The 241,609-nt window shown below is 39.2% G+C and overlaps 3 protein-coding genes across 6 annotated transcripts; 2 read left to right on the top strand and 1 right to left on the bottom strand.

Annotated features, from left to right (window-relative positions):
* Positions 1 to 44,885: 44,885 nt before the first annotated feature.
* On the bottom strand, positions 44,886 to 180,805 carry MTA3 (metastasis associated 1 family member 3). Of its 3 annotated transcripts, none has more exons than XM_056357434.1 (20): positions 180,681 to 180,805; positions 178,388 to 178,455; positions 176,390 to 176,483; positions 156,967 to 157,093; positions 143,428 to 143,491; positions 142,143 to 142,260; positions 128,486 to 128,588; positions 118,840 to 118,939; positions 114,212 to 114,400; positions 108,888 to 108,962; positions 104,227 to 104,285; positions 101,512 to 101,636; positions 100,200 to 100,351; positions 99,485 to 99,707; positions 90,970 to 91,056; positions 85,704 to 85,850; positions 74,130 to 74,161; positions 66,623 to 66,777; positions 61,698 to 61,725; positions 44,886 to 49,246 (listed from the first exon to the last, which is right to left on the bottom strand). In XM_056357434.1, exons 1-20 carry the CDS (start codon positions 180,706 to 180,708, stop codon positions 49,235 to 49,237), a joined length of 1,986 nt encoding a protein of 661 aa, XP_056213409.1. In that variant the 5' UTR covers positions 180,709 to 180,805; the 3' UTR covers positions 44,886 to 49,234. The 3 variants fall into 3 exon arrangements, with proteins under 3 accessions (XP_056213409.1, XP_056213410.1, XP_056213411.1); XM_056357435.1 differs by lacking the exon at positions 180,681 to 180,805 and adding an exon at positions 179,618 to 180,267; XM_056357436.1 differs by lacking the exon at positions 61,698 to 61,725.
* Positions 180,806 to 199,517: 18,712 nt separating this feature from the next.
* On the top strand, positions 199,518 to 212,668 carry KCNG3 (potassium voltage-gated channel modifier subfamily G member 3). Of its 2 annotated transcripts, none has more exons than XM_056357771.1 (2): positions 199,518 to 200,416; positions 209,067 to 212,668. In XM_056357771.1, the coding sequence occupies exons 1-2, from the start codon at positions 199,794 to 199,796 to the stop codon at positions 209,710 to 209,712; spliced, it is 1,269 nt and encodes a 422-aa protein (XP_056213746.1). In that variant the 5' UTR covers positions 199,518 to 199,793; the 3' UTR covers positions 209,713 to 212,668. The 2 variants fall into 2 exon arrangements, with proteins under 2 accessions (XP_056213746.1, XP_056213745.1); XM_056357770.1 differs by having other exon boundaries at positions 199,518 to 200,449.
* A 15,273-nt stretch (positions 212,669 to 227,941) lies between these two features.
* On the top strand, positions 227,942 to 237,026 carry LOC130157605 (cytochrome c oxidase subunit 7A-related protein, mitochondrial). Its single transcript, XM_056357443.1, has 3 exons — positions 227,942 to 228,222; positions 235,134 to 235,265; positions 236,142 to 237,026. The coding sequence occupies exons 1-3, from the start codon at positions 228,151 to 228,153 to the stop codon at positions 236,283 to 236,285; spliced, it is 348 nt and encodes a 115-aa protein (XP_056213418.1). The 5' UTR covers positions 227,942 to 228,150; the 3' UTR covers positions 236,286 to 237,026.
* The last annotated feature ends 4,583 nt before the right edge of the window (positions 237,027 to 241,609 follow it).

Genomic DNA, 241,609 nt, shown 5'->3' with positions numbered 1-241,609 from the left:
AGGCAAAGTCTTGCTATCAGTTGTGAGCACCACATCTCAGGAGTGAGGTAGGCAATACATAGTTACACCCACCCCCCTCCAACCAACCACCCTGCAAAAAAGTCAGGCTAGTTTTTTTAATTAATACGCAACATCTGAATACTTTCTTCACCAAGACAGAAGAGATACTTGCTCGTAAGTCTTCACATAAAGTTTATGTGTTAGACTTCTCAAAGCAAAGCACCTTTCAAAGATTCCCACAATATCCAATGCGGGTTTTAAAATTTTATTTTTAGATTTTAAAAATTTGTCTAATCAGTTTTGGAGGAAAAAAATTAAACACATGCTAATTCTTCATGGGAATGTTGATTTTAAGCATGGTTGACAAAATCTGAAAGACTGAGATGAGTAAAGCAGTGTCCATGTATCAGGTGCTTATTATTTTTATCACTCTTCGAAAAGAGACTTCAAATTAGAAAGGCTTGACCTATTCATCCCCTGATACGGATACCAAGGAAGTCATAACAGATGAGGAGAGCACTGTTTCTACCCAACATTACCAAGAAAAAGTCAAGAATCTTAAACAAAAATTACCTCAAAGTGACCAAAGGACAGACAGTGTTAATGCTGAATTATAATTAAATCTCTGTAGAAGTTTTCTACTTCTGGCACTACAGCTCAAGAAGACATAAGTTACTGTTTCATTCCCCAGAGGGCAATTTAGCCTTCTTTTTAATGGAGTTTTAAAACCTTGTAAACTCTAGAAAAGATTCTTCACATTTTGCCACTACTCTGCAAATATTAAGGGTGCCTAGATTTTAAATATTTTTAGGCACATTGATTTGGCATACAGCAAGATGTAAATGATCTTATTTTGGCTTCACTGTTGGGCCCAACTTTTTATTAAAGTAAATCTAAAGTAATACCAGGTAAAGTTAGGGGAATTGGTACTGATTTCAGCAGCAGCAAGTTGTATCAGCATCAGTAAACAAAGGACACACGCACAAAGGTTTTGTTGTATCTGATACAATGCCTATTATTTCAGATGGAACCAGTTACCTTCTGCAAAATTTTGAGAGTTTACCCCTTAACAGCCAAAATTGCTACTTTCAGATACTAACAATCCTAATCACAAAACTGATGTAAAAATCATATTTTGTAAAAAAAAAAAAAGTATTTCAGATTTCCATTTTTACCCATCTAATTTAAGGTTTAACTCACCTAATTTACATACTTTAAAGCATTATCTCAAGAGCTAGAGACATCTAGGAAGCAGGAAATACGCTGGGAAAAAAAGAATCCCTCCATCCCTCGCTGTCTCGCTGCCAAGTATTACATGACTGAAGAAGAGCTTGCAATCCTGGTTATCAGAATTAAAATGACCAACTGAGTGTCTAGGGTTCAAGACCACAACCTAGCCAAGCTGTTGCTCCTTCCCCTTTCATGTGTTTATAACAGCACCTGTACCTTTCATCTTCATAGCAAGTAGCAAAGTTGAAGAAATGAGGCAATTTTCCCTTTTTTTTTTACTCACCTGCGTGACCTCTTGCCTAACCACTGCCTGCCACTCAGTACACACAACATGTGAAGCCCACCTTGAGAAGACATGAGCCGCTACCATGTTATTTTTGATGGAAAGAAGAGAAGGAATTTTCCTATTGCAGTGAGGGGGGATGATTACACAAGGCACAACTGCTGCCCGCTTTGCAGAACTTGCCTTAGTGAAAGAAAGACAAGCCCATGAAATGTTTCATCGTTGAGTTCTCCTGCCTTTTCCTTATCAGTAATTAGTGAGCAGCAGAATGTGTACACTTCCTCAAAGGAAGTAATTACTGTGTAGAGGGCCAGAAGTTTTCAAAACAAAGCTTAAAAGACATCAAAATTACATAGGCCTTCTGCAGGATTTCTAGAGGGGCAATTTTTTTCCTCTCTCATTCCAAAAATAAATCATAACTGTGTAATAATTTTGTTACCGGTCTCTATTGATAACAGACAGCATAATAGTGACTAGGCATCCTCAAGGCTGGACCAAAATTCCTGCACTGTCGTGATGAACTATGACACAAACAACAGGTAACCAGCACTGCTGTCCAGATCTTGAAGCATTTTTGCTGTCACTGATGAGTGACCCTTTCCAACTTTACTCCTGCTTTTCTTAAACTAGCTTTTCATTTCAGGCAGGAAAAGACTGCAGTCTCTGGAAGCAAGAAAATATGAAATTTGTAACCAGGCAAGAAATTTAAAATAACTCTTAAGTTAAGGTTAAAGGCAAAACTCCCACCTGCCCCTTCACCAGTTAAATCCGGTAACGGTGCTTTCTCTCAGCCTGCGTCTTCAAGTCACACCAACACCCTTCAGTCTCAGGGAGAAGAGTAGAAGAGATCACTGAGGTCAGTGTGAGAGGGGTTTTGCCTTTCACGGGACTACTGAAGACACTGAAGCACACCCAGCAGTCCTGTGTTCATGCTTGTCGGTCATTCGTGAAAGGTAACCGGAAACATTTTCAGCGGGAATAACTCATGATGCTCAAGGTTGAACAGAAGAAAGAGAACAAGCACAGGCTGACGATAATATGTGAAGAAGGGAATAAAAAAAGGTAACAGTAATAAAGAAGGAGGGACAAAAATACCCACTGAAAATAATTACATCCCCAAAACAGTTGCTCTCAGAAGAGGCTTTTCTACTGGTTCTACAGGGCTGAAGGGAGCAATTATTACTGACAAATATTGCAGAATATCCTACTGCCATAACTATGAACAGATGTTCCCTTTCCAGTAACTTGAAAAGTGCAGCTAAATGTTTGAGAGAGATGGAAGTTTCCAAGCCCCAGACACTAGGGTGTCGTGCCCTCCTGGCATTCTAGCAGGTAAGTGACAGTGCTATTTTGGACGCCACATTCAGCATGTACCCAAACTAACAGCATCACAGAGAATACATTTCCTCTACAGTGTTCTAGGAAAGTTTCAGAAACTGAGATGACAACATGATACCAGAATGCAGCCAAGTATCTCTAGTCTTAGACTATTTTAAAATAGTAAAGAGTCTCCTTACAGCCACAGAAACAGTTGTTCCACACCACATGCCAGAGAAACATGCTAATAAGTCCATCATTTTACCTGTGGTTCAGGATCACAGATTTGAGTGGTGAAGGACTTTGGTTTTGATAACATGTTTTGTGTTCAGCAGAGAACGGTAAAGCAAGGGGACTTGTGGTTCAGTCTGGAGGAGACAGGCATTGGTGTGCCTTGCCCCCATAGTGTGCATGCTACATGCTGGAAGAGAGCTTCAGATACAAGGTCTATCGATATTGTCATTGGGCACGATTCACTGATTTAATCTTGGTCATTGTCTCTATCATCACAACAAAATCAAACAGTTTTTGAAAAGGGCCAAAAAAGCTAGGTACTTAATTCCGAGGTCTTTGGGGAAAGTATCTCAGTATCATTGAACAAAGATCAAATTAAAACAGATCAAGAATTTCCCCATATTTGTAAGCGGGAACAGTTTTTAGAGTAAGCTGGTTTTGAACAGTCATGGCAGATAATCAGGTTTGTGGGGCAGGGTCTCTGGCTTCAGAGTACAATTAATACATGAATAACATTTGAAACATAGACCATTGGCAAAATTACTCATCTGCCTCCTCATGGATCCATCCATCCGTGGATGACCAAGCAAGTTATTTTTCTTTTTTTACTCTGTGTAATTAAATCAGTTCACTGGAAACTGAGTGATTCATACTTTATACAGAAAATTTTCTCATATAGTTTACCACTAATTTTTTTCCCTCCCATTACTCTACAAAGAATTTGACAAGGATGGACTTACTTGATCCTTCGGCTTTTAGTTCTGTTCATGAAAAAGGTGCGAGGATCAAATCTCCTGTTCAGTCACCCAGTGCTTTCTATGGATACTACCCAGCTAACATCAACAGCTACATCAATTCTTAGCCTTTCTGCACCTCTTGTAATGCTAAACCAGGCACATTCCACAAGACCTGGAAAGGTCTCCTTAACTCCATTTGTTTTCTGGAAGGGGCTCCATTAATCACACACACAGATGGGCTCAGATTTTGGACTATAGTCCTACCTGACACGGCTTTCTTTGGCTTTCATAGCAAGACATTAATTATTACTAATGTCCAGGGAATAGTGGGTATGCCAGGGCTCCTGTAGTGTCCAAGTGTCTCCTTGAAAAATTACATGCTCCTGAAAGAATCCATGTCTGCTCTATGAGTTCCTTTCCTGAGAACCTTCCAGCGTTTTTCTTCTCAATGATGTTTGAAAAATTAAATTAATGTTCTGGGTACCTGGCGACATCATTTCTGAAAATGCTTCTTCCTGAAAGCACTATATGTTTCCAGCACTCATTGGAGTGCGCTCACATAAATGAGTGTGTGTATATTCCCTACCTTATATCTTAGCCAGCCTATCTGACTCCAGTTTTGCCATCCTGAAAGGTGACAGTTAATTCCTGTTGGAAAGTCTGGGGACTCCAAGTGCATAATAATGCAGGTACAATTTAGGGCAGGCCAGACAGAAACTTTTTTAACTGTGAACAGTGGGACAGCATCTCTCCCTCTGCTCCTCAGTTCTCTGCCAAGTGTTCGTGGACACCCAGCCTATACACCGTTTCAGAAGAAAACTGAGAGGTGAGGAATAACAATCATTTAAGTGTTAACAAAGCCAGGTATCCATCCCCCAAGGGATGAACTCCTTAAGTTGCTTGATAACTGCCCTGTTTCTAAGGAACGAAACAGTAAATAACATGACAATAATGAGAGATGTCTCTTAGTGGAGTCTATAGGAGTGGCACACCCAGTATTAGCTTAGCTCAGAAGCAGTGAGTTGGAAACAGCCAGAGACTGTCACCTTTTAGTTGAACGAAATGTTCTTTAAATAAAAGTTGCTTCTTAGCCAGACTTCCCAATCTTAAATATTAATGATTTTACCAACACACTCTTTCCCCTGCCCCCAGCATCATAGACTATAAATTTTCTCAGCATGTGGGGCATATTTTGTAGGTGTTGGAAGTTACTGTTCTGGATTCCAAGAACACACTAGCTGTTCCTTCAGCAAGAATCACTACCAATGGACTTTAACTTGCCATACAACACGCTGCAGTGGATTCCCTATACTGTTCTGTAAAGACACTGTACTTCCTGATGGGCAAAGGGTTCCCTCCTCAGTGAGAAAAACCAGCTGAGAGGAGGTAAGACTACACCACAGATCAGATTGCCAAACTTGCAAAAGACTAACTGCTTTAACAGCCAGATTTCAGAAAAACGCAGGGACCTTGAGAATAGGACTTTAAAAATAAATCTTGCGACCTATAACACATGATAGTTTTACAGCATCCCATAAAAGCTGTCCTTCCTTTCAATGAGAAGTAAAGTTTATAGGAAGAGAGCTGCAATTTTTTTTTATTTTTTTTTTTTTTAGCAACACAGATAAATTCTGCTCATCCTACAAAGGCTCACAACTCAAGGTAGTGATTTCCTTGTCCTCAGACTAAACATGGGGTTCTTCTCTCAGTTCCTTCTGCCCATATTCCTCTCCCTCTGTATCTGACTAGTCACGTTCATAAACTACCAGGTGTGCCAAGCATACGCCTGTGACCCTAGAACACCATTTTACTGGGAGCAACAGTGGAGGCCGTGCTGGCACGCCAGCCTTCTAATGGCACATCAGAGGCAGATCACACCATAGCATAACCCTGTGCAAGATGAGAGAGAGGCTAACTTTCATGTCAGCAAGAATCCCAGTTTGCCGATCAGAGGAGGGCAGCAGCCCATGACATGCTTCACAACACTGGCAGCACACAAATATGAGAAAGATGAGGATCCTCAGCACCATCCGTTTTGATCTACTGTTCCACTACTGTGTGCTGAATTACAAACGTAGATAGAGCCCAAGGGAACTAATTAGTTCCCTCCAGAAGAGAGCTGGGGATTAAACTAACATACCCAGAAGCGTGTATAATCAGGGAACCAGGAACCAGGTCAGGATGCTGTGTTATATGACAGCATAGATATACCCTTCATCATCAATTTGTGCAATGATATCCACTGGTCCTGTAAGGGCACAGCAACTTACAGCAGCTGGTAACACCAAGGTAACACCATTTGTTTAAAAGAATAGATGATGTACTACATTCTCTCTTTTTCTTTCTTACCTACCCCTCCTACATCAATAAAAGACATAAAAATTCAGTCAGATTGCTGGTTGCTGTTGATGAGATACAAAGGCACAAGTGATACTGCAGCAAAAGAGGAGTGAGGCATTACAGATGTGGGATTTCTTGGGAAAAAAATTTAAAAGTAGAGAAAACCCAGTTTGACTTAGACCCTTCTGTGAGAAGAACATTTAAAATCTGTCAGTTGAATGTTATTAATATTGTAAATCAGAAGCAAAGTCCCAGTAAAAGCTGTGACTGGACACAAGCATGGTGGGAGCTGAAGAATGAGGAGCCATCAAGCAAGTTACATGGGTCCCCATTGCATTGCAACTGGAAGTCTGGTGAGCAAGGCTGTGAAGAATAAATTATTAATCCCACATGCAATTCACATTGTTTTATTTAATCTGGCAATATACTAGTGTATAGCCAGAACAGTCTGGGTCCTTATGTTGCCTGCCCACCTGGTATACAAGTCCAAGGAGAGATACCACCTTCCCTACAAGCTTTGTATCTCCTAGATCTTCAGTCATGTTTACAACAGCAATGTAACTGTCTCTATCTCACAACTACTGTTAAAAGCCACAAAAATGTGTTGTGTATTAATATTTTTATTTCACAAGAACATTGTATTGACCCAGATTAATTCCTTATGCATTTTGCTTACCGTTCAAAGGGCCGAAAACTTTACACTCATGTGGTAGTTGTTTTCTCCATGGTACTAACATCTCATTTACTACACACAGAGAAAGCTAATTTCTGGAGAGCTAACATCACTAATTTGTTCCTTGTGCTACTGTTGATTTTTTCCTTGTATATCTACTGTCTAGAGCCCACAAGAGCTCCCCAAATCCAGGAAAACACTGTGCCTCTTCTCTCCAAGTCTAATTTTATTTGGTTTACTGTCTAAGAAAGGAGATTATTACATTATTACATTATTCTTGAAGATAAGACATTTACCACAGATTTACATTTTTTTAATACTTTGCTTTTTAGAAAGAGAAGGATGTAACCCACAAGCTTTAAAAGCTTGATGTACGCTGAATATAAAGACTCTCAGGAGATGAATTACAATAATGAATACCCCCTCAATATAAACACATAAAACTCCACTAATGAAAACTGTAAACAGTATTGAAGTATGAACTGAAATTGCCATATGTAGTTATTGCATATATGAGGCAGAGACAGTCATGTCACGCATTCTTAGAAAAAAGTGATCATTTCTGCTTGTTCTCAGGCCAAAGAGGGAACTGGCTTCTGAATTTGAGGCTCTTCCAAGGCTAAGTGATGGGGTTTTTTTCCCTATCAGACACTGAAAGTCTTTTTTAGATTTAGTCCTACTTCTGGATGAAATCAGTCATGCAAACACAAAGGCACAGAAATAAGCTTACTGTGAGGGAAGTTCACTAAACGATTGGATACCTGGAAGCCTCTGATAGTTGTATGAATGTATTTTATCATCTTGAAGTGTTTCATAAAACTTCAGAGGAGAGGTGAAGGACTTAGAGTCTGTGTCTAAAAAATGGCAGGCATTCTTACGAAATATTTACGCCAAATTTTCAGCAAAACCAGTGGGAGTTAAAGACTCCCACCAGCTCCCAGAAAAGCTTAGCATCTTGCAGTAAACCATAAATGAGCAAAAAGATAAAATATCTTCCTTACACTGTATTTCAGTGCTTTTAGATGAGAGTTAAATATAGGCATACTGGCTAGATAGAAAAGAAACGCGTGTTACCTCTGCCAGCGGTATGAAGACTGTCAGTTTGGCAGCTTCCAAGAGTATAATTTTGTACATGGACTTTTATCAAGAAAGTTTCCTATTCTAGATCAACAGTGGAAACAGTACACAGAAATACATGTAGTCGCCAGTGTCTCTGTGCTTCTTATCTGCGTGACTCATCTCTCAGAAGATATTTTATGCCTGTGAGATCCTCAGACTTTCTGCTCTGAATTTCCAGCTAACGTGCCAAATACAATTAGTGTCAAACACCTGATGGCTGTTTCTGAGACCATGAAGGTGTGGCCATCTAACTGCTAATATTTAGCCAGTCGTTTTCACTGAGGTTGTTGGGCCTTTTACTTCTTTCCTGAGCAGATAAAGCTATTATCAGTTTGTGTAACACAGGAGTGGTCAGGACCCTCAGCAAGGTAGCACAATATATAGAGTGCCTGTGCGGTAACAAACATGAAGGCACGATCCTAGCCACCAACATTTTCCAAATCTAGGGCCCTTAATTCTCCTGTCTATGCTTGCCTGAGTCATATCTCATCCCGCTCTGGAGCTGATGATTTATTTGTTTGTGTAAGGCACTACATATAATACACATAAATATATGAAAATGACAACTTATGTAGGAAAAGGGGAACAAGAAAATGCACAGCTTTTTCCATCCATTTCCTTATAAATTTTAATTACCAGAAATAAGATAAAGTGTCACCCTTCCCCATCAGCCTCTCCACCCATTATTATCTGTCCTCAGCTCCTTGGACAAATCAGGGTTGGGGGAGGTTGGTTTTCAAGCGGTCAAAATCTTCAGGGTTTTTTGTGGAGGCAATTATCCTTGAACTAAGACTCCATTGAAACAAGCCTACAAATACTGAGGTGTTTATTTTCCATTTCTGTTGATTAAAGTATGAGCTCATTTTTTACTCTGCCTCTTTCATACTCTTAATAAACTCATGCCCTGTGGTACTGGTGACTTTTACAAATCAACTTCTCAACTACCCATCAATCTTTACACAGAGCATTAATGTTTTATTGTTCTTGTTCTGGTAGTAATGATTTTTCACTTCCTCCGCTGATTTTTTTAATCAAAAGTAATTTACAGCACTCTTCACCAAGATGAGCTTTTACCAATTCTAAATACATCACATGTGTGTTCTCTGCCACTTGGTCAAATCAGAAATTTGACTTATACGCTTTGCTGGCTTTAAATCAAGACATATTAGGTAATAAATAAAATGGTCCTGTAGGAATTTCCTTAACCATTTATATAGAAAGAAAAAATATAAGTTTTTGCAGGTAATTTTATTATGCATAACTGCATGAAATAGCCTTTTAAAATAACTTAGAATGCTTTGATTTGCAGTCTCATTAAAAAACCAAGCAGGTATCTTAACACATCCAGATGATTTGCCACTATTCATGAAACAATCACTTTGGAAGTTATTGATTATGAATAACTTAAAAGCTGTTTAGAGTCAATACGAATCAAGGCAAACACCTACCTGGCTTTTCATGTATGTTCTATTCTACAGGAAGCAGTTCTGAAGATCTCCAAGACCTCATTTAACAGGTGATCAGCTTTGCCAAAGATTTTCTTTACAACAGTGGCATAAACATCACTTTCGATTCTCTGCTGTGCAATAGAGGTAAGACTGTTTCCTTACAAACACACTGTTTAGTGTGCTTTTAAGCTCATAAGATCCTCGGAGAGTGGCATATATTTTACTATAGGCGTTGTATAGTATTTCTTATTACTTCCAGTAGGAATTACAGTAAAATTGTAAAAATAATACCTATTAGATCTTCTCAGCAATAATTTATAACCATTTGCTAAGTGCTCAGTGAATAATTTCTAAGTATGATTTTTCACATTGGTGCAACCAAAAAAAAGTCAGCTGTTTACACCCATCTGTGAATCCTCCATGAATGTTCTTTATAACATTGTTAACACTTAAACATCCAGTCACTCAATATTTGTTAACTTTTCCTAAACTTAATATTTAGATTTGTGTATACTTGAATTTTTTTGTATCTTGGAGGTTTTTCAGAGCTGAAAGCAAGAAATTATTTCGTCCCTTGGTAGATACATCGTAAAAATGCTGTTTTCTGTCTCTCTTCTGTTTAAGAAATAAGCTGATTAGAACACAGACAGTAACTGCTTCTTTCTTCAGACCCTGTTGCCAAAAAGCTTCAGTATACAGAAGAATTTCTTCTGGCAGTGTATAATCCTTGAATTTTGAACAAGCTTGACATTTATATTATATAATTAGGAGTAGCAGTTATGTTGCTATGCTGCTTTTCCCATATAGCACAAAAATCCAACATCAGAGACTGAAAGTTCATGACACCATTATGCATTCAATAGCCCATCTTCACTGAAATATATTTTTCCCTTCTCATTTGTCAGATAGTTATCAATTTTTATTAAAGGGAATCTTACTGGATGGACCAATGGAGGGACTGGAGTGAAAGCGTGTGGAAGGGGAGAGTTACCAGCTCACAGGGTGCAACACGAGGACACAGATTTGGCACATGACTGAAAGCTGCACTTGAAAAAGAAAAAACAGAGTAATTAAACAAAAAAACTCCAGCCTACGCTCTAGCTCTTTCTTGGCTGTGCGCTGTTTTTCTGAACTACAGGCCACTTAAAAGTGCTTGATTCAACAGCAATGGAAAGCAAAGCAGCAGATAGGGTTGTAAGACCTACATATCTATACACTGCCTCAAGCAGCAGCTGAAACTATACCTCTATCAAGCATACATGAGAAGCAAAGAAAATACAGGCCCCATATAATTATAAATACCATTATAAACGATCATAAGAAAACATTTGGAAGAATCGGCATGAAACTATAAGGACCTTCCACCAGACTTATCTAGTTGCCTGCTCTGTGGTATATTCAAATGTATTTCTTCTATTTCAAAAGTCCACACAGATTTGCTATAAGGATGGTTATATGTAATACTAATATTCAAATGTCTACTATTGTATTGAATATCCAAACAAGCTAAACAATATCACAGATGCCAGTGTCTCTTGGAAAGAAGGTTCTTAGGAGCAAGAATATGATGTTCAGAGAGATCAGAAAAGCCCACATCCTTTCTTATCTTCAGTACAGACATTCTGTGACCAGCTAAGCATTACCCAGTCTTGTCAGCTGCTAAGGAGTATGACTCTCACGCTGAAACTGTGAAGACAATATTGGGTATCTATTAAGCAAGAGCCCTGTGAGGCATAAATCCTGGGAGAAGAGATAGGAATGCAAATTAAGTTCTTCAGAAAGAGTCAAGATCCAAAGGTCTCAATTATTCTTTAAAAAATAATAAATTAAGTTCATGGTCAGTTCTGTTAAAACACTGCTATTGTCAAAGTATTACACCAAGGTCACAATTCAGGCAATTTCAGCTTTAAATTCTCTTTGAATGCCGAAAAGGTAGTTCAGGCAAAACCCTGACATGCAGAAAATATATTTCTAATGAGCTCTTCTGTCTGCATTCAACCCACTAAGTAAAAACATGACTAAAAAAAATGTTTATCAGGAAACAGGGAGTTTGGAGTATATTTGTAAAATTCAGATTATTTCACTCACTTCTACCCCTATAATATTCTTTTTTTTATTCTATAATACTGAAGAAGCTCAGCTTCTTTAGGGTGGAATTATCTGGAATTTGCTTTTGGAGAGCTAGAAGATTTTCATATATTCAAGACTTAAAGTGAAAAAACATTCATTTCAAAAGCTGATATAGAAGGATTTTATTAACATCAGCTGTCCTTTTTCATGGCACAAAAGGAAAGACAGTAGGACTATTTAAAAAATAAAATAGTTAATCTAGTTTCCTTTAATGTTCTCAAAACACTAGCAGGATCTTCAATGTTATTAACTATTAGGGGAAATATATATTTTAGGGCTTGTTTGTGCATGGAAAAATTGCTTTATTCACGTCTGTTAGTATCAATGCAATCACAGCACTAATGCAGACCAATTACTATATGAGAAACAAATTAAATTATACCAGTGCAACTTCATTCAAATAATGCTTCACCAGGAGTAACTGAGTTGGAGTTGGAAGAGAAGATTAAGGAAATCATACCTGGGAAAAACTTTTGTGCCAGTAAAGACGACTGTGTGTAAACCAAACCTTCAGTATAGAGTACTTACGAAGTCTCATCAGTGGTTATTTAATGATTTTTAGAAAAATAAATTGAAGTAAATGCATCTGCATGAAGATCTTGGTCCTAAAAGTCACCCTCATCTTCAAGAAAGCCATCTTCAGTACTCACTGATATGTGAAGATACTCTTACAGGAAGATAATGATTTTCACTAAGTGGTTATATACTGTCAGTATCAGAAGGACTGTTACAAGACCATCCTTTAATATTTTCCTACCTACCATCTATCAATATTTGGCAGCTTAAATGCTGAAGCACATGCTTTGGAGTCTGCTGGTATCTCGAGACAACATAGCACAGCTACATATATATAAATATTTAGGGAAACTGAAGTAGTGACACTGAGCCTTCTCAAACTGGCATGGGAGTAACTAAAAACCAGCCATCTGATAAATAATGGCAAAGCAAACTCGGGGGCACCCTATAGTTTGCTGCGATATACAGGGCCAGGAAGCTCACAGACAGATCCAGACCAGTTGAAAGCCTTAGAAGAATCAAGGTGAACTTCCAGTGGTCCTCTGGGAGTTTCTGCGCAGAGAAACAAGAGTGGGAGTGCATGTGATGCAGCCCTCAGAAGTGCACAGGGCTCGGTAGGGTGCAAAGCCATGGAGTCAAATGCAGGCCAGGGTCTTGTGCCCTAGGGACTACTTTGCATTCCAGGAACTCTGGATACTTGCCCACACCTCAGTCTTGTTTCTCTCTTTTCCCCAAAAAAGGAGGGAAAAGGAAATATGACATTTTGTCTAATGGCTTTTGTGTGATGCTCTGGTAGGAAGGAGCACTTAAAAGAAATGAACCGTCAAGTCTCTTACACTGATTAGTGCTCAGAGTCTTACAGGGCAGAAGAAAGGCTTGAGAAGTCTGCATTAGCCAGAGTCTAATTTAGAATGGGGAGCTAGAAAAATCAATGGTATTATGGGTGGAATGAATAGCAGAAAACAGAAAATAGACTACAACAAGCTATCAGTGAGCCAGCAGTTAGAAAAGCACATTATACTGCTTCCACCACAATGATCTGAGGAGGGACTCGCTGAGGAAGTACTGAAATGATCAGAAGGGTGTATAAACCATCCACAAACAAAGTAAATGAGGAAGAAAACACAATTATTTCTCTCTTGGGCACCTATAGAAAACAAAGCAAAACAAAACAGCAGGGAACAAAAATAAAAGAAGCAAAATTGCCTGTGAAAGCCGTGATGACCTCAAACTGTGCCTAGCCTCAGAGAACACCTGCTGTGTGAATTGCTTGGGTTTTTATTAAAAATTCAATTAATGTAAACAGTTGTAATAATGGAACAAAAATTAAACAGCGGTTATGTACAGCCAAGCCACAGTCCAATAGTCCTGTTTCCTTTCTCAAGCAGAAGCCTAACAGAGACATCAGAGTGCTCAGCATGCCTGCTTGGGTGGGAAGGGCTCAGGGCACAGCAAAGCCAGGCAGGACCTGCAAGTGCTTGGTCACTGCGTTCGGAGTGTGGGCTCCAAACCTGCAGCCCCAAAACACACATATGAACACAAAGCCACCTTTCACTCTGAGGCAATTGAGGTCAAAATGCAGCTGAACACAGCGGAGTGTCGTACACTCTCACATCTAACTTCCACAAGGATGCAGCGCATTGTGGCAGCAGGTAGCTAGAGACTGCAGCAAGGGCCCAACCTCTTCTGGCAGGCTTTAAACAGGAGAGGCAGGTGGTGCCTCTCTACATTCATACACATTCCTGAATTTCTGTCCTCTGGAGAAATTCAGCTGAGACAGATCTTCTTGCAGTGACCTCTTCTTTTGTGGCCCCTTGCAGACAGAGCTCTGAAATAGGGCATCAGGGGAGGCATAAACGTTACAGAGGAAACTATGCCACAAGTTAAAGAACTTGGGATAAAAACCCCCTCACTCCCTAAAGCTCCAAGGAAAACAGAAGCTCCTTGCCCTCTCTTACATGCAAACAAATCAATTGAAACTTAACCCAACCCAACCCTGGGCAATAGCAGAGGCGGAGGAATGCACTAGACACAACCCAGCTAACCAGCTAGACATGTCAGATATCTATCGTATTGCATGGTCCAGCAGTAGAAGGTGATCAGAACAGTGCAAGAGGGTTCTAGAAATAAAATCTGTGAAGATTCAAGCTACCCATAATTTTTTCCCCCAAAATATAAATATTAGCTGTTGGTTGCAAAGCATAGCTGTCTAGAAAGAAGATGTCTTGATCTTTCCAATTCATTATCTAAACAAACTAATTCAAAGTGGGGAAGCAATTTAAAATGTAAAAATAAAACAGAGAAAACATTACTTGAGTTCACAGCCCTCCATGTGGTTTGGAGATAAGTTTACATGGGTTTATGTTAGTATGGTTGAAGGAAAAAAAGCAATTTTGTCATTAAAAGAGTGTATCAAGTCATAAAGCTCACATGACTGGGAACAGAATTGCTCAGTTTCTGTGTTGCCCAAAATAAAGTATTCAATGGGAAACAGGGCAAGAAATTAGCCATACAAGTGTAAGACGTAAGTATTATTTTTACTTCTTACTAAGGCTTCTGCCCTTTCACCCCTCCTTCACTAGCTCCTTTAACCTCTCCCCCCTGCCCCCCCCCCAAAAAAAAAGAGTTAGAGTATTTCTCATGGGATTAATAACTACATAAATTAACTTGGAGCTTAAACTTATTTTGCTAATTTAAAGGCCAAACAGGCTCATGAAGCAAAGTCTCCCCAGCACCTCCACAGGCAGTTCTTCAGGCAGAGTCTCCAGAACATCAGGGTGAATTCCATACTGCTTGGCACTGGCACCCTTTCCAGAGCCCATGAAGACATGCCAGCTTATTTAGGGGCTGTGGGAGACAGCCTCACTGCAGCCCAAAAACGGTGCTTACTGCTTCAGAGGGTTCCCAGGGCAGGGCAGAAAAGATTGTCTCTCTGTCCTCCCTCACACGCAGGCACATACTAAGAAGAAGAAGACAGAAAAAGCCTAAGAGCGAGCCCAAACCCACTGGATTATTATGTGCTTTCTATCATATTTATATTTTTATAATTTAATTTCCTTATGCGTTGCAACTATGCAATGCATGTGATGAAACTTAAACCAACAGAAGTCACTTGGGTCACTGTCACCCCATCTCTCTCTCACAGGCAAACACATTTCAATTAAGAGAACGATTTGACATTCAAAAACTTTCATTGGGATTTATGTGCACAAAATTAATCTTATTGATTGGTGCCATGCAGGCCCTTCTGTAACTTCCCATGTTAATGAGGGTCACCCTTTTATTGTCAATACTAGAAGAATGGGAATAGAAATATGATAAAATTACTGGGGTTTACATGTCTTAACCCTTGTTCTTCCTTGCACTCCAAGGTAGTGTATTTCTTCAAAACTACTTCTAAATCAGTGATATTGGGAGAAGGAGAAGATTAGGAATGTGGTAGGGCAGCAATGTTACAAATTGTTCTGGGTGCCATCCCATAGATTTATATATATATAAAAAACACATGTTTATACACAGTGACTGACCAAAACCAGTAGGAGTGGCATTTTGTGTCTAAACTTTTCCCAATATTAATTTTAAAGGGTTGAGCAGTAAACACAAGTATATGCTGAACCTAATTCTGAAGTTATGTTGCATTTTTTACATCTTGGTCTGCCAATCACACACTTCAGCTGAATTAAAAACATGCTTCATTTGGCCTGATGTTATCCAAAGATCGCTGTGAGAAAAGGGAAAAAGTTGGGTTTTGACATGTTTTAGAAATTTTGTGTAAGCTGTAACTTTCTTGCCTGTGTGAAGTTGCATCAAGAATTACCACAGCACTTCATATCTAAAATACAATGAGACAACAGTTCAAAGAAAGTCAGAAGTGCTGCAGGTAAAAAAAATCCTGTTACACTTGATAAACCTTTGCAGGAGAATGCAAAATTTTCTATTAGCAAACAACTTCTGTAATAGTTCTGAAATGTGCCGTGAAAGAGAAATACTGCTGTACGTTTTAGGCATGGGTTATGCTAGGAAACCATTCAGTCTAATCTTTCTGTTTCTGTTATATTAACTGTATTATTGTTAGCTTAAATTTACTGAGCAATGCCCTTCTGCTGAATCTCAAAAATGTCTCAAGAACTAAATCCATCAAGCAGCACTGAGCTCCAACCACCTTAGGAGCACAGCATGGACCCTGCACGCATAACACTGCATAACAAAGATAACAGAGAGCAAAATCCTGCCCTCAAAGCAGCACAGGCAACACACAGGAAAAAGACTGTAAATTATAAATGTTCCAGTGAAGGATCGTCACAAAACTATGCCACAAACCTTAATTTCTTGTCTAGTGAAAGATGCAAAATGAAATGGACCAGAGCGCAAATGAAAATGGAGCTCTAGGAAGAAACGGCAGGCAAACTGTTGTCTTCTAAATGCTGCTTTCCCTCATGAAGGGTGGTCTGTGGGTCAAGACCCAAGTGGCATGGGTGTAGTACTGTTTACATCTGGTTAATAGCCTGAACCGTTACTCATATCATGCGCAGCGTCATGGGTCTATGCCACACAGGCCCTCTCGGCTCCCAGAGCGGGCAGCAGGGAGGGTAAATCGTGCGGCACTCCCGACGATGAAGAAACCTAAGAACCTCTGTCCCTGGCTTTTCACAGCTGTTAAGCTACCAGACTAACAGGCTTGGGAGGTTCTGAACATCACAGAGAACTGTAGAAAGGTTTTGTGAAGGTGAAATAATAATTTTCTTATTCTTTTCTTCAAAACAGAGGTCTTGATTCACATTATATGACAAAAACCAACATGTGAAAAATTGTTTCTACTTCAAAATTATTTGTTTCTATTTAAGAATTTCTTCTGGTTGTCTGACAGCTGTGATATAATCATAAAAACCGTAACTCTCCACATCACAGATGAAATGAATAAGAAGTACTGTGATAAATGCTTTGAAAATAAAGAATCCTTTTCTTATTTATTTCCTTTGACAACTCAAGAAAAAGAGGATATTCCAGAAGACAACATACCTGAAATTAATGCATAAGAACGCATTCTTTTACAGGGTACAGACGTGCCTGTAAAACTTTTCTACTAGATAGCTTTAGCTATAGACTTCCTATAAACTTTAACTCCATGCCCCAGTTCATACTTAAATTAAACTATTTGGAAATAAGACCATATCCAAGGAAACAGTGCTTGCTACCCAACAGAACAAAAAGAATAAACTGAATGGCTTAGAAAGATTCCCTGGGAACCTAATATTTTAATGAACAAAAATAATAAAAAAAAAGGTTTAATTAGTGACAACTTAAAATTTTAAAAGATGTTACAACATTAAACGTTTTGTTTCAGGGAACAGTCTGGTATATCTGATGAGTGAGCACAAGGAGTCTTTCTCTCTTACCTGGCTTTCTAGCTATGGAGTTCCTTCCTTGTGATACAGCTGTTGATGGCACTTGTAGAAAGAAAATACTGAACAGACACATACAAAGCCTAATGGACATTAATATACTTCAAAAGAAGCTGGATGCCTAAACACTTTGACAAATGTGACTCCGACAGTTACGCTGCACTTGTTAAATAATGAACACTGATCCACAGATTTAGTATCCTGAACAAAGGAAACCACTTGTTGGTGTTGGACCAGATCTCACTGAATGAGACTGAATGAAATCATGAACAAAATTCATGGGTTTAGTGTATGTGTGGTCTTGCTAGAGACCTAAAACCAGTACAGCCAGATTTTGCATGCTATAGCAATGCTTTGCCTGAGCAAATATTTCACTAGTCACCTCTCTCAACAGTTTGAAAGTCCATCATACTATGACTCACAATTTGCATATAAATATAGCACATCTTGAAACTTCGCTGTGCTTCCTTTGCATATCACAGACTCTTGGCTAGAAAACAGCTCAATTTACCAACTGACTGCAGGCAGTAGGCTTTGAGCAACAACAACAACAATGATGAAGCCAGGAAAAGCTCCAGAACTGCAGCTATGATAAAAATGACAAGTGGACAATATTTCTGGTAATTCTTGACCCCATGCTTGGCAGTGGAATTGCTTTGAGCATCTTTTGAGCTTTTATAGGAATAGCTGCAGACCAAGCCCCATGTATCTACTCAGTATAATTGTTGCTGATATCTTACTGATGATTAGTCTGCCATTTCATACGCAGTACAACCTAAAAAGGGAATATTGGATTTCCAAAGAACTTCTCTGCAGTTTTCATCTATTCATGTTGCCACTGAACAGGACTGGGAGTATTGCATCTCTCTCTGTCATCACATTACATTGGTTATTCAAAGTGGTTCATCTGCACTACTGTCAATACTTTGCAGTGTAAAAAAATTGCAGTTATCGTTTGGAATACTGCTGTGCTGCTGAACCTCCATGTTGCTGTCATGAAAGCTTTTCCATACGACAAATCTTGGCAAAATCACATACCTGACCAGTAAGATAGAAGCAGCAGTTTTATGGCATAAAACTCCAATTTGTTCTTGATTACATTTCTGCTTTTTAGGCATTTTCTTCAGTATTTTCTGCATTATATTCAAACTGAAGCAGTTGGCTGTAAGGAACAGAGTCCAAAGAGCTATAAAGTGCTAATAGGCATTGTTCTTTGTTCATCGTTATACATATTGCCTGCTTCCTTTCTGCTCTTCTGTTTCTTCTGATTGGCAGTGTAGAAAGCATTACAAAAACTGTTGGTATTGTAGTCACCTTATTCCATGCTTCAAATACATTTACATTGCTAAACAAAATGCCTGAACAAGGATGCATTGCTTTTAAAGCCCAGGGTTCATAAACAGATGCAATAAAGAAAACTACATCTATTTAGAAAGACTCCTGTAATAGATGAAGAGTTCAGCAAGACACATAGAACAAAGACTGTGGTCTCTCAAAGCATTAATGTTATGACAGTAGAACTACTTCTGAATTGTGTTTGCATCCCTCTGTTACTCCTGATTTTTATTTTACTAAATTAAAAGGGTGCTTTGGGGTTTTGGATATGCTACAACATCATGGATACATGTGCGATCTGGATACAATAAGGCATCATGGCCCAGCATTTCAAGAAAGGGGAGCATGTGGGAATCCTTGGTTAATGTTTATAGTCTTCCTCCAGCAGGTAAAACTTTGGGCAAGTCAAGTGGTCTCAAGAGTTTTGAATTGGCTTCACTAAATTTCATTTGTATTCAGCTAACACTTTGTTTGATTTTCTGGGTCATTAAGGTTTCAGATGAAATCTGAGTTTCCCAGACTTGGATCTAGTCAGCACAAACACCACTGTAGTCACTAGAGAGAAACAGCAGCACATCCAGCGGGTGACACATACCATAGAGAAGCAGACCTGTCTCCTTAGACCGCTTCTCTCCACCTACTGATTACAGAGGAAATCCAGCATGATTCAATTCTTGATACAGAGACCTTAGCTAAATTGCTGATAGTAAGTAGGGTGAATACGAGTGTAAATGTTTTTACCTCTGAAGTCCCAGTGTCAGAGGGACTCAGCTTTCATTTAATGGCAAGTGGAAAAATCTTCTTAGAAGAGCTAAGCACTCTAAGAAATTAGAAAAAAACTGACCAGTGTACCACTGTAGGTACTGGAAATCTATCCAGTTGTCTCTTCCCCAAATACTTCTCAATCTTTCTTTGACAAATCCAGACAGAGAAAATTAAATCTGTCTCTCAGGAAGCCAATGGGCGTTTTGCAATTATCTTCAATGAAGTCAGAATTTCATTTATGAAATAGAAATAGGAGATGAAAACCAAGGTATAAGAAATAGGTTTTGAGAAGCACTTTCAATAATGTAGTTTACATGCTTGACATACACAGTGAAAGGCTGGTCCGAGCACAGGGTGTCTGTCAGAAGAGACACTGCGGTGTGAAGCAGAAGACAGAATCATAGAATGGTTTGGGTTGGAAAGGACATTAAAGATCACCAAGTTCCAAGCCCCTGCCATGGCCAGGGACACTTTCCACTGGACCAGGTTGCTCAAAGGTCCATCCAAGCCAGTCTTGAACACTTCCAGGGATGGGGCATCCACAGCTTCTCTGGGCAACCAGTTATAGAGAGAGCAGAGGTGAACAGACGGAACACTGGCAGAAAAAAGAGGAGCAGGGCTTTGAAGTCATGAGACCGCTCCAGACTGACACTCAAATACTAGGATCAGAAACTGTCTTCTCATAGTGTAAATTCTGCCTTAGTTAACAAAAAATAAAAGTAAATCAATTTTCCATGACTTGACTATCATCATAAAAGTCAAATTTCTTAATCCAAATTTCCTTCTTTTTGTATCCAGAGCAGAATGAACAATCCACGAACAACACAATGGATACCAGATTGTAAGGAGTCAGGTCTGAGTCCATTGTCTTACATTATTACCTGATCTCTGGAAAACAGCTAAATAGCAAGAACAGTTTCTCTTAGGAAGCATATATCATGTTATGAGTTATCTTCTTTGAATCATGCAGAAAATATCCTGGGAGTATATTTTTCTTGGTACCACCAGGTGATCCAGCTATGGTTTCACAGTATTTTCCTAAAGCAGCAGTTCAGTTCTGTTAGCATCGATTAGCCTGGTATTAACTCAGTATTAACCTGGTATTGAATCAGAATGTTCATACACTTCATTTAAAGATCACAGTGTTTAAAATTTTTGTACAGCTGAACTCTTCTTGCCTTCATAACCATTAGAAACCATGTGTCATCTCCTCCTTCAGTGACAGTCAAGATTGCAAAGCCAACAGAGCAATGTCAAGTTATATCAGGCAGTGGTCATGCAGCTGAAAGCATTGCCACAAAAAACATGAGCAGTAGGAGAAATCTAGTTAACTTCACTTGCTTATTCTAGATCTAAATAAGTGATCTTAATGACTAGGGATCGTGAGAACTTCAAACTTCTACGTGCTCCTCTTCAAATGGCCATGGAAAAATAATATAACTCTGATATGGGTTTTGCCTTTTTTTTTTTTTTCATGAGCATTGCTGCCTAAAGGCATTGTTGTAAAATTAATTCCTTGATAGGCCACTAGGTGGACAATGGCAGCAAATCACCAGTAATTCTTATCAGAGAGGCTTATTGTGCATATATTCAAAAATACTATCCATCTTCAATTTTAATTTAAAAATTCCATAAGGAAAGGTTATGCTATATTTCTATAAATGGCTGATATGATCTTCTTCCAACTGAATGAAATCTACCTTATGCTGATATCATGAGATTAGAGTCCAACCAATGCCTTAAAGCAAGAAGCTGTTTAAAAGTCCTGATTAAAGCATATTGGGTAATGATTAATTTCATACCCTGCATGTGTTCAGAGCCATAGCTGAGTTCCTTAAGTCCTCCATTTGTGTGTGGAATTACCCCCTTCCTTCTAGGCTAAAGCAATAGCACCGTAATATTTAATTTCATCTCATGATATTTTTGGTAGCCAGACACGGCAGAGAGAACAAAGCACTGTTTCCATTCGCTGCTACGTTCCATTTGCAGCATGATGTTAACCAAAGTACAACTGATGGTGTCCAGAATCCTCTGATACAAATTTCAAGTATTTTAACTGTTAAGAACTCCTCCAATACGTCATCCCTGTATTTTTGGCTGTCGGCTGGTACAGAGTAAGATGTAGTGGGCGTTGTTCCAAAAAGTTTGGTAATCACTGGTCAGGTTTATCACAATTCTTGTACACTATGAGAGTTCTCCACCAAACACCTGCCCAAATTTGGTTTCCTCACCGAATGAGTTATTATTCTTAGTATGCTAAGAACGTTTCTCTCTGTAGTTGGGCATAACTGTGAAAAATTAAAATTTACTCAACCTATTTGGCATGAAGTAGTTTTCCTGTGCCTACAGATTACTACCATACATTCTGAATCAGACTGTCACAACAGCCAATGACAGGTGCTTCAGTTATCCTTAAGGATATGCCTATACTTTCTGCATTTTTTTCTCTGCAAAGGGATGAACAACCTACATTCATTGGTCCTGGTCAAGAAACAAGGAAATCTGCATACCTTTTTTTTTTGCAACATTTATTAATCCAAAACAATAATGGAAAATACTTCTAGCTAAAAATCTGTTTTGGAAGTGTCTTTGCATTCTTTTGACCTAACGCTATGAATACAAGACTCAAAAGCCAGAAAGAATAAAGACTTATCTACCTTAATTATAAGCTTTTTACTTAACTGGGAAAAGATTTCTGGGATGCAAGTTCAACCACTGGTAAAATTACATCTTTACAAGCAGTCTTGCTTCTGTGACTGGGGGTGCAGGTGTGCGCATGCAAAAGTAGTTTTCAGCTCATCTGTGTCTGCTCATCCGTGAGCACCCTGCACCAGCCTCGCCACGTTTTACAGCAGCCAAAAAGTTGCACTGGGAGCTACTGATCCACAGCGTAAGGACGTAGAAGAGAACCTTTGGGCAAGCCTCCACAGAGAAACAGTTTCAGCATCTGAGATTTAGGGCCAAATAGCACTTTCTGGCTCCTGAGCCTGGCTGCATGTGAGCTACTGACATCTGGACTCCTTGCCATCCCGAGATTCTGATGTGTAACAGTGTCACAGGGAAAACAAGCACAAGACAATATGACACTGCTAAGCTCAACTTATTAAGTGGAGCAAGGGATAGGCTTTGGCTGGAAAAGCTTTACACTCACATACACACACAAACCAAAACCCACTCCAGTCACCACCTGAGCAGGTTGGCTCAGCCCTGCCTGGAGGAAACACAGCACCCACCGCAAACAGATTCACCATCAGGCTCTGGTCAGCGTTCAGCACCAACAAGTGTCAGCTTTGCCTTGTGTCCTCCTCCTTCTACCCAGTGCCAGATGCCTGCACAGCAATGTTTCCCTGATCTCAGTTACTGGAGGGTTTTATAGCCAAGGATTTGGCAGAAGCTGCCCATCAAATCAGTACCCAGCAATACCACTGCCCATCTTTCCAGCAGTTTCAAATAACATACTTATATAAATATATATATATATACACACATATATATATATATATATATGAGCCCATGCCAGGGCTCAATACACTCAGTTCTTGTTTGCCTTTTCTTGTCAGCTGTTACTCATCACACTCAACTGTGGATCAAAGCATGGCCGTGAAGGTACAGCAGCACCCAACCTAGCCCCTTTCTCCTCTTCTTCTTCCCTCTGACAGTCCCTCCTCCTCACAGAGGAATCATTCAGAGAAGCAAACCAGAAAATCTGAACAAAGGTGTTCCTGCAAAATGCTCAGGGCAGAGCTCAGTTCCTTGTGTCTAGATAAACCTTAATCATCCAGACTCACTCAGAGTGCCTGTGCAAACAATCAAAACACCAGGTGCTCGACCTATTCCTACAGCAAGTGCCTATGTGAACCCAACCAGACAATTGCCGAGAAAGCTTTCCTGATCTGGCCCTGCTTTGAGTGGGGACTGGACCAGATGCCCTCCAGACGTCCTCTCCAATCTAGAAAGTCCTTTCCGAACTGTTTTTCTAGGATCCTCTGACATGATCTCCTTTCAACACAAGCTGTTTGCTCTTGACTTTACCACTTAAATCCTTTCAATAAGAAAACTCTGAGGCAACTCTGAGGCATGTGCCAAGAAGACAGACAAATTCTCGACTGGAAGGGGCATCAGGAGAGCTTTTCAACCTCTCCCTCAAAGTACAGGGTAGAAGCCAGGTTTTGGAGAATATGTTTTCAGGGCACCTATTCATTGTAATAACTGAAGGTGTCGTAGAGAAGAAAAATACTGGTTGTTGCTACTGGCCTAACAACCCTTTTTCTCTTTAGGGTTGCATTCAGGAACTGTAACATGTTGATTCAATGCTGCAACACATTGAAAAAAATCTGTGTTGATGTAATGTAAAAACAATCCATTGATCATCCTGACACCCAACAAATAACTTTTCCTTTTTAATTTGGAAATGATGGCTGTTGCATGTGTTACTAAATCATGCTATTGCTATTCTACAGACAGTCTTTATTGCTCAGCTTTAGGTTTTGGGTTTTTTTTCTTTTCCATTGGCACATATTTCCAGCTTTCTCCTTCTAGGTGCCATTGTGACATTTCCTTTACAGGGGAATGTGGGTAGACCCAGATGAGCTACTTAGAGTATATAGTTCACACATTTGTTATTATCTACAGCTCACATGGTAAGTAAGAAAAAGCCCTTTCCCCAGAAACTAGCCAGAATAAAAACAGCACGACCTAAAGCAACTACCCATTCAGAGCTGGGAATCCTGCTGGGATAAGAAACCAGTACCTACAGATTTCAGCTCAGCAGACTACCTTTCAGCTGACTGTGCTGCTCTTCCTCATCAAACACCAGTGAGATGTTACATTGAATGAAGTACTTCACAATTTTCCCTTCTTGCAAACGATCCATGTGCAGAGATTTTTTCTGTTAATTAGTAATATGTTGGGATTTTTTTGAGATGAAAAAAATTACTCCTACAAATATAAATCAGACCATAGATTCCCTGAGAAATACTTGCTGTACCACTTTGCTAGACATTCACCATTTATGCTTATTAAAGCTACGCAGCTGCCATGTTATGTAATTTACACATCTTACTCAGCAAAACACAACTATTTCCCATGGGATATTCAGCTCAGTGGCCTGAACCAGAGCTCCTTTCCATCTCTGATTACCAGGTTTCCTTCCCATATGGAAGAAAGCACCAAGGCAAAAGTCCAGCTTACGCATCTGAACCAGGAGTTCATGTTCACAACTCCAGTTTAGACAGTCACATCCTTTTTACCAGCATTAAATACAACTTCTAAGTCACATCCCTGCAACAACCACAGACTAGTCACCTTTTAAAAATAAATATTTGCCAAGAGTTGCCAGTGCAACTGTATGAGTAGCATTAACATCACTGAAGACATTCAATTGGCTTCTAATTAGAAATGTGATTTAATGTTTTTACCACCCTTTTTTGTTTCCTTTTTAAAACATCCATATGTTTGACATTTTGTTCGTAGGAATATTCAGAGAAATGAATTCTGGGTCCAAGACTGAGATACATTAAGCAGATTAAATTTTTTGTTTCAAGTGTAAGGTACTTTTAAAGGTTCGTTCGTTGACTCAAAGAACTAAAACAGTAATGTACATTCATAATATTACATGTCACACAGCTTCATTATTGATCACGAATACTAAGTACCTGACTAAACGAGCTGGTAGAAAAAACAGGACTTTTCCCAGAAAAATGCGAACAAAAATGAAAAACAATGAAAAAGATCTATCAGCATTTTAATAAGGAACTGTTTCTGTTCCTCACCACCATACCCATCCCCCAAAAAGGAAGCCTAAAATTAAAAAGTATTTCAGAAGAAACAAATTCTTTCACTTCAGATACATTGCTAACTGGGAGACCCAGAGGAACTGTAGTTCCAGTATTTCACATTACTGGTCTCCCTCACAGACTTACCTGCTAGGTTGCACTACGTTTCCGATGGTGCAACATAATCTTTTGCATCACGAGAGAAGCCAGGTACATCATGGAAGCCTGTGGTCAGAGCACATCAAGAATAATTTAATGGAGCTTCAGAGCCCAATCTTATAATCTAAGAAAAAACAAGCACGATTCCCATGATGCACTGTAACAGAATTTTTGAATGAAATATCTTATTATCAACCAAATATGGGCAGATATAACCACTTGTATTTTTTAATTAAAATAATAGACCCAAATTAAATATTTCTCAAAAAAGACTTTGTCTACAAAATAGCAGTATTGACTATAACAAAAAAAAAACCAGTCAGCCCAACTATTTAGAGCAAATGGATGTAAATAAAAATAGCTACATTGGTTAGGGAAATTATTTATCTATTTAAATTTTCATTTGGGATGCTATAGTATTTCTATTTCTGTTGGCAAGGCTGGATTTCACAGCAGTACATTGCCCCGGCAGTACAGAGGCAGAGAAAGACGTTATACCTCGGCTTGCCCTGACACCACGTGCAGTGAGTGACACACAGACCAACTGTTTAAGTAAATATTATTTAGAAACCCTTGAAATGTAGAAACAAGTTAAACATAAGCGGGGAACTTGATTAAATGGAATAGTTACCTACTTGAAAAGGGTCTTTTTCTCTCACACTCCCACAAACAATTTCATTGATTTCTGTAAGATTAATTGCACGCATCTGAGTAGCAAGAACCTTTGACAGACAGCCTTTGAGCAAACAAAATAGCTGTCTAAACTGCAGGTTTGCATTCAAAGCCAGTTACATCTCTGCTTGCCTTCTACCATGAATATTATTGTTTCTTCTGAAGGTTTACTGCATTTGAAATCTGTTTGAATATTGTTCTTACCAGTTCTTGAATGGTTCTTATAATAGATTACCAAATTATTAATTCAAAGCTTTGTCATGTCAGCCAAAGAAAATAGCACATTCCATAATTATGCATTTTGCAGAGGCTTAGTAAATTTGCAGCCTGCAAATACAGCACATATTGCTGAAATGTTGGTGATTTTCAAAAGTAAGGCAGCTATTAGTATTTCTCACAATAAGGTAACCTTTGAGTGGAAGGGGGCACTTGATACTTTATTCCAGTTTTAATTAAAAGTGACTTTAAATAGTTAAAAAATAAAATTAAAAGATATGATGGGATAATTCAGGTTGGAAGGCACCCTGGACAAAAACATTAACTGCTTGAGGATTTCAATTTTTGTTTGCAGCTGCAATGAATATTAAAAGAAAAGCCTTATTTTTCCTAGTTCATGTCTTTAAAATTCTGATTTTCTTGCAATAAGATATGAGACAGATACATAAAAGCTTTCAAAAAAAATGAATCAATGCAAAATGTTGGGAGCATCGCCCGCATGTGCAACTCAGCACTTTGCTAGGACCAGCCATTCTTTGCTTGCCAAACACACTCTGCTGAACAAAAGATGTCTTTAAATAAGGCCCCTGTAACCTAGTGAAGAGATAATGCTGTGTTATTCAGTAATAAATAGCCTCCCTCACATTGTCAACAAACACAGCAAACACCAGACACTCATTTTCAAAGGGGAGAAATACTCCTACTGTGACAGAGCCATTACCATGCCTTTATTGTCATTATGTGAAATAATTGATTTGGACACAATACTAACATGTGGGGGGGACACAGATGATCTCCAGCACTGAAACGAAACAGTCCTTGCCTTACAGTAACAGCCGTCATTCATGCTTCTAACTTTCTGATAGAAGGCGGTTCCCAGGGGTTGGAACAGAAACATTTATCGGTACTTACCAATAATAAACATTATCAGTTCAGCTTCAAATACTTACCTCCAAAGTACTTATTGAGTATTGATTTTCAGAGACTTAAAAATGCTTAGCCATTTTAATGTAGCCAATAACAAAGGAAATAAGAAGTTTGTTACACTAAGACGAAGATAATCACACAGAGTAATCATTACTAAATAAAAATTCTGCAACTTAATGTGTGGATTTGTTCTTATGCATTTAATACTACGATGGGTCTTTACAGACTGCGAAAGAAGTAATTTCTGCAAAAGTCTTTGCCCCATGGACCTTATAATCTTGATCAACCAACTTAATGATGTTCCTTGTATATCTAAAGATGGGCATAAGATATTCAGATATCAGAATCAAACCATATGAAATTAAGTGCTTCCATCCACTTGCAGGCTTGTGGTATTTCCATGGACTATGTTTAGAACCACACAATTTCTCTGGATTAAAAACTTAGAAAAGTAGAAAATTTGATGGGATTGTTTCCTTTAATATTTTTACCTCATTAGCTTTTTGTCTACTTTTATCTTTTGAGGAGAATTAGCAATAAGAGATGATGAGATTTTGCATATTGTGACACCTGTATTTCTAAGGACATGCTGGAGCTCAAGGTCGTCAACTCCTGGCTAATACTGTGTCCTGGAAAAGCAATTTTATGTAATGTAAAAATATCTAGTTATACTTTTATCAACAAAATATTAATCCTAGGTGCAAGGTACTCATATTAAAGACATTTTTTCTTTAAATTTTAAAAAAAGATTTTTACCATTTTCCTAAGTTTAAGACAACCCTGAATTAATTTTAATTCTTTTTTTTTTTTTTTTTTTTTTTTTTTTTTTTTTTTTTTACAGTTTGGTTTGGTTTTGGAAGCCCATTTTTCATATTTGTCATACAGAATTCTTCTAAAATCAAGAAATAAATGGGGTTGGTTTCACACAGCTAGGAAAATGGGTGAACACATCTAGGAGGACTTGGCCTGATCCCTACCCCTTCCCTCCAGCTTTCCCATGCAAAGCATAGGAAGCGAAGTGGACAAGAAGATGCCAAGCAACTTGGCAATCACTGTGTGTCGCACCCTTGGAGTTATACTGTGTGCCCTTACACATCTATGAGCAAAGGACAGTCTCTTGCTGAAGGTGATTTCCAGAGTACCTATTAATTAATTCCTTTCTGTACTATCATCTCAGATACTGTCAAGGAAAGATCATATTTTTTCCTGACGTGGATTGTACACAACCTGTGTGCATCTTTGTTGCTTTCTTCTTGGACTTTTGTTGTACTATTTTCTAAAAAATGAAATAAGTTTCAAATTTAATTTTAAAATAGCAATCCAAATGAATTGCAGCAAATTCAATGGCAGTGACAAATGTAGCATGCAGTCTTGAGTAAAGTAATCCAACTTTACATATTTACCCTAATGTTTTTTTTTCTGCTACTGAGATGTCATTGAAAAATGTCCCTTTAGACACTGCATTTAATGTATCATATAATGGATTAATTACTGTTTTATAATTTTATTTCATTTATATCCTCAAGTTTTAAGCAACAGTCAAGTAAGAATACACTGAAAAAAAACTAAGTAGCAATTCATCCAATGGCGTTTACTACACATTTCCTTAATTAGTTTGGGATCCATGTGACCTAGAAGTTAGTTGCTGGAAAATACTGAAAGAAGTTCATGGAAGTCTTTCACTTTAATTCATTGTAAGCACTGGTACTTACACATCAGGATTGTTATACCTGCATGGAATAGTCTGTAATATACACAGCCTGACATCTTCATTTTAAAAACCCATTTGAAAACAAGTGGGAAGCAGATGCTGTTCTCCCTCATATGAGACCGGCAAAATTTCACTGGAATTCAGAATAATCTGGCATAAAGGCACAGTCAAACTTCATGCAGAACTCTTGAGCTGCTGCCAAAGTCAGCTGTAGCTGGAAGGCACAGCAGCTCTTTCCCAGAGGCAGCTCTCTGGGGCTGCACAGATGTGTCACCGGCAGATGGGCTACGGTGTGAGCAGCTGCTCCATCCACCACGAACGGGCAGTATGAAATTTCCTGACTAGACTTCCCTCTGACAGCTGAGGCAGAGGAGTTGCTCTCTGGAACACACACCTGCATTGGCAAGAATGCGGCTCTCCTCTTCCCTTGCCCTGTGAAGGTCCACAGAAGCCACTAGGAACTGATTATTCTGACCTAACAAGTAACACAGGTTAAACACGCTAAACACATCATTGCTCCAATCCTACCAAAAACTAAGAAAACCTCTATAATAAATGAGAAATGTATTTAAATTTCCCACATACTCAAGTACTAAAATATTTTATAACCAACCTTTGGTGATTACCACATCAAGCTTGTCTCTCCACAGCACATCTCCATCATGCTATTCCTAAAAGAGAGGGCAAACAGCACGACCTGTTCTCGGTTTCTCTTTGTCTTGGTGAAATCCCTAATCGTTTTTGTCATTACACACAAAAGTAATTTCAGGTGACTGCTTTCCATTTGCTAAGAAATGTCACAAGAACTGTCCCCAGACCCTACCTGCCTTGTCACTTCAGGTATGACATATCAACAAAGCTCAGCTATGGACCTCTTCTAGAACTCATCAAAGAACCATGGGTTTTGTCCATGGATATGGACATCAGCCAGCTACTGCGGGCAGCCAGTGCTGTTACAGAAGAGCACATCCCACAGCAGGAAAGCTGATGGCCAAAATATAGTACTTGATCTAATCATGACTTTTGTTTGTTTCTTTCTTTCCTTCTTTTTTACATATTACCCTGCAAAGCAAAGAGGGGTGTGTTGCAGAAATCAGAACCCCAAGAGGGAGTGCCATCATTATCATGATGACACTGCAGCATTAGAGCAAATGCTGCCATTACAGCAAAGCCAAGACCTGGACAAAGATTTTTCATTCCTCTTGATCACAGCTGCTGACTGAGCATCTAGAAACTGTCTAAAAGCTGATAAGTTTCCTAAACAGTGAAGCAGAATAAACAGCTGCACTGGGACTGTTTAGCCTACAGAAGAGAAGGCTCAGAGTAGATCTTACCAATGTATATATAAATACCTGAAGAGATGGTGTAAAGACAGAACCAGGCTCTTTTCAGTGGTGCACAGTTACAGGACAAGAGGCAATGGGCACAAACTGAAACACAGGAGGTTTTCCCTATGAACATCAGGAAAACCCTTTTTACTGTGAGGGTGACTGAGCACTGGCACAGGTTGCCCGGAGAGGTTGTTGAGTCTCCCTCCCTGGAGACACTCAAAAGCCGTCTGGCCATTGCACTGGGCAATTGGCTCTAGGTGGCCCTGCTCCAGCAGAGGGCTGGTTGAGATGACCTCCACAGGCCCCTTCCACACTCAACCCTTCTGTGATCCTGTGATAAATGCTCATATAAAATGCTAATATAGAGTACTAATACAAATCATAGCTATTTTACTGATTGGAATACTATAACTTTATGTCAAATCAACTTCTGTTTGTTTGCCCTATATAGGTATTTCTGTCTTGTTCAGATATTAGATTACTGATGCAGTCTGGGCTGATACAATACTCGATGTCTTCAGTACAGTATAGATATTGCCCTCTCTTCCCTAATACAGGGAATCCTGATGAACTGTCCCCTCTAGGGAAAGGAGTAGTTCATCTAAGCTGTCCCTTGGAATTACACCACAGCATCCATCTACTCTCCAGTTAGAAACTCCAACCACAGTCAGTCTGTATTGACAATGGACCTGGAAGCACTTCCCAGAATTAAGAGTTTATTACTTACCACTCTCTTGTGCCATACCTAAGCGTCAAAAAGAGGTAAAACAGAATCAACCACAAAAGGCATTCCTACTAACCCTCATGCTGTCAGAGAGATATAAAAATTATGTCGCTAATATGAACACTTAGATCTAAAGAGAAGCCTTGACAAGCATCTGGCAATCCTTTCCTATGAATACAGACATAATGCCCAAAGCTACATTTTTGCACAAGACATAACCAATCATGGCCATTTATTCCCCATCTCATCCAGGAAAGTCAGTGGTTTCACGGAGATGAAAGTATCATTCGTATTTGAACCTCATCGAAATTCTGATTTTGAAACTTCACAAGAGCCTATTGAGAACAAGTTTGTATTCCATCCATTGCAAATTCTCCACTGTAACGAGACAGCGTTACAATGGGATCTTATATCCATCTGTTTTTTAGTCCTCAAGTATGTTTCTGCCATGCAGCCTATGCTGTGACGATGACATTTTTAATGGCATGCTTGTGCATTCTTCAAGATGGCTGGCATTGCAAATGCCCAGTTTCTTTCTGCTCATCCAAGGAGATAGAACATTTCAGGAACCATGACTTTCACAACACTACACCAACTTCATGTCAAATTGAAACGGATTGCTAAAAATAATTACTTTCAAGGAGCTGGAGGTTCAGTCCCCTTCCTGTTCCCTGCAAACAGAGCTCCCTGAAAACAGAGCTCCCGTGTTTCCTTTCCCGAGAGCATGACAGTCAGCCCATGGCACCGCACACTGCATCGCACAGTGAGCGCTGCGCTGTGCCTCAGACACGGCCAGTGCCTCCTTCACCACAACTTTAGAAGTGAGACTTCCCTGGTACGCTTTTGGGAAAGAGTTTGTCCTAAAGGCAAAAGAGTAAGAGGGATACAGAGAGATCCTAATGTTCCTTTCTTGACATTGTTTGCACAGCATCACAACTACTAATGATAAAACAGACCCCAGCAAGATGTTTTACCCGTCTTTCTCAAAAGCCTCATTTACCCTCTACCAAAACTTTCCTAAGTGGCTGCAGGAGTACCTATAATCCAGTTTTGAAGGGAGCAAAGATCGCTACCTGCAGCTACGCTAGCTATTTTAAGTAACACTTGCCATCTCTTAGTGGTGAGAGTGTATCTTGAGTAAGCACTTGGGAAGGGAAGACAAAAGCCGCTTCCAGCTGGCATCCCCACCTCTGAAAGCTCTGAACAGAAGAAAGCAGTTCCAGGCATTATGATTTCTGGATGAGGTGAAAAATGAAGTGAGCCTCTTCAAAGAGCTGTCCCTTCATAAAGAGGACTATGTGCACAACTGCTAAAAGGTAAGACCATAAAGAGAACACTCACCCTTAGAAACACACTTATAATGGTAGCTGCATAAGTAAACTTACTAAGATACTGCTTTTTTAATAGAAAATGTAAGAAAATACAAATCTGAATATGATTCAAATACAAGGAAAAATGTTTCTGAATCATACTCTCTGGATTTTTAGAAAACCTTAGTAGGAACATGAAATCCCAGAGGAAAAAAAACACCTGGCTCCAATTTTTTTCTACAGGAAGCAATAAACCAGGGAACTTGAATTTAACACCTTGCAATTGTTTGCTTTTATGGAAATATTAGGACATGTTCACATTTTCAGCTATTCCTGTCAAAAGGAACCTAAACAAAGTCGCACAGCCTTATGCACCAGTCTCTCATGACTGTCTGCTACAGTATGGAAATGCTGGATGAAAAAAATTAAAATAAAGTTTGGAGTAAAGGACAGCCCAGAAAGGTGCCAATTACTTACAGGCAATAATTCTGAAGACAAAACATTTTATGATGGAGATCTTACATTTTATTTTTATCATTAAAAAACCAACTCTGCTTTCTGATTCAGTAAGCTACTTCAAGGTAACTTGCTATAATAGGAGAAATGCATTAAAATACAGATTTAATCTAGCAAATAGTTAAAGTCAGAAGAAAAAACACAGTTGGTCTATGTATTTAAGTAGAAATAGAAAACACAACCCAGATGAGAAAGTCAGTCAGCAAATTCTTGGTCTCATCTTCAGCTGATGAATAGGAAACATATTAACACTGAAATCAAAAGAGATTTACAGCTGCTGAGAGTCAGCTGCAGATCTGACACGATAGACAAGTCTGATGGTATAAAATGGAGTCAGAGCTCTGTGCTGATAAATCTACAGAGACAAGAGCTGTTTCAAGCAGCAAAATCCAGATTGATTGTAACTAGTCTCTGACAAAGGATCCAGGGTTTGGATCATTTAAAATGGGACTGGAGCATAATCTATTGAAACCTGGTAGCCACTTATATATAGATTTTTGGTTTATAAACAGTAGCCTTTTAATGTAGAAGTATTCTTAGTAGAAAACCTTGAGTATGGATACATTACTGCGGGTTCTAGAGAAGCCTCATTCCCAGGTGACAACCCAGAGTGAGTCCTTTTAGTCTACTTCTCGTTGGCAAGTTCCTTAAGGGTATGAGGAACCACATGTCCCTGATCTCCACTGCAATCACGCGGAGTTTTTGCCTCGACCAAATCCTACACCCTACACATGAGCTGTGTTTGTTGGGAACAGTTTGGGGGACACACTTATACATGCATTAAATGACCATTTGACCTCCAAATACAAGCAAACCAAAGCGAGTGTCTGAGCTGTCCTTACACATCTTTCTCTGGCAGGTGATTATTTCCAACATCTCTCTCCTGTTTTTCATGTCCAGATCAGAAACTGTCCTTAATGCCTGTGGCATAGCACTTTAAGGGTTGCATGACTTAATAGAAAAAATGATGACATGAGGAAAACAAGACCTTGCATGAGGATAATTTCTAGTTGCCCTGTTGCCAATTGCTGTAACGTAAAGTTCAAGAAAAACAGTCATCGCTGCCTCACCTCTACTGCAGGGTGGCTCCTGCTGCAGGAACAACTCAGCTGTTGATGCAGCAGATACTGAATCATAGCTATTAGTTCAAAATATTTAGAAAAAGCACTAAGGTCAGATTACTGTCATATGCTGGGTTTTAAGTAGTGATGGTTCAGCAGCAAGTATTCAGAATAGTAAATATGCTCTCTAAAACAAACTACTTAGGCCATCTCAGGATACACTTGTGCCTGCTAATGAAGAAGTATCTTAAAGCATGTACTGAAGAGCTTTAGATGAGACTCTATCAATAAATCTGAAATCTCCTGCTAGGCTTGCAGGCTGGGAAGACACTATAAGGCACAATTCCACTGCTGGGTTACAGAATTGCTGGTGGCAAAGACTAAACAGAACAATGAGCAACACATATATTTGAACAAGATTTGTTGTCTCTTTCTATTTTCTGTTATCTCACTGAGCTAAGGCGATTACCTTCAGGAATAACACATACAGACTAAAAAAAAAAATTATCGGTCACATTAACAACGACACACAAATAGGGAAGGGATTAACATAATCTAATGCAATTATTCCTGCAAGCACAATATGCAATAGATCTATCTGAAAAAGCAGCAGTTAGAATTTTCCATGAAGGGTGCTGTTCAGTATAACCACAACCAAATGTTAGTCTGCTTTTCAGTTGGTCTTCGTTTTCCTGTTCAAAGTCATTATATAAACCCTGCCTATTCAACTAACCAAGTCTCCTAAGGCTGGCTGTTTCATTTTTATAAGATCAACAGGCTTCTAAGTATTCTTGGGAGCTGCTCTCAGGAGTTAATTACAGGGTGAGGAAATGGGAACATGCAGGTGTCTGGCCTTCAGCAGACTCTGGCACAAAGAAGTATTCACTTATGATGAAAAAACACAGTTGAAGATTTGAGGTCCCTGGACTTTGGAAAGGGAAGGGGAAGGAAGGGAACCAGAAATGCAGATAACCCATTTGTTCAGTCAGGCAGCCTGTCTTCTTTCGTGAGCCATCAACAAATAACGAACATGTGGTAAGACAGGAGTTCAGTGAGCTCAGCCTATTCCTTAATTTCACAAGTGGTACACCAGTAGTGCATAGACAGATGATTAGGTCAGGGAATAGGACTAATTGCTACTTTTTCCACAGAAAGAAATGACAGAAAAATGACAACATTTTGACAGAATTATACTGTGCCTCTCGGGATACCGCTCTCAAGGCCATTTCAGTTGCTCTGGTAGGAAGCTTGGGGTGCTGCTGTTCCGACTTCCCCATTTGGTGGCATCAGACTAGTACCTCTCCTCTTCTTTCATTGCCTTTAAGAATTATTTGTTCCCATTTTAACATTTTGTATGGGACTGCCATAAGCACTCAAGCACAGGCCGCCACCCCAGCACTAAAAGTGGCTGTGAGAACTGTGAGCTCTGTGGTGTTAAACTCTGCCTGGCCTCACACCACAGTTCATGCTGGGATGCCATATGTCCCTCCTCATCCCATGTGATATGATGGCCCAAGCTGCTTCACCCATTTGTTAGATTTTGTCTTTTAAAGAAACTCTTGGAGGGGGTGGGGACCAATGAATGTTTGCAGCAGACTTAAGTCTTCAAATGTTACAAAACTACAGCTGAAGAAGAAAGGAGTTACACCAAATCTAGGGGCTTTTAAATCCACCCTTGAAAGAATACACATTCCTGCTGGCAAATAGAAACTCCATTTAAAAATCCCATCAAAAATTACAATTTTGATGCAAAGGCAGAATGGCAAAGCTCTTGAACTATATCCCAAATGATAAAGCCAAATTTCCTTTAAGATACTGAAATCCTGTATTGCCAGTGAAGCACAAATGGGAAGTATTTCTTTGCCAGTATTAAAACACCTAAGAATTAAATGCTGCGTTTTTAGACATTACACAAAGAAACAGAGAACCACTGAAGCTGAGCTTTCTAAGAGACTGCACCACCAAATTCTCTTTGCTCTGTGTGCTTCAGGTAAGCAAACCAATTCCAGCAGTGCCAGCAGCAACATGCTTAACCCTTACATTGGTGGCACTTTCTGTGCTGCACACCAGAAAGCAGTAACTCCACCTGAACTTTGGTAAGATTGGAATGGAAACCATGCCTTAGCAATGTAGGAGACTGCAAGTCTTTTGATATGTGTGTGTGGTGGGGGGAGTAAGGTTGAAGACTGGTAATTTTCTGGTTCTTATAAATCACTTCACTGCTGCTCTCTTCAACATATTTCCACTTAAGGGAAAATAAGCAGTTTCTGCCTGCTTTCAGGCCTCTGACAAAGAACACATTTGTGTGTGCTTTTGTAATCAATTTACCCATGAAAGTTCAGATCAGACACAACATCTGGTTTGCAGCAAGATTTTTCTTTCCAAAAGAAAAACTGAATTAATATCTTATGAATCATTCAACAGTATTGATATTACAATCTGAGCTGAAATAAACATCATAAAACTACCGTACAGTAAACACAACACCAATAAGAGTAGGGGATCGAACTTCAAAATTTTTTTTAAATTATTTTCATGAATGTTTGGTGCATTCAGTTTCCTTCCATATCCTTCTTTCTAGCCCAGTTTATTTTCCACTTGGTATCTCACTTCTAGAGTGTCTCAAATGGCTAGAAAGGGATAACTTGCTCTGCCTAAAGAGGTTACCTCACACTGCATAGTCTTTACTTAGCATAGTTCAAGGAAAGAGAAAGGTGTTTTGCATGGAGAAGGTAATTCCCACCAGAGGATTCCCCTGAAACAAGCCTTTACTAAATCTGTTCCCTAGATAATACAGCATACAACTCTAACACGTGCAAGCTGATGAACGGTTTTCAAACCCCGGTGGGCGATGGAGTCATTCACCATAATGTAGTTTTTGTCACTTATCATCTGGACAATATATTCTGAAAATTCATTTGATGTGTGCCTTTGGTGACAGGTTTGCAGTTTGTGCTGCACTAGAGACCAGATGTCTGGGCAGTGAGTCAGTGAACAATAGGTCAAGTTCAAAAGCTTTATCCAAATACAGACATTAAGCATTAAAATTTGCAGCTATTGATCTGAATTATTTCAGATTAGAGCTAGGTCACATAGAAACACAGTATCAGAGCAAGGAGCAAGTCTTAAGTTTGCCAGAGCACATGGGCTCTGTTGTTGAGACCAGTGATGTCCATTCCATGAGTCCTCCCTACCCTGTTGGAACTGAGAAAGAAAAATCCCCCAAATACGCTTTTTTCTTTCCTCAGTCCTATAAAAAGTTGATGCTCCAGGTGTAGTTTTACCAGCTTTGGCTTTCATTTCAGGGCTTAAAATAATACTGTCTTGTCTGCCTAAGCAGCCCATTTCATAAAATAACGGCAGCAAGAAAATCAACAGGTCCTCAAGCCCAAAGTTTAAAAAAATCTTGATGACCTCCCCTTCCTTTGCCTTCTAATTCCCAAAAGAATCATTCACTTGATGAACAACTCATAAGCTTTTTTTAAAAAAATATAATGGTAGGTTTTTATCTCCTCCAAGATTAAAACCCCTCAGAAGCCAGAAGTGCGTATGGGAGCAGGAGATCTTTCCACCATCATGGGAGCTCTTGCAGCAGGAGGCAGACCCATGACTGGTGATGGATGCATGAGAATGAGTAATGCTCCCCAGCATTAAGATGTAGCAGCTCTACATCTTATTATAATGAGGAGTGGGAGATGGCTAGAAAAGGGCAGAAGTTACTGCCACACTTTGCAACACAGGTGCAAACAAAACCTATTGCAAACAGCAGTATGAAGTTCATTAGCAGTGGTAATAATGGATGGGCCTCTCCCACAGTATGTCGTGGACACATTCTGCATGAAGCAATGCTAACAGGACAAGTAACAGCACACTGAACTTCTCATAAATGCACTCTACTCTGATCCAGGCACACAGGAAAGAAATTCATCTCCAACCGTATTCCAAGTCTGGGAAAGATCTAGAGAAGATCTGCCAAGATACATTTAGCTGAAAGCTAGGGGCTTGGTGGAACAGGCAGTACCAGCTTCCAGCAATGACTCCACTTTATATTTGCACGAGTACACAAACATGTATTTGCATCTGGAAAAAAACAGGTGTTGATTGTTGATTTTTATATTTTTAACCTGCTTGTAAATAGATACATTTCACTTTTGTGCAGTTAATTTCTTGCATTTATTTTAAGTGCAAGTGTTTAAGTGAAGCAAAAATTAAAAAGGATGTATGTCACTTGAAGCTTCTTTTACTGAAAATGAGCAGGACTTAAGCTCTGATGTGCTTGTTTTCTTTTGACAGTGAAAACATGCCAACACTTACACTGCTAAGTGCCATAATGAACTGGCCTTCTATTTATTTTTTTAAATTATTATCATGCACGCTAGATGGTGCTCAAGTTAAAAAATGAATTGCAACTTTGATAAACTTTTCAGGAGACTAGCAAAATACAAAATACACGTTCTTCCTTTGCAGTACTTATAACAAGAAATCAGGCAAAACTGCCTGTTTACGTGAGTCTCCTCCTGACTGCCGATCAACATACATTTTACTAAAATTGTATTTCACTGGCTTTGTTCGTAATCACTACTGATTTTTAGTTGCATATTTATGAAATTTTTGCAGTCACTTCTAGCATCCTGCATTATTAACAGCTGAATCAATTACATGAATGTAAGCACACAGCTACAAACAACATGGAAATACATTTCACCAGCCATCAGAAATTCAGTATCTGTGTTCATGACAATACTGGCTAGTGGAAACATTTGAAAATAGATTTCTTTCTTCCTCAGTGATCATATTGGATTAACCTATTAGTTTATGGAAAACTTACTTGACATTTCAAACAGATAAACTGTACCAAGCATGTCACTGACCTTTATCCTAGCTGTAGTCTGAGTTTTGAGCAAATCACGGTCTTTTCAAGCAGCACAGACAGAAAGGTCTAAGCATCAGAGTCTGACACGAATAGGCATCCAGTCCTAGCTGAAGACTGATAGACCCTCCTGAACTGGCAGTGATTGAACACAAGTGGTCACGATCAGACACAGATGAGGACACAAAACTGATGAGGAGCAGACACTGACAGCAGCGCTGGATTGGTCACATGCAGAGATAAATACAGACATTAAATTAGTCAAAACTATACAGATGCTTGAATCTGGCTGCTACTGCATTGATTAATTTAAGATCTTTTCTATTTTTTCACCTTAGTAGCTCCTCATCAAAAGTTATTTATTTCTGCAAGGATAACAGTCCCTAAGTTAAATCCAGAGGCTAACCTGGGCTGTAGACAGATGGCCTTTTCCAGATCTCGCTGTGCAGCTGAGGATGCTACTGACCTGAACTATTTGTCTTCCATGGTGATCAGAGGTTCTTCTCTACTCCCCTCCCACCTTGTTAATGGATTCACATGAATCCTCTTCCTTTCATTTTAGAAAATACCACACAGTTAACCCCAGTTTTCAGGCAAACTTTGAAGCAGAAAAGAGCAGAATCCATGCTATTCTCTCTGCTGAGAGAGGGCAGACACCCCCCCACCCCCCCCACCCCCCCCCCCGCAGAGGATTAGTAGCAAGTAGCTGTTTCAGTGTGACATCTTCAGTCAGCATGGCTGTTTGCAAAGTGAACACCGACCCCACAGCCTTAGTCCAGTACAGCTACCAGTTCCAGTTTTGGAGAAATGATGACAAATTATTCCAGAGCTGCAAATCAATGGTCTAGGGAAAAGGAGGTAGGAAGCAAATCTAATTGAATTTTACAGTACTTCACAAATCCCCCTAAATATTTGCACAAAACCTGAAAGTGATCTTGATTCTTTTTATCCAACACCTGCTGCTCTGTCACTGTTCAGCATTAAAAAACAAATGACTCCAATCTGCTGGAAATAACAAAAGGCAAGAGAGTGTCAAGTGCTGTTTGCACAAAGAGAGCTGTGCAATAAAGTAGTTCATAAAATCATGAGCAAAGTTCACCTTTATCCTGTACAAATAACATTTCAACTTCCCTCTGTGTGTATAATGAAAAAAGCAATGTTTCATCACATACAACCATCCTGTAGCTTTCAGTGTATTACCCTATCTTTTTTTTTTTTTTTTGCCATGAAGTGAAAAGCATTTAAAAAGTTGTGAACAGAAACACCATAGATTTAAACGTGGGGAGACCATTAGCAGCTGGTAACCCTCACCAACCCCTTGATTCGGAGAAGAATACATCTTTTTCTTCCTCACATCAGACAACAGCACACTTTGTAGAAACTAGTGACATTCTCTCCTGTGCTAGAAATCCTGCATCTACTACCAGATCTTGAATCTCTCTCTTTTTTATCACAGACACTGCCACAAAGCTATAAATCTAAAAAGTATTTTTTAATAATTACAGGAGGATATTAGCCCTAACCTAAAGAGCTTACAGCTTAGCCTGCAATCCTACTTCAGGATTCTTTGTTGCCTTCAAGAGGATTTGCACAGATGCAGGAGTTTGACCAGAAGGCCATTTCTAGAGGCGTTATGCAACTTTACAAAGATTAATTCTACAGTTATTACAGTGAACATGAGATTTTTTTCAGAACACGCCCAGACAGGATAAACTGATCCGGTCAGGAAGTAATTTCTCTGCCTATGCAACTCCACAGTCTTATATACTGTCACCAGATTTGAACATCCAGAGAACGGATGGTTAAATGGGAGGTTTTGGAATAGCCTTTGGTTCTCTCCAAGGCACAAGAGAGAACTAATTGCAGAGTAAAGCCCCCTCTTTCACGGAGGATTTTACCCATAAGGAAACAGAGGGTCAGAGTACACTGTTGCAGACAGCACTTTGCTGGGTTGTCAGGCTGAGTGTCTTTGTCTTTGGTTATGTGCACCAATGAGTTTACACACTGGGTTTAGAACAGTATACGTAGGTTGGCCCAGATGGGCAGAAGGCTGAAATCAAATCAGCAAAATGAAAAGAGCTAGTGAATCAGATTTTCTCAAATTAACTGCTATTTAAAAATAATAAGCAACTGCAATTGATTCTCATTAGTGCATCAAGGGAAGATGGAGAAAATCCAGAGCTAGGCAGTCACTTCATTTATATTCTTCCACTGAAATCTTTCAAATTTAATCCACACAAGCAGTAAACAGGAGAAAGCTACTCAGCATTCAAGTGGGAGGTCTAATTACAGGCTGGCAAGGCATGTGCAATAGGAACAGTCGAGCCAAACTCCTCTAAGCCTTAAGGAAGGGTAGAAAAGCCAGAAATGTTGAGATTGCAACACTGCAGCAAGCTCCAGTCTTTGGAAGGCACAGTACAAAACCACTGGCTCCAAATACCTGAGAAAGTGAGAAGGTTTAAAATATTAATCTGGACTTGAATTCTGACGATTTGGCCAATATGCTATCCAGGCTTATTGAGCTGTAAGCCCACTTCAAATGCTCACTGACCTCACCCCTATAGGTAGAAATTTGTGGGTTTGACAACTGTGTCATATTTCAAGTAAGATCTGAGCATATCAGATGGAACTTTATCAGTAAAGGAAAGACCAGCAGAAAGGAAGGTGAAAAGGAGAGAGTAATGGAATAAAAATGACCTTAAACCGGAAAATGAAGAAGGGCTGAGGGAGCAAAAACTTCTAGATGCTTATAGCATCTTAAGTATAATCTTCCTTGACATCAGTCTGAAAAGTGAGTTAAAGTTCATAGAGATTAGAGTTCAAGGAAGCAAAGTAAACATAACACGGCAGGATTAGGGTGCCCGAGTGTTGGTGAAGCAGCTTAGAAGGGGAGTGGATCCAAATATGCCATTAAATGAGAGGGCTGTCAGTGTGTTTGTTATCCAGCAGCAGAACGGGAGCATCTCCAGAGGGCTCAGCCACTCTGAACCGTTTCTTAACACTCCAAACTGCAGCAGTGCCATGGAGCCTGCTTTAGCCACAGAACAAGACTGTGGTGCTATGGGTGACAGCAGCACCAGCCAGACAGGCTGTCCCCATACTTACAATTTCAGAATGCTCTAGAGGTGTCGGAGTGGTTTGTAGTGCCCAGTACACAGCCTGCACAAACGGACAGTCAGCAGTGATCCAGCCTTTCCTTCTCCCAGGCATTCAGCAGCGACTGAACCAAACCCAAACACAGTGGGAAGGGGAGCCACGTCCAGCTCTCCTTCCTTCCAAACATGTACAAGAAGAGGAGAGCAAGGAGAGACCATAAAAGAGAAAATATTTAACCGCGCCTTAACTGTACCCTTACAAATTGCAGGATGGAGTCTAGTCCACTTGAAAAGGCCAATAAATCCTGTGCTTACTAACAGGGAAAATAAACAATGGGGCAGGATTAACATCAGGCCCCTGCAAGCAGAACATGCCACATAACCACCTTATGGATTTTGGATTAAATGCATACCCTAAGGATCAAAGGCATTCAGTGTAACTTTTCTTAGATTCACTGTCTAAAAAGAGATTAAAATTCTAATAAAAATCTAGATTGAAAGAAATAAAACAAATATGGAGCCATTCATCAATATCGTAGCCTATAAATTTTCACTGCATCTGCCCCAGTAACTTACCTTATTGAAAAGGTGAAGTACGAGTAGTTTGTTCTTCCAATATGTGACTACTGGGCAGAGCAAACGTCACAAACGAAAGAGTTTGATCAATATAATACAAGCAAATGCAGTGTCCAGAGAACTGGAACAGAAAGGACTGCTCAAAAGGATGAGTGATCCCTCAGTAATGGACAGTTGTACCCAGCTAACAAAATAAAATCATGTTCAGTGTCCTATTCTGCTATATCCTGCTAATTTAAGGTTGGGCACTCTTTACTTCTTAGCTTCACAGAAATTCTTGTGAAATTTCTTTTTTTACTATTATTATACAGAATGTTCTTTTATGTGCCTAAGCAGAAGAAACTAGGGAAAGAGCCAGTTTCATCCCAAAGGTTATATGAACCACTTCCTCCACATTAATGAAACTATTGATTGAGATTACTGCAGAGCAAATCTCCAAAGCAATAACACAGCTAGCAAGCAGGGGGAAAAAAAACCCTACAAACAAATCAAGGAGTCATGATACTCCTCCAGGTTCACTGGGCTTTGGCCCTAGGGATGAAATTCTGGAGCTGTGAATTGCTAACTCGGTAGGAAGACAATCAAGCCCCAAAATCAGGCCCTAATCCTTTTCCTCCCATTCTATTGCCCAAAGCAGTACAAACTAAGATTTATTTCCTGCAGGAGATTTTGTTCCTTACAAGACTCTATTAAGCCACTTAAAGCCAAATGTCCTCATCACATAATACCTGTGCCAATTCTAGTACTTAAGGAACACCCCAGCTACACAAAGCAGACTCTGATTTGAGCATGTATCTTACAAACCACTGGCCACAGACAGTGCTTTGACCTGGTATCTAAGTTTTATCATCAATTAAATTAATAAAGAGTTTTAATTTCCATAAAGATCCCTCTGTTTAGCTTATAAGGAACACACAATATATATACACAAATAATGTATATTTGAAAAACCTTTGGTCTTGACACATTGGTAACAAGTGGCTGTAACGTAACAGGGTCCTAAAGCCCATGTAGGTCTTTTATGTTAAGTTGAAACGGTAACAGCCACTCATCTGCTCATCTCCTATTGTATGGAACAGCTGTAAGCACGTCTGCCTTCATGGAAAAGTGTCATGGTGTCACACTAATCTCCCAGAAAATGCATTCTGCATTTACAGTGTTTCATGAAAGTTTTGCATATGGTCTGCAGGGATCAAAACAGAACTCAGCTCCTAGTAAAATGCCCTCTCCCATAATTTCTGTTTTCAAGTAGACAGCACAGCCTTTTTATTTTTAAATCTTTTTTTTTCCCTTTTTTTTCTGACTGCTAGTGCAAAGCTAAGAAAAACACTTTATGTCCTTTCATAGCTGAGGCTTTGTATGTGCGATCAATACCTTTACGGTGAACTAAAGAATTGAGAAACTAAAGTGGGCTCTCAAATATGTATTTCAGTTAGACAAGGGAAAGGCTTTACAGTGGTATGTTGGAACTGATGTGTATCTTGGACCTCCTCCTTTTTTGACTGAGATTTCTTGTGAGCCTGATTAAAGATGCTTGCTTCCTCAGTTCCCCCAGCAAAGGACTGCTTCCAGAGAGCATCCCCTCCTTGATACCAATGCAACTCACCCAGAAGGACCAGTAAATTTAACTCGTCGCCAAGTAAGTCTAAACACCACAGAAGAACTTGAGTTTTGTTACTTGGAATCTGCACAGGTCTCTTTAGGGAAAGGTAGGGGGGTGGGAAGAAAAAGATAATCCATTCTAATGCACACACTTGAAACAAAAACTAGTGTGTGGACCAAGAAGCATGGATCCACATAAATTCTGCCTTCCCCAAGACATATGAGGGAAATTAGGAGATAGAAACAGTTGCACTGAACAAACCTGTGAAGCAGCAGCCATTACTTCTGTTCAGAAGCCCTTTGTATGATTCTCCTTCTGTGCAAAAAACATCCAGCTTATTTGGGGAAATTACTTCAGATGTTAGTAAGGAAGAGAATTCCGATTATGTCCCATATTCACATAGGGGCCACCAGTTCTAGGTGCTACCAAATTAAGAACATTTGGTTTTGATATTAATACCAACCCACAAAGTTTAGATGGGCCAGTGCACTGGAGACTGCAATGCACTGTAACTTCTAGTATTTTTTGTGGCCTTTGAGTCCTTTCACCTAGATTTCAGTTCAATCCTAAGTAGTTTTCTAGTGTTCCACTGCAATGACCAATACCTCATGTCTGTCTGTCCATGGCTTTTGAGTCTTCTTTCCTCATCCCCATTTCATCTACTTGTGCCTTTAACTATACTGCAGTTTCAAAAGTTCATGATTTTTCAGTCTTTTGATTATTCAATAGCTACTGTAAAACAGGATGACAGTGTCAATGCAGAAATATAGTTTCCTGCAAAAAGGGCCGAGTCACAAAGTTTGTACACAAAGACACTTTAATGCAAATCAAATAGTACTATGTTCCATTCTAAGGTGCTCCACATTCTTGAACACTCAACATTGAGCTTCCCAGTTTTACCGTTCCATTGAGAAATTCACGTTTAGTCTAAACAATAGAATTTTTAAGACAGGTCTTTAATGCTTCTCTTTTTTATTTAATCAGTACTGTATTTCAATACCAGCTGTTAAACTTTATAAGTAACAGGAGCATATTCTGCAAATTTGTTGATCATTGTATAGTACAACCTCGAAACTCTTAGCCAAAACCCATGTATTCCAAAATTACATTTCCTCCCTCAACATGCAACTTTTGAATAAAAAAGTCCTGACTTAGTCCAAAAAATCCCACTGTGCAAGTTATATAAACTCAGATCTCTCGACACCCACTCTGGCCTATGAAGACACAGGTTTATATAAAGGACCTTCAAAAGAAAATGAAAAATTAGTATTATTTTGCTGATATTTCCAGAGGATTCTAACACTTCCATTACTATAGCAGTACACATATATGAAGACACTGTGTCCACTATATCATACTACGCAATATATAGTATTTCTGAAGGACTATAATTTTCTCTGCAAAAGGCTGTGGCTTGTTATGCTGTGAATATATCAGACACTACTACGCAGCCATTCCATTTTATTTAAGCCTTCATACTTAGGAAAGTACCTGTGTTGAAATTATATTTATTAAAAAAAAATATCTTACTTTAGATTAATAAAAAGTGCACGTTCCAGTTCACCATTTACTGCTTGTTTGTTTCTCTTTTCAGTTTCAATACCCAGTTTTTCATAACATGCTGGGAAGTTTGGACTGCAGAAATGAAGGCTATATTTGCCCTTAATCAAAACACCAGTTTAAAAGATACTGGTTTATATCACCAACACATTTCAAGCAGTCTCAAGTATCTCAAATCTCCTTTTTCCATCCTACAGAAACAAAACTTTCATTGCTAATTAGGGGCCTTTAAAATTAATCTGAAAACAATATACTAATTTTTTCAAGAGAGCAGAATAGCTGTATAATTGAAATCAGCAACACAGACATTTTAAACATTAAAACAATCTGCCTACTATTTATATGAGACCTCTGGACACAAAAAGATGGTGCATTTTGCATGTTTTTCTAGCCCTGTATTTGCAAGAGGAGCGGCTGATTTTCAGACAAAATTTCTTATTTAGCTATCAGGAAAACAAATCATATTGCAAATGCAGTGCTGATGCTGCCTAGATTCTCTTGCTCACATCCACGCTAAGTACCAAACTTCTTGTCCTTGCTTCTGAGGTTTATATTTATACTCTTTGTCATTGTTGATGATCTATGTTAGCTAGTTATAAAATAATTATCTTGGGAAGCTTAATAAAAACAGTACTGAGCTCTGATTTGCTGTGGATATACTCTCATGGTTTATATAGGAATGTGTCATCTTTGCTTACAGCCAGTGGAAAAATCTTTTTACTTGACAGAAAGCATGGTATTACACATTGTGGTAAGGAGTGTCACAATTTCTACAAAAAATTAAATCTTTATGCCCAAACCCAGCAGGAACATGTCTTCAGCTGATCTTCCATCATCACTTCCAGTCGACATTCACAGGTAAATCCTGTATCCATCTCTGGAGAACATCTTGCAGGAAAGGTAACATGGAGAGAGAGCAGGTAAAGACAAAGGTGCGATACATGGCATGCAGTTTCTCTGCACTGTGTGCATTTTAGGGGAGGGAAAGTCTCTGTGCAGCTGCATGCAAAACAGTTTAAAGACAGCGCAGAAGTTATTCCAGCGATCAGTCTCCGTGCCTTACCGCCCCAAGGGGTGACGCTGCAACCTGTGAAACGGCTGCCAGGCAGGGGCACAGCATTACTTCCAGTGTATTCAGATGAAGCACCTCACCTTGAAGCTGCAAAGGATTCTTCCTTACCTTAGCTATTTGATGCAAAAGATAACGGTATCAGGCAGCTGGCTGCGTTAACAGGGCCATGTTACCAGTCTCTCTCCTCAGAGGGAAAGAAGAAAAAATGACTTCACATCAGACTATTACGGATACTAATACTTTTGTCAAAAGCTGAAACACAGAGAGATTTTACAAAATACTGGCTAGACACTGTAGCACACTGACTAAAAGAAATGATCTGAGTACAAGCTTAATAAGGCATGGTAAAAAATCCACCACCTTACAGCTAACGACACTTTGAAAATGAGTCTGCTGTGTGCGATTTCACTGATGCCTGAGGGAGACAAACCTCTTTCTGTTCACGGTTTTCATACTTTCAGTCAAACAGATTGCTGAATAATCATGTTTTCTTTATTTTAATGGGTGAAGAAGCAATTATAGAAAAGGTGTTCCCATATGTCATAGTTAATAAAGGCAATTCTTACTAATAAGAATAGGTTGTCTCCACTCAGTTATCTGATGAAAAGCCCTCCTGGTGTGAGGAAAAAGCAGATCCTGTGGCTAGAAGAGACTCCTAGGGCTGCACACTTCATCAGCTACTGGAAAGAACTGTAAGCAGATGAATCCCAGGCCTTCTCCAATTGACTTCAAATCAGTGACATTCACTAGGGTGCTCAGGGTACTAGAAGCACTTCATGTCATAATCTCTCCTTCATATTCACCCTTTTCATACTGGTGAAGAACACTGAACAAGACCTGGATCCATCACTCCAGAAAATCATCAGTAAGTCCCTTCAGGAGGTCAAGTCGCTTTCTTCTTTGAAGAAGCATCTGAGTCACTGTCTCAAGAGCTCAAATTCCTACATGGAGAGTATGGCTAGTTACAGACCAAGATCACAGATGCTCTTTCAGGCTGAAACCATAAATCGCATGGGGAGGGAAATAATTTTGGGGGAATCACTCAGAGGTATGAGACACCACTTAGATCTTTGTCTGATGACAGAGCTGAGGGCACATCCACAGTTGGATGAAAACCTGACATCTATATGACACCGTTAGAGCTACCTAATAAAGAGACGGGGGGGGGGGAAAAAAGTCTTGAAGCTCATCTCAGCTGACTATGATGTGTTCAGTGTCTGACTACCTCTTACAAAGCCATACGGAAACCAAACCTATTGAAGGACACAACTCGCCTCAGATAATCAACATGTCCCAACGAGGTTTACACAGCAGTGCTACACACTGGTTGCCTCTTGATTTCAAAGTGGGACAGAGATTGTTCACCTGTAAGTACCTGAGTAGAAAAAAGACCTGCCTCTGTTGCCATTCCCACTTTCAGGGAGATGGACAGTTTCCTACAAGTAGTTTCAAAAGGCACATCATCTCTCCAGGGTAAGTATCCACCTGTAGCCTTACAATTATGGACTTCAAAGCATTCTGCAAGACACCTTTTTATCCAGATGTATCAAAATGTAGAAATTATTTTGTGGAGAGACATTTCTGTTAGGAAATACTCTATTTCTTCATGTTTTCCTAGGAATGGCGTTCTGCTGGTTTTCACTGTTCAGAATAGGCTTCAAGAAATGCAAAAAATACCCAAAAAAATCGGTCGATGCTTGCAAATATACAGACAATGGGACCAGTTCCTACACATGCAACTAGTCCAGCTGGATGTTCACTGCCACACATAATACTTTCCAGGATTTTACCCAAAGCTAATACGGCCAGCTTTTTGAACACTGGCCACTAATTATGGGCACTTCCTAATTCAGTGTAAGTTTCAGAACTGCTCAACTACTTCTTGTCCTCATTTCAGGGTCTCGATGCTCAACAGTTCACAAAAACAAATCCAAAGTGACTCAAGCCAATACTGGAAAATATGAACACCCAACATTTGCAGCTGTTTTTCAAAATGCAAGCCCCTTAAGGCTAAATCCCACTTTAAAGACACTGCAATAGTTTTGAAAGCTGTGTATTTTTGTATCAAGCCACTAGAAGGCATAGACAAGTAAAGGTGGGTGGACTCTGCATCTACACCCCTTCAGTGCGGTCAGTGCAAACACTCCCTCCCTGACCAGCCAACGCTGATGACTGGGAATGGAGGGAATAGCAGGACAATCTGGGATAGGCCTGCACAGTGAACCAGAAGTAGCCCTTGCAGAGATGAGGGAGAACAAGGGCTGCTGTTGGATCCTGCCCAGAACACAGAACCCAGCCACAATCTGTCCGTACAGCATTTTTGTCTTGAAGATGTGGAAGGTCCTGTTGTATTCACAATTATACATGATTCTGACATGATTATGGTGCTGATGCTGTTATATCTTCAGTGCATGATAGTTCCTGGCTGTGTTCGTGCCTGCCTATTGTTCATGAGAGACTTTGCCTTTGCAATGATCGGAGAACAAGGTGTTCTGGAAGCTCTTTTCAGCTGTGATCTGGTGAACTTCTTACGGATTTTTCTGTAAGGAGGGAAGGAGGAAAGGAGGGAAAGAAGAAAGAGACAACAGAAGAGATAAATCTCAGTCTTTAACAGAAGACTGCTCAAGAGCCAATAACAAACATAACAAATACTCTTACCAGAGCAGGAAGGCTAGTTCATGGAAAAGTGACTTGCAGTCAACAAGAGTGAACCCTGTCCATCAACTGATGACTCACAGTTGTCTCCAACTAGTAACTGATAATTGCTTAGTGAAAAGTGAGTTGGTGTTAGACAATATTTGGACAATAACATTAAATTACATAAAATCTTGGGCCAGAATGCTCAAATGGTGCACCCTCACATTTCGTATCAATACAGGAATGAAGAACCACAGAGGAAAGTACCTCACTAGCACCCAAGTACATGTGTTGCCTCTGTAAAAGTGATGGACTGGGAGCAATTGTTATTTGCACTGTATCAAGCCTGCAGATAATGCATGACCCGAATCTCTTGTGCTTTTGGTATGAGTGCTTTTCAGATTCAGTAAATTCACTTTAATTTTAGACTCTTAGATGACAGGTGAAACATTCATTACAGGTGGCCATGCTGTTTGTATTGTAATCTTATACATCCAAGGATAGATAACTCTGAAGCAAAAAGCTTTGTTATGTTCCAACTAGACTGTCTCTCCACTATTATTAATCAATAACCACGATGCTGAGTGTATCCATGGTAGAGTATCAGAAAACACAGAAATGAGACACACAGAGTATGTCAACAACCACCTTCATTGGCAGAGTCCTGAATATTAGATGTTACTGGAAAATTACCTACTTTCTGAATTCACTCAAGACCAGAATCCCAGATTTTGTTTAGGTAGTTTTATAAATTACAGAGATTTTGAGCTTATGGAAATGAATTAAAGCAAACAGGGGCCTCTAACACGAAATGATACCAAGCTTTCTAATTCAAACTTTTCAAGTTGAAAATATGACCTGACTACAAACCAGAGGGTGCTGATGTGCCTACCTGCATCAGGGATCTGAGATGGTAACTCAAGAAGTGATTTGCCCCTTTCATCTTAGTGGACTGTTAACTCTGAAACTGAAAAATGGTGGCACGTGACACTGAAAATACAGGATCCGCTTAAAATAAATTCTATTGAATACTAAAATAATAATTTGCATGTTACGTTTCAAACACATATTTAGTTACTGGTTGAGTATTCCCCAGGAATGCAAGCTCCAGACAAGTAACCAGGTCACAGAAGAGAACATAATTGAAAGCAAAACAAAAAGTCAAAAATCAGGAGAATATACTGTGCTCTTAGAGGTTAAAGGGAGCCTGAAAAATACATTTATTTTGGTTAATGTATTTAAAAGGTGCAGAGAAGCATTCATTTTAGCTGCCTGAAAGATGGATGTCACGGGCATCTCATGGCCTGGAATACCAAATTGGGATTTAACATCATTCAGTAATATGTAGAACAAAAGAAAAGGAAAGGAATCACCAGAAAGTTAATTTGAGGTTTTTCATGTAATCCCACACAGACGCAAACTTACTGTTTGAGTACTGTCTCTACATAGTCATCTTAAATTAGGCCTAAGAAGATATTCAACTGATTGACAAGTTATTGCAGACCTTCCAGAATGGTAAGACCATAGAAATGCAACCTGAGGCCGGTAGAAACGTGTATTTCTAAAATAACGAGACAACTAGGTTTATAAATTCATGTGAACAGACAACAGCCATCACCCACACTGATTATTAATGGGGATAATTCCAGCAAAAGCTTACAGAACCAGATCCCTTTTGATGTATTAATTTGTAAAACGTTGTATTTATTTAGAGAACAGATGTGGTCAATAATCACTTGAGAAGCCCATGGTTTACAAAAATATTAGATAATTGGTTGCCCTTCTGAATTTTCAATATGGCAACTTCATGAACTGCCAAGGGGTTCCTACTAACGAAAGCAATTTGCAGCTGACACTAAATGTAAGGATAGTAAAGTATTTGTGATTAAAATTTGTGATTATTTTCTAAGGACAGCCAAGTCAAAAGATGTAGTTATTCTCATTAAATACTGGTTCAAAACTAGCATGAAAAAAGGCAGCACAAAAAAAGGGGAAGTCATCACATGATTACATCAAGCAAACCACAGAAAGAGTCAGCTCCTCAGTCTAAATGAAAGCAGCTTTATATAGACTGTCAGATGAACCAATCTGGTATGCACTCTAAAAAGACAATCCAGTAGTTCTATTTAAACAGGATTGTGAAAATGCTTCCAGAAATTAGCTTTCTGGGATATAGCCTTTCAGAAATAAAACTGGAAGAATGAAACTTTCCACTGACTTCATTAAATGTAATATTTAAACAACCATTTCACTAAAAGCCAGAGCTGTTCTTTTTACTGCAAAAAATACAGAGGGTGAGGGAACTGATTCTTTGCAATTAAGAATTTAGCAACTAAACACAGTCAACCTTTTTGAGAGGCACTGATCAGGTTTTATAATTCTGTAGAGGTTTATTTTTAATACTTAAATATGCAGGTTGTAATAGTAGCTGATGAAAGGCAGGAAATTCAAAGATAAGCTTGTCGTCACCCTTTCGCTTCAGGCACTTCTCCTCCCCTCCCCCAGCAATACTGTGAATTAAGGGCAGAGGCACCTTTAATGTTCAATTTCCTGCCCCTTTTTCAGTTAATACCAGCCATATGTTTTCATTACATAAAGCTTTTATTTGGTGATGGCAAGAAAATGGCTTTAACATCTGTAGCATTGGTAACATCCTTTGCAGTTGTTATGAAAGAGTAATTGCCATTTTCCCCTGCTTTCCCCTTTGACTTTTGAAACTAGTCCTCGAAGTATGACGTGTTACAGACTTGACGAGAAATGTGAATTAAAAAGTATTTTAAAGCCTTCGCACTGTATTTCTAGCCCTCCTGAGACCTAAGGCATGAGAATGAATCAGACTTTTAATAGGTGATCGGTATATAAAGCCCACTGTGCTCATTTTTATGTCAAATGTGATGCACTACTGCTAATGTAGGCATAAGACAAATTCTTCATATCTGCATGATACTTCAATTATTAACTGCAGATAAAGGTACGCAAGACCCCTGGCACCTATTCAGGGAAATATGGAAATGTACACATGTACCACACACTATTAAGACCTACCTTCTATTGCAAGTTTCATACACATACCGGAACCTACTGGGTAGAAATAATAGTTAAGCTGTATGTGGTATTTATGGGATGCTTAAATTTAATCAGGCAAACCATTTCAATTAACCTACCCTTTCTCAGGCTCTACGTGAATTCCATGTAACTAACCATCTGGTGAAGTTAAGCGCAATCCTATATAATCTGTTATGTCCAGATTTCTCAGGAATAGGATAACTGGTAACCAAATTCCTCAGTTCTAAAAGCTGACTCAAAGTCCCCTGCTCTAATTATGCCACACATTAAAATTGCAGGGATTTTTAAACTTGAATAAAATAAAGGTGATCTTCAGTTGATGTTAGTCAAGAATCTGGTTTTCAAGCCTTTTCTGATAGGAGTTAAAGGCATTACTTGCTTTAGCTCTGTTGATATCAGGCATATCTGTCTGTTTCTGCTTCTATATATAAACTGTTGTGCATCAGTCTTGCTTCCTCTGCATTAGTCTCAGAGTTGTGATGACTACAGTAGTGACTTTGGTCTATTCACTCAAACCAACAGTACTTAAAAAGTAACACTAAATAAATTCAACTTATTGCAGAAGTTTTTACTGTAAGAGAAATTAATTGCATGTAAAGGCCTACTGACATTGCAGCAGATGACAAACCTTGTTTTGAAAGAAACAAACATTTTCCTATGAAGGGGGATTGCCCCCAACACACAAACACACTTTTGAGAGGTCCACAACCCTTCTTCAATACCGAGGTCCAGAAGTGCTTTTGATGCTCTGTTTCCACTAAAAATACATTAAGGGCATAGTATTACGTTTCATGCTTTCCATAAATTAGTTTTATATTTTTGCCTGAGTCTTTCTTAGACTGATGCCATTTGAGCAACACCCTCATATGCTAAGACCTAGTGATGCAGAATCGTATTATTACCAGCTGTTGCTGGTAGCGCAAGAAATATGCACAGGTCAGCAGCAGGCATAAGAGAACCCATTCCCTGGACAATCGTAGCTGAAATTCCACCTAATCTCTAGATTGGGGTGAAGTATTCTGGTATGACTTGCCAATTGTAAACAGCAACTTACATGTGCCAGGCACACAAAATACTGCCAACCCTGGAAGGAGGTGGAATTTTAGACATTAATTACAGCAAGGCAGGATTTGGCATTCTGGCACGTTTCACATTAAACTTACAGTCAGTGTAACCATTGAGACACTCAGAGAGAAAAACCAAACAAAAAAAATAAAGTCTTCTAGGTAAAGATCTGTCAAGTTTCTGCTGTTCCAGGGCAATGTAAATTTTGGGCAATGTAAATTTTCAGTGTAAGCTCAAGGCCAGTTAGCAAAAAAACCCCCAAAACTATTTAAAAAATAACCGTAATTCCTTGGGGGTTATGAGACCCAATTGTCACTCATTCCTCTGAAGGCTCCTTGTACCCAGAGTTACACTATAACTATTCAGTGGATTAAACTACAAGAGAGGGCACTATCTTAGGAGGCCGATAGGCTTTCTATTAATGCAAGCACACTTTTAAACGAAGTAAAAGACCAAAATGTATGCAATGCTGTCTGCTCAAAGAGAATTTAACTGGGATGAAGCTGTAGGCACAGATTCTTAGAAACTTGACAGGTTACAGAGAGACTGAATGACTCATAGCACTTGCTACATTTCTAACTATGTGGAAATGAGAAGCATTTTATTTAACTATTTGACTTGCTGGTTTAGACATTTTTTAAAAAAAAAAAATTCCCCCTCAGCATCTTAAGGGTAAAGCTTACCCATATTAAAGTTGCCATCTAACCTCAAAATGACGGAAAGTAAGAGAAATAAATTTGGAAGGTAGAAGTAGGTTGACACTGATACACCTTTTAAAAATAAGCTCCTTTGTGACATGTTTGTTTATAAAACAAATTGGAAGTGTTTTCCAGGCTACTGGAAAGCAGTTGCCATGAGCCACTTAGTTGCATTATAAAACTCATACAGATGGCAGAGTGGTACAACCTTTATAAAAGTAAACAGGTGCTGCTATAGGCATGCCAACCTCATTTAAATGTTTTAAGAGCTTGTCTTACTTTTCTACTCATAGCAAGGAAATGTTTTCCTTTGCTGGTGTTTATCTTCCAATTCGGTATCAATATTTATGGAGCAAAACTGTTCTCCATGAACCATAACTTACAGACACACTAGTTACAAATTACAGTGTCAGAGCTTCCTAAGATCTTAACACAGCATTTTCAAGCATTGCACCACCTTGAAGGCTTCTCTGATGTTCAGAGCAATAGCCTATAGCTACTATGTGTGTGTGTATATATATATATATATATACACACACACACACACAGCAAAAAATGATGGTTTTTTGAGTGTTGACTGGGAGGAAAAATCCACATCTAGCATTTAAAGCACAGACTTCGATGACTGTGTCATACCTGAGCTGTTGCATGGCACAAGCCACCGCTCTGCCTCTTTCTACCTGCTGCTGATTTCAAATCTACTTGGATCAAAACCTCCTCAGAGCAGAAAATATCTCTTTGTGTGCATTTTTAGAGTGCACAACTAGAACAACAGGAACCTTACCCATTACTGAAATGACTTACATCTAGTTTTACTGCAAACGACTGGCATGGCTTTTGGAAAAATATCACCTTGTTTGACAGATTTTTCTATGCTTTCATTTGCCCTAAAAATGGTATATTTCATTAATATTTTAAAGTGGTTTAGGATGCTAGGAGACAAGAATTAGAGTGCAAAGTCTTATTCTCAGCATTGCTATTGATTTTTCAGTTGAATGCTAGAACTGAGAAAAACTTTTAAGCCCTAAGAAACATTATACATAGATGCTGTCATACAGCAGTCATGAGATGATGACTAAATATAAATCTTTACAATCAGCAGTGAAATTACCCTCCCGGTTCATTTGTGAGCTTGATACTTACCACCAAAGGAGACTAAAGTTACTCACTGCAGATGGCCAGGACAAAAACGATTACACATCAGTTTTGGTGCAGCGCTGGCTTCTCAGAGAAGCCAGCAGCACAGAAGCCCTGACAGACTGATTTGTCATAGGCACAGTTTAAACCCCCCCACCCCCCCGATTAGTTGGTAGGAATGAGGACAACGAGGAGCTCAACATGGAATAAGCAGCCCAGGAGCTGCCCTGTGGCTTGGGTGGAGCTTTGTTAAGGCAGCAGGGACAGTATCTCCCCTGTCACACCACACCGCAGTGACTGGCAGGTGCATGCACAGAGCCACCGTCCTCAGTTTTCCCCTTGAAGACAGGATGATGCCTGTCTTTGGATCCATGGTGCTTCACCACAGTGGCCAGCTTTGTAGAGCGGATTAGAACTGGTAAATCCTAGCAAAGGTAGCTCCACGGAATTGGGTAAAAAGTAAATTATTCATATTCCTTAAAACAAAGCAATGGCTCAGGCTTCAACAGACTTGCAACCTGAGCTATGGGACAGCTGCTCTGCACCTTATCGAAAAATCATTAGTTACCATCCACTTCAGAGGCTGTAAGGCACGAAGCCTGCTCTGTTAAAGAGTTGCTTAACCTCCCTGTGCAGCCACACACAAGATCACTGCAGATGTGTCAATACGTAGGCACCCTGGGAATTCAAGGAGGCAGAAAGCCTTCTACAGCTCACAGGCACACACGCCAGAAGGTCTCAAAGCAGCTCCTTTATTCTTCCTAACTACGTCCGCAGGGTGTGGGTGAATTCCCACACTACAAAACTTTACACTCTGCCAACAGGAATTTTCATTACCATCGAGTAATTCTGCAGAAGGATGGCACTCTGTATATTGATTAAACATCACTCGCTATTAGATGAAAACATTACCCACGTGGCAGCACGTATTTGTTCCTGAGACAGGCAAGAAATCACAGAGAAGATGCATCAGAGCTGGCTAAGAGTGGAATGCAATGTTGCTTTCACCAACTCCACAAACATTTGGTACATGAATTCATAACTCCAGTGTTATCCCAGACATTAAGATGACAAAAATTTTCAGAATACACAACTTCTGTTTCTGGCCTTGGGCTACAAGCATTAAGTGCCATTTCCCCAGCAACATTAAATACTGTGTTGAGTATTTTCAAAAATATTATCTTAACTAAATATGCTTATTTCAGTCCAAGATAACAGAAAACTTTCTATTGCATACTTCATAGGAGGTAAAAAAAGACTGTTTACTTCTTTTGCTGTTTCTACCTCTGAGATGCTTTAAACACCCCATCTTAATGACTTTGTGTTTTATTTATTAGGAGAACTGTTTCAACACAAAAACTTTGTATGGGTTCTTATTAGTATTTTTCTTTCTTTCTTTCTTTCCCTACCTTGTTTGATTACTTCAGGGTAGGTTTCATCTGAGGTTTTTGACCTAGACACCGTGTGTTTACAGGATTGGAGCTTGTAATACTACCTGAGGCTCAAAAAAATTGACAGTATTTTTCCTCTTTATCAATTATGCATATACTTTTCCTGGAATAATGTATGTATCAACAGAGTATATTTGGAGGAGCTTCTTGGCATTCTGGAGACTTGCTATTGAGCAAGGGCTGAAAATCAAAACTAACCGGTCTTACCAGAAACAGTTGGAGAGCAAAAGTTCCCTCACAAAACTGTCCCCTGGGGTTCTGCTCCACACCACCAGTCTCTGGCATAACCAGCCCTGACTCTACACATGCAGCTCCAATGCAGAATACGGATTAGAAATCTGTACTGTGGCATCACCAGAGGAAAGCTTTGTCACAATGATTTGATGCTAATCTCTCAGGTCAGCTTCATTTCAAAGACTAGATTTTTAATTCTTTCTTTTTAATATTCATGTAACCAAAGGCCTACTTGAGTTCATTTTCTGCCACCCATACTTGCTCTCCGGTCTTATGGCGAGCACTTTTCACACCAGTATCTCATACTGCTTGCTGGACTGCTTAATTAAAAACTGCAAAGCATCTGTAACAGGAGGTATACATCAACATTTTTCAAGTTTACAGATGAAAAGGTGGAGCTACTCAGAGGTTAACTTACTTGTCTGGTGTCTCACATCAAGCAACAGAGGAATTTATAGTGCAGATCCACACTTTTTCCACTAAAACAACACTTCTGTTATATTTTGTCAGGTAAATGTTTTAGCCTCCATCCATAGCACACGTAAGGAAGACAGCCAGCCAGGTTTCCTTAGATGTTTGAGAAGAACTGACGGTTATCTCTGTGATTGGCTTTCACAGTTAAAGTCATTATGTTCTCTTCAGTACTTCACATTTAAAATGCCTATGCAGTTACTTATGCAAGCTTTTCCTCAAAAAGAGACCAATTAACATCTGTTTTTCCACAGCCTTACTTACATTAATGCCAAAGGGGCATGCATTTGAAAGATCTTGATGAGTTAAAATCCCTTAAACTATCAGAGGAAAACAGTAAGAATAAATGATTAAATACATACAACTGTAATACAGACTAGCTCAGTATTAAGTCCTCTATCTATAATTTGAAATGAAGAACCCAATACTTATAAACAAAAGCTAGCGGGCAGTTCTGTGCGCATTTTAAGAGTGTGAGGATCACTGACGTATTTTTTAACATATTCACCACAGTACAGTTTTATCATCTTCTTTGTGATTTATCTGTAGCAACAGTGTGTTTACCACAGCGAATGTGATAAACCACTGTGGTTTAGGCATAGGAATGGTGAGAGTAAACTAATTTTAGCTCTGAACTAGTGTTACTCCAGCTTTGCTATAGGTAACAATTGTATATTTATCCTTTATTTGATGCTTAAATATGCAGAAGACTATGTTGGTCTGGTAAGTTAGCATTGTTATTGTTATTTTGTACGTTTCCCAAGGCTTCAAATGAGAAACTGGCTTCCCATACAATGATGCTTCTTTATAGAAGAAGGTATTGTTCAAAACCAAATTGGTTTTAACTCCCACAATAGAACACAACAAAACATTACAAGATGACACATTCCCACTGAGGATGTGGATTTAGGAAAAAGCTGAGCAGCGAGCTAACAAAAAGCTAAGCCCTAAGACCTTCAGTTAAAACATCCTATAAAGAGGATTGGGTTCAGCTACATCAAATCCTCTGCACAAACACAACAGACAGCTTCTGAAGGAAAGCCTTCTGAATTGGCCAACCACACTGCAAAAAATTCAAAGTTTGCCAAGAACCATAAGAAAACAGGTTAAAAGAACTGCATGACACATAAAGTTACTGACTACAAGAGGTACTGTCTGACGGACTGCACTCAGTGGGAGTCAGCCATGCATCTAAGAGCTTTGCTGAATTGTCTCTAGGTCCAACAAAGTGAATGAGGTTTTTGGAAAAGTTCCGCCAACATCTGTGTCTAAGATAATCCTTAATCACTTATTATCATCCCCATGTTTCATTTAAGTTCCCCCCCAAGCTTCCTAAGACAGTAAAATTTTGCAAAAAGCCTCATTTCAGAAATTGTCTTTCCCTTTCCCAAGATACAGTGCTCTGGCTATTTCTGCAGCTACTGTCTAAATGTGAAATGACTTCCATCAAAGGGAGTGGAGAAGACTGAAAGTGGATGAGTAACACCTTTTAAATGTGCCGCTGCTCTTTAGCTGAGTCATCTCAATTAACCACATTCAAGCTCCTACCCAAGATGGAATTGCAAAACATACTTTGGTATCTAAGCCACCGTAGAGAGGCAGCACATCTGAATTGCTGCTCACAGCAGGGTAGGATCAGACAGGATCATTTTACAAGATCCAACGGTGTGACTTTTCAGGCAGCAGTAACTAGGTCATTTACAGCCATCTGTTCTTAGCCTCAGTCTCCCTGCAGTCATCACTGAAGCTGTACGCTAATTAATTTTCACCTGCTAATCAGTGGAGACACCTCTGAAACTAACAAATCATCTGGTTTCAGTCAACAGCTTCTGGACTCCTGTGGGTGCCACTTCTGTGAGGTTTTATTACCAAAAAAGGTGGGAAGTTTTCTCTGAAAGATCCCCTGTAAGGCTTCTGACCTGCTCTGGGTACAACACCCCGGTGAACAAATAAAGTACCCTTCATCTATTTCTTCAGGCAAAGAACAGAGGGCACATGGACAACTGCCTCCCAATCTTCAACAAAGCATTTAAGCACCTTGTTAATTTTGATACGAGGAGTCAGACATCTAAATGCTTGGAGATAGGGACTTAAAAGACCTGCTTGAGGTCTCACGGGAAGTCAGTGAGGGAGCAGGGAACCAAATCACATTTTTGTAAGCACTCCAACCACTGCAACATCTTTCCCTTACCATGTAGCTTTAAACAGGGCAAGTAGATTTCTATAATGTCACTAAAACTTCATCTTAAACTGTAAGAAGATGAATACATAGCTCCAAACCAGAATGTATTTAATTTGTTCTGAAGACTGACAAAACAAAACTCTTTAATACTGTATGCTCTTCAAACACACCAGCTCTAACTAACGGCACAACTTACACTGAATATTGAGTTTTGTTACGTACATGTTTTCCACGTATATATCTATTATTCCTTTTATAAGTTAAAAAAATAGAATAATTCACATTCTTCAAAGGAGTTGATTTAACTTCATGGAATGATCCTGCTTTTAAAAACAAACTTTTGCATTATCACGGTAGTGTTACTTTGACTTAGTAGGTAGTGTAAAAGGAGCCAGAGGAAAAAAATCATGTGGAGTGAAAGAACGTATCTGTAGACCCATGCAAGCTGCTCAACGAGAAACAAATGGCAAGAGATCATGATCTAGTTTCTATACCACTGGCTGCGATTCTGTATCACAGCACCTCAGCTACAGCTCACAGAAGTGTGATTTATAAGGTGTGAACAGTGTGCAGCATTCATGAATAGTCCACACTAAATAAGGTCAAAATAACAGCTCACAGAAACTGTTATTCACTCTCATCAGTGTATAATGACTTTGAACAGTAGCTAGCCAAGTAGGACAGCTCCTAAATTGTAGCAAGGACAGTTCCTCCCCAAATTCCCCATAGATGGTATTTTCACAGTGACTGGATATGGTTGTCAGCTCACCTGTGCTCGGTTGTAACCAATCAGTAAGATGTTTTCAATCCTATCAGCCAGGATTAGACATAATTCTAAGGGATATATCCTGTAATTCCTGCTTTTCAAGATGTATGACAACTATATAATACAGCAGAAGTAAAGGAACCAGAAAATTACATCTGTAGAGGCTGATTTTTTGATTAGAGGGTAGTAGCTGGTGCATCATTCTGAGCCTGCAGCTGATGCTTCCAAGGGTGCAGCCAGACATCTTCATGCAGTCAGTTACGGGGCTGAGGTCTAACAGCCACAGTGCCATGCAGGTAAGAAACGAAAATGCACTGTGCCCTGGATCCAAGCATGGTGATGTTCAAAACCAGGATCCCCATTCAAATCAAACTGCCTCATCTGCATGAAAAGCAGAGGTCATCCCTGAGCGTATATTAAACCCACTTTTTTTTGGTGCACAGTTGGGGACAACTGAAAAAAGAAAGAATAAACATACCTATGAAGAATCCTGTGATACAAATTGCACACGTGAAGAGGACGAAGGAGCAGTTAGCACTAGAACTCTGACTTTGATGTAGGCCTGCAGCTATGCACAGTGTATCAGACCCCAGGTGCTGAAGACCCACCCCTCTACTTTTCCCTTTTCTCCCAGCAACGTGTTACATGTCGTAACTCAAACACGGTGCCTGACCTTGTCTAAGCATTGATTAAAACACACGTGGGAGGGAGAAGGGTCAAGGGCAGGTCATTCCTAAGTCTTAATACTGGATTTGGTTCACGCAGGTTTTCAGTTTGCTTTCAGAGGTACAGGTGAGGGTTTGCAGTGACAAAGCTGCAAGGCAGAGTGCTGGCAGTGTGTGCAGGCACACGAAGGGCTGAGTGCTAGCGTGACTCCCCCACTTCTGCAAGGGAACCAGACCACTGGTGGCAAGACAAGACTCAACATTTTGCTGAAGGTGGTTGTCAGCCTCACGTTCTCTTCTTTCTCAACATGCAACTTTGCTTTTTAAGCTTTGTGTGTGTGCTATGAGACATGCATAAACAAAAATGAGTGGTATCAGGTAATTATCACAGCGACTGTGATATCCTTACATAGCACCTCAACAAATCAAGGGAAGCTTTTCCTTTTGGAGACAGAACATGAAGTGAAGAATATGAAAATTGCCTACATAATGCTGCCACAGGGATGCCTCTCAAATCATTTATCAGCAAAAAGGAAGCAATGTCTGCTGCTAACAGCTACAGATTACGTTCTAATTTTAGCAGTTGCAGTTAACTCATTCCCAATGGAGTTGCACTTACCGTGAGAAGGTTTCTAACTGCTTCAGCACTGAAAGGAAACAAGCATCGAGTCATTCAACTGCAGTTCTATATGCAAATATGCTTTTTGGCCCATGAAGGGAAAGCATATGGAATCTGCTGCTATAACCCATTCAGCCAAACATTTCCACACATTTCTTATAATGCAAATGCTGAAAAAAAATTTTCATTTTCCACAGTGTTCTAGCTGTCCCTATACAAGTATGATGATTAGCATGCACGTGCGTTCTGTTACCAACAGAGCATGTGTATAGGAACTGTATGCACACTGCATACCTAGAACAGGTAAGAAAAGTTTTAATCAACAGATTCATTTCCCTTGACATCCAATGGCTGTATTACTAATTTCATTCATAGATCATGATTATGTCTTGTACAACTCAACAGATATTAAGGTGATATTACAAATTTACTAAAATGAACTGTCCCATTTTTCAATTATTATTTAACTCCCAGAATGGAAATTCAGTATAAAGAATTCATTTCACACAATATAGTAATTCTCTGCATTAACCTCTAACAGGGCCTATAATAGAATCCTCATCACAGCTAGTCAACAGAAGGGAAATAAAACCTAAAAGGCTTCCTTGTAGCAAAGGTGATTTAGTACACTGTCCTGAATAAAATTCTTTTATAGTTACGAGACTTTTGGTGGATCTGAAAGCATGCGCTTAGTGCTAGGAGAATCCTAGCAGCTAATATCTAAGTATATTAAAAAGAAATAAGGAGCATCCCTTGGTGAGCAGTGATAAATGTAAGTCTCTTTAAAGAGTGATTTTTCAATGAATTGTGTAAACAGATTGCACTTTAGAATAGTATCTTGAGCAAGTTCTTTCGTAGTACGGAATGAGAATTCCTTTTTCATTCAAAAAGGGTAAGAATAAAGAAACACAAAAAAGTTAAATCCAGCATAGGTCAACCCAAAACTAGGATGTAATGTCAAGGTAAGTGTTCTTGAACTGTCACCTGGTTTTCTGCCTAGATTAATCCCTGCTGTAAGCCTGTGACTGAACAGAGGCATGGAAACCCCGAGTGAGCTGGACTCACACAGGCATCACAAAGGTTTTTGAACAGAGAATGCAGCTCTCCACAGATGAGATAGCAAAACTGGGGACCTCTGTATTTCTTGGCAAAATGCACTGAGCATGCTGATATATTCAGGAAGGGGATCTACATATATAGATATAGATCAACCCATTTTTTCAATTATTATTTAACTCCCAGAATGGAAATTCAGTATAAAGAATTCATTTCACACAATACAGTAATTTACTGCATTAACCTCTAACTGGGCCTATAATAGAATATATATATAGTAGTTCTTTCATGGCACTAATACGTAAGGCAGACGCAAACTCACTCTTTCCCTTCCTCAAACTGTCCAGGGGCTGTAAGACCTGGGGCTCAGCACAGTGCTAATGTGCAGTCCAGCTTTGCAGAGGCCTTTGGGCTTGGAGAGAGGGGCATACGAAGGGAATTATGCTGGCATTTTTCCCCAGTGACATAGATACTGACACGGAATAGGTGAGGAAACTGCATCCAAAAGCTACAACTTAAAAAAAAAAAAAAAAAAAGCTGAAATGAGGATGCACATTACAACAGATATACAGTAATTCCTGTTCTCCTCTGAAGGGCTAAAATATATTGAACTTCAGATGTAAACACCAGTCTTTCTGTTTCAATGACACATATGCTCACACTAAATTTTAAGCATACCTGCAGGCACTGTTGAACTGTGGCCTGAATGAAGAGTGAAGGGCATTGCCCTAAAATTCTAGGGTAACTCCAAGGGTTCCCTTGGAAAGCTTAGATGATGTATAATTCCCACAATTCTTTTCACTGCTCTGAATATATAGCTCCCTACTCATCCATTGCCACAAGTATTTCAAATCTGTGAGCAATGAGATACACTTAACTTTTCAGAAATATGATTGCTGCTTAAATTCAGAGGCGGAAGGATGATAACTTCTTTTAAACTACCTTCTTAAATGGAGCTATAAGTGTAAATACATATATTAATCTCATCTGTGGATGGATAATAAAATTTACAGTGCTCAAGTGCATCTTTGACTTGGTTAGCATGAAAAAGACTGGCACCTCGTTTTGTTTAGCAGCAATGTTACACTTTTTTCTCAGATTATATGACAATAGTTGGTTGATATTATTTTTTTAGCTAAATATCTGAGAAAAATTACCCTCTAGACTCCCTACTTAATGTTCTATAGAAATATGTATCTTAAACATTAATTCACTACACACAAAAAAAAATGGTTTAGGATGGAAAAATAAAAATTGTTATGGACTGCTGCAAACAAAACATTATACTGACCAATATTTTCCCTTTTACAGGCTGTAATTGTACTGAAAGATGTTTTTCCTTTTGCTGTAATTAGAATGTGTATTTTTAATGAACAAATGCACATGATAAAGCAGACTGGATCCTGATGCAACTTGAAACAAGTGCCCTAAAGAATGAGTTGTTACCTTGACTCAAATGGGGAGATTATTTCTGACCTGAGCATTCAGAAAATATTTAAACACCTAATGGCTGCAAACTGGCAACTGATTATTTTTTTTTTTCCATTTTATGGCAGTACTGGCTTTTTCACAAACATCTCCTCCCTAGATATTGCTTCCCATTGCAATTATGTGGCATTCAAGTCTGTCACGGCCATGCTCAGCTACATGAACTCCTGTCACCGGACAGGCTGCCTGTCAGGGACTAGTGTCTATTCCCTCTTCCTCCAAAGAGCAGAGCTTTAATTGTCATCTTGGGCATCAGCGCATTCCTAGCAGCAGAACCAGGCAGTGCCTTCCACTTCAAGCTGTAAAGGCTGGAGGCAAGTGAGAGCCCAGAGAGAACAAGATACACCATCTCCACCGTCTCTTCTAAATAATCATGGAGTACAGGTGGAGGGAATCAAAGGATCAAAGGAAAAAGAAAAGAGAAAGCACGCCTGAGGTAGGGAAGGAATCGATGGGGATGGGGACAGGGGAAAAAAATAATTAAAAAAAAAAAAAAAAAGGAAAAGGCCTGTGAGAGAGAAGGAACAGATCTCATGTGAAACAGAGTTTCAAAAGATAAAAAGTTGCTGTCTCCCACCACTTAGCCTTTTGAAGATTAGCATTAGTGAGGCACTAATATTCCTTGTGTGCTGCTATCACAGAAGGAAGGTGCATGCGGTAAGTACTGGCATCGAACTTTTGGGGTTAGCCCTCGTCAGGCAGGGCACGGCTGCACCGGGACGCACCCCACGCCAGCCCCTGAGCACTCCCTGCTGTGCTGCTTCAGCATGGCCACAGCGATGCAGCACCGCATGTTCAGGCACCTCTGGTTTAGGGAGTATCAATGAGGCCTAACTGCACTGTGTTCCCCACACCAGGAGATTTGAAACGTTACTCTCTACATGTTTCACGATTTGGAATAGTGCAGCAGATGTCCTGAGGATGAAGCCCCTTGTCTACCCACCACCGTGGGTGCCAGGGGGAGACGGTGCAAGTTCTGCTTTGCTGCCTGGCCCAGGTACGGTGCCCGCAGCCATGGGAGTGGGGAGGGGGATTTCCTAGGATGGGAATAGGCTGGGCTATCACAGATGAGTGATAGCAAAGGCAGGACTTATCTCACCATACTTCAATCACCTAGAATTTAAACATCTAGTGCAGGTCAGTTGCCTGGGCTACCTCTGAGATCAGCAGGGAGAGACAAACACTGTCAGTGCAGGACTCATCTCATCCTTTGACAGGGACTGCTCTATAATAACTGGAAAAAAAAAATGAAAATTCAAAAGGTTACCAGTCTCACTTTGAGGGTATAATCACTAGGGATTAGTCTGATAGTACTAAGCTCTTTGCATCAAGCAACTCTCAGGAATAGTGAATGCTATCGATTTGGGCTAGATATTAGAAGCCCAAGAGCCCATCATCCTCCTACCACTCTCTCGGAATTGTTGCATTCCTCATACACAAGAAAACTGAAGTGCCATAGCTAATTGATCTTGAAATAACCACCAAATTGTCACATACTAGTATTTTGACTTCCCTAGCTGAATCTACCACAAATGGGACTAAATATGCACATTTTCCTTGGTTAGCTCTGTATTTACATATGCTCTTTTTCTTCCTTCATTTTATTATTTACATTTTTGTTCAACTACCAGTTTTTCTAGGCTTGTGAAATAATCACAGAAGTGAGGAGCAGTCTGATGTTACTTGCCATAACAATTCCCTTGCTTAAGCAAGATTTTAAAGGTTTCTAAATAACAGGCCCAGCAACCACAGCTTACAAAATTAGACTGTAATTTCTTGTCTTAGCCTGAATTAAATCAGGGAATGGCCAGATCTTAACAGGGGAAGAAAAGAACAGAGAAGCCCCCAGAAAACTAGTGACTCTTCCGTGACATCAAGCTCTACTGGGAAAAGCAAAAGCTTGTTAAATTTTATCAATTACTCTGTAAATGAAAGACTGGAAAAGATGATAATCTCAGCTGCTTTTAAAGGAAATCAATTTCTAGCCTGGAGAAGATGCTATCTGCTATGTATTTATGCTTTGCTATGTATTTCTCAAGTTCTGAAAATTTTAGAGTATAACCTACATTGTGGATGCATCTACATTTTGCTGAATGATCAGAGGTGCCTTAAATTTCATTGTATATGAACTACAATTAGCAACATGGAAAAGTTCTAATCTTTTCTGTAAAGAAGTAGCCCTGACTGAGTAACTTCTACTAGTGAAATACTGATAATATCAGTATGCCAGAGTGCAAAGCTGGGTGTATGTTTTCATGTAACATTGCTCTTCACTGTAACACAACCTCAAGCAATAAGGTCAAAAACTGTTAATCAAATAGGAGATCAATAATATGTATGCAGTGAAGCCTCGTTCCCTGCTTAGATTTCATTTCTCTTACCTGGTCTCTTCTGTAGCTATAAAGAAACCATCATCTGAAGCATCAAGCCAATTTTGCCTCTGTCTCTTGATCACTGGAATGGTGCTTGTCTTAATGGCACTTGCACTGGCTTGCAAGGCCTTACCATTAGTCATATGAACATGGGGAGCAGCATGCTGAAATCATAATAAAAGGGAAAGATGTTTGCCTGAGAAGAATCATAATCCTGTTAACTAATTCTGCTGTAAAGGGCAGCCTACGCACAGCACCCTTCTCAAAAACCAGCTAGTCTTCCTCAGCCAGTACCTGCAGTCAGGTAACACCCTGTGTGCACTGACATGTTTTATCCACAGGTCTTAGAGCTCTTTAGAAGCTAAATTAATTATCGCTAATGCCATTTTATACAAAGAGAAATTGAGGCATGAGTCAACGCCATGAACAAAGCAGTTCCACAACAGAAACCAGTTGATTTTAGCAGAGAATTCCCGTTTTCTGAGCAAAAAGCCAGCATTCCAGCCAATCCGATATAAGACTTTTTTTTTATTCAAGTATGGCATTAATCTAAGTTTAAAAAAATCCATACTTCTCACTTTATAGGCCCTTACTCTGCCTGTCTTTCTTTTAAAATAAATGCCACCAAGTAAGACAAGTGGTTTGGTCCTGCTGCTAACCTAAATGGGAGCAGGATAACAAAGGTTTGTATCACCTTGCTGGTGTCATGGTTCTTAGGTTTACTCACCAGTCATTATATACTAGAGCTGACTGCAATATGTCTGCATTCATTTTAATACAGATGACATTAAACATAAAATGATACAATAATTTTCCACTAAACCTTTTTTATAATTGTGCAACAAGAGCAAGTACACAAATCTAACCAGAGAAGCTGTCTTTTGATACATGAAAAGGAGAGAGTGAAAATAATGTTTTCCGTATTGTCTATAGGTAACATTTTACAAGAATATCCCATGACAAACGTATCAGTCTTGGAAATTCAAGCCTTGTTTCCCACAAAATTGATTATCAGCAGGACTAACAAACAACATTATTTGATTAGACAGGTATCATAGAAGACATTATACAAAGATGAAAGTTTGCTTACTTTCTCTCACATGGATTCAACACCATGTTTTCTTAGGAAGAAGTACTACTGTTTTCTTGGCGAAATAATACCAGTATTCCACATTACTGCTGGCATTTTTTGTAGTATTCCTAAAACGTGCACAAAGCTGCACGCTCATGGGAGTACCCTCTAATTAGAGGACCAGTTCCACAGTCACTGAGTAAGGAAGGGGCTGGTAGCATCCACAGAGACTAGCAGAACAGAATACAAAACTAATCTCTTAAATCACGCCATTAAAACGTAACAGCCAAAAAGAATAAACAAGGTTGTCATTTCTTCTGCACAATTCTTACACTCTTATTCAATTCATTATATTCGCATTATGCCAAAACTTTCAACATGCCCCAATCCACACCATTTGCTACCTCCAGAAGCACAAACTTTATGCATTTGGCAAAATATTCCAGTGTTCATTATTTTAGTGCAAATAACTGAATAATCTCCTGTATGGTTCCTCAAGATCTGATGTAACAAACCCAAACAACAACAAAAAGCAACAAGACATCAATTTTGAGTGAGTCACATATAACTCTTTCTTCAAGACTAATAGGATTTATGGTGAATTTAGCTGTTGCTGCACATGGGGCTGTAAATCTATCTTTGTAGTCCCTCTAAATATTTGCCTATTTTTTTCTGTTTTTTCATTCCATCTCTAAACTGCAGTTTAGTTTCGACATATTTTTTTATATGGGCTTTGGTGGGGAGGAAGAACTAAAGGACATGCTACTAGAAGTAATTCAGCCGTTATTTAGAATAAATTCAGGATAAAATACATAGTTTGGATTAAATCAGAAATTCATAAAGGTATTTCACTGATGATCTCTTAGTGTACTAAGTGGATAGTGCTCAAAAAGCGACTAAGAATTCATGCACGGAAAACACTGCCATACATGAGATCTTACATTAATTATTTTTATCTGGCAATTGCCAGTGGCATGCATTATAAAGAACATTCAAGGGCCCAAATGGCAATATTTTGCTGTGCTTCCCCAGTCAGAAATGGGTTTAAGTTATCAAATATAATCTTTTATATGTTTTCCCAGGCTCCTTTCTAATACACCATTGAATATTTCCTTTACTCAAGGCAACACACACGGGCAAAAAATGTTCAGGACACGTACAAGGTACAAAAAAAATGTATTTCCTAGGGCATAAACTCTGAAGAACAGTTAAGCCTGATGGAAAAAGTATGTGTTTTTTCATAATACTCTTTCACCCAGCAGAGACAGATGTCATTACTAGTTCTGAACTTCTGTTTTGTCTACTTTTATTAGACCCTAAGTCTTATTCCAGGCAAGAGATAATATTAGAGAAAATGGTGCAACAGTTACAATATAATCTCTTTTCTGTTACATGGCTGGAATTTTTTATTTCCCTTGTCCCCTGGTCCTTTCAAAATATTTCAAGAAATTAATTACATTTCACTTAAGGACAAGAGAAAATAAGATCATTGTTCTCCAGTCTGTGCTAGCACACTATCTTTAATTTTTAGTTAACCAAAACAATTGAAGTTCTTGAGTAGAAAATCAGTTCATTAGCTCCTCTCACAAAAGTATTTACTGCTGTGTATAAAAATGAGCATTCAGTGCCACTGTCATACTAACATCAACACCAAGAGCAAAATGAACCTTCACACACGGTACTTCTGAAATGCCTTTTTTTTTTTTTTATTATGATGATTTTAATTTTTCCCCCTCTAGCAGTTACACTAGAAAGGTTATGAAAGCCTCAGGAATACCACCTGTACTACCACAGAAACTCTATTCATTCAAGAACGCTGCATGCAGAAAGCTCCAATGATTTCACCCTAACATTACCACATGCCGTTAGCAGCTGGCATTTTGATTTTGACATGTACATCACCAATAAGCTGTGTTGTGATTTTGCAACAAAACCACCGGTATTACGAGTCCGCATACCAGGGCCAGATCACAGAGCAGCACCTGAGTAGCAGGACTTTACCCAGAGTTTGCTAACTGCATGCTGGACAAACCCTCCTCTGTGCCCAGTGACTCCTTTCCGCCAAGTTTTCCCTCATCTCAGTCTGGGTACGATCACTGAGCTCTCTTGTACATCCAGGACAAAATCTTTCCATGCCCAAAAGATGTAACGAGAAAACCTGTCTTTGAATGCACTTTAAAAACTTCGCAAGGCTAAGGGAGCTCTGGCTCAGGCAATGTTACATCCAATAAAGAACACAAAATACAAAAAAGTCAGCAGAGAGTTATCTCTGGGAAGAGTTTCACTTACTGAACAGGAGGTCTCCATGCTGCAGACAGACACATCCTCAGCGAGCCCTGGGACCAAAAGCAATCTTTTCAAGGTCTTCAACAAGGAGGAGTTTATGCGAGAACCATTTGTTATAATGTCTTCTCAGCTCCACCTGTCCCCTGCTACAACATTTCTCTGGGGGAACCGTTCTTGGGTACTTCTCTCACAGACTGGTGCACAGCTTCATTTTTGAGAGCTGCTTGCAAGTGCTGCTCATCAAACTCCCCTGGCAGGGGCACGGATTGCCCAGCTGCATACACAAACATTCCTTTCCCAGTGGGCCACTGAGACACCTCCAATGTTCAGTGAATGCAACTGTCCCTTTCACGAAGAAAGAAGCGGCATAAGAACTGTGTTTCCCTCTGTCAAATTTTCTGGAAGCAGCAGCACAAAGTTACTAATGCAATGAGTTGCTTAACTGTAAATCCAGGCCTCTCAACACAAGGTGCACTAGCAAAAGGCTTTGCTGCGCCTGGGAGTTACCTGTGTAGCATCACTCTACACATGACAGGTGCTGTAGTGGCAGCCACCGGCCCAGCAAAGTTTGGATACTATTTCAAAGACACCTACAAAGATACTCCACGCACACCTTATATTAAAGGGGCAACTTAATACAGCATTTTTATTATGGAGGGTAAATCTCCTATCCTCACTAGCTCCAGAGGAACTTCAAGCACAAGGGTATTAAGATGCACATCAGAAAGCCAACTTGTACCAATTCAAAAACCAGACTCAGATCCCAAATCACAGTCAAGGTTTCTGTCTGTAAGTTTCTCAACATTTACTGGCATATAAGTGGCCAACCATTTCTTCATTAAAAGCCACTGAAGATTCTGAAGACATCCAGCTTTAAAATAAATACATAACATCAACAGGCACTATAATGTCAAAAGTAATGGTGAATGTTTATGCTGTGGCTGAAAGAACATTTAATTGGATTGTCATAAATTTCTAAATGAACTTGAATTTATGATTGCTAACGTTTTGCCCCATCCTTTCAAAGAACAAAAAACTGGCTTAAATTAGCATTTTAATTTTTTTTGTCACATCTTTAAACAAAAAATCAAGTCAAATCAAGCACAGCAGAAGCAGCTCACTACACTGAGAGAAAGAAAATTACTAGATGAAATCAGACATGCTGAGATGATTGTAATAATCCATATTAACTGGCTCAATATATTTTCTATTGATCCAACCATTCAGGATACAGTGTAAAACAAGTGTAGAATTATGTCAAGTTTAAATTGGGTATCGACTCTGTTTTGCCATGCCTGAAGTGGTTTTCTTTGCAAAGGCATTAGCGTTGTACTTCTAATATGCATCAAGGTTTGGGGCTGGTTTAGTTTACTTATTCATAGAGATTTCAGATGAATGCAAAAATTAAAAAACACAGTCTTCACACAGCTTGGAGTCGCAAACGTTAATTCTAGCATGCAGGCATGCATTCATCTTAGGTATAGAATTTAATTTAAGAAACATGAAGGCTATTAAAAAAAAGATTTTCAAACTACAGCTCACAATCACGGAATCAACCAAATAGTCAACACAAATATTACTTTAGAATCTCCTGATTGGCTATCAAGCCTTTCACAAAACACCTAGAATAGATGTAATGCTGAAAATCCAAGTCAGTAATTTTTCTGTGCAAGGGAAAACCAAAAGAACACCCAGCTCCTCACTCCCAATACTTTCCCAAAGCATCTGGGCTAAAATACTACAATGTTCGTAGCCTCTGTATTTCATGGAAGTTACAAAAAAGCTATGTAACTTCTGAATAAACCATGTCTCTAACAGCAGCACTTTGATGTATTTATTTATATAAATCAGTAAATTAGTAATGAAACACTAACTTAGGCATCTATCCACAGAATAAAAGGGAATTAATTTTCTAGTTAAAACACAGAAGGCCCCCTCCTTCTCCCTCCCCTTATGCAGACCCTTAAATTTTTTTCTGGCCTTTTATTTTTACAAAAAGAATCTGAAATGAAAACTAGGGAGACATCACTGTATTTCAATACAGAAGAAGATTTCTTGTAATGCTCTTTAGAGAAACTGCATTTCTTTTTCCTTAGCAAAGTACGTCTATTCCTTGCTCATTGGCTTCAATTTTAACATAAATCTGAATCTTCAGAGACAAGATCAGATTTAATGCCTTACTTATGTTATTTCACCACCTATAAATACAACTTAAAAGGAGTTCAAATACTTCAACTTGGTAAAACAGAAGCCTTTTTACATCAAAGCATCCGAGGCAGTATACAGATTTGCTGTTATTCCTCTCACATTCTCATTGACTGAAGATCATGCTTTAACTTTTTATCTGTTACAATATTAACCATAATCAGTCAGAAAAAGGGGACTTTATTTCAGGGTAATTATTTATTGCAGTAGTCATTCAAAAATGGATCTCAACACCATTACTTTACTATGTCTGTATCGAACAGATAATCTCATATTGTTTCTAATGCAAGGAGTAGCACATTTTCTGGCTTTACTGACATATTCTACCTACTCATTGGAGAGTAAGAAATTTTCCATTACGCATTACTCATTCCGTTACACAGTTATGCTTTAATTGCAGAGAAGAGTGGACATATTGTTATAACCTTTTCACACTAAACAATATTTATTTTTACTTGTACTTTTATTTAATTAAGTGCAATAGGCAATTACTACACACTGACTGCAGACCATTAGCTTGTGTTGTCAGCAGAGAAGTCTGGAGAGGTTCACAACACAGGAACCTCAAAAACTCAAGTTATTTTGAAACTTTTCTCTTTAAAGTTTGGCCATGTTTTGGTGCAAGGAGAAATTTTATAGGCAAAATCCCTGTTTCTTTGGGTCAGTTTTCAGAGCAGTTTTGATGCATTAATGGAAAAGAGAGACTGACAAAATGTGATACATTCAGAGTAAAACTGATAGGAAAAAAATAAAGGGAAACAAAGAGTGACTTTTTTACCAGCTTCAGCATTAACCTCTACCTCTTTTTGAAATCAATGCAGAATTGGAAAAATATTGAAAAAATTTTCAATCCCTTCCAGAATTTTATAGCAGAGGAATACACCTGAATAACCGAGCATCTTATTTTGAAATGGGTCTATCTAAACAAACAACTGTATCACATCCAGTAGAAAACAGAAACATCGCTTTTTCCAGACATATCTCTACTATTTTGAAATTTTGTGATCTGTAGTCCTTACCTATTTATTATCCAGTTGCCCTGGATTATTAATGACTATTTATGATAAAGGCAACGAACTGTATTTATCCTTTGTCCCCTGTTGACTCAAGTATCTGTGTGGGAATGTATACATCCCACAAATGCTATACACTCAGAAGAGGTAATAAACTTGAAGTGACATCCTGAAAACTGTAGGGATGAAAACAGGCAAGCTCACATCAAGTTTTGTTGCGTTTTATTCTAAAATTTCAAAACTTGCCTCAAAAATTGGTCTTTTTCCAGAAGTGGATAACCCTCTCCCCAGATTTCTACAGGACAGGCATGAAACATTCCCAGTCAGAGATAAGTTTTCTTTAGGTGAATTTTTGTTCAGTCCTTCTCTGACTTATGAGGAGTTTGAAACAGAAAGAGACTGATAAAATTTCTCACCTATAAAAACCCAAGATAGACACGAAGTCCGCAACATTTTTACACATAAAACTTTTAAATCTCACTTCTGAAGACGTATCTACCCGTTTAAATATTTCTCTATTTCTGGAACCCAAACAAATCAGACTCAAGGTAAAGTCAGAAAGCAGACTCAGAGGAAGTGATGCAATAAATCACTCAGCTATTGTTTTGAATTTTAAACATGCTCTAACATGCGATATATATAGAATACAAGAGATTTTATCATCATTAATTTGACAATCAAAAAACACTTAAACATGTAACACAAAGAATCGTAACTGGATTTTTCACCTATTCAAACTGACAGCACTGGTACCTCCCATTTTTTGCCAAGATTTCCCATGAAATGCTGTAGCAGGCTAACTCATTTTATCTGTACAGTGTTCCTGGACTTTATAAAACAACATGCCAGTGGCTTAGGATACTACCATATCCACTTTGTTTTCAAAAGGAAAAGTCCTATCTATAGATAGATTGATACCTGTAATCTTCTCCATACTTACCATTATTGTTCTTGTTGTATGGCTGGACGATTCTGGAAAACAAAAGTAGTACAGCATGTTAGAGTACTGTCTTTACCCAGAAAAGCCCTGTTCTCTGATCTCATCCTGACGGCTAAGATGCTACTGTTCAGCTACAACAATGAACATATCAGAAATGCAGATTGGAAAGATTTCTCATGAAATAAGCTTGAGAATCATCACTGGTCCTGAAAATATATGGCACACTATAGTGTGCTGTTAACTGCACTCATTCTCTTTGCCTAATTAACCTCTTCTGCAAGCAACTACAAAAATGGAACTAATTCATAACTCATGTTTCAAAAAGTGGGGTTTTTTTCAGTGTGCTTTTAACATACGACATCGTTGAACATAGAGGATTAGCTCTGCAGAAAAAATTGCAAACTGTATCAGCATAGTTCCATTACTAATTCCATCTGAAAAAGCTTATAAAACCAGACAATCATTTTTCTGTGAATTTTGAGATGGATTCTCAGTTTGAAATTGATAAGGTATACTGCATAGTGTAACATCCAGAAATTTTAATTATTCTTTCCTATATGATAAATTGGGAGTCAGTCAACTGAACTCACAGTTATATTTATATAAAAATGATGAGGAATCACTATTAGGCCAATAGCTAACATAGACTTCACTTTGTTCTTCAAATTAAATTGCTTTTTTCTTCCCCTAAGGAAAGATATCTCGCCCTCTTTGGCTTTAAAATGCTACAGTTGTCACATTGCAGCCACATTTTTTTTCGAAAAAGTGTAACTTCAGCAACTAAACATCCTCCTAATTAGTTAACAAAAACTGCAGGAAAATTCACTGCTGATCTATAAGATGCAAGATGATGCTACCAGCGATCTCACAGGCTTGCTCAAAAATTTGGGTAAGATATCACATTGGTGATAAGAGCACAGATTTCTTTTGGAAGAGACATTTAACAACGCTACATGGAATTCTGGGTAAAATGTATGCAATTCTGCACGAATTGACTCAGCAGAGTCTCAATTCTGCAAGTGAGATAGTCATACAATTACAGTGGGTTAATTATTCTTGCCCTGGTTCCAAATTGCAATTCTTATGGGGGTCCCAACTGGCACCACTTACACAAAGAATTCTCCATGGGTTTAGTTATAGTTAAAAACAGTATTAAAGAGATTAAAAGGACATGAGAAAGAACAGCTGCACATCTTTTTCTAAAAAAACGATAATTACATGCTCAAATGGGTGTTTCTCTTTTACTTTGAACAGTCACCTTCACCAGTCTGAAGGCATAGTTCAGTCACTGATACAAACACAAACCATTTTAAACATCTTAAACTGTTTAGAAACTTTAATCCAATATTCAGCAGTAATCCCTGTATCTAGTTTACATTTGTACAAGTCTTCATTCTTAATCGACTCTAATTTAAAAAATAATGTCTCTCTCTCAATACAGCTGTCAATAACTTCCCATTGATAAAGGTTCTGTGATGTGAAAACCCACCTAAAGCTACTGATATTTCAGTTGTGACCTCCCCTCCCAGCCCCTTTTTCCTCTCTTTTTTTTTTGCACAAGAATTATCATGCATAAAAATACATTTAGGCCATCAGTCCTCCAGGCAAGTTTTAAACTGGTAGTATAAAAATTAAATGCTGTGACAGTCTACTGTTTCCTGATAACTGAATATATTTGGCACTGTTATAAAGTAAGAGAAGATAACAGTAGAGTGAAGAACTCTAAACCCTGTTCAATTCTTATCTTCACAGTAAGGCTATTTTTGTTATTACAAGTGTATTTATTTTTTTGACATCCCAGTGAAATAACATTTCAGGATCTGAATGTTCCTGAGAAAACGCAGAGGCTGCATTCACGGAGGTATAACCACCTGAATAACTCCTGACACAAGGACTCACACCGTTCATAAGCCCAACTACCCAGAAAGAAAACAAGCCAAACTATCCCCAATCCCGAGGAATCCTCAATTTAAGCAGAATTATCAGATTAAACAAAAAGGATGAGGCTTCCTCTCTCTTGAAATTTAGAGAAGATGCATTACACAGCACTTCCAGACACCTCCAAAAAGATCCAAGTGAAAACCAAAAATCCATACTTTTTCTACTCACACATTACCATAACAAAAGCTTCGCTCTTACCCAGAGGTGCTATGCTTTTGGCGTAGTTTTACATGCCAAATCTACAAAAACTATGCTTAGCCACAGTTGTCCCAAAATACTCAGTCACCCTCTCAGTTCCACAGACAACAGAGAAAGAATATCTCCCTAAAGGGAACTGAGGAACAGCTGAACGTACCTGGAGGCTGTTAAGCAGCATATTTTTGAAGAATACTTCACAGACATTCTTAATGCAATGCACTCTGTTAACTCCAGGATATTGATAAAATCTATTAATAAAACCGAGCAAAGAAGTGAAGAAAGATCTGTTATATTTGTAGAGTAATATCCCTGTGCTATATCATACAATAAAAAAATTCTGGGTTTTGCACATCATTTTCTTAGCTTTTACTGCTGTAGACACTGAATTATTATCAAAGTCGCCAAACACCTTTTAGAAAAACTCAAGCATAAATAGAGCGCTGGGAAAAGAACTGTTTAATAAGTAGAGAGTCAAAAAAATTCTAGCAGACAACACCAATTAAGGTGCCATTGCTACACAGTTTAAACTCTTACATACTCTGATACCCAAATATTCAGATTTCAGGACTGAGACGACAGCGGTTTCTTTCAGAAAATAATTACACCCTGATTTGGCAGGACTCTGACCAATGTTTATGCATGAACATGCACCAGCAAATTCTGTGGAAAACTTTGCTTTCAATTAGGGCAACCAAGGAAGAAAGCCCTTGCTTCCAATTAAAAAGGCACTCATGCAGCACTCAGAGGCGTGTTTTACAAAAGGTCTGCACGCCAATGCAACCTCCAATGCAGCTCGAGCACAACAGAGCTTCTTTAAAAAACACAAATGCCTTGGTGTTCAACACAACAGAAACCAACGCATGGATTTTCAGTTTTATCTGCCAAGTTTTAGAATGCCTAAGGGAATTTAAATAATTGGGCTCAAACAACACTGAAACTGCCATCAGTGGACACGGTTTATAAATGAATTCTTACAGCAAATGATTTTGTGCAAGGCAATAATCTGCACTTGTACTTCTTCAGTAGAAAGGAAACTCCAGGATACAGAATGGTTCTCCCCTGATGGCCGATGAAGTGAATTACTCCACTTTAAGCAGAAATGTCAGACAAAATCACTAGCAAGGGGTTTTGGTGATGTGATGCAAGTAAATCACAGAGCAACTTCAGTACCGAGAAGATGTTTAGAAGCTTATTATTGTGGAGAATTTGGCAGAAATAAAGGCAGAAACTCCCCAAGATGCTCATATGCTCTTTCCACAACATATTTGAACTCAAACAGAAATAAGTTGCGAAGAGAAATTCCCTCACATCAGAAGTTGCTTTACCAAACTTAATGACCAATCAAGTGTTTCTCCCTTTTTACAGGCACCAGGACATACAGGCACTATAAAAGTTTCCACTGTAAAACCATTTAAGACTAAATCAGAACAAGTCCACTGCTAAAGGATGGTGCCAGCCGCAGAATTATTACAAGTTTACACATTGTTCCCTAGCAACATGTTATTTTTTTTTCCCTTAACAGTTCTTCAAGCCAGGATAGAAATCACATCCTTAATAACGCTCCAGTCCTTTTCCAGCTGTTCACTTATGTTTATATATGGTATCCTTTAGTTCTGCTGATAGGGAACTTAGTTCTCTGATCTTCACCTTTCCCTTTTATATTAATGGGGTCATCAGCAATACCAGTGGGTGAAAGGTGCCCTTTGTCTAAACCTTCCAGAATAAATATGCTTGAAGATAATGTCATTTAAGCATATGAACAAGTCAGACAGGCAACAGCAGCAGTGTTTAATCCTAGTAACACTCCGAGATTATTACGGTGCATAAGACTACAGGAAAGAACTTTTTCACCCAGACTAGACCACCTTATGAAATAAGCTGAGAAAGTGAGACAGTTTCATTATTTCTTCTCCACTTGGGTTATGAACATTTTAAGTAACCAAACGTAATTGGTTTTTTCTTACCAGTTTGCAGCAATGGAACAAGTACCATTAAGTGTTACTTCAAAAGTATTATTATTACAACAACAAAAAAATAATCTTATAATCACACTAAAAATGAGCTCGACTTAATTTGAGGAAGACCTTTAGTTTACCGAGACAGAAGTTTGTAACACTGGAGAAAAAATATACAGACAAGAAAAGCAAAATCCACAAAAACATTCAAAATTATCACAAAGCATTATCCTCAGGCGCAGGGTCTTGGCAGTTAACTGCCTAAGCATTTTCTGAATGTGTCTTTCCTACTGCATTATGTACTAAAATTAAGAACTATTGCTCTGCAATCACAGGTTACAAAAAATAATCAACCTACTTGACAGTAATCATACACAGAAGCACTTTAAGTACGAACTGCAGATCTTGAATCCAGAACACGTAATTCATGAGGTAATACGCTGCTAACCCTGTTATCCAGCAGACAGGACTCTCTTTCTGCAACTTTAATTCTTTAAAATAATACTAGGGGAAAGTAGTGATTCCAGGAATTAGGTTCTGGTTATCTGCATTGCGTTTTTAACATTAACTTAATTACAGTGTTGTTCTTATTGTTTGCTGGTTTATGAGCTGATTTATTCTGCCAATTAGAAAAGCCAGTGTTAATGCAATTTCATGCCTGTACATTACCTGTATATAAAAAAAACACTGATTCAGCAGCAGGAATGGGGTAGTTCAGCATCAAGTGCCCTTTCCTCCACCTCTGATTCCACACAGCTTGCTCCTTCTAACCCCTGCTGTTGCCCGAGTTATCAGAAGCACGTGTTACACCCTGAACGCAGAGATACAATGCTTATCTTCTCCTAAGCATTCATTTCCTCAGCACAACAGAATGAGCGATGTATGGCACACTCAAAGTGCTGCATCAAAGCATGAATGCAATTCTAGTTTTGCGCTTTTTGTGAAACAAATGCAGGCAAAGAAGCTTCACAAATCCAAAGGCACATTTTTGAAAGAAAGGAAATAAACGAAAAAAAAAAAATCCCCTATTAAGTTCCTAGTGTAGGTACACCCTTGGAAATAACTTACATTTCACAATATACAGTAAACCTGAGAACAACAGATGAATGGAAATTGTCTTTTGACTTTGGCAAACAAAAGCAATCGCCGTCCATATTTAAAAAACGCACAACACAGTGTTATGCTACGCTAATGCTTAGGAATAGTTCCTCCTCAGAGGAAATTCAAGGAAACACTGGTGTGCAGGAATGCTTCTGCTCCTCCCAAGACCTCCTGCGACCAAATTCAACATAAGTAAGTCACACTGCTTACATTTACCGACTGAACAAATACTCTGCAGTTTGAGCAGTTTTCAGACACAGAATGGAAGACTGTTCCTTTATTTGTAATCAAAGAACCTCAAATGCTTGGGAGATAATTGTAAAGTGAATTCATTGCAGGCAAATGATGACTGAACACTTATCACTGCAAGACAATATATTGTTTTCTCAACTTAAAGAAATTTGGGGGAGGGGGGAAAGATTTCTGTTTTTCAGACAAAAATACTTTCTTCCTAGTCGATTATTCTGCGTGTTAAGTCACAATGTCATTTGCATTGCTGGGGCTGGAGGAATGAAGACTATAGTGGGGACGGGGGAGTCATCAACTCATTGTAAAGGAACTGAAGGAAAAACGTTTTATAATAAAAACTTTTAAATAGGAAAAAAAAAAAGGCTTGAGACATGCAAATATGAAATGTATGAGATGTAGTAGCTTAGTTCTACAAATGACTGACAATGTCAGCAGTAACACCCTGGGGTAATTACAGCCTGTGTCATTTTCCAGGTACATTATTTGGCTCTGGAAGTTGTCACTAGTTCATCATCTCCAGTATTGTCATTTGTACCTCTGCAAACCCAAGTGAATATACTGACCACAAAAATGCAAGCTTTAGAACATTGTAGTTTTCTACCAATTATTTAAAATGATTGCTTCCAACTGGACAGTGAAAATAGAAACTGGCTACTCTTGTGTAAGCTGCAAAAATCAAAGGTAAAAAGGTTGTCTGAGGGTCAAAGATGGCTTCAATGACTTTGCGTAGGAAGTCATGACAAGGCTCTTACCATAAAGCATTTCATACCATGACATAAATAAACACTCCAAATAATGTATATTGGGAAATAACCAGGAGTCATAAACACCCTTTTCATAGTCCTTTGCTTCTCCAGTAAATGACAGTTCACACAGCATTGGTTTTTCCAGGGAGATCTGCTTTCCATGCTCACATTTCCATCAGTATGAGCACACACATTTCAATAAGAGGTCTGTAGCCAAGTATTTCTAAATATTTGTTGGTTACACCAAGGACCAAAGCTAGAATGCACATGTCCAAAGTAAATTTCAGAGAAAAAAAGTGATTGTGGAACAATATATAACTTTTGTTTCTCATTACTGGGAAGAGTGGGTATACACAATTCAACATTAATCACACTTTGTGTTCCAGCACAGAAGAAATGGCCGAAGTGAATTTACAGAATAGCTTGTTTATCACATCTCATTTCTTCTCCTTCAGTTGAGAATCACTGGTAGGTAAGGTTTATATCAATTTAGGTAGGTTTACAGTTTATTAATATGTAAAGGAAAATCTAAGATCTTATTTTTTGAAGTAATGGAGTGCCAGATGTTTTTTGGTATGCATTTCATGCTGCTAGCCTGCCACCACAGTAGAACGTCTCCATCTCTACCAAAAAATAGTATTGTGATAACGATCAGACACCTTTGAGAAAAATCAGCTCTCTGCTATGAAATTCCGTCCTACAGTGAAAACACCTTCTCTGTAATGTACTTTCATATAGGGTTACATGAAGCTAATTATGATGAAGCACATGTTAGAACTGTTTTCTGTTTCAAGAAAATTTGGGGCAGGAAAGGCTCCGGTCTCCCTGCTTGTCAGTTTGGCTGCTTATATTTTTCATGTGTTTGTCAAAGGAGAGCCTCATCTTCCCCATGGAAAAATAGGAGTGAAATACAAGCCCTTCTTCCTTGCTTACCTCCTCGATAGCCAATACTATTAGTCATAAGCAGAGACAGAAGGACTGACCAAAATAGCATCTAAGAGAGAAGAGACTTTTTTTTTTAGGTCATTCTCCCTTTGCCAATTGCTCATGTCACCTTCTCATCTTGCTGTGCCAGAATGTGCAGGTTCCTAGGAAAACAGACCCCAAAACTGCTGTCTCTTTCTTAGATACAGCTACATACTTCAGTACATTCAGGAACAGAAATTTGACTGTTGAAAGAATCCTCTTGAAGGCATCAGGACATCTCAGCCTGAAATACAGCATTAAAGGTCTGGGCAGGGGAAGAGAGGAGGAGGATCAGGGCTGTTGATCAGAGTCTCCTCAGCCAGGAACAAGTCACAAAAATGGTATCAACGGACACAGACCGACTTGTATAACTCACTACCAAAGTTAGTATCTTGGAAATCCTGTGGATATTCTGATTCTGATGCAGGTAACAGTAAGGAAATGCCTGCCAGCTAACTGAGATTATATGCATGTAAAATACCTCCACCTGACGTTTCTTAATATTACAAGAAAAATTATCATTACTCACCCTGCCAAAACAATAGCCTGATGTGAAACTTGACTACTTGGACGCTCACAGTTAAGCAGCTTGTGGGTGAAAGTAATTGCTCGGAATAATTCCAGACACTAATTTAAAGATCAGATTCAAAACATCCACAAAGCACTTTACAGTCACACCTGAATCTTCCCATCAACTCCAGTCATAAAATTGGATACACGTAATGTTCTGCAACACTGTGATTTTCTGAAGATGGAATTTTCCCATTTGCAAGAGACTGCCTTCACTGCTGAGAACCACTTAAAATATTTTGCATTGACTTTATTCTCAGCAGCAATAGAAATACTGCATCTCAGAGCAGTTACAAGCACCAGCATGCGTATGACATGAAAACTCCCCAAAGTACTGTGATTTTTTTTTTTCCAGAATGGAAAAAAACTTTCTGGCATTTTTCACATGAGATTTGCTGTTGTTTGAAAATAAAAGGGAAAACACTTTTCTAAGACCATCCAGAAAAACTCTTCCTCCTACAATAAAGGACACAAACAACTACAAGATCTTCTGCCTATCTAGTCACAATACACAGTGCTTAAGCAGTGCAATTTTACTTATGTCTGTGCCTTATACATGGGTTCACGCATACAACTACATCTCCCACTCACCAGTGACTGACACGCAGATCGGTTAATAGCAAGATCCCAGGGCACAAACCCACCATTTATGAAGAGATGAATGAGCTCCCTCATTCTTGATAAAGATTGAGCAATAGTAGTCAGAAATGACAGACTCCCTCACCTCTACTGGTTGCACCAGACTCTTGCTGGAGGTGCATCCATGGAAAAATTAAAGGGAAACTTGTGCCACATTGGGCAAAATCAAGACTCAAACCGACATAAGACTCCTGTAAGAAATGCTAATAATGTTGTTCTTTATTACTCTTAAAAGCATTAAACCAAATATGAATGATGTTTCTCATAACCTTCCCCCACTCCTCCATACAGGCAGAAAGAATTACCATTTCCATATTACACTGCCTTATTTCTGAGCCAATAATTATTAATCTGTTAATAACCAATTCTGTCAAAATACAGCACTCAACTCACCTGGCCAGTAAGACTGACTTCAAATATGCATATCTAAATAGATATTTGCACAAGCCTCAGTGACATTTACTTCAGTATTGTAAATTATGTGTACCTCAAGTACACGTATTTATATTGTTTCTTCACAACAAATTTCTAACAATGTTGGAAAAAAGCAAACCTGAACATGCAGACATTTATATGTCAATAACACTAAGATTATGAAAATAACACGAGAGAAGACTAAATATAAGCCCACTGTGCTCCTTTTTGTTTGCTAATTTCATTAAAGCATGCATTGAAAGACAGAATATATCATCATCTCCATAGCAGGCTTTCTGGATACTGTTAATTGTTACAATGCAATAAACCCTGCAACAATCAATAACGTTTTGGAACCAAAAAAGCTTTTTAGTGTATTTATGGAAACAAAAACTCTGGAGGTTGACAAAACCTTTCATTACACAAATAGTGCACCGTGGTCAGTGCAATTACACAGAAACCACCATTTCCCTAGTTTATCTGGTCACTGAGGTTTTGCTGTATACTGAAGAGAAAGTGGATAAATTATGGCAAAAAAAAAGTGTATTTTGTATTTTACCAATAAGCAGAGAGGGAGTTAAATGGCAAATGTTAATCATTTTTAAGTTGAAAGCAACCAAGGACCTGTCCTGTTGAGTATTACTATACTGGTTTGTTGCTCTTTCTTTGCATTTTATTTACACTTTGCAGGCTTTTAATTAAAGAGAGTGGCTAGGATAAGAACTGAAATAGCCATTTTTAAAGACCAAAATAGCCACTTTTACGCAAACAAAATACAGATTTCAGTTATTTAGGATATAGCCTTCCAGTAAGTTACTTTTTCACAGAAAACAAGTAAGCAGAAGTAGTAACCTCCTAAAGCAATGACTTACAGTTCTCAATACTAATTTTTCCAGTTAGATGTTATTCTGTGCAAACTGGCTCAACACAACTGACTGACTGGTAAGAACAAATCTCTGTGGCCAATGACTGGTTTTACACAAGTTTTACTTTGAAGAGAACATCTGTACTAAGTAGAAGAAAAATTTTAAAGACTTCCAAGCATGCCTCCTTATAGGGACACAACGAGGGACAAAGTTTATCTTGAACTTATTGCTACAGCCTTCTCTACAGCAGAAACGTAACATCATCTTTATTTCCAGGTGAGAGTCATTCATCACTCAAAGCTCATATAGACAGTCCCGTCTAACGGCCAGCACTGGCGGCAGGGGGAAGCAGCCTTCGTTCACATTCCCATGCAGCAACTACCAGACCATCCCTGCAGAATTTCACACTCAAGGATCACAGTGGAAATTCAGCATTTAAAGCTACACCTACTAATGTCATCATCTTTTCTTCCAAGTCCAAGTCACGTGGTTGTCATCTTGGTCCACCGATAGCTTGTGTTGCCACGCATGTTACTTGCCTGTTGTGTAACGGCGGGCTGCACACTACGCAGAGGCCCAAGCAAGCCTCTTCTGTGTATACTAAATAACCACTTTTGTTGAAATATGTAGTGATTTCTATCTAGGTATTATAAAAAGTACTGTAGGCATTTTCACTGGAAGATACAAATAGCATTGGCGATGACAGAAAAACACGATCATTATGGGAAGATGATGGAAAACGGATCAAGTTTTTCTTCCTGTATTTGGAATACTATTTCTAGTAGCTCATCTAAAAGGAAAGTCCCTCTCATTTCTACCTTGACCTATTCTGTGAAGCATGAAGAGTCACCTCTTGTGCAGATCATGTTCTGAACAGTCTTGTTTCGGAGCCTAACTTCTTTCAGCTTTCTAATCTCAACAACCTTATTCAATTACAGAACAAATAAGCCAATGGCTTACAGAAGTTACATCTCACAGAAAGAGAGCTCAGGAATGGATACATTTGTTTTCAGTGCAAACAAATTCTATCCTGCTGGATTCTTCTCTTATTTGGACAAGAGATTAAACTGTTCACAGTTCCAGGTGATTAAAAAAAAATAAAATCAGTAACATACATTCACTTTCCCGAATAAAAAATAAAGAATATTTGAGAAAAGTTAGTCTTACCCACAGATTTCTTTTTTTTTTTTTTTGCACAGCTTCATACCTGCTCTCCATTTGCACCATACTGAAATGAAGTGGACATCACCTCTGGTGCTGCTCAGTGTACACAAAAAGCCTCTCCTGCACCTCTGTGACACCCCTTCTGCCTCCTCCTCTGCAAGTGATAGTCGCTTTCTAAGGAGCTCCTACCTTCCACCAGCCCTTGTTGCCAGGGCTACCTCTTGTTTTAACTGACTCTGTGACATTGGTCTTGGAAGGCAAGATGACAGAAGCTATTTTCCCTCTACTATCAATCTCACTGTTCAGAATCCAGACTAAGCCATGTTTAGAATTCACATATTAGCAAAGAGATTGGCTGTAAACAGGTCCAGTATGTATCAAGTAATTTCGTCCAGAATAATTCAAAAGGTCTTGTATATCTCCGCAAAGTATTTCTTCAAATAAAAATGCAATGCAATAAGCAAAAAAACCCCCAGAGGTTGCATCTCTACCTTCATCAAATTTGTTTTATTCTCTTCTTGTCCTTTTATATCAAGATTCGTAAGAAAAATGGTAAAAGGGGTTTTGTAAGAAACGGCATTAATATATCCAAGTTCAGTGAATAAGCACCACCGTTCACTGCATTAAGAATCAATGCTATAAACATGCTACCCACACCTTACACACCTGCTGGTCTGCACCCCCTTATTTAACATCATCTCAGGTCCACAGAAAGTTTTGTAATTCAGAGACTTAAAAAATATTTCTTTATATTCCTTCACATACCATCAAGACCGTTATGATGGCTGTAGTTTCTTTTCCCCAAAATACTTAATGAAGAGTGATTGGAGGGTGCAAGCAGTCGTTTTGCACTTGGACTTTGCAGGCTTGGTGTTGACCTGATTACATTGGGTTTCACTGCAGGGTGAATCTCTGTTTGAGATGAGAGAAAGAGAAAGAGAGACAGAAATTATACATACTTGATCTAAAAAATAGTCTATTCAACATATTTAATTTACATTTACATTTCAAGTGGAAGAAAAGAAAGTTTATTCTGCATGAGTGTCTTTACAGGACCTTGAATAACAATTCAAACGCAAGTCTTATTACCTACAGTTCCTCCAAGCAGGAAAAATTTATTTCACTTTAGATTGCCCAAGTTCAATACTATGGTGTAGGTGTGTAAGGATTTCAGAGGTTGAAGGGTAATACAAATCAACCTGAAACAGTTCTGCATTTACATTTTCCTGCCCTTCTGAGGCCTGTATTGGAGCGATACACCTACGGATTTTTTTGCAAGCAAATAAAAGCATTTTACTACAGTGAAATCACCTCAGTACCTCAAGCTACTCATTATTTTCTGTCACAACAACAAGCTTTAGAGGATCTTCCCAAACACGAGACAGCAGGTGCAGCCCAGCCACAGCAGGGCTCTGAAGCTATTGACCGTACCGGGTCCCCCAGGTACCGCCAGAGCCCCACAGACACTGCTGGGGAGCTTCAGCCATCCTGGAGCTCCCAATGCGGTTCTCGGAGCATGATTATTTTGGATAAGGAGGAAGCAGGTCGGGTAAGAGGCAGGGAGATGCATCTGGCCAGCACGCTTCAGGGTGGCAGCGGCTGTGTTTGCCAAAAGCTGACACAGCCGTATGGAAATTTCGCAGTCACCCGCCAGATAACAGCGGCAGAAGGAAGCCCCAGCAGAGTCCGCTTGTCCTTCATCAGGAGTTTGCTGAACCAATTAACCTATTCCCACCACACACTTGGGTTCAAAATGCCACCGCTGCGTACATCCTCAGACAGCCCCAGATGTGCGAGGGACACCAGCGTGCCCGGGGGCAGGTCCCCGTCCTGCTGACGCCGGCACCGAGTACCAGCTGCCGGCACCACCAGCCACCTGGCTTGCCCACCCAGCGGAGGGGCCTGGGGGTGGACGGGCTGGCAGGTGGCATCAGGAGAGTCAACTGCCCCCCGGGAGCGAGATCGGAAGGCAAAAATTAAGTACTTCCCCATCTGTAGCCCAGGTTTGCACCGCCTGAAGCGCGCTTCTTTCTGCTCTTCTGTTTATAAAGCATAGAAGCTGGGAATACGCAGTATCTGAAGTAAGGCCAGGTATCCACGGGTGAGGCCCTCCAGCCTCTGCCGCTCTCAGCTGTCATGCAGGAGAAACAGAAACCATTGCACCAAGTCAAAGCCCACTGCAACAGCAGATTCTTCCGCCTTCAGAAATGCCAAGGAAGCACGATGCCACGCGCCCACCCGCCCAGCTCCATGCCCTGGCTCCCATGGAAAGCCCCCCCTGCAGCCGGCAGGCACCCAGCCCACCCGCCCCGGCCAGCGACCGGCGGTGGCTGCAGGCAGCTGGCCCTGTGCCGCGAGATCACGGTGTGCTTGCCACGATAACCTCTCAAAGGCAGACCCATAAAGTTGGGACAGCCAAACAGTTTCATCAGTACCCTACCAGGTAGAAAAGAGCACGATGACCACAATGACTTGGCCACGCTGTACCGGGAACAGCATGCCAGGAGGAGACACCGCCAACAACCTTCACATTTCAAAAGACTTCACTTTGTTAACTACTGGTTTAGTCAGAGCTTCCAATCACACTCTTAAAGCATGAACACCCTCTTCCAAGACACTTCAAGAGGGTCAGATAAGAAAGAGTAAAGCAGGGTAATGCACAGGCAGGTGTTAGGATAGCACAGAGCCAGGGTACAGGGAATTGCTTCAGGGCACTCCTGTAGATTTGGGGGGGTGGGGTGTAAAGGCTAGCTTGATGTCACCAATCTTTGCAGAATTTACTTAGACAAGAGCTTTCTACTGCCATTCACTGCAGTACTCACCCATTTTTCATATAAAAGAGTTTAGGAACACCAAGTATCCAGCACATTTCAGGGCATGTCCCATTTGTCATGCTGTAGAGAACAAGCATCTATTTTGCTTTTTAACTAAAATGGGAACAGAGGCACGCTTAATGTTATGAACTTTACTGACTGCTAAAGCAAAACTTTTAACCGAAACAGGAAGGTTTGTGCTGTCTGCTGAAGACAACTGGAATTTGGATTCTAAAAATGCTCATTTGGCAATCTTTTCCAATTCTCTGAAGGAAATGCTTAAATTTTAGGGCGAACACCACTAAAAGATTATTTCCCATAGAGCTCCAGCAGCTGCATTCAACATATGAGAACTCATAAATTCCTTCTGTCTACAGTGTATAGGAGATATAATTTTGTATTTTCAGGGTAAGCAAGCTGAAGAAGGAAGCATTTGCTTCCTTTGACTTTTATTCCATTTGGAAGTCACTAATGTTCCATTAGTCTACCACAAAGGCTGTCCTTCCTGCAGTAGAGGGAGGAAGGCAGCAAGACCAAGCTCTTCCTTTAAGTTGTAGAAACAATCTTATTAGCCAGGACCACTTTGCAATGGACTGTGTCCTTCCTGTGAGGTCTTAACACCTTACATTCACCCATCCTCTGTGTTTAGACTTGCTTCAAATATTTGCGTGATTTAGATCAGCACTTTCTAACTAGCTGCTTCATCACACCTGAGAGGGGTAATGAGGCATTGCAGGGTTTCTGCCTGAATTACATTATCCCATTGTATTATTGTGTTCTGGAATAATAGTAATTAGGGGTATTTTAATACCTGCTGCTCTCATCCTTGTTCTATTGCCTACTACTTCACTGAAAATCTCCTATCACCTGCACCTTCTGCTAACTCAGAGAATTATAACATCCAAACAACCCAAATTCTCCCTTCACCCACACAACAAGTAACCAGTTGGCCAGAATCAGACTATATGATCATTTCTGAAATAAAACAGGAGTAAGAAACAATAATTGAATGATGTATTTAGGAATCCTTTTCTAAAAACTTTTCCTGTTTCCACTAACGTCACTAGGGTAAACAAAGAAAAGTTGAAGTTTCCTACTGAGTCACTTAAGTAAGCATCCTGGATTCCAGGGGTGCTTAAGCAGCTGCACCTCTCTCATCTCATCCCCTCAACATGCATCCCAGCTGGAAACATTAGCCTGGTTTCCTCATAATTAGGAGGTAATATAGGACATTTAATTAGCCAGGGGCTCACCTTAGGGGGTTTGTTTAGTAAGCACAGCGATGACTGAAGGGATTGCAGGGGATTAGCCCCAGCTCCCTGGAGGACAGGACCTACTTTAATACTTAACCTGCCTCACCTGTGGAACTGGCAGCCAAGAAACAGAGCTGGGATAAAGGGGAGCGATGACCCAGCACGTGCAGGGCACTGAAATCCTCTCTGCCTCACCAGCAGGGCTGAAAACAGTAGTGCCCTGAGACACACAGTGAACTGCATGCCAATAAATGTCTGTGGGAATGGCATGACTGACTCCTGTATAAGGTATCACAAAATATTTAATACTAAATTTTATGGGGAAAATAATGCAGGCGTTACTTACTCACTGGAACATGCAAAAATCCCAAATAAACAAAGAAAAAAAATCACAACCAAACTGAACGGAAAAAAAAAACCAAAAAAACAAACACCAAGGCAAATGGCAAGCAAAAAGCCAGTTTCTAGCCATCCTTATACAGCTAATTCAGATGCATGTATTTAACTATACCGGTTACACTTCATATCTCTGTAACATATATTTGCTTTCAATTGTAGCGAGATGCCTTCAGCTGTGATACCTTCACTTTCCATGCAATCAAACGCTAAGCAGACTCTACAGAGACCTGTATTTTAGTGCAGTTAATCTTCTACAAAGCCTTCACCTACCTACACATCATGCTGACACTGTTCAGCCCTTTACTGCCATTAAACCTACAGATGTAACGCTCTCAGAGGTACCAAACCAGCCCCTCGCTAACTAACTAACATGGCACTAAACACATGCAATATCTTCTACGATTACAGACACTGCCATTTCTTCTTTTGACTGCACAGACAGCTCAGGCAGACAAACCACCTCCTGCCCGACTTGCCTCCCCCCCTCCTACAAGCACAGCTCCACCAAGTTCATCAAAGCAGTGCTTTCCTCATTCACTCTAATGACAACATATGTCATACACACAGCTGGGATGCCTGTAGGAAGTTATCACCAGCTCTTTTCTTAAACTCCAGGGCAGGAAGAATCAAAATTCAGTGAGAGTGGGCATTAATTATTTATTAGCGTGCTTCCGGAAGTTTGGATTTTGTTAAAATTGATGTTCTGGAAGAACAGTTATAACTACATTAATAGCTGATTTCTGTTTCACTAAGTCAGACTGTTACTGTTTACTTTGCTCCAGCACAAAAAAACCTCCTACTGATTGAAATTCTGAGCAAAACATCTAGACTGGGCTTCACCCTCAGCTTCCCTTCTGTAGACTGGGATTAATACACTGCAGAATTATTGACCGATGCTCTCATCAATGAATTGATTTCTATATTCACCTGAGGATTAATAGAAAGCCTCTGGGGTATCTCAACTCATATATGACTGCGTAAATATTCAACAGTGGTGGTTCCTTGCAAAGAGGACAATTTTCATTTTTTCTAATATGGAATCACAATTACTAGGATTTATCCTTTCCCCATTATTTTATGTGAGTTCACTGTCCTCCTGGCCATGATCTCAGTACAAATTTCATCACATCTTTTAAAATTATGGCATTAAACTAAAAGATCAGTGTCTCAATATGGTTGAGGTCTCCTCCTTTTAAGCACACAGGAACATTACAAGTGGATTCAAGGGGTACAGTAGAGCAGCACTGAGCATACCAAGTACCTCCTCTCTGAGTGCTTATTTTTTTATTTAGGCTGTCAGACTATTTTTCACATTCTAAATTACATCAGGTTTCACTCTGCCATTTTAAACCAGCATCAGAAGGCTTTCTGCCTATATCCTGTAAGCTCAATCATGCAGTTTTGCAACCGATAGTGGACCAGAATTCTAATTACATTATTCACTTTACAATTTTCTTGTTACTAAAAGCGTAAGTCTCTTACTCTATGCATACAGGTTTTTAAAGTATCAGTACACACTGAATGTTCATTTATTTGGTTTGTTATTCTCTGGAGGCAGATACGCACCTAAATACCCAATGATACATGACAGTGGTTTTCTGGTGCTTTTTATCTTCAGAGGATTTCCAGCAAGTTCACAATGTCGATCTGCATCTGAGAATTTTAAAGAATAAAACTCAGTTTAAATATTTTACCATTACAAATATAATTAGGACACACCAACCAGCTTCTGACTTGCATTTTTACCAGAAATTTCTTTTTTCTTTTTAGCACATGTTCTTCTTTTGGTCATCATTACTACTAATAATGGATACTTAAAGGCAGGCCATGTTCTCATTCATGCAAGTGACGTTATGATTATTTTTTTTTAAGTTCATGTAAGTTCTAACACAAATTTGATTACATGTTTTGCTAACAAATCCTTTCTGGAGACAGTCAGCTAGGGAAATAAAACAGATGAAAATATGAATACTGAAATAAAACCAGTTCTGGCTATTAAAAATAATTTACACTGAATTCTTCATTACTTTCTACAAGTTTGTCTAGCTCTAAATGGGGTAATACAAAGGTAAGAAGGATTTAAAGCTGGGACTACTGATTTCTGTCACGTCTTCCTCTGATAGTACAGTGATTCGTACAACTCTTAATAAGCAAAACAGAACACAGGGGCTATCATGGCAAGATGAAGCTTAAAAAACAAAACAAAACAAAACACATCCACCAAAGAAACCCTTTTACTATAAAATTTTGAACAAAGTGGTCATTTGTAACCAAGTATGACAGAGCTCAAAGGCCTCAAAGAGCATAACTTCCTGCAGAGTAAAGGAAAATAAGTAATTCAGTAACTACCTTAATTTCATGCTACAACTATGAACTCAAAGGCACTGAAAATACACAAGCAGAGAATCTGTCTAAATGCCCCAAACATAGAAGCGTTACTATGAAAAGTTTCACGCACAGACAACAGAGTCAATCAACCTAAGGCAGGAATTTCCAAGACACTAGGTTTCAGTAAATCATTTCAAGCCTACTAGAACTATACTACCTTTTTTTGTTTTTTTGTTTTGGTTTTTTTTATTAACTACTCAGAATGATGAAGTTATTTGTCTTTTACAAGCACATAGTAATCCCCATATAGGGCTTTCAGTATCCCTGGAACACAGGTATTCCGTTTTGTACAAAACTGCATCCACACGTTGATTGCATAGATCTAGAATTCTCTCAAATGGAATTACTCCCCACGTACACATACCTACATGTACACGTTTCTTCACATAGTTTTCACATATGCACATACAGATCTGCATTTTCTAACGAGCTTCACAGGAGCTAGATACTACAAATAGCTTATAATACTTGTAACTCTGCTTTGTCTACACCTTGTGTTTTACCAGAATGTTCCCATTTGCTTCATTCCAACACGAGGTAGAGTACATAGTCACACAAAGACGGTAAGACACTACAAAGAATAATTTACAGTATCTTCATATATTCTATCATATTCTATCTACCTCTGTGCAAAACCCATATAGGTCATGCAATCACGGAAATGACTGACGTAAGTATTTCAGTACGTTCACAGATGTTTTCAACACAGCAGACAACACACAACTTATTTCAATATATTAAGGAATCTACTTGAAATTCTGGAAATGCTAGCTGGTATCCGGGCAGCCCAAAGGTTACAGCCCTAATGCTGAGTACACAAAGTGCTTTACTATTTTATCTTAGTAACAAAATACACTGTTCTCAGTGGAAAAAAGAAAACCAACAACAACACGCTGAACCTGGTGACTGGAATATTTTTAATATTCCACAACACCTGAAATATTTTAAGTGACAGAGTAGAATGATGTGCCTCCACTATCTCCTTCAGCGAAATAAGCACAGACCACATTAAGTATTTTATAGTTACTTTGGGAACAGCAAAGCATTGCCTAAAAAGTAATTAGCAAGAAAATTTTCCATCTACGTGTCTTCACTGTAAAAAAAATAAATTACATTGAATCATGGTGAGGTATTCATATGCTGACTGAGAATACAGAGTGCAAAGAGAGCACAATTTCCATGCTTAAGGCAAAGCACGTTCACCAAAGGTACTGGGTTGGTAATCCAAAGCACACCTATTTATTATAACAATTAGGTACATGTAACAGCAGCAAACTTTAAATCACAATATGGTACTCCCATAAAACTTTAGAATAGAGTTTATAATCTTTACACACTACATACAGAAAAACACAGAAATTATTGTGCATCACTCTCCAGTGTAAAACTGTAGAATAGAATTTAGGAAAGAAATTCTCAAAAATTAAAAACAAGTCCTAAAATCAAATCCGGGCTTCCACATGAACAACAAAAATGTCAGGCAGATCACTGAAATAGTGGAAGCTATGAGAAAAAAATAATCTTAAAAAAGAAAAATTATTATGTTTTGTAGTGTACTTTTTCTAATGTATCAAAAGCAGAAAGTGTGCTAGTGCCTGCAGCAACAGGATCAAGGTGTGAGGAAAATAAACAAAAAAAATAAAGGCATGGCAGAAAAGCTGAATGCATTCTTTGCATCAGTGTTCACTAGGGAAGAACTTAAAGAAGCTCACTTCCAAAAATCCTTTTACAAGGGAAGTATGACAATTGTGTCACATCAAAGCATCCACAGGAAAATCCAGAACAAACTGGCTAATGAATAAAAACAAGTTGCCAGGGCCAGGTGGAATTCATCCGAACGAACTGTCGAGCACGTACACTACTGGTGTTTAACTAATACTTAAATGGGTCTGGGCTCAAGAGAACAAACCCACTGCAAACATGGTAACATTCCTCAGTAAGCAGGTCTGCAGACTGGCAAAGGGGTTGAACTATTAATAGAGGATCCAAGTTAAATACAGAAACATCAAGACCTCGTCAAGGGAAAACACGTTTAACGCGTTCACATCATTCAGCGGTGCGTCCTTGCCACGAGCAGCACGCCTGCAGGCTGCTCTCCACAGGCACAGGCAGCGGGGCGAGGGAGGCAACCCTTCCCCCTGGGCCCTGCGACACCCTGACCGGACCCCGTGACGAGTGCTGGGATCCCCTCTACAAGGGCACGGACGTTCCGAAGCACGGGCAGCTACCGGAGGGTCATCAAGCTGGCCGGGGGCTGGAGCACAGGCCACACACAGACAGCCTGAGGGGACCGAGTCTGGACAGCCTTGAGATGAGAAGACCTGACTGCCACCCGTAACCACCTAGCAGCAGAGCACAGAGAAGACCAAGACAGACCCTTCTTGAGGCTACACAGGAACAGGACAACATACCATTGCTGTCTGGGGCAAAGGACACGAGCTAGGGGATGGGAAATTCTTGTCAGATGTAAGGAAAAGGTTATTTACTGTGAGGGTGACCAAACACTGGCACAGGTGCCCAGAGAAGCCCTGGAGACAGACAAACCACACCTGGACAAAAGGCCCATGCACACGTGAACTTTATGCAGGGGGTGCAATTACAGACCTCCAGAGGTCCCTTCTCACCTGCATGTCCTGTAAACCAGCGACTGCACATGTCACGTGTGCACATGTGTGTCAAGCACAAGGAATCACGATGTGCACACACGCAGCTGACCTGGCACCTGACGTGGCATTTCAACTGGCTTTTAACAAGCCGCATCACCCGTGTCACCAAAGACTGTTGCTGTCCAGCTGTTACATGGTAAAAAGAGAAGTATTTTCAGGGATTAGCACCTGATTAAAATTAACTGACTACGTAACTCCCAAAGGATCTGTGCTATTCAACACACAAAAGATCAGGAAAAGAGGTGATTAGAGTTGAAGTTTCCTGGTAAGAAATTACTGATCATAATCAAAGCTAAAACTGCTTGCAAAGGATAGCAGTAGCATCAAGCAGTAAATGTAAATTCTTAAGAGGTAACTGTAAGGGACTGTAACATACAGATACAACGATAGGTTTCTACATCATCACACAGGAAAGAATTCATGGAGTCAGTGTCAACAATTTTCTAAAAATATCTGGACAATACTAAAGAGTGGTCACTTAAAAACAAATTAAGATCACAATACTAGAAATTATGATAGGAAAACAGAAAACGTGACTAAAATAATGGGAAACCTGTATCTTGAAGCACATGTAATTTGGGGCACCATAACCCTAAAGAAGATACAGTACAATTTGAAGAACTCCAGGGAACAACATTACAAACCACAGTGTGAAAGTGATTCTTCAGGAGGTTTTAAACAGACGAAGTTCTTAACCTAGAAAAGTGACGACTGTTCTGGAGATGAGAGGCCAACAAAATCAGGAATGCTACGGAGAATATGACAGCAAATAACGATTGAAAAAAGTTTTTAAAAGGTTTTAGATTTGAATGAGTTTTTAAATTATATCCTTTTTTAAAAACTAATTTGTAGGTCTCTCATAGCTTAGAGAGACTCTCATTGGCGAGTTATTTGTCTTTTGACATTCCATCATATCTCTTACTAAAATCAGATCACCTAATGAATGTACTGTACTCTATGTATTCCTTAAATTGTGGTAATTCTTGGAAACTTTGAGAAAGAAATTGTGTGCCTTTCAATTATTTTACTGGCTACTAAAATCTGGCACAAATTGTATTCAAAGGAAACAGCAGAGAAAATATTTTCATGCTAGAAGCAACCAAAATATCTTCTGCAGCTACAAAAATCTAGGATGTAAAACACTGATGAACCAATAAATGTTACTCACTTGAGATGAATGGGTAGTTTTATGTCAGTAAAACAGGCTGTAAGCTTACAAAGACAAATCAGCAAAATTTTACGTATTCTACTTAATTTTCAATCCTCTTTATCAAACCAGATTGTCACAGGCAAGTACTGTGTACCAAACTTGTTATTTAATCTGCAAATTTAAAGGTATGTTAAAGGTTTGATCATGAACAGTATACCCATTTCCAGATAACTACATATATGTATGATGCAGATAATACACTACTACCCACAGAAAACATTTTGATAATATCTAAATAGACAAGTGTAATTACCCAAATTTAAATTACTGTAATTAATACATATAGTTATATTGATAAAAATGTATCTGAGCAGGAAAAATAAAATCCCTCTAAGATCTTCCTGTGCTGAAGTAATGAGGCACACAGATGCATGGCTCGCTGCTGTGCATGTACCAACATGTTTGTAAGCTGGAAACAGATCCAACCTGGCCAGCGTCTGGAGAAGCATGCCCACTTTGGTCTCCTCTAATTAAGAGGCCTTCCACAGACAGGATAGTTTTGCTTAACTCTCTAAAAAACATGCAATATATTAAAATAAAAAGAAGGTATTTTGCCTAATTTCGAGCATGGGAAATTCCTCTCACTGAAACAGTTCACCAATTCTAATTATTCCTGAAAAGCCATCAGAAAAGTTTATTGTCAGCAACTACAGTGCGTCTATTATCTTCGGGCAGAACAAAGTTTGAGATTTCCACGATGGGCTGTGCTCCTAGCAGGAGATGCCATGCCTTCTCAACCTCCTGGTGACCATCCCTAGACTGAACTGGGATGTAAATGCATCGTCTCCACTACCTCCTGCCGGCAGCTGAGCAGGGGTCATGCTGTATGGTTCACTAATGAGAAAAATCTAATTCTCTGCACTAACTGAAAGGATAAAGAACATAGAATAGGACCTTGTTTTCTGCCAGTGGATGTAATGAGCCAAGGGAGATGATGTGGGTGGAATTACAATAATGATAATGCTGTCTGAAATCCAGTTTCACCTAAAAGATGGTTGGGCCTGAGGGTTAGCATTCTCAGAGGCTTCCATGCTCCTCCATAACAAAAGAAGTATCTGCAGATGAGTTCAGGTGGAATACAAAAATCAATTTATTTTACAGACAAGCTCTGACTGGCTTGTTCAGACTTTCTCAGAACTGGGAATTAATTTCATTTACAACCTGGCACTTCAACAAATTGCGTAAGACTAAGAAGGCATAAAACCCGATAGGCTGCTCGGGCAGAGTGCCCTACCACCCTTCTGTCCTTAGATTTCATGGTTTCTCAGTGTTGGTGCCTACTGCAACACAGTTGTGAAATGCAGTTGTTTTCAAGCACTGGTTTGGCACACACAGAGTCAAGTGACAAATCATCTAAGCAATCATTAGATTCAAGTTTCAGCACACCAATATGAAAAATATATTCCAGAGCAGTTCTCGGAGGTCCTAACCATCTCACGCCATATCGTATCATGGGTAACCTGCTACTCTGGCCAGGTTATTATCTAAGCACAACTGTAACTTTTGTAAAACCAGCACAGACATTCTTTTAATATTGTCACTACTCAGTGGTATTCAACACATGAAAACATTGCTGTTAATTAATATCTCATTTAAAAACTAAAAAAAAAATAATAAAAAATTAAAATTACTTGCTTCAAGCTATCCTTAAGAGAGTATTCAAGGCATTCTCAGGGACAGCCTATTTAGTTATAACATTAAAATCTACAGAGTGCACTGAACACAGGTCACCAGACGGAAGTACAGGAACAAATTTTATTTACTTACTTACTAGGCTTTACTAGAGCAAGAGTATGACAATGACAATGCACTAAGAGCATTGTATGAATCCACAGAGAGAGACATTGCCAGAAACAGAGTATGTGCGTGTATGTCTGTATATATGTGTTTGTGTGTGTACAGAGAAACACAAGTTTAATTAATTAAATAAGGTATAATCTGGTTTCCGCTATTATAAAACTATTTGAATGTTGCGTTCAAAAACCACTGAGAACTGTGACTTCGTTTTTCAATCTATGGTCTAATCAGGAAGCATCAGTATTCAAAAAGACAAAATACAAGGTCCAAATTTTGCTTTAAGCAAAAATAATAATGGAAGTCAGAGACTACAGAAAAAAAATACCTTTCTGCTCTTGACCTTAATCTGATGTGTCACTTTTTCATTCAAAGGAACAATGAGGAAGCACTCATAGCACTGCCAGTCTGATGCAAGAATGACTGTTTCCTGCTGAAAAGCTGTTTGTCACTCCTTTGTTTTAAAGTTGAACTGTGCATATAACACTTGTTCTAGTATGATGATTAACACTTGAATTAAGCTTTTTTTTTCCTTCTGTTTTTTCTCTTTCTTAAACAAAAGCTTCATCTTCTTTCAGATTGAGTTACTGCAGCGACTAAGAAGAAACAGGGACACGGATAAAAAGATTCAAGGTTCAAGTGCACTTCTAAAATTCGTTTTCCTCCATGACTCAGCAGAAATCAGTGCCAATTACATAAATTAAAAGGTACAATGCTTTCCTCTCAGAAAATAATTCTTATTTTGTATTAAGGAGTAAAAATATAATCCTAGTCCAGCCTTAGATACGCTTCTTCCATAAAGTACAACCCATTTTATTCACACAGCTGACATACGGTTTTCCCTAAATCTGAAAGCTGCTCCTAACTTGCATAGCTTTGAAAGAAGAAAAAAAAAAAAGGCGAACAAGACAATAAGACAAGGACAACGAACAGAAATATGGACCAAGTTCTGGATGACTGCAGAAGCAGATGCAGAGTTTTCATGTGAAAAATGGCTGGTGTTAAAGTACCTAAGGGGAAAACAATTGCTCAAAACCAGATTTTAAGCCTCCACGGAGTGGATTTCTCATAACCAACACTGACATCATTGGCACCCCAGCTAAATATGCTGGGAAAACATTTAGCATTAATCTAGTAAACACGGTTATGAAACCAACATCTAACATTCTACAAAAGTCTCTTCAATTCTAATACAATTGACAGTACGATGAGACAGCATGGCTCATCTCGGAATGCCAAGTGTCTGCTTCAAAAATTGCATCTGTGGAAGACTGGGAAACATAACCAAACAGCGTGAGCAGTAAACCAAGGCCCTCAGTACAGATACAAAACCTGCTGATAGATTCAGTGACTCTGCACCAGAACTTGCACACATATGCAGATAGAGACTTACTGTCGCTATCTACAACAGCTCGTAACCTTCTGTCATACTACTAGTGAATTTATCAGTCCTTTATATTTTGGCTATAAAAACGCCAAGCATAATATAGACTTTTACTCAGAGCTGGAACAAACAAACAAAGAGGTAACTATGATGTAATAATAAACATGGCTATTAGGCCGGATTTAAATTCTTATGCATCCCCAGCTCCTTATTCCTTGACCAACCCCACTGAGAAAAAGTAAAACATGTACAGATCTATACTTTCTGCTCAGCAAAAGAATAAACAAATAATATAAAAGTGAATTTATTTCACGCTGCCTAGTAAGAAGCAAGTTTTTTGTCACAGCATTGATTTCCCCTCCCTGCTCCCCATGGGTTTTTGTATGACTTTTTTTTCCTGTAGGTGAATGAGATAATTGTTATACCCTTTTTAAATCATTTGAAATGTTTCCCCAGCCTGAAATCTGTTCAAGACAGCCAGACTTCATCCAATGTGTTGGTGATACGCTGGACAAATGAAAAAAATGAAAATCAAAAGTGTATAGACAAGAAATGTTTATTGAAAAAGAAAATAAAATTAAAAGACAAAAATGGGTGGAAGCACAGCACACAGAACTAAGAATTAAAAAAACATCTTACATTCTGCCTTAATGGCAGCACAGTTAATAGGGACAAAGGGACGTCTTGCTGCCTGCCGCAGCCGGAGAGTATTTTTGCAGACCTGGCGGGCCAGTTTTGTCCAACACGTTGTGTGAAGAAAGAAAGCTTGACGTGTTTTCACTGCTGACTTTGGACTTCCAGTGTTACGAACTGGAGTTCCCTGTGTGGCCTGCCGGGACATGTGAGTTCTAACATGAGATTCCTACAAAAACAAACAAAAAATCATAACACATACATCTGAATTACAGCATTAAAAAAAATCCACAGTTTGGATAAATTCACAAGGCTAATCAAATAATATGTACAAGCACTATACAAAAAACTGGGGCTTGTGTATGAAGCTGTAAAACAGAGCTGGGCACTCTATTGAGAGTGGATGTATAATGCCATTCAAGATGAGATATCATACAGTCATATTAACATTTTGCTGATAACACACCATTTGACTGACATGACATTTGTCCACCAACAATGCATGAAGTGGATGTTTGTTCATTTATTAGTCCAGTAAAGACATGGCAGCACCTGCCACTGTTCAGTTCTACTTATGACGGGAAAAGGATTAATAAATCGAGTTTTGTAATACCAAAGCTGAACACATAAATAAAAGATCATTCTATTACATGTTCTAATCACAGCAGTCTTGTGAAAGCACCACTTTTCCTTTTAGGGAAGTTTATCTATGCAATCCTACCTCTGTAGGTTGGCTGGAAGACAGTTTATCTTCATCTGTCTGTGTGGGCATTTTCAGGCCACCGTATTTCTTCCAATAAATCCAGCAAGATGCACACAATCTACATTGCATATTGGGAGGACCCCAAGAATACCACTGGTGTGACTGTGAAGCTAAGGAGGAAAAAACAGCACAAGTAAAAGCATTATATGGACGGAGAAAAAAAATTTGAATTTTCAGTTGATTTATTTTTTACAAAAGCACCCCAGATGTCAATCCCAAATAGAAATTTCCAAAATGCTTCCCAATTTAAATTTCAAACAAAAGATTTTGTATTTCCTAGAAAATATGTTCTTCCAGGGGAGTACCAAAAACAAAAGGAAACACCTATAAATCCTCCAATATTTCTAATCTTACCCTGGAAGACAGGCTTATTAAGTTGCCTGTTACCTATTAGAACTATTTAAGATCTGGGTTTTTTTGCTCAAGTCATGCAAAGCCAGTACTTATAAATCAAGATTCATATTAAAAAAAGGACAAGCACATCTCTTATTGACCTTGACGATGTGTATGTACCTTTATCTTGTGCGTGTGGAGACTCAGACAAAATACTAACCTTTTTCTTTTCTTTTTGTAGTCTTTCACAAGAAAACTATTCTTTAAAAAATGGGATTTGAAAAACAACAAAGTATATAACTGGAACATTCTACATAGAAAATATGGTTTTAGTTTAATTAGTGTTTAAGAGACAGGCAACTATAGCAATAATAAGTAAAGAACTCTCATATGGTAGGTCTTTTCTATTACTTCCATTTCTGAATTTTATGATATCTACTCTCATAGCACCTATGTTGAAGGCTGCTACCTCAGGTCCAACAAGGACCACAAGAAACAAAAAATACTAGAAAAAAAAATAACACACTCTCCCCCTGCCACCCTACTACAACAACAGAGGTACGTGGAAAAAAAAACAAAAACAACCCAACCAAACCACTTCAAAAACACTGCAGCCCTACAGAAGAACCAAAAATAAATTTTAATTAGTACTCTGAAGGTAAAGGAATAACATATCAGTGTCATCACATTATACTATTTTATCTTGCTGTACTTTCTCAATTGTTGAAAATAAAAATCATAAAGCGGATTTGAATATTGATGTTTAATCAATATATTGAAGGCAGCCTCTAACTTAGAAGTTGTTTCTGCCACGCAAGTGGTTGAAAACTATCCTCTACAGCATGCAAACAAAAGTACGTACATATTTTTTAAAAAAGCAGTACAGGTTAAGATTAGCCATAACTTCTGCATTATTAATAATAATACATTTACTTACTATAGCAGCTTTCACAAGCCCGCCCTATTAGTGAGGCCTGTGCCTGGTAAGAGGCTCCCATTGCTCCATTGACTGCAGCAGGTTTCCCATTGTTGCTGGATATTTGATTGGGATTTGGTTTATTGCTTTGAATAAAATAAAATAAAGTGACTTTACTAACTGGTTAGTCAATATGGAAACAAACAATCTATTTCTGGAATTCCAATGTGTGCTGACAACATCCATAAAATCTGCTCTAAACTACAAGACGAATTTTTATACTCCTAGTATTTTCAGCATCTAGGAGACTTGTTGTGTAAACAGTTGCTTTGATACTCAAATTTACAGATCTTTGTAAAATGCTCTCCTATGGTCTACAATACTTGACAAGCCAGTAAAAGCCCAAGTCTCAGGGTCAAGCATTAACAAAAGCTTGACACAGCACAGAATTTAAGGGGGTTCCAGTGCCAGATAAGGTGAGGCTGGACTTTGGGTAAAGTGTAGCAACTAAGAATAGCAACACTGCCTATAATACTACAGGGCTGTCCACCCAAGAAGAGGGTCTGCTGACTCCTGTCTCAAGCAGTACACACCTTCTCACCAAATGCAGTAAACGTGAATGTCCTACAAGCCTGGCAAAGCTTGTCCATATATCAGGCTGTTCTGTCTGGGTACTGTCCTAAACTACTTTTTCTCTCCGAGAAGGCTGAAGAACTGGTTTTGGATTTTTTTTTTTGTTATATTATTACATCATCAACATTATTATTATTATTATTATTACTGTGAATATTTTACCTACTAATATTTCAGTGAATTAGGACTTTATGGAGGTCAGTTAATTCAGAGAGAATTATTCTTCACTGGGTAAAGTACAATAATGCCAAAGCTCCCAACTTTGTTCATGTTAATTATCCCTTTGACAAGCTATACTCTCAATACAATGTAAAACTGGACACATTGATTATTTGTTATTTTAGGTAGCACAAAAAATGCTCAAGATTAGTTAAAATGACTAATTAAAGAAACCTTCGCTGTATCAAGTCTCTGCTCCAAATGCCAGCAAGTCTGTCTCCTGCCTTCTCCTTTTTCACTATATCCAGCGAGAGACACTTTCACAATTTCCAGATAACTCTTGAAAGTATCTTGGCTCAAGGTGCAAGAGAAGGAATTGAGAGACAATCCCACATTATGGTCTGTTGCTTCGTTACCTTCCAGAGAAGCCACGAATTGGAAGGGACTCTATGGTACTGAGGACAGAACCTCGCCTTTACGGGAAATACCTTATGATCAAGTTCAACAAGGTATTCGGCTCTAAGAATCAATTCTAAACAGATTTCCAACAAGAAATCTGTCTTGAAACAGAGCGTTAGCAATCCATTTGCCCACAAGTGCCCCAAATTGCAGTTGTCAAATACCTGAGAAGCCCTACCACCTCTTACCATTGACTATGGATTTTTATCTTGACACTGAAGCAAAACACAGACCGGAAGAAATGTAAGATTGCACAAATCCTACATTTCAAAACAGGTTTTGTCATCCAATACAACTAGTCCCTACTGTGAACATACTGACAAATTCCCCAATTGTCACTATGGACCAAGGAGATTAAATTGAAAAAACATTAAGTAAAAACCAAGTATCTTACGGTTTTCCTAAAGCATCCACTTCCCAGAGAGGGAACACTCAGAGTTTTCAGCTTTTTTAAAAAGGTGCCATTTATTAAGAGTTGAGCTTAAAAACTCGCATTTCTTCAGATGAGATTAACAGAATGAATTTAATAGTCTGCTATTTGTATTATTAAATCTGTTTTAAGAGAGGAAAGTCTGTATGAAATATGGAAATGAAGCTCTATTGTATGCAATTTATACAAGTCATCAGAAAGACAACAATGGATTTTCAAAGTATTTCATTTGCTATTCTAGTCTTCTGTTATACAAACACTCATAACAATGGGAAATTCACATACATGTGAACTGAGTATGCCCACAGAAAGCTTAGAAGAAAGTCATCTGTAACCCTTTCTCTTCTCAATCTTGAGGAAATTATGAATGAGACAGATTATATCTTGTTCCTGTAAACTACGTGTTAACAAAAGCAGATACAGCATTGAGTTTAAATGTAAAAAAAACCAACCAAACCCAGATTAAAAACCTCTCAGAAGAAAGCAGATTTCATTAATAAAGCTTGCTGAAGGATAAAATATTTTGGGCTGTGTGCTATCTTTGATTTACAGCCAGAATCTCTCATCTCTAGATGAAGAGCAGACTATCAGCAAGATAAAACTAATGGGAAAGTATCTGTTCTTATTTTATGTAACTACATTAACAACTGCTTCTATTTTGAAATAGACAATTTGCATTTACACAAATATGAAGTGTTGTGCTACAGGGATTCAGAAGCAATTACTCTGGAAAATTTGCTTTTTAAATGAGAAGGCCCTTCTTGTCTGTGAGCAGCCCATGTAGCACTTGACCACCTTCTGTAAAACTTCTCACCATTCCAGAACAGGCACTTTGCAGGTCAAAGGGCTGTGTTAAGTACAAAGGTTTTGCTTACAACATGAGTTTGTGGCATTTTCTGGTTCTATCTCTGTATATTCTGTTTCTATAAAACAAATACTAAGAAAGTAACTATTAAAAAGGAAATCCAGTGTGCATTACTGCATGTAACTGCACGTTACGGTTTCACTTTCACCTTTACATTATTTAAAGAAAAAGACTTTACTGTTATACTCACTAGGTGGGGATGTATACTTGTTTCAATTTACTTTCTGCTTCAGCCGCTTTCAGACGTTTCTAGATGAAAAATCAACACATTAAAATATTTTATTAAAGTACAAGATTTCATAAAACTGCACACAATCCATCTCTATTTCTATTTTGTGATTCCACCAGAGCCTGCAAAACAAATGCCGAAATCTACAAGATGAAAACCATGAAAAACGAGTTCTCTATTTTTATCATTAATTTCAAGTTATAGTATATTGTCCTTCCCAGTAAAACTCACAGGCCTCACAACTAACAACAAAACTAAAAATGACAATTACAATTTACATAAATTACATCTACATAAATATGTCAGCATTGTGGCTAACCCTCATTGTGAAATAACTAGAAAATAATGAATGAAATTGCACACAATGAGTTCCTCATCAGTCATGTAACTCAATACTTCTTGTGTGCTCTGTCAAGCCTGAGGCTAGTATTTTATTAGCAGTATCAGGAAGTGGAACAGTAAAGTCCACTGATTTTACTGACTTTCTAACTGACTGTTAGAAATAACTGAACATTTACTTCCATTAAGTGCCACTAAACCGCAGCCCAGGAACACAGCAGTAGCAGGACAGCTACACTACTACGATGATTATAAACTTACTAAATGATTACTTTCTTCACACTTGCAACGAACTCAAAACATGTTGCACTCAAGGTAGTATTACTAACTTGCAAAATGCCGAGAAGTTTTAGTTATTGCCATGTATTATACAAGTAACTAAGTCGGCATTTTTTCAGCAACAGCACAAGAAATACAGAATTAAAATATCTCCTGGTTATCTGAAACGTTTTGCCTATACAGAAAAGGTAAGGCAAAAAGATTATTTCCCCACTCTTCCTCCACTCAAGACCACTTCTGTTCACCTGGGGAGAGTGGGGAAGAGTTGGGGAGAAAAGGGAGTTGAAACAAGATCAATAATTATTACAGAGAAGAAAAAAATAAGGGCAGGGCATTGATATCCAGCAATAATAAATCCACACTACCTGCCTACTTCTCAAGATCCCCCCCTTTCTTCAACAGGTGTTCAAAATTCAGTCCTTTCTGCGTAACAGCCTCAGGCCACAAGCTTTCCACAACTGTGTCATTTTCCTTTTCATATTATACCCAACAACACAGAATTTGTTTTCAAACTGAAAATGCATGTGAGACTGCAGGTCAGCAGGTAACGTGTTCCACAGAGGTTCATAACAAGCCAGTCCCATTCCACAAGAAGTATGAACAAATCTCACTGCACACCTAGCAAGATCATCGGAGCAGGAGAAAATCTCAACAAAGGGGAAAAAAATTAGGAAAGTAGCCTTGAAGCACTGTCAAAACGTAGAGGCATTTGTAGGAAGTTGTATTAAGCCCTGATGGCAGTGTCAGCAAGAAGTGACTATACACATTAATTAAATTCTAGCATACTTTTAGTACTGGCACGGGGGTTGTAAGGAATGCAATTTTAGCAATTGCTTTCCTCCTGAAATGCTGAAGTGAATGATTTAGTGCCCCCTCCAAAATAATCACTCAATGCCATTTCAGTATAAACTATATTTTTATGCACTAAAACTGTGGTTAACGTTGCTCTCTAAAAGCAACAGAAAATGTCACAGCTTGAATTCACACTGACCTGTCAACTTTCAAGTACTGAGAAAGAAGAAAGGATGCAGAAACAAAACTGTCAATAAATAGCTGCAATTTCCGAGATGAAACCTCTGCCTCTTGAAATTTAGAGGATGAAAACTGGTAAACTGTAAAGGTTGGAAGTCAAAATTGAAACCATTTAGACAAAGCACTAGTTAACAATAAGGGTAATAAATCACTGAAGGAATGTAAAAAGAGAGCTGACGTTTTTCCTGAAGAAAAACTTACATTGATCTTAAACTAACTATTTCAAACAAGTCTTACAGACTGCATTGTAGGGAGGTCAAGCTACACTAACCCAGCTTTTCACCTGGGCTCCACTACTTTTAATCAGCCACCCCTGAAACTGAATGTTACTTGTTTTTAAGAACTTTTGTTATGAATATAAATTGACAAATATCCCAAGAAATGACCATTTCCCTACATCAGTACTGTTTTCCACAGTGGAAGAACATAAATGAGAGGGAAGTGTAATACATTGTTGTAGTATAGTAATTTAGCCATCCTTACAGATGTTCTCCCTTTTTCTGTTGCAAAGACTCAGTAAAAGTGTTTTTCATTGAATCAGATTTTAAGGCGAACGCTACAAATGATGAGAACACATTTCATTGTGCGGAATCAGCCACCTGGCCTTCCTCAAACACTACATAATGTAGTGCTCACGAGAAGTGCCACATCACCAAGAAGGATTGATTACCCAAGGCCTGAGCCAGTTTTGCTAGGCAGGTTCAGCACAGACCAGGAGCTTTAGCGTATCTATTCTCCTTCACCTTGACTTGAAGGGAACACACTCTGAAGGCGAGGTGGCAGCAATCTCTCCACTGCCATTAAGTCACCACCTCTAGCTACCAAGCAAGAACCACCTTCAGTGGCAATTATGACAAGGAAATCTTTCTTATATCTCACACAATGCAGCCAATTCACACAAAGAAATAAAGATAATTAAAGAGCAAATCTGCGTATTAAATTACACCAATCTAGAATTCAGAGACTGTATTTTCTGCGTAAGATTCAAGTTTGTACATTGACTCTTTTGTCTTCCCATTCCCCCAAACTGCCCTATCCCTCAGGCATGGTATCTAGAGAAGAACGACTCAAATTCCCACTTTCTTATTGAACTTATTTTCTCCCTGAAATGCATTCAGTTATCACAGCTTGTTCTGGTGGGGAAAAAAAGCCCTACAAGTATCATTTTTACCAAACTGTATGATTTCCACTCTTCCAGAACAAACTAAACAAGGGCAGGATGAAGTTCCGATCTCGTTAGGAAGGATTAAAGAAGGGTTAACCAGGATAACAATGAGGTATCTGGCCTACCCTGGTTTTGTCGTTGACGACCGTATGCATGACCCTGAAAGAACACATCTAAAGCATTCAATCCTGTCGTGTACTGCCGTGTTCTGGGTTTGGATGTTTTAAGTTTACTTACTTACAAGTAAAACACAGGCATTCAAGTTGTAAGTAACCATAAGGCCTATGTGTTTTTCTTGTATATGAGGCTAAAAAGCTAATCCTGCAACACCCAAACTCAACACACCACCGTACACCTTCATCACTGTAGCAAAGAATCATAACAAAGCCCTAGACAACTTTAGAAAGGGAGTCTTAGTCTTTTGCCAACCTCTCCAGAGCAAGTTATTTTAAAAAAATGTCACAGGCAACAAAATCAGTCTCTGAGCAACCTAAAAGTGTTGACAAAAGTCAATTTCTGTTTCAATTTCAAAAACTTCAATTCCGTTTCAAAACTCCATGGCTTTCAGTATCAATAAGATCTTTTTATCTGATTCTTCAAGATCATCCATTGCCCAATCATTAAGAGCTGACAAACAGCACAGCAAATCTCTGTTGGCAATACCTGTCTAGGAACAAGATTACAGTGCAAGGAAAGTGTTAAAAGTGAAATCAATGGCGACGACTCCAAAAAAAACATGCCTTTATACACTGCATATTATTTTCTATTTGTATTATCCATAGAACCCATAGAACTAAAGGGTTCTAGTGATAGTCCAAGATGCTACTTCATGGTAAAAGACGCTTCCCTTACTTTCCATACCCTAACAAGATGATGTAGAAAAGCTTTCAACATCATACATAACATACATACACTAACAATATGATGTAGAAAAACTTTCAAATAAACCACAACAACCTGAAGCCATCATCCTTCTGACACATGCTAACAAAATCTGGAACGGTTCCAAAGATCCCGCTAACAATACAGCTGAAATCAGTACAGCATAAAACTTATTTTCAACCTGCTGTACGTAACATCACCACTAATTATGCAGCAAGTAAAGGAGCTACAAACTTAAATGTTAAATCATAAATTAAAATGGATTATTTTAAAATATTTTATATATCCCAAGAAGCAAATATATAAAGAGTACAATATATAAGAAACACCAACACTGAAATTTTGCCTAAATCCGCTTAAAATATCCCACATTGGTACCCAATTATCATCTTGCCATGTTTCTGCTCCAGAGCAACCCAAACAATTGGATATTCAAACAGAAGGATTAACATGCCCACTGTATGCAGAATGTTGCCAATTTTGTTTTTAAATCCTGGTAATGCCAAAGTCATGTTTTATCATGGAGTATCAATGAAAAGTTCGTAACATTAGCAGCCTCTTTTAACATAACGTAATTCTTCCTTTTCTTTCAGTCCCATGCACCGCTTCACAGCCTAAAGCATCTGCCCTGCAGCCCATTCCCTTCTTATCCCACACTGCAGTAGGAACCAGGAATAAGTGTGCTAAACCCCGGCACAGAATGCAAGAGCTTAAACAGTTCTTCACAGCCAGGTGATGTACAGTAGGCATCAGATGATCTGACAATGCACCCTGTGAACAGCACAAAAACATCTGTCTACAGGCCAAGATATTACCACAGGCCTCCCACCATATTTAAAGAACACCAACAGCTTTTTATGCTTTAACACTTCAGGCACTTTAAGAACATCATGGACTGATTCATGCTGAAATATCATTAAATTACCTGCTGCACATATCTGTCAGTAGTTTTCCACATGTAATAATACTCAACGATGCTAGTCAATGACTTCCAAGGGAGCTGAAAAACATTTGTTACACATTAAAGCGGTGCCAAGAAATTGCAATGTCCACATCTTATTAAACATGTTAAAATCAAGTACAGCTGATACACAAATACTAAAATGTGAATACTAAAATCCATCTGCAAATTATTATTAATAATACACAACCTCTCCTTATAGTTAACAAGGATGCAGAATTACAACAATATTACACATCCAAGCCCAAATGTAATTTATTCTGCCATATGATTAAACCGAATCCAGATTTCCATCAGGAAACACAAAAGGTAATATCTCTATTGTAAAGCATATCAGATGGAGAAAAACATCAGGACTGAAATAAATTAACTTGCCAAGACTTTGTTCAAAATGTCACAAAAATTTTACTCTTAAAAAATACAATGGTTACTGTACTTAGTTCACATTTTTTTCAAGTCCTGTAGCAACTCAGCCGCTCATACAACGCCACTAGTTTTGCATAAACCTCCACACACTCTTGACCATTAAACAAGAAACAAAAGGATGCTAGGGACAAGTGCTACCCTGAGCAACAAGAGTGACACTGACAATGAATATTTCACCAAAATCTCTGTACAAACTCAGGGGAAGTGATGACGATGATAATTATTTTGGGTGCACGTGTTCATTAGTAAAATAAAAATGTATTGGCTTAAGTTTAGGGGAGAAAATTAAGCATACAGCAGACATTTTTAATTACTACCAAGTAATTTATTTAACTCCATATATTCTTTCTATAATTTCTTTCAGAATTCATGCATTTTTTATTGATAACCTGGAAACATGCTACTATTTTGTGCGTGGTATTCTCTAGAGGTATGCATTAACGCAAGTAATTCTCTGCTTTCCAGAAATGAGGATGATTTTTAGGAAGTCCCGGAAAATACAGATGTGAAACTTATCTTTCCAACCTTACTCACTCCACTTTGGGGCTTTCTGCATGTCTTAAGCCAAACAAAGAAGTTCCTGAACCTTTAATTACACTCCCAGAACAACAGAGGAACGCCTTACCAAGCTGCCTCTCCCTGCATGCAGGAGCTCACAGCCAGTTTTTCGTGCTGCTTGCTTACAGACCCAGGGGAACTGAGCCTGGCTCCCACCTCTGCCTTTCAGGAGCTGGGATTCAGGTCCAGACTCAGCTGTGAATTCTTCCTCAGGCAGTGCAGCACAGTGTGTAAATCCCTGTCCATTTGCATTTAATTAAAAAGTAGCAGTGTAACAAATGCGTAAGCTGACGTTCTGATAACCAGCAACGCAATAACACAATTCACTTTACCAAAATCCTTTCACTTCCTTAGGTAAATTATGCCTTAAGAGAAATCTGCCCAGGAAAAGGCCAGTGATGGGAACATGTGTTTGGTGTGAGGTGACAGATGAGCTGCTTCTCAGTCTCTAGGTTCATATTCGTCCTGGCATCCAGATGAAACAGTCACCCCAACTACCTGCTGTTGTCAAGAACTACATTTTAGCATCTCTGTATTTATTTTCCCCTCCCAAACACTTATTAACACATTCACGCTACAGATCATGTTTGCCATTTCTCTAGAAAATAATCTCTTTTAACTATGATTGTGACACCAGTATGTTCACTCACTCAGTAGGCATCTACAATTAAAGTCAGACAATTAAGGGGCTTGGACTGGATAACCATAAGCCTTTTACACTTTGATTCATAACCCAGATAACCAGTTTGACAGACAGAGTATGAATACCTTGTATGCACTTAAATGACAAAACACTGTAGAGGCATGTGAATTTTCCAGAGGTTGCTCTGAACTGCCAGAGAAGCTGTGCACAGCCACAGGATAATGTACTGTCATTACCAAATTCTATTAAATGCTAATTGAGAGAAGTAAAAATGACCATCTGAGTGACATTTTTGTAGGAGAAAATCAGCAAAGAGATGTCAGCAGTACAAAAACAGGGACAAGGGCATTTTTGGTTTCTTTAGTTTCTTCAGGGTAAAAATGGACCACTCAGATCAGAGCAGCAAGAAAAACTTAGGATTATAAAGTATTTTGAAATGAACACGTTAAATTACAGGCATGTTTGCACAATTTCCTGCAGTTGGAAAAATGCTGCTTCTGTTTTCCATAAACTGTTCAAGTCTCATTCCCAAGGCCTTTCATGCCATATTTGAGATATAACAGTTATAAATTTGTGAAAACTGTGGATAATGGAAAGCTAAGAATTAACAAGCGTAACAGCCCTCTCTTACCATAAGGAAAATAGTTAATAGCTGGAAAACATAAATAGTCAGTTGTCTTCTATTCTACTATCCTGGGATGTGAAGCAATTCAAGTACATCAAGTAAATTCAATTAACTTAAAAAGTTTAGCTTAATTAGGATTCATACAGGTTCTTAAAAGACAGCAGCATCTCAACAAATGAGCTCCTATAAGCTGATGAAAATGATTATTCAAAGGTTACACTGGTAATTTGGTAACAAATGAGCTTCTCCCCTCTATTAAAAAAAAAGGGGAACTCCTTTATACCATTTAATTTGTAACAATTTTCTTGCTTGCTAATATTAAATGTTTATAGCTTAATGCTGGAGCTGTATACGGAAAGTCAAATAATGCCAGTTCTTGTTAATCGCTGGAAAAGTAAATGAGCCTGCCCTTTACAAACTATCACGTAAGGGCTTCAATCGCAGCTGCCGTGTCTTGCAAATCCAGGCTGACTCAAAAAGCCAACTCCTCTGGCATCTAACGACTCAAGCAGGTACTACCACATAACCCTTCTGCTTCAGGACACTGCTACCAACACTTTCTGCCATGCAACATGACAGTGTTGCCTGTGCTGTGTGACTGCTTAGGTTCCGTCTCAGGCACCAAGGGATTTAATTTTATAATCAGATCCGATGTGGAAACTTGAACGAGTTTGCATCTGCGCTACCAGTTCATTAGCTTCTATGTCAGTGCTTATACAACGCATACGAGAGTCCTTACTTTTCTATGACTCGCCACTGAATAGAGGGATGATAACAGATAAATGCATTCTCATGGAAAATCACTGCTTAAGTGCTACACATTTATACCTACCTTACCTTGCAAGAAACTTTTCACACATCAACAATGCAAATCTTGAGGGACTATTTTAGATGATTACTTAAAACCAAATGTTTGTTTCAAATCCCTGTACTTTTAAGAATGCTACACAGCAAGTGAGAACACATAAGTTTTACTCTAGAGAAATTAAGATATCCCAAGATTATACAATGATTAATATAATTGAAAGATTGCAAATTACATTGAGTTAGATCAAGATTCTGTGCACTAAGTTACCAACGTCATATAAATTTATATGTGAAATAGATGTTCTTCTAATGATGCTTTAAAAATTACATGCTGCTTTTCCAAAGGTAAAAAAAGTGACTTAGGATAGAGAACATCCCTGCTTTAACTAAATGGGATTATTAATAATAAATAATTTTAAGATAATAATTAATTAGGACCCCACATCCATTTCTGCAGCACTGACTCATCATCAACGTGCCCTGAGTAGGCTACGAAACCATACCCCTAGATCTGTGTGTGTCTCTCTCACTTTGGGAGGAGGGTAAATGAAAATACCTGTGATTTGGGAAGGAAGATTCTGTGAAAGAGGGAAGGTATCAGGACTCTACCTGATAAATCTGAACATTTTAAACAGCTTCTGCTAGACTCACTCAATTATCTAGCATCTGAACATTACAAATTCAGAAGCGACTCCTGCAACACATTATTCCACTGTATCACTTTAATGTGTGCGTATCAACAGAATTACGTGTTACATAACAGAGCAATTATACAGAAAAGATAACTATTATATAAATAACAAAGACAAGACTTAGGTATACTTGGTCACAAATTGTGTTGGGACTCATATTGTAAACAGCCAATAAAATCTGTTTACATGCTTAAGGCATTTTGTAAAGCCAAATACTATGTTTTAGGAAACATTTACTTAAAAGACATAGCTACTAAACTATTGTCCAATTGCAGCTGAGAGGCATTTATCTATATGAGAAATAATAAGGAGTTAGTTTACAATAGGATTTTCAGTTCTAAAACACCATAAAATCTTTTTTCCCAATCCTATTTTCTTGAATTTAACAAGATATTTCATCCATGATGTAATTTTCAACCTTTGTGATGACTGCCATGAACATTTTCTCCCTTAGGAATTGCAAAATTAAGCACACAGATATAATACACCTGTTAAAATGTCAGCTCTTCAGAAAAACAATAGCCCTCCCTTCCCACCTTCATTCAATTATGTGTTTCATTTCAGAACTGTGAAAGTGAGGGAAAGACAGCTTAGCTCAGTGCCAAGCCTGCTCCCACTGTCCTACACTCTTATTTAGAAGGACTTCTACCTTTACCATACAGTGCCATTTTCCCTTCACAAAGATTATTAATGAACTTCAGCAAAGAAAAGAAAATAAATCTGAGCTCTCAGAGTCAAGCAGAATGAGATTGCTGTGAAAATGTTTCAATCAACTTCAGTCTTAAATAAGGGAATTCCTTTGGCTCAAACCCTAACCTTTTCACAAAGCCCAACTTTAACTTAGTACAAGAGGAAATCTTTTTCCTTGAAAGAAGCTCTCCAAGAAACGTGCAAAAAAATTTCCAAACCTGCAGAACTAGCAATCAGTGTTAGAATCAATTTCATTTCATTACCCTGCATTAGAAATCAGCAAATTACAGCTTTGCCGCCCCATAGTCTGATACTTCAGTACCAAAATCAGTGTAGTTAGAACATATTGGAAAACATTTCCTTTACTTTTCAGAAGTGCCAAAATACCTAATATGTCAAAATAACTCCCAGTAGTGCACTTTAAAAGCTATGAGAACATAGACTTCACACTGCTCACCATAGAAGCAAACCCCAGCTTTCCAAAAATTCTCAGGGGAATCAGCCACATAGCTGCTAATGAATTTCACCAGAAATTGTGGAAAAGTTCTGAAAAGTTGTCGCAACTTCCCCAGATGCTTGTAAAATCCTTTTCAAAACACATTGGCATGAGAAATCCTACCTGGTATTAGACCAAGAAAGATTCTCTTCTGTCAATATCTTTCCAAAGAATGGCACCGAACAAGAAAGCATAGTGACTTTCAGCCAGGTAAAATGTATATGTATGTTAATTAGATGTATCAGCTACACACACTTCCCCCTCTAGCTAATCTTCCAAACCTACAGAAAGCAGTTATGTCTACCCATGTGAAAACACAGTAATGCAGAAGTGTGCTACTTTTGTACTTACAAAGTCTTGTCGAATGTCATTGAAGTCCTTGCCATACTTTTCCAATGCCTCTTCAAATAAACTAGCCTCTGATGCTGACCACTCTTCCATTTCATCTCTACACAAGACAGGCCCTCCAAGTGGCACTAGAACACTGATGGCACTGCTCAAATCGTAGTTGTGCTTATGCAGTGTATCCATTGCATGAAACTAGTGAGGAGAAAATAAAAACCATGTTTAAATAGACAGTAGTCCATTTCAGTTAATGCAAATTCAATGTAGTATTTTCTATAAGCTATTCAAGAAGCCTCAACTAATGCTAAATTTATAATCTATATTGATATCATAGGTTTTCTGCTGTGGAACATCAGGAAAATAAATTGTTTCTTACTTAATTTGGGAATGAGAAACATACAAGAAGCCTTTCTGATTCAGCATCCCAAAAGACCCCATCATCACAATCATAAATTGTTGTGCTGAAGGAGGTATTAAGAGGTATAAAGTGCAATAATGCATGTGACCGTGTAACATCAGTCTCCTACCCATCCGTCCCACCACAGTGATGAGCTGTAACTGTAGCACTCAATCTCTCAGACAGCCCTAAACTCATCTTTATGAAGGGGACACCTGAAACCTTTCAAGGAAAGAACACTCTTGCATTATGTGTCAGTGTAGCACTTGCAGAGCAATTGCAGTTGAGCTCCCATACACAAATGTACTGCAAATAATGAAACCTCCTTGTCTTTTCCCACCTCCTATGAGCGGCTCAAGTCTTTCTCCAGCTTTCTGTATAACTCTTTGAAAGCTATCAAGCACAAGATTCTTGAACTGTTTCATCTGCAAGAAGTAATGTCACTATTATCACGCATGATGTCATTTTACTTCTGTTTCAAGTCAAATTCACCAGCTGCGAGAAAAAGCCACGGTTAAAATGAAGTATTCTGATACGGAAACATGTAACATAATGTCTAAATCCACAATCTCTAGATCAGAGAATGTCCAATGAAACCATTGTCACTGTTTATCATTCAGGCAATGAGGGAACCAGGCCTAGAGAACGAACTCTTATTGTTTATGTGCTACCAAGGCTTAACTTTTTGTTGAAATTGCAGCCCTTGTGGAGAAGCAGATATATTTTCTGACCAGGTGCTAAATCCGGATCTATTCACTGGTACAAACTTTTTTAAGAAAGACAAAATAAATTAATAAATCTGGATCTTGCTTTTACCTTATGTTTATTTTTCCATCTGTAATAAACAGATTCCAAAAAGCAGTATTTGATATTACTGAAGAAAAGATAACGTAACGAACTCTGTGGATAAATACTGTCTTCACTGAGCTGTTCTGTGACCGCAGACCACTAACAAGTTCCCATGATAACAACTCTTTGCTTTCCGTAGGCTTGTTAAACTCACTCACTCCTGAGAACCTCCTTTTTATCTGCTTCACCCAAGGATGACAGGACTGCAAGAATCAACTAGTGCATACCTGATACCTAAGGAGCAAGAGGCTGGGAAGACCTGGCATTGCCTTTCCCAAACAGGAGCTTGAAGAACAGAGGAAGAACCACCCTTCTGTAAGAACTCTTGCCCTGAGCTTACTGTCCAGCACAGACAAGGCGTGCCACCAGAGGAAATGTATTAGCCACACAGATAGAGGGAACTTCAAGGCCAAAATGAAGCAGAAAAAGGAAGAAACTATCCACCAAAAGCTAAGGAAAGGTTGCATGGAGCTGGGAAGAAAGAGAATGACAGGGCATGCTGCAAACAAGCTGCAACATACAGTTCCCAAATCAGCTGCAATTTCAATAGTCAGTTAAATTAACTATACTGAACCGCCTCCCAGCAAAGCACTCAAACTGGAATCAGTACAGATTCTGTAATTCAGTAATATTTTAAGCATGTTTATCTTAGGAGCCACATATATGGAAGTCTAATAAAAATCATTAAAATGACATCATTCAAAATGCAAAGGAAAAACCTGTTCATACTTTTCATTTTGAAGAGACATCCAACACCAGATTTACATCCTTACAGTAAAGTAGCACGGGCTCTCCCAAACAAGCCCACCAAAAGGAGCCAGCGATTCCATCAACCTGTTTTTCTTTAATGGCTCCCATCATCAGCGCATGCACTAAGCAATGTTTAGGAATCTGAACACAAGGAAAGTCTTCCCAGTTTCTTTCTCTTCTCAGAGATCAATTTTCATTATGAAATAAACCACTGCCTCTGAGAAGGTCAGAAATGCAAGTTTCAGTTGGTTGGTTGTCTCACAAGTCTTTATCGCTGTAAGAAAACAACGTTTACTGTACATAAGAAGGTAAACACACATTGTTTCATGTCTTTCAGTAGGGTTGGTAGTTTCTTGCCTTGTCTCATTACCTTCCCCATGTTTCCGAAATAAGGAAGCCTGAAAGCAGCCTCTCACTGTTAAGGTGCAAGATCTCCCTGATGTGTACATCCACCCTGAATTTAAGTCATGTTTATAACCTCTGCATTTATTGTTGGGGTTTGGGTTTTTTGCGGGTATTTTTTTTTTTATTATTATTATCAGTCTGTCTATTGTCATCTCTAATTGAAACAACTACTTAGAAATACTGGAAAGCCACAGGTGTGGTGTACAGAAAGCCCATTAGTAGCACTTCAGGTGCAAGGGTTATCTGCCTTGCATTAACAATACCAACAGTATTATTTTCTTAGTGCTACGCACCTACATCCATCCCAAAGCATAAATGATACACACCACAAATTCTACAAACGTCTGTACTAACTTTAACTGCTGCTCAAAATATGCTCCCAATTAACATGGGAACGTCTGAAAGAGTAACTACTATAATGACAAATATGTCTTTTCTTAACTTAGAAGGAAGCATATTGCCAAAGACCAAAAGAGAAGGGTTTTAAAAAGCTGAGGGGGTAGGAAAATGAGAACAGGCAGACACAGTAATTAAACTGGGGTGGCTCCCCTGGTGCCTCATTGTAAGATATGCCTTTCATTAAGTGTAATGGAACTTAATGGATCATTTGCAATGGAGAAACATTTATACAGCACTCAAACACTAAATGTATCCCTTTATTAGCAGCACTGCACATACACTTCCAAACAAGAAGAAATTGCTATAAGGATGAATGTATTAATCACTGAATACAGTAAGAAGGATGTGTAGTGTGTGGGACTTGTTAGAAATCATTAATCCAATGAAATCTTAATAAAATCAAAAATGTTAAAGAATTATTTTGATGCAAAAAGTAAAGCATTTCATGTGAACAGAATCATGTTAAGGTCATTATCAGCAAGAGTGAAACAGAAGGCTCATTTTGAGGATTACTGAAAACACTGTATCTTGCCACTGCCTTTACTATACTACTGTAGGCCAAGCTACATTAGTTTCCTATTTAATAGCCTTTGAGTACAGTGCAAAACGTAAGAAATAAAATATTTTTACCATCATACTAATGAATATATTTTATCTGGACTACAAAAGCTGCCCTGCTGAATCACACCAGGCAGCCATCTAGCCAAGCATTCTCTGACAGCAGCACCAAGGGATGTTACTCGGAGAAAATATGCAGGTAAACCTAACCAGAATCGGAATTCAATTCCCATTTCATTCATCAGCATCTACAAACCCTGGTAATCAAGAATGCTAGATGGCACACCTCTCTCCATACTCCTCAGTACCCATTTATGGACCCATGGTCCGTAATTTCTCTAACCCCTTTTTTTCAACCTGTTGATTCTGTCTGTTCCCACAAAATTTTGTGTGACAATTCCAGGGGCTCTCTAGCCACTTTATAAGGCAGTACCTTAGCTATTTGAAACTGATCTGTTCGTTTCATCAAGTGTTCTCTAGTTCAAATACTCAAGTATCCAATGAATAGCAGATCTGTTTTAGCTTTAACTATCGCCTTCATGATCCTGTACACAAATACTTAATACACAGAAACTGCTGATGTCTTTGGAAAACTAAGTCAAACTTGATTCTACAAAACAGTAAGATTTTTTTTTTTTTGCTCTTATGGTATTCCTGGCACACTTTTATTACTGTAGTATATCTCATCATCTCAGCCAATATGAATGTCCAGAGACAAACCTCTGGTCTGTAACTGGTATTTTTTTAACTTTCTCTAAAAGATGCAGCTGCTTACGTTACAGTGAATACTTTAACAAACTAAGGAAAGATCTTAAGGATATCCTTGGTATAATATTCTTCAAAAAGTTGCTTACAGAGTCAGGCTGCTTATCCTTTAGAAAACTGACTGACACACACATCTAGTAAGTACAAAATATTACCTAAACAGTTTTCAATCAGCTTTATTACCACACACTTTACATCACAATATTCATCAACTATACAGAATGCATCCTTATACAGTGTGTATTATCTACTCTGCTGTGCAAATTGTTACATACGAAGATACTGTATTTAAACAGATTTCAGCTAAAGTCAAGCGATTTACATAACCATTACAAGGGCAGCGCCAATAAACTTATGGAAAACACGGGATTATCTACCAATACACACATGCACCTCGCACACAGGTATCCAAAGGAAAACGGCTATCCGGAGGACAGGGACTCCCGAGTAACAGGTACTGTTGAATTCACAGGTACAAAAAAAGTTGTAGGGTTTTTAAAAAGCCACCTACCAGTGTGATGTCTCGGGAAGCAGCAGCTGCACTCATGTGTAGACTAGGTTGCCTGACAGAACTGCTGCAGTCCAATGCTCGAGCAAACGTGCCAACCGCACTACAACAGAGCAACAGCAGACAATAAATACACAGGAAGATATAACCTCTTTTTTATTATCAGACTACCTATAAAAGTCACAAACTGTTACTCTTAAGATTTCAGATCTTTACTAACAAGGGAAAAATTGATAAAGACAAATCACGACACACTGCAGTAAAAACTTTGATCTTCTCCCACAAAAGTAACAACCAAAAAGAACAACAGCACAGAAACAAAAGATACTCAGAGAATTCTAACGTACCAACTTTTTCATGTATCGATTTTTTATTAATTATGAAATCAAAGATCCTACTCAGTTTGGGTTTTACAGCTGCGACTATTATTAAGAATCCGCAACACCGTTTAACAGATTACAATACAAATAAAAAATGGGGTTCACCACGTTCCCATGAGGAAATTAATAACATTTTATTTACCTCAATACTGCATGCACTTCCATTAGTGAGGCAAAGAAAGCACATTAGCTTAGTCTAAGGTACCTCCAAAATCATATTTTTGTCACAGGTTTTAAGTAATAATGAAAAAAATGGATTTCTCACCCTACTTAATAAAAGCATTCCAGCATTATTGAAATGGGCATGTTTCTCTCCAAATCTTTACCTGTTTTTCCCCCCCACTTTTGTTGATGAATTATACATGGCAATTACTATACTCACCGGAGCAACAAAAGGGAATAGAGATGGAAAATTAGCATGATAGTGACTGCTTTAAACTGCAAACTTTTCTTGGAAGCATATCCATATACCATGCACAGTGAAGGGAAAGATGTGTAAGAAACATTGACTGGGCTCAACATACCACACAGGAAATGAGCAAAGATGCAGCAACACGTGAGAAAGATTATTAATTAATAGAACAGAAGTTGCTCCAGTACCTGGAGTTGCATAATGACCCTTGAGGTACATTATGTCACCATGACATTAGAAAAAAATTTGTTTGTTGCAGTTATGACATGATGTAAGTCCTTCTAAATTCAAAGACTCAATTATTCACCTAACATTTTTAATACGGTGTAAGCCTCTGGACTAAAGGCTGGAGCCTCACTCAGCAACTACACTCCAAACAACTTTTAAGTGCAGAATTACACCAATGAGGAATGTCATTGACAGAGACCAACACACTGGAAGTGTCACATTACTGTGTACTATAAACCCAATATTCAACCATAATGTAATGCGGATCAAGGGTTTAACTCACTAAGTTGTATTATTGATCATGGAGAAACTGGTAGTAACATGTTACTGCAATTTTATCTTGAATCTCAAAACATTTAATACTGAATGCAAGTTTCAGTACTTGCTGCCAAAAACTTAAAAGACACAGCTAAGATTCAACAGCAGTGATTCACACGCGCCAGATACTAACTACTTAAATTTATAAAGGCTGTGGAATAAATGTTATACTCAAACATTGTTACACATCCTTTGCTCCCTCTTTGCAGAGATGGCAAATACGTACCAAGAAGACACACAAATATTCTATTTTCTTTTTTAAAAAAAAGGTTTGGCAGTACATAAAACAGTATTTGTCCACAAATCAGTCCCAAGAATAAGGCTCTATTGTGAACACATTTCCTGATAGTCAGTCAACCCCTTTAAACATGTTGGCATTGATAAGGGGTGTAGCTAAACAGTCTTTCCTGTGATCCTTCTGTCACTACTGTTCAAACCAGCAAAGCAGCATGCGGCATGACTGAATTTCCCTTCTGCTGCTACCTACTGGCTTCTTATCTTCCTCTTGCATAATTAACACTATTTTCTTTTGACTGTATGCTATGAAAATTACAGAGTATGTTCTCACAGTCACACTCTCACACATCAAACTTTTTAGGCTGACTTCAAGAGCCCAAGAGTATGTGAATTATGTTGCCTAGCATGTAAAGTCAAAATTAAGACACTTGAAATAAGCTTAGCTGTATAGCGTAAGTGGTAAACAGGAAAGAATTGATACACTAGTTGGTATTGATTGCAGTTCTGTACAGAGTAGGAGAGGATCACAACCATCAGAGAAATGCTGTGTGGAAGTGCAGGATACGTGAGTGCAAAACAAATAAGAATTACTATAAAATGCAGGCAGTGTGCCTTCCCCCCCCCCCCCTTTTTTTTTTTTTTTTTTTTTTTGCAGGGGGGCCAGAACAGGGGCATGTGTGTCTACAGCTGTACTTGAGATGAACATAATTTCCAGTTCACCTTTTCCTGGAAACTTTTGAAAAATAGTGATTTTTTCAGAGAATCCAAATACATGTAGGAATGCTAAAGCATTTGGCTGTTAAGTAGTAAATAGTATCAAAACTTGAGAGTGATATACAGTGCCCTGTATAATCTAGCCATGTAATCCAAATCAAAATTCAATATTAATTTCAGAATCATTAGAATACCTTAAATTTTATGTTTTTCCATTTAAAATACAGCCATGAGGAAAATATTTATACAAAGGTCAAAGATTTCCTTTGTCATTTTTCCTTGCATGATTATTTTGCTAATAATACCAAAGAATTATTTTTAAAATATTATGAAGAAAAAACTAACCAATGCCTGTTTCCAGAAGACACACTAACGTCTGCACCTACCTGCTACCAAAATAAGACACTGTTAAGCCAACACAGGCTGAAGTCAGACTCTATAGTTACCCATTTTTTCTTTTTAAACAGACATCTTTAAGGTGAATTTCCCATTAAGTTGGCAGAACCCTAAGAATAACTGTAAATATTTAACTGAAACTGTATTTAATTCAATAATAATAAACACATTAAAAAAATGTACTTAGTAAGCTAATCACAAATTAGTCATTCAATGAGTAATTAAAGTACCGAGACTTCAAACACAAACCACCACTCCCCACACCTGCCAAAATAAGCTACAGCCAAAAGGCAAAGGCACACAGACAGTGAATTACACAGGTGGCAGAGAGATGGACAAGATAAACAATTGGCATTATCAGCAGAGAGATCACCCTCTGCACAGGCTGTATTAGCAAGCAGGTATAAAAGCTTTAAGGGTTAGACCAAATGATCCAGTGTTACCTTAGTCAGGTTCTCCTTGTTTTAATTTTCTTAAAAGACCAGAACCAAAAATATTCTCTCAAAGACTTATAATAGATTTCAGCTGACAATAGTAGAAACATAAATCAAGATAATTCAGTGCCAGGACTGAAGACAATGGAATAAATCTACAAATTCAGTAAAACTCAACAACATCTGTGTCCAAAAAACCCTGACAGTGAGCTCTCCAGGGATGAAGCAGCTCATCATCCTTTTGCTGTGCCTGTACACCCTACATTTGGGCAAAACTTCAGATTAAGTACTGAATGCAGAAAATACATTGTTCCACATTTCTTATAGCTCAGGTCTAAGACATTAAAGGAAGTAACTATTTGAATTTTTGCGTAAGGTTAGTATTAGTGGTAGCCAATGAAATTACGAAGCAGTAAAAGCAAGAGACTGTCACAACACATTTCTAAAGATCCAACTGCTCATCAGAAACTAGTTCTGAAACGGGACGTTATTTACCAAAGAAAATACGGAACCACAGCAACTATGCATCAGGATGAAAACAGCCACTGGTTTCCCCAGTAGCAACAGCAGTCCAGCATCAAATCAGGGCTGGAAAGTTCTGGATCCAGACCAGTAACTCAATTTTCTTCTCCCCTGCATTCTCAAAAATCCAGCTGAGACAGAGATCCTTTTTAATCCGAGGATGTATATTTTAAAATTGTTCACTTTTATGCATTCTGTTTCAGTGATAACTGTAGTGGGTATACTTTGGACAAATCTGTTCAAAGTGAGCCACCTCTGCATATATACAAATCTGCAAATACACAATTTTCCTCACGTATTTGCAAACTAATGAATGAGACCTACACCTCACCTCAGAGTTAACGTTTCCGAGGGAAATAATTAAGTGGATCTTTGGTGGTTTCCTGTTTATTAGGAAAGCTCTTTGTTTCCCTTATTACATCAATGTTCCCCTTTACTGTGAGTTGGGAATGGTCCTGAAAGACGACCTCTTAGACTATCAGTAACAGCATTTTACAAAGAGCCAATTAACACCTGATTGCTCCTTAAAAAATTCATAATACTTAAAATCTTGGAAAGAAGAAGAAAAAAAAAATCTTCTTCAGTGGAGATATGTCACCAGCACATTATTAATTCAATTTGGAAAATACCCCTGAGATTTTTACTACTGGATAATGCAAAATCTGACATGAAGAACATATTCAAAATAAAATGATGCAGTTCCAGAAGACACATTTTCCTTGCATTCCTAAGCAACTGCCTGTACAGTGCTATGCTCCGTTATTATCACTTCAGATATTTACAGTGCAAAGGGAGATGACATGATAAACACAAAAAGTCACCTGCCATGACTTTTTCTCTGACAGACTCTCAAGGTTAGGGTAGGGAGTGGCATTACATACAATGTTCCCCACACACCACAACTAACCTTCAGTTTCATTACTAAATGACATGGAAAATATATGAAATCTTTATTATTCAACAGAAATAGAATCTGATACATACAAGTAATTAATTCACAGGATATGATTTAAGCGATCATCTGTATACCATCCTGCAATTTCACAGTCACAGAGGAGATTTATAGCCCCCAAAAAGCAGGTCCATGAAAACGCTCCTGCATAAAATTTTTCTTTATAATACAATAGATCACAATTCATAAAAAACTATGCAAAAAAGAAATTCAGCTCCAAGTCTGAATTACTTCTTTTCAAATTAATTTGCTGAAGAAGAAATACAGCATCACAAAATGCACAAAGGAATAAACATGTATTGGCCAAGCATGACAGACAGGCAGAAATGTAGTATTTTTGATATTCCTAGTAAACTTGATGTGAACATATTTTTCCTTTTTACTGCCAAACCATCTGCCTACTATTAGATGCTGTATTTCACCTTGCCAGCAAACATCTAATTTTGCAAGTGCAGCATTAGCATCAAGATTTTTCACAATCTTTACTGCATAATTTTATGATGCAATTCTGCCGTAAAGTTTCACTACCTTTTTAATGACTCACATTCCTCTTACTTCTCACCACCCAAAGAGATCCAGAAGCACAGTACTACTGAAGCTTTCAAACCAGTGACATTCATGTATTTATTTCATTGATGAGCTTTGGGAGTCCTGTCTCCTGCCACTGACTACACTGAATTATCTGGCAAGAATGGAGTATTACTATTTGAGCACACTTTTAAGTGTTTTTACTTATTGTTCTCAGTTGATGAGTATTCTTTTCCTCGGTATAATAAAAGACACATTGCCTGTTGAAGATGCATCGTGTTCCTTTCCTCGCTCTAGAATAAATTTGTGTAACAAATACATCTCCAGATATACCAATATACCATAAGCACTTATAACTAAATCAATAGTAACCAACAGAAAACGAATATAACCACTGTCTTAGAGAAAATGATAAACTGGGAACAACACAGGAAGGATCAAGCTCTAATTCAAAATGACTAACATGCAATTTTCCATTCTCCTGTGATTTTACATCAAAAAATAAGAACGCATTCAAACGAAAAGAAGTTATATTAGCCAGAGGTATGCAATGCCATTTTAATATCAAAGAAATGAAAGAACAAAATTTTAAGGTAGAGATGCAATGCTTTAAGGCTATTTTAATTAGGCTTTCAAATGCTGGTTTAGCTGGAAATAAGTTGAGACCACAAATGTCTGGAAAACAGCATGATTTAGAGAGATATTCCTTCCAGAAGACTATGTTGATAATGTAGTTAGATGCAGCAGAATAAAAGAACTAAGTTGTTAACTGTTTCACTGCATCATACAGTGCAGAAACAGAACTACAACGTACCAAAAATGTATCATGTAATGAATTAGCAGATAGAAAGAAAACAGAAGTAGGGGGGAATAAAAAAAAAAAAAAAAAAAAAAGGGGGGGGGGGGAAGGGGGGGGGGGGAGGTGGGGGCAGGGAGGGGCTCAGGTCTAAAAGGTCTAAAGCTTTCAGCACTTGTCCACACTGGTGCCCGCAACTCCTAACCACATCTCAGTCTGGTCAGGACTCTTTTCAACTCCTTAACAAACTTAAAAAAAAAAAAAAAAAAAAAAAAAGACACACCTATTATGTCTATTATACACACAATAGGAAAGCTTCTATTTCCTAATACTATGCAACTTGGAATAGTTAGAAAGAGAACATGAGATCTCACAAGGAAATGAAATGCTCCTTGTATATTAGGAATGACAGAGACTGAAGACTGGAGAAAACAGGGTGCATCAGTATCAGTGTTTTAGTTCAAATTAGGAATGGAGCTTCAAAACAATGGTCCCCAGCATCTTTATCTACTGCACTTTAACCAACATCAAACGGCATCTTGTAGCATACAAACTGGACTTCTGTTAAGTTCAACAGTAGTTCCACATACTCATAGGTATTTAGTCCACAGGACCAGAATAAAGTTAGCCTGAAACCAGAACTGCTCAAAATGTGCACGCTGTGGATGCTAGGTCCCCAGCACCACACACTGCAATTCTACAAATACTGTACTATTTGCTGACATGGGGAGATCCAAAACTGATGTTGCAGCTTCTCAGAGTCCTGTTCTTTGAAGCTAGTAGACACAGAACTGTTGCCAATATACACAAGAGAACAAAAACTGGTTGATTAAGCTGTTTTGAGTGGAGTAGAAAATGGTGTTGGAATTGCTGGTGAGTGACAGCGAAGTACCCAAAAGAACAACTCAAAACCAGAATACATTAGTCTGATGCCTCAAGCTTTCCTAACAGATGCTTTTGCTAATTCAAGCAAAAGCCCTTGCCCAAAAGTATGCTTCAGTAGTAGCAACGAAGTACTTTAAAAACTTGTAATTCCACAGAGTCAAGCAAGACTACTTAGGGAGCTCAAGGTTAAGGATCCTTCCACTCAGGTACTGTTACAGTTTTTTCCCCCAAGATCTTCATAGTTTTTTCTGGCATTGCTACCTCCAGTTTCTGGACTGGACAGGCGTACTCTACTAATTTATATCTAGCAAATTACTGCATACTAGGGCTTAGTGACAGGCCCGGACTGCCCAAGCAAACATATATAAACCTAGAAAAAAGGCCCCTCGTTCCTGAGACAGTAAACAAACCTTGTAAGACTGGGAAACCTACATGCCCGAGGACAAATATAAATGTTCTTGCAAACAGACAACACAAACAGAAAAAGAGAGTATTTAAACACCTTCTAAAAAACCAACAGAGAGCACCTGTGTGATTGAAAAAGCTAGAGCCTAGAAGGAAAAAAGCAATTTTTCCTTCAACCAGAGCAGACTGAAAAAACTGAGAAGGAATACTCGATGCCTTTGATGCAGCGTGTGAAAAGGACCACATGAAAATGCTTTTACAATTTCAAACAAAGATAGCATACACACACTTAACCAAGAATCACATACAGGAAAGCATTTAGGAAAAAGTTCTTATTGTCAGAATTTCAAATTTGCAAAACTGAACATAACCAGAGCAATACCATTCTCACTAGAAACCCAGCAGGCACAGCCAATGCCCAGTGAACTGCAGTTAGGCCACAGCAGAGCTATCTTCTGTGTCTGTAAGCACAGTGTACCAGACCATAATACCAACTCCACTGTTACTCAAGCAGCATTTACAGGTCCAATACAATGACAGCCTTCACCTGCAAGCAGACAACGTACTAAGTTTAAAGCTGCCACAATCATCGCTGGAGAACTTTCTCCACAAATTCGTGAAAAATCTCTTTCAAAAGCACTTAATGCAACAGAAACGTTACCTTGCAGCCTGCAAATACAAGTACATAGGAAGCTGGAAATAGTTTCTGTCAGTTCAAAAGTGGCTTAAAAGATGGAGTTTTGTGGAAAAACATCAATAAAGTGGTACCTGAGCAACACTTGATTATACAGCTAGTCATTAGTGATTGCCTCCCACAGGACGTTGGAGAGTTACAGTTAGTCAACTATAACCAAGACCCATTCCCACCACAACAGAAACCTCCTCTACAGGCATTCATCAACTTGTAGACAAATGCAGTCTTGGTCAGGGTACAGCACTGCAAAGGATGTTTTAATGTGAACAAGGGAGAAGAATTTTTTTTCTCTACAAATTTCATTTTTTTTCTGTCACTTCCCAGTAGACCACTTACTGGCACACTCCTCTGGGAACATTTTCGGCTTTGCAGTATACTACTTCAGCTCCCCAGAGTGGCTGCAAAATGGGGAGTGGAGGGATGCAAAGGCAAAGAATGGACTCTTCAAAAATGCATGCAATCTTCATGCAGATAGTTTTTTAGGGTACCCCATAACCAAATGATGATGTCTGCCCATACATGTCCAGGTATTATATTGCTGGTGATAGAAGTAGTTCTATTTTCTGGGCTCTGTTCTACAGAGCACGCACCAGGCATTGTGATCTTCTGAACAGATGCACATTAACACCCTCTGGCTTGTGTGGAAATTCAACAGGGGCAGGCAATTTTTGCTACTGTACAGAAAGGATACAGCACTCAAGATAGGGGAGAAAGAAGAAACCCAGGTGGATCAGCACCTGAATTGTAAAACAATAAATTGGCAACCTATTTCACCATACATATAAAGCCAGAAAACGTAAAGCAACTTCTCTATTTCCTTCCTGAAATGCTTTGTTCAAAGGGAGAAAGAATAAAAAACAAAACTGGAAACAATGTAAAAGGATTATACGCCTGAGAAGATTTGAGACTGCGCTTTGCAACCAGGTTACAAGAAGTACAGGAGATGGAGTGAATCAGGATAAAATCCCTACATTAGCTGTGATTAACAGTTCTCTGCATCAATAGAACAGTACCTTTGTATTATATCTGGAAGTATGAATCACAGGACAGGTGAAACAGACCGTATCTTATGAGTATAAACGTGTCCTTTAGTAAGTATAGAGTTTTGAAAGCTCGTGGTGTTGGTTTGGGTTTTTTTTACGTAGAGAAATAATTTTTAAAGGTATTTATGAATATCAAGGGCTTTGATGTTCCTCATAAATCTGCATAATCATATGTTAATTTATAAAATTGAACTGACCAGGTTTTTTTCCACTAATGAAATGCATCACTTCAAAACTTTTATTTCAACATTCATCCAAAATAATTGCACTGTATATTATTCAGCTTATATGCAAATTGGCCAAGTTCTGCATCTGTTTCATTTGTTAACATTTTACTTCTACTCTTAACTTTTATTTTACACTATAAAATTCCAAGTACTATAATACAAGACTGAAATATTAGCACTGAAATCCTGTTTCATTGACTGTGAAGGGACAACAGACGGATGTCTACATTTAAAGTATCCAATTCTACTATAACCTGAAATATAGGGAATGTGACATTATTCCAAAACTCTTTTTCTCTCTTCTGTAATGTTACCTTCAAGAAATATGCAGGCGGCTATGGTCTGATTTTCTCTTTTAGCTAACTGTGAGAAAGAGAAGGGCTCACAAAATGGCAAACGAGTAACGCAATATAGGGGAATAAATAGTCAGTAGGAAAAGGAAAAGGAATTTTTTTTTATTAGAGGATTTTAATCTTACCGTGCTACAACTAAAAACTGGTCAATCTGACGGTCAGTAAGGGGGCTATCTGGATCCCATACTTTTACTTCCAGCTTTGCCTGTTCTCTGTCATCTAATTCTCCTGTCAAAAGGTAGATGGGACAAAACACTTATTACTCACAATGTTTTTCTCTGTGTATTTCTTGTACTATGTTTAAGAGAGACATTGTACATTTTTAAAAACACACAGACACAGAGTACTTAACAATCAGCAGTTATCCATTTAAATTCCAAAATACAGCATCAGTAAAATACATTATCTTCCCTTGACAACAGCATTTCAAGTTAAGGAGGCATTCTTAGGAGGCGCAGTATTAAAGAACTTTAATAAAATGTGATTTTAAACTTGAAACCATAACCTAAGCAACCAGTGGTTTCTTTAAATTGCTTCTCAACTGTATCAAAGTTACCATTTCACTTAAGCCATACTAAAATTAATTTTACACTTAACCAGCTTTAGCAATTAAATTCTATCCAATTTGTATTCTATGCCCCCAAAACAAAAAATATAAAAAAAATACTGCCTACTACATTTAATTATTTTTTCACCTCTTGCTCTTAGCCACTACATTATCTGTATTGTTAACACAAATCATACTATTAAAATTGGTATGTATGTTGACTAGTTATATCCTCTTATAAAATAATATATAAGGCTACAGCACAAGAAAGTTACTATATACTACATCATCATTTCCCAACTTCATTTGTCTGAACGGAACAATTTGTGTACATGCACCTGGCTGAAACAATGGTGGCGGTTTCCAAAATTTAAATTGTTCTGTGTTCATTACTACATGAGTATGGCATTTGTACTGTTTGGAAGAACAGTGAAGTGTGAAGACACTACAATGATTCATGTTTATACAGAAGCCTAAATCTTGTCTTTACTACACCAGTAACTTCTACTGCAAAATGAGAAACATTACAAAGGCACCACATATTCTACTAGTAGAGAAGATTTACCTGTGGAATGTGGCCAACACATTTGTGGCAACAATGTATGGCAACAGCAAAGTTAAACTCATTGTCGTTCCTTGGTATTTTAGAATATAAGCATGTTCTTCCTTCAGTGAATACGTGAAAAATTCCAGCATTTAGTTGGCTGCCGGTACTTGTCTCTGACTTTTATGAGCTACTACAAGAATACAAATCTGTTCTCAAATACAGCCATTCCGTTTCCTTTGAAAATCTAGACTGTGTAGGTAACTCTCTGAGCACACAGAAGATCATTTTATCTGTACTTGTTAAAACTTCGTGAAAACAGCAAGTCTATAAACATGCACAATTATCATCAAGGCATGAAATAACCTGTACACTTGAAAGAGTCTGGAAGCAGACTGCAAACCAAACACTGGCTCTTCCAAAATCTGATCATATATGGTGAGTCTCTCTAGCACATTCATTCTGGAAGGAAATGAGAATGTGGCATATATTTATCCTTACCAAATACACAAGTTAGAACTGCACCATGCTGCCTGGCTAATGTTTTAGGAACAAATTTCACAGTCACATTCTCAGAAAAACCCAGTAAGCTACTTTCTTCTGATACACAGGCAATAAAGAATTCCCTGCCTAATGGGACTTCTACTTAAGCTAATTCAAATCCAGTACTAGAGACAAACTGTTAATTTCTGGCAGCCTTGAGGATGACTTTAGGTCTGTAAACTTATTTAATGGACTACACAACTGTCAATACATTCATTTTTTCTATCTGTGACAGACACATTGTGGGTCATGTTCTACATTTTACAATCCATCTCCGAGCACTTAATTTCAATTTGTTAATATATAGTTTTTAAATATCTTTAATGTTAGTTAACTGTTTCAGACATCATATCCTGGAGATCATAACAATACTCAGGCAGGGTATACTTCTCACAAAGACAGAACGTCATAAAACCACAACACAGGTATTCAGCCAAAACATGTCACTCTCCTGAATCAAGTTTGCAAAAATATTACAAAAATTGCAATACTACACATCTTACTTCAATTAGAGGTAAATTTTGCTACTAGAAAACGTTGTAAAACTTGATAAAGGTAAATCTGAAATATTGCCAAACAGTATTTTAATGGTAGTAGACATAAATACCATATGAGCAACGAAATACTACAAGAATCCAAATACATATAATGTAATATTTGCAATATTAAATATTACTGCAACAATGGTAGACAGAGAGGTTTCCAGAAGATATGTGGTATCTGCCAAACCGCACTTTAAAAAAACGCTTCATTCTTAATTTTCCACTTAAATGGCAGGATATTATCACTTAAACAGGAAGAAAAGTAACCTAAACAGATCAAATCATGGAGGCAGTCAAGTGGTGCTGTAGAGATCTTTGAAAAGTTGATTTCAGGGATAAAAATTCTGTTTACTTCCTTTGAATGTGCTGAAAGAATCAGTATAAGAGGATCACACAAGATAAACTGATATTTTTTACAGAGGTCTCCTTTCAAAATAGTAATCCTAAACCCCACCCCACCCCGTTTTCCTTGAGCTGTCTGTCCTTAGTTATGCCTGTACCTTAACTATAGGATTTTTAACATAGCAAACCCCTTAAGACTAGGATGCAATTTCTCTGCTAACACCACAATTATTTTTTATATCGTTGAATGTGACACAGAACTGTAAGACATTCAAAATGAACAGGTATCAAAGTTGCCACATTATTAATTCTTTATATTGCAAATACCAGGAAATAAACTGAACTTTCAACATTTTCAGTGTTGCATCTGGAAAGGTTCTCAGGTCCTGGTTTTACAAGTGTTACCTTCCCTCACCACCACCAACATACCAATTACAGCTTCTGAGAAGCGCTAGATTATTTTTTTGAATGGTACAACACACCAGTGTATCCAATTTATTTTGAGTGCTGCTTGTGATTTTATTATAGCCAATATAATCCTGAAGATTAATTTTACTGGAAAATATTAGTAGATGGCCGGAAATATGCCTGGTTTTCTCCTTATCAATCATTCAATACCTTACTTCTCATAGTTATCTTCTAATAAAAAGTAAAATATTTCTTTTCTTAAAAAAAAAATAAAGAATTAAGTTTTGCATTTCAGTTAGTTATTCTAAACAAAGGAAAGCATGATAAAGCCCCCAGAAAAGTGTAAGAAACCAAATGCAATTTTTAACTGAATGTAATTAAGATGAACTACAAGAAACGAAAGCCCTACTTAGTCTTTCAGACTTGACTTCCTCCAGATAAATATACCCAAGGTAATTAGTACATTAGATTCAGCATAATTCTATGTTCTCCTTATATCCAACTAGAAAAAAAAAACTTGCAATATGAACTATTAACATTTTTCTGAGAGTGCAGCTGTTTTAATTTTACAGGTATGTAACAGTGTAGCAATATAGTATCCATTTAAGAAACTGAAATATGAAATCTGTAAGAGCTGGATTTTTAAAATATGGTTTTCAGGTAGACAATGCCAACTCTGCTTTTAATGACAAACAATTGATAAGGTACCTGACTGAAAAATAGCCAGGAGAACAGTTTTTAGAGATGCCACTTTTGTCAGGTACAATGTCTTTATTTTTATATTTTGCACAATGAACACTATTTTACAAAATATCTTTTTATTCTCTTTTTCAAAAAGTAATTTAGCAGTCACTTCAATCCAAACTCATAAATGCAAAACAGAGGTATCAGCTGCTGGATCCTTAATCACATGGGACAGAAAATCTGTAGTTGTGATTTTTTGGTCACAGCAAGGCAGCAGACATATCCATGGACAGCAGATGGACACCACACCAATACTTTGTACTGCAGAGTTCCTCCTACCATGAAAATTCATTCACAGCTTGATACAATCTCTTGCAATCAGCTAGCAGTTTTGACTCATGCATCAATTACCCACTCACTAGATAACTAAGCACATAAACATGAAGGCATTTGCAGATGCTTATATTCTTAATACTTTGCATGTATCTAAGAAGTAAATTCAGTGTCTTCATCTCTGTGTTTCAGTTTTGTGCCTGTGAAACAGTACCCCTTAGCTACATTGCAAGGATGGGGAAGAGAGGTACTTGTCAGTTTTTATCTTCCCTTAGCCCAGTTCAGCATGCAACACAGTGAAATTTCTGTTACCGAAATACACGACCAGATTTAGTGGATATAGCATTCAGCAGGTTTTTGCCAGAACTCTTTGGCAATAGAATACTAACTGCAGGTAATCTTTAATGTCTTTCTAACACAGCTTCATATGCTAGATAACACTGTAAAAATAGGCAACTAATCACTGAAAATGAGGTTTCAAACCATGAACCACCTTCTCATGCTGCTATTTCAACTGTTTCCTCTAACTTACAGATGAGAAAAATAGCACCACATTGGATTTTCTCATACTGTCTAGGGATGAATAAAGTTCCAGATACTAAGTTTGTCTGTCTGAAGTAAAATCTCAGCTTTCTCCTTCAATGCAAAGTTCATTAGTTGCCCTCTAAAACAGCTAAAACAGTCAGCATATTCATACCGCATAAAATGAATTATACGTTTATACAGAGAGCTTAATTATCACAAGCTTTTGGCAAACAACCAATTGTGGAGGAATGTACATCTTAACTGAGAAAGCAGGTCACAAAACATTGAATTGCCACTGGGAAAATAAGTTTTACATTAGGTATAGGAGGAAAAACATCTTTCAGGTGGATGTACAAACTTTATCTAATGGCACTTAATGAGTTCAATTCTGCATAATTGAAATTGTGGTAAACTGGGAGCTGACTGCTGGTCTTAACTAACAGAAATTACAACTCTCTCACCATAAAAGCTCTGCAGACATAGAATTCTTATAACTCAATTTTTATTTATTTTTTTAATGATTTTTGATTCCCACCAGTACTGATAATCAAAAATCATCCAGAAAAAAAGTTCAAGAACTTACACTCAACTCTACAAAAAATAAAACTGAGTTACGTGCAAATAACTTCTCTGATTCAATTAACATGAGAAAGTTTAGATTATTTCAAAAGTGTAGGCAAAAGGAAAATTATGTTTACCTTTCAACTGCAGAAAATTCCCACCCTTAGCTTGCCTGACAGCTGTATATTCAAGATTTCAATTAGTCATTCAGATAAGGAGTGTAAGTTTAAACAAATCTTATGGTAAAACTGCATTTATGAACACAATGCATTTATGAAGACTAGAAATGAAAGACTATATAAAGACTACATGTATAGACACTACAAATGAAAGGTAACAGGTGATACAAACCCATCATGTCTACAGCAATTTAAACTGCTACTGAGCATTTTCTAAGCCAATAAAACATGCACAGTCCAATTGCCTCTTATCCTCTGCAGCTCTAGTCTATAAAAAAAAAATTCATTCTTCACTTGAAAAATCCCTTTTGAATTAAAACTGCCTCAAACTCCAATGACCTTAGAGCTGTCTCAGTGCTCTGCCTTACAGTGCTTATAAATCAATCAGTAGTGATCAAAAGACAAGACCTCACAAAGCACTCAAAAGAAGTTTAAATTCATTATGTATTAAATTCCTAGAAATAAAAAGAATTACAATTGGGCTCAAAATAAACTAAATCATAACCACGCAGTAACCAACTTCTCCATTATGCTTCATCAAGAATGGCTGCCTTACGGGAATGTCCTTCGCTGGAAGAAAGGAACAAACTAGGTTGCCTCTTTCTTAAAACCCTGCAGAACAGTAGATAAAATGTACTTCCACAAACTGGAGAACACAGAGGCGTAATGCCCTAAAATCACACCATTCCTCACTTTATAGCCCTTACATTAAGTCACATTTAGGTAGAATCCCCACTGTCACAGAAATAAAATAATAAAAAGTCAGCCCTTTCATTTTACCTTTTTATGGCAAATCTAAAGGCAATGACGTAAATTAATATACTGTATAAAACTACAAGGTCACCTGCAGTTCAAAGGCAAGGATAAGTATTCAACTATTGAAAAGGTACCTGAAAATTCACTTTTATTTTGGAATTATCTTATTGTACTCCTTTGGTATCTGTGAATAAATCTGAACAATGCGACCTGCACCAAGATACTCCATCCCCTCACCTCCAGCTTTAGATGATGTTTTGGTTGTTAGACACTGTGCAGTAGTCAACTCCTATTCCAATCTGAATACAGACAGACTGCAACAGTGTTTCTTATTTCTTGAAATAACAACACATGAGGTAACAGAGTTTTCAGGAAAGCACAGTGTAAACGACTCTGTATAAATAATTAACAGTACCACATTACATGTGAATATTAGCAGTATTTAGAACCCTTGTTTTAGAAAGGGGGATACCACAATGCAGAGACACTGCGTTCTTCAAAAAGACCCCACTAAATTAAAATGAAATTTCTGGTCCTGCAATTTAAAAAACAAAATAAAGCTTCATGTTATCAATATGCAAATTCCCTGGGACTATAGTATTCAAAAGATAAATAGGACTATTCATCTGCATAAATTTAAACAAAACACCATGTGGAGAAGAACTTTTTCTTCAGGGTGAAATGTATTTTGACTTACTGAAGTACAAAAGCCACATTTCATCTGCATCTGACACCTGTTTTTCATATTCTACAGAATAAATTTCAAAGAAAACTCAGACTTAAGGTAAAACAGCAAAGAAAAAAACCTGAACTTACAGTAAGCCTGTTTAGGCAAAGTCACTGAGGCAGGAAAAAACCAGTGAGGTCAATTAAACACTAAGATGTTGCTGCTTAAAAAGTGACTGAAGTGCTCACTGCGATACATTATTTGGGATAATAAGTATATACATGGCTCACAATAAATAGCTGGATCCTTCATAAGACTGGCTACCCGACAGAACTCATTTAGTATTTGAGCAACCTCAGCCAAGGCTCTATGGCTATTATTAACAAAATCTTTCCGATTATATACATACAGCAACCATGAAAAACCTTCCACACCAACAATGCAGCATGAACAATTCATGCTGCAGTGCAATCAGAAGGCAGAAGAGGAGACAGCCACTTTAACCATTTCCTTCGAGTTGTTGAAAAATAGGAGGTTCACAAACACAGGAATGAGAACAGATGCCTAAGCCTCCTCAAGAACCTGAAGACAGCAGGAAATCATGTCTCTTTTGTTATAAGAACTATAAATCTCCAACTGACTTCTCTTCAAGCATAAAGCAAACCTGAGAAAGCTAAACCTGCCTCCACAATCTGGGGCAGGGACAAGGGGAAAAAGCAAACAAACCACTCCAACAATCCCCAAGCAGAACAACCCACATACCTCAACTGCTGAGACAGTTTTTATAAGCTCTAATTGCCTAACTCTTCCAACTTGCCATCGAACTGTTAAGATAGAAGTTGTGAATGAAATAAGACTTGAAGCTCTGAAATTTCCATTACCACGTAATATTAGTATATTCTAAGTATAGTAAGTATATAAGGAATAAAAGAACCAGCTTAATCTACGTAACTGCTTGCTCGATCAAAATTATACATGCACTTATTACCTCAATTATTTGTATGAAAAGGCAGCAAATATTTTTAAATAACATTACTGAAAAGAATTCATAAAACACTATGTTTATAATGCAAAGCTTCCAATAAATATGGGAGTATTGCGTGCCATAAAGTAACAGAACAGATGCCTCCTCATGAGATTACAGTTGGGTTTCACTATTCTAAAACATATTTTTCATACATTAAATGAAAATAAAAATTTAGCGTATAAGGGAAGCATTTAATGAACCAGAAAATACAATACAGTAAATCTAAGCATCCAAAACTTTTATAATGTTAAAAATCCAAACAGTATGTAGATGAGTTTCTTATCTGTCTCTTTACTTGTAACCGCATTTAAGCTAAAATCTGGCAATTCCAATATTCCCAAACATTAACAGGCTTGAACTTCAAGTTTAATAGTTTCCATCTGATGTGTCAGGTCTACTAAAACAAAGGCTCTTACAACTGAGTTGCAGTAAGAAGCACAAAAACAGAGAAGACATTAGGAAACATCTCTAAAGGAATTCTTTCTTTTTCAAAGCAGAGAAAAGTTTTAGAAGTTTTCTTCTAAAGAAAAAAAAAAGCTTTGTTCTGTGTACATCATCCAAAATTTACAGAAATGGAACTGAATGCACAGCAAGTGCTACTTCTAGGTGCTCTCTGGGTATTTTCAGGTGTGCAGGAGGGACTCTGGGTTTTTATACAGATACTTTGAATATAGCTTGTAATTTTATTTATTAAAAAGAAAAAAAAAAAAAAAAGCAAGCTTTGAACAGAACATTTTTCCTACGGGCTGCTGCTTCGTCCATTTCAGAAACTCTAGTTCCTCTTCCTCACTATGTCTTAGTAAGAGGGTAGTCCTCTTCCTTGCCAATTCCAAACTCTGTACTTCTTTAAATGACCACAGAGTACCTAATTGTGTCAGATCTCTGCTCCATAAAGAACTCCCCAGAACATAGTGCCCTTCTTTTAAATCCAGATAAAAAGAGATAAGCACTCTGCACTAGCAACAGGACTGCAGCTGGGAGGGGACCATTTGCACGAGAAAAATTCCATGCAGCAGTACACAGCCATCCCTGTAACAGCCCCTCTAAAATGTAATTTAATTTAAGATTTTAATTAGCCCTCCAGGCTAATTAAAACAGGGCTTTGCAAACAGTTTGCCATTTCTGGTAGCAGGACTCAGTCAGGACTAGCAACCAGCTCTCTAGACAAACCTTTAAATGTAATCAATCCCCGCAACACCTGTCAGCCTCCTGATGCTTGTCTCCTTCCGTATACCTCTGCATGGAGACAAAAATCTCATTTCCCACTAACTGCAAACCAACCCTAACCCTTCATGCATCCATCATCACATTTCCCACTCTGACATGCCTGTTTTGCCCAGTGATCTTGAGGTCCATATGACTTCCTCAGCACTCAGAATCCTTACAGCAGGCACTATGAGCAGAGCCAGGTGAGCTGACAGAAGCTTCTGCCACGTAGAGGCAATTAATTAGCAATAAAACATTCTTCCCAGGCACTTTCCACTGTTCAGGTAAGTGCGTGCACACTGGTATTTGTGAATAGCTGCCACTCCTGACGCTGCCCAGGATAACACAGGGTGGGAATCTCTGTGCGCTCAAAGACACCCTTCAAACACCTGAACAACTTAAGACAGGTAGGAAAAGTTCAGAAGTTAACTCCCTCTACTATATACTTTCAAGCTGGTGGTTTTGGGCTAAATCTCAGAAATTACGCCATGTTTTTACAAGAGAAACAAAAATTTTAAAGGTTAATAGTTGCACTGTTAACTGAACCACATTGTGCATATGTTACACTTTTTCTTATACTGCAGTACCATAATCTAATTATACTCAAGAGCTTCTGGTAGGTATTAATGCTGTTAGCTTAACATTGATGTTTGCACTTCCTAATCTCTGGGTGTTCCTTTTATTTTTAGACTGAGATTTGCTAAAAGCTCAACATATTGTCTCAAGCCTTTATGGAAAAGGCAGCTGAAACGGAACATGCCAATGGCAACGTCTGAACACATACAAAGAAGTTACCTACTACGCAGCACCATCACCGGAGGGAAGGTGACCGAGTAGCAGTTTGAGGTTTCTCTTGCAACTTCTCTTAAATATGACTGTAGGTAGGCACAGAATAAAAGATGTGCCTTAAGACCATCTTTGAAGCATAGTGTTTTGATTAAAAACCTGTCCACTCACATGGCTGTTTAATAAGAGGCAAACTGCCAGTCCCAACTCTTTCTGTACAGATAAAATGATAATAACGACTTGCTCAAAGCGAAACTATGAAGGGTTTTTTTGTGGTTTGGGGGTTTTAATTTTGTTTTTTGAATATTTTGTAAGTTGACCAAGTACAGGAGGTGGATGCACCAGACAGCAGCTTCTGGCCATCATATGCTGAGAATCAGGTACCTTGCTCCTGGACTTGCAGAGTAGGGATGCTTGAAACAAGATACTCTGTCCAAATGCACACTTTCATCCTCTGAGATAAACCTTTTTATTATTGCTTTGTACTGAAGATCAAAATGTTAACCCACATTGGAAACAGAGTTGAAAATAAACAACTGCTGTATTCACAGAATAAGCAGCTGGAGAATGGATTGTTAAAAGCAGAGAAAGGACCTTCTTTAGTATCATACTAGCCAGAATTAGAGACAATGCTGTAGAATCAGTCTCCTGTTCTCCAGTGTAGCACAAGCAACTAAAAAGACGCTCAAAGTCTTTAAACTAGAGTCTAGGAAGACTGGAGCACTTGGCACTGGGGGGAGAAGGGAGGTTTTCACACAATAATATCATTCAAATCTGACAACCTTGATCACAGTTTTATTCCCAAAGATGTTCATAACAAAAGTCACAGAAGACTGCTGAAAAACCTGGTTTGGTCTTTCTCCAAAGTTACAGTCTTCAATAACTGTGTAATCTAAGCAATTTAGCTAAACCACTACAAACAAAAGCAGATAAATAAACAAGACTTGGGCATTTTCAAAAAGTTAATCTTTGTTTATATTCGGTTACTGCAATTCTGTAAAGGATTTATGATTCCACGTATCTCAAAGTGGAAAAACAGCTGGATCTAGGACACTTCATTATGTATCTTGATTTTAATAAACCTTTTAGTCTTTTAAAAAGTAAAAATTATTTTCATTTCAAAGACTAAAGAGAAATATGAAGTTACCCAGTTCACCCATGCCATGAGACAAGGTGGGGGACAGACACACAAGGTATGCTGTATTATCCAAAGTTTGGCTTACACACCCATTTCGGATTTTGGAGTATGTTTTAGCCAAGGACAGAAAAATGATAATATCAATGCAAGGAAAAAAAAATATAAATCTATTATTTGACCAAAAAAAACCCATAAAAATTGCATATAGTTCTCCAATAAACTAACAACAAAAAAAAGACAGTAATCCAGACAGACAGAACATAAATTACCACAGTATAGAGAAAATGCAAGCAATTTGAATTTGTAATCTACTAGAATAAATCAGAGTGTCTACATCAAAATAATTTAATGTTTATAAAAGATATGGAAGGGCTTTCACATTTCAATGAACTTTTTTCATTTTTCAGCCACTTTGTGACTGGTCTTCTGAAAGCTAATCTGAACTGACATGTCTTCAGCCATTTGAATTGGATTTATATGCCAGTAACTTTTAAAATAAAATAAATGATGGTGTGTAAATCTGTGATTTTTCTAAATCTTTTTTTTTTTAAAAAAATGCTTTGGGGATTTTCTGTAAATATAAAATACACCTACTACAACCTTCAAAAAGGTATACTTCCTTTACATTAAAGGACAAATTTTATGTGGTAATAAAAGTTCGCAACACTTTCTATTACGTAGTAATATTACACGTCCTAAAACCTAGTTTTTCCTCAAGTGATGACTAACTGACTCAAAGTTGTCTAAATTCTTTTAATTTAAGGTGGTTGCTCTAGGTTTTTAGCTTTATGTCGTCATACATTGTGGCACAATAATTTGGACAGAGATTGTTAGCTGGTTTTAAACTTAATTTTAAGATTCAGAAATCTTCACAGAATTCCGTATTTTCCAAGCATATCTGATTTATTCCATTGATTTTAAACATTGTTTAGATTTGTTTGAGTGAATGAAAAGGCTTGACAGTGAATGAATTAACTTCCCCACTGTCAGCTTACATAAAGACACAGTAACAGCTGAATCATTTTTTTCTTTTCCTTGGAGGTCAGAAGGCTACAGAAACATTCAGATAACTATCAGTCAAAACTACAGTAATTCAGGTATTTTTATCCTCCTAAACCAAACTTTTTTTTTCCCACCAGCCACTGGAAATAAGTGCAGATTAATCCAACTGAACTGCCACGGAACGCTCTGCATATCAACGTATCTTTGGTTTGTGGGCAACTTGGTGTTTCTGAACCTTAATAACTAACATACTATTAACGCCTACCAAGGACAGCAAGAAGACTACACCACTTACCGCACTTTGGGGATTATTGGGGCGTGAGAAAAACAAGACAGCAACACACAGTGAAATCTTGTCTTCATGACATAAGAGAAAGATCTCTCAACTGAATCAAGGATTTAACTCAGAAAGTTCAGCTCCAGAAAACCTTGCCAACTTTTAATACACACGGAATTTAATCTTAGAAAAAAATGAAGTAAGTAAAACTTCCATGGGTAAAACATTTAATTTATATGTAGTATTCACTATTCCATACTTAGGCTCTGTCTTTAGTAATTTAAATAGCAGAACTCGGTAGGAAAAGACTTGCTGCATAGCAGACAAACCCAGCTCATTCTGAAAACTCAGCAATTCAACCAACTACTTCAGAAGCACATCAGTACTTCCCGGCTACCTGATAAACACATTGACACAGTCATTTTCTCTTAGTCCACTGGGAAGCTTTGCTCTTGAGCATATGAACATCTACATAATTATTTGTTCCTCTGTGACAGGCACATTTTACAGCAAGAATCTCAGCGTATCATGTTCTAGACACAAACTTGTTCTGAAATAAGTCTGCACACCTTGTAAACAAATCTGGAAAAGATTTCCTAGAGTTTATTTCTGGTTATTAAAAGAAAAGTCAGAATAATAATGCAGATAAGCTGCAAAATATCATCCATTATAAAACAATCTGCCACTTGCTAGAAATCAAATCATTCTTGTTTTATAGTTTATTTAATAAGCTTTGTAGAAATAACATTCATTTTGTATGAAACAAAGTACAGTAGGAAAAAAAGCAGCCTACGACAACAGAAAACACACCATTTAAGATTACAGATCCGTATTTGGGGCATTCAGAATCCTTTTGACTTATTGCAAGTAATATTCCTGTCACACAACCTTTTCTTATTAAGGAATAAATACCAAGAGTCTTGAAAATTGTATCTATGTTTAGATATTCCTCAGGAAACTGTTTTGTTAGCACTCAATGTAAAGTGCACATTTCCCTGACAAAACCAGCTTATTTTGAAATTTACTAAATAAACACAATCGCAAATGTAACAAGACATAGCTGCTCATGCTTCCTAAATAACATCCAAACAATAAATAAATATTGTATTTGAAATTCTGTTTAAAAGAATAAAGTTCCTACGCAGCAAAAGACTAAGGCACAGGTAGTTGTGCTAGATTATAAATAAAATTTAAATAATACCAGTGATTTTTAAAGATATATCAAGGCTTGAAATATTTGTTTCAGTCCTGCTACAAAACAGAGAAGATGCTTTGATGGAAGCCAATATTTCCAAACAAGATGACACAAAGATACACATTCTCTATGCAGAGCCTGTTTTAAAAGGGCAAAAAAGAATATATTTTTCATTTCTTTTGTTATTATGTTATTATTCTACAAACAAGTTGGTCCTCAACATCTTATTTCCATGAGGTCTATATCAAAGAACTAACCAAGGGTACAATTAAATAAGCAAACATTAAATGCCTAACTTGGGTTATGCATAAACTGGAAATGGACAATGTCTTTGCAATAGCTATTCAAGTATATTTTCTTTCCTCATAGTATCTACTGCTATTTGTCAATTTTCTAAGACCTACTATCTTACTTTCTCTGCCTCTATGCTGATTAGTTTAGTTCAGAAAGTCGCCATAAGTAATAATAAAAGATGAGGATTATTATTTTTTTTTTTACTAATCAAAGATCGTATATTTACCTTCTGCAAGCATGTCCGGTACATCTGCTTGGTATCTAGGCCCCACTCTGATTTCTCCCTTGTCTGCTAAAAGTGTTTTCAGTGATGGATCATACACCAATGAATAAAAAAAAGTATCCTAAGAAAAGAAGACATATTTGCAACAGCATAACGATTTTTAAAATTAGGTTTGTAAACCTTTTTATCACCTTCCATTTGAAAATGATTACAGTAACCCCCCTTGCACACTTTTACAGAGCACAGGATTGGTACATTAATCCTTATTTTAAATAATATAGATGTTCCTCTTTTAAACCGCTAATTGAAGCTTCTCTAATTGCTAGGAGTTGTTTCAGAACAGAGAATAATGAAAAGAATCATACTCAAAAATGTATCAATGGACTTGAAAAAAAGTAATGTTAACTGCTTTCTGAATTTAACATGTTTTCTCTCATAACTAGCTCTATCATACTGACCTTGCATTCTTAAATTAGTCTCAAAAAAGCATAAACCACTGTCAGGGTTTGAAAAGGTCTTACACAAAACCAGTATTGGCATTACCTGGTACAGCCACCTGAAGTACAGGGCAAGTCCTGTTTTCAGAAACATTTTTACTTTTAAATATGACATGCAGATTTCAGCTAAAAACCACTGTCTGTCTGATGTTATGTTAAGACACTTCAAATAAAAATGTTTATTTTGAAGGGGCTTTTTTCAACACAATTATCTATCAAATACTTGGAGGACTTTGTTCCCCTCTGGTAAAGCCCAGCACCCTAAGTTCCTTTCATGGGAAAGGTGAGGTGATACTTTCTGTACAGGAGAGAGATATTTTCTGTACAGAGCCCTTAAAATTAAACTCCTATGCTAAGCTGCCCTCTAAAGAATGCTCTCTATCTCTCCCTGTCCACTGGCTACAGAAGATCCTTCTTTCTAGAACAGCTCTATGGAAAAAAAATAAAAAAAGAAGGATCTAAGGGGGGAAAGGGGAGCCATGTGAATTTCCCCCTTAAGTATCCACTACAGGAAAAAGTTCATGTATTTTTCTTTTGTAAGACACCGTATGAATTACTTCAAATTAATTACTTTCTAAATACAACCACATTCACAATAAAAACATTATTTAAGAGTGTCAATTAAGTTTTTATCCAATAACATTTTTAATATCAGTGTTTTCAACATTATTTTTTCTAACTTATCATTCAAAAAAGATTTTTCAAGTATTGCTTAACCATTTATTAAAAATACATCCGTGCAAAAACATAAACCCATCCCAATATCTACTAAAATAGAAATCACATATTACCTCTTTCTCCAGATAGGACAGCACAGATTCTGTCTCATTCAGAAGTGCAACACTGCATTTTCCCCTACACAAACATAAGGAAGAACTGTTGGTTTGTAAAAAGTACAGATTTTATTAAGTCAAAAAGTTATTTGCAAGAAAATGATCCAGACATACTTCAAAACTTTACATTAGAAATGTAAAAATATTATAAAATATAAAAAATAATAGAAAACTGCATGTTGCCATACTTTTAGGATACAAAATTACCACCAAAGCAACAAAATTAATAGCTGCACTAACCCAAGCACTCCAGTATATAGGAATTCTGATGACTTGGGAAATAGTTTCATAAACAGAGAAGCAATGAAGGAACAAGAGGTTCTATGGTAAACAATAAATACACACAGAACTAATAAAAAGGCCTGGATAAATGAAATGTCACCTCTGAGTGACCCACCTCCAGTAAGTTCAGTGCCAAATTTGAAAGCATGTAACCCAAACTAGAAACAATGTAAGGTTTTACCAATGCCCTGTAAAAATACTTTACTTTTTTGAATGGAATGATTCCTAATAATTAATCACAGAATTTTATTCATCTCTCCTATGGCTATATTAAAATGCTATTTATCATATTTTTGTGCAGGTAGCCGGTAGAAAGCTTCCCGTTATTCAGCAGTGGTACAGACCTGCCCATGTGTAACACGCAGGTAATGCAACGGGAGTTTGACCCCACTGCTCCAACCCCCTTCTCTCCCCTCTTCCTCAAGACCTTCTCCCCCAACATTCCTTTGGCCTGAAAATCCTCTGCCTCCAAGTTTTCTGCAAATAATCTGCAGAATTATTTTCAAGAAATGGTATTTTAAAGAAGCATACATAGATGTGGATGAAACATGTTAAGTGTGCTGGATCATCTTGCTAGGAACTGTCACTTTTATGCTAACGTTCTCAAGTGAACTACCATTTCATAGTAATATATATTTATTACCCCTTACACGCATTACCTTGTATTTCATACGTCTGAGTTTCATTCAGTTCTATCCGTTTAGTTGGTGTTTACCAGGAGGTTCCAGTGCCCTTACACACACGGCTATAGGACCTCTGCCCACAACAGCCTTCTCCCTTCTTTTCCCATGGAACAGACAGCACACAAATACAGAAAAGATAACTGTTTGTAGTGATGTCCTTGACTTAAAGATAACCCCGAAGAAGTTATCGTAAAAAGTGTCATTCTTCAGTGAATACTGAGACTGTTAAGCTCAACCATAAGCATTAGATGCCAACTGTTAATGACTGATCCTTAAGGAAACATAACCACTGCGCATTAACTCTGCAGCGTAGAAACGTCCTGAATTTCTCTTCCTCTCAGTATCTGTCAGGAGAACCACACCACCAAAGAGAAATGGTGGGAAGGTGAGTGAGAAAAACCTGAGTACAATACACACCCATAGAGGAAAAGACTCCAGCAGCAGAGAAGTAGGAAACATTCTCTATACCCAACCATATCTTTGTAAGTTTTTTTCAAGCTTTTGGCCTTGATAATTCCAGAACATTCCCTTCTAAAAATTAATTATATGTTGTACCATGAAGTCAGTTTGTCAACTTTATTTTAACGGATTATTACTTTTTTTGGTGTTAAAGGCCAAACAGGGGTTTGCCTTTCCAGTTTACTTCTATTCCATATACCTCTAGTCTGCTCTCTCTCCACTACAGCCTACCTTTATTCAACTTTATTTTTTGCAGAAGCACTTCTTCACTGTCATTGCAACTGCAAGAGTATTTTACTACCTGAATTTATACCTTATTGCTGGTAACTTAAGAAGTTTCATTTTATTTCATTAAGTGACAAGATTATTTCCCCCACCATGTCTAAGCAAGTGAATTTCTACTGGATGTAACATTTCTTTGTACAGCATTTTAACCATCTAATGGCTGACAGGTAGCATTTTATATGCATATATAATATCTTCACATGCATGGACTTGAGTCTCAAAAAAAGACAATACTAGACATACAGTAGTAGATACCAGACTAAAATGAAAACAAAACAAAACCAAAAAAAGAACACCAAAAAAGCCCCAAAAGAAACAAACCACCACAAAACATTTAAAACAGGTAAATTACATAGTTAAAATTTGAAAACATTATCTGTCTTACAGTTATCAGTATCTGTAGTCTAGAAACCTGCAATACTTATTATAAATTATTTATAATCTTTACCAAACACATAAAAGCCTACTGTTTATATATTTCCTCTTTTTCTTTTTTCCACCAGAGGAAAATCCTCTCAGCCTATGGCAAATGGTCTACTGGGCTGAACCAGGCACCTAGCTCCATTATATCATCTCCGGCATCTCTCAATCATGGATGCCTAGAAAATAACTTAAGTGAACACAGATTCTCCAGCTACCACTTTTTACCCTTTCTTCCAATACTAATGGTTAAAATGCCTTGGAGAGAAAGTTAATGTGGTTTAAACAACATTATGGCAAGACTTGCAAGCTCTTTCTCAGAGGCATGTATCCAAAACCCCAGTTTCTCTGGATTTAAATACAATATTCTCCTCCTCACAGTGTTCTGCAGTTTCATTCATTAATGTCTTTTTTTAAAACTTCAGATAATTAGGACAGATGCTGTATCAAATAAAGGTAACAGGATAGAATTCTGACTATTTTAACCTAGACAGAGGAAAAAAAAAAGGGGGGGGGAGCTAGCTACCTACAGAGACAAGTCAAGTGAAAGAGAATATACATTATATTTACCAGATTGTAAAATCAGTTACACACCGAAATAAAATTATACTCTCTTTGCAGGACACTAGGATTTCTAAAAGTTTTGAGTATTATTTAGACTAGTAGAGCATAATGCCGTAGTTTCATTGTTCTATTGGTAGTCTCCTGCCTGTAAGGTGCCACAGAACCTAAGCAAACTAAGATAACAATTACAAAGAACTACATAGCTTTTGTGAAATGAAAAAAAAACCATAATTTAAAAAAATGGAGAGTTGTCTAGTATGTATTCAGATATGAAATGTTCTTCCTCTATCTGACTCTGATTTAAGCTCTGTTCCTCCACCACACAGCATTCCTGACTTAACTGGTATCAACAGTGAGAATTAGTAGTAAATATACTCAGAAAGCCTCGACGGTGTTAAGATTACATACCTGGTTTCGACCTTTTTCTCAAATAAAAAATATTTTACAAAAATTATTTTAATTCCTACAGAATGAGGCAAAATTTATCTTGTATGAATGTTAAAAGAAAGCAAAAGTTTAAGATATAACAGCAAACAAAATAAAAGTTATCTTTTATGTCTTCATAATTTAATTCTAATGAGACTAAACTGTCCCTTCAGAATCCTTTCTGCCCTTACATGTACTTTGTATTTAAACTGGTCACAAATAGAAAGTTCTTCAATTGAGCTGACAAGAATACTAACAAAACCTATTATCAGTCAGTAATAAAAAGTAATTTAGAGGTCTCGCAAACAAAGCCTGCCGACATACATGCCTGCAGTATTACCAGCCTCTTACCACATAAACCACCCAGGATTCAACTGATTCCCCTGTCCTAGGAACCAGGGCTACAGCTAATAACTTTCTTTGTTCTTTGAAGTATTAACCATGTGAAAGCAGTTTTCACATCTTACACCTTCCTTCACCCCCATTTGTTAGAAGCTCTTGTCTGCTTGTAAATTTTTCTATGTTTCAGGTGACTCCATCAGCAGGTTGACAATTCCTGATTGCCTTAAGCTAAGGGATGTTTAACAAGGGTTCTTTGTTTGTTAGTTAGGTTTTTCACTGTGGAACAAAGAAAAGGAGAACAAAAAGGACCAGAAAACAAATGGCAGCTTTGTAAGACAATCACAGATAAGACTGTCTTGGACAACTTAATAAGGAGCTCATGAAAATTAATACTCTATATGAGAGCTCAGGTAGTATGCAAGTCCTGAATGTGAGATTTCAAAGAGTAAGCAGAGGTTGGATCTATTTGGCCTTAAAAACTAAAGGCAAAAAAGCCTTTTTTTGAGTTTGATCCAATGGAGGAATGAAAAACATGTGGGAACATAATTCAGACAAGACCACGACGAAGATCAGTATTTAGGAACAGAGAAGTACAGTAAGACTGCCCTTACTTCCAGTGAAGACACACAATGATAACCGGCTCAAGAAGCGAAGCTGTATGAAAAAAGTTGTACCAAGGCTATTATATAAGACAACATTATGAAAAGATTTCAATATAGCCTGGTTAAACAGCCCAGAGCAAAACACCAAATTCTCCAGAAGATGCACTTAATGCATATTGAGGGGGAGGGAAATCAGACTTCTGTCTTCTGTCTGAGTAAGTGTTCTTTAATAATGTTTTTTCTTTAAGAAATCTAAAATATAGTTTCAAAACTTTACAAAATTTAAAAAACAGATGCCAACACTGATCTTTTAAAACTACCACAATGAATCAAAATCAACAGCAACTGCTGATTTTTTAAAGTCCTTCTTTGTTTCAGCATACTCCCTACCTTTGAACCAGTGGAAAGTTCTACAATTCCTGTTCTGCTATTCCTTCATGTTTTTACCAGATGAGTAAGACAGCCCACAAGATACAAATCTTTATTAAAGTAACGATTTCCTGGGACAGGAGGTAGGGAAACAAAAATTACAGAAAGAAATTACAAAAGAAACAAAACACTTAGCGCCTGTAAACCAGGACAAACCACAGGAGTGGAAAAGGCAACCTCACGGGTATTGTATCATGCCATGTTAAGTTTTCTATTGGAATACGGATGCAGCCTGGGTGAGACTGATGCAGTGCAAGAACTCTCAGAACTCACTGATAGCGGTTCCCATCAAGTCAATGCAACATCATACGCATTGGTCATTCAGATACAAGTTGAAGAAAGAAAATAATATATGCAGGCATGAATCCACAGACTTGGAAATTCTGCTATCAACAATTACCAATTGCTCCCCTGTATATGGCAGAATGACGCTGGGTAATCCTGTATAGATACACCAATTGTCTCTTGCTGACCTTCAAGAAATGTTCATCTCTCAGTAGAGATTAGGAACACAGAAGCGTGAATCATTAGCTAGACGGTCTGAGAATAAAATAACAGGAGACAGTTTTAGGAAATATGCTTGTGAGGAAAATCTGATTTGATTTTAACATATGCTGTTACTTCAATGACAACCACAGATTAAACTGAAAAGTAGGTGCATAATGGAGAGGTTTTGTGCAGGAGTAGAACTCAGGAGTAACCTTTCCTGTATTCGGCACAAAGGGAAAGAAGGGGGAAAAAATACTGAGCAGATACTGAACAGAGGAGGACAGAGCTACCTTAAATAAAAAAGCTTTCCTGAACTGCCTTAAATGTAGAAGTGTTTTGAAGATCCCCAATCAAACAACCACTCTGAGGCAAGTCTTGATCATTGAAACGATCACCAAACCACAGAGTAGGAACCATGGAGTCCAAAAAGCTGCTGCTAATTATATGAAATTGATTCCCTGGCTATGGGAAGCCAATACTAAGACTACTAGTGTATTTTAATTTTAAGGGCAGTTTAAGGGGCACAGGATGATGCTGACAGAAACATAGCAATGTCTTCATAGCAAATTTCAAGTTCTCCAGACTGCAAAGATATTTACAACGGGAGAGCAAGCTATCGTACAACACTAAAAACAAGAAAATAAAAGCATCATCCTAGTGATTTCAGTCTGCAAAAGACCCCTAACTAGAGCCTGACTTCTCCAATATTCACTCAATACTTAGAATTGACAGAAGAAAGATCTGCATTGTACTGATTCATTATTAACTGGCTCGAGTTTGGCTGTGCTCATTTACACAGCAGTCCCAAACAAAAGAATACCGGGATCTGTGTCTCAAATCTTCCAAACAGTACAAGACTGTATCTGTGGCCAAAAGACAGATCAATAAACTTGGTACTATATAACACACTCTTGCCCAAACAAAATAAAAGACAGAATGCACAGCAAATTCATTTATGTACATCTAAATGAACCAGTAAATGCCTGCCATCTAAACATATGCATAGATCATATGGATGGCCCAGGCTTTTTATGCTGCATGTGGCTTTTAGTAAAAAAATTCAGAGTTTTTATCTTAATTAGAGCTGGAGTGCTGATTCTGAGCACTCCAAATTGGTAAGATTTAAAGACAGTCTCTTGAAGCCACCATGCACAACTGTCACGGCTTTAAAAGTAATTAGTAGATAATATTCAAATTTTTTTTGCATATTCTTGTTTCCACCTTTTATATAATTCTCACTGCTGTCTAGTCACAATCTAAAGAGGACAAAGCATTCCCAATGTGAAACAAATTTTAAAAAGACAAAATTAAAGGAGACTCTGCATTCAGTAACAATTTACACAGTTTATATGTTTGAACTACTACATTGTTAGCTGAAGAGCCAAAGCATTCAACTACCAGATACTACCTTAACAGTTGTAGAAAATATTAAGAGGTAAACGTGAGGACCTATGAACTTACACATATTTTAAACAGGCTTTAACACATTATCACTTAAATCTGGATTTACACTGGTGTTGTTCCAATCAACATTACTGACTGAATCTAGTGTTTGGTCGCTGAAAAGGGTCTGCAAGAAAACACTGCACAGAAAGAACAGTGCACTGAATGGCACGGAGAGAGGTAAATGTTTTCTTGGTCTAGGCACAGTAAAACTGCATGTTTTAGTATCTCAAAATAAGCATAACCGTATAGATACACCTTCTATGAACTACTGTAAGAAAAACAAGTCATTGATATTTTTCCTCTAGGGACTAATGCTGGCAAGTTACAAAAAAAAAAAGTTACCTTTTAGCACAGCAGCAACGCATATGTATTGAACAGAAACACAGGAGGCTGGTTAGGAATGATTTTTCATAAATCATTTAGGTTGGAAAAGACTTTTAAGATCGAGTCCATTACAGGGTTGCCCAGCTCAGAAGCAATGCACATTACTCCAATTGAACTTACTTGCACCATATGAAAGACTCCTACTTAGTAAGGACGTCATTACAGGGAAATTAGTACCAATTTTCAGGTACTTAAGTGACAAACTTCTACTAACAAATATACTTTCTCTTATACTGTTACTAGTATTGGTTATTGATCACATCTGAAAACAGGACTGTGGTCTGTGAATTAAATTTTCATCTGAATTTGTGTAAGAATTCTCCAAATTCTACTGGAAAAGTAAAAAAAATAAAAAAAATAAAAAAGCAGCAGCATGATTCAAAAGTCCCTTTGCTCTAAATGAACTCAGGCCAGAAAGGAAAATATAACTTTCTGAACAATCCAAATCATCAGGTAAGCACATGCCTATGCAAAGTAGATTCACTCCTTATCCAGTCTGATTTATGCCAGAAAATAAATCAGGCTTATAAGGCTCAACATAAGCCTTTTAAAAGTAGCTAAAATTTGTATCGTTTATGTATATGTGTGTGTGTATATATATATGAGGTACGTAAATGCATACACACACACCCTGTATGCCAGAAACTTTTGGTTTACCAAGAATGCCAGAACTAGAAATCCTGAGGTAATACCTCTAAATCCTAAGGTGCCATGCCTTAGAAAGTCACATTTCTTCTATAAAATTGACCCTCCCTATCTGTCCTGAGCTTCAGACCATTTGGTGTGTTTTAAATGAAGGAATCCCACAATCAGAAAGAAACATTTCTCTATACCTTAGTTGTTTGAAATAGCAACACTAGTGAGTCCTGATGAGATCGTGAAGAAGAAATCGCTGCATAAAGCAAGCTGTACAATAAAACTGAGTCATTAGGCATGTAATAAGCAATAAATTCCTACAGGCAATTTGTAAGCACAGCATGTTTTCATTAACTGCACGTATTTCCCTATTTCTGCTGATTGCTCTGATATGTCTACAAACTGGTACCAACCAAAGTTACTTGAGTCTACCCAGGAGCGAGGGGATAATTTAAAAAACCCCAAATACAAAAACCAAGCAAACTAAAAAAATAGCCCCCCAAACCCAAACTTGTCCAAAAGAACCCTAAAAACAAAATAAAACCCAAACACCAAACAAATAAAACCAGAAGACACAAAACAAAACAGAAAGACATGGCATTCTGGACTGCATTGCTGATCAGAATGACGTCAAAAGATAAAGGGAAAAAAAAAGGAGTAAATATGTATTAAACTCATACAGGTAACAATTTCACAACCAAGGTAAACCAAGATTCTTAGAGCTTAACACTTTAGAAGTTTAAATACAAATTTTTGTATGCTTACATGTAAAATTAGGCAGAGGCTCCAAATTTCTTGTTAAAAGTTAAAGAACTCTTCTCATGATCAGACTATTTGGAAGCCCTTTAATGTCACACATGCACAGGCGTTCTGCAAAAATATTCACCTTCTCCCCTATCATATTAATCAGCTTTTAATAAAATGATCTTATGTAATCATTGCCTTTAAAAGGCTCATGAAGTTCTTTGTGTGTGGGAACAGGAGTAATAAACTAGGCCAAGAGCATCATAAGATAGTCTGCAGTTTGTTTTTATAGTTTGTCTGTTTTCTTGGTTTTGTTTTTTTAAATAAAGGGTATGTATGAGAAGGATTCATTAGTTGGAAAGACCTGAAGATTTCAGAATCAGAGTTCATAAAACTTTTCTGAATTAAGGTCACAGGTAAACAGAAAGCTTGAATTTGTTGCTTATGCCAAGCCACAAATTTAATCCTCTAACAAATGTAAGAAACACTTGGTTCATCCAATGACAGGTTAAATAAGTACTTCCCATTAAAGATTAGGGCATAGATTAGTTATTTGAATAATCTCCATAATGACAAACATGTACGTAATTTACACAGCTATGTTGAGTCCAAAAATAAAGCTCAGCAAGAATTTCAGCATCTTGAAATTGTGTCCAAGAAAAGCAAAAAGTACTCACTGAAAACACAGCATCCAGGAAGAAAAAAATAAAAAGTACAAAAATACTATGGTACCAGAACCCCTGCACTTACAAAAAAGCAGAGTAGTACAAACACATGTAATTAGGAACTGATAAAACTCTCAAGAATATATTAAGTTATCCATCACTTCAAAAATTTTTCAACCAAGCATGGATGTCTCACTGAAACATACAATTTAATTCAAGCACAAACAGTTGGGATCATGTCAAAAGTCACTGCATAAATTCATGTGGCGTGAATCAGGTAAAAGAGCAACTGAAGTCAGGACTATCCCATACCATTCTTCTTTGGGTCCAGAGAAGGATTGTTGAGCAGAAGTAACGTACCAAATTTCATTTTTATTTACCTAAAATATCTGTCACCCTGCTGTACCTAAGAAAGAATTTTGACAAAGTAGTAGTTTATTCTTTAACCCTAACAAAACCCCATAGAACTCTATCAACCAATTAATTCACCAACATGGTATCAACCAAAGAGAATCATGCATTTGAAACCCTCCTTCCCCTTCACAAACGGACGCCACTCTTTGAAACTCTTCTCCATGCTTAAGCTATTTTGACTTTAGTCAAATAGTTTGCATACAAGCTTCTTTTTACTTTGCATAAATGAGTTTTGTCTGTTTTTTAAAGCAGGGGTGTTACTGCAGTATAGAGCAGCCCAAAAGATTCACACCTTATTTTATTATGACAGCTGACGATGCTTGGCTTATGTATGTTCTCCAAACCCTTAAAATAAAATAATCATTAATAATAAACACAAAAAGCACAACCCCAAGACTAAGATGCAAGAACTAAGATAATGAAATGGCAAGATGCACCCTGATGGATAAATTCTTCTACACAATTCATATGAAGTTATTAAACTTGAAAGCCATTACAAATGATCTTAGAAGTTAATGCAATCTTTTACAGCAATCTAAACACGTTTATCACCTATTAACTCTTGAGACCTTAAGAATGAAAAATAAATTTAACGTCCAGGTCAGATAACCCGGTGCACCTCTCCTACAAGATAACCACGTGCTAAATTTCACAGTGAATTTTATAACACTGGCAAACAATTTCACCTTTATAACAACTTCCTTTTTTTTCCCCCTGTGCCTTCTCATGCCCTTCTAAAATGCTGCATTTGGTAACGCTCACATCTCTGGAAACCCAAGCTGAAGTACACAACACTTCAGCTGAACTCAGCTCCTCTCTGGGACTGGCATCACCTACAGGAGCCATCTGCATGAATTCTGGGTGCCTTCATTGTGTGACACTATCGAAGGAGAGCGTTCAGTGAGTCTGGCTGGCAGTGTAACTGTTACGAGGACATCTGGGGATTACAGTGCCTGGCAAAACTGCACCTGTGACATGCAGGGTTAGGAAGGAAGGAGCTAATTCACTGGAGGGGTGCTACTAACCTTACACATTTGAGCAGGTAAGGGAAAGAACCATTTCACTTGCGACTTGACAAGTAGGCACTGAGACAACAAGCCTTCTCTTTGAGATCCAAACTAGAACATCAGTTTGTACTGTACCACGTGCCATCACTCCAGAATGGTGCTGCATTGAGCTAGGCAATTCACCTTCTTAAATATATTCCACTGCAGGAACACAGTGTCCACAAGGCAGCGTTGCCATGTTTAATTAGTACTACACTACCTGCTTCTAATTCTTTTCTAAATCTGGCTTTTTTTGGTGCCAAAACTTATACCAATTTCTAAAGCTACCAAAATGGCATAGTGACACCTAAAGTCTAAAAAATTACTAGTATTGATAAGAAAACAAATTACATCTCAAGAGAATTACATATAATGTATATAGCAAAATAAAAAGTATAAAAGTAATTGAACTGTATTTCTGCAATTCAAAAGCAAACAAATTACACCAGAATTATGCAAAACTCAACATTACAGACCAAAGAGCTTCAGAATTAGATGTGCACATGAAAGAGATCTAACCTGCTAAAATAACTGCAAGGCATCTCAACTGTAAAGTAATGGCACCAGATATAGAGACATTACTTTTATTCTAATTCACAATTACAAATACAGTAATCTGAGTCATAGGGGTTGGGGGGGGATGATGTAATCTTCTCTGACATTTAGTTTAAAAACATAAAAAGATTGAAGTAAAGACAAAAGACAAAACAGAAGCAGTGAAAGTATATTAGGAAAAATTGAATAAAAATATACCACACCAGATAAAATTATTTTATTCCCTTAAATTACAAGCAGAAAGGCAACCAAACTCAGTTTCTTTTCTTGGCTGCAGATGTCAGTAAAAGTTCAAGATCTATAGCTGCCAAAAGTAACCATAGATGGTTCAGCCTCCTACATTCTCTTAAAATCATTTTTAGCTTTCTCCTCTTCCTTCCAAAGGGACTGAGCTTTTGTATTCTTACCCCTGAGAGATCTGATCTCCATTCTCTGCTCTATTCCATTGCACCACTTATTTTCTCCTGTAAATCAAATTGTTCCTATCCAGGGGCTAAAATTGCAGGTGGTAAGACCAAAGGCCCACAGAATGGAGCTACTCAAGGCTTTTATTGCATGAGTACCTGCTAGCTTTCTCTACAGAGATGACAGCAGTGAACATCATCTACCCTGACCTCAGCAAAGCCTGCAGTGTGTTCCATAGTGTCCTTTAACTAGATTGGTAACATATGGCCTAGGAAAGTAAACGGTACGGTTGGGAAAAAATCAGCTGGACCACCAGGCTAAAAAGATTGTAATGACTGGTACAAAGTCCAGCTGGAAGCTGGTTGCTGGTGGCATCCCCCAGGTGCTGATACTGGGGCCAACAGTTTAACATCTAACAATGTGAACAAGTTAACTGAATACACTCAGCAAGTCTGCAGATGATGCTAAACTTAAGATTCGCTCTCAAGGTATGACAACTAAAGGGAGAAATTACTTAACGAAAAGATACATAACTGGGCTTCTTTCAGAGAGGCACGGTGGACAGGACAAGAGGCAGTGGTCACTAAGTTTCAACAATGGAAATCCCCATTAGATGATGGAAAAAAATATTTTCACAATAGTGGTCAAACACTGAAAGAGACATCGTGAGCAGCTGTGAAATCTCCATCCTTGAATATTCTGGAGTACTGATGGGAGACGTACCACCTTCACAACATTCTATCCTCTTTTACAGGACAAGCTAATTCATAGAAGTTATGAAAACTACTAAGAATCACAGAATTGAACATTAGTAAGTTAAAAAGCTAACTAAGGAGTATTTTGTTTAAATTAAAAGTTAAGATATTAGACTATGTAAAGTTTGTTCCAGATTTCATCTGGTAAAGGTCTTAGTAACACGTGACAGCACAGCCCCACAGCATTCATCTGTTCTGAAAAGTAGGTGCAAGTCATCACTCCGCATTTGCCTGCTGTGCCGCGCTGCATGTACTATGAATTAACATGTTTTTCTGGCTTCTTTCTGAAGTATGTACTGGAGAACCTCTATTGTATTTGCTCCCTGAGTTGTGAGGCAAGAAGACATTTGCAATACTTCTATGTAATCTTCTCTCTGTGAAGAGAACACCTTATTTCGGTATCTAAATGTCAAAGTAAGTAAAAGAAACTGCAGGATTATTATCTCTATGCTATAGCTGGAGAAGCAGAGATTTGACAGTTAAATGACTTTCTCAAAGTCAGAGAAAGTAGCTGAATCAAGCCCAATAAATGAATACAAAAATTTCCAACTTCCAGTTTTTGTGTTGGCAGTGAGAAAGGTAAGCCACATGTTTGCCAATGAGAGAGAAAATACATATGTACATACAAAGTGTTTTTCATATTGGAGCATATACGCTTCATTTATTTTTTTTGGTAGCTTCTAGTCATTTATGGTCCAAAACAGCTGAGAGGCACTGGATGTAATGAGAAAAAGAAAATTCCTTCAGAATGCAATATAAGAGCCCTTGTTTCACACTTACTGTGCTCGCTATTTTCCATTTCTAGGTACATAATCCTCCCTGCCCCAACACAAAAATATTTTGCTTGACTGCTGAATAGGAGATGACATGAGCACTTACCTAATTTACAGAAAGAAATCAACAAACCCTTTTTGAGCTTTAGCAAGCCTCTTCCTACATTAGCATTAGGGCAATTTAAAACAATACTTGAAATGCTTTTGCAACATTTAGCCAAACTCAATCGTGCCTTCTTCACATTTACTGAAATAAGTTGGGGTAATTTTATTTTTCAATACACACAGCCTTAAATTGCAGATCTGACCATCACCTCCTCCTTTCCAAATCCATCTGTGGTTTCCCTTGGCAGACAAAACAGTCAAAGTTCCTCTGGCCAGCAGCAGAGTAATTAAAAAAACAATTCTTCCAAAGTAGGAACAGACTGACTTTATACCACATTATCAGCTGATGCTCTAATTGGCAAGTCAGAGCTCTGAGACTCTTGTCCTTTCCAAGGCTCAAAGATGAAGTAACAGAGGGAAAAACCAAAGGTGGTTCCAAAGCAGTTCATGAGACAACCTGGCACAACTCAGCTGTGATAAATCACACCCTCTTCCAAGACGAAAGTTGAAGTGTTCAAGCAGGTGGGCTTACTGGCAGGCAAACCACTTCAACAGACACAGAGATAAATGATATTTACTGTTTCTTACCTGATATGCGTTGCCGGAAGGGACTCATACTGGCGAGAAAGGAAGAGCTCTCTGTGCTTCAACTGATGTTTCTGTTTATCAGTCAAATCAACCTCAATTGTAGTTTCAGACTCTTCTTCAACTTCTTCTGCAGAGAAGCAGAGCGTAGGTCGAAATTAACTCTGTTGCATAACACCACTGCAGCCATTTCACTTGACATCCCCCCACCCCTTAGCAACCTCACTTCGGATTTCAAAGAAAGCACGAGTTCAACAACACTACAGTTGATGTAACTTGACAGAATATTAAGTATTTCAAATTCTGTATCTTCCATTTAAACTCTTTAAAAATAATTATACTCCTCTCCTACTGTACTACATGTTGTCTTTCACACAGCCGCACGAACAATCCTGACAACATCAGTCGATCTTTTTTCATCTTCCTCCTCCTGTTTTTTCCCCAGCGGTGCCTCCTGCTTGCTGACCAGTTCTGGTTTAGGTTTTCTGCTGTTGACATTGGTACTACTAAAACTTTTACACAAGTCCTGGGGAAAAAGAGTACTTTCCGTGATCAGAAATTTACTAAGCACAATTGCAGTCTAAGCCTGACAAATGGCAGTCTAAGAAAACTGGAAAAGCCTACTGCCTTCCATAAGGGTAAGCTTATTAGAAACTGACAACAAATACAGTTCATTTTCATATTTAAGTAAGATTTTAAGTTACTTCTATTTTAAGCAAGACAGCACTATTTATAAGATAGCATCTGTAACAGCAAAACGCAAATTATGTAGTTCTTTTTGAAGGATATTTTCAGTTGAAAGCTATGTTTTACAGCCAATCTGATCTGAAATTCTCTAGTATTACCTCGTATATAAAAAACCAAGGAAATCTAAAGATTTCAACTAGCTGTAAACTAGGCACATAAAGGAACAAATAAAAGCAGATACTAGAGACCATCACAGAGTTAAACAGCAATGCTCATAGTGGTTGCTAACATGTCATACGATGACAGGCTCTCCAAAATGGCTACCCTGGGATCTTCATGGCTGAAATCTGCCTTCCTAGTGGATTCCTGGGACGTGTGGAACTTGAATCTACACATCCTCTAGCATCCCAGAAAGGACAAAAAATCTTTGTGAATACCGCATGCAAAAATACAGAGAATTTAATAACTTCTGTAAGATTTCACAATTTTCTACCAGCTAAATTACCCATCAGCTACAAAACCAAGCGTGCTTTATAAAATATGTCACAAATTAAACACTGAAAACTCAGCATTAGGTACTTATTTCATGTAACTACCTACAACAGATCACACCATCCAGTCTTCCAACAATAAATATTTTTACAAACAACCTACAGACACTATTTCAAAATGAAGCCTGCCTGCATCCTCATGGCAACCACAGTTCTCTCCAAATTCAACTTTTTTTTTTTTTTTTTTTTTTAACCCATGTCTGTTTCTGTCCTGGTTTCAGCTGGGACAGAGTTAATTTTCTTCTTAGTAGCCGATACAATGCTGTGTTTTGGATTCAGTACTAGAATGATGTTGATAACGCACTGATGTTTTAGTTGTTGCTAATTAGTGCTTACTCTCAGTCAAGGACTTTTCAGTTTCCCATGCTCTGCCAGTGAGCAGGTGCACAGTAAGCTGCGAGAGCGCAGAGCCAGGATGGCTGACCCAAACTAGCCAAAGTGATATTCCATACTGCAGAACATCATGCAGAACTGGGGGGAGTTGGCATGGGGCCACCGGTTGCTGCTCAGGGACTGGCTGGGCACTGGTTAGCAGGTGGTGAGCGAATGTATTGTACATCACTTGGGGTTTTTTTCCCCCTTGGGTTTTATTCCTCTCTCTCTCTCTCATTTTCATTACAATTGTTGTTATTATATTTTACTTTATTTCAACTATTAAATTGTTCTTATCTCAACCCACAAGTTTTACCTTTTTCCAGTTCTCCTCCCCATCCCGTTGAGCACTGAGGGAGGGAATGAGTGGCTGCACGGTACTTAGTTGCCAGCTTCTAATAGTTCTTTCCACAAAAGTGATTAAAAATTACGCTCTGATATAAACTTTAAGCCTATCTCAATGTGGATTCCCATCAGTCACCTTCTTTGTTTCAGCATGTTTTGTGGGAAGCAGAACAAGAAAAACAAAAATGAAAACAAGACTCTCCCCAGTCTCATCTGACACCCCACAGCCTCACCTGACACATGTACAAGTTCAAGTCAGACCACAACTCAGTTCAGAATTATTCTGCCATCTATAACACTAACAATAAATAAAGCTTAAAAAAAATGTGCAAGCACAAAGCATTTTTTAAATTAAGTAATTAAAGAAAAAATATAAATTGTTAAAAGGTTTATGTTTCAAGCGATTGATCACTTTTTATTACAGTAAGTGACTATTACAAGCTACGTTTGTGTTTCAAAGTTCAAACATTAATATTTCTTCTTAAAATACTAAGACATGCCAGTAGTTGCTTTATTGATTTGAGGATTTATTTTAAAACAAGTATATTGCTTGAGGTATTCTACAGGTCCGAAGTTCTCATCTGGCTATTCATTTCCTCTCTCCTTCCTGAAAGTATTATAACAAAGCAGTTTAGGTATCCAAACACAGGTGTCTGGGACCATTTTAGTTTGACACATGCAAAACATCTGACTGCAGATGTGGCACTAAACACAGGAGAATATATGCCATTTTACAGAGGCTGCAGGGAGCTGAGACTGTATTCCAGAGATGTTCAAGTACCTTAATAGCTCAGAGTAAGAATTTAAATTAAGAAGTAATTTTTTAAACCCTCAAAATTTCAATCATATATTTATTGTACTAATCCTACATAAGCCAAGAAAGTGTTGATCTAAGAGCCTGAAACTGAAATCAAATGTCTCTTACACAGCTCTCTTAAACCACTACAAAACTAAACATGAAATAAAGTAACATTTCCCGAGACATGCATGTTTTACTCATGATGGTCTAACAAGTAGACCAAACCATGGCCAGACACAGAACAGTTCCACTCTTAACACAATATAATTCATCACCAAGATAATTTTACAATTTCCTTCTTCAGCGTTATAATATAAAAACAGGGCTAACAGCATGATTAGCATTTAGTAAAACAAGTAACAGCTTGCCCCAGCAGTAACACAAACCTGTACCAGGGAAGGAAACACTGGAGAGCATAAAGAAGTGAGAAAACTAAATTTGCTTGATGGCAAATAAAAATACAAAACCAATTTCATTGATGGCAATATAAAGAATTCTGCCCCTGAACAAACTTCTAGATAGCTGCTTTCAAATCAGGTCTTTGCACAGATAAGACCCTAACACCTATTAGAAGAAAAGTGGTGATGACCTTCCAGTACTTTTAGAGATCTCTTCACCGTTTTGACTCAGATTTGCATCACATGTGAAATCTGATTTGCCATCCAAGGAGAGATTATTCCTGTCAAATGAAGTTAAATGGAAGGTATCTACAGGAAATCATGAAGTAGCACTAAGCAAAGCACTTTTTCAGCACTCATGAAGAGAAATAAAGCAACGGCTCAGAGTGAGCAAGTATTTTAATGGAGCAATATGGTGATATCATACACAGGCCTCATTGTTCCAAGATTAGAGGAAACAAAATTCAATTTTAAATTGTTTAGCTTAAGAGTATTTTGAAAGCCTTAGGTATGACTACAAATATGAATACAATCAGTTTTTGAAAATGCCACAATCCCCTTTAGACCTTGGGCAAAGTTTACGATAACACTGCTTTGTAGTACTTTTTCTGGTTTACAAGAAATATTTAATTATTTACAGGAAAAATCCTGGAGAGCAGAAGCAGGCATCTCCAGTGAGCTTTTAAAGCTTTAGGTCTATTTATTATACATGGGCTTTCTAATCAGCAATTGTAAATACTTTGATCCTGAAAACCATGGTGATCTGGTGATACTTTCACCGGCAGTGCTGCAGATCTACCCTTTCCCTTTTTTCCCCTCTGATGTAAGTAACGTTTAACTGACTCAATCAAGCAATGGATACCAGGAAGAAAATATAATCCTCACTCATTTTACATATGCATCACCACTTTTAAAAACATGGTGAACTCTTTTTGGTTTTTTTCACTCTTCCATTTAATTTGTGGGATTCACTGTTAGAAAATGGTGATGTTCGTATGAGAAGAGGCAGCTATCCCTGCCACCCAAACTTTGTTTATATATATAAACTTTACTTAAATATAAACAAAAACAAAAGTATATAACATAACAACTCAAGCTTTCCACTAGGAAGAACTGTTTGTTTTTACAACTAAGATAAAAATAAACTGCGGGCAAGTCTCTAGAAACACAATACTCCCATTTAATATAAAATGGTTTTTAAATAACTGAAAAAAAAAAATCCTGAAAGACACTTAAAGGTTTAAATGTGACTCAAACTACTCTATAGTTAACCATCAGCTAGCAAACAAGTTAAATTCCTCTAATATATTACTCTTCCTTAATTAAGTCAAAATAGTTGACTTGGTCAACTATGCGCTCCCCTTGTCTACTGCAACAGAAAGTAAGAGAGATTAGTTTAAACACTGAAGGCTGTCTTCAGGGAGGAGTAAATCTTCAGTTTCAAAGGGAAGAAGAAAGCTCTCCTGCTGCCGCTACCAAACTGCTGACAGCGTAACTTTCAGCTAGACGTTGGCTGGATCACAGAAACATGGAAACGCACAGTAAGCCAGGCTGGAAAGGGCCTCGGGAGGTCTCTAGTACAAATCCCTCCTCAAAGTAGGCTCAGCTGCGAGATCAAGCCAGGTTACTCAGCATCTTATTCAGTTGGGTATTGAAAATCTCAAAGGACAGAGACCACAATCTCTCCGGCAACCCAAACATAGCGAAAAAGCTGTTCCTTACATCTAATCTGAATCAATCCTGTTTCAATTTATTCACCGCAAAGAGTCCAACCCCACCTTCTCTACAACCTCCCCATAAGTACTGGGAGTCCACCTCTTCCCCAAGCTGAACAGGCTCAATCCCCATAGCCACTTCCTAGCAGGGCAAGTGCCCATCACGGTGGCCTCTGCTGTATTTGCTCCAATGTATCAGCACCTTGCCTGTATCAGAGGCCTAGAACTGGATGCAGTACCTAGATATGATGCAACAAGTACTGAATAATCAGGGAGGATAATCACTTGTCTCCATCTACTGGCTACCTGCCTGGTGATACAGTCCAGGATGCTGGTGGCCAACTTTGTTGCCAGGGAGTTGCTGTCTGCCAGCACCCCGAGGGCCTTTTCTGCAGAGCTGCTCCCCCAAGCCCCTCTGTCCTCAGCCTGTATCCCTGCCAGGGGCTCTCCCTTCCCAGGTGCAAAACCTGGCATTTGTCCCAGATGAGTATCTTCAGGTTCTCCACAGACCATTCCTCCTGCTTTCTAGGAAGCCCTACCTACCAGCCCTTCCCTCAAGCATATCACCAGGTCACCCACCCCCCGCAGCGTGGTGTCAACTGCAAGCATGACAGTGCACCACACTGCCTGCTCCAGTCACTGATAAAAGACAGGTCCCAGTATAGGTCCCTGTATAGATGGTATGGAACCTTCACCACCACCCTCTGACTCAGAACCATGCAATTAGGTTTTTTATTCACCTAGTTGTCCCTTAATCCCAATCAGTTTCAATCCTTTGGCCTAGTGTGCCTATCAAAAATGCTAGTGTTGGCACCAAAAAAAAAAAAAAAAGCAAAGCAGCAGGAATAAGAGACAAACTGGGAAGACACCATGGGAAAAACCAATACTGCCCTTTTAACAGCAGCACAGAATGATGCCGAATTGAATCAGCAGTGTAACCAAAAACTGAGGTGCATTAACATCCTACCTCTTAAACTTAATTGCTTCCAATTTTGAAACCGTAGCTTAGCTTAGCTACATCCGGCTTATGCAACCTTAGACGGAGAGATTTAAATCACTACCACAATTTGCAGAGTTACAGTAGTTTCACTAAGTTTGTTAAAATACCTTTACAATTATATCGGATCAGTGTAAATTTCAGTTCAAAGAATGCCACCAAGCCTTACTTTCAAAACAGTTTCTAAACTTTTTTTTCCTTTCCTGTATACCTTTTTGTTCTATACTCAGACCCAAAACTGTATGTAAGTATCACCAATATATTTTAAAACCTACAGATAAAAAGCCAAGAATGCTCTACAGCAGCAAGTTTACCACACACATCAAAGGAAAGACAGCTGTGCATTAAGTCTCTCTTAAACTTAGTTGGTTGTAGCAAAAACATCAAGCGTGCATTTGGCAGTTAGATGCTATAGCAGTCAGAATTACAGATTCTGGAGCAGAGAGAGTAAATCTGTTTATTGCCAAATTGAGTACAAAAGATAAACACTAAGTCTAACCATCTGAACAACTCTACTCAGACTGTGAATGAAAAGCTCTCTTAGGTGGGAAGCTGGCCCATTTGCTCGTCTTTGTGAGGCTTTTTGCCACGTGTTGTGTTATACATAGTTGTGATATTTAACCCCCTAGTGCTGTAGTAGAAAAGTTTAATCAACTTCATGAGCTCAACTATGCATGGTTATACTGTCAAGTTGACTGAGAAAGTGTTTACCAAAGCTGAATTAATTAGCTTTACTTACACTGCGTCTGTTAGTACAATGTTCAGATGGTTGTTAGAATATATGACATCAATTTGGTATTTGCTGTTACTGCCAGAAAGGATTAGAAAGCTAAAGCACAATTTTCATGGATTATGAGTCATTTAGATAGTATATTACTTTCTGAAGTGTGAATCTGAGCAATTCTGCAGATAGAAAAAAAAAAACTGATCAGTTGTGTTTACCAGGAATGAGTGTAATTTTAATTCCTGTTGGATAGCATAGATGTATGTGGCCTTTAATGGGATATCCAGTTTTCTTACACAATTATCCAGGTGACCACAGGATCATTTTGGGTTGGAAAAACCTTTAAGATCAAGTCCAACTGTACATCGAGTTCCTCCCACACTACCTCATCATTTTTCTAAAGGAGGTCATAAAACAAAGAAATCATTACACTGTACAACCCCTAAGAACTAATATGCCACACTTACTCTCCAATAATAAAAGATCTTTCTAAAATCATGCAAAAGTTCTGAGCGCTTTCAAGTAGCATGTTACAATAATAGCAATTCCCAGGACAACAGTCAGTTGTAAGCAACTGGGTAACAACCTCATGTTTATCACAGGCCTGTAGCAAAATTATGTAACAAGAATTATCACAGTTTTAATTACCAGAAAACTCCACCTTCCAAAAATTGATGGATGGGTTTTTTGGATAACTGGTTTTGGAGATTTTTGAGAGCAAGAAGTTTGTGGGTAAAAGACAAGGAAGGATTACCTTCGTAAATAGCATGAATCATGACATGCTACATCAATAAATATATCTAATAACTTAAATGCACCATGAATAAATGCAAGGGTAAGCACAATAGGTTTTTAACCCTATTATTCAGCACTGCCAACCACTTTATGACAACACTACAGAACACAAGGGTTCCGTGGAAGCATGAAAACAATGACGCACAGGCAATCGTGAAAGAGCTGGCAATTCACAGATCTAGTAGGATTTCCCCTCTCTCCCCCCTACCTGGTTTCAGTCTCATCTATTCAAATGCAAACTCTCCCAAAAAGTAATCATCCCAATTCAGGGCTCAAAATGTGTTTGGGGGTGGGTGGGTGGGGGGGTGGGTGTGTGTATATATACACACACACACCTCTATGAACTGTAGCAACCTGTTGCAGGATGTGTGAAGCAATGGCACAGTGTTTCTTCAAGCATCTCATTAGTAGCAGCAAGGAGCAGATGCAGAATTGTGCCGTGAACACAGCTATTTGCAGTATGGTGAATATTTTCAATGTCCAACTACTGGTACCCAGCTCATCAGCTGAATCAGAAGCCAATTAGTATTTTTTTCCTAAGTGTAGATATGTTTAGTGCTGTGGTGGGAAAGAAAGTGGGAAGTTTTAGTTCTACCCTCAAATGCAGGCTGGCAAATGACCCACAGAGCAGAAGCACACACAGAAAATCTGACACTACCCAGGAAATAATTTTTTAAATCTATCATCTGGCTCAAGAAATACAAAGGCTATCTGCAACAATGCCATGCAACCTCCATGAATAATTACTAGACCTGTGTAGAAGAATGGCTGCAGAAGCATGGCCTCAGAATCTCTGAAGATCTGCACAATCCAACCCTGGTATTAGAACAGGCCTGTAATCAGAATTGTACTGAAGTTGCTGTGCTGAAGTTAACAAGAAAGGTAGCCTTGAGCTATTCTTGAATCCTGAGACCAAGTAATTATGTTGTGCCAACAGGCCGTGGCTGTAACAAGCTACAGCTGCTGGGAAAGCAGGTGCAGGGCCAAGAAAGATAGGGACCGGTATGGGAAAATAGGGAGTAACAAACTACAAGGCTGAAGCACAGCAACACAATTAGCTACATGGATAGAATGCTTATTTTAGTCATGATAATTAGGGGTGTGAGAACCGCACGTGTTTAGAGACTACTAACCAATTATATTTCTGCTTTACGAATATGTATGTGTATCGGTTCTATATAAGTAGTGTTAGAAACTAATAAAGTTGAGCAAGATGCATAACTCATATTGAGCGTCTTCTTGACTCCGGCGAACCCTTCTTCCAACAGACCTGATTTTGAGAAATGGGAGACCTGTATCTTCTTTTCATGATCTTTTCACGAGACTGATGCTATTAACTTTCCCCATCACTTGGATTTTCACCATTTCCATGCAGACCTCCTGCTCATAACATTGTGCTAGAACTCCACAGTCTTTCCTTTATAACAAGTGTGCCTCATCTGGTTAGTTAAGAAATTGTATAGTTGCCTCTCCTTAACAAAATGCAGTGCAAACAAATGTCTCATGTAGAGAACGAAGAACACCAAAAATTTCTTGAGTTTTCTGTAAGAACCCGGAGTCCACACTTGAGATCTACACTGGCATTTCTTTTCACTGTGTGGCAATGATCACCACAGAGCTTCATAGATTTAAACTGCTTTTTCTAACATACAATTCACATCCTCAATAGCAGGTAAACAGCTTTTCAGAATTTGTTGGCAGAGAAGAAAAGGCACAGACTGTTCAAGCACTTTCCTACCCCTGCTCAGAATAGCATATGATTCTGCTTACAAAAACCAACTTGCTTATCTTCTACAATACCTCCTTCCAGAAGGGCTGGATTTTATTTTGATTTTTTTGTAGGAAGGAAAGAAGTAGGAACAAAAGACAGAAAAGGATTTGTATATCCTGTTCTTGAGTCAACTTAACCAAGACACATTAAAGCTCTATGTGCAGGTTTTAAAATGAGAAGAATGTTATCCAAGATAATGTCTGCTCAATGCCAGCACTGTAAGAAAGCTTTTCTGTTTATAGATCTGATGAGACAAGCAGGAAGAGGAGTTCATTCACTGACATGGTCTGCGTAAGACTTAAAAGATCTTTTTTTGTTTTCCATCTTCAGCTAGGCTAGATTTATCTGTCGGGGGTATGTTATTTCCTAAATGCATACACAGAGATCTTAGGATTCTAATTAACAGGAACTATATATACAAACCAAGAAAAGTATAAAGAAATAGAAATATAAGTATCACTTTAAATTATTAAAACTTTTTAATTTATTAATTCTAATGCTGGGGGTGGGGAACGAACCCAAAACAGCATAAGAATAAACACCACATTGTATTAACTAGTCAAATGTTTAATATACATGCCGTTTTCACCTTTTTTAAAAAAATAAATGGAAATAAAGGTCAAGTAGCCAATGAAGTTTTTCTTCTACTCTCAGTAATCTGTTTTGTAGAGACCACATTCAAAGACCATGTTTGTTATAGTAGCAAGTAAAATACCAAAAACCATCATGTATTCACTTCATACATGTTGAATGTTCAGTATTCCAATCCTGGTTTTTTTCCCTCTTATTAAGCAAAAAGAGGGGGAAAAAAAGGAAAAGCACTATGAAAGTGTATGAAGCTAGATACCCTTTGAAGGCAAACATAAATATAAAAGCTGTCCATATAATAAAGCCCTTTTTCTTGTATACTTGGCAACTGAGTCCTTGGCCCCTTGAGGCCCTACTGAGAATAATAGCATCACGATTTCACTCCTGACAGCAGCATCAGTCAAAGGATCTGGCCTAAAGGGACTGTCACAAGGCAAAGGGCCACAGTACCCTGTAGAACTAGGTTACAGGTCACTGACCCTGCCAACACCAACAATTTCTGCACTAGTTTAAGCCAAAACAAGACTGCAATTTTAATACAGGAAACTGAAACACGACTCTTCAGTGTTGTGTATCACTGTCACATTTCTCCACACAAAGAACAGACAAATGAAAATTTAAGTCTATCATTTAACATATCAAAAATGGGAAGACTGCTAATTTAGTTGAGCTGGTTTTTGATAGATGCTTAACCTGTTGTACAAGTAGAAAACACACATGTACTTACACAACTTCTGGGTGTATGCATACATAGTGCTCTATACATATAGCCCAGCAACTATGCAATCTGCACAGAGAAGACATCTTATATACTGTGAGAGATCTGCAAACAAGTTTTGGATTCAGACAGTGGGTGACAGTCAAAATGAACTACTTGGCTCCCCAACATCTTTTAGAAATTTGATAACGTAGAGCAGACTTTTCATGAAAAAAATTGCACTTTTTACCACTCACAAACTTGTGCTTATGCGAGTGATGTATTATTCTACATTAGTACAAACCACCTCTCTGCAAGGATGCTTGCAAGAGCATTTGTGGAGTACATCAAAACCAGAGTCAATGCAGGTTCACACTACAAATCCTCCCTTGCTCAGATAGGGTTACAAATAGTAGCTGAGGTGAAAAACAAAATATCAATCAAATGGGCAAATCACATCGCCAAATAGTAGAGCCATTCCAGCCACCCACTCTGATACTCCATGTGGTCTCGGGGCACATCAAAGTCAACATACCCAGTAACTTTTGAGCCCATACCCTGTTATTTGCACAGGCTACATTTAACAGAAAGAGTGTTTACAGACAAACCACAGAAGTACTTTACAGATTAATCTTATCTGCTACTTCTACCTTTTCCATAATACCTCACACCACATATATACTCAGCATTGCATGAAACAGCCTGGGTGGGAAACACGGCATTCATTCTAACACAGTGCTTTGCCCAAGCTAATAAGCAACACCTCTATCATCATGCGTGAAGTTACAGGCATGCATGACTATTACCAACCACAACTACTGCAGACTTCATTCCACAGCATGACATACAGATTCAAGAAGTACTGGTTGTAAGCCTTTAAATCAGGCTTGATCCCCTATTCATACAGACAACTGCCGCTGCATGATGGGTAAAGTCTTTCTATATTAAATGTGAGTTTACATCATTAAATTTGTAAATGATATAAACTACCGATTCAATTAGACTATCAGAATACTCTTTGAAGATGTAAAACGCATCTCTAACTGGAGCTTTACAGACAGAGATAACCTAGAAATGTTTTTGTAGTCTAAAATTTATGCTTCAGGTGCTCTGGTACACTGTGGGTGCACTGGGGAGAGAGTGGAAAGAGTGACTTAAAATTATGAGCCAAGAAAAAAAAAAAAAAAAAAAAAAAGAACTATCTGAGATTATGGAAATCTAGGAAGCATAAAACACTCTATTTATCTTTGTGAGACAAAAAATTATGAGCAGTAATATAAATTTAAATGTTACTAGTGTTTTGGAGGTCATCAAGAACACAGTGTAGAATCACTGACCTGCACAATAAACACTAAGGAGGCAAGAAAGTCAGCAGCTGAGAGATGACAATTACATGTTTCCCACAAATCAAAAGAAACCCAGAACAAGAACTATGGTAATACTGACGCAGACACTTAAACTTGACCATGACAAAATGAATCCTACGAAACACAGGGAAACAGAGAACACACAATACTTTGACAGTTTACTGTGAATGCTGTCTCCTTCCAAAAGCTCAAATGTGAAGAATTTATTTTGTAAGTAGAGCTCAAAAATTTGCCAGCTTTTGTACCCCACTGCATCCCTCCCTAATGAGGAAACACACCAAATAAATAATTCCAGTAATTAAGTAACAAACAAACAAACAAAAAGCTGAATTTCAGATACCTATTGAACAGTTTTAAACATAAACACGAAATAGTATTTTGCAGCTTTCCACTCTCCACAACAAACTCAAGGAGCTAATCCAATTTTTCCTTTAGTTTTCACATTCACAGAGATTGGCAGCAGTTTGTTCAAGCCTTTTAAATTATATGTTCAGAAAATAAGATGTTCTAATTTAAAAAACAAATAAATTAGGTATGTCTGCCTGAAAGTATAAATCTATTTTTAAAAAGGTCAAAAGATGAAACCAGCAGCTGCTAGCTACTTTGCTAGTTCGTGCAAAAATTCAGACGCAGTTATATAAGCTAACTGCATGGAGTTGACAGTATTTTTACATGTGCAAAATCCTACATACCCAAATGCAGACCACATACAGGTGAAAAAAAATGCATTTAAGCAAGTTCTCCATCAAAGCTAAGAACTAGAATTATGAACTTAGAAATCCATTCACTCTATTAAGAGAAAATTATTAACATTCAGAACTAAGATGGCATTCTGCAAGGAAGAGTGTGAACAGCCCGAACAGTTAATAATTCCACAAGACACTTAGACGTGACAGTAAACTTGTTAATGAGACAATACACACTACAGTTAACTACTAATTTTAGAATGTCATTCACAAAAAGAAGACTCTGATATTGTCAGAAGCAAAAAGATCCTCATTACTGATTCTTTATTGCTTTTACTGTGGAAGGAAAAAAAACCTTCACAAGTATGCAGTTCTTGTGGAAAAATCAAATGAACAATACACATAATTTATGGGACTACCCAAAATGCCCTTGAAAAGGATAATTGGGCACCTTGAGACAAGTTTCTCCTTGGCGACAAGGATGTAATTTTGGACAAGGCTTGCTCTATTTCAGCAAGTTCTGAATTTTTTCCCCCTCTCCAAATAAATTACAACTGAAGGCATTCTCCTGTGTAAATGAAGGAAAACTTCATGTTCCCTTGTCCCAGGAGATCAAAAAGGTCATGTTTTTATCACAAAAAAAAGACAACCAAACATATTCCTCAAGCTCATTTTCAATGAAAGTGATAGCTACAGTAAATATAAAAATACCTTACTCTGCCACTGATTAAAGAATGTAATCTGTATCATCCTTAAATAGTCCTCTTAGGGTGTGTCTCACCCACATCACAGATTTCAGGATCCCTAGAAGCAACATAACATACTTGAATTTGCTAATGCTTAGTTTACATGTCTCTATTAGTTGACTGTAAATAAGTATAACATGTAAAATTCCAGTCTCAAGCAAAAGAGCCATTGGAACTCTCATTCTCCTAAACTTTCCTGTCTTACTGTATTTGGTTTTGTCTCTGTTCATCACCCCATCTTCAAAGCAAACCCAAGCGTCTTCTGATGGCTTGCTCACAGATACACATGTGAGGTCAAAAATAATTTCCTCCCAATTCTTGGGTATCCACCAGGGCAGGGGGGGCATGGATGATCACAGATGACAGAGCCAGGGACACTAAGCCGCAAACAAACACTGGTTTATATTTACAGAAACCTTCGGATTAAGAAGGTACTATCTCACTGAACCAGTTACACAGGTCTGCTCACCCACTCCTTGGGCAGGCGTATCTAGCAGCCAAGCCTTCTTTTCCTCCCTTGTAAATGCTCCAAGAGGTTCTATCTTTGATTCCCAACTCTTCCTTTCCACTCCTTGGCTCCTTTCCCTCCTATCTAACATACAGCAAAACAGCATCCTTCATCACAGGGTAATATCAACAGACCTGTTTTCTTAGCAGCAAGCAGGAAAGAGGCCTTCTCTTCACCAACTGCAATTAAAAAACAAACTGCAACCTAACAAAAAAACTTCCAAAAACCACTAAGTTCCACGGAAGACCCACTTGCATATTACTGTGAGATGCAAATCAACTGAACTCTCGAGCTCTGAAGATTTTTTCTTGTTTGCAACCATGTGACCATAAGACCCAAAAGGTTTTGTTTCTGTTTTATTTGTATTGAGACCAATGCAATACAACTATCTTTTCATTCAAAGGACCAGCTGCTAAGCAGGCAGCTCTTTAAACTTCGATTCCCTTGAAAGAGTAACTAAGAGCTCTCTATGCCTCTGAGCATCCTTTCCTCTAGCACGGATGTCAATCTCTACTAACACTACCAGTAAAGCAAATAAACTGTCTTAATTCATTCCCTGCTTGTAGGATACAACAATATAACCTTTCACCATGTGTTGGTTGTTTTTTTTTTTAAAAAAAAAAAAAAAAGTAGCATGCATTATTTCAACATTCAAAATGATGAAGGTAAAGAAAATGCACTGTATGCCATATGCAATGGAATAATTAATATTTGCCTCACATTTGATCAAAAGTGCTTCTAACTAAACATAGGCTGTAGAGACAACAGGTATTCAAGGGAATTAATGGAATCAAAAAAAGCCAGTTTAAGGTTTCAAATAAAATCTCCAGTCAAAAGATATCTTAGCATAAAAAGTATGACATCAATGAAGTAACAGGAAGTCTTTCATCTTTAATTTTTCAGCCAAGGGATTGTGATTAAAGAAACATTGCATCCTTTTTGAGTAACAGCATTTTAGTTTGATGTACAAGAACTACTAGGATGTAAAAGCACCGTAACAAAAAAAAAAAAAAAAACAACAAACAAAAAACCATAGTGAAAAAACTGGTGTATCAAATGACTGGACAAAAATAACACAGTAATACCAATTTATCTATGTTTTTAATTATACCAAGCCAAATTATGTGACTAAGAACATTGAACACAAGGCATTTTAGGTATTTTACTCCAAGTTCTTCACCAAGCCCCCAGTGTCTCCACACACACATAATTTTTTCTTACAGACTGAGTATCTGAATTACTCTATTCCTGTTTTAGTTCTATATACACTTGAGAAAAATACCAAAAAATGAAACTAAGTTGTATTTCTTCAACTGTTGTGATTTTCCTGGAATTGAGTATTAAAAATACCACTAAGCAACAGCAAACGTATTAAAAAAACTGATGACATTTGAAAGGAATTCACATTTAATTTTTGTATATCTTGGGGAATATTAATGAGTAATCTGAATTACTATTAAATATATTTAAAAGTATTTCTCAAGTTAAGCTCATTTTCTTGCCATCTTCTACACTACCTGCTAGCCTGCTGCTCTACTGAAATAAAATGCTTCCCAAAAATCAGATGGAATATTAACAACTTTGTTCCACTGGATAGATGCTAACATAGACTGACAATATGCAAAATAATTATGGTTTGGTTTTTTGTTTGGGTTTTTTTTCCACAAATACAAAGCATCTTTACATAAAAGAGAGCTCAACAGCAGCAAAAACTGCTGTGTAAGATCAAACTATTTCCAGACTGCAGAAACATTCTTGATAATATACAAAATAAACACTTAGGTTTTGTTTATAAGGTGTTTTGAGATCTTTTAATGGGAGCTATAAAAATGTATTGGTGTATTAAATATTTTTCACCAACCTTATCAGAACTTACTACTAGCAGCACTACTTTATAGATTAAAGAAACTGAAGTACAGAGAGAATACTTTATTTGGTTTTGATCACAATACATCAGTGTCATACCAAAGTCAGAAGTGAGTACAGACTCAGCTGTTCAAGAGGAATCACCAGATCACTAGCAGGACTCTTCCTTTCTTCATAAAAATCTATTGTGTGCAAAATTTTTGTCACAGAAACACCATTTTGCAAAACAATGTGACATGACACATGACTGTTCAAGAGCCAAAGGCTAAGAAAAGCCCTAAAAAAAGTGCAACTATGAGAAGCCAGTAAGTAATCTCTACAAAAAGCAACTGAGACTGAAAAATGGAGATTTTTGACTACAGCTTCTGTAATCTAGAAAAATCCCAGTTTTACCTTTGATTTCTCAGTCACTGAAACCAGTATGCCACAGGTGTTTTGTTTTTTTAACTGACTCCTGTCTCATTTACAAGAGCATCAATTTTGTTACTGAGAAAAAAAATATGTAGTACATGGGCTTTACCATAGGCCAAAAAAAATAATCTAAGCATTTAATCAGGAGCTCAGCACACCTAAGTCAAAGCAAGCTCTGTCAATAAATCAGAGGACAAAGGCCCCTCTAAACAGGATTTTATTTGCTTTATACCCTCCCCAGGTGATTGACAAGGCAAAAGCTATTACAGTACCTATAAAAGAATGACCTCAGGCACATGACCATATAAAGAATTTTAAATTAATAGAACACAAAAAAATGGTATCATGCACTCAAGCCACCCTACTCAGCTTGAAGAAAGTAATAGTGCATAAATCTATTACAAAAGAAGGAACTAAAGAAGTTGAGCCCTTCACTGTAACCTAAACCCGGTGCTGGTACAGAGCTAGTATAGTCCCCCCTGCCCCAGCTATTAAAACCTTGCCCTAAGATATTTATATCAACTCCACTTTAGATAAAGGATCATCTAAATTTTGTAGATTCAGCTAGAGTTGGCAACTTTTGATTCAATCACACCATTTGGTTAGAAAACATCTCTATGCTACCCCTTTATGTTTGCTTCACCCATTTTAATGAGCTGAGTGTTTTTTCCCCCGTCTCTCAAGTTCATTTGCTTACGTACTTCAGTCATCTGTTGCTACAGCTCTTGTATTGCTGCCTGCTGTCTTCTATTCATCTATTTTCCTTCTTTTCCCCATAAAATAAGGCTTATTCTGTTGCATGAAAAAAGGAGTGACCCCCTCGCAGTGACCCCACGGTAACAGCTACAACCTCAGAGCTGGTGGGTGTTAATGCTCTGACAGAACTCCCCTACTTTGTTCAGGAAGCTGCATGGGATCAAGAAGCTGATCTTGGTCAGTATTTTGTTTTGGCTTTCCAGTTGGCCTTATCATAAACTCTATTTCATAGGAACAGAAATCAAAGGAGGAAAAAGGTAATGTCATCAAGGGCCCATAAAACATACCAAACCCCTGGCTTTCAGTGGCTACAGTCAGCTTACAGAACTACTCCCAGATCTAAACTGACATCGTACATGTTGCTGGCAGACAAATACAAATGCTCATTAACTTCCACCATTAACACCAAAAAAAAAAATGGAGGAAATGCAATTTCCTCACATTAGTGTCAGATGCTTTGAAATCAAGGGAACTCCTCTGTACCCGAGCATTTTAGAATGGCCTAAGGAAAACCTGATTCCTCTCTCCTCAATTTCTTTATATCCTGAAAGTTTTCTGGAGACAAATTAACAAACAAAAAAGAACCCATAAAAAACTACAGTGACTCTTTATAAGCGATAGTGTCAATGATCTACTTCATCCCATTTCTCCAAAACATTCTTTAAAATTGTTTTGAAACTTTTTCAAGTTACTGAAAATTTTTTCTTAAAAGTTCCGAAATATTTTCTTACCAAACAATTTTCTTCTCTTATTAAATGCAACCGCACCTACATCACAAAACGTAACCTTTAGAAATTGAAGTGTCACCTAAAAAAACCCCTAATCCCCACCTGCTAAAATCTTCAAAGTTTCATTACTTAGGACAGTTTTCTCCATCATAAAGAAAAAAAAAGTTGCTAGCAATATAAAATGTCTTTAGAAAAGATCAAGCAGATTAAAAGGCTTCTCTAGATACACGAACTGGAGACATCAGCGACTGAAATAGAATTTCCACTCCATAAGAAACTCGTATCTTTTAGCATTTATTTTATAACAAACCAGGTAGAAGTGTTGAAGCATCAACATATTAGTATAAAACATTCCCAAACATTCAGTTCATAAATATACAAATATTTTTTTTGCATCATATTTTTAAACAGAACACTGTGGTATTCCAGAACCAAAACATTTAAATTTATTTGACACTTAACTACATCTGCTGCATGAGCTGTACGAAGATCCAGACGAGCAATTGTTCACTATGTGCTGAACCCTGTAACTGTAACACATATCTCAGAAGATAACTTAGCTATACAGATTCCACAGACTGGACAGAAAGAAAACATTATGTACAGAGAAAACATCCACAGAGAAACCTAACCCATAAGAATGCTGGGTTAGAAGACTTACGACCCGAGAGACACAGGCATTCTAAAGATGCTTGTTGAATCAGCTAGAAATTAAATTTTTATTTTCTCACTAGAAAACAGCAAGAGAATCTCAACAGAGAAAACATGATGGAACATTCCATGGTACTTCTACCGACACCAACAAACCCCTACTATGCTATAGTGGAAGAGCAACAGACCGTCAACAAGTCCTTTATATCAAAGTGCTGACAAAATGGCAATCTAAAGCTCACAAAGGAAATAGAAAAATCTTCCTCATTTTTCCATGATGCCCACAGAACTAACACATCCTTTTCTAAAAAATAAGGCAACCAAGAAAATTTCCAAGATTCATGTTTTAAAAATCAAATGAAAAAAATATAATATTTCCAGTACAACTGTTATCCTTTTCATCCTGCCCTGCCCCCTCCATTAGAAAAGAAAAACAAACAAAAGATGTGCCGGAAAGCTTAGTGAAGCTCACTAGAAGTTCTAAGTTTCTATATATTTTGTATGGAAGAACTCAAATACCATAATAGTATTATTTATAATCAAAATATTATTTAACAGTATATGGCAAGAAAATTACCAGATGTTGACACATTTAATACTTCAGTTACTTACAAACATGAGTGCAATATTTTGCAAATAAGTATTTTCTCAAACATCTCAGTTTTTTAAGTCCCTTTTTGTCTTCAGAATTATAATCATAAAGTTACCGAAAGATACTGTATTTCAGTTGCAGACCAAATGGCAGCTACCAAAAAAAAAGCTAAGTTCATGATGAAAATGAGAGGTTTTTCCCCAATTACCCCTTGCAAATTTTCTGAAAAACCAATGAGATGATGCTGGCTACTACTGTACTGAATGCACAAAACAGCTATTTTACTATCTCCAGTGATTCTCAGTCTTCAATGATACATTTCATTCTTTACAGTAAGCAATACGCACTTATGTCTAACTCAAAAAAGTCAAATGAAATCCTCACGAATGCTCTTAAGCTTAAATCGACTCAGAAGCAAGATCTGACATAAGAAACATAGCTGCATCTTCCAGATAAAAAAACATTTTTTTGGTTGGGCTTTTTTTCCAAATGGAGACTTACAATCACTTTAATACAGTAATCAACTACTACAAGCAGGGCCAGCATCAGCACCTAACCTGGTACTAATTAATGTCTGATATATAGTCCACATGCCAAAGAAATGCAATTTTAAGCAGCTGCAGAAACTGAATAGGCTATGATAGAAAGAAAAAAATGCCCTATACAATCTACTTACTAGCATGCTTATCTGCAAGCATTATAAGGCTGTTGGAAATATCTCTTCGCCTATAAAAACACACCACTTTTGCTTCCACGTTCCCATTGGCAGTCTACAAAAGAAAGATAAATCAAGTCAGAATGTATCCTTCCTCAACTGAGTAACACAAATTCAATGCCCCTCCCTCATTATTACTAGTTCTCACATGATCAGTCAGGCTGCAATGAACAGAATTACCCAAGTAAGTAAATGCTTCCTGACACTGGTCAATATCAATTTCAGATCAGACAACAATATTGATTATAATTATTTAGTCCTAAGAATTTATACATTATTCACTTGTTTAGAGACGTAAAGTCAGTATCATGTTAATATAAGAATCCTTAAGACATATCAGAAGCTTGTGAACATTTCTTTGCCATGCAGATTTAGACAGAAAAGTATATTACAAAGTACTCTAGCATTTTTTTTAATCATATTTAATATAACATGGTTTAATTGAGAATTCACTGCAGCTCATAAGACGAAAGAGCTATTTAGTTCACAGTTGTTTTCACAACTCATTATAGGGATCATGCTCTTTAGCTTGATAATGCAAAGAATCTACTAATATTTGAGGAACTGTATAAGAAGTACAAAATTTGTTAGTTACCTGGAGTCACTTATTTAAAACTCAAGATGTGGCACTGAAAAGTATCATGTTTTAATTAAGTTTCTTACCATAAAACCCCAAAACATCTTATCTCTGCTAAAATGATAACAAAAGCATTTCATTACGTATTTGTGTAACATCTCCATGTTTGCTCAATGCCTTTAACGCATGAAAGCACATAAATCACAATTAAGGTATCTGGACTGTATCCTTGAAACTCTCTTTAAAAAAAAAAAAAAAAAAAAATCAATACACGACTCTGCCATCCACAAGCAAGATTAAATTACAGCAATGCAGTTTAAAGATAATAAACATTACATTCAGAACATGATTGGAATCATTTCAATTACTGTAAATAAAAAAATACTGTTCTCCAATAAAAGTCCAAAATGATTTGCCATGCACAAGTTCAGTGGATGTTGTGTTGGACAGCACTAACAGGTAATGTGGTTGATGTCTGCTACGGAGTAATACTATGTCCCATTAAAAAGAAGAAAACCATTTGCAAGTCACCGTTTTTTTGATTTACTTTCTAACCGCAGGGAAAAAAAAAACCCTTTATCATTATTTACATCACGATTGGCATTTTGATCATTAACTTTTGGCATAATGTATTGGTAAGTTTTAATACTGTTTGATAGAATAGTAAAAATATGCCATGCTAAAAAAATACATCAATAAAAATCCCACACCATTCTTAGTAGTACAAGAGTGAATGAAAATAATCATGCTCTCCCCAAAATGACACTGTGAAAAGCCTCCATTCTTTCTAAAAATACACTCAGGATAAAGAGAGCGAATACAGTCTCTATTCCTATTCAAAAGCCCATCCTTCATTCACAGCTGCCAATAAGAAGAGCAATAAACAGCCACAGAAGTCACATATTCTGTTATCTGATCACTGCAAAGTCTCACTGATGCCTACTAGCTCTTTACACTTACACCCAAAAGCAGACACATTACATGATCACCATCATTCCAGATGGATTCACAGTGCCATCACCACAGAAAGAATTAAATTGATTCATTTCCTCAGGCATTTGTGGGGTTTGATTTGAAATTTTTATAGCAGAGTACCCCTGTTCACCAGGAGTGATCAACTGGGTGTTTCCTTAGATATCAGGGCAAAATTACAGGATGTCACATAGTAAGGTTTCAGTAACTGAAATATACACAACATAGACAGCAAATTTCAAGAAAGTGAAAACAAAAACAAACCCAAAGAAAAAACAAACAAAAGAAACCCAAACAGAAAAGGCTACCACAATGGAACCCTTATGGGATGGAAATCATTCACTGTTTTTTTTGAAAAGTGCACTGATTGTTGTCAAACGTTAAGCAAGAATCTTAAGACACCTGCATACCTTGTTAAGTTCTTCAATTCTCCGAATGAGATATGGATTGCTGGAAGAGTTTTCAAAATAAACATAATCTGCAATGAAAAAAGGGAAGATATCAAAATACCAAAAAATAATATGTAAAAGCTTATCATTAGCGGAATTTTTTTTTTCTAAACCTAGCAGCTTTAAAAAGCTGAGATTTATTAGGAAATGTTCAGACAGCAAAGTATTTCTGCACTGAGATTTAACATAGTTTATTCCTAAATTGTGGTCATAACTGCACTACAGGTGCTTTAGCAATCATGCTGAAATAAAGTTATATGCCTCGTGTTGGAGCTTACAGCGTAATTCAGTAATCTGCACGCACCATTAATCTTGATATAAAGGCGGCAGCTTCTCACAATTGATTAGGGAAGATTTAAGAAGCCAGTGCTTTAGTGAGTTTCAATATTATGGGAGATAAGTATTTTGTAAGATAGGCTACCTGACATTTATTATCAGCTGCTGTAGTAATATGGTTATCCAAACAAGTCACGCACATTTTACAATACTTCCTTTTCTTGCCTTCTCTGTTCAACAACATGCAAACTATATTAAGCAGTAATAGTCATGAGGTTAGTGAGGCTCTCCCAGGACAAAATCTCTTATAGCGTAATTCACTTAAGAAGTATTTTCATGGAGTATGTGGAAGTTTACTCATATCCTCAAAGCTGCTCCCATGTAACATACACAGAATTGACATGCAGCACATTTCCTTCAACAGATTTCTCAACACTTGTTTTCGTCAAATGAAAAACTCTCATCAAATACTAACCACACTTTATATTTAATATTTGATCTCTGCACCGTGCATCTTGCAAATTTTATTTTAAAAAATTGGGGGGGGGGACACGATAACGGTGTATCAAACTCTTCTACAACACTTTGACACGACAGTAGAGTGGAACAGAACCTCGGGTAGCCCATTGAGCTCTAAAGAAAGAATGTGATCTCAGGATGTTGTTCACAATCACCTATTAAGATTACAACGAAAAAAACTGAGCACTGATGACCCGAGAAGCAAACTCTACCCAGATCTCAACAGCGCTGCTCAGAGGATTACTCTCATGAGTAAGGGCTGATGGGATTACAATCTAAATGCCCTAATGAAGGAGTACGCAGATGGAGGACTTGTGGATGTGTATCTCAAAACAGAGGCAGAAAGAGCCAAGCCAGCTACTGTCGTCTCTCATGTACTCGCGTCTTCCCTCTCACCTCAGGCTGCTGGGGTGAGAGCAGAAGGAGACAAGCCATTTTAGAGCACCAGGCACCGAGGAGCCAGGCGGAGCGGTGCACCTGAGGCAGGGCGCCAGGCAGCCAGCCATGCCCGCTCAAGGCAGGGCAGCCCAAGTCCTCAGCGTCTCTTTCACCGGGTGGGAAGAGAGGCGTCCGCCGTGTTCGTTACCGCCGAAGTGCCCCCCCTTCGCCCAGCGCCAGGCAGTCGCGTATCTGCGCGCTGCTCAGGGGTCACGTCGTCGGTAAGCAGGAAAGCTGGCAGAAATCCCCCAGTTACACTGCGGGATTTATTATTTATCCCCGGCAGATGAAGGCAGGCGCGAAGGAACTCGGCCGTTAAGGGGAGGGAGGACGCGGGGGCAGGGGCACGGCACGGCGGGAAGCGCTGCCGGGCGCCCCCCGGGCCGGGCGCCGGCTGCCCACGCCACGCCGCCCAGGCCCGCCAGGCCGCAGCGGGGCAGGGTCGAGGCAGGTCCCCGGGCCGGGGGCGCGCGGCCCCCGCAGGCCGCCCCCCGCTCGCCCCGCAGGCGGGCCAGCCTGCCTCCGTGCGCCGGCTCGGCCGGTGGCCGGGCAGAGGCCCGCCGGGCGGCCCTGCGCCGCTCCCGGGGAAGGCGGCGAGGCGCGGAGGGCAGCCGTGCCCGGCCCGCGCGGCGGCGAAGGGGCAGGAAGCCGGCGGCGCCGCTCCCCCCTTCTCCGCGGAGGGCGGCGCTGCCCTTCTCCTCCTCGGCGGCGGGGGCCGGCCTCCCACCCGGCGCACAGGGCTGGCGGAGGAGGAACCTGCGTCCTCCCCCTCCGCCCGCGGCAGGCCCGGCGGCCCCTCTGCCGGGACCGGCTGCCGCCTCCCGCCGCCCGCCCGGGCCTGGCCGCCCCGCTCGGGGCCGTCGCACCGGCCGCGGCGGGCGAAGGGGCCGGCGCCCCTGTCGTCGCCCCGGCGCGGCGCGCACAGCCCGCGGCTCGGGGGGGACCCCCGGCCAGGCGCCGTCCCCGCCGCCGGGCGCAGGACCCCCCGGCGCCGGGCGGGCGCTGCCGCGTCCCGACATACCTCCCACTCGGTACATGTTGGCCGCCATGTCTGCGCTCTGCGCCGCCCTCGTCCTCCTCCTCCCGCCGCCTCTGCCGGGCCGGGCGAGCAGGGAGCGGCTCCCGCGGCCCCCCCGCCGCGCACTCCCCCCCCACCCTGCGCCACCCCTCCCCGCCCGGGCACAGGACGCGACGCCGCGCCTGGCGGTGCCGCCGCCTCGGCCGTTTCCCGAGCCGCCCGGCGAGGAAGGGGTTAAACAACCGCCCCCCACCGCTCCCCTCCCTCCCCGCCGCGCACCGGCCCCGAGGCGGGTCCGAGGCAGGGGCCAGCGGCGCGGGGCGGCGGCCTGGCCGCAAGTGGGACGGCCCGAGCGGGGCGCGGGGGGGCGGGGGCGCGGCTGCCGGCGGCGCGGAGCGGGGTGCCTTACCGGGCCGGGGGGGCTCCCGCCGCTTTGTGCCGCACCTCGGGAGCGCCGCCGCGCCCGGGGGAAGCGGGCGGCTGTGCCCTTCCTCTCCAGCCCCCTCTGGTCTTTTTGTGGTGGTCGCCGCTGCCCCGGCGCCGCTTTGTCCTCTGCCGCCCAGGGAACTCTCCCCTGAGGAAGCTCTGAGGAATAACCCAGGGAAAGTTTGTAGCGCAGCACCTGTTGGCGCTCGGTCCGGCGGCCCCTTTGTCCGCCCTGGGCGCGGGCCGGGGCCGGGGAGCGGGCGGCAGCCGGGGCCAGGCGCGCCGAGCCGGGCGGCCCTGCCCGCTGCGGGCGGCAGAAAGCGGCTACGAGGGGGCAAAGATAAGGCAGCAGCTCGCCTCGTCGTCAGGAAGCGTTGAAGGAGATGCTTACATATCATCCGATGAGAGGGGTGCTTCAAAACCCGTCGATATTGATGTAACACGAAGCCATTTCCCCGAGTTTATATACAAAGTTCACGCCACCACTGCCGAGGCGTGCGCTTTACAAACACATTGATCCAGCTGTGGAGTGCTTCCTTGCGAGAGGAATGCTTTCTGTCATTTTCTTGCAAGGAAGGTGATGATTTATTATTTGTTTCGTGTCCTGGATGTTTGTGCGTGCAGCTGGAGCATTACCACACTAACACCTCACTTCATCCTGAGCTGCTGGGAAACTTGTGGATTAGGAGGAGGATGAGCTTCCCTGGAGTTTCTAATGATTGCATGCTCTCTTCCCTTTCCACCCTTAAGTGAACCTGTAACTACTATTAGGTTAAGATTTCTTCTGCTTGCAGGGCACTTTTAAATTCCTGAGTGACTACTTTGGTCAGAGGCAACTTGAGTACCAAATTCCTTAAATACATGAAGCAGGTGTACGATACAGTGATTTAGTCGTCTCTAATACACAGCAACACGTTCATGCATTGAAAGGAAAAACTGGAAATCTTCCTCTGTTTTGCCTCCTGACAAGAACATCTGTGGCAGCTGAAAAGAAAGTCTGCAGACCTCCTTGGGAAGTCACAACTCTGTCCGGCTGGTTATTTCTAGAGGCACAATAACGCTACCTCAGCAGAGAACGAAATACAAATAGCTAGAAGTTAAACGGGGGGTTATTTTTACTCTTGTGGTTTACTGCTTGGTAAATGAAACAGGTTAAACTTTCAAGACAAGGGAACAGTTAATTCAAATATTTGGCTTGTTGCAGACATTATCAATTAAACAAAATGCCTTCGAGCTCTTTCCCTCAGCTTAAGTTTGCACTTCGACATTAGAGGAATTTTCCACATTTTGAAGCTTACAATGTACCCTCATCCAGAAAGGAGTAGATTTTGATAGAAACAGACTCTCGCTTCCACCATCTGAAGGCATGCCCTATGGAAAATGAAAGCTGCTCCTGAAGACACAGAATTCACCTCTCAAATTCATGAGAGAGCAGCCCAGGAAAACCCGTGGTCCCAGACTGCCCTTTCAGGTTGACAGCCTGAAAACAGCAAGAAAAAACCCCTTTATTTACAGCTGCCTGAGGCACACGTCACAGACCAGATAAATAATGACTTTTATACACCTTGGTACCAAATCACTGGGCCTTATTATTCACACTAACACAGTTTGCATAGCCACAGATAACATCACGTGATACCGTATGGTGTCATGCTGCTGTATTTGTGCAGTTTCAAGTCACTGCTGCAAGCTGAGGGAGGTAGTAGGTACAGCTAGCTGTGGTTGCGTACCAAGTTGGAGGACTGGCAGTACATTTTACTTTGGTGTAATGTATACAAAAGCCTGGATACAGTTTATTTTCTGTGCTATCTCAGTGCATGGAATGTAAAAAATTGAAGTTATGTAAACATCTTCATTTTTCAAGGTTAAATATAATGGAAAACTCTTGTTTCAGCCACAACATTGTTGAGAAAAAATTCAGATACAAGCTTCGTCTTAACCTGGTAAATGAACTATATTCAGCTACAGACTCAGATTACTTGTGTTGTTCAAAAGAAACCACATTTCTGTAGCTACTTAAATTGAAGTTGCAATATAGATTATTTCTGTTAGAGATACAGATTACCCAGGAACTTAATTTCACAGCTTTTGTTGTTGTACCATCCAGAGCAGCCCATCATTCTTCCTCATATTCCTCCAAAAAGTAGCCAAGAAGAGGAGTGTAAAGGATACTATTAAAAGGTAGACCAGTTCCCCAGTCCAGGCTCACTAATGGCCCCCTGTGGTGAGCTAGCTTAGCAGTACTGAAGGAGATGGAGATGAGGCGCTGGAAGGATGGCTGCCTGCAGATCTTTCATGGTATTTCCAATAGTGTCTATCAACTTCTCCAGGCCACACCCTCTTTATTGGCTCTTTCACTTTAGCATCATCACATGCACTTAAATCACATATATTAAATACCCATTAAGCTGACTGGAGCTATACAATTTTCTTACTGTATTTAAAAAAATGCAATATTGAAATACATTTTTTTGATTAAGGATAATACAAAAAAGTTTAATTTTTTCTTCATAGGATTCTTGCATCAGACAGAAAAACTCACTACTGATGTTCTCTTCTTACTGGGTCTGCAATAGTGGGAAAGTTTCAAAAAGCTCTGACAACCTTATCACCCCAGAAAGTGGCAGAATAAGGGAGTTACCCTTGCAGCTGTTGTGCAGCATCCTGGTTTGTGTCCTGAGTTTTCAAAGGTTCCAACCCAGCATCTTCTCTAGGTAGTAAAAGCCTGAATCTTAACACGCACACCCTCCCCTAAACCCCACAAACATGCTCACAAAAGACACCAGTACTGAAGACAAATCTTCCTCAATTACTTGCTTAAGGATTAAACTGACAGTTCAGGGGTGTATAGTAAAATCTATTTGTAGAGGTGTGTTTAAGAATGGAATACTTCAGGATCTTACAGGTACAAACATCTTATTGAAATCAACAAAAGCACTGGAGAAGAGAGCTGCTTGAACCTTAATAAAAGGTGCTCAGCCTCTTGTAGAGCTTTCGTAGAGGCTCACCCTCATGCTGATGCAATTGAAAGGAAAATGCGTTTAGACGGCCCCATCCTTGGGCTGTACTTATGGGACCTGTCTAACTCGAATTGGCTGAGCCTAGAGTTTCTTTTCGGCATGGGTAATCTGGAAACATAGGAAACAGCAGTGCAGGTTTATGGTCTTTTCCAACCTAAATGATTCTATGAGTTCACAACCAAGGGAAAGCGGCTCCCTTGCTAGCAGAACTGCTAAAACGAATAAACAGGCTGCATGCACATAACGCGTACAAAGAGTTAAAAAAATACAAAGGACTTCACAAATAATCATTTCTTATTAGCCTAAACTCCTGCTTATACTGAGAGTAATTCACTGCCATAGAGGACATCGGTAGTTCGCGGACTTGTCCTGCAGCTCAAAAAAAGGTACGTAGTCTGTACAAACTCACTTTCATCTAGTGTGAACAAACATGCCAGCTAATACAGCTGTGCACCGATTGGACTGGCTTACAGACAGCTAAAAGTACCTGCACTTTTTTTCTTAGTAATGCAAAGAGACACCATGGCTTGCAAGACCTCATTAATAAATTTGTAACAGAAACAGATTTCATATTGCTGTCACTTAATCACCGAAGAAAAACATTTTTCCATATCAATACTCATTATTATTTATAAAAACCTTAGATAACTTCCATTTTGTAACAGGCATTATGTAAGATTTTTAAATTTAATTTACAGGAATATGAAAGTCACTGTTTGTTATCGTAAGCAACAGAAAATTTTAGCTGCCTCTACTGAAACAGAAGCTAGGTGTAATCTGTAGTAGATGCTTCCATATCAACTTCTTTATAAACCAGAAAAAAAATCCCAACCCTCTCACAAGAGACAATCATCTTCTCTTGGCATCAGAAATAACGTTGGCTTTTTTATTGACTCTGTGAGTCAGATCTCTCAAGAGACTCTTAGCTAAATATGTCACTATTTTCATTAAATATGATTTAGACAATATCTTAAAGTTAATTGCTGAATTGTCAGTAGTTTGCAGATTTAGGTGTTCAATCCAAATTTTAAAGTTGTAAGAATACTACTGAATTAATGTGCAGAGAAAAGTGGTGCTTATGGCTGGAAAGAAGTTATTATTTGAGTGGGCAGTGGAAAAGAGATATTTGGTAATGCTTTTTCAATAAGTGTCATGCTGTTACATAGATAGATGCTATAGCCTACCATATGGCACTGCTTTGACACCATACATAATTTCATTTCCTATAAATCGTACAATTGAATTAAGGACTTTTTTTTGAGCAAAATAAGTCAGATTTGAACCTGTATGTACCTCTCTTCCTGTTCTGACTGAATTTGCTGTAATAAAACCCATTCTATTGCAATAATACTATAGGCTTTTGGAGAGAGGGAAGGAGGGATTATTAATCTACTACTAAAGACTAGATATGCAAAAATGCATTTCTTCCGCTCCACATGCATAACTTTGTTTTTTATACTGATCTCAGTAACAGAGTAAAGATCTTATTTTCTAATCAAGTGTTAAACAAAAAAAAAAAATTGCCAGTCTAGAGCTTTTGTTTTAGCTACCGATTTATTTTGCAGTTCACATTCGAATGGAGAAAAAGCCCGCTGCTCTAGGATTCAGTTTTGTACCCCATCCTGTTTGCGAGTTTTAGAGAAGACAGGTTCACATCTTGTTTCTGTTAAAGTCGATTTGAGTTTTGTGGTTGACTCCAGTAGGGTTAAGGTGAGACTATTAAGTGCCTGTATCATCTTTGACGTAAGCAAGGTTGTGAATCAGAGCAGTTGGAAGCACGCTGGAGCATTGCACACATCTGTAGTGCTCCTAAGTGAAGCCATTTTGGGCTTGAGCACAGTAATACTAGATAGACATTAAACATGCCACTCTGGATTTACTCTTTATCTCTCCCTTTCTCTCAACTGATCTATTTTTCATGCTAAACATCTGCTAAAAAGCTGTCAAAGGTGCTTAATGACACATATTTAAGTAGAGTACAGTACATTCACCTGAGCAGAATTAATTTAAGTCAAGGACTCAGCATCTGTTCAGTTCACTTTTTCTGGGGATTGAATGATTATGGGCAAGCAACACCAAAGCACAACTTACTGACCAAACGTACCCTCAGTGCCTTACCATGTCTCTAAACACTGCCTTGTGTTTCCATTACAGACACATCTGACCTGAAATTCTCAGGTGCTGTTTTTACCTTTCGTTTTGAAACCAAGAACAGTTTACACAGGTAGCAGGTCTCCAGGTCAGTGCAGTGAGACGATCACTCATTATTCGTTGGTAGGAGGAATTTCACTTCTGAAATGGCTGGATGAATTTCAGGGACACATTTATCAGTGGTGTAATACACACACCTTCCTCTTAAGTCAGGGAAATCGCTGTGCTTATACACAGTGAATTTAACTTTGCATTCAAGCGACCTTTATTTCTAAAACAGGCGGTACCACAGAGGAGGTGCGTTTGCCTGCCTGATTAACAGGCTTCTGACTTGCTTCCAAAAATCAGTCTGGGTGCCAGTGAGGAAAACCAACAGCACTCCACGGAGCGGTAGTAATACTGTTGTTTTAGAAAGTACTGGTGGTCACTTTTCAGCAAGTCTTTTACCTAGAGACACCCACATGTCTGGCTGAAGTCAGTGAAGTGAATGAAGTATTTTCTCAGGCTGAGCGTAAAGAACAAGTAATACACCTTTAAGTAGCCAGATTACTGCAGGCAGGCAGAGTTACCACACCAGGCAATAGGTGATGACACAAGAAACATTGTAAGAATGAGAAGCTCCCTAGCTGCAAAGCTGGCATGTTTTATAGCTGCTGATTGGATATTTTTTTTCTTATGCGTGGCAAGAAGAAATAAACAGCTTGAAAACTCACTTCCCTTAGCACATAGCAGACTGGTGGAGAACACTTCTGTGCTTGGAATACCTTGAGCATTCCCCCTGTATGGATGGGAACAGGAGATTTTACGTATTTCATAAACAAGACTACAGCAAGAAGCCTAACTTTGGATGTCATATGAACTGATACACCCTGCAAGTTCTTTAAGAATGGCTGTTTGTACCAAAATGGACACAACAATAGGCAAATTTGTGCCAGATTTGGCCATTTGTACCAAATATGCACAAACAAGAAACATGAACATATTACCTGCCTCTGAAACACCCATATTCCGTAAAAAGCTCCCCACTATTGCAGTGAAGTCTCTGTAGGGAAGGCAGATGCCAAGTCTACTATCTGATAGGTCTGTCACATCCATGCTCAGTCTGTCAAGTTTTACTGTTCTCCCTGTCAGACTGAAGATTTTCACCTCTGCAGTCTTCAGGCCCATTTATCAGATGAGCCTCTCACTGTTCTTCAACCCCTGCAACTAGACCCTTTTGCAGCTTGGGTCTTGGTTACAGCTAGGGATGGAAACCTGTAAAATCTGGATACCCAAAATTAACAGTCTGCAAGTATCCAAGTTTTAATATTCTACAGTATTGTCTAGGGTACCAAGGAATATTTTCTGTGCTTACAAGCAACTTGCTCTTATAATTTATTTTTCAATATAAAGAAAAAAGCAGGGTGCATCAGCCCGCTCCTTATGAAGCTCCACTGGGAGGCAAGAGTACAGCATATAGCCAAGACTGACACACACACAGAGCCTAAACTGAATGTTTCCATTCCCGTCTTCCTCAAAGCTATCCAATTACTCTGAACCAGGGAATTGGCAATGAGGAGAACTGCTAGGGGAAAACACAAATTCTTGCTCTTTGGGAATAATATGACCAAAGAAGTGTCTTTTACAGTATGCTCTTTGAAATAACCTAGATTCCTTGATCCAATGGTTCTGCCATACCGCTCTGAAAAGATTTCAGGGTGTATCCTGCAAGTTCTGCTTTGTGACAGAGCTCAAAAATTCCTAGAAAAAGAAGCACGTGGTAGAAGGAAGGAATCTTGGACTCATATGCATACAACATGCTTGTTTTCCTATTCTTCTAAACACAAGAATAAGCTATACTGCGATACCCCCCCTTTATAAACTGTTACAGCTACTTTACCTTTGGGGGTCTGTAAATGTTTTTAAACTAAGATGCATCAACAGCAATTTAAAAAAACCAACCAAACAAAAAACCCCACAAAACAAACAAACCAAGAAAACCACCACACAAAAAAGAAAAAAAACACCAAAAAACCCAACCAACAAACAAATTAGGCATGAAGTTATCCAGGACTATTTTCACTGAAGCCAGTTCCTGAATTTCACCAGAATAGCAACCAGCAGCCAGGTCAAAGTACAAACATTTGTGTATGTGAAATGCCCAGACAACATCAGAAAGAAAATAAACACAGCTCACGCTGCTAAATCACGTATTCTCTGAGAGAGAAGAGGCCTGCTCATGCATGTTTCTCAGATCTGCTTCCAGAAGTTCTGGTCTTCTTCCCAAATGAAGACTCCCACCTCTTTGAGGGCTGGCTGGGTCTGCAAATAAACAGCAGTCAACGCCCAAGCCTCGCATGCAGGGCTCAGTTCTATCAAGTGCTGAGTGCCATCTGCTTTCATGAACCCACCCGGGAGGCAGGTAACGTACAGTGCAGGTAGAAGGCCCTCCAGCCTTGCAGTGCCAGAGAGTATTGTGTAAGTTCTTGTAATAATTATTCATAACATCAGTTCCCGACAGAATCCCCCATGAAAACAGTTGAAAACAGTATACCATGGCAGGGAGGAGAAAACAGCAATAAAAGTATCTTAGCCATAGTTGACTGTCAGGGCTTTCAGAATACGACATTTTTAATGAATATTTTAAGAAGACTGCATGTTTTGATTGGGTTTCTCTTTGGTAGTTGCCCAGCATTTTGGGATGAGGAAGGTTATTTATGATTCCTTGATGAATATTTTCTTCTGAACATGAATCATTGTGTGATGGCTATCAACATTTTCTGTTTAGAAAGGAAAATAAATGATTGAACATAGCACAGTGATCAGTTGTGATGGGAGAAGCAGGAAAAGGTGTTTGGGCAGGGTGTAGTGTTGCCTTCTATAGGATGGCATCTAGACTCCCCAGAGTTTACACTGCTTAATCTGACATTTTACTTTAACTCTTCAGCAAACTTAATACAATCTATAAAGCATATTAATTCTATCTTTAAATCTTGAAGAGGTATGCTGCTTAATTGCAATCATGACTTAAAGGTGACTTGTCATTTTTAAAGGCCTTTTAGAGTTTTCCTTTGTACATGAAAATGTAAAACTTAAAGTATCAACTTGTATTTTAAAGCTGTGTTTTTTTATGGAGAAATTGTGCTCCTGAACAGCTTTCTTACTCACCTACGGATTTCTATGATGGAAGTATCACAAGCACTGGAAACAATATTTGCTGCTGTATTAGTCCTCAACAAATTCAAATATATTTCTGAATGCCGTGCACAGTTCAAGCACTTCATTGTTCAGGCTTGAGCTGTTCCCTAAAAATACTAGGAAATCCCAATACACTTACACCAAAATTATTTCCCCACCGAAGAAGACAAAAGTAACTACCAAAGTTCTTCACAGTCTTTCTGGAATTGTGTATTAAGTCAAGGTATTCACTTTCTGTTGGAGTCTGCTGTTCTGAACAGCAGCGGGTAATGCTGCTATTTCAGTCTTGCAGTCCCCTCCAAGTGCAAAACTTTGAGGCACAGAGAATCCATCACATCACCATAACTCTAAAGTTTTCTCCATCGCTATTTCCATTACCAACCTCTGTTCCAACATTTATAACTTAGCAGTAAAAGTTCACGCTAGGCTGAAATTTGTCCTGTGAGGTTTAAGGAACCTAAAAGCTATTTTCTTTTTTACTGTGGAATTACTTCTCTGGTTGTAGAAGACAGAGGATTGCTTTTATGTCAACAAAATAGGTAAAGAATCTAATGCCTGCAAATAGTTGTACCAAGCAATTAATCTATGAGAAATAATTCTCCTATTACTCAAAATATCTGTCTCTTGAGCCAGTTGACCTAAAATGTTCACAATTTCTACAACGCAGATTCCCTTCAATGGAACTTGTTATCTAAAATTCCTTAAATACAGTGAATACTAGATGGACTATCATTATTATCAATGGAAATATATTATTTGCCTACAGTGACTCAGAAATACTGAGCCATAATTAACTCTCAGTCACACCACCATAAATTCAGAATAACTATTGATACTGTTGAGTTAATCCATGGGAATCGCAGTCTTGGGGAAGGCAAGAGAACTTGGTTACGTGATTACAAAATTCAGCAACAGATTTCATCTTTAAGGCCCAACGCCATGAAAGGAAGGCTGTGCATCTATCTGCTCCGCCCCCAGTACAGGATGGGAAACCACGAGCTGCAGGTCGGTAACTGGTCTGCCAGACCTCCCGGGGGGCTGGGAGGAGGACAACAGGTACACCTCAACAGGCTCGCTCCCACAAAGCTGCCAAGAAGTATGGTTTAGAAATCACAGCACCACAAGCTTGTCTTCCTCTCTGCTTTCAAGGACGGCTCTTTGGGGGATAACTGAAGTGTAAGAAACTGTTAAAAAATAATAATAATCAGCTGTATGAGTAGACGATCCAACTACATATTTGGCAATGGCTGAGTATTTTTTACATTCTGTGAAGTCACTGAAATGTTGAACTTGAGAGGCGAGGAAATTGTGAGGAATATTTTCCAAATAATATCTGCAAATAGTAAGAGAGCACCAGGCTGTGGTACATCCCGAATTTCTGCTGGGACCCAGGCCACGGGAACCATACGCATCTTTGAATGGGTGACCACAGCCCAGGCTGAGCAGGGAACTCCTCACCACCCTCTCTTCAGAAAGAGGCACAAGATACTTGGAGCTAAGAGAGAAGGAGAGAGGATGAACATATGATTTATCAAGTAGGACACTCAGAAGAAGGGATCCCAGTATGGCTCCTGGGAAAGACAAGCACAGGATTTTAACCCCATGTTTTAACCGGTATTTGGGGCTTGGGGTGTTTACTTAGTTCATTTTTTTAGGCTCTTTTGGTTTTGTTTTGTGGGGTTTTGTTTAAAGCTTACTTTCCCCATTCTTCCTCTCGTTTGAAGAAAAATAATTTGTAATATATGAATTATAAAAAAAAGTGTTAGGTAGAAGACACAGAAAACCAGTGATATAAATCGGTGAATTAAAGACAGATCTCAGAATTAAAGATATAACTATAGGAGGAAATAAATCAAACAAACAAGGCACTGCAAACATGAGATGTCTGTTCCCAGTTTGAAGTTTGTTTGGCAGCACAAATGTTTAAGCAGATGAAATTTCTAAAAAAGAGAGAAGAAAGAGAGTCACATTTAAACGTGCCGAGGGAAAAATGTGTTGATGGTCTGATAACAATACTCTTCAGAAAATTAAGGAAGCGACATGATCTTAAGGTCATGTTTTGCAGTCTTCAAAATAAGACCACCACAATAACTAACTAAATAAATAAAAAGCCCAAACCCCCAAACAGAAAGAAGCTCCTCCAGCTGAATGCTGCAGTCTACAGGCAGTGACTTTCTGCTAAGAGTAGGAGCCTTCTGAAACAAGCTTCTGTGGTTGTTACTATTATTTTCCACCTTTGAGAACCAGGGCAGTATCATATTAATTGAAGTGCACTGCTCACAGTGTGTCTTATTAAATGATGTTAAGCTTTTCTAAAGAGATGTGTACAAATTTCTTATTACTATGATTTCAAGATTACTGATGTCTCCTGCCTTGTTTGTTCAGTAGTTAAAAAAAAAAAACACAACAAAAAAAGAAAAAACAAGAAAAACTCCCATGGATCAAAGGAAAACATTATTTAGAATCTGAAATGAGCTATCTATTTTACTCTGGCTCTTGCAGTTGAAAGGCAGATCTATAAGCCTGCCTAGGCATCTTCACATGCAAAACCCCAGTCATATTGAAAATTTACCAAAGGTCTTTATCAGAATAAATTTGCATTGCTCTGCAGACAGCATTAATAATTTGTTTCTTAGCCATCATTTCCAGGAAAGATCTGGTTTGCCATCAGTATTATGACATTTTTGTTTTCTGCTAATACCCAGGCTAGAGTCAGTCCTAACTTGACAGCAAAGTTGTGCCAAAGTCACTCCAGCCTCAGCAGATCGCTTCCACAGTTTATCACGTTGGGAAGCAGGGAAAATATTCAGGATGTCTGAATTGCTAATGTCGTTTGATTAGCTTTACATCCTGTGGGTACATCAGTAGCTGAGTCAGAGAGGCAGTGGCCATTACAGCAATGCAGGTGGCCCACTCGCTGTTTGATTTCAGCACGACACAACTGGTTTTGAGCACTGCAAAGTGCACCAGCAGCACTTTTAAAACACATTCCACGATGGCAAAGGACTGCATCTTTTTGTGACTGCAGTTGTGTGATGGATTTGGCACACATTTACAGAGGGATACTACTGGCGAACCACTCTTCGTCTGAAGCCCACTCCTCCCTCCCCAAGGGTTGTTATGGAGAGTTCATCTTCCCCTCCTGTAATTAGCAGGAAAAGAACGATTAGTGAACATATTGCAGCTTTCCAAGAAGTGACTCAGGAACTGTGACTTTAGTGACACTTGACTTAAAATGTGGGGGCAGGTCTGCATGTAGGTAGGATCTGCAGTTGCCAGCATAGAAACAAGAGTGTGTTGAAATAGGCAAAAATATGTGTTAAAAAGAAATATCATTAAATCAGTACTTGCACAAAATGAAGCTGTAGTAACTTATAGCAGAGAACAACGCAGCGTAGAAACTGTACACAAATGTATGTTTTTTAAAGTGTGAAAGAAATATGTTCTCATGCAGTTGTTTTAATCTCAACAACCAGATTCTCAGATATTTTGCTAACTCTCTTCTGTCTAAGAGGTGATCAATCTACCAGATTGTTCTGGTGGATTTTGGTGCAAGTATTTGTACCATCGTGAGGAATATTATAGCTATATAAAACGAAGGCAAAGAAAGACAGACTCACACTGGCTATGAAACATTTCTAGCTGTGTAATGGAGATAATAGTGACATCACTTTAACTTCCAATTCTGTGACGTAATCCAGCCTCTTGTGTGATTAAGGAAGGAATCATTTGATGTAAAGGGCGAGAAGTTACCACTCCTGGGAGCAGATACCAACTTGCACCAGTGGTACACAGTGAACATCCATGTAATTTGCTGTGATGTTGACAGTGATTATGCAGGCACCTGGGGAGACCTGTATACAATTGCTTACCTGCAACCCAGTTTAATATAGCCGATTTGCTAGAAGCCAGAGCCCTTTCCAATATATTGCAGATAATTTACAGAAAGACCTGAGGGATCTTTAGCTTATTTCTGCACAGCCACAAAAGGCAAGCTGCCATTTAACATCCTACACAGTAAACTCAGGCTGGAGCGGCTTTATTGGCTTCCCTGTAACTGTAATGGAGCTATGCTCCAGTTGTTCCTAAAGCTCCGATAATGCAGAGGTTTTAACACCTCGCTGCACTGCGGAACCAGTTGTGCCTATGTCCTGAGGAAGGATGCGAGCACACCAGGCTCTCACTGCTGCGAGACGCTCAGGCAAAGAGCCTCTTTACAGAGTGGCCCAGTCTCATTTTCACCGAGAATCAGAGGATTTCTTTGTAAACAGAACACAAAACACTACTAGTTTATTAATTTTAACTGGGCGAGTATTTGACTTCAGATTTAGTATTTGAAGAACCTGAGCATCACCTAATTTTTAAGAATAGTCATGCAAAAGTTTATCTAAGGTAGCAAGCTCAATCATTTTTATATGCCAGCATAGTCAACAAGAAGAGTTTCTGGGACATCTGGAAGGACATGTAGAATTAGACTACAAAGATCAATAATTCTTTTTAGAAATAAAATTCTGCATACAAGGGTCAAAGTGACTGTCAAATTTTGTATGCTCAAGTGTTACGTAAGACTTGATTCTGCATGATTTATTGTAGTTTAGTATAATGAAATAGCCAGTAGTTAACAACACAGCATTTGAGCAGGAAGTATTTCCCCTATTCATCAGGAAACAAGTGAAAGTTTTTTTCAAAAATGCCTTATTTAACTATTTCCTCTGAAGTGTGGAGCTTAGAGCAGTGCTTAATAGCAAGACAGAGTTTCTAACTCTCCTCTCCTTCCCCTGAGAGCTTAGATACCTAAAATGGAAAAGTACACAATTTCTCACTAAAGAATGACATTAACCAATATTTCCAGAACTTCTCTTTACAATATTTTTTCTACAAATCCGGTAAAACCCAACTTGTGGGACACTAAATTCACTGCAATTAAGTCTCATCTAATTAGACCTCCAGGCTTATCACCTCTTCTAAATGAGCAGGCAGAGCTACCTGTACTGCCTCCAGTGCCTCTGCACAAGTCCCCAGTACGGGATTTCGGCATTCCAGCTGTCTGAATTCCCTTCCCAAAGGCCACGAATGACTCACCAGGGCATCTGACCCAAGTCCCAACCAATACAACTGCCAAGTTTCTCGTCCTGTTCTTCAACAAGGCACAACAGATGCCTACAGCTCGATTCCATTACCGAAACACAGGCATGATGCATCCCCCTGCATGGCGCTTAGAACATCCTCTGGGGCTGGGACACAGAAGGTTCATCCACTGTGGGAGCAGCCAGTGCAGAACAGGGAAAAGAGGGGCATCTCAAGTGACACTAACTCATGTGTGTTTAGGCAAGTAAACTGAGCCCATAGCCTTTGCTGAGGATACAAGGGGAAAAAAAATAAACCTACAAAAAAGCAGAACAGTAACTCTTTATGTTAGGTAATAAAAAAAAAAAAAAAGTAGGATCATGACAAAATAAAGTTTATATGCATTAATCTGGCCCAGTTTTCTTCCTCTTCTGAGAGCAGACTTTGAATTCACCCACACACATGGCTTCTCCAAATTCCAGTATTTCTCTCCATCTTCTCTGCAGACAGTTTCCCTTCCCCGTGGTTGGCATTTAGAAGAAGGATCTCACTGGTGTGAAAACACATTCCTGTGTTGTACTCTCCCATGAGAATACGTTCATGCCTTTGAATTCTCCATTAGCAAGTCTCCTTCTAATCACCTTCCTCAGGCAAGCAACGTCCTTGTCTCTGTGCTTTGCATCTGCCTGCCTGGAGTTCAGTTGTAACAAACTGGTTTACTCCCACTAGTAACCGTCCCTGGCCAAGAGGGCTTCATTTGATTCAGTGAACATTGGAATTTAATAGCCTTCAATAATTAGCCCAGGACCGGGTACAAGAAGCTTTGCTGAGATTTTCTCGATATTGGAGGCGAAGGACGACAGAAAAGGCAGTTCTCTCTCACATTAAAAAAAAGCTTGCAGTCTGACCGACAAATACATTGAGTCTCCAGTATCAGATCTTAATTGTTCACAGGCAGATTTCCCAAATTGTTAGCATGTTTCATGAAATAAGTTAGTCTAATTATAAATGCCAAATACAGATTGTATTCTGTGCACATGTATATATATGTGATTACCCAGCTCCCTACTAAATGTCATTCACCCACTTTTAGAAACATTCATATTCAAAATCACTCAGATTTTTATAAGTGCCTCAGTGACAAGGGAACTTGTACTCTTATGTCAGGTGCCACTGACAATCCAAACTGCATCTGTCATTAGACTGTTTGGTAATCAGATGTGGTAATAGGCTCATCTTCTGAAATGTTTTCTATGTAGCCTACAAATCACATTGAAGTAGAGGAGCTTTGGTGCTGAGAAGGTTTCAAATAGATGGTTTTTTTTTTCTCTAATCAAACATTTTTTCCCCCAAGATCTAAACTAAAGATAAATGCAAACCATAGTCCATCTGTGCATGCAGAACCTTTTGAAGCATTTGTTCTAGTCTTTATGTATTGCCTCTTCAAGTAATTAAGATAGATATGACCAAATGCAGTATGTTTAATACAAAAAAGCATTGGAATTTCACACACACACACACACAATTCTACGTCTTACATATGTTATACTCCCTGGCCAGGAAGACCTTTTTGTTCTGTGGGTACAAGTCTATCATCATGGCAACCTGCTCCACAGCTAGAGTTCCTACGTGCTGTGGTCGTAAAAATAACCAAGATTCCTGACAGAAGACACCCCACCAAAAACCAATTTCGCTTGCACTGAAGTCAACAGCACTTAGCAGCTATCTCGGTAGGAACAGAATCTCATCCTGAATTACGAAAAATGCCTGTCATCAAAATACACCACTTTCTTCACATACAAAATGCAAGTGTAGAATCTCTTTTCTGAAAGCAAACACAGAACTACACTCAAAACACAGAGCAATGGTGTCAGCATGAGGCCAGAAAGATTTGGAAACTGTAGAAAATATTTCAAGTTCATTAAATACCCCTAGGATGCAAAATAGCACAGTACAAGCCATGAAAATAAATGTTGACACAAAGAAAGCTATTTCTACATAATGACTATTAATTGTGAAGTTCCTCTTGGGCAGCAAACGATAAGAAAAATAACACCAGGAAAAGAGTAATTGCTTTGATTCAACATCCTAGCGTGTATGCCCAGATCATAAAAACCCCAAACGAAACCCCTGACCACGTGAACTCAACTACTTGAAAGAGGTCTTTATTATATTTTAGAATATTAGCCAGCTCAGTCCTTCTAAAGATTCACTTTACACTCCATAGTCTGTCATTTAACATATAGGTTGAATAGTCTTTACTAATTCCGATATTGACCTATTTAAATGGATTTATTGGCTCACTTGGGTTTTACTAATTAGGTACCACCTTTCAAATCAGGACAGCTGGAACTTTTTTTTCCACAATAGCCTTTAAAAAAGTCTTTTTCTTATTATATTACTGTTTTGCTTATGGTCTCACAAAATCTTAAGCGTTTTGTCTCTTTCAGGCTGTCCATCCTATTTTTTCAAACTTCTTAAGACTTGCAGTGACAAAATTCAATACCAACCAAAAAAGTTTACACTCACTGAAGTTCCCCAGAAAAGAAAACAGATATACCACAGCAGCCATGGAACTGAGACTTGTAAATTCTAAGTAATTCCCATGAAATAATGTGAATTTTAATATAATCTAGCTATTTTATGATGGTAATGTGGCGACCAATCTTAAAACACCAAAAATCAGAATATATACTGGAAAATTACAAATCCAGTCTAAAATCCAAGGGTTTGTTCCTGGTAAATTGCAGCTCCCAGTGTGAGAAAGTGTTCTTTACAGCTGTTGACACCAGCTTGCTAGAACAAGTCTCCTCTACTGAAAGTCAGTAATTATAACTAAAATAACTCAACTTGAGCATGTCAGGCTGCAGAGCAAAAGAAAACATTGCTGTTAGGTTTAGCTATGCTTGCACTGAATGCCTGACAATGTTACTCTGAAGGAGGAAATTGTTGTATTCTGTGTTCAAAAGAAACTGAAAACCAGCAACAGGAACAGGCATCAGATCAACCTACAGTGCCTCATCAGGTGACACACGTTGAAGTCCTGCCAGCCCTGCACTCTACCTGTTCTGCCATACGGCTTCACAGCACTGCGTGTTGTTCATCCTGGAATGATTTCCAAAACATACATATTCCAGACCCCACGTTTCTATACACTTAGTGAATGCATATCTTCAGGCCGTGTCATTTGTCCTCCCCCCTCTTCCTCCGCAAGCTGCCCGTGAGGAATGAAGGGGGTTGAAGTGGGAAGCAGGACAAATTGCAAAGCCTGAAGCACCTGGCTAACTCATTAGCACGGTCAGAGTTCTAGCCAGGTTTTGCTATTATTTTTTTTTTTTAACGAATATTCTAGTGATTGTTCCTGAAAGAATGAAATACAGAAACACACACGTCAAAGAAAGGTGAAGAGGTTTAAAACAGTGTTTTGTCGCTTATAAAATTAACAGCCAGCCAAGGTACGTTTAAGGCAGCTGCTGGAAGGGAAAACCTTTCCAGCTATGTGCAAACAGACACCGGCGTGACTAAACAGAGACCAAGAATGACCTTACCGCGGAACATCAGGCTGGCGTGCATACTTCACTACACTTTACCACCAAGTTTGGGTCGGTTTCTGATCATCTCGGTCAGCGAACGGAGAAAAACGCCGAACCGTGACCTCTAGCGGAGGCGCCGCCGAACAGCCGCAGCCCAACCGGGCAGCGCCGGCGCTTGCGGGGCGCCCTCGAGGTGCTTTTTAGGAGCTAGCAAGTAGGGTTAAAAAGAACAGCGCTTAACCGCATTCTCCTCCAAGACAACAATTTTTACTCCACACTTACACGGCTATCCATGTATTTTGGTACACCTAAACGTGCCTTACAAATCTCGGCTGAGAAGGGAACACGGCAGCGACGAGAACAAACCCCAACCCCAACCCTGGGGACAAGCACCGCTGTGCGACCGGCGGAGGGGAAACGGCGGCTTCACCTGGGCGGCCTTTGCAGACGTGGCGCTTGAACGACACACCTTTGGCACTGGTTTGGAAAGGGTTTACTCAGCTGCCCTTTCTCCTGACAGCTGGAGCCACATTCCCAACTGGAAGCACCTCCCGGAAAGGGAGAGCTGTATCTCGCCTGATTGTACCCCGTGATGCTCTGGATGTTAATAAGCCCAGAAAATACCTCAGCCTGGAGAACTGTCATATTCGGGGTCGGGGGGTGGGGTGGGGGGGGGTGGGGGAAGAAAGAATTAAAAAAATCAGCGGTAGAAATTAAAAACCTCCTCGTGCATAATGCAACCAAATGAAATCGAAGCTTTGGAGAGCAGACAGGGTCTGGTGGCTGTTTTAACGTTGTGACATAGGTGTAAGACACAAGAACGTAGGAGGCTGCGGGAGCGCCGGCATGAGGCTGGGGTGGGCGGACGCGGGGAAGAGGGCTCTGCCGAGGGCACCTGACTCTTCCCGGTGTCCAAACACCGTGTGAGGAGGAAAGCAGAGAAGTGCCCCGTCACCCACACGCGCCGGGGGGACACGGGCGGCGCCCGCGGTGGCAGCCAGGCCCGGCCGCTGTCCCCGCCGCCCCGGCGCCGCCCGGCCGGCGAGACGGGAGCGACGGGCGCTGCCGGCCGGCGGCCCCGCACACGCAGCCAGTGCCGTCGTGCCCGAGCGCCGCACCCCCGGCCTTTTTCTTTTTCTTTTTTTTTTTTGGGGGGGTGGGGTGGGGTGCGGACAGACGCCCCCAAAGTGTCTCTGGGGTTTGGTGGCCAACTTCGCACAAGTGCCGCTCGGCGGGGCGGGCGGCGGGGCCGGCTCTGCCCCGCTTGCAGCCGAAGCCCCCTGCCCGCAGCGCCGGGCCCGGGGCGGGGGATCGGGGCGCCCCCCGCGCTGCGCTGCGCTGCGCTCCGCCATGTGCGCGGGCGGGGGAGGAGGCGTGTCCCCACCCGCCGCGCCGCCTCCCGCCCGCCTGCGAGCCGGCACCGGCGGAGCGGAGCGGCGGGCGCGGAGCTCCCCGGCCCCGCCATGCCCGCGCCCCCCGCCCCGGCGGGGCCCCGCGGCGGCGCCCGCCCGCCGGCGCTGAGGCCGCGGCCGCACCTGCCAGCTGCGGCGCCGGGGGTCGCGCAGCCTCCGCCGCTCCCGCCCTCCTGCGCGGCCGCCTCGCCCGCCGCCGCTGCCTCCCCGCCCGCCCCGTCGCCAGGCGGGAGCTGCCAGCGGTGCGAGCGGAGCCGGAGCCGGGGCAGCCGCCACCGCCCTGCCCTGCCCTGCCCTGCCCGCCCTTCCCTCCTCCGTCCCGCCCAAGCCATGAACTTTGGCCGCGGCCCCCCGGTGGTGTTGAACGTCGGGGGCACCCGGTACTCCTTCTCCCGGGAGGTGCTGAAGGATTTCCCGCTGCGGCGGGTGAGCCGCCTGCACGGCTGCCTCTCGGAGCAGGACGTGCTGGAGGTGTGCGACGACTACGACCGGGAGCGGAACGAGTACTTCTTCGACCGGCACTCGGAGGCCTTCGGCTTCATCATGCTGTACGTGCGGCACGGCCACCTGCGCTTCGTGCCGCACATGTGCGAGCTCTCCTTCTACAACGAGATGATCTACTGGGGGCTGGAGGGCTCCCACCTCGACTACTGCTGCCAGCGCCGCCTCGACGACCGCATGTCCGAGACGTGCACCTACTACGCGGCGGAGGAGCCGCCGGGGGAGCCGGGCGGCGGCCCCGAGGGCAAGGGCCGGCGGCCGCCGGGAGCCGAGGGCGGCAAGTGGCTGGAGAGGATGAGGAGGACTTTCGAGGAGCCCACGTCTTCCGTGGCCGCCCAGGTCCTGGCCACCGTCTCCATCCTCTTCGTCATCGTGTCCATGGTGGTGCTGTGCGCCAGCACCCTGCCCGAGTGGCGGGCGCCGGAGAACCGCAGCGTGGAGGAGCAGAGCAGGTACACAGCAGAGTCAGTGAGGGAGCCCTCAGGGTAGGAGGATCCTTTATTTTCCCGCTGTCCGGTCCCCGTGTGTCCCGTCCAGTGTGTCCTGCCCCTCGTCCTGCCGGTCCGTAGCTGTAGCCGCCGCCGGCGGAGATCGCCTCCGTGCCTTAAAACCCCGGGCCCGGGCTGGGGAGCCGGGGGAGGGGGTGTGGGGGTCCCTCGGGGCCGATCTGCAGCTCCGGCTCCCACCGGGCTCCGAGGGCAGGGGGCGGGCGGGAGCCCCGCGGCGGGCAGGGGGCGGCCGTGCCCCCGGCGGTGCGGGGCCGCCGGGCGGGCTGGGGCGGCGGAGCGGCCGCCGGCGGAACTGGGCTGCCCTGCGCTGGGAGGGGGCTCCCTCCGTGCAGCGTCTGGCTCGGAGCTCTTGCTTCCCCCCTTCTAGAAGCCACGGGACTCCTTGCCCACAGAGAAGTTCAGGCACTCGGAAAATCCTATTGGGCCTTAAGGATTGTGGAAAAAAGGGAAATAAAAAAAAATAAAAGAAGAAAATGCAATTCCCTTCTCTTTTCTGTTGGGAAAGGTACAACCTTGTATGTACTCTGCGTATAAGCATACAGGTCCTTCTGCTGGAGCAGGTCTAGTGCCTGTTACAGTTCTGCTCTTGTAAATATCTTGTATGTGGGAACAGCCTTACCCCTGCTGCTCGTTCCATCTCGGATCTGTGTGGGGAACAGAGGAGATGATCAGACTGCACATTAAGCTCTTGCAAATGCATCATGTAAGTGCTCCGATGTATGAATGTAACAGATGTTTACACTGCCTTTAGATGAAACGTGTGTAAGCACACTAAACACTGCAAACCAGGTGCAGAAACCAGGGCGGGGGGTATAAGGCACAATCCCGAGCCTTCCTAGTAAGAACAAACCCTTTCTCATCTCCTTTGTGACCTTAGAGTAGGGTTACATCGAGGCAACGCTGCTGACTTGAGTATCATTGCTCTTTCTCTCTTCTGTTCCCTGGAGAACAGAATCAAGACTGCTCTGGTAGGATTTCTCCCACAAATAAGACCGAGATACAAAGAAAGAAGTAAACGTTGCTTGTATTTGCTAGCTTCTCCCTTCTTTTAGAACAGACAGGATATTCAACAAAAAGTTTTCAGCTTCTGCTCTGCTGAAGGGGGCCCTACAGCAAAATTGCAGCCTTGTCATTATGAAATCATCATCTTTTACTATAGAGTTAATTGGAATGTGATATATTATATCTTAGTAGCCAGATTAATTCCTTGGAAAGTATTTTCATGGTTTCCATTAGCTTAATGGAAAACTGCACCTGTATTTCTCATTGTAGCAGAGCCAAAGAATTAATTGTATGAACAAAAAGAAAGCAGATACAGCCTGATCAGCTGTTGATTCCTGCTTAGATTCAGATATGTCAATATCAGATACGTTGCTCTTGCAGGTTCTTCCAGTTAAAAAGCCTTACTTAAGCTTTGCAAGGTTATTTCAAAGGGTGGATGCTCCGGGTGATCTTTTTGTAAGGCAGCAAATTCCTTAGATACCCCCAATAGAAAGGGGAAGATGATGCAACACATAGCATTAACAACATCGGTCATATTTTTGTTCACGTCTTCATGGTGTGCGAGTAAACAACAGTTTTTCTCTTACTTAAAAGATTCAACTCGCAGAGGAACAAGGCATACAATGTGTAATTCTTCTTTCATAGTGCCTTTGTCTTCAAGAACATCTGTATTACATACACATATAATCTTACTCTTCTGAACAATTGCATCTTGTATACAAAGTGTTTGAAGTATAAGGTCCTAAATACTTGCAATGTACATTGTAGCCAAGCACTTCACAGGGCAGAGAAGGCTGCTTTTAAAACCAGAAGGGCCACTGTCAGTTGTAGGGTGACTTCCTTCAGTACCGGTTGTAGTACTCTGTGGAATTGCAACAAAAACAGAGAGATAACTGCCAAAGTTGTGGCTGAACAGTTTCTGACCATCTTCTTGCAGAAGTCTGTCACATATAAACACTGATACAGGTTCATTTCACGTGTGACTTAACCTGTGTGCTCTCACTGCACAGGAAGCGATAGCAATTTCTTGGCAAACACGAGGAAAACAGATACAGATGTGTTCCCTTCTGTCCACAGCTGGTCACCTGCTGAGGTGGCCTTGTTCACTTAGAGGAGCCACTTCTTTCTTTATTGCATACAGTGCATCATGACTAAAAAGCCTGTTGTATCTGGAAAAAATGGTGTGAGCTGCAGTTGCTTTTGAGTGATCCGGTTTAGTCATGACTACTTACACGTCCTAGGATTTGACCTAACGTGCCCAGCTGTCATCTGACTCTTTTTCCCTTTATTTGTTTCCGTTTTCTGTTCTTTTGTGGTTATTTCATTTAAAGTGAGTTAGGTTTTCAAAATGTAAGTAGCTAAGTGGTTTGTTTGAAAGTATGACCATGGAAATCACGCAGGAGTGTCTAGGATTGTGTGTTCTGCTAATACTGCCCATCTTAGCTGAGAAGGCTTTTAAAATTTTGGCTACTAGTTTCTGATGCATTTAAAAGTTTGAAGCCAAATTCTGTGTTTTGTTTATTAACCAAAGTTCCTCATAGAAATAAAGAAATTCTATTTAACATGATAATACAATATTATTAATTTTTTTTCAAGGGAGAAATTGTGACACTGTATGCCAGTGAGTTTTAAATCACATGGCACTGTAATTACTAGTATGAAGACTTTACATTTTTCTAAAAAAGTATTTTGAAAAGTTTTAGAAATTAAAATTGAATGGGCTTATCTAGAAGTCCTTAGACTGTCGAATTTGGATGTAACTGACTATTTACCTTAGCATAAGCCACTGCTTAGAAGAGGTGAGAACCACCTCATGAAATTCAGCAACTTTGATATTAAGTCTCTCACGTGCTTACGAATACATCCCTTGATGTTATTTGACAGCCTGGAAGGGTGCCACATGGATAATTTCTGTGGCTGAACTGTGGTAAGCATCCCCAGAACCACTTTGGGCAGCTGTAGTGAAAACAGCTCCAGCAGTGTATCTCCAGCTTACCTGGATGCGGACTCCAGAAGTCACTAACTCTGTAATTTACAAAATCAGCCTCTTTAATGAGGTTTGCAGTGAGGGTTACTGCAGCTGCCAGCTAATACCAGCGGTTTTTGTTTTTACTGTATTAACACCTCTTCACCAGAAGAGGAATTGAGGCCACCAAACTTTTCTCAGAAACCATTACATTGTTACAACTCTTCAAGGCCACCACACTCTGGAAAGGTAAACCAGCCTAGGCTGTTTCTGATCCCTTGCAGTAACACCCTTTGGAGAGCAACAGAGACCTCCACCAGTAAGCCTCTTTTAAGGGGAGAGGGATGGGGAATCTGACCTCTGCATGTCACAGATCTTACAGACACTGACAGTGTAATTCCCTGATTTGCAGAGGGATTGCCTTCCCCAGGTCTGTTCTCAGGATGAGGGATGAGTTATTAATTTTCTTGTATTTTGAGATTTTTGCTCTCTTCCTTGCCTTGGCACATTTCACTTATCAAAGCTAAAGATTTCCATCAGATTTGCACAGTTTAGGACCAGACAGCAGGGATGCTTGTCTCCACTTCTGTTGCTTCTGGCAATTTCAAATCATCTTTGCTCTCCTCTGAACTGTGCCAACAGATGCATACTGTGAGTCTCTAATTAGGGACCCGTCCATACACTTATTGTCAGCATCATCTTTTGGGGAGAGCTGCTCAAGCCTGTAATAGGAAGTCATTTGGAGCTGCCTGACTTACTGCCAGCACAGTTCTATCTACCTGCCTGTAAACTGTTTTTCTAATGCTAAATGTAAATAGCTTGTTAGCACAAGGGAGAGACTGTTGCCTCATTTCCGTTTACTAGTCTTGGTTAAGTTTGTATTGAAAATCACCCGGTCATCAAGCCTGTATGATTGTTGTGTTCTTAAGCAAAAGCAAACACGGTAACTTCTCCAAGCAGCACCTCTCAACAGGTGCTAGAGGGCCTTTTCTCATCTCTGCAAAACATCAGCTTAAAAAGTTGCATTTGAATTTTAGGTACACAAAAATCATTATTCCTTTATGGTGGTGGAATTTCAGAACATCTGAATGCTCAGGTCCAACATCTGTTAAAAAAACCCAAACAACTTCTTTCCTGGGTAAGATCTAACCTGGACACCACACCTTTGCTAAGTTAAAACAGTAGGCTGAAGGCAAAGAGTGGAGCTACAGACCTAAGTTAAAAACATGGATGTGGATTTTTCTAATGAACTTACAAGCTTTTTGGAAAACAGAGGTAGCACAAAGAACAGGCATGTATCACTGCCTGGCCACAGGAGAACCTTAATGAACTCACCAGGGCTAGGTGCCACTCATGCTCAAAGTATATGGAAAAGATCCATATACTTTGAGGATCCCAGGGCTCGAGATGTCCCCTGAGAGCTGTGAAAGGCATTTGCCCCTTTCCTGGAGAGTGCTGGGTCATTACAACCTCCCACATAAGTCACTGAAATTTAATGAATCAAGACATATTACTGCTACCAAAGCAGGGACAGCACTACAGTTTGTAGTGAGACAGAAACCCTGCTGATTTCAAAAGAATAAAGAAAAAGACATTTGCTGAAATGACTAGAAGTCTTCCTCAGCAGGAATTTGATCATCCTGGCTACTGCTTGGACATTTTTCATGTTTATATACTTTACGTGGAAATAGGCTTTAGAAGCAGTTTAACAAATCAGTGCTGACAGACTTTGATCTTTAATCCTGTCCTATACTGTCTTTAATCATATCATCTGTTTTCCTCATGTGTCCCGTCAATGTGTATGTTTTATTTACAAGCTTAATAGGCAGTAGTGCCACTAACGAATATTTTGGCTAGATTTCAACCAGCTTATCGGGGGATATTCAAAGTGTACAAATTGGCACACTGGGGCAAAGAATAACGCTAAGCTGAAATATTCTAAGACGTTCACAGTATGACTCTTTTGGTAACAACAAACTAGTCTTGTTAGTGATTGAAAAAATAATTTCTTAAGTGGTTTAACTCATTGTACATAAAATAGCTTATTCTGAAAGGAAGTTATCAGACATGAAATTGAACAGTGACGGGATTGTGGTAGAAATGAGGCTCACAAAGGCTTGATTTTCTGTTTATGGACAAAAGGCTCATTAAAGCAATCTTGAAAAACTGTTAAGTACCAAGGGGCTTAAAATTTTAGGAGAAAACCCCTATTTCAGGTGCTTAGGTCTGGGACAATGAACAGCAGGTTTTAGCAGAAATAACCTGTGACTGAATAAAAATTAAGTATTTTTAGTATTTCCTCTGGTTGTTTACAAATTCCATGGGGAATTTTCAAGGAAACACTTTATGAGTTTGTTTTTAATTTCCTCTCTCCTTTTTGAATACCAGCTATTTTAAAACTGAAGTGATGGGGGAAAAACACCAACCAAAACTGTGATGGAAGTTTATAAGTACTACATTTTACCAAATAAAGCTCATGATCTAAATGTACAGTTATAGATTTTAATACAGCATTATTCCAGAAATAGTCAGTAAGAGGCAGTCAGTCTTGTGAATATGCAGTACATATTTTAAGAATGGATTAGAGAAGACACAGTAACTTTAGTCTTCCAGGTGCATGCATTTTATTTGGCTTTAACATCATACTCAGTTAAGTTCTCTCGAGGACTGTTAAATTTGCTGTCCTTATTAGATGTTATTTATCCATTAACAGGGTGAGCTATAAAGATAAGTCACTACAAGGAGAGGCAGACTTGATCTGGAAGTGGAAACGCAGTATGTAGCGCTCTAGATTTCCCAACAGGCCAGAGGTTCCTAGTTCTCACCAAAGCACATACTTTTACATGATTCATCAGGACTGCTGAAATGCATCTACACAGGCAAAAGGGACTGGCAAGAGAGGAAAAATGAAAAATGTTTTACTGGTGGCTAAGAAGTAAGGAGAGGAAAGAAAAAAGTAAGAGACACCATTCTCCATTATGTGCTCCCTAGCCAGGATGTATATAATTGATGAGAAAGAAGGACAGATGCAAAATGTGCAATTTAGAAGACAGTGGCAATAATGCATCTCCCACTGTCTTGATCTTGCTTTGTCATCTTTGCATCAGTGATGTTCCTTAGCTCTCTTCAAGTTTGTTCTACGTTAAAAGGCTTCTTCAGTCCTTCCTACTGAAGTATAACTGATTTACAGTATCTATTGTGCTAGGAACTGCCACTGTCAAACAACGGATTGATCACATTTCACAGATTTTTACTTGTACAACTACTCCCCAAAGTTATACCGGACCACTGAGTCAGTGTTGATTCATAAAGATGACTTCTACTGAATCACAGCAATCAGGACCTAACTTCCTTAAAGCTCAACTCTGAGATAACCTGCCTAATTTGAGACAAAATGGAGGAATCACATTTCCAACATTATCAGGGCATCAGGAGGAAATACTGAGTGAAAAAGCTCTAAATTGTATACCTACAAATTGCTTTTTCATTCAAGTGCTCCATGTCATAGGGTACAGGCAGCACTACCAGAGAAATCTCATAGAATGTAATGAAATACAGTCTGTTGGAATGGTTGAATATTCCTGGCTGCAATTTTCTATCCAGATACAATTTTTCTTTAATCATTTTGTAATATCTAAACTAGCCAACGTATAAACACGTTCAGACTTTATCAGTGTGTCCATTACCATGATCTTGTTGTTTGACTGGTGTTACTAGGGGAAGTCTAGGTATTTCCTCATTATGTGTAAAAAGGATTTAAGACAACTTGCCCATTAACATTTTTTCTTGATTTTTTTCAGCATAAAGGAACAGTAATCCACACTGATACAATAAATTTCATATATTCTGCATATGACTTTTGTTTAGAAGACATTATGATCTGAGCATTTTTTAAAAGAAATTAAATCTGTCTGAGGTACTTACAACTCACTGTCATTGTTGAAAGAAACACGAGTATTTTCAAAAGCTTAATTTTTAAGAGCACACATAATTCTTAAAAGCAAGCGTTTTTGAAATTCACAGGTCTTTCCATCAACTGGTGGCAACATGAACAAGTGTTTTATAAGCCCTTTACGAAGAAAGGCCACTTGCCTATAGAACTTTTATTGTTATTCATGAAACCAGAAAAACAAGGTCAGCTTTCACATGAATAACTATTTCTTTAAGTAATTAATTTACATTCATTTAAATTTTCTGTGGCTGGAATTGGTGTACCTTATGACTTCACATCAACCAACTGTTAGTTTCCTCCATTTTTTAGCATAAAACTAAAGTGAATGAATGAGTAAAATGAAATTAATGAAAACTAATTAAAACTTTAGTGTATGAAACTTTCAACAGACACTACCTTGTTAGGATCCCTGGAGTAGCAAAAGAGCTCTGGCTGTATGTAGTTTTTTGAAATACCCAATCTCACATCAGTTTGGTTTCAGACTTGTTGGTATGAAGGCGTTGGCGATCAGCTTTTTCTTTGCTGAAACTGTTGGTGAAAAAAGATAAGGAAAGAGGGAAAGATTAGCTGCCATTCCCTCTGTATTAAACAAGTGACCACAGTCTGAATTCTTTTTTTTTTTTTCAGATGGGAGATTTGAGACTACATGCACAACAGTGATTAAATAATCCTAAAGCAACATTTATCTCCTGTTTCTACCTTCCACCAGTTTCCTGTTGAGGTGTTCTCAAGTCTCATTCACTGTACTGGGACTTGAAAATATTTAAGAACATACTGAAATCACCTTCCAGGATTTATTCTCTTAGGGCCATTATTTGTATTTGGCAAGATGATCTTGCCTGTTGCTTTGGCTACCCTGACGTTCTTGCTGCAATGCAGTTTAGGTGGAGTTGCATTTAAAACAAAAGAGAAAATTCAGTAATGCAGAGCATAGTGGTAGATGAGAGGACACAAGCTTATTACTTTGTGTACCCAATGATGAAAAATAAAATACCATCTGTATTTACTGGCCATACCTACGAAGTTCTGAATATAGTTCTACATAAGGCCCTGTTTGCGATGCAAATCAGGCAGACTGGTTTAGGTTGGTTCCTGAAGGCCCATTTGCATGAATTATTATCAAATGCAAAAGCTGATTTCTGCCTGTTCTGTCTTCACTTCCATTTCAGTTTAGCAGTCTGGTTCTATAAATTGCCGTTCATAACCAGCCAGTTCATTGATCCACAGTCCTTGGCATTCCTAAGTGGATCAGGCCTCAGAGATTTAACACATACAAAAAATAAAATCCCCCAAAACCCAACCTATTAAAAAAAACACCAAAAACCAGTGTTCTGCATAATGTTACACATTGGCATCAGGGGCATACCATTTCCTGTAGAGTCCTGGTTTTAATACTGAGCATATATGCCCAGTATTAGGACCAGCAGCAATCTATAATTCAAAGAAAATAGTCACTGAGTGAATACTTAGCAATAATCAGGTTTAACTCCTCACTAGATCCTCAAGTTACTTGCTGAAATCTGGTGCTACATGCGTAGGATAGGAATAACGTGGCTTTCTGTTTGTCGTTTGTGAAGGTCTGAATGTCAATTTGGTAATACCTGTGAACAAACCAAACATCCACTAGAGCTTTTGCACAGAACATAAATACTGTACTTTGTTTCTTTTGACAGGATAATTGAAGCTATCTGCATAGGCTGGTTCACTGCAGAGTGCATTGTGAGGTTCATCGTCTCCAAAAACAAGTGTGAGTTTGTCAGAAGACCTCTCAACATCATTGATTTACTGGCAATTACTCCTTACTACATCTCTGTTCTTATGACAGTTTTCACAGGGGAAAATTCGCAGCTTCAGAGGGCTGGAGTCACCTTGAGGGTCTTAAGAATGATGAGGATCTTTTGGGTGATTAAACTGGCTCGTCATTTCATTGGCCTTCAAACACTTGGTCTGACTCTGAAGCGTTGTTACAGAGAGATGGTGATGCTACTTGTCTTTATCTGTGTTGCTATGGCAATTTTCAGTGCACTTTCCCAGCTTCTTGAAAATGGGCTGGACTTGGGAGCAAAGAATAAGGATTATGCCAGCATTCCTGCTGCTTGTTGGTGGGTGATCATCTCGATGACCACGGTTGGTTATGGTGACATGTGTCCCATCACTGTACCAGGAAGGATTCTTGGAGGAATTTGTGTGGTTAGTGGCATCGTTTTATTAGCCTTGCCGATCACGTTCATTTATCACAGCTTTGTGCAATGTTACCATGAGCTCAAGTTCCGATCCGCTAGGTACAGTAGAAGCCTCTCTGCTGAATTCTTAAATTGACCAAACTTGCATTCTGTTGTAGTTACTTGCTAAGCTTTGTCTTAGCAGAGAATGGTGGAAGGTCCCTTCGTGTGTCCTCCTTGACTGGATGGTCCTATGGAACAACATTCTCACCAGCCTGGAGAAAGCCCGTCACCATTCAGACAGGAAGGATGGCCATCTGCCTTGGGCACCTTGCAGGGAGAGGGAGTGATGCTTCAAATTTGAGAGAACAAAATTAACAAAAGAGGATTCAGAAGTCCTCAACCAGACCAGTTTGGTCTTCAGTTTGCCTTTCCACAAAAAAGCAGAACAAAAACATGGGCTTAACACTGAGATCCGTCATTCCCCTAATTACATCCTATACCATTTTAAGCCACGTGTAGCAGAAGTTTTTCCAAGATTTCAATATCTAAATACTCCGTAGAGGCATCAATAACTTCTTGCCTGAAATATCTCCACTTTTAACTCAGATAATCAAATTAGATACTAAAGGAGAATCTCTGCTACTTTTGAGCTTCACGACAGCACAGAGCTGGTTCTGTAACTCAGGAAAGATGAAGAATATAGGTCTGCGGGGCAAAAAATCTTGAGGCCTGATTCTGATCTTTGATGAAGCACACAAGTCTCTAAAACTAGTGAAGTCAGTGGCATTGCTCTGAATTTGATAATTCGAAGAAGTGCAAGAAGTTCACCTCTGAATGTTGTAGCAAGGACTTCTTAGGCACAATTGATTTCTTCTCTGGAACCAAATTGTTAGTAGAAGCAAGTGTTGTACTTTACAAAGATCAGCATAAAAAAGTCAGTCATTGATAAATATATTTTCTGGTCACTTAGTGGGGGAGCTATCCAAATTTTACATACGCTCAATTCAGCTCCATCCACCTGAAGTTACATACTCATAAGCATAGATTCTCCCCTCCGCCCCCCATTTAATTAAACATATATATCATAATGAAAGTTCTGTAAGACAAATTATAACATTCCATCACTTGAAACAGTCTGGAGAAAGCAGTGGAAAACAAGAATTAGCTGCTCCCTGTCAGATGAGACTCTTCATCATCTTTAAATTCTGCAGTCCTTACTGAAGGACACACTCTAATGGAAGTTTTAAAAACAACTGTAAAAAGCCCAGAGCGTACCAAAGAAAGTAAAATATGGAAGTGTGAGTTGCACTTGGCAAAATGGTATATTCTCCAATGTAACTAGAAAATCAAAATGAATCAAGATAGGTTCTGAAATACTGTTCACTACATTTCTTGTGTAGTACTGCTTAATAGCATTGTTCAGTATAATTCTGAAAGGCTGCTCTGTAGAAATGTGCAGTTAGATGCTAAAACTAGTATAGTTTATAAAACTAAGTTACAGCTTTACCGATTTGGGTACAAATAAACATCAACAGGGAGCTTTCTTATTAACATGGAAGTTCAGAGTCATCAGCATCGCTGAACTTGGTGTGCTTGCCTGAAAATACCGCATTTACTATTACTGCGCTGTAGAAGCATCTTTTATATATGTATTTGTTAAAAGCTTTAGAAGTAAAATGAGTACCACCTAGAAAACGCATCTCTGAAATTGCATACTCAAAAGTACCACATTGGTCAGTAACCAGTATATTGAAGGCTCTACCCTGAGACCTGAAAAGTTCATTATAATTTTAAGAGGTCTTAGTCTTAAGTAGTCATAAAGAATTACATTGCAAATAATTTTTTTTCTGAAGACCTGGAAAGATTTTTAGTCATCTTCTTACTGGCAAGCTTGACTATTCCTTCAATTCCTACATTATTAAGTAACGTTACAGCCATACCTCTGTTCCTTGCCACTGACGCTGTCTGGTGTTCAGAAGGTTTGCTCTGTAGTTCCCTGTACCACTGTCTTCATGCCTTTTATATCAGAATCATGTCGCTCGGAGGCTGGCTCCACAGAGATGTGAATAGGAGATAAGCAAAAATTTCTTAGATGAAATTCACAGCTGATGTCAGGCAAGTTGTGACTTCAGAGACACTTAGAAGTTTTACACCAGCGGAGATGCTGGCTCTGTATTCCTGCATGCGTACCTATATATATCCTGCATATATTATATATTATACTCAGTTGAAATGTTTTTTGAGGTTTTTTTTTTCTCCTCACAAAAAATTTCCTCCTTGACAAAACTGAAATTTCAGACTTTAATCCAAACACAGCTGTTGAAGAAAATGACATTTTCATCTTCTAATGAAAAGGTTATTTTGACAGTATCAAAAGCATTTTCAAGGAGAAAATCACTAGTATTTTTTTTATTCTGCTCCGATTATTTTTTTCCATTAACAATAGGTTAAAAAACCCACCTAAGAACTTAGCCCTACAGATTTTTGTATGCTGTTTTTAAAGCTCGGGAAAAATACTGTTTTTCATAAAACTCCATAAAAGTTACTTTGTCTTTTGTCCATGTATTGTATTTAACCAAATCAGTACTCTTGAGATAAAACCCTCCTCCCACAAAACACCCAAACCATCATCACGATGACAATAGTTTGAAATCCATATGGAATGTGAATATAAAGTATGCTGCAATCTTGATTTTGAGACACAATAAAATGCATTTCAGCACTATTGATAAATCTAATCTTTAGATGCTCGTAAAAAGGAAAAAATATAAATTAATGCATATAGTAATTTGTGAATACCAGTTTGCCCCCTGAATCATTTTGTATAAGCAACTAAGGACAGGAAGTTCTCAAAGATCCAAGCTCTTACATGGTATACAAACAAATGTTTGATCCTTTCTAAAGTGTTTTCCAGCTAAAGAATCCTTTCCCAGTGTAAAAAAATCATCTAATGAAAATAATCATGTAAAGGAGTAAGTCTGTGGAGATGATCTTAAGTTGTACTTTTTTTTTAACAGCTTATGTTCACTTTTTATATGGCAAAGTGTGAACAGAATGACCTAATGTATTTTTTAATTTGTGTTCTAATAAAATATTTTGAAACTGCTCTATATAGGCCCACTAAGGAGAGAGACTGAGGTGGTTGGGATTTTGGTATTTTTGGTTTTTTTATTGTTGTATGGTTATCAGTGTGTAGACTTTAGTTTCCTTAGAAACCAAGTTGAAGTAATGTGATCTCAACAGTAGCCTTAAACCAGAATTTTATAGTAATTAAATAGGGTTCCTGACTTCCAGTAATGTATGTCACCTTATTTTCAATGGACCAGTGTTTCTTTGGTGAAACTAAAAAAAATTGAATTATATGTGTAGTCAAAATTAAGCATACTTTTAAAGAGATGAAACTGCTCTACTAGACGTTTACTTGAGACCATGGTTTATGCAGGCATGGCTTGCAGCACTCCATTTCAAAACACAGCATTTCAAAGCCAAGCGAAGACAAGCTGGCTCACTTCTGATCACTGCCAGTGTGAACCCTGTACAATGTGATACTTTATGAGCAGTACCTCTTTCAGTATCTGAAACATTCACAGTTGGAACAAATGAGATGAAATAAAAATATAATAAAACTGGAGACAAATTAAGACAACTTACATAATTGCGATCCAGCTTTTCTGTTCATCTAAAAATAAAACCGATGAGTTTTGAACTGCCATCGTATGTTTTGATGACAGTGAAGGTTAATCATACATTATATACTAGGTTCAATCCTTAGGACTGACCTGTTGGGAAGTATATATCGGCTGCAATCCTTCAAGGTACTGCGTGCCAATTAACAGCATTTGATCATTAATGAAATCACTGGAATGGAAAGCTGTCTAGGGTACATTTTCCTCCTACAGTTCTACATGAAGCACAATCCCCAAAATCACAAAAAATGGAGGATTATCATCTCCCTTGATGCAAGGCTTGAAACAATATTGTCTTAATGAATACATCCCCCACCCCCAGTTTTGATTGATTGATTATTTTAAACAGTATCAGCATAGGGGTCAGCCATTTAAATACGTGATACTCATTTTTACCGTACAATGGCTTATCCTGGTGTACATAGCAGCAAGTTTGAGGAAGATAAAAATCCTGTTAATGTAAGGTTCCTATCTTGATACCCATGAATTTAAAGGAAAAGGAACTGGGTTTTTGTATCGTGTATGCAATTTGTGCCTATAAAGGAATCAGTCTTCGGCTTTTGTAGCATTCATCCTCACGTTTCCAAAATGAAACTGAAGTCCTTATGGGTTCAAAACACTTGTCTTTTTCCCTGTGGGTAACAACTACAAAAATCTTACCAGATCTGAATGTCTGCCAGCAGCAAGTGGTCATACGCACACGCCATCCAGCTAAATTCAGCAGCCAAACCAGCCAGTTTCCTGGGAACCAGCACAAGGAACAAGGTCTGATGTGCCCTGAATTTTCTCCCACCTGAGGTTCAGGATAAAACCACTGATTAAAGTTTGAATCATTTGAAGTACCTTGAAAATTTCAGATTTATCCTTTGAAACGAGCTTCTAAGGAGACACTTGCTGGAAAATTAAATGAGCTGTGCACAGCAAAAAAGATTATATTGCTTTCTAAAAAAAATCACGTAAGATTTTAAAGAAGAAAATTGACTCTCGTATTCTGTTACTTGTTTGTAAAACCAAACATGCAGGTTCAACTTGCTACATAAAACAGAACCCCGTTTAAAAATAAGTAGACTTGGTGAGAGAGGTCTTCCAGCTTTGCTAGAGCTGTAACAGTTTACACTAGCTGAAGAGCTGCCCCAGCCCACATGGAAGAAGCAACAAAATGCTGGTTTCATAGTGAAAACCTAATATGATGTATGGCCTGTGAAGGGCAGCACAAAGCTGGGAGTATCTTTTGCAGATGACAGGATAGGTTAAGCATCAAGAAAGCTGCACAGTGAGCAACAAAGACTGACAATCTGCTTGACAAGAAATTTGAAGAGCCACAGAAGAATAATATAAATCTTTGGTCAAATTAATAAAATATGAATGTTTGCAACTACACATTTTAGACTCCTATATTCTTTACAAACGCAAAGGTTTATAATTTTATAGAACATTAATTTTATATATTGTGTGCTTATCTGTAAAGAAAAATGTATACTATAATTTGAAAAGGTAATAAATGTGGGTTTTGATGTGAATACAGAATTAGATGCATAAAATCACATAATAAAATTTGCTGGTCTTGTTGCTATATTTCATTAACTACTGGTCAAAACACAAATGTTTGTAAAATGTTTTCTTTTTAACAAATTAATTCTATAGCTGTTCATATTGGTATTGTACCGGGGCAAAAACCTTTTTCCTTTAACAATTTTTGGCTGCTGACAAGTCTGCCATTTCGAAGCTAGGGGTTGCTCAATAGAAAATTTGAATATTTGATCCAGAAGTTAGTCTGAGCCAAAAAATAAAGTTAAATCTTCACAGGGTTATGCTTCAGCAGCTGGATATCTATTATAATTATGGACAACAGAACTGTCAAAACAAAATGAAAAAGCAGCCGTGTAACACATACATTATGCCCCAGGAATTATTTGTAAGAACAAATCTAGAAAAATGGATCAACATGGTGTTCATTCTGGAATTTCAAAACAACCAGAAGTTTCACCAGTACAATGCTTGCGTTCTCGTGAATGGATCTGAGACCCTGGTGGTTCTTTAAATGCAGCCATTTCAAAAGTACTTCCAAAAATAATCGTAACTAATGTTCTTTTTTAAAAAAGTTTGAATATTTTAAGAGATCACTGAATTATGAACTATTCTGGCACCAGCCCACTGCATTATTATGAAAATGAACAGACTTTTCATTTAGAAATCATGAGCGTTTTTTACTTCTCATATTTTATTTATTAGTTTTAAAAGTTTTACATAAAATCAGTCAGTGAAGAAATGAAGCAGGTGTCCACATAGTCATGTATTTTAGAAGTGTTTTTCTAAAAGATCTTCTGAAATATTTTGGAAGCAGAAGGGTTTTTTAATATTATAACACTGTTTTTGTTTTACAGATATGCTCAGCACTTGCATCTCCTAGCAATCTAAGATGCAACTGTAAATACATAAAATGCCCCCAGAAAGATCAATTCTTACTGCCTTGGGGAACATTTTATACATTTGTTTGCTATAAGAACTTTGAAAAGAAAACAGTAAATAAGTTCATCAAATTCTGGGAAATCAAAATTTGAATTCTTTCCCTTGTACCCTTGAAATCCTCCACTTCAGTTCTTGTATTTCTTTTCAGTGCTCTTTTACCGATATTGAAGTAGCAACTAGGAACTACAGTGAGGGCCAGGCTTCTGTTGTACTAAGTGCTCTACAGCCATGGCTCAAAATTACAGTGCTGCTCCCAAAACCCATATAATCCAAGCCTGAAACACAGATCAAAAGCTCTATGCAGACAACAGTGCAAGCAAACAACACGGTATTTCTTTGTAGCACGAGTGTAGCTTACCTGTTGAGCCTGATATACTTTTAAGTACTAAGTGTTCAAATACTTTTTTTCCCCTCAATTTAGAGAGACTTCCAGAGAATGCAGCATTTAGAAGACAATCTTCTCTACGTTGCTAAAGGCCTTGCCAAGACAGCACAACCTCTAACCATGACTTTTGTTAGGGTTTAATATTTGAACTTGATGTCATTTGATGGGATGCTATGAATGAGTAAAACTGGGGCCATTTATTAAAATAGCATCTTGAATCCTTGATGCTATATAAGGATGCTACTATATAGATGCCACATAAAAGAGGAAAAACAATCCCAACGGTGTATTCATTAAATACAGTCATTCAGAGGCCTACTGAAAGGAAAAGCATCGCTAACAGAATTACTTCAATACAAAATAAATAAATACAAATCTAAAAGTGTAGATTCCTGCCAGAGATTCTTACTTGCTTATTTATTTATATGGACTCCTTGAGTATCCCTGCCTTTGGATGCAGTGTCTTTACGCTGTACCTGTTGGGTGCTTTGATGCAAACTAAGCCTATAGGTCACAGGAGCTTTTTGGTCTGCATTGATGCAAGAGGCTTAAACCCCACGTATGTCTGAATAGAAAAATCTTCAAGGGGGTCAGGCAACCAGCAGTGAATAAAAGCTAGCTAAGACAAACTTTGCTTTGTTTTAGAAAATCTATTTGTCATCTGGGTTATGGAAGACAAAGTCTTGGATGTAAATGCCAGGTAACCCTCAGCACAAGACCTGGGACCATGAAGCTCATCTGCTTTCCTCTTTATGGCAGACTCCAACCTTAGCATCTCTATCTTGTTTTCTTAGACATTTCTCTTTCTTATTTCACTTGATCCTCACTCAAGGAGATTAAGGATAAACATTAACATGAAGGGACTGACACTGCTGATACCTTTGCCTTCTCTTCATACAAACCAACCTATTCACATTAGAAATGCAGTTCGACTCCAGATTAGATAGCTGAGAATAAATACCCATACACTTCTCTGTCTCAGTGTAGGATAAGAAGCTCTCTCCTCCCCCACAATAAATGTCATATATAATGGGAAGAAACAGTCAGGCAAAGCAAAAGTTTTACAAAGCAATACAAAATAGCCTAAATCATCCATATCCCACCCTTCATCCTGGTGCCTCACATCCCACAGCCTATTCAAATCCACTCACAACTCTGCAGTAAAGATCGCCTGTCCACCTTTGGCCATCAACTCCTGCCAAGTGAGTGGACCAGACAGCTGAATTGCCAATGGGATGCTGGAGGTACAAATTTGTACTTCTTTACTTTTTGGTCAAGTACTCTAAATTGCTGTTTCTACTAAGAAGCTGTAAGGCAAACTGGCCAAGCTTGGACAGTACATTTCCACTACCTGGTCCACTTCCACCAGCATATAATAGACTCATGCTAGAAGCAATTTACAGCCTCAGAAACTGGCAGGCTTTCACTCGAGTATTAAAGATCCCAGTTTAAGATCCATGAGAGGAATTACTTTTATATTCCCTGCTTTGTGGATGTATCCCTACTTAGAGTCCAGGATTGTCATGCAAACTGAAAGTGCATTGCAGAAAAGCAGGTGGAAGGCTAATTAATGAAAAAAGGAATTGGGGTAGAGGGATAGGGAGAGGTTAAAAATACTAAATCCAACAATGTAAAAGGCTCTGAGACAGTAAGGAAGTCCTTTCTAAGTGACTCACCAAAAACTAGAAACATGCAATGCAGGTAACTCTTGGACACTAAACGCAATAGGACTTTGCTGTGCTTTTCAGCCCTCTTCCCCATCACTGCTGCTGTCCTGCCACACCCTCCTTGAAAATACATCTCTGCTTTCCTCCTTTGCCAGGGTTTTCCCATGCAACTAATCTCCTCTTTGGTTTTTACCCTTATCCTAGCTGCCCCATTTTCTGCCACTAGCCACACTGGCAGACTTATGCACTGGCACACCAAATATTTCTGAAACCACAGTGCCAGCCCACTGTCTGCCATTCCATGCTGTCCATTCTTTTCTGACCTACTGTCATTTCTATAGGTACATGCTTATGTAAATTGGGCGTCCTGCCCCTCAAGGAGCTGTGCTAATAAGTCCGCTCATCCCTGGTAAGTGTAACCCAACTGGAACCTGCCTACTTTGCTAAAAAGAAAAGCTTTCAGCCATTTCTTTGGGCTACAAACTGCAACAATAACTTGTATTGCCAACATTTGTGATTTAGTACTTCCCTCTAAATGCTTTCTGAATGTGTCTGCTTGCAGACACAGTCTCTCAGACGAGGAGAATAAAAGAGAATCTGGCACTGTCTCATGCCACTCAGCAGTCACTTGCCTTTCTGTTGAGCGCTAATGACTACCAAAAAGCGTAAGGCATTACACTAAGGGGATCCAGGGACTGGATTCTGCAGGCTACAACTCAAAATACACACAAAAGCAAACAGAGGGTTTTGACTTGAAACCTCCCCAGAAGTCACATCCTATCCTTTCCTTTCAGAGATTACGGCTGGAAACTTCCATGGAAGTGTGCCATCTCGGCATGAAGGGTCTCTCTCTTAGCCTTTAACGATGATAGCTGGTACACTACACACAACCTTTTGCTGCTTACACTGGCAGAAGTTGTGGTCAGCACCATGTCAACCAACTCCTCACACTCTAAGGCTAATGATAACATATGAAGGACATGCTGCTGCAATCAGCCCAGTAACTTGGGCTACCCATGTGACATCTTTATCCATCTTCTCCTAGTATTTTAAAGCAGGCTATACTACAAACAATACTTACTACTTTCCTTTTAAAAAAGTATGAAACAAAAGCTCAGCTAAAGCACCATAAATTGTCTTGGAGACTAGGTAAGAAGATAAGCACTACAGTACTCGATTAGGCATTTTTACCACTCAAAGGAGAGATACAGATCTCCTGAATCAAAAGATGTTCTGCTGGAGTGTTACAGTTCAGAGGGAAAATTGGGTAAGTCCATTGTAGAAACCTGCAGTTATTTAGCAGTAGTCATAAATAATCCATAAACTCTTTACTAGGTCTTTTATTTCCTCCTCATCTATCAAATGCACAAATCATAGATTATTTTTTTTTTTTTGTAACCAACTTTAAGAAAGTTTTTTAAGCTTTAAGGCTGCAAAGGGAACACACATAATATTTGTTCCAAAGTTCAAATTGGCTTATGTGTGAACCAAAGTCAGCTCTTAGATTACACTGAAAATATATGGGACCTTAAGTAAAATCTTTTTAATAGCATTTGGAGAATTTTTCCCTTGTCTCTACTTATAAAACTTCACCGTAAGGCAAGGGTGTAGATCTCACTCCTAATTCATCTCTCCCTGAAGCACTACAAACATGATGCTATAGTTCAATAACCTAGTGAAAGCAGAGAAGGAACTTGCAGTAATTTTGTTCCTTATTTTAGTGTAATCTCTACACTACCAGGCTAGTGTTTAGGCAGTGCTAAGAAGCTTGAGTTTTTAGGTTCAAATTATATTAATCTGACACCGTCTGTTTGGTGGCAACTGGATCCGGGACAAGCAATTTAATGGGGTCAAAGCGGCACCTCAGCAATTTTAAGGAAGCATAGAAGCAATTTCCCACTCTGCCTTTGAACAGTGAGCAACAAATACTGCAGTCTAAAGGAGATGGGGAATCCTTCAGTGAGCCATAATCACATCAGCTCCAGACTGCAAAATCTAAAACCAGAACTAAATTGGGGAAGGGGAAACAATCAAGAGTATGCAAAGTAAGAAGCAAGTAAAATCATGGTGCCAAATCTCCCTTTCCACACCCCCTCATCACCCCTTTTTAGTTCCTTCAGGATGCAGAATAGGATATCGCACTTTTAAATGAACATGCCTGCACCACCAATGGTACTGCAAGCTCTGATACTCTGGGAAAACAGAACTCAGATTTTCCCATTAAAAAAGCCCAGGCTCCTCTACATTGAGCCAAATGAAACGCTCCGTTAGCAATTGGCATCACAGAGCCTATGCAAGACAAGGGAGCCAGATAAGGTTCAGCAAAATTTCCCGTGAAAAATCTTTAGGAGGGAGGGTGCTGGTGTGGTCAGCAGCTGAGCCATACTGCTTCCATCGACGTACACATACCTACATTCACACAGGTTATTCTCTTGCTTGGGAGAAAACTATAAATAGAGATGCAAAGCACAGTACGAAGAACCCTAATCTAACTATAGGCGCTGTAAGGCTGTGTATGCTCTGCCAAAGAAAAGTTCCTGCACAATGCAGAGGCAGATGTTGCAGGCAGCATTTACTTGGAGGGCTCCCTATGTCTGCAACTATCCAACCCTTTAATGTGTGCAAGGACTTGGCTCAGGAACAGTTCCTTTCAGCTTTCCCTGCTGTTACTCTACTCACTCCAGCATGCTTCAGTCCTCTTCTACAGAGCTGCTACTGAGCTCCCCCCTTCCCCTCACTCCGGACTTCATGACTGTTCTCCCACACTGCTGTTACCTAATCTTCTGAACTTCTTCCTCCCTTGCAGGGAAATGCTGTGAGAAGGAGGTAGATAGTGCTTTCATCTCCTTGTACTCCCAGTTTTATAGCATCCCTGTTCTGATGGTAGTATGAAAGCAGCAGACAGGTATACAACAGCTGACAGACTACCTTAAAAGAAAAAAACCCTGCCATTTATAATGTGGCAAGGCAAAGGGGAAATGCATCAAAAAACCTGCAAGACTTCCTGAAACAGATCTGAGTTACACTACCACAAGAAGAGACTAAACCATAATAGTTACATGCTTATAGAATGTCAGTTAGACTATAGGATGCTGCAGGAAAGATTATTAGGAAACTGTTAGTAAAGGTATCACTGGGTAATGGTTCCTGCTGCTGGTACAATACAATCCTCAAAAATAAATGTAGTCAAAACCGCAGTATTTTCAATGCAGCAGACACTGATATCATGGCAGAAATCTCGTTATTATATTACCTCTGATGTGCTAAATGATTCATAAAACAAAAATATTTTCTACAAGAAATACTTCTCTGGTAACCAGACAATTGACATTAGTGTTACTAAATTTAAGAATGCTTTTTTTTTTTTTTTTTTTTAAGCAACTAGAAACCCCTTAGAGTGCAGCCTGCTGACAAATAATCTGGGCAAAGCTGGACCATCTGCCCAAGTATGGTGATAGTTCAGCCAGCTCCGAATGGCTTTATCCCATGGCAGTATTTGAAAGAAGGGCTTAGAGGTAGTAGCTGCGAATGGGATTCTAGGCAGGCATTAGGTTCTAGAAAATGCATCCTCACATCCCATCTTCCACAACTTACCAGGTTGTGCCTACTATGGAAGCCGCGGAGACAAGAGGAGTGATGTGCAGAGTGAAACAGCTGACGATGAGGACCTGACACCCACACCACACACATGGAGGAGGTTACTTCAGGCTAGTTTCTGTACACTCATTAGCAACTGCAGCACACCAGGTGTGTTCCTTACGTGCATCTTAGCTAGGAAGTCCAGCTTCATCCAAAAAGATATCTCATCTGTGAGCTCCAAGCCTGCTCTGCGATACAAACCAAAGCACAGGTACAACTTGGAGGCTCACTTCAAAAGCGTATTTCTCATTAAAAGCTTCCAGTTGAGTACATCTGGAGGAAATTTCTCTTTTTGCTCATTATATTTCAGATTCTCCTCTGTAACACATTGGAGATCGGTTGTTTTCAACCTTTTTGGATTCATAGAACTGAAGACATTTCCCTGGAGTTGCAGGTCCAGGCTTTTCTTACACTACATCTTGGCTGAGTGGCCACAGTGCACTGCGTGGTCCTGCTTCCTATTCACTAAGTCTAGACTCCGCCAAAGGCTACAGCAGTTTCCTTCCCATGGAAAACCATATCCAGGGGGACATGACTCTTTGCATCCTAGACATATCCTTAGCTAAAAACACAACCAAAAGATTTTGCAAGACACCTCTAGTGCTATCACAAGGATGCTTAGATGTAAAATTCTGCTCCTTGATGGCATAGCACCTTAAGAATTATTAGCAAAATGATCCTCTGGTGGAAGAATCGCTGTTGTTCTTGCTTCTTTGTCCTGAACAGCATATATTCAAAGCAGTCTATCAAACAGGATTGCCTCAACACGTACCTATGTGCATCACGTTGAGGGTGGAGCTCTAACGAACAGTTTCTATCTTGTTCAGGAAACTGCAACCCAAAAGTTGCCAACTTTTGAAACCTACTACCTATGACAGTCATTACAAAAACTCATCATATGAAACAAGGCTTTCCCCTGTTCATGTTCCTTACATTCTGAGACTTGTGAAAGAAGTGGTAGAACATCATCACGTGCTAAAACAGGAACAAACTGACAAATTTTTAAACCCAAGCTCATGATTTTTGAACAGCTGGTGGTGGCAATCTTGGATGTTCATTGCTTACTGCCTTCTTCAAGGAACTGTTAAGATACAAGGCACTGTCACTGTTGGGAAAGGGTAAATTAAGCCCAAACAAAGCTGTATAGAATGTTCTGAAACATGACTTATACTAACTAAAATTAAGTATGAGTGACTAACAAGTGGGTGCTGGACCAAGAAAGCAAACAACTTAGGTATTCAAGTCAAGTCACCTGGCGTAAACTGCCCCATGAATCTCCATGACAATTATATTTTAGTTGTTAATAATAAGAAACCGTCCATGGGATGCATCATCAGCCTATCACAGTACCCTACTATCCATGTGCTTCATAGTATACATTTGTACAGAACATTTCTTTTTAACACATGTACAGTGGAGGGTTTTTTTTTTGTGTGTGTCTATACATCTTACCTTATTGAGGGAAGTTTGTTACAATACTGCATTAAGGATGTGGACGTCTCTGGACTCCAGTCTGTAGATTTGCATATGAAAAGGATGACAACAAGAAAAGAAAACCAAGGATAATGCAACATCCTCCCAGTATCTACAACGTATCTAAGAAAAAGAAAAATTTGCTGCGGACTGTTGACTGAGAGAGAAACATCTATAGCCTAGGGAGGGAGAATAAAGAGGTGAAGGAAGACTTTGGCAGCAGTGTGAAAACAGAAAACCTTGCAGATATGTTACCTCTTGATGTCCAGAGATACTACTCATTTTATTTGGGAACCTATTTGACTACCTGTATAGTGTTTAAAGGAAAAACTCAGGAAGAATAAGGTACTGCCATTATGAGATTTCCCTTCTGGTTGTGAAGGAAAAAGTAGGTCACAGCAGAAAGCACGCTGACAGAAACTTCAAGCTATGGTTGTCCCTATCAAAGCCAACAGCAAGAGGCAAAGTATCCAACCTTCCAGTACAGCATTTCAAAAGTGGGAAGTGTCATAAGTCATAGAGATAGGGCCAGGAGATTTCAAGATTGCTTTCTCTAAAGTGGAGTAAATAGGGCTTTTAGCCTATTATTATTTTATTGACAGCCAACACTGATGTCTCAAATCAGATGAAAAATTCACCTGTGCTTCTGCAGTTCTAAAAATGAAAGGGGAAAAAAGCAAAGACAACAAAGCTGAAAAGTAGTGAAAGCAATATTTACTGTAGGTTCCTATAATGCTTTTCACATCTGGAGACTGGAGGATAAAAGAATACTTCATTGCTAACCTGAAATAAACCATCACTTTCACAATTTCCATTCTGCTTTTATATAGGAAACATGTAACTGCAGAGAACCAGTCTACAAAAAGCTTATTGCCCCAGAAGCATTATAAAGTCACTAGGCTTTACGATAATTATATCATTAAGTTTTCAATCCCTTAATTCACTTTCTCAGACAAGTTCTGCCTGGGAACCAGGAAAGAATACTGTACATATGTAACAAAAGGTAGATACCCCCAAATAAAATTCAGCACCTTTGAACAGATTCCTGATTCCCATCATACTAAAGTCAACACAACACCCTTATTGCCAAAATTGCTATTAAGTAACTATTACTATCAAGTATTTCACATGTAGAAGCCTTATGACAAAACAAAGAAGTGCGCAGGAAACAGAAGTGAAATACGGAATTATTCCTAAATTCACAAAGAAGACATAAATGGCTGCCTCTTTAATTCCATCTCCCTCAGAAAAAAAACCAAGAATTTTGCTATGAAAAAGACACAGTAAGAATTTTGGTTAAATTTATATTAATATTGTAACTGTATGAACAATTTAAAAATTAAAACCTATTTTCATTAATTTTCAGTATTGTTGTCTATCAAAGAGAAATCTCTTAGTTGAAAATAGTAGCCTATTTCCAAGAGTCATCTGTGCTGTATTCAGTACATATGGGCAATAAAGCACCAATAAAATCAGGTACAGCTTTTAGAAGCAACTACTGCCTTATTCTGTGCAGACTTAATTTCTTTATTTCATCTGATAACATGATTCAAATGGAACATGTTTACAATGTCAGAGTTTCTTGCATTAATAGAGCTTACGCTTGGTGGTCATCTTCTAGTTTGGGGGTTTGTATATGTTATGTATACACACACACAGAGACACATAAAGCAAATATTAAGCAAATCCAATCCAGTACTCTTAAAAACGAGTACTGCATAAACAAAACATAAGTGCACACAGCAATTTCATGTTCTAAATCCACCCACACGGTTGTTCTCAGCAATTCAAGAACAGAGCTGCATGGGCAGATTGACAGAATTTCAGTTACAGACATCTGTGCTGAAATAATGATCAGCATATTAAGGTTTTGTTCATTAAGCAACAGAATAAGGTCTTGGGTTTTTATTATTTTATCCTCAAAAAGAAAATAAATACACAAAAATCACAACAACAACAAAGCAGAATAAGCTCATGATACTCTGCTTCATTCATTCACTTTGAGAAATCTACTCATCTTGGAAGCATAATCTCAGTGCTATTCCAGGAACGAACCATGATAAACAAACTTGCATGTATGAAATTAGTTACCTTAAAAATCAAGAAAAAAAATGCAATAAACTACAGTGTAGCCTATAGGATATCATTGTCTTTTGCTGCTGCCCATACCACAATACTGAGGAAGATAATAAAATCCCTAACAGGCCAGATGTAGAACTGCCAGACCCCATAAATTACTTGTCTCAGTGTCTAAGAGTCAGAGCTCAGCTTAAAGTCCAATGCAGGAAGTCTTTTCCTTCAAGGACACTTTGTTTAAATTAACTGTACATAGCTTCATGGTCCACAAGGATGCCCAGTCTTTGAACCCTATTAGTGTAAGTGGCCTCATTTTGCTCAAATTACTTCCCATGGCAGTGAGTTTTACCGTCTAACTACCCATTATGTCAGAAAGTCTGATAAGCAAAGCAGTCTTGGCAAAAGTCTAGAGACTAAAGCAAAAGACGGACCAAAAGCCTAAAGCAAAAACAAGTTTCTTCCTTTAAAGGAAAGACTTCATGCTATCCTTTACTTTCCTTTTTGCGGAATGTCCCCATGCTCTTGTGTTACAAGAACAACAGCAGAAGCTTCATATGTAACTGTAATTTTATTCATGTCATCCTCCCATGCATCTCTCTTGCAAGGTAAACAATTCCCCATCTTCAATTTTGTGAGCTAAAACAAGAGAGAGACAACACTTAGGTTTTATTTCAACAGCTTGCATCACCAAAGTTTCACAGCTTACTTCTAAGCATCATGACTTAAATTGATTAAATGAAAAAGGGGATAAATTTGTACATTTTTCACAGCCTCCTCGGAGCTCCAGGGCATGAACTCTTCCTTTCTGCAGCTTTCAGTCAATATTGAATGACTTTTCAAAAACTTAATTCAAGAGCATCAATGGAGCAAGAACTAGTTATACGGTGGTGCTATCTCCATGCATAACCTACCACAAACCCTGTGCTCCTCTGGGATTGTAACCTGTATTAATACTGGGGAAAAAAAAAAAGGTAGAAGAGCAAGACAGAAAACAACCTTAGTAAGTGAGGTTGCCAGGCAAACCTATTTCTTCTGGCAAATGTTGAAATAGCTGGACGGGAGCTATAGCACATCTGCAGGCAGATATGCCCAGGGAAGGTTCCTGAGCAGTTATAATACAAACCAGATCCCATGGATTTCAGTAGGTCAGGACTGTTACTACACAAACCTAGCCATGATTCACACCATGCCACTCTAAAAGAAGACCCCAACTTCAAGGTCTTCTGCTCCATTACAGGCAGATTTGTAATCAAACATAACTTCTTGTTTAGTTTTCTCAGAAATATGTAGAATCCTGATCAGCAAATTCTTTTCTACCATCAATTACGCAGCTCATGTTCCAGTTCATTAATGCTGCCTCATCTCGAAAGCTACAGGGATTTCAGAATTCTTCCTGTAACATTTACAAAATATTTCCATAAATTTCCTACTTACTGAGCAAATAACAGACCTTCCCCAGTTAATGTTCCTAACAGAGTCAGAACATCAACTCAGGGTATTGTGTATGGAGCATCCAGCTGGTTCTCTCCATGAGAGGAGAGCAGAGACAAAGTTTGTGGAATTGAAGTCTCACCAAGAAGAAAACATGCCTCCAGGGCAACAAGCACAGGTAAGAACTGGGGTAGCAAGGACCTACGCTTCTGGTTCATAGCCCTGCTCTCACAAGTAAATGGACATGCAGGGCTCACAGGGGCTTCCCTCGTTACTGAGCAGTCATTCTGTATAGGACATGTCTGTTCAGAAGGGAGTAAATCCAAGAAGACTCAAGGCTCCATTTTGCTGCCACAAAACTCAAATTCTAAAAACTAAGTAGAAGGCATTACACAGGTAGATACAGACATCATCATATGTATTTTTATATGGGTATTTTACTAAAACATCTCTTATGAATAGATCTTCCCTCAATTTATAAGCAAAATATTTTTTAATAGTTTTCACTTGGTGCATGGCCACAGGTATTTTTATAGCAAGCATATCTGCAAAACCATATGTGAGACTCCTGATTGGCAATGCTCTTAAGTGCTGCGGTCACTAATTATTAAGTATTACCAACAAACAATCCTTTTCTAACAAGGGCTCAGTCCAACAGCAGGCAATTCACAGGGAACTCAAAACTATGAAACTGCACTGTCGGGCGGGTGATAGCGGGATGCTCTGGATTATTAACAAGGCAAACTCAGCTGGCGGTTGCCTGCACCCCAAGGCACATTGTGCCCCACCACCACGCCCCAGGGCACACCGGGCCACACCGGTGCTACAGGACCCTGAGCTGTAACAGTGTTGGGCATCCAGCCTCGGGGCCGCTGGGCTTCTCAGGGAGAGCCAGTTCACAGCAAATAGCGCATCCCCCCCGCTCAAGGCGCCGACTTCGTCTGGCGAATGCCCGTGTGAAACAAATCACAGATTTCATACGTTTCCCGAAAGACAGTCGGAGAGAAGGGAATCGCTTGACAGGCTGGGGACACAGAGATTAAGCTTCAGAAAACATAACCACTGCTGCCCCTTTTTAGCGTCTATTAGAAAACAAACGCCTGGAACAAGCCGCCAGCGCTGCCTCGCGCTCTAGCTAGCCCGGGCCAAGCCGCGGAAGGCGCACAGGCCGCCCGCCCGCCCGCGACCACCTCCGCGGCGGCAAGGAGCGGCAAGGCGGGCCGGAGAGGGGCCGGGGCCACCCGCCCTCCGGAGCGGAGAGCCGGGCCGGGCCGCGCCGCCCCGCCCGCCCCGTTCTGCCCCGCGCGTCGCCGCCCTCCACCGCGCCCGGCGGCCCCCACCGCCCCATACCGCCCCGCCCTGCGCCTCGGAGCGCTGATTGGCTGAGGGCAACCCCGCCCCGCCCCCTGCCGCCAGCCCGCGTGCCGCTACCGTTGCCCTTCGGCGGGCAAGGGCGCGCACGCGCACTGCGGCCCGGCCCGTTGGGCGCCCAACGCGTCGCCTGACTGAAAACAGCCGCCAGCCTGGCCGTGAGGGCGGCGGGCGCTGGAGGGAGAGGGGCGCTCCCGCTGCTCTAGTAACGACTCCTCCGTGTCGGCGGATATTTGTTTTACCCCGCTCCCCGCTCGCAGGCGTTCGCGCCTGGGCTGCCCGAGCCGGCGGGCCCTCGCACGTCAAGGCGTCGCAGCGGGGCGGTTGGGGTCCTTCCGCGCCAGCCGTCGCAGCCGGTGGGCCGTGGGGAGCGCGCGCGCCGGTGGCCCCCCACCATGTATTACAAGTTCAACGGCTTCACGCAGCGGCTGGTCGGGGCAGCAGCGTCCGCCGCCTACAACCCCCAGGTAACGGGGCCGCCGCCCGGCGCGGCCGTGACCTTCGCCGTCCCCTTCCCCGCGCTGCGCCACTCAGCCCCCGGAGCCGCCGCGTGAGCCGGGCCCGCCGCCCCTCGGGGAGCCCCGGCCGCGGGCAGCTGGGCTTGGCGGGCCGGGCGAGCGCGGGCTGCCGGGCGGAGGCCGCTGGGGCCGGCTCGCCCCGGCACAGGCCTCCGCCGGGGGGGCTCCGGCGGCTGGCGGCGTTTGTTTCGCCGGGGAGGGGTCTGCCGCGCCCCGCCCCCCCCGCGCAGCCACGGTGCGTCCCGGCCGGTCGTGTGACCTTGGGCAGGACGGGACTCCTCGTTGTGCCTCTTGAGGCAGCCTGGGGAGGGACGGGGTGTTGTGGCAGGGAGCTAGGACGCTTCCATCGTGCGGGACTGCCCTGGAGCTAGAAACGGTGGCTGGTGGGGGTTTAAAACCGTAGCTGGCAAATGCGGACAGCTCTGCAGCTAGTCCCCCTTTCTTCTCTGTACATGCAAAAAACGTAATTGTTGAAAGCATTAAACCCCATATTAGAGAGGACGCGCATCTATGGAAGTGTAAATGCAGAACAGTCTTTCCTCAGTGCAATGCTGACATACTAAGTGTATGCACGATTAACGCTTGCATTAAATAGGCTTATACTTACCATGCTGTAGTTAAAAGTACATAGTTAATTCTGTAGCAATAGAGGGGAGGTGAAGGAGAGGGGAATGGATCCTGATTACATCAGCCATTTCAAGACACTGAAGAGCTGCATATTGGTGAAAACACAAAACTTGTTTGCTTCTATGTATTTCAACATAGATTCCTAAGTAATACTAGGAAGATTTGTAATGCAATTTTGTCGTGGCACAAATGCAGCATGGTTGCTATACTGTGTTCAGGTTTTTGGGTAAACTTTGTAAAACTGAAGTTCTTACAGTTTAGTAATAAAAACACCCCAAAACAATTTGGAGGTTAACAATTGAAGGAACTGGTTTTTAAAAGTCAGCCTTCCAAAGAGCAAACATATCTGATGTAACTTGACACTTTAAGAAAATACATGTGTACACACAGAAGTGAAATCCAGATTATGGTTTGTTTTTTTATGACTAATTCAATAAAAGGTAACTGAAAGAAACCACATTCTTGTAGACTAACGTGTATTGTTGTGGTACACAAACAATTCTATTTCACTCTTTCTTAGCCTGATTTGTTAGCAGCATACTTTACAGTTCTGCTTTCCTGGATATCCTTGACTATGCAAGTTTTACTTGGAAAATTCAGTTGTCTTCCGCAAGCAAGAACACTGTACTGAGCTTCTGTAAAATCTCAAATTGTTTCAAGGGGTCCAGAACAACTACAAAGCCAAAAAAAAATACTATTTTTTTTTAAAGTTAAGATGTTATAGTTTAGATGGATAGACAGAAGAGTTGAGAGAACTGGATGATCAGGCATAGCATAGTGGTTAATGGGCCATATTCTGCCAGGATGCTCATAGGAAATGGAATACTGCAGGACGTTGCCAATTACCTGGAGCAGGCAACAGAGTGCACTCTTGTAAAGTTCACAGAAGACATCAGGCAGTGGCTCCAAAAATGATTGAAGTAGAGTTGCCATTCACAAGGACCTGTCTAGAGTTGAGGAATGGGCCGACAGGAACACTACAAATGTCCATGAGGACAAAAAGGCAGTTGTGCACGTGGGAAGGAAGAGCCCCTGGCAGGGATACAAGCTGAAAAGCTCTGTGGTAGAGACCCTGGAGGTACTGGCGGACAGCAAGCTGGATGTAAGCCAGTAGCATGACCTTCCCATAAAGGTGGCCAAACAGCATCCTGGGCTGTATTACTATATGCATAGCCAGTAGATTAAAGAAAGTGACTCTCTCCCTCTACTCAGCACTCATTAGATCACATCTAGGTACTGCATCCAATTGTGAAGCCCCCCCAGTATGGGAATGTTCTTGATCAAAACTGGAGTAAGTGCAGCTGAGGTCACCAAGATGTTTAGGGGGGCTGGAGCACTTGCCCTGTGAGGAGAGCATTAGGAAATGGGGCTTGTTCTACCTGGAGAAGAGAGGGAGAGGGGGGCAGGTGCAGACCAAAGACCAGCCAGCCAGCACCTACAGGGAGGTTATCAAGATGATGTAGCGAGGCTCTCTGCACAATGGGGCATGGTGGGAGGGCAGAAGATACCAGGCAAAAGCTGCAACAAGCGAGGTTCAAACTGGATGTAAGGAAAGACATTTTCATGGTGAGGTCAGGCAGTGGAACGGGTACCCAGAGAGATTGTGCAGCCTCGATCCTTGGAGGCTTTCAAAGCTAGACCACACAAACCCCATAACAACCTGGTCTCACCTCAGTCTGGACTAAAAAGCACTTAGAGGGCCCTTCGATCCTGAATTACCCTATGAACTTAAGTAAACATTGAGGTACCAGTGACACTTTCTGTTATAGCAATTTCTGTCCCAAGAAGATTTTTATCTTCGCCTTTCCCCATCATGTTTTGGAAGGCTTCCTGGATAGTTACAGGAGGGGTAGGGATACATGGAAGAGAGAGAAATAAATAATATATTCCAGTCTAAAAGCATGTCTGTTCATTAAAAGTACGTCCAACAGGCATTTGTGCTAGAAAATACTCTTGCCGCTATTGCAGTGTTTGGGACACTTCTTACCTCTTCTGCACAAAGTTGTATTCAAAGAATAAAGATTAATTGATGCTTCAGTTGTGTAGAGGAAAGCAAAGGCTAGGGTTACCATTGGGGGTGGGGGTGCTTCAAGCTCAAGCAGTAAAGTACCTCCTTTCTGGAAGAGTATGGCTTAGAACACTGTATTAGTCTCTAAGTCATTATGACTATTTTGCTGCAAATAATGCACCCTTTTTAGGATCCGAAGAGAAAAGCCCTAACACAGAAATACAGAAAGCTCTGATAACCACCTGGAGTAAGGTCCTAAAGACAACACTCTTGACCTCTGGAGCCCAAGTTGTGGAATATTGCTTACCTTTTGGTTCAGTAAGCTCCATTACATTATACCAGCCATCCCATTTTAAGTACATCTTTATTTTTTAGGGATTAAAGTGGCAGAATTCTCTGTTAGCCCACATTCCGTTCTGTTAACGTTAGGTATTTATGAATATTGCACTAGATCAGAAAGACACGATAAATTCTGAATTATTGACATCTAGATTAAAATGCTGTACTTATCTAAATTGGTTCATAAAAGGTCTGTGCAAAACTAGCTTCACATATAGGTATCATTGCAGATAAAAAAAAAGTCTAGATAGATCTCACTTCTGTGCTCTGCAAAGCAGGAAAGAATGTTGAAGAATAGAAATAGTTTTCTTCTAGAATATTGTAGTGATTTCTTCTTAGGTCATCATTGGGCATTGTATTTTATTTCAATGTCATCACTGAAACATTAAATCCCAATGTTTGAGAGAATATAATTGAGAAGATGAGGTTGTATCCAAGCAGGAGCATTTCACATAAAGCCTGAAGAATACTGTCTCACTTTATAAATGTGATATTTTTTCTACTGATGAAAGAAACTCTATCTTTCATTTCTGGCTCACCATTCACATGGCTCAGTCCTCAACTGTGGCACACAAATCTGCTATGCAACAGAATAGCTGCATTTTAAAAAGTTCCCTTTCATCCCTTTTTACAATCTTAGGCCGGCTTTTTGGTAGAATTGTTTTAGTTTGACTCTAGTCCTAGGTGACACATTCAGACACATCAGACTGCTAAAATTGTTTGCAATAAATAGAGATTAAAATATGAAGGAAATCACGTGGTAAGTAGATGTTAAGTCCAAAATTAAGTAAATGTTTTCTTACTGATTTAATTGCTGTATTTAAGAAAACCATAGCTCTGCATGTACAATGGTTTGCTTTTTATGCTTCTAATCATTTTGATGTTTCTGGAAAAATGAAGACATACCACAATGCAAACTGTGCTTGGTCAAATATACGGTATATTATATAGTTCACTCTATTCTGTACTGTTACATTCTGATGCTTCCCAATGGAGTATTGTTCTGATGCAGGTTTAAGCTTACTGTGGGCTTGCAAAATACCAGTCAGAATGTATTTCAGAAATTCTTTTGCTGACAGTAACACAACTAACAGTTTATACTAACAAAAAACACCTCTTTGTTTGAAACCTGTATTGTTCTTTCCATCTCAGTCTTAGCATTCTTAGAAGACTTAATTTTGCATTTAACAAAGTTATGTAAAGTAGAATGAACAATTTAGCCTGTTTGAATAAATGGGAGCTTTCTCAGCTAGTGCAGGTAAGCAGTCAAATAGATTAAAGACTACTACTCATTATTTAAGAGGATAATGACTGCAGTAACCATCACAAATACAATAAAAGCTATTTAATTCGGAGAGTTGGCTTATCTTTAAAGTACAAACAGTGGTACCAGTTTCAAATGCTGTCACATGAAGACAACTATATGAACTTTTCCCTAGTTTACCTAGCTGACCACAGGATTCACAATTCATAGGTGGAATTCAAGTGGAATTTTGTGTTGGTGTGGGGAACCCTGTTTAATGCAGTGTCTGTGTTGGTCAAACTGAACTTTCTTCTGCAGCATGTGTTTTTCTGTACTCTTTCCTGAAGCCAATGAACCATATCAATGATTTTTATTTAAATTGCTATGTGATATTAATTGGCACCGCGCTGCTTTGGAAGTAATTTACAGCAGCACACTGATGATTTTATGAGTTTTCTGGAATTGTTCCATTTGATTTCATGATGAAGTTAGTCACTTGAGACAGGTCTGAATCTCCTAGTGCTCCAACAGAAGGGGATCTTACAACTACCTGAACAAGAATGTTTTCTAAAGCCTGAAAAACTTAGATGGATTTCACTATTCTAGTAGTAATCCACAGGTGTGTCTTGCATCCAGTAACAAATATATTATATATAATATATATTAATAACAAATGGTAGGGGTTGCTGACCACTTTTTGAGCCCCCTATTTGTGATTTTAGGAATGATGACAGAAGTACCCTTTGTCACAGAACGGTTTGAAGTAGGTTGCAGCTTACTCCAGTTCTCAGTATTTGAAGTTTTTATACGCTACAGATAGCTCATGAAATAAAGTCAACATGATCACAACAAGCAGGAATTGCAGTTATCTAGTAAATGTTGAAGTGATCTCAAAGAGTGCTCCTCAAAAAATTGAGCCCTCAGGAAGGCAAAAGTGAGATTCAGAAGTGCAGTCTTAAAGGAAGATGAAAGATGCACATTGTTGTGATACTAACAATCAAGAAGGCAAGAAACATTTTGGAGAAGAAGTCACCTGCACATTTGGTATAAACATCTGTTCTGTAGTTCTTTCTAACAAATCACCAACCTTTTAAAGACAAATCTAATAAAGTTCTTATAGACAAAAGTACTAGTCCAAAATTGCTTTCTTCAAGTATTTTGACATAGTTGGTACTTTGCCTCGAATATATAGCCAGTAACTTCCTCTGACTAATAATGGTTTCCTAGATGCTTCCTTCTTACTGGTGTGACCAGAACTGCGTAATCTTAAATAATTTGGTACCTACCTTCTGTGCAAGCCTGTTCAGAGGAAGGCACTAGTTGCTGAATGTGTCAGAGAATCCAGTTTTGGCTGTTGTCTTTTAAAATATAACCAGTAAGGTTACAAAAGGATTCTAACATTCATTTAGGCACCAGAAAAGTGGGAAGTTGGACCCACGTCTTCAGGATGGAGCTCTGATGTCCATTCCATAGGCTGTTTGGGGATGTTGAGAAATCTGGTCTTTCTGTTGAAGGTGCCTATTGTAGCAGAAAATTTAGAGAATTTACATATGGAAAAAAACATGTCTGGTCTGTGGCAGGCATAAAAGACTAACAGCACCAGTCTGCTTCCAGTTCAGGCAGTTCTCTTAAGTACAAAATGCATCAACTAGTCCTTTGAACGGAAACTAGAATTTCAGTGCAGCCTTAACTTGACCCACGGAGAGCAATTCCTGCTTCTGTTTGTAATGAAAACCTGTTGCATTAACCTACTTGTACAATGCTTTTTATTTTCTCTTAGGAAAATAAATACAGCTGTTTCAGGAGCCATAATGTAAGACATTACTGCCATGTGTCTGGGAATAACTGGTAAATCTAACTATAATAATAAAGTCAAGGAGGCCTCTTCATGATGGCTGTGACTTTGTGCACTTAATCTTATCCATAGAACTGGATTATGTAGGTTTTCGTCATGGCAAATGTAGAGTACAGCTGTCTGAATTGAAAGGAAGTTGTTAGGCTGCTCATGGGGAGTAGGTACATTGAGGTGTGGAAAGTTGCAGCAGCATGTGAATTATAGGGTGTAGTTACACCTGCATAAAATATCCACCACATCAGGGGTTCTGGAGTGTTCTTGAGTACCAGTTACTATTTTTGTATGAAACAACTGGTCTTAACCTTTTATGGTTTTTTCCTCCTCAAACTGTACACCCAAATTACATAAGGCCCAGTTATTTATGGCTACAGCTTGCAACATTCAGAAGGAAGAGTTCATTGAAGTCTCCTCACTGACCCAAGCATCAGTGATTCCCTACTTCTAATCCTACTGCTCAAATAGAGTCCTGGGTAGTCTGACTGTGTGTGAAAAAACAAACAGCAATTTGGACCAAGTACCAGCATAGGAAACTTATAATAGCTATGAATTTATGTCATGAAGAAATCAGAAAGGAAGCTTCTCTTTTCCTCCCTAAGCCCTGACCCGAAGTTATAACTGAGAAATGAGTGGTCCAGCAATGTGTCTTTAGCTCAGTCACAGGTCTTCATACCAGATAAATACTCTTTGTAATGTATCCTTGTAATGACTGGCAGTGTGCCTGCCTAACACGACAATTGGTACATTTGCAAGTGTTATATACCTTGATATTTTAATCTTTATTTGTGCAGGGACTCAAACCAATAGTTTCCACTGAATCCCCAGCTCTGATTTTTGGGACAACTAAACTTGCTTCAGATTTACCAGCAACTGATTCTTTCTTGGGTAAAAACAAGGTGCCAGACCTACAGAAACTTTTTCAGGTAATGACAACTTTGAGAGTAACTTAAAGAAAACTGCACAGCGGGACATATCTTTCCTTATTTTAATGTGGCTGACTACCTTTGTCATTCTGCAATACCAAAATTTCACAAAGTCTAGTTAAGAAAGCGTCAAGTACAGTATAACCCGTATACTTGTACTATACTAGAAGGTATATGTGCCTTGTATAGGAGATGAATACAGAAAGTGGAAAGTCTAGTAACATTGTCTGTTTACTGGCTTCAGAAGATGCTTATTGTATTATTTGGCTATTGGAACACTTTCTGTCTGGGAATCTAAGTGTATGCCTTGAAGCAGATCTGGAGGAGCAAAGCAGATCATTACTGGTTTGTGTATAATAACTGAATATTGCTAAAGCTGCTTATTATGCAGCATAAGAGCACAGTAAAGTTTTCAAAGCCAGTTTGTTAGCTATATGATTTCTAAGCATACTAGGACTTTTTGTAAAGCAAATTAGTTAAGCATTGTTAAAAAAAATGATCAAGAATGTACTTTATATAATGTTCCCTTTTCTCTCTTACATGCCACTTGCATTTGGAATGTGTCAGTCTGACTTGGTGAATAATTTTTTATACATATCTTTTCACGTTCTTTTGTTAGTGACACTTCCCATCCAGGTCCTCTTTAGAAATATTTTAAGATACATTCTTTCTGTCTGCACTTAACAGCTTTGGCTAATAAAATTAACTTGCTTTTGCATTTGTCTTGCTAAATGAAAAATGTAATACACTCGATTGTAGATAGCCTGTTTGTCATGGAAGTCCCTTAGTTTACCTGAGGTAGCTTGTTCCTTATGACCTTGGTATGCCTGTTCATTTCTTTTTTTTGTTTGTTTTCTTTTTAAACTTTTCCCACAGAAAGCAGATGGACTGCCAGTACACCTGAAACGAGGAGTTCCAGATAAGCTGCTTTATCGGACCACTATGGCTCTAACAATAGGCGGGACTATCTACTGTCTAGTAGCGCTGTACATGGCGTCACAACCAAGAAACCAAAAATGAATGAACCACAGCTCATGGGACTCGTGACTTCTCTGGAGGACCTCCTGCATATATCTCTCTGCACTTGCTTTAATTCTGTGATTATACAGGGTTCATTATTCAGATCGAATTTCTTGGAGAAAATGTTTTTAAATTGGTTGCCTTATGCATTCTAGAAATCAATATAAACAGACTTAAAGACATCATTTTAACATATGGTTGTAGCTTTGCCTCTGTTGTCTTGCAGGAGCGTATGAACAGTTGGAGAAAGTTAGAGCTTTTCCTTCCTTCCCTTCCCCAGCTTACACAATGTTAGAGAGAGGACAGCACTTTGTGGGCTATGCTCCACATTCCTTAGTGGGAGGATGCTGCTGGTTTTCCAAACAATAAAAGCAAATAGTTTAATCATTATAACATACTGGAAGCCTGTTTCTGTCATACACAGCTCATTTTACATAAGCATGTGGCAGTGGAACTTTCCTAAATGCTGGTAATATTCTCAGATGTTTGTACCTCTGGTGGTAGGACAAAGGGCTTTTCTCCTTGGAGCATTTAAGGTGGATTTATTCCATAGCGTTAACATCACTGTGTGCAGCAGAGTGCACCAGTATCGGGGTGTGAGTTTTACCAGTGTTTGGACTTTTATTTGTCAAAGTATCTTACTGTGCAATAAAGATAACTACATGAGTGATAAAACAGGCAAGTCTTGAAAGTTTCAGATCACTTTAGCTGGCCTGGTAGTGAAATAAACATATTGGTACACTTCTGTTTAAGTTAAACTTGCAGATCTTAAACTAGGCGACTGATTCAGCTTACTGTAATCTTTTTGAGATGGTAATCCTCTTAAAAGCCTCTCTCAGAACTCATTGGGTGTTTAAATATAATTTTTGGTGAAGCAGATCACTGTCATAATTCAGCTGCATACTATTTTCAGTGTATGCACTCACCTATTTATGTAAACTCACACATTTCCTTTGCTGTGTGAGTGAAAGAGAGAGAAGCCAATAAACCCCTTTATTCTCCTTCCCTTGTGATACCATAGCCTTGAACAGCAAGTTTCACACAAGTTTTCACAAAAAGCATCCTTTAATTTGATAGATGATCCTCTGTCTATGAGCATTGAGTATTCGCTCTTGGTCACCTAGGCTCTGGATAAGCATGGATTCATTGGCCGCTGTAAAGACCTGTTTCTCCCAGAACTACAGAGACCACCTTCCGTGTAAATAAAGAACAATAACTGAGTTCTGTAGGAACTGACAGCTGTGTTGCCTCTACTGATAAAATATATCCTCAGTATCCCATGCTTCTATGACACTAAGAATCTTGTGCTGTAGGCTGTTAAATCCTATTTTAAAAAAGAGAAGGATGGTAGATTGTTGTCTGCCTTCCCTGCATAACATATATTAAGCAATGCCTACATGAGTGTTCTAGTAAAGGTTACTTTGCACACAAACTTGACAGGTAGATTTTCATGAGGATGAGTTCTACTCAGAATTTTTATGCTCTTGTGTGAGTTTTTTGTTTTGTTTTTCTAGTTTTGTGGTGTGGTTTGGGGTTTGTTGGGGTTTTGGGTTTTTTTTTAGAAAACTATCTTTAGAATTCACATAAAGGGTAACAATTTCCTGCTTGTTGCTAAGGCAGGTGTGGGTAAAGTAACTAAACTGTTACCCTATAGCTCATTAACCAGTGGAATACTCTTCCACATACTTTTGGAAAGAATAACAACAGAGACTTGTCACTCAGGTGTAGCCTTCTTAAAGAGAACTCATCTAGGAGATCGGGTTCATGTACTGCTATAGAGGTCATGGCTGGAGCTATGGATATCAGAATTGCCTTTCTGTTGTCCTGAGTCTAGCTTTTTCCAGGTCTTTGTCAGCAGCTAAAAGCACATGTGCTAAAGAGAAGAGAAAACACCATCAAATTTTGCAAATAACCAGATAGTAGGTAATTCATTGTTGGTTTGTGGGTTTTTTCCCTTCAGTGTTTGGGTTTTGAAATACTATTTTCACTTTGCCCTTCTCAAAAAAGCTGACCCAGCTGAAGCAGGATGAGAGTGCTGCTTCAGCTTTTGAGATTCACATTCCTGGTTCAGTTGGAGGTTAAAACCCAAAAGAGGCATTGCTTGTCTGCAGCCGTTGGGCAGGGCTCCAGTTGTGAGAAAGAGGAGACTGCATTTCTGTATTTCCACGGCAAAGTGCCCTGAAGAACAGGAAAGCTTGCAAGCTGTAACCAGGAGGTTAGGCTGTGGCAGCAAAATCTTGCCCCTTTTATAATTATCTCAAAAATAATTGAGAAAGAAATTACAACATTGTAAATCCTGTCATCCTAGAAAAAAAATGTTCTGTTAAATTTCTATGTAGAAATATTTCTGATACCAGACTTCCACGAGGATTCAGGAGGGTTTAAGTGTTTTGAATGATTGTTTATGATAGAGACACCTAATCTTATTCTTAACCCTTCAAGAACACCCTTACATTTAAAAGGAGTCCCTGTTCCTGTCCCGATGTTAAATAAGATCTTAAGTAAGGAGAACCGGGAGTGAATTGCAGCATCAAGAAGGCTACTTGAGTATTTTGCGTTGTCATCCCCAGAAGTAAAAATCTGACTTGGGTACTACAACTTCATTATATGTGTTATGTTTTTTTTTTTTTTTTCCAAAACCCTCTCAGTTTTGTCTTTGAAATTATGCAACCTACCAACACCGAGAACTGAGAAAACGATGCATTTTTCAGTGATAGCTTGCTTATACTCTAATGTTTTGCCTTGAATGCACAGTAGAGAATAAATTATAATAAGCTCTCATACCCCAAGCTACTGGGTTTGGAAAGGAAAGCAGCTGAGATTTACAATACTCGGGAGCAAAATTATCTCAAGGATAATCATCCATTCCCCATGGTATTATCTTATTGTTGAGAGACAGTGGTTTTCCTTTTTAAGTGATCTCTCTGGCAACCCGAGTTCAATAGTTAGATCTTTGTAATGGTTTTTAAATAAGATCTCCTCACTACTTTTCATGTGGGAGTAGTAGAATAAACACACTTGGGAAGACATTGGTAGTATGCACGTATGTCTTTCAGCTGCTTTAAAAATAAAAGTATGTTAAGGAAAGGATTCCTCCACAGTATTTGAATATGACCATAACATCTCAACAGGCTTTTGCCTTAATATTTTTAATTGTCAGTAGACTGCTTCAATACTGAGACATTAATTGATTGATCTTTCCTTAAAGTAAAGCTTGTCAAATTAAAAGCCACTGTAAGAAATAAAAGCCAGAGAAACCAGGAAAACGGGAATCTAATCTTACAGACATCAAAAAGCTGAAAAGTGTTTTAAGAGCTGTTTCCGTGCACATATGTACATAGTACTTATTCCAGGGGTCCTCAACCTTTTTAACCAGGGGGCCGGTGCGCGGATGAAGCGGCAGGCAGTCATCTGCGGCTGCTTGGTTTCCCCCCGCAACCCCTGGCAGAGGGGTTCTGTAAATACCGGGGGCCGGATTGAGGACCCTGGGGGGCTGTATGCGGCCCGCGGGCCATAGTTTGAGGACCCCTGAATTCTGTCTTTACCCTCCTCCCTCCAAATTCAAGTGTTCCAAGAGGCTTCGGAAAAGTCACAGATTGGTTTTTTCCACTACAGTCACAAACCATTACCCCTGCAGATCTTAAATTTTAAAAAATCCAAATGCTTTTACACAGAGAAAAAGGTGCATGTCTTGGGTAAGTTACATGTAAAATCATGCTAAACTGTTCTAAAAAAAATTTGTGAAGTACCTGCATTTTATGATACAGTATGCTTTTTTCCCTCTCCAGCCCTTAACCTCTGAAAAATTTCACAGGAAGCCAAAGTTTGATCTCTGCTTTAAAATGGATGGTGGGGAAAGGGAACTTGCCTATAATCTCAATATTTATTTTAGCACACAGGCATGAAAAACAACCTTTAAAGTATTTTTCATATTCAGTACTAATTGCATCTTAGTTTACTAAAGGTTGTTAATTTGGATCAATGTCAGCTGTAGTGCAAGTGATGCACAGCTTGCTAAGAAGCAGAAGTGTATTTGCTGCAAGAGGGAGCGCAAGCATGCCTGCGGGTCCGGAAATAGGGTATACACCATAGGTGTCGGTATGGCATCTCGCTAGTACCAGATCTTATCTCCTGGTGCTTACAGATCTGAGACTGTTTTGGGGTATAGCGCTAGACAGAAGGAACCATTTTATTTGTACATTAATTATTTCAAAATACAAGAAATTTAAATTCAAGGGTCTCCCCCCACCCCCAGTCTGTTGCAGGCAGCCTGTATCTGCCCTACAAGAAGGCATTCATCATCCTCTGGCTCCAAAGAGAGATGACACTCCCTGCTGAAACATTTTTCTAAATGACTTTGCCCAGTGATCCAGTGCTGCAAAACTAGGGGGGTGGGCGGGAGGGGGAAGTACTTTGCCTCACTTCATGTCAGCTGCATACCACCATCACTTTTCTCCCTTCCTCACTCCCACATTTTTATCCTTAAAGACCATGAGAAGTTTTCTAGTTTACTTCCTTTTTTTCCACAGTAGGTTTTTTTTTAAATCTGCTGTGCCACAAAAGGAATGAAATTGTTTATAAGTGCTTCAAGAGAACTTCTGAAATACTCCTATCAGTATCAGACAAAGGAACGCCTTTGTCATGCATATTTTTTTCTCTACAAGTTGGAAACCCAGCAGCTCGGCTGCTCCAGGAGCACAGGTGAACCTCTTACTGCACTGGCAAGTCTTTGAAGAAGCTGTTCTGCAGGTGTGCAAACATACGGGCATCACACAGCTTGCTGCTTCCAAGCACCTGACTGTATTTCAAAGAATTACAGGAAATACTTTTTCCCTGCACCATGCTTACGCTTCGAGCCATGTTAGCTTTAATGTACATAGTACTCGTTTTTCTATCTTGCAATTCAGTCACGCGTGTTAATCTTGCTATTAATTGCTTTATCTGTTTATGGTGTGGTGCTGCCTCGAACATCTTGGATCCCCTTTCTGGTTTTGTCACTGAGCCCTAATTCTGAGCACCCAAAATTAGAAATTTAGGCGTTAATTGTAATATGTGTCAGTTCCACAATTTTCACTTGAGGTGTAGAGCTGAGACAGCTAACAGCATCCGTTGGCAGAGTTCAGTACAGCCTGCCACCATGAATGGATGTTCTGCCAACCACACAGAGCCATCCCTAACATTTTCCATAGTTCTTGTTACATGTAAGGAAGATCATCTGTGTAATCTTTAGTCACTTACCTACTCTCAAGAGGAGACAGCGTTGTCTAATCCACAACACTGCCTAAATGCAAATTGCATCTTCCCTTAAACTAAAACTGTAACAG

This window comes from Falco biarmicus, chromosome 12 (genome assembly GCF_023638135.1).
Source record: "Falco biarmicus isolate bFalBia1 chromosome 12, bFalBia1.pri, whole genome shotgun sequence".
In the NCBI taxonomy this organism is placed as follows: domain Eukaryota; kingdom Metazoa; phylum Chordata; class Aves; order Falconiformes; family Falconidae; genus Falco; species Falco biarmicus.
The sequence above is the reverse complement of the archived record's forward strand: the minus strand, read 5'-3'. Positions and strand labels throughout refer to the sequence as shown.

Excerpts from the sequence above, each read along its gene's own strand:
- MTA3 (XM_056357436.1), bottom strand. The coding sequence starts at position 180,708 with ATGGCGGCCAACATGTACCGAGTGGGAG. Across the intron at positions 99,708-100,199 it reads CTTCCAGCCAACCTACAGAG|GAATCTCATGTTAGAACTCA; the intron begins GTAGGATTGCAT and ends TTGTTTTTGTAG. Across the intron at positions 74,162-85,703 it reads CCATCATAACGGTCTTGATG|AATCGTCCAGCCATACAACA; the intron begins GTATGTGAAGGA and ends TTTGTTTTCCAG.
- KCNG3 (XM_056357770.1), top strand. The coding sequence starts at position 199,794 with ATGAACTTTGGCCGCGGCCCCCCGGTGGTGTTGAACGTCGGGGGCACC. Across the intron at positions 200,450-209,066 it reads TCAGTGAGGGAGCCCTCAGG|GATAATTGAAGCTATCTGCA; the intron begins GTAGGAGGATCC and ends TTCTTTTGACAG.
- LOC130157605 (XM_056357443.1), top strand. The coding sequence starts at position 228,151 with ATGTATTACAAGTTCAACGGCTTCACGCAGCGGCTGGTCGGGGCAGCA. Across the intron at positions 228,223-235,133 it reads CCGCCGCCTACAACCCCCAG|GGACTCAAACCAATAGTTTC; the intron begins GTAACGGGGCCG and ends TTATTTGTGCAG. Across the intron at positions 235,266-236,141 it reads ACCTACAGAAACTTTTTCAG|AAAGCAGATGGACTGCCAGT; the intron begins GTAATGACAACT and ends CTTTTCCCACAG.